Consider the following 279,409-nt stretch of genomic DNA (forward strand, 5'->3'; position numbering starts at 1 on the left):
AATTTTCCACAATTTCTCCACAAGGACCGACTCCTCTCCTTTGTTTCTCTCTCTCTCTTTTTTTGTTTGACCTTGGTACATATTCACCTTTGCCTGGGACCCCAAGAACATGGGAACGCCACTGAAAGAAACATCACTGTGTGACCACTTCTTAAACAGAACAACAGCGTATTACACGTAGCTTTGTTCAGTTTGGTTCTGACAACAGATGGTATGCAGTAGACATGTAGCTGAGTGCTCAGTACATCAGTTAAAGTTGCGCAAAATAAGGATAAACTTTGATTTAACCATAGATATTTAGTATTTTGCATTGTTAATTGCATGTTAAGTGTTACGCAGAGTAAGTTTCGCACTTTGCTAAAAAAAGTGGCCTACTAAACCAGAATAAATGGATAGATGACGACATTTATGTAAATATAACATTTAATTTCAGGTACCAGGCAGACCAATATGAATTTTAAGAGAGCTGGTTGTATTCTAGTTTAATTTTTTCCGAAACCACCGTAGAGTTGGTGGCCAGACTCCTTTTTCAGCTTAACACACATACGCCTAATTTGTATGTGCATAAATTATGTTTTTTGACAAAATATCTTGACTCTAGATGTGACTGTGAAAATAGGACTCCTAATCTGGGGGAAAAAATCATTTTTCCGCGTTGGCATTTTCTACGGAACTCGTGAAGTTCACATGGGACCCTGAGCAATATGAGATAGATGGTGCGTTTTTTTTATTCGCAGATGCTCTCTGATGCATGCAATATGCACGCACGCCGATAACCCTGGCACGGACGCGCGCGCGAGCGATGCAGTGGCGGCTCGCGACCGTGTGATGGCAGCTTTAATACAGCGGACAAGAAGAGGCTGTTCTTCGCGAGGAGCTTTGGTGGCTGTAACGCACGCGCGCGTATACAGTGAATCAGAGCCTGCCAACAAGGATGCCGGCGACGTCTGCGATGCGTGCGCGAACGCGCGCGAGTCATTTGTGTTAGCGTGACATGTCCGTGCAGTGGACAGAGAGCCACTCCGTTTGATAAAACCCACCGCCGCCTTCCTTAGCACTCAACTGTCTTCACCCTCCTCCTTGATTAAAGAGTGAGACAAGCGTGTGACACGCACTAATATCCACACGCACGCGCTTGACACGCGCTCAGAGCGAGGCAGATTGAGCTGTAGCTGATGTGAGTGCTCGGGAACGCGCGCGCGCACGCACACACATGAAGACGAAGCGAGTTGCATTAGAGGAGCTTGTCAAGCTTTTGCAAGAGCAATGAGGAGCGATGGAAGGAGGGAGGGGAGGGGGATGTGTTGGTGGAGGAGGAAGAGGGAAGTTGGGTGGCGGCGGCGGTGGTGGTGGTGGTGGGGCTCGTTCCCATGGAAACTGTGCAGTCAGCACATCTGTACGTGTTATGCGCTGTCCTCTCTCGTTGGCATCCTGCGGCCTCTCCCGACTACGGCCGGACATGACAGCGTGCGCTCGCGTGGAGAAAGACGCACTCCCATGCAAATGCGCACAACTGCTTGCCCCGACCCCGTTGCCATGGTGACGGCAGAGCGCCGCTCCCCCCTCTCCTCCCCATCCCTCCCAACCCCAACCCATGGGACGTTATCTTAGTATATGAAACAATGCATATGTGTGTGTGTGTGTGTGTGTGTGTGTGTGTGTGTGTGTGTGTGTGTGTGTGTGTGACAGAGGCCAGACATAGACACAAGTTGCTGCTGGCACTGGCCTACACTCACCGTCTTCCTCCTTCTCTGCCTCCGTCTCTTGCCCCCACTACCCGGAAGCATGAGGAGAATCAATATGTTTTCAATTTGCAGCAGAGCCTTCCTCCTCTGCATTCTAATCAGGCTCCACTGGCCCTTTAACTTCTTCCTAAGGTAGAGAGAGAGAGAGGAGGAGGAGGAGGAGGAGGAGTGCGTAAAGGCAGACTCCAGCCGAAGGACATTTCAATAAGCAGCTAAGATGTCAACTTCAGGATCAGTGGAGTATGTCCTTAAGAATATTTCTTTTTTTCGCGTGTCTTATAGAAAGCGGCCCCGGTGTCAAATCTGGGACATCCAATGTTCCACTGAGTTCAACAGCTCTCATCCCGCAAGTTATTTTCCCAAGTGAAAATATGAGTGTTTGCGGTATTCAGTCCGCGCCGTCCATTCACAGACCCGCTCTGTATTTATATCGTTTGTGAAATGGAAAAGGACTCTCGTGTTTGAGTGTTCTTTGTGCAGCCTTGGATTGTTGGGCCACCGTAGAGAATGGCCACATGTCGGCAGCGTTTAAATGCGTTCAGTGAGAGAGTTTTGGCGTCTGTGATTGATTACTGCTTTTAATGCGTCCCTGTACTTAAGGACGTCAGGTTTGTTGGATTCAAGTGGGGTTGAAGAATGAATGCTACTACACGGATTTTGAAATAATAATAAACGCAGATCAGACGTAACATTAAAACCACTGACAGGAAAAGTGAATAACATTGATCATCTTGAGACATCAGGCCCCCCCACCCCACAGCAATGACACAAAACGGTTTAGCAGCAACTCAAAAAAACAAACAAAAGTAGCACAAGGTGTTGACCTGACCTCCAAATTCACTAAATAAGGGGTCCTCGTTGTTTTTCAGACCAAGGCTACACCGTTAGCGTCTCTTATGCTAATACTGGCGCGTGCATCTGGGATTTCACCTGGACACTGAATAGGCTCTCGGCCAATTGCCAATCTGTAACAGAGACGGCGTGTAATATGCTGCCTCGTGATTGGCTCGGCAGTGATGGGGGCGGGGCCTAATGTGTACAGGAGGCTTAGATTGACAGGTCTCAGCTGGGGTGGCGCCCTGTGCCACATGGTGTGCTGTTGAGAGGGCTCCTGTGTCGCTGACTGAAATTGTGGTATATGTGGTAATATGTTAGTGGGTATTTAAAGAAATTTAAATTTGTGGGTGGAAATAACAATAATGATAATAATAAAGAGAACGATAAAAATGTCTAATCAATCAAAACTTTTGCGACCTCCTTGCTGTACCTCTGCGGACCCCAAAGGAGTCGCGGCCCCCTGTTGGATGCACTAGATCATAAAACAAAACTGATCAAGTATCTGTGAGCTGTTCCACAAAGCCCCCTCCCCTCAACCCACTGGATCCAAAGACCCCACACTAACAGCCCACCCATGTCCATTCTATGATGACACACAACTCTTTTAACCTACACAATAACAGGGAGGTGGTCATAATGTTAAGCCTGATTCGCGTATGTAATGATATCAATAAATAATGGCAGCTTCCATTGGCGTGAATGGAACTGTGGCTATTATTTATAGATTTTATTTATTTATAGATGCAAACCAACCATCTGAATGATCAGTGTTTACTCTGAGCTGAAGGTCTTCGGTCAAGGTGAGTTCCTGATCACTAGCGTTGCTGCAGACCAACATTTTTTGTCAAGTGAAATGTAAATAAACGCGGCCCGTTCTGCTAGCCCGAGCATGACACGAGAGCGATTTCGAGTTCCACGCGTTCTCGCTGCGCGCGTAGTGTCATTTTACATCACACCCCAGCGCCGCCAGCATTTGATGGTTGCATGACAAGAAAGCGTTCTCCCGCTCGACGGTTTCTTTTTATGTACATTCAGCCTTTACAGGCTCCTGTTGCTACTTAATGCTGTAATAAATAGATTTCTCCGCGGGGACCAGCCATTATCATCTTTCCCCCTGTGCTTGTGAGGGAAATAAAGTCACCCGGACTCATTAAGACATCCTATGTCTGAATTACTGTTAATGATACTGTAATCTGGTTCTTTCATTAACACGGTGGGGAAGTCTTCATTTCCATCCTACGGTTAAACAGGACGCTAGGACGTCAAATCCTATTGGTGGAGCGCAGACTTCCTGCTGCAGTGCACTTAGTAAGACTATATTAAATCTATATTAAGTGCAAATTTTTGCACACTCGTGTTACAGAGAAGGTTGGGTCAACAAAAATACATGACAAGACATTTTATTGCAAAAATCTACAGTAATGGACCCATTCATTTTAGATATACACACATCATGTTAATTGAGGAGACACTACAGGTGAATAAGGTAACATTTTTAACAAATAGATATCACCACAAAACCTCTCCACTTGATTACTTACATGAATACATTATTTTTCCGTATTACAAGTTTTCTGTGAATTTATATTTAAATAAGCAAATGAGGAGTTATCTACTTAAATATGAGCTAATTTGCATATATTTGCATTCACTGACATGGTAAATGCAATTACCCTGGTACCTGCTTATGAACCGAACACCAGCGAACCTCAACCACACGGCCAAGGCCTCGACGACCTTCCCCCTGCCAGAGAAATGAGTCTCCACCCTGAATTACTAAAAAAAAAATCAACAACAACAAAGGAGTGATGGAAGGATGAGGCGCTCAGATCAGGTGGTACAGGCAGGACTCAGCCACCACTTCCTCACCCTCATTCAAATAACACCAACGTTTAGGGCCCACAAAAAGAAATACAGAAGATCTCATTCATTCCCGTTTATGTTCAAACGCTTCACCAAGGGTTCAGCACATAATGGAGACCAGACATCTTTGTTACGAACCCCAACTGTTAAATGTCAGTAAATGAGGCTGAATAAAAGCAAACGGGCCACGGGGGAGATGTGCAGCCTCCTGCACTTGAAGGGACTGGGGATTCTCTCAGGTCTTCAGTCACGCCTTCGCAGCAGAGGTGCAGCTCGCCTGCAGGAAACTGCTTGAGGCTGCAGGCCAGCAGGGACACCGGCAGAGAGAGCCAACCACGACGGAGAGGTAGAAGTGAAAAATGAGCGTGAGAAAGAGGCGGAAAGAAATGTTGAGTTCCCACCGTTTTTTTTTTCTGTGTGTGTGTGTGTGTGTGTGTGTGTGTGTGTGTGTGTGTGCGTTCCCCTCTGCACCCATTAACACTGACTTCTGAAGAGAGGGGGTTACCCTGGGACCTGCCTCGTTCACCTGGGAGATAACCTTCGTAACAGCAGTGTTTTTAAAGACAACACCTTGGAGAACTGATAAATCCACAGAAATTAACCCGCCTCCGAAGTTTTTCCCCTTTTTCGTAATGATTCCTGCACTTATTTCGTTTTAAGCAGAACCCATGTGTCCACAGTTTTCACCGTAGCACAGGGATCTTCAGCGATTTTCAGGCCAATGACCCCAAAACTGACGGAGAGATTAAATAGGGACCCCCCCCCACCTACTATATGTGTTCCACATTAAACCTGGCCTAGTGCTATTTATTAATATACATTGTTATTTTCATTTTGCATTCAGTATTATCTCTTATCCCTTTACTAAAATATGTCGAACTCATGTTAATCTGTATTTAAAGGGGCAGAACCGCAGAACCTCTGTGGACCCCCTAGGGGCCAGTGGACCCCCCGTTGAAGACCTACGCCCTAGGAGTTAGGAAAGGTAAGCTAGATTTTTAAAAGTCTATAAAAAATGGACCAGATATGATATTTTCTTTTAATATTTACAAGGGGATTTAAAAAAATGCCAGTCTGCAACCCTGTGCAGGCCGAGCGTCATACATAATGAATGCATGTGTGGAAATGACAAAAAGTACGTTTTCATGCGGCAGAAAAAGCACAAGCAGAGCAGCACTCCGGCCCAAATCACCAGCTCATGCGTGAACATTTGGGATGTAAATAAACAAGCAGTTTGCACATGAGAAGGGGCGGCTGCTCATGATTTCTTTATTTGCGCTTTTGAGGACTCATTTTACAGTTACACCCGCAACAGTCAGCGCGACGATTTTATCTGACCCCAGCTCTGACCCCCTGTCAGTTAAGAGGGTCAAGCAAAAAAAAAAACAAAAACAAATCACTCCACACTGATTTTGTGTGCACGTTCAAAATGATCCTTTAAAGAGTTTTGTATATTTTCTAATAAGCTGATTCATTTTGAATAAATGATCAAAGCTGCATCCTGGCAATTCACGCCCTTTAAAAACAGATTATATTTCTCATGCTTTCTTTTTTATTTATTTTATTTTCATTTTTTTGTGAGTACATTGAGAATGAGTTGTTTACCCCTCTGGTTACAGCTTTTGGTAACAGGAAAAAAAGAAAAAAAAGGAAGAAGTGTTCTGACCAGGGCAGCTAATGTGCGGGAACGAATTGGAATTAAGGACAATAAAGTCGCCTGTAAGAAAATAATAACAGTAGAAGTTTTTGTGAAATTTTGCAGGTTTCATGCAAATAACGGCAACGTCCCAGCGACGGTACCAGATTGGACTTACTAAATTGTCACACATCTTTGATGAAGATTAAAGTGGAACGATGCGACTTAATTCACCCAGAGGTTCCAGGTTCCTCCTCATCAGCTTTTCTTCATCACGTCAGCACCGTCAGGATGTTCTCAACTTCGTCGTCATCCGCTCCATCCTCCACGGAGAACTGCCACGACACGAATGCGCTCTTTTCTTAAAAGAACTGTGCACTTGTATTTTCTTTTTGTCTCTATTTTTTTTTTACGTGTCCTCTTCTCCCAGTCCACATTGCTAATTCACCAGCTCAACGTCTCTGTCTTTCTGTTCTTTGTGCCTGTGCGGCTTCTCTGGAGGTGCTGGGAGCGGAGCGCAGGGGAGGAACTTTCGAAGTAGGCCAGGTTGCAGCAGGTAACGCGGAGTCATTCATGCAAACTGGAAGCGTGTGATGAGGGAGGGTGGGGGATTAGGGGGATGTGGGGGATGTGGGGGCGGAGGAGGGGAAGGACAGGACACCCTGGCTCACCCTCAGGCAGGGAGGGAGAAGAGGGGAAAGAGGGAAGAAGGGAGGAGAGTGGAAGGGAAGGTAGAAAGGGAGTTTAAAATGTACACCGATCAGGCATATCATTATGACCACCTGTCTAATATTTAAAATGTAGCTGGGTGGGTGGAGGGGGGGCTTTATCAGTCATCTAGTGAATGGTTGGTGGTTGGGTGGTACATGCTTAAGTAATAATAAAAAAATTCCCAGCAGAACATTGTTACTTACTTCTCCTGTCAGTGGTCATAATGTTGTGGCTGATTGGTGTAACCCAGGTTCTCATGCACAAAATTGCAAAATCCTTGCAAAATGCACAGAATTATAGCAGCGTTTGCGTGTGCACCCGCCTCTCTGCACGCTCCTATACGTCCACACACAAATGCTAAGGAAATTAGCCGGAGCCGTTTACGCTGGCGGGAACCAATCCGGTTTGAGCGGAGCCGCCGTGATCGATGCGTTCGCTCGCAGCGAAGCAACCTTTAGTCCATCTCCGACACATCCTGACTGGCTAATTTGCTTTCGCGCCCGTCGCGAACCGCCCTAACGAGGCCGACCTTTGGAGTAGGAGAGGCCACGAAGTCCAGTTTTAATTGTCCACTTGAGGGCAGTGGAACAAGCTCTGAACCCAACCCTGACGTACTGTCAGCTCGTAAAGTTTATGTGGCGTTACCGAACAGCTCCTCTTACGCTCCTCTTTGAGCTCGGGTTTGGTCACTCTGGATTCTCCTCCGACTTGAGCGAGGCAGGTTTACTGGGCATCAGCGCATTGGTCTGAGAGTTAATTGTGGCCTCTCTGCCAACATTGCATTATATTCGGCAGCCCGTCACTGCGCCGCGTCTTATAATTATATTCAGATGTTTTCGGCCTAACTTGTAATGTGTTCATTTGCCTCTTCAGTCGACACGTTCACCAAATGCCATTTTGTGACTGCAGCCACTCTCCTCTTTCAGAGTCTCGACTGTGAACACCAATAGTGCACGAAAAACTCTCATTTACATACAGCTGGTTGCACCTGTTGGTCTTAGAAAATCACCCACAAACCCCAGTTCAGGCCCACACACAGAATTCAAGACTGCGCACGCAATTTAGTAGATCCATCACTGAAAACAATTATTTGAAAGTCAAATGGAAAGGTTGCTGTTAATGTACTTCAAATAAACAAGATACTTTGCATGAACACGTTATCAGAGGTCACATTATCTTTTTATATTACCCGTGGAATACTATTATCTACTGTCAGTGTTGGGCATGAAAGGACTGTCGACTATTTAACATTTGCATGAATGTGAAGAGCCGTATTCACGGTGTGGTTTCGTTGATAAAGCTCTGCTCTGTGATTGGCTGCTCCATGACCAACATGAGATGGTGAACATGGTTAATAAGTTAGTGCCACTGGACAGAAGTCACTGGAAGCAGAATGAAAGCGATGGCTCCTCTGACGCTCCTTCTTGTTCTGCTGTGGGTCGGTGAGTAGAGAATGATGTTTATGTGATTTCTTCATTTTGAGACTTGACCACATCATGTTTTGTTGATCCATCAGATGCTAGTTCTGAAGGTTTAATGTACTGTCTCCCTCCCTCATTCAATGCATGGAAAGAGGACATTACTGATATTTTTATACTTCTAACATATTTGAGTAGATTTGGGCTGTTGGGTGTTTTGTAATAAAGGATTTATCTAAACTCTATGTTTAGTCATTGAGGCAGTGAGTGACAATGTTGTTCAGTGAGTAAAACCAACCAATTTTAGCACCAAGTTCCAACTCATAGTAGATCATTTTCTCTTTCAGGTACCACAGTGAGCACAGTGGTGGACGTGCACAAAAGAATCATTGGAGGTGAAGATTGTAACCCAACAGAGCGTCTGTATCACGTGAAAGTGACCTCCTCCAATAGAACTCATCGGACCCTCTGTGGAGGCTCTCTGATCAATGACCAGTGGGTTCTGACTGTGGCTCACTGCTGGAAGAAAGGATTGTGAGAAAATCCAAATATTTCTGAGTCTCAAATTTAGACCAAACCTTCTTCAGCGATTATGTGATTGTTGACACGGAACAGTATTCAGGGTTTTACCTTTCACCTAAAATGTGTTTTAAGGCAATGAAATTACTGTGCAAGACGTTAACAAGATGTAATCTGTGCTTGCAGCAATTTGTCAGTCGTTTTAGGGGTGCATCCAGGTCCAGGAGAGAAAGTGGACATAACTACAGAACCTGAGATCTATAGAAAGAGACACATCTTCAGAAAGAAGATCCATGACATCATGTTACTGAGGCTACCTGTAACAACACAAATTGAGCCTATAGATCTTGCTGACTGCAATGCAAAACCAGAACTGTGAGTAGTAAAACATGTACTGATGTTTACTTTTTACTTTTTTTGTTTTGAAATAAGTAGTATTGTGTTTTTGGACTTCATGAACTACCACGTGGCCACAGGGGTGACAAAGACCTTTCAGGGGTGCACGGGCCACCCCAGGCCCCCCAGGCCCCCGTCACCCTCCAAATCGACACTATGTACAACAGTCTGTATCGTTTATTTCTAATGTCAAAAGTTCTGTTTATGTATAAAAGCATGTTACTTCCTCTATGTTTTCCTGTATTCTAATTTACATTGTACACACTTTTAACACATAACAGTAAAAAAAAAAAAAAAAAAGTCTTGTTATGTCCCATAATAATTTTGTTTATTTGTTTACTATATTAGTGTTTGGATCTGGAATAATCTGAAATTGAAATGATATTAAGTAAATGTAACATTCTTTTTTTTGATTATTTTTTTCAGGGGGCATGAGGTGCAGATTGCAGGACATGCCTCCACCCGCACGGGCAATAACAAAGAAAGAAGTGAGATTTACTTTAAATTATTATGTTAGAATGTTGCTCTTTAATGTCACTATATTATTATTTAATAATATAAAAACATAAATGTCAGTCAGGACTGATTTCTATTTTGTCCGTTTTTGTCCGGTCAATTTATTTTGAAAAACTGAACATGTAATATGATTTACTTCCATGGATATAATTTATGGTCAAACAGTTTCCTGCCTCACATGACATTCTTTGGAGATTTATTTTATCTGACAACTTTGAAACGCTTTTTCATTCTTTGCAGTAACTGGTGAATCTCGAACTCTTCAGTGTGTAAATGTAAACACTGTTGACTGCACTAGGCTCAGAGAACTTAAAAAGGACACACCACGTAATTACCAGCACTGGTTCTGTGGTCAAGCTGATGGAAAGGATTCATCTCGTGTGAGTTGATGCAGCTACTAACCTGGAACACTTTCAATAGTTTAAGATTCGTCAGTATTTTAATAAATAAAGCGCAAACCTTTCCATAAACATGTTCCTCTTTCTCACAGGGTGACTCTGGTGGAGGAGTCGTGTACAATGGCCAGATCTACGGTGTAATCAGCTTCACCGGGGACCCTGTATACGCAACTAAAGAAGCAATTGGATTCATAGACCTTTGTCATCCAGGCTATTTACAGTGGATTGAAACAACTATTGCTACTCCAGAGAGAAAACAAATGTGACACCGCAACTGTGCACTAAGCCCTGTTTTCTATGAAAAGCTGAAGCTGAATCTGAATCTAGAGATACGATAAATATAGGAACATTTTGGTGTTCGGGATGTATGTATTCAGGTCAAGAATGTAGATTTCTGTTTTTCTAGGAAAAGCCTTAACACTCAGGTTCACGTCATTGTTCAAGTCATTGGGGACGTAGCTACAAAAGTCGATCATTTAATTACGACAAATGAGCTCATCCAAAACAATTGACACTTGAAAATGCACCTATATTATATTTACGACCTATTATCCTGGAGTGAACCCCCCCCCCACAATGCAGCCACCATGCAACGGTGTGATTTTTAACCGAGGGATTAGCTTAGCCCTACTACAACTGCTAACTACTAAAACTACTCAGCTGGCTTTATCTTTAGCATGCTCCCCATTTAGCGTGTTTCCTCCTTAGCCACAGCCAGTCACTTGCTCGCTCTGCTCTCAGGGACATGTTGTTTACTGTGACCCTCTGTTTTTTCCCGCGAATGCCTAGCTCGCACAGGAGAGCAATGGTGGATTTTGCTACAAAGCTACGGCAACTGACCTCCATTGGCCACACATGGGCGCTCCAGCCTCACTGCTCAGCTTCTGATACCATCTCTGCATACCTAGCTGTCTTGCGCTCAATAGCCTCCTCAACTCTGTCTTCCCACGGGACAGTAAGCTCAACAAAGTACGCTACCTTCTCTATTTCCAACCACAACAGCAGGTCTGATCTCTGCCGAGTGTTCACTACATTCGCTGGGACAGTCAGCTGACCATTAAGGTCGGATCTCAGCTCCCAGGCTCCGCCCACCCTTAGCTGCCCTGCACTATGCCTGATCCTCGCCGATCTGGCCTTTTCTCCTTCCCGAACACACATAGTGTGCTTATTCTCCTTTCTAGCAGATGAGAGCTAAGAGCGCTACTGCATGCTAATGACAGGAGTACTAAATATTAATTTGATGATGTGATGGTTTATTTACTTTTTGTCCAGTTTTGAACACACTCTGTTATGTTGAGAACTGCCATATTGAAACTGTGAAGAATTCAGTTTTGTTAGTTTTTATAGTAAACAATAAACAAAATAAATATAATTTGTATTTGTTTGTGTCTGTCCAATGCAGTCACATCTTTTGAAACACAAAAAGTTTTTTTTTCCCCACAAATATTAATAAAAAATGATAATATTTGAGATTGTGTAAAATTTTAAGGTTGTCCATAAACTTTTTTTCCACCACTGTACATCTACTTGCTTTGGCTTCACTTTTGAGGAGCTGTTCCAACGTCCATCTTTATAGAGTCCATGGTTTGAACTTGCTGGCAGAGTAGCTAATTTTATTGCTGGCAACTCTGGTGGATTGTGGCGCGAATGCATATAAGGGGATTTGGCTCATCTGCTGCTTTCTGTGCGAGTGGGTAAAAATAATGGCCCACTGTCTGGATTGTCATCACAACGGAAACGCATATTGGTGCAAATACGACAATCGAGGCAGGTCGTGGTCCAGCACTGAAACAACTCGCACAGAACGAGTTCGTAAGATGCAGCAGCAACAATGCAGCAACAAAGCCGTGCTGGTCATGATTAAGGGATTTTCTGTGCCTCTCCTCTCGTCTCTGGCCATCAGTAACCAGAGTGCAGCAGGGACTAGAGGCTGTGGCTGGATGAGAGGAGAGGAGGAGGAGGAGGAGGAGTAGAGTAGAATGTTAAACATGTCCTCTAGACCCCAGAGGAGGAAGAGGAGGAGGACGAGGAGGAGGAGGAGGAGGAGGAGGGCGGCCAACGTGGCAGACTGTGCTCTCACTGCCTCTGTCCCTATCTCTCTGTATCACGTTCTCCCACTTTATCTTTTTTTTTTTTCTTTACCCAACTTGATCATACTTTTTATACTGTGCACTTATCTGGATCTTTTAAATTTAGTTTGTCACGCTGATAGTAATTCAGTCACCGTATCTGATGTTATTAGGCTGAAGGATTTACATCAAGCTCAAGCTCAACCTGCTCTTTCAGAATGGTTCTTTGTGGGAAAAAAAAATTAAATACTCTGCTGTACGTTCTTTTTAAAAACCCTAAGCCAATTTCACTTAACAAATTACAACACATTTTGTGTAACCAGTAACTGGTAAGAGGAGGAATCAAACACAGGTGGTGCATTCAACGTCTTCACTATAAAATTCAGGCAAAGACAAAGACCAAACATCACGAGGACAACAAAAAAGAAAGCAATAACGACCAGAGATAAACACGAGGCAACATGAGGCACAAGGTGAGACAACACAGAGGAACAAAAAAGTCAGGGACGACACAAACCTCATTTGAAATAACAGAGACTAACAGCAACTTACAAAATAACTCTGTGTTGCATTTTTTTTCTACAGTGCTATATAAATAAAGTTTGATTTGATTTGACCTCTGGTTTCTTCATCTGCTGTTTAGACAGCAACAGTGTTAACACTTTTTTGGGAGGATAAGTTTTGCTTTAGTTCATTATTTGATGTTTTAAAAAACAGAAGGTGTCAGAAGATGGTCCACTGTGGTCATAAAGGGATGGACATGGTCAGCAACAATACTCAGGTAGATTGTGGCATTTAAACCATGCTCAGTTTGTACTAAGGGGCCCAAAGTGTGCCAAGAAAATATCCCCCACACCATCACACCACCACCACCAGCCTGAACCGTTGATACAAGGCAGGATGGATCCATGCTTTCATGTTTCTTACGCCAAATTCTGACCCTGCCATCTGAATGTCACAGCTGAAATCAAGACTCGTCAGACCAGGAAACGTTTTTCCAATCTTCTATTGTCCAGTTTTGCCTGTGTGAACTGTAGTCTCAGTTTCCAGCCCGTCTGGCACCAACAACCACACCACGTTAAAAGTCACTTAAATCCCCTTTCTTCCCCATTCTGATGCCCAGTTGGAACTTCAGCGAGTTGTCTCGATCACCTCTACGTGAATAAATGCACTGAATTGCAGCCATGTGATTGGCTGATTAGCTATTTGTGTTAACAAGCAATCAAACAGGTGCACCTGATAAAGTGGCAAGTGAGTGTATAATCCAACATTTCCCTTGTAGGTGGTTGAAGTAGAGCAGAGCGTAGCATTAATTTATCAAATGCGAGTGTAATATTGCAATTGTTGAGAAAACCTTGGGATAAAACCGAGAAATATCAAACAACAACAAAAAGCACTGAGATGCAAAGCGTGTCACTGCGCGCTGAAGCTGCAGGAGGCAACAAGAGCTCATACTGGTACGTGTGTGGACCGAGACAAAAGCAAGAAATACACTGTGTATGTCTCCACATACGGTGCAGGCAGCTGTAGGGAAATCAGTGACAAGACAGAGCCTCCTCATTACATCCAGATCAGACCAGCGCTACAGCATGTATGGCCTTTCGGAGTTTGAAGTTTTGACATTTAATTACAGTATCCCCAGCAGGCAGATTGGTAGAACGCTCCAGAGCGCTACAGCGATGCCAAAAATCCAATCTTCCGGGTTTCTCGGAGACGAGCAGACGAGCGGATCCAGTTCTCGTGCCGTAACTTCTCAGGTTATGCATTCACACCTCGTCTCCTGATCGCTCTTACAGCAGCCGAAAAGCTCGCAGAGCAACTTTGCATATGCGAGGATGCAAATGGCTGCGAGAGCGAGAGAGAGAGACAGAGAGCTGTGAAAACTATGAACTTTGGCGCCCGGAAAGTGTTGTGCAGGAATGGCACCTTTTCTGTAAGTTTGTGTGGAGTAAGTCTTCAGCGGTGTTGCTGTCAAAGAAGTCTTTTGCAGTGGGTAATTCTTCTCTTTAATTCTGGACGGATTTGGTCGAGCTTTCCGCAGTTTGATAAATGACATTGACTTCATCTCTAGAATAATCTTGGCTAAGCTATGAGGTGTCCATTTGTGATTTGTCTCTTCCTCTTGTTGAACTGTGGTTATCAAAGTAAGTCGGCATGGACAGACTGAGCAAAATCCAGTCTTTTTGTTCTTTCTTCTAAAACTACTTTTTTTGAGTTTGACAATCAGACGCAGTAATTTCTGCAGAACAAGTCATTTTTCCACTTGACCTGCCTGCAAGTCATTGTTCTGCTCGGAGACAGCTTCAACATTACGTAAAACTACCACAACCCAGCTTCCTTTTCACTTTAAGTTCACCATTTCTAACTTAAACATCACATTTTTAAGTAAGAAGAGAAACAGGCCACGAGCAGCGGTCAACTAAAAACCCGGAGCCGCGGGGCCCCGGCGCGTCCGCGAGCAACAAATCAATATCAACAACACGAAGAAATCTGTTTTTTCACCTCCCGAAACTGTTTCTGTAGCCTCCAGGCCGCCTGCTGGACTGTGTGCCTGCGTGTTTGTGTGTGTGTGTGTGTGTGCATCTGTGTCTCCGTCCCTGGCAATCCCCATGAAAACACCATGTGGCCACGGTGCAGCCTATCACAAGAGGGAGACAGTTGCTGTGCTTCTGCAGGTTGGTCGCCCAAGGAGCTGTCCGTTTCAGCACCACGGAGCGGCAGCAGTCACCACAAATCTGACACTTAAATCGTAAGCAAAACAAAACAAAAAAACAAAAAAATAAAAAATAACATTTGTGTACACGCTCTAGAAGTAGTACACTGATCTGCCACAACATTATGACCACACCAACGCTGACCATGAGGCTTAATATACACCAATGAGTCACAACATTAATACGACTGACATGAGAAGAATAAAACATTGACTGTCTTGTGACAAAACAACGTTCTTCTGGGAAACTTTTGGACCTACCATTCATGGGGATGTTACTTAGACATGTACCAAAGCAGCCATCCCCATCAGGATGCACACGCACAAAAACGCTTTAGGAACAAACTCCAAAAAACATGAAGAACAGCACAAGGTGTTGACCTGACCTCCAAATTCACTAGATCCAAAACTGATCAAGTATCTCTGGGATGATCCACAGAGGCTCCTCCCCCACTAATAACATCCTGATACCAGACACCACAGGACACGTCCATTCTCTGATGAGCCACAACTGTTTTGGAGGCCCCAGAGAGACCTACACAATAATAAGAAGGTGGTCATAATGTTGTGCCAGATCAGCGTATTCTAGGTATTTCACCGTATTAACTCTTACATGCGCTGTAGGCATCTACATTTTCATTCCCAAATAAAGGCCCGGGACCCCGGGAGCGAGCCTTGGGTCGATTTTACTGGACACGCCTCCGTGCTCCGCGGAGCATGTGTCTAAATATGAGCGGCCGTGACAGTGTTAGAATCACTATCTTTCCTGCGAGGCGGGTGGGGATGAGAAACATATGACAGAGTCGAACATAAAGAGCACGGATCAGTGACTTTTACAACCTAACCCATCTATTTCTGTCAGAGCCGGCCCTTAACCGCTCGGTCAGGTGTTTTTTTACTCGCGCTGGTCTCCGTCCTCATCATCTGGGGTCTCCCTCTCATCGGGACATTAAAACAACACATCAGCCTATACTACTAATAATGATAATGATAATGCACTACTGACAACATGTGACACCTTATTGATCCCTGTTAGATTTTTTTTTTTTTCATTCATGGAGAGGTCACATGTTACAGGTCACTTGCAGAGTTGCCATCCCTGGGGCTAGTTTGGGTCAGTGATGCTTTGCCGTGTTCATCTTTGAAGCCGCTGCTGCCTCGTGAAAAAAGAAAGGAGCCATCCGTGTCTCTTTATAAATGTGTGAAATTAAACTAATCTTAACTCTAGATTCATTTTGTTATTCAGGGAAACCTCACTGCTAAAAAAAAAAAAAAAGACATTTGCTCAATATTCAGGGATCGTTTTGACGAGGCCACTGGAACCAGTTAGTGGTTTTTCTGATTAACTGATCAGCTCATGAGAAGCAGTAAAAGACTTTTTCTGGTTTTACATCTTTTTCTAATTTTAAACATTCAACAAGTTCGCGTTTGTTTCCACAACGACATGATCATCCAGAATAGTTAAACTGTTCAGCATGATTTACGTACACCGCTGTGTTTTTTTCCTAGCTTCCTCCATTAGCTTCCCAGCTAATAGCGTCTCTTCTAATTTCCTGGAAGGCTTCATTCATTCATTTTCTGCCACCCCTTGTCCTCTGGAGAACTGGATCCTGTCCCAGCTGTCACTGGACGAGACGTAGGGTGCACCCCGGACAGGTCTCCAGTCTGTGGAAGGACTAACACAGAGAGACAGACGACCATTCCCCCTCACACCTACGGCCAATCTAGAGCCACCAGTTAACCTAAAGAGCGTGTCTTTGGATGATGGGAGGAAGTACCCGGAGAGAATGAGCGTGGATGCATGGTGCAGTCAAGTTTGGTGCGGACGCAAACAACGTGAGGTTTGTACATCAACGTCAAAGACACCAGTACTAAGGTGGGACTTTTAGGGGTTTAGTAAAGATGAGAGAAAGCAGATACTAGTTAGCTAATATGCTTAGTTTTAGGCTGCGCCGCAAATGTTTATCTGCAACTGTATTAAAAAAAAAAAAAAAAAATCAACTAATTTTAAGGAGATTAAAACAATAGAAAATGAAGTGATTTAAACCTTTCAGACACAAAGTATTTTTAGCCTCATTTTAGCGCTAGGATTTGTTAAATTTTCAATGGACACATTTTGTGTAATATTTTGATTATTTTTTTTATCACCTGTTTAACATAGTATCACAATACATTTTTTTTAAAGACTGAACTACAGCGTAACTCCAGTACAACTCTGGTTGTGGGTCTGATTGTTTGGTCCATTCATATCAACATTTACACACATTTTATTCTATACTAACTGGCTACTCTTTACTTGTGTACATGTGTTTTTAAAAATAGACATAAATAATTTATTCTTGTTGTGTAAAAGCATTTAGATCAAGCTCCAAAAGTGGATGGTGGCACACCCATCCAACACGCCGACGTTAGATGATCTAACTTCAGTCATTAGTTTAATATTTTAACTTAAGCTTATCTGCAATTTGTCCAATTTGTCTGTGTATTTATTTATTTTATATGATTCCTTTTTTTTTTTTTTTTTTTTTTTTGCATTGCGCTTGTTTTTTGTAAAGTGCTGCTGATGCTGCTGCACACGGAACATCTCTCTCCCCCCTCTCTCCCTCGTCCTTGCTCTTTGGTTGTGTCGATTTTTTTTCATCCTTTGCTCCTAACCATCATCCACCCCCTCCTCCTCCTCCTCCTCTTCCTCCCCCACCACCACCACCACCTCCTCCTCCTCCTCCTGCTCTCCTCTCTCCACTTCTATCTCAGCTCTGCGAAGAAGAAAAACGAGGAAGCCGAGGATTGATGTGTTGCTCGCCTCGGAATCTTCTCGTTTTTGCTCACACAAACCCACACGCTGACAGTCCTGCCAAAAAGTGCCGCTCTTCGATGATTTCTGACCATTTTCATGTGATGACACTAGACGGCTGTTTCGCGCGTGTGTGCGGGCGCGCGTGTGTATGTATGTATATGCGCGCTCGTTGTTCTCCGGCTGGCCGTGATATAACCGTCTAGGATCGTTTGGATGCAGGAGAAAGAGGCTCCGACGCTCCGGGAAGCTCCGTCCATCCCTCCGTGTCCTCCTCGTTCCTGCGACCGGCTGCATGACCGGTGATGCTCGGCCTCTCCGCCTGGATGCGCCCCTCTCTCCGCGGTGTGCCGTCGGTACCGCTGCCCGTATCCCCCTGTAGCAGATTTCCACTGTTGCCGGAGAAAGGTCTAGGGACCACATATGGAAACTGGGGATCAGAATTTTAGGAAAAAGGAAAACTAATCAGGCTGTCTTTTGATTTTCATAACTTAACATTTTCTCTTCTCTTCTTGGCTTGATTTTTTTTTTTATATAATTATTATTATCATTTATTATTGTTGTTATTATTGTTATTATTATTTGGAGAGGGGGGTTGATCGTCCCTGGTTGGTTTTCTGTTCCATCATCTCTAAAGGAATGGCTGGTTTTCATGGCAGTCATGGTACCGGCTGATGTTTGGCATTATTTATCATTCTGTCCTTGATTTTTTTTTTGTAAGGGGGGGAAGCGCTTGATCCTGCTGCTTTGAATCTGTTCTTTCATTTCTTTCAGCACATCCAGTCCTGATTTTTCCTCAACATATCCCGGGCCCTGCCTGCCTGTGCCTGCCCGCCCGCCCGCCCGCCCGCCTGCCTGCCTGCCTGCCTGTCTGTCTTGCCTGTCTCCCATCATCCCTTTTGCCACAGAATACATGTGATAGCCCGTTTCTTCACAAATGCTGGAGATGAACCTCCATAACTCCCAGATCCACCGGGTTATGTCGAGGTAGTCCGGTCTCATCGCTGAACTGTGTCATCGTCTGTTGTGCGCTCCCTGCTTCTGTTTCCTCCATTCGGGCTGTTTTAAAGAAATCAGGCCGCCAACCGTGTTCGTCTTAACCACACGCCACCCCCCCACCCCCCCACCCCACAACCCACCCACCCCTCCACCCCCGTGTTCCTTCATCCCTTTTTTTTCCTCTGTATGAATTAATTCACGCTGCGTGCATGCACGAGGGCTCGTCCATGTACAGGTGTGTGTGTGCGCGTGTGTGTGGGTGAAAGTTTAAGTCTGGAAGTGAGCGTGCGCGTGTAGGCTGTGGTGTGTTGCGTTTCCTGTGTGGGTGCAGAAATCAAGCGCTACGTGCACATCATTCCATACGTCCCCGTTGTAGCTGTGAGGGTTGTAATACATGCGGCTGCTTTAGTCAGCGCGGAGAGTCCAGGTCGGGCCTGGAAACGGAGAAGCCGAGCAACCATCTTCTCATTAGCTCGGCCCTTTTTCGGAGTTTGATGTTTAGGGGCCTTCCAACTCGACAAAGTAGGCCTAGAACCCAGACCAGGTCTCTTGTGGGATCTGCCAGAAGCCTGTGTTTTTAGGTCAACATCTTTTATTTTTTCTTTTTTTTTTCTTTTTTTTCCAGAGCAGGGCAACTTACTGCCATTTAGGCGGCTTGAGTTTAGAAAGCTTTGCAGCTGAGGATTTCGCCGAAGTCTCTCTGGCCCGTTCCCCCGCCGGGTCACGCCGCCGCGGAATCCACCTCAGGCCTCCAAAAACGAACTCAATTTTCACCTCTTAGCTGCCCCCCCGCCCAAAACCAACCATACGATTTCCCCCGAGCTCCCCGAACTCCCCCGCCCCCCCAGCGGCCCCCCGCTACCGTCGTCCGCCCGACGCCGCCCACCCCCCGTTTTCCGAGCTGGCGTGGCGACGCAAACTCACAAATATTTACTTCCTGTACATCAAGAGGAAAGGGGGCCCCCCTTTCGTGGAATGCGGCAACATGGGCGTGTTTGACCGCGGAGTTCAGATGCTGCTGACCACGGTGGGGGCCTTTGCTGCCTTCAGCCTCATGACCATCGCCGTGGGGACAGACTACTGGCTGTACTCGCGCGGCGTCTGCAAGATCAAGAGCACCAACGAGAACGAGACCAGCAAGAAGAACGAGGAGGTGATGACGCACTCCGGCCTCTGGAGGACCTGCTGCCTGGAAGGTGAGTCGGAGACGCCCGGGGGGTGGAGGGGAGGGGATGGAGGGGGGGGCTGTACGTGATGCACGCACGATACACCAACGACACCCCGCTCAGGCACACAAGCAGATCAATCCCTACGTGCCCACACACGCATTCGCGCAGTCCTGCATTTTGCACTCACATGCCTACACATACGCTCACATGCCCACACTGTTCTGTATGTACTCTGCATCCATTCCAATCCACACTCTCTGCTGCTTTCATTATCTATCCATCTATCTATCTATCTATGCTCATCTCCTGCACCCTATGACTTTCTCTTATGTCTTAAAGAGGTGATTTGCATGACACATCCACCAAATGGTTGCATTCTCGTTGGCTGTCCTTTTGGTTCCGTCACGGCCAATGCGCAGGACGGTCTTTTATCCGTCCCAGCAGAGAGCGCCCACTTGGCAAAATAAACCCGACGCCACAGGCCGCACGCGGTCCACACGCGACCAGGTGCGCCCGGCCGACCGGCCCTCGCGCCGAGAGCCTAACTGTTGACGCTCGCTGTCGGAGGAAGGAAAGAACGAGCGTTGGAAGAGTTTTGCGAGCGTACCTCGGCGAACGCGTTTTCGCGCGAGACAGCGGGGAGTAATCTCGGTAATCCTTCTTCATCATACCAGGCTTTAAGTGCTGCAACCTGTAATGACTCACGCAGGAAATGGGGATCAGAGGCCTTATTGTAAAAATGTCAACATTTGAAGTCGAGACAAAGCCTACGTGACGCCCCGGCAGTCTTATCTCGCCAGGTTGAGGCTTTATTTTACCATTTTTTTTTTTTTTTTTTTTTTGTACAAATTGTCGTTTGCACCTTCGTTGCCGATCGCTTCCCCGGTATGTGGCGGTGTGAGGGTGTCACGTACCTGCAGTGCTTTTTAGGTCCGGTAATGAAGGAGTGAGTTCTTACCTAGGGTTTGTTTGAACGTTGAGATGTGAACTCGTGCTGAATGCAATGGGATCCATCTGCTGTGAGGAGTAGGACTGTGGAAACGCCAGAAACTCTTTGCCTACTGGATGTAATGAGAATAATGCAATACAGGTTAAAACCAGAGGTGGTCAAAGGTGCTCATGCACAGACATGGAGTCGAATTAGTTCACTGTAAGCGCTTCTAACCGCACCACGTACGGTCTTGTCGGGGGCCTCGATCTGAAGCAGGCATTGAGGTCCGAATTTTGTAACAAAAGAGATACAAAGCTGTTTGAGCTTTCTGGACGGTTGCATCACCGCGTTTGAAGTGGTGGTTGTAAAGGGGCAAAAAAATAAAAAATAAAGGAGAGGAGGAGGGATGGGGAGGGGGTGTGAGGGGGACGAGGTGGAAAGAAAGCCGGTTTAATTGCGGCACGTAACATCCTTTCAGAAACATAAAATGGAATAGAAGTGTGGACAAAGGAAAACCGGTTGGTGGAGAGATCGAGAGGAGACGCGCAAATGAAAGCATATTCAAAAAAGCAAAGTCTTCATGTTGAAGTGTGTGTGATGCGGTGTTGTGCCTTGAAGTGTGAGTGTGTTTGTGCTCACGCAAGAAGAAAAGCTGCGAAACGTCTCTTTATGTGCGAAAGCAAATCTGACACACACACACACAGGCAAGCAGGCAGGCAGTGCATACATGAATACACCACTTATGCTCGGTCCGTCTTCGTCCTGGATCACACGACGTCCCAGGTCTCCGGGTTCACAGGACGAAGCCGTGACACAGATTGGCGGCGTTTGTCGGATCTCTCCCAGGATTCCCTCGGTCTTCTTTCCTGTGTGAGTGACACAGCCTCACGAATAGCTGCAGTCCAGCCTTCATGTGCGTGAGTTTCAGAAAAGTGGTGCGTGCACACAGACTGCAAGTACCTCAAATAAACATCGTGCTAATTGTGACTCGGAAGGACAGGTTGCTGAGTTGAAACTTTCTCTGCAGTTTGATGTCCGTCACAATGAGCCCCTACCTATTACTCATGCTCGTGTGTCTTTGTGCGTGCACTCATGAGTTTCTGGTCGCTGCAGCATGATATTATCACTTTGGTCGAACCACGCAGACCTTGTTGATTCATCCTCCCCTAGCTTCAGCGTATCATTAGATACCGTTTTATGCGCTTGTCACCTCATCCTAAAGCCGTAGCGCCATGCAGAACTTCGTGTCCTCGTCTATTCTTGAGTAATGCAGACGATTGTCTTAAACCGTATGGAAATGCATCAACAGATTTCAGCAGACGTCTAGGAGTTTGGATGCAGCACAACCCCAGCGTAATCCGTCCAGAAATGCAGAGCAGGAAGCATTAAAACTTTGCTCGACTTTTTTTTTTTTTCTTTCTGGCGCCTGATCGTGTGACGCCGTAGATTATTGAGAGCCGTGTTCAGACGAGGAACAGGAAACCCAAGACCTTTTTCTCCACGAGTAAAACAAAGGTTACAAATGTCAATGACAAATGATTCGGGACGATAATGTCATTAGGTAAGCACAATAACAATAGCCAGCTATGTCCTTTCGCTGGCTGTAAGGAAATTAGCTAAAATTAGGAGACTAATAAAAATGAATGGTTTAAAATGTCCCCGCCCTGTCAGGAACCCCTGCTGTAGTTACTTGTTTGCCAAAAGAAATCCTTTAACGCGTTATGACTTCATACAAAATAATTTTATGTCGCCTCTTAAAATGCAGATGCTCGATTTGTGTTGTTGCTGATAGTTATTGGATCTGGCAATACCAGTTTTGAAATAGTTGGTGGTGGTGGAGGAGGAGAAAACTTGCCGGTTGTCTCTTTATGTTCCGATCTCATGCAGTAAACTCTGTAATTCACTCAAGGTTTGACACTTTTACTTGTTGCACATTCATGCTAGCTAATATTTAGCCAGGTTAAACTGGAGTTAGGCTAAAAAGGGAGATTCTCTGCTGACATATCAGCGCCGGTGTGGCTGGTGAAGCGGAATCATAACAGACTAACAGCTGTTTCTGAACAGATAATGAATTTAAAAACTGGGATAAAAGTCACAGAGACCCTGTACCGAGGTCCTTGTCCTGTCACCGTAGCATAACTTTAAACGTGTCTTGTTTCTATTCTGTTCTTACTGCTACAGCTCAGCTTTTATACTTGGTTACATTTGCCTCCATCATTTTAACATTTTTTTGTCCCTTTCAACCTTTGTCTCATCCCTGGCTACATTTCTACATATTGACCCATACGAGGGGAAAAAGCCAGGGCCTCGGCTGACACTGTGATGTCTTGATCATTCTTTGCTTTGACCCCTGAGGTAGAAAAAAATATGCATTCAGGCTTTTCTTTGACGTGATCGTCTAAAATCCCCAAACTGGCTCACAATAGCGTTACACAATCGACTATTTAGAGCTGTGTGTTCAGCCCAGTAACAGCCCGAGCACTTCACAGGGAAATCTGTGTTTTTGTCACCCGAGTTAAACAGAGGTTACAAAATGTAACCACGGTTCTATGATTCAGGACGACCTCCACATGCGGTGGATGTCATATTATTGGGCGAGCAGAATCAATACCAAAATCCATCTTTGTTCTTTCACCGGCTGCCACGAAGATAAAATTAGCCAACAAATTAAGACACCGGAATCTAACAAAAAATGAATGGTTGCTAAATGTTGGCTCGACCAGAAAAAGAAAGTTCTCATCTGAAAAATTAAGCGAAAGACAGACTTGCTGCCATAGAGACACTGGAGAAGTGAAATGGTGTGCCAGCTAATCAGTTACACGGCTACCGCCACAGGCACTGACGTGCTAACGCCTGCCTCGTACAACCTGTGCAGAAAGGCGGTGAAAAGGAGGCGAGTGCTCGGGTGTCAGACTCCCTCGCAGACAATGCTGAGCTTCAGTTTTGCTGTTGAAAAGTGAACATGGATCTGCTCCTGTAGTGCACTTTGCAACTTGTGTTCTTTTCACTCTGCAACTAGTTTCTTTTTTTTTAATCTATCTGTTGAAAATTCGCTCCTTTTTGTTTTTCTGTTGTTTTTGCAGGTACGATCAAAGCTCCTAGCGATCGGCCATTACGTAATCCTTTCAAATTGCGTCAATAAACGTATTTCTGCAAGCCCGAAACCACTACCGCTGACCATTTGTGACTGCGGGGACAAAATGTGTTTATTTTAAAGAGAGAAAACACAAAAATCTTGGCAGAAATGGCAAAATTGTGTCAAATCACCAACACATTTGTCGACGCGAATTCAGCCACGCCAACTCACTGCATGTGATATGCTTATTTTCCTCGCTAAGTGTCTTTACTTTTCACACTCTAAGCTTCCTCAATGTCCTTGGCACCCGAGATTTGAAACGGTTAAGAGCAGAGTGGAATCTGAGAGAGAGAGGGAGGGAGAGAGAGAGATCCAGCTTGCTCTGGTGTGCTTCGCCTTCAGAGCTACAGTTGCTTTATAGCTTTGTGGCGCAGAGAAGAGAACGAGAGGGAGGAAGAGAAAAAATTGGGAGGTGTTGAGAAAGAGAAAAAAAAAAAAAAACGGGAAAAAAAGAACAAGAGAGAGAAAGAGCAGGCAGCTCTGGTTTGCTGTCACACCCCCTCAGGCATCCTGTGCTATCTTTAACACACAGGCCCACGTTCTATCTAACCTATCTTGCCCCAGCTTTTAACACAATACGTCACGGTGTACGATTTTATTTCACCGCTTGAGACATGATGTAGCAGATTTTACAGATTCCGTGACACGTTACAAAAAAAAGAAAAGACGTTGAGCCCCGACTACTTCTTTACTCCAGGTTTGATTATGTCCCTGCTTTAATTCTTAGGCCCGTATACAAATGTGTGTCTGTGTGTGTGAAGCTGGCTGTCTGAGGACTGGAGTGCATTAGGGCGATGACATTAATTATGCTAATAGCCAACAGCTCTGGTAGCTTTGCCGCGCTGATCGTCAACAGAGCCTCTCCGCACCGCCGCTTTATCTAAAGCTCCAGCAAGTGATACGCCCGGATAGGGAGTAACTAATTACACGGAATCAGATTACAAATAAACATATATGTATATATATATCTATATAATCTGCTGCTTCAAAATATAAACCACCTCCTTATCTAAAGCCGCAGTAAGTGGTTCAGTGGATAGGGAGGACAAATGGCACATGTAATCTGATTACTGGAGTAAAAAACTGACACGATCTTTCATACCAAGCACATCGGGGAGGTCTTGTAGATAGGGATGGCAACTAGGAAAAACTGAAAAAGTGTAAAAAATTGGTGTTTTTATCGGACAAATTGATGCAAAAAAAGCTGATTTAATCAAAAGCCACTGGATTATGTCTGATCTGGGATCTGTAGCATCCCAGATAGCAAAATATTACAGACAAATTAAATGATGATTTCAGTTAACCCTTTAAGCCTTTGACTTCCACACTAAAAAAATAGTACAGCAAAAAAACACTAAGTCAGTACGTTAACATGCACGTGGAAAAAAACAAATCATTACCTTAATCTGACTTTAACCGGACAATTTAAGCGCATGTGAACACGTTACTCCGACTAAAATCATAGTTCCCCTTATCCGATTAGGACACCCAGGTGATGTGATTGGAAATAGATTTTTTCTGGCATGTATATACCTTAGTCAGACTTTAACTGGACAACACGCGTGCGCATGCTACACAACCACTGTTCTGGCGTATGACCCCGGATCAAAACCATCCAAGGAGGTCGGTCGCAGAAGAAGAAGAACAGAAGATAAACTGAGTCAGTAGAAGAACCATTTGAGGGATAGTGTGCATCTTATCTGCACCAGAAGTAGCACACATTTGATGTATGAGCTTAAAAAAGCTGAACTATTATCCATTTGGTTGTTGTTTGAAATGCTCGCCTGCCGCATCAATGACTCTTGTTTATTATAACGTCTGAAAAGACACATATCGCCAGCTACTGTGGAGGAGGCAGTTTTTCTCCGTTGAATGATTGGCTGCAGATTGGATGGCGACGCAGGAAGAGAGAGTTGTTTGGAGCAATTTTGTCAATGGCGCAAACCGCTGTGAGTTACGGTAATTCAAAAAACACGAGCATTAAAGGGTTAACTTTGCTGGATTTATGGCCTGTGCCAGTCTCTAAAGCTAGGTGAGAACGCAGATCTTGTGGGACTTGGATAAATAGAGGACTGAGCAGAAAATACTGTGATGTCCTGCCACCATTTAAAAAGTCTGAGACTTAACTAAGATTCTGATATTTTACTCTATCGAGCTTTAAATAAACCTTCTTTCAGCATGTCCTTGCCTTGTGCTCAGTATATGGGTTTAGGTCAAAAGAAACTTGGGTTTACTTAAGTGGAGCGCCAGTCAGAAGTAATTAATAGCTCCCGGTTTTAGACTTTGACAAATCTGTGAGGCTGTCCACCTATGCATTACATTATTCATCATCAAACCTATTTTAAGGAGAGCAAATGTCATAGTCCCTTTATTAGGATGCTAAAACACGCAACACGCTATTTATGATGCATGACAGAGGGGCTGCCGGGTAAGGAAACAGGAGCCGTTGTTGTGGCTCTGCACTGAGGCTTGCAAACAGTCAGCATCCAGCAGCGCTTTGTGGGCGGGCTGTTGTTGATACTGTAATAGAAGTGAGTGACAGGTCAAGGCAGCTGTCAAACCTCAGCCGTCAGCGCGCCACAACCAGCCCAGCTCCAAGAAATACTCCTCAACAAAGCAACAAAAAGCTATCTGGAAGTATTTTTAGCTTTATAACTTATTTAAAGAAAATGACATGTTTCTATTTTTATTTATTTATTACACACACTGTCATAAGGCAGAGTAACAGTTGTTTCTCCAAAAATTCATAGATGTTCTTGGAGAAATACTTTCATAAGAACAGAATACTTCTGATCTTAGCACAACTAAGAGTGAATTATCATACCTCTCCCGCAAGGTGTGTGGAATCAATCCTATTTTATGAAGCAGTAAAATGACTAATGAGGTGATGAAAGACAGACTGTTAACATAATCTGTCCATTTTGTCCATTAAAGGTACAGTGTGGAACTTTTGTGTCCCCCTTGTGGCAATGAGGATAATTACACCAACACGGTGAATGCGTGGCATATACCTACAGTCCCTTCTCCTCATTTAATGCACCCCTTACTATTGATTGCTATTTTTTTTAGACTGATTTCTTTTGAACTTGGAGTTTCTTTTTTTGTTTTTGTTGTTTTTAGGTAAAAGGAAACTTTTCTTGGATTCGTCCTAGATTCTGTTTTATTTTTCACGTCAAGACAAAGAATTGCTCTGAGGATCGAGGAACGAGGGTTGTTCTCGCAGCTTGTTCTCAACCCATCATTCAGGTTATTATTCTCACGTGCTATCTGACAACTACTCTGTGATTGGTCAGAAATTGGAAGTGGGTGTGGTTAATGCAGCCTAGCTAAAATGCGAGCGGGCACCCTGTGAGCTCCCAGATGCTAATATAGTCGATGTGATGGCTAATCTTCTGCCACCTATCCAGAATGAATGTTGTTCTTGTCTTTGCTCACCTAACAAGTTGCTGTGATGTAAAACACATCTCTACTCGCTAGTGTGGGCATAAAGCCACGAGAGCAGGAGATTTACCTTTGATTAACTCAATCCTGAACGGTTTAAATCAGAGGTCTTCAATGTTTCTCAGGCCAAGGACCCCCAAACTGATGGAGAAATTAAGTAGGGACCCCTTAACTACTATATGTGTTCTATATTAAATTAGTGCTATTTATAAATATACATCATTATTTTGCATTCAACCTTAAGCCATTCAAATAATGCACACGTTCAACTGTTCTTTCTTTTTTTTCAAATATGTGCAACAGCTGGAACCATAAACATGCCTGACATATACTGTACATACATACATACATACATACATACATACTTGGGATTTCGTCTCTCAAATGAATAGGCTCTCTGTTATATTAATCTGTGGGGGGAAAATGAAAAATATATATAAAAAATGTCTAATCACCCAAAGATTTTGTGACCCCCTGTAGTAACTCTGTGGTCCCCCTAGGGGTCATGACCCCCGGTTGAAGACCTATGGTTTAAATTGTTTAACAAGTGACTGCAAAGTTGCCTTCCTCTACCCAGGCCTGGTTAAAAGGGAGAAAAATGACTGTGATATGAGGAGTATAATAGATGTTTTGGCTCTGCAACGGTAGCATACCTAAACCAGGAAAGATGACGTCCCACCCCTTCGCCTTCTGTCCTAATTTGCGCACACATGCAGTACTAGAGGAAGTGTACAGCATATTTGTGCTGGTAACGACATGCACTTGCGCGGGCAGTACACACAGTCCCGATGCAATCATCACTTGTTCGCTTGGAGCAAACCCCCACTCCCCCACCCCTCCCTCCTGGTCTATCCAGCAGCTATCGAGCCTGCTCCAGTTGGATCCGCTCAGTGTGCCTGTCATCCTGGACGGATGGCCCCGTGTCGGTGGTCCAGCTGCGGAGGCCGGCTCCAGAGATCCGGCCTGTCGCGGACCTCCATGATGGATCTTGCCCCAGGACAGTCTCTCGTTCCGAGGCACAGACCGGCGCTGCCCCGGAGGCTCCAGCCCTGACAGGTGGAGCTCAGCGGGCCCTAAATGCGGCTATTAATCTCCATCACGGCGGGTTTGAAAGGGAGCGAGGTGTGTGTGACAGGAGATATGTTTCTGGGAATGAGGTGTGAGTGTCTGAGAGTGCACCGCGTGTATGTGTTTGTACCAGCGTTCAATTTGGGCTTTCATCACACTGAAAATCATTCTGCCACTGAAGACATCTGAACCCTTTGAACCTTTTTAAACCTCCCCACATAACCTTAATAATTTCCACCTAACCAGCGCTAGCCTGGGCCACAGAAAAAACACAGGGTCCTCTTTTATATAATGCTTTAAAAATGATCACATTTGTGTGAATATTTCTGTATTTATCACAGGGAAACAAAAAAAGCTCTTAGACAATGAGATGCTCACTTCTCGCCCTAATTAGGTTTAATTGGGTTTCACTTACCACAAATAAGCAAGTGATTATTTTACTGTTTAGTAATGGTTTTGTTCTTTGTGAACAACGTGGTGAGAGATTCGGAAGACATTATTCCTCCTATATTCTAAAGTCAAGGAATTTTAAAAACTCTAAAAAAAAGAAGGAAAAAGGAAGGAAATCTAAAATATCCTAAGGATTATCTATTTGAATGCTTGCAAATACTTGTGTACATGTACCATGGATGTTTGGTATTTGTACTTGCGTACGTTACTATAAGCCATAAAAGATGAGAATTACAGTGACCGTGACCGCGGCAGCCTTGACTGGATATTGTGACCCTTCTGAAGTGAGTATACAAGTGAAGTGATGTGCAAAAGAAAGCTCAGTTATTAAATTCAGTGTCATGTGTGCACATTGTGTCGCACGTTTTCCTCATAAATATCAGATTACTTGTTGTAGGGGCACAATATCTAACTTTTCTATTCCTTGCAGTTTTTTTTGTTTGTTATTCATTTTATTTTATTAAGTTTTATGTTATTTTACATATGAAGCTAATAATAAATCACATTTTATTATTATTTTTATTATTATTATTTAAATTATTACATTAAATATTACAATTATTGTGTGTTTTTTTTGTTGTTGTTGTTGTTATTTTGTTTAAATTGTTTGGTTTCAATTGAGTTTAGTTCCTGTTAATCCCCAGAGCCACTTTTTGCACTTTTCAGTGTGGTGTAGTGCATTTATGTTTCTATTTGTTATTTATTTTCCTTCCAAATTCTAGTTTTTCAGTTGAATAAAATGTCTTTTTTCCACAACTAGCATCAGAAAACCTTTTTATAGTGAACGTCGCCCCATTGATAATCAAATCACAATACACATTAGTCCAACATATTTAAGAAAAGGGATAAGGGATAGCTTAATATTGAATGCAAACTGATAACAATAATGTATATCTATAAATAGCAGTGGGGCCATGTTAATATAGAACACATACAGTAGGTAGGTAGGGCGTCCCTACCTAATGTCTCCATCAGCGGGTCCATTTGAGGGTCCTTGGCCTGAAAAACACCGAAGACCCCTGAATTAGCGCAGTCACCCCACCTTTCATTCGTAGCAGCTCCCTTTCGTGGCATTGTCCGCGTATCGATGGCCCACGTGACGTCGCGTAACTATGGCGATGCGGCGCTCTGTCAGCAGCACAAGGACGACTGTCAAACAGGCATCATGGCCTCTCAATCAAAGACACTGGTCTCACGCGCCACCTGGGACTGACACACACTCCGCTCCGCACCATGGGAGGGACATCAATCACACACACAGACCACACTTATGTGGAAAACACACACACACACACACACACACACACACACACGTCTACAGGTGCAAGCAGCAACTCAAGGATATAACGTGCTTCATTTATAAACTACAGCTGAACAGATCTAGATCTGGATCCAGGTGCAGTAGAAATGTACCAAGGTCAAAGTGGAAGATATGTCCATAGAATCCATAGAACAAGACAAGATCCAGTGGGACGTCAATGTACAGGCCGACAAGGTGGTGATGACTAACCAACCGGACACTGTAGTGGTGGACAAACAGCAGAAGTGATAGATGCCACAGCTGAGTGGTAGCAACAGAGGAACTAGGGAAGATGTGGAAGGTGAAGGCAACAATGGTTTCTAGCAGAAGATTTAGACCCACAAACCTGAGTGGATGTAGTAGACTGAAGGAACAACATCTAAGATGGAGCCCTAGGAACAACTAAGATACGGTACAGGAAAAAAAACGCTAATCAGCCATAACATTATAACCATCTTGTGATACAATGTCCTGCTGGGAAACGTTTGTACCTGGCATCGGTGTGGATGTCACTTAGACATGTAGCACCCACCTAGACCAGACCAGACACCCCCACCCTATAGCAATGACACTCCTTGATGGACAGCAGCCATCCCCAGCAGGATGCAGCCTGACACAGACCTGTCGACCAGGCCTCCATATTCACTAGAAACTGATCAAGGATCCGTAGGATGATCCACAGAGGAACCTTACCCTCAACACATAGGACTCAAAGACCAGCACTAACAACATCCTGTTTTCAGACACCACAGGACACCACAGGACACCCAGAGGACACATGTCTATTCTCTGATGAGGCAAAAAGTGGTCATAATGTTATGCCTGATTGGTGTAATTATTAAGCTCGTTTGAAGTGAGACAGTATACAGAGGAACTGCTTGCGTTCTCTGGCTGCTTTATAGAAATACCACTGTAGTTTGAATCTAAATGCTGTAGTTTATATGATTCAGTTGTGTAAATCTTAATCTGTGATATGATTCTCCTGTCAAAGATTTAGTTAAAAAAATCACCATAAAATCAGTCCCATCCCTCGACGACTCCACTTTTCTCTCTTCTTGCAAATGTCGTCATCAGAGTAGGTGCGCAAGTTCAGATGACGGATAAAAAAAAAAAATATATATATATATATATATATGTTTAAATAAAAGGAAAGAACATGTGATAAATACACATGTGGTGTGCGATCGCATTTAATCTCGAAATTGCTTTTTTTGGAAGCTGCTGCATCGTCTCCAGCGGTGTGTTTGTTCTGCTGCAGATGCTGAAGTGTTTCTCTAACAGGATTATGCAACAGGGCAGAGCTGTTAGCAGTATGTGGTGTGACAGAGGGCAAGCGTGCCAGAGTGGTACGTAGAGCGTGTTGAGCGGTGGCCACCGACTGATGTCTGATGGTTCGTACGCTGGTGAAAGACATCACACAATGAAAGTTTTAGCCTGTATTATAAAAGGTTAAGAGCCAGAACTACTGACACTGACAAATGCACAACTTGGTGGCTTTGGTATTTTGCATTTAAATAGTTTGGAAGGTGTTTTTCATTCTGATGTATCCTCGTATTGTACTGCATATTTTTATTTCAGAAATAAGCGCATAGTTCTAGCCTGAATCAAAAGGTCGACTTTGTTCTTGACGTTGTTTTTCAGCTTTAGCCCTATTTGCATGAATTTAGTTTTACCCGAGGACGTCCTGTGATTCAAATATTAACCCCTACGTCTGAGTTTCATGTGACGCATTCACATTGGATAAACAAACTCTGTGTTTTACTCAAATTTGTGTTCCGTTGTTATGGCTCTGCTACTCTCTCGCTGCACAGTGCCTCAGAAACAGTTTTAATTACTTACTTACTAAATTATAATGAATGATAAAAATGTATTTTTGATACCATTTATCCCGGGGGAACAAATTACCAATGACCTGGCGTTATTTAAATCAGCTTCACCTTTGCCCATGAACATGTTAATGATTGATTAAATAGTTTCATCCGTCTAAACGGGCGAATAGTTCAGCGACATCTCGACTGTCCAGACTTTGAATTATAGCAAATCCTTCATAATTCTTAAGTGACAAGAGGCAGAAAAACAAATAAAAGTTTTGAAAAACCTCTAGATCACAGAGATGCTAATTCACACTGGATTAATATTATCAGAGGACCTCTGTGCTACAAGAATTACAGTAGATAATTTGCAGTGTAATTTTTACATTATAAATCACGGAAATGAACGATACGCACGGGATTAAGATCACAGGTCCCCAGGTAAAACTAGTCCTGTGTGAATAAGGCTTTTGTTCTTGAAGTGAAAAAGAAAATGTCATTGTTTTGTGTAGGCGGCCCTAATACTCTTCCTATAGGGTTCAGTGATGCAGTGATGCATAAAAGTCCAGTCAATGCTCAGAGTCGAGCAGATGGGCCATAAAAACTGGGATAAAAACTAAAAAACTCTTCTTCAGCCTCTCAGTTGTTGTCCTCAGAGAGGCGGTAAACGCTGGTCTGATGGAAGGAGGGAGTGTCCCCAGTGACTGGGCTGTTTCAAGAGCTTTATGTATATATGTACATAAACATTTATGTTTCTTTTGATATCTTTTTTTTTTTTTTTTTATCAGACACTTTTAGGTTGTTTGAAACGTGCCTGAACTGTTTCGACAGTAGGTTCTTCTTCATAGTCTTCATCAGAGGTGTCACTCGCTCTTATATTTGTCACGTAACAACAAGTGACACCTCCTAAGAAGAAGGAAGTACAATCGAAACTTGTCTGGTAAGTTTCAAACAACCTAAAAGTGTCTGATAAAGAAAAAAATTACATTATAGACCAGGGGTGTACAAACTCAGGCTATTGCTATTTATAAAGACACATTATTACTATTATTTTAATTAATTAATTGACTAATGTGCATTTAAAGAAATTTAAATTTGTGGGGGAAAATAAAAAAATGTATATAAAAAATGTCTAATCAACCAAAGATTTTGCGACCCTCCAATTTTGTTGGATGTGTACATAAACATATGTCTAAAAAGTTCTTTTTTTTTCCCTTTAAAGACATGACATCAAATTATTTTTACAAACAGGAACGCTGACGTATCTTTCGAGGTTGTAAATGTTCATATTTGCGTTACTTTTAGTTGTTTTTTTTTTCCAGCATAGTACCAGCTCCCAAGTGCACGCGCGCCACCTCTATTGTTACAACAGGGATTTCCTCCACAATAGCACTAAGTCATGCGCTGCGTTTCACAGCAGAGTCCGGCGTCTCACTAGTAACAGTGTGTCACGTTCTTTGTTTTACAGTATAGTGGGTTGAGTGCGGCGTAGCGGAGAGCTGTTGGCACCTCCACACAGTCTGTTTAACGCCTGGTGGGAGAGGTGCTGACAGGCCGACTGCTCCCTAATCCTACAGACATCAGGAGCCAAAGGGAATGCCCAGCGAGCTCAGCGGGCCCTGGTGTATGTGCGAGGCGTGAGCGCTGTGTGTATATGAACAGCCTCTATAGATAGACACACTTATGGGGTGTTATGGGGTTGGAGCGTGAGGGGGGGGGGGGGTGGTACTGTAGCATTGGTCACGGCAGAGCGACAGATTGGGTAGAAGGAGCCGCTGTGGAGTTTGTGTTAGTTGTAGCACAATGGTCCAACTGATGGAGTAACAGCGCTGTCATCTGCGAGCCGCATGACTCATAGACGTAGCGGGCGCACACGTAAGCCGACCGATTAACATGCAAATCGCACACGACACAAGCGCACTTAACTCTGGCGCACAAACGGAAAAATCACTCAAATCTACGCGCTGTAATTATGTTCTCGCTTACACGCCGGGTGAGTAATGGTAGACTTGACTGCTGTGCAAGTCATCCGTTACAGAGGCCAGAGACAACCCGGGAAAACCCTCGGGTTCTGGGTGCAGTTTAAAAACGCTTATGGAAAATTCCAGGGAGAAAAGTAAAAAAATAATAAAAAACCTCTGTGCTGAGACTTTCTCAACAGAATCTTGCTTCACACGGACGGACGAGGATGGAAAAACAGTCAATTATTCAATACTTATAGTTTTTACCTGCCTCTAGTGATAACCACTCCTATTAGTCCCTGTTGAAGGGTTGGAGGGTTGTGGTGAGTTCAGACGTGTCTGTAATAACATCAGGCAACAGAGAACTGAAATTCAAATCTCCGTGCTAAAAATATATAGACTCCAATACAGTCTATATATTTTTAGCACGGAGATTTGAATTCCATAGAATGAACTGTGGGACCTTAGGTTGTTTACACCAATCAGGCATAACATTATGACGACCTTCCTACTATTTGTATACTAGAGGATTGACATGGGCCTTCTGAGGGTGTCCTCCTGTGGTGTCTGGTAACATACTAGTGGGGGCCTATAGGTCCTATGGGGTTGATGGGAGGGGCCTCGGTGGATCATCGCACAGATACTTGATCAGTTTGGGATCTAGTGATTTTGGAGGCCAGGTCAACAAAGCTTTTTTTCTGTTGTTCCTAAACTGTTTTACTGAGTCTGTGTCAGACTACAGCCTGCTGGGGATGGCTGCTGTCATGAAGGAGTGTCATTGCTATGAGGTGAGGGGTGGGGGGGGGTATCCGGTCTGGGCCAGGTGGGTGCTACAGGTTTAAGTAACACCCACATGAGTGAACGCCAGGTCTGAAGGTTTCCCAGCAGAGCATCAAATTGTCACAAAACAGTCATAGTGCTCCTAACTTCTCCTGTCTGTGGTCATAATGTTGTGGCTGATCAGTGTATGTTAAACTCAAGAAGGGTTCGGTTTCTGCAGATGCTGGTTTGTCTCAGAATGTGCATAACAAATCCCTAAAATACATCATGACTTTGGATCCCTCTGAAAATACGCCTCGTATGTTTATATATGTTACATGTTCTTTTAATGTGTTTTATGCCTAGTTTGCTGTTTGGGACCATGTGTTCACACACTGTGCATGTGTGTCCTCTGCCTCCACTTTTCACCAGAGAGGTCAGAGTTTGAAGGAAAAAGGTCAAACTCTACATAATAAGAATAAAATGTAGACTCTAGTGCTGCACAGTCACGGCCTTCTCATCATTATTATCATTATTACTGAAATGCTCCAGCAGATATAGATACACACTCACACATATACATGAACAGCCTCCTCTAACGCTGGTAGATGATACTTGCGTAGTTGCAGACTCACTTTAGATGCGATACAGCCCGGGACATTAGCCACCGAGGACATCATTACACCGTCTGGCGGGACACCAAAGATACCCCCCTCCCTCCCTCACCACCCTCCCTCACCCCCCAACGCTGCGTAGTTTTCCTGTGGTGATTCAGACTGTGTGAGGATGACGTGATGCTTGGATATTCTATATGTGTGAGGTGAGAAGGAAAACAACCCGGATCTTGTTGCAGATATTTCACTACACACAAAGTAGTTGGTTAAATTTAATGAGCAGTTTCTGACGCGTTAAAATGAGATGAAATCTGGTTTTATTTGGACGTTTCCAGCCGGTGACTGAAGGTTTTTTTTTTTATAATGAGATAAGTTGAAGGGGGTTTTAATGCACACAAGATGAATTCCTCCAAAGAAATAAAGGTGCACGTTACCATTTTGAGTCTTAGCTCGAGACAAAACGAACAGCTCTGTGATCGGGCGGTCGGCTGCGTGAGAGAGACACCCAGATGTGGCTGCGGCCGTCTCGGCGGCCCTCAGCGGAGCCCATCGAGGCGTCAGGATGTGATTCTCCACATCTTTATGGTCAGCGGAACGAGTTTACAGCCACGCGGCAGATGCGGCTAGCTCACGCTAACTGAATGGATCAACATTAAGCAGGCTACGATGAACCTCGGTGTGTGAGCTTTATGATTTTTTCATGATTTGTGGCATGGTGCTGTACGCCGCGGTGTGTGTTTGCACTTGCAGTTTGGGTTCAGGTGCATGTATGCGCTATACTGCATGACTGTGAGGATCGTTTGTTTAGTGGATCGTTTGTATGATTCATTTAACGCGTGAATCCGATAAGCTGCCATGACTATGGGATATGAAAATGTTTGTTTGTGGTGGCGTGTGTTTTATGATGATACAGTCGAGCCGACTGAAGGAGACAGATGGTAACGTCATGTTACAGTTGTAGCTGCTTAAGGTGGATCAAGTCTGAACTACTTCACACACAGTTTTATACGCAGACATATACATCCAAGGGGCTGTCAGGTGATTAATGAGGCAGGAGAGATGAGAAAGAAAAAAAAGAAAGAAGTTCGGATTCTGCTCTTTTCTTTAAAAGCTCGTTACACCATCCATTATGTCAAACCTTAATGTACCTGGAAAAATGTCAGATTAATGAAGTGGAAGGCACCACGTTTTATTCTGAAACGTATCTGAAGTGCAAATACTTGAGTAAATGTACCTGTTTACATACAGTAACCGACCTCCTTGAGCTTTAATATTATTAACGGAGCAAAGCTAAATTTCATTCTAAATAATAATTGTGTATTTACCTCACAGGAGATGTTTTATATATCCTGTCTAAGTGCGACAGAATTTGAAATCTGGGAAAAGAATCACGCCGTGCTGAGTTTTTTGAGTGTTAACCTTGCACATACCGGGCTACTTTTGACAGAGTTTCCCATTTAAAATGACTTTAATTTATATTCATAGAACTGTGGCGCGTTTACACATCATGGTCAACATTAATAGATGTGGCGGGTGCTGCTGCAGACTCTGCGTGTGGAAAGTGTAAGTCCTGAGGAAGATACGTTTTCTTTCTATATGATGAAACTTCAGAGCACATTGGATTTTTTTTATGCAGCCTTTGAATGGGACCAGTTTACTCTGTTCATTAGAAAAGTCAATGTCCTGTGGTCACGACCTCACAACATTTAATGTGGTCTGGTCTAGTTGGGCGACACATGTCTAAGTAACATCCACACAAATGAATGCCAGGTCCAAACATTTCCCAGCAGAACATTTTAGTGACTTCATATATATACATATATATATATATATTACACATATCAGGCATAACATTATGACCACTGACAGGAGAACAGAAGAAGTAAATAATATTGAGCATCTTGTGACAACACAATCTTTTGCTGGGACATTTTTGGTCCTGGCATTCGTGTGGATGTTACTTAGACATGTAGCACCCACCCAGACCAGACCAGACCAGACTAGACCAGACCAGACCAGACCAGACACCTCATCCATCCCCAGCAGGATGCAACCTGAGAGAGGAACTCACACAAAAATGGTTTAGGAACAACTCAAAAAAACAAACAAACTTGAAGATCAGCACAACGTATTGACCTGGCTTCCAAATTCACTAGATTCTAAACTGATCCCCTCAATCCATAGGACCCAAAGGCCCCCACTAACAACATCCTGTTGCCAGACATCACAGGACACCCTCAGAAGGTCCATGTCCACTCTCTGATGAGTCACAACTGTTCTGGAGGCAGCAAGAGAGACCTACACAATATTAGGAAGGTGGTCATAATGTTATGCCTGATCAGCCTTCATTGAGTGATTTATTTATTTTTGCGCCAACAGTTGCCTCCAGTTGCATGCTGTAACCAGGAGCTCACAAGCTCCATTTGACGGCAGCGTTGTCTCTATAAAACGATCTGAGGTTAGAAGTGTGTTCACCGGAGCAAATGTCCACCGCTAACAGCCCTGTCCCTGTCCGCTATGAGCCCCATTCACTCCAAAAATGTATCGACTTGAAATGTATTCAAACGTGTGCTAAACGCTGCTATTCCCCGTCCGGTGCTTCAGCTCTCAGTGTGGTGGAACTATCAGTGCTAACCCCTAAAGAGTAGAGAGGGCAAGTATGCGCTGATTACTATAATTAGCAGGTGAGTGTTTTCCTGAATTGATCCTTCATATCCTCCAGCCGCTCTGATTGCAGTGCTGCAGCCCCTGCAGTAGACACTTATGTGAGGAAGAAACCAAACCAGAAAAAAAAAAAAAATTAAAAAAGAAAAACAAACCAAAACAAAAAAATTTACATGAATTAGCTTCGGGCTGTGTTCTTTCACAAAGCTGTTACCGTGGTTAATCGTTAGCAGTGGTCTTCTAATGGTTTTAAAAGGTGTTAAAAATGAGATGTCATGAAACAAAATATATGTTTTGGGTTTTTTTTAAGGTAGAAGGACATTTTTGCTGTGTTTCGGTTAATAAAGTGTATAAAATGTACAGTAAAGTACAGTTTGACGTACAGTAAACAGTCTGCAGAGTGAATCAGTCACTGACTTTTAACTACTCATTGATCAACTGCAGCTGCTAAACGACCCGGTAAAAGACTGTTGGTCCTGTCGGGCAGGTGGTGTTGCGTGCTGGTGTGTGAAACACAGCCGTGAGATGGGGGATGTGTTGCTTGTACGTTCATCCAGCAGAGCATTGAACTGGCACAGAATGGTCATTGTTATATGCTTCTTCTCCCGTCAGTGGTTTTAATGTTGCGGCTGATCTATGTATTAACCAGTAGCTGCATCCGTACCTCATGTTGCCCATCTGTAGGGTGTCTCCACCACCACGGACCTCTTTTGTTTAATCCTCCTGAGATCCTTCGTCCTCATATGGGTACGTTAAGTTTTACTCTGTATAGACCCCTTCACAGTTTGAAAACAATGTGACGTTTCTTAAGGGGCGGAGCTTAGCTGGAGGCAAAACATCTCGAACACTATAGCTTGTGAATGCCAGTTAGCATATTTCAGTGGACTTTTCTGGCACAAATGGACCAGGAAACGCATATTTTAGTGAATATGCTAATACACTCGCTCTCTGAGACCGTGAGTGTCATTTTAAAAAGTTGACTCTGACTGATGGGACTATATTCACTGACTCCTACACTCTCAGTCACTGGATGGACGATTTGACCAAAGGAGGACACAGAGGGGACGAAGTCTGGTCTGTCTTTATCGAGTGAAGCCTCTCCAACAAAAATATTACAAGAAGTCAGTGGAACCACTGTGGAGGGACTTGGACACCCCTGAAACACACAAGTAACATTGCTTTAGCTCGTGATTAACTAATTTCAGTCACGGTTTATTCTAACCCATAATGTTATCCAGACTTAGCATTACATATTAGTCTTATCTGTTAAGAAGTGCGCACGTTGTCTCACTCTAGTCCTTTCTTTTAATCACCAAAGCCAAATCAAAGTTGTCTGCAGCTGGCAGTGTCTGGTATGTGATAAAACTTCAAGTTAGTGTTGTTTATTTTTTGGTTTTGGCACCAAAAAATACAGCAAGACGACATTTTCATGGTTGAAAGTGACAGTGTTCACCTCAAGCTTTCATCTGTTTTGCCTCCAGTTAACGTAGTGACATCATAGTGATGACGTCCATGAGGAGGTCTATGGCATTTAAACCCATTGTTCTCATTAGAGGACGCTTTAGTCTGCCACCAAGTGGTAGCAAAGGTTAAACTTTATTAATGCTCATTAATGTTTCTAGTTTGATGTAAATTAGCAATTTTTGCTAATTAGCAAGTACTCATTGCATAATTCATTGCCATTCTGTCATCGTACAGCCACGTTCAGGTGTTAAAATAAACAGTTTTATATTTCGCCACAAATTGGTGACTACTTTATAATATAAATAATGACATAATCCCATTGTCCACATATGAGGACATTGTTTTTGTTGTTGTTGTTGTTGTTTTCCAAAACTACAACTTCCTGTTTAAAGGTCATGCTTAGTTTTTATTAGGTCTTAGGTCGTACTGATCCCAAATACCTTGAAGAAATTAAAAATGCATACCATATAAAAGCTTGGGTCTCAGGAGGTTAAATTTTGTGAACTTGGGTGCAGCTCTATTAAATAAACTAATTATCTCATGCTAATTAGCTCAGGCTAAAAGTCACTCAGCTTTGGTGAGTTGGTCGCTGTCAGGGAGACATTTAGACTCGTCACAACATCACACAGGCGTTTGCGTCTCGCTTCTCGTGTAAATAGGTTATTCTACGATTTCGGGGCATTACTCCACAGTCGGCCTCCACAAAGAAAGAACAGCAAACTGTCTGGAGTGTCAGAACACACACTCCTGCGAACATGTGACGCTGCGAGTGAAGTGGCACTCCGTCGTACAGTTAGCAGATGGCCGGCGCAATGTGTTTTAACAGTCACTTAATTCACAATGAGGTCTGAAAACGATACTCGTATAGACACAAACAACGGCTAGAGAGACAGAGAGATGAGAGGGACAGAACAAAAGCTTTATTTAGCGCGAGGCTTCAGCGAGTGAAGCGGAGTTTGTTTCTGCATGTGTCACCTGTCGGTCAGCGCGTCTCAATAGAGTTACGAAACACCGACGCAGGCGAGCCAGCTGGAGGCCATTTTGTGTCCACACGCCGCCGATCTGAACTCTGAGAGGCTTCGGGAAACTGCTGAATTGTTTCCACTATTTTCTGACTAGACTTGTGCGATAGCTACGGTACCTGCAGGGAAGAGGCTCCCTGCTCCCTCAAAAAATCACCTTCTCCGCCGTGTCATCAGCTGTCGACACCAGTAAACGTACATCTACCGTAGCTGGCACGTCAACAACGCAGCGTTAACTCAACGTCTTGCCTAAGAAAGCTAGCTAGTTTCATCTGCGGTCTATGGCGATGCATGCTGTATTATCTGGCCTCTTATGTTGAGGAGGATGTCATGCATGCTTTTAGGCGTTCCCTGGCTGGTATTTATGTATGTGGAGGTGGGCGATTAGTTGGTCTGGTGCAATATGACCAACCCCCCCTTGTTATACAACAGTCAGCCACAACATTATGACCACTGACAGGAGAAATAAATAACATAGAGCATCTTTTGACAATTCCATATTCTGCTGGGAAACGTTTGGACCTGGCATTCATTTGTGTGGATGTTACTTAGACATGTATCACCCAACTAGACCAGACCAGACACCCCCACCCCATAGTAATACATAGCAGCCTAACAAGGAACACCTCCAAAAAAAATGGAGAACAGCACAAGGCGTTGACCTGGCCTCTAAATTCACTAGATCCTAAACTGATCAAGTATCTGTGGGATTATAGCTCCATTTGAAGGCAGCGAGACTCAAAGCGTGTCTCTGATAAATGATCTGGGGTTACAAGTGTGTTTACCAGAGCAGATGTCCACCGCTAATAGCTGCTCCAGCTCACTCCAAAAGTGGAGGCACAAGGGAGACCTGCAAAACATCAGGAAGGTGGTCATAATGTTATGCCTGATTAGTAAGAGTTACTGCCGTACAGACAGGTAGTTTAGGGTAGTATTCACTCCACTACCTCGGTTAATTTGAGCAAAAACAAATACATGAATGGAAACTTGTGTCCTCGGAAACATCCCTAACAGCCGATTGGTTTTCTGAGCATTTTCTTCCGTTGAGTTTTTGGTCAGTTTATTTTTAGTTTCAGAATTTACTTAAACTGTAGTTTTAGTTGGTTAACTAAATAACAAATGTTTGTGGCTGCGTTTTTTTTTGCCTGAGAGGAATATTTTCAACACAGAGCAGAAAGAACACATCCCATCCCAACACTGGCTGCCCTCCCCTCCACCGTCTGACAACACTGTGTGGCTTTCCTCATTTTTTTCCTTCATTTTAAAAGTTTGCTCAAAATGTGGTGGAGTCCCCTCAGAACAACACACTCGCGAGAGGACAAACTTTCAGAGGTCCCCGCGATTATGTCATCAGAATTAGTTTTCGTTCCAGTTCCGGTCTCGACTGTAACAGAAGCTCAACTCTGTTTTTTTTTTTTTTGCCTTTGCTGGTGTTTTAATATGCTGCTTGTGATATTAAATGAAAATTATTCTTAGTGTTTTGAAGTCGTAGTGAAACGCGGCTGAAGGCGTGGCCCGCGGCGTCGAGATATTTATGGAATTAAATAGTTTATGAACTTTTGGAGGGGCAAACATTTTTTGTTTTTGTTTTTTGAGCACTTCTTCGCCCTCCCTCCCTCCCTCCCTCCCTCGGTTCCTTCCTGCTCGCTGCCAAACGCTCGGGCATTTGTTGAATATTCACAGATAATTTGGACAACAGAGGGAGGCAGGAGGGAAGTGGAGGGAAGCAAAAGGGGTGGAGGGGGGAGGAGGAGGTGGTCGAAGGAGATGAAGAAAGGGGGTAGAGGGGGAGGAGGAGGGGAGAAAGAAAGCGAGGGATGGAGGTGATTTAGCGGATCCAAACCCTCTGCACCCATTGGCTTTTTTTTTTCTTAAACGAAGAGACTGGAGGCGAGAGCTGCAGCGAGGCGCTACTCAGAATACTGGATGCTCCCTCCTCACCCTCCCTCCCCTCGCCTCACCCTCCCCTCCCCTCGCCTCGCTTCCAATCCCTCCCACATTCTCGAGGAATCAATAGTCGCAAATTAATCATTCTGCCCAGAGCACTTTGAGAAAGAGAAAGAGAGAGAAATAAAGGAGGAGGGAGGAAAGAGGGAGACGGTTTGCATAAAGCAGCGGTGGAAGCAGCAGCAGCAGCAGCAGCAGCAGCACAATCACACCTTCAGCGCGTTGGGCCTGATTAGATGTTATTCATTGTCGTATCACTTGTTTGGGGATGAGTAATCATTGTTGTCATGGCGATTGTTGTGGCGCCCCCGTTTAGACGCTCTTCGTATCATTTCAGGGAGGAAATGTATCTCGCCTGGCTTGGAAATCCACCAGTCGGAGATTATAAAAGCCACGCCTACACCAGTCTGAAAATACCTGATCTCCTCTGACATGTCAAAAAAAAACAAAAAACAGTGCTGGATAGATATAAATCACAAGTACCTATCGTTTAATTGAGTTAGTGTGATGTCTCTTCATATAGTCCACAGTGTTTCCGGTCTGAGCTAACATGAACCAGATGCTAGTAACAGAGCAGAGGTCTGATATGAGAGAACTGATGCCTCCTCCTTCAGAAATGCTTCACTAAATTACCAAACTTTACCTCTGAGGTTCTGAACGATAAAATAAAACATTTCTTTTTGCCTCGATGCACTCTGCTCCGGAGCGCTCGGTCGGGAGGTCTGATCCGATCCAAGTGTGCCCACGTTCCCCCTGAAGATCCTCTGGATTTATTTATTTATTTATTTATTTTTTGCTGACTCTAAGCGTCCATTTCAGAGCTGATTAATCTACTGATCATGCGATTGAATTCATGGTCTATAAAACGTCAAAAATAGTGACAAATGTGGGTCAAATTCAGCCAAAGCATAAACTGATGACGTTGATTCATGTCTTATTCTGACTATAATATAGTAACCAGGAAGAGCAGCAATGAAATAGTTTGTTTATCCTAAAGCAAAGATAATGTACTTGATGTTATAAGTTGTTGTTGCGGTAGAGGAATTAGGGTTAGGAGGGTTAGAAGTTAGGGTTAGGAGGAATTAAAGTTAGGAGGAGTTAGGTTTATGTTTTAGAGGAGTTAGATGAAGTTGTAACGCTTTCACTTGCTCTATTTTCTAATAAACTCCAAGCAGCTGTGGACTAGTGGTTAGAAAAGCTTTGAGACTGTGAGGTTATGAGGCCACACCCCCCCTCAGGCACAACCACCTAACCCCCAAAGCCGTCCCCCAGGTGCTGCAGCTCCCAGCTGCTCCGGGTGCACAGTCTGCTGTAGAGAAAGAGTTTACCCATGAAGGATCAATAAATGAGAACAAAAAAAATAAATAAACAAAAAAAGAAAATGTCTTAGTTCGGACTTTATTCAGCCCCAGTTTGCTTAATAAGCCATGAAGGTGCCAGCCAACCTACTTCTGCCTGCCCCAACCCTTTGTGAGAATCCATGTGACAATATTTGGTTAATTAGCAAACTAACTTGTAGACAGTTAGAGGCGCCCCAAACACAGTCACACAAACCTGTATTTGGGCCACGTTCAAGGGCGGTCGGGACGCTGAAACACAAACTGTGCAGCCACTTTCAGCCCGTACCTGCAGCAGTTCTCATCTACAAAACAACGTACGCTCACCGAGCAGTTCATTAGGTACACGAGTGAAAATAAACCTGGTCAGTAGTTTAACAGCAGCACAGACTCCAAAATGATCTGTCTAATTAACCTGAAGTGAATGATCTTTATGTGAGGATGCGTTGAGTAACACAATGCACCAATCAGGCATAACATTAGGACCATCTTGACGGGACAGACCTCGGTGGATCAGTTTTGTTCCAGCCCGTCCTGTCTGTGAAGGTAGAGTCAGAATACAGAATACACCAATCAGGCATAACATTATGACCGCCTGTCTAACATTGTTTAGGTCTCCCTTGTGCCTTCAAACCAGCTGTGACTCATCAGAGAATGGACGTGGAGACAGTGTTGTTAGTTGGGGGTCTTTGGGACGTATGAGTTGATGGATCATCCCACAGACACTTGATCGGTTTGGGATCTGGTGAACGTGGAGGCCAGGTCGACACCTTGTGCTGTTCTTCATGTTTTTTTTTTGAGGTGACACCTGGAACATAAACACGCTAAGGAGCACGGACTGGAAAGAGAAACCACAGACAACCAATCAAGCACATCGTTAGGTTGTTAGTGGGGGATCTGGGTCCTGTGGGTAGAGGGGGGGCCTCTGTAGACCAGATGTGTACCACTGCATCAAAAGATACTCAACCAGTTTGTGATCTAGGGAATTTGTTTTATTTTTTTAGTTGTTCCCAAAGTGTTTCTTTTTTCTGTGTGTGTCTGTGTCAGGCTGCATCCTGCTGGGGATGGCTGCAGTCATTAAGGAGTGTGATTGCTACAGTGGGGTGGGGGGGTGTCTGGTCTGGTCTGGTCTGGTCTAGGTGGGTGGTGCATGTCTAAGTAACATCCACATGAATGAACAGCAGATACAAGAGTTTCCCAGTAAAACAGTGAATTGCCACAAGTGGTCATAATGTTGTGGCTGATTTGTAGCACACACTGTCAGTGAGGCTGTGGAACACAACTCGTTTAGAAATTATTACAAAATAACTGAATGCACACAATGAACATATCAACTTTCACATATATATATTTTATTTTATAAAGGTAGACGTCACTGGGCTCCAATTCCGGGTTCCTTTCACTCGGGGTGGTTTCTGCGTTTGTCTTTGTTCTTCCTCCGGATGCCAGAAATAGTTTGCAGTTAAGGTTCAGACGTACACAAACATGTTCAGCAGAACGTCCTGCACACACACACACAGCTTCCCGGCTCGCGTGACAGCGTCGCGTGTTGCTCTCTTTATGCATGCTGCCAGCGTTTGACTGTGACCAACCCAGCCGGCCAGCCAGCCCAAACAACATGTACGTCTTCTCCCTCGGGAGGCTTTTTGCGCTCTCATCACCACTGCGGGAGAGATCATATGTGCCCGGAAACATCTGGGAGGGGTGAGGCTCCTCGTCGGGGGTTGACCGTAGAGGAGAACTATGAAAGGGATACGAAAATAAAAAAAAAATAAAATACAAGAGGAGGGGGGAAAAGGAGATATTGAGAAGCGAGAGGAGAGGGGGTGGAGAGAGGAATGAAAAATTTGGGAGAAAGAGAGCAGATGGAGAGACAAATGGAAACTTGTGAGGAATAGAAGATGCACAGAGGGAAAGAGAGGTGGTTTGGGAAGAAGGGAGGGACGCGGGGAAAAAAAAACAACAACAACAACAAAAAAAAACAGGGAAGGAAGACGGGGACGGGGGGGGGACGGGGGGAGACATGTGCCAAACAACATCTGCGAAGGAGGGAGAGGTGGCTGCGGATGTGTGCCGGAGGAAACTTTCCAAACAACATCTGCACCGAGATCAACATCTGTAATGAGAAGGAGGGATGCGAGGTGAGGCGAGAGGAGGAAGATCTTGAAAGCGGGAGCGCGCCGAGGTGATGACAGACGCCGCTCTGAGTGATTCTTACTCATAGAAACATCAGCTCGCGCTGACCAGAAACACTTTCATCTTGTTTACTCTTCGGCTGGTTTGGGGATAAAAGAAAATAAATAAATAAAAAAATAAAAAAAAGACTGCAGCCGAGCCTTTTGGGTAACATCATCCATCACCAGCACGGCTTAGTAGCTTCGCTATTTGTCCCATCTATCACTATTAACGGTGCCACTGCTTCAGGTACAGGAGAATCAGCTTCTAGCTGCTGCCGGGCAGTGACACAGTGAAGCTCGGTTTTTTGTGTAACTAAACAGATTTTTTTAGTAGGAACTTTTTTTTTTTTGACTTTTTGTCGCAGGAAAAGCTCAGATGTGACAAATGAAGAACGTCTGCAGGAACAAACGTCTAATGCCGGCTGGACTGTGTTCGAAAGTGACCGATACCTTGTGTAAATTACACATTAATGTGTCTGGTAAAATCTAACAAAAAAAAAATAAAAAAATGTAGTGTAGTTCCACAAAGAAAACAAGACATCAGAGTAATTTAATTATTTATTTTAAACTCAGAAGTGTATTGAGGCAGTGGCTTCATTCAGAATATGACCGAGCTAATACAACAACAGAAAAACCAGAGGACACAATCATACAAAATATGTGAAAATGTTGTTTCAAACACTTAAAAAATTAATAAGTCAAAATAATAAGACCATTAAAATACATTATTGTTTATTTATTGAGATCTATTATAAAATGAAAACATTCATCTTAATTCCTCTTCTGTCCTCCTCATCATAAACGTCTCTTATTCTGTGTTGTGGTTTAATCTGAGGTGTTTCACAAGGTTTGTTGTGTTGCCACAACTCAGTAGTTTAGTTACTTTACACTGTGTTCCTACATTAACTCAAATGACTGAAGTATCAAAAGTTTTTAGAGTAAAAAGACCTGGAAGTATCGATATTTCACTATCGATCTGCACATCACTAGTCGCCAGTTTAGAATCACCTGAACCTGACGAGTCTTTAGATGGTGGGAGGAAGTCAGAGAACCCGGAGAAAGTCAGAGAACCCGGAGAGAACCCGACGCAGACACAGGGAGAACACACAGACTCCACCCAGACAGACCTCAGAACCTTCTCTCTGTGAGGCGTCACTGCTCCGCTGAAACTTAACGTAACCATGAAACACCCACTACCACTACTGTTTTTTTTTTTTCTTTTTTTTTTTGCAAAATAAAACCAATTTTCAGCGCAGACGTTACTCAGACGCACGCTCCGTAATTTGCAATATGATTCAGGTTTGGAATTTTATTAGAGATGTTGCACGCGGAAGCTCAGCTCTGTCAGTGCGACAGGCAGGAAATAAGGCAAATAAAAGCAATAAACTTCATCATATCAAATCCAAACAGTGGAATAAAACCAATAGTTGTAAGGAAGAGGCTGGAAGCAGTAGATGAATCAGAGGTAAGAGACGCCTGGTACGTACTGAGGGAACTAATTAGGGGAGCGAGGCTGTTGGAAGGTGAGCAGCAACTGGGAAATGATGGGAAGAGAGGTTAGTGTCTGTGACCGTCAAAAAGACACAGTCTGCTCTATTAAATCACCATCAAGATGTTCAACTACGTTCGATGACATTTTGGATTTCTCTCTAATTGCTCGACAGAAATTAAAAAAAAAAAAAAGGCAGAGAGTAATTTTTTATTAGTTTTGTTTTTTTTTGTGCAGTGATGACACAGTGGCTCTGGTGAACTCATCGTTAAGGCTTTTACTGGAACAGAGCTTCGTCTCATGTCTCGACACTTACAAGGATCGTATTTCCTCAACCCGACTGAAATTAGCAGAGTCTAACGTAACAGCTCAGATGGATGATAAATATACGTCTGTTCATGTCTGATTTATTTAGGAAACTAATTAACTTAGAATTAGATAAATGGAGGTAAAAGTCTGACGAGACACAGGTGAGACTAATGAGGGGCGGAGCCTGCAAGGAGAAACCAATCAAATGATCAAAGGTGTAAAAACGCGGGAAGGTGAAGCAGAAACACCAAAACCAGGAAACACAAAGAAACCAAACTGTATCACAACAGAGGAATTTAAAACAAGAGGCTTTGTTTGTGCCTCAGTCTTACTGACGCCGCTTTGAAGAATTCACCCATTAAAGAAAGACGACCAAGACCACGTCCGTTCCACATCTCCTCAAACACACACAAGTTTGAACAACTTATTGTTTTTTTTTTTGTTTTGTTTAGTTTTTTTTTTGCCGCCTCCGTGTTTGTGTCCTTCACAGAAACTCATCGCAAAAAAGGAGTTAGACGCTGTCATCAGCAAATGTTTTCTGAATGAACGGAGGAATCCTGCAGAGTTTTTGGTTATTTGGCCAAAAATCTGAAACAGTACGATTATAATATACTAGAAGATTATATATATATATATATTATTAATAATAACTGTTTTTAAGAGTTTTAAAGGTTTAATAATTATCTTTCATAGCTTATATATTATGATAAAAACAGCAATATTTTGTGCAGAAAAAAAAGAAAAGAACACAAAGTGCATCTTATTTACATGCATCTGCTTGACAAATCTGCAAACGATGCACATTGATCAGTGTATTTATGATTCCCCGGCTCCTTGTGACCTGTTAATTGAGTGTTTATAGGCCAGTACACTACCAGCACTGGTTGCTATGGACCTATATGAGCTTTTGCACAGCCGTTGCTATGCAGGGAGAGACAGTGAAGGAGGGAGGGAGGGAGGGAGCCAGAGGCCCATGCAGTGGATGAGTCATAGCCCCCCCCACCCCCATCCCCTCACACTCATACCCCCTGCTTTCCTTCCACTGACTCAATGGGACCTCACACACACACACACACACAAACACACACACTCTGTTGGGCGTATACACGTGTGCGCGCGGACAAAACGTTCACACACGCAGCTCGTGGTGGTTTTCTTACCAATCCTCTCAGCGGTGGCCAAACCTGTTAACATGTCTTCCCTGTGGATAACAGCTAATGGCTCGTGTTCATATGCATGGTACACACGGACGCACACACACACACACACGCTAACGCTGACGCTTCTACTCATGCATGTACAAGTAGTGCATCAGGAAACACACGTGCTCACACATATAAATGCGGCTGGAAAGGTGGACGCACATAAATATGGAAGCTAGGACACATTTACACAATTTATTCCAATCAAATCCAATCAAGTCGTTCAGGCTGAATTTGTGTTTATGGTTTTTATTTTTTTGTCTTACTTCTACTCATGTACTTGTTTAATCTCCTGTGAAGCGCTTTGGTTGTTGTAATGTGCTCTACAACTAAAGTACGTCACATTACTTCCATACACATGACGAAGGGCTCTGACTGGCTGTAGATCTGTCCAGTTTCGTACGGAGATATGTTTGGCTGTATGATCATTTTCAAATATATTCGTTTCATTTCCTGTGTTTTTTTTATTTCAATATATATCAATATAAACAATTATGCAATTGATTTTTTTTTTCAGGAACCCATTTTTCGTGAAGTTACAACATTGTCCACTCACGCAATTAATTACAAATTTCTCCTCGAATAAAATATATATCCAGTAACTTTAAGGATTATATTAATGCTTAGATGTTTTTTATTATTATTATTTTTTACTTCAGTTTTACCCTGCTATGGAAGTATTTACACAAATTTCCAGAGGTACTTGGCATCTCTGTCGGTCATCTTGATTTTGAGTAAAAAAGAAAATATTTTAAAAAATTTAACTTCCACTGACTGGGTCAATTGGTGGTAGTGTATGGACACAGGGAAGTAAATAACGCTGACCACATTGTGACCGATACAACGTCCCACTGGGAAACGTTTGGACTTCATGTAGAATAGAATAGAGAGCCCTTTATTGCCTTTATTCACTGAACAACGAGATTATAAAGTTTCTTCTTTTCAGTGCAAAAAAACATAAGTACATACAAAACAGTGCAAATGAGCTACTAGTTACAAAGATTCACAAGCTAAAGTTAAAACACTTATAACAATTATATAATTATATAAATATATATATCTTTTATAGCAGCAGTGATAAAAGTCTAAACATTATTATTGCACATTTTGTCAGAAAAGGAGCATCAGTGTAGTTAAAAGTCTGTCACTGCACATCCTGTATTACATTGATTGTTGCATGTGAGAGTTCAGGGCGGCGAAGGTTGATACATCTGTAGCGCCTCCTAGAGGGAAACACCTCAAACAGCTGCGGACGTTACATGTAACGATATTTTAAAAAAAAACTTAACCGCATGGCTGCGTTTAACCTTCCTGATTTTTAATGCAAATGGCAGCTTATAAATGCCCAGTCAGCTTCCTGTTTATTCATGAGGAACGTTTTACTTGTGATGTCCCAGTAGAACTTAGTTTGAGCTCCAAGATAAAAAAAAAAACCCTCTGATCATCACCTGATCCATGCTCATACCAGACACAGATGTTCGCTGGGCTCCAGTATCCAGGGACACGCACTCACCTGCTCCGGAAATTTCTCACGCAGTTGAATTTATTTCCACAAAATCTTAGGTGCTTCTCTTGTTAACTTAACATTTTGATTTGATGAGCTCTCTGGTGTGTTTCTGAGTGAGGTCGCATGAGTGTCACCTCCAAGTGTCTACACAGGAAGAAAATAGTCGTGTAATTAGCAAGTGTTGTCTGGCTCAGTTTTGCCACAGTGTCAGTGAGATGTGAGATACAAGAGGAACTGGTACAGGAGCAGTTCATTAATTTATACCTCTGTGTTTTAGTTTGTAGGGGGAAAAAAAACTTCTGCTCTGTTTTGCCTGTGTTGCCGTGTTTCAGTGTGTTTCGGTCTCATTGTCTCGCGATTTGAACTAAGTGTTTGAAATGTCACTGAAAAAGAAAAGTGCAGGTTCGGTGTTTGTTTTCCATCAGCTGGTTTCTATTGAATAAACTAGGCGTCCTGGTGTTGGTGGCAGTTATTCAAGGCTAAAACAGAGAAGAAGAAGAACAACAGCGTTATTGTTTTAAGAGGGTCCATTTTTCAGATAAGTACAGTGTATAATCCAACATTTCCTTGGAACCGGTGGAGGTAGAGCAGAGGCACCATCGCTGCTCGTATCCCTGCGAAAATAGTGTGAGATTGGCCAAAGGCCACGCAAGGAGGACGGGACGTCTTGTCCATATCATATACAGTTTATATATGTACACCAATAATAAAATGCCATGGCTGTGTTACCATTAGCATATTTTGGTGTGCATTTGATGGCAAAAAGTAGAGATATCCAGTAACGCAAAAGTTAACCTTGTAAGACTGCAAAGCCTGCAGTGTTTGAATCACCGTAACTCACCGATGGACAAAATTCAAAGTGTGGCTTAAACCCTTGAGATGTCACAAAGATCTTCCAGACAAAAGCACAACTCCCTAGTGTTCAGCCACACTTTGAATATTGTCAATAGAGCAAACCACTGTGAGTTACGGTAAATTAAATAGGGAATACTTTAACGTACCGCTGGTGATCTGTTCGGTTTTAAAGGGTTAAGGAATTTATATATGATAGACAAGGCTAAATAATAACCAAAACGTATTAACTGAAGTGTGGATATCAGTGTTTGCGTCTGTTGACGGGTAAATGCTCTTGTAGTGAGTTCAGGGTGTTTGATGGAATAAAATAATAACCAGGCCCAAAGCCAACTAAACAAAAACACTGTGCCGTCAGGATGAAGCAAGACAGAGTGAGAGCTGACGGCCAGGTCTTTAAAGAGGCTGAACTGGGCTCCATCTACCAGCCAGGTACCTGAAAGACAAACAGCAAAGGAAACACAGGCAGGAGACTGTTACAACACCTGGACGTGGTAACGCACGTAACCAACGCCGGCGTGAAGCAACATTAGTCGGCATTGTGTCTTTTTTGTTTCCACTTCCTGCTTCACTTTCAGCAACGGTGACGGAAACATTCACCAATATTTGCAGAGATTTCGTTAGTCATACAAATGTTTGTATTTCCTCAGTGTTGTATCTTCACTGGTGCAAGAAAAATACCAAGAAAAATACCAAGAAAAGGTACCAAGGTACCAATCACAGTTCTTGTGATCTACGTCGTTTGCGGCAAATACTTAATCCTGATGATGCTAACATTAGCTAATGTCCGCCGTAAGATTTGTCAGTTATAATATTAAAAAACTAATTCATGCCATATAGTCAAAGTAGTGAATGTTGATGCTGAACTGAAACGACAGAAGGTAATGACAGAGCTCAGAGCTACGTCACTGTACAACGTTTTTTTTTTTTTTTCAGTAGTTAGGCTTGTTGAACATACATGCTCCTATTTTTACATTTGTTTTTCAATTTAAGATTGCGTATCATCGCTCACAAAATAAACACTGACTGGGATGAGGTTTTGTCTTTATTGCCGGTGGTTTTCGTTTCACCCAAAAAGGGGCGTGGCCTAACCTGCCTTCCTTCTGACAGCACTACGTAGCATTTCTGTTATCTTTTTTTTTAGTTTTGGGTCAATTCAAATGATTGTTTCAAGTTTGTTTCAAAGTTGAACAGCATGTGTGTAACACATTTACTGATACATAGCCAATGTGAAAATGCAGTTTGTGTGACTTTGGAAAGTCAATGACAAACGTGAAACATTTACCACAAGATGGGATGAAGTCAGATACTGTAAATGAACAGTTGAACATTTCAGTCTAGGATCATCATGTCTGTCGTCACTTCACCAAGTTACATGAAGGAGGAAGAGACACTGTAAAACGGTCAAGACTCCAGAAGCACCTGTGTTATATCGAACAACTTTATTAGACAGATTCCAAGTCAGTAAATGCAGATTTACAACAGGCCCAAAATGTTCAGACCCAAACATTTTGTTGTCATTTTAATGAAGACGTCTAATAATAAGTATTGTTTTTAATAAGTGTCTCTTTTTGTGAAAACTCTATGAGCCTGTGAACAGAGTGGGAGGTGTGCAGCTCTTCATCCAACAGCTCAATGTGACTGTGACTGGTACGTCTACACCGAATTTATTATTTTTTTTATTTTTATTTTTTTTTTGCAACACTTTTCTTAAGACTCACTTGAAAATGGAAACAGGCTCAGTTTGCTTTGTATTCATACTTGTAGGTTTACTGGCAGAGTGACGTTTGACGGATGGTTTTTAATGACATTTATGAGAAATGTAAAAAAAAAAAAAAATTCAAGGGAAAAGAGCAAACAAACAAATGATTAAAAATGAATGTTGTCAAATCACAGCAAAATATAATAAAAAAAAAGAATAAAAATGAGTGGAAGCTCAAGGTGATGATCAGGTGATGTTTGTCATCTTTACCTGTCGGCATGAGTCTGCATCACCTCCTTTCCGGAATTAAAAAAACAAAACATAAAGTCATGCATGAAGGAAGGGGAAGGGATGTTTAATTTGGGGAGGAGGGAAGGAAGGATGGAGTGAGATAAAAAGAGAGAGAAGGCCAGTGTTGCTGCTAGTATCTTGGTTATTTATAGTTTAAATGTCCTGGCTCTTTTTTGCCTGAATTCATTGTCTGCCCCTCTCTGTCTCTTCACTCCTCTCCCCCTCCAGCTCTCTCCTCCCCTCCACATTTCCCCCACACTAAACTCTCCACATCCCTCTCTTCTCTCTCTTTTATTCTCTCCATGTCTCGTCTCTCGAGTTGACTTCCCTCCCTCCCTATCTCTCTTTTTTTCCCCTTACATCCCTCCCCTCCCTTCCCCTTCATCTCTCTGCTCTTTCATTAGATATTGGGTCAGTGCTCCCTGCTCTGCTCCCCTCCCGTCCCTTCCCGTCCCCTCCCCTCCTCCTCCTCCTCCTCCTCCTCCTCCTCCTCCTCCTCCTCACCCCCAGCCCTCATGGATTCTGCTCACTGGTGTGGTGTTTCTTTAGTAATGTTACGCAACGCCCATCACAGACGCACCGGGGGGCATGGGAGGGTGGTGGTGGTGGTGGTGGTGGGGGTAAGGAAGCAAAACAACCACAGCGACGTAGCTGGATGAAGAGGAGGACAGTGAACGAGAGACGCACAGGGGCTCGCGTTTCATTTGTTGTTGACCCACTATCTCATCTGGTCTCGTCCTCGTGAGCTAATAGCAGATACGTCTGTTTTTTCAACTGGACCCTCGATGTGTTTCAATGTGATTTCACGTGTGAAATTACGACAGCGATCATCTTTTCGTGCAACGTTTGCATCTGCAAAGCAACTCTTGATATAGGATACAGAAATATTTTAGCATATTTGTGATTAAACCACAGTGTAACCGGCTCAGTCCCCTAATTTTAATAGCGGCTGTGAGTCACTGCTTGACCTCTGCTTAAATTACTTGTTATCAATAGGACGTTGAATTTGCGGGGACTTTTAAAAACGAGAGAATAATTATAAATAATTTTGGATGTGCGGGGGTGCGTATTTTTAGCACATTCAAACATTAGATGGTGATTATGAGAGAAAATGATGCCTAGTTTTTAAAAGTTGACACAGGTAGCTTTGTGCTGTGTTATCCGCTGCCAGTCAAAGGTTTGGACACATCTTCTCAGTTAATTCAATGAGAAAGTGTGTCCAAACTTTTGACTGGTAGTGTATATAAAATTTTAAAAAACGTTAGGCCTAGAGTCTTATATTTCACCAGTGGTGGTGAGGTTATTTTAACATTACATCCACTCATCGCTATGTGTGTGGGTAATATTTCCCCCTATCCCTAATAATAGTTACTACGGAAATAAAAACTGTCGCATCCATCGCAATATCCCGTCACTAAAGATCACTAGGAAAGATTTTCACACATCTTCTATAGTTTATTTTGAATTTATGGAAATATGTGGATATTAAAAATGTTTTCTGTCTGTGAAAGATATTGTTCAGTTTTGACTTGAAGAAGGAATCAGATTTAAGCAAATAGTCAGTGGTTTAAAGGACCAGTGTGTTGGATTTAGGGACATCTAGTGGTTAAATTGCAGATTGCAGCCAAATTCTCCTTCCTTTTCAAGGGCGTGGGAGAACCTGTGGCCACTAACAATACAAAAATGTAAAAAAAGAAAGAAATCTGAAATGTGAAATGCCTTTTTAGTTTGTCTGTTCTGGGCTACCGTAGAAATGCTAGTGGCGCAACATGTCGGGCTCACTGTGTTCGTTTAAAGGCCTCGTTTTAAGATCAGTTAAACGAAGCGACTCTTATTTTTACTTGAGCATACACACTGAAAAACGTTTTGAATGTTATAGATTTCATATATTTCTGCAAATACCATCCCTTTAATGTTTTAAATAACATAAATGATACAAACATTTCACCAAAATTACGATGCGAACTCACAAATAACCAAACTTTCTGTGCAGCCAGCACTGAACCTCAGTCACCAAACCACCTCATGAAGGTAGCACGTCCTGCACTAGCCAGGATTGGCCAATATAAAGCCAATTTCTAGGAGATGGTCGCACGGTACAACAACACTATATAAATAGTGTCCTAACCTCAAAAATCGAAGTGACTTTTTAGTGAGTGATGGTGATGATACTGCGAATCCTCTCAGATGTCACTACAAAACGTTGATACCCGAGAGGATTCACGGTGCTCAACATAAAAATCTAAAATTACTCGCACATCTCAGAAAAAGTGTCAGAAAAAATGAAATAATCAGCAATGACTTTGCTGATACTGCGATATTATTTGTCTGTAATGAAACAGCTGTTTGAAACTTTAAGTGGATCTGTGTCAAACCCAACAACTTCAATAGAAACTCTAACAGAAACACCAACGTTTATGACATGTGTAAACATATATAAAATAATCCTGATACAGTTTTTGCCCTCATTGATTCATTCTTATGTGATTAATCATAATGGGTGTTTCTTTTAAAGGTGTAGTTTCATAATTTCTTGCCTATATACGGTCTCTATTAGACAATAAACAGTTGATGAACCAAATCCTACACTCGGGTGCCATAAAACCCATGAAAACAGGGCCTCATTAAAAACAAGTCCACAATGAGAAATGATGAGAATACAGAGAAAGAAGTCCAGGTGACCCATTTGCAATCGTGCAAAAGTCTTGTTAAAATCATTGCGGTCAGGTGACTGTAGGATAATTATCTGAAATGCCTACTCATCGTGAGAAATTCAAAGTCATTCGGTTATTTGAGTGAAAAGTGAAAAGCAGGAACAATGACTCGCCGTTGTGTTGCAAGTGAGGGTTTTTGTTGGGGGGGTAAGATGTTATGTAGAGCTGTAAAATGAGGGCGGGGAGCTGTTCCACATATAGCAGCCTGGTGTCACTTTATACGAGGCCAAACATCTGTTGCCTCATTTATCAATGAGCTTCACGGGGACGCTATCAGCTCCGGGTTTGCCTCATTTAATTTCTCCGTCTATCACGCCTCTTACGCCGGCCTCTTTCCACTTTCCACTTCCTTTTTGTTACCCCATTTCCTTCCTTCCTTCCTTCTTTCCCTCTTTCTCTTTCTGCTTTTCCTCTGTGCCAGAGGAATTCATGCGGGTGGGAGGGGCTAGGGAAAACATTTCAGAAAGTTTTACTCACCAAAACTAGGATAGAGCAGTGAGGGGACCGGAGAGAACGCCGAGGGACTTCTCAAAAGGGGGACAGTGTGGCTGTTTGCAGGTGGTTGACGTGACGTGCCATTAAAGCGTGCGTTGTTTATTAACTGTAAGATCCCATCTGCGCATTTACACCTCCAGCACACGTATGAATGTAAGAACCCCGTCAAGTTAGACAAAATCAAACAAGGCCGACGCAATTATTTTAATGCACATACGTTGAGACTCCGTTGAGCTTTAGCTTCAGGTTTAATCTTGACATTTTCATTTCCATCTGCAATTGCAGATCCCTTTCATAGTAGAAGCCTACAGGGACACCGCGAGAGACAGAGGAACCAGTAATCTCAGTTAGACCCTCAGACAGCAAAAGTGACAGTAGTTACACTTCGCCACGTTTCCGGCGTCGTCTACTTTGCAGGGTATGTGCCAAGAAACTTCGCTAATCGCAGCTCTGTTCTTTTTCACCCCTCGGCCGCGCATCCTCGCTTCCTTTCGCTGGAGCTTTCAAACCCCTCTACCTCATCTGGAGAAACGGGTTAATTTGCTGTGAAAAACTCTTGTTCGCTGCGCGCACGCACTCAGCAAGTTGTAGCGCTCGTGTTCTTAGAGCGCTACATGTCAGCCCTACTTTCAGCAGCTGCTCTGCGGTAGCTCCGGCGTCCCTCTGCTTCAGCGCTGGACACGCAGAAGGAGAACGGACGACGGGGAGTTACTGTAACGATGTGAGCGATGTAGCCGTGATGACTCTGCTTCTTACATCTATAATGGAGATCTAAAGTGGCGCTCGGCACCGCGGCTCCACGCGCACATTTGCCTGTTATATTCAGCTTCCTATCATTAATTTTTTGGCTTGCCTACCCTTGGTCATAGCCTTGGGAAATAAATGTTTGACGTAAATACACAATCGACAGGATCAGTTTGGCTGGCAGCTGAAATACACTTAGCTTAAATTTCGTAAAAGCCCCATTATTTCAGAGAATACGGTACCCAACAGTTTCTTAGCTTAGCTTAGCATAGCAGAGCTCTGTCCATACGGAAACAGGGGTTTGTGCTTCACCCACAGCCACTACACTTCGTAGTGTGTCAGTATTAGCGTGTCTCGACGCATAGTGGGATATGTGAGGTGCTGTAAAATTACAATGAGTTCCTACTTCCTCTTGAACCGTTTTGCAACCAGCTAGCCTGCTAACATGCCAGCAGGATTTCATTGTGGGGCGTTTACTGAAAATACTTATGCATGCAATCAAATGGAGTGATTAGATGTTTGATCGGCCCGGCAGCGGAAGGGTTTCCAGAGTGGGCTAGCAACCAACGTGAGCAACAGAGTCAAAGATGAAAGGCGCACTTTTGTGACAATGCAATATGTTCCAGGTGTGCATACTGCTCAAAAGTGAAAAGCAGACATAAGGTTATTGTCTTCCTGCAGGATACAAGACTAACTCGTGTAGGAGTGATCAGCTGTTTTGATAGAACAGCTTATTGATAGTTGAATCGACTATCTACACATGCATGTCTTACATGCATCCAGATATAAAAATAAATCAGCCTTCCTACCATTGGTCTGTTTAAAGTGAATAATAACAGAAAAATGTGCTTCTTTTTTTTGTTTTTTTATTGTTTTTCAGTGATCACATTAAAAGTTGATGGTCATGCGTAACCAGACCCAAGAATGTGTTGTTTTACTGCTTCCCTGGGAATTCTCTGCGGCTTCTGTTGGTCAGAAGGCACTTCATCCATTGATTTAACATTAAGGGAAATGTCACGATGAACTCATTTGGACTAACAGTGTTAACACGGGGTTACTAGATGGTCTCTGCCTGGTCGAAAACATTGGTGCCCTGCACCACCCCTCGTTTTTTTTTTTTTTTTTCCAAATTACATCCAACAAGTCACTGCCTACTTTATGTTTTGTGCCACAGAAATTTAAAGTTGAGTTTAATCAACACTGATCCTCCTCAGTTCTCAGTACCTCTGTCACATCTACGCTCATTTACTGTATGTGTGCACACATGTGCATGCCTGCTGATAGGAAAAGTAATTGCTTACTCTAAATTAGGCAGGCCAAATAGAGTGAAAATCTAATTCCGCATTTATTACAATTATCGCTAATAGGTCTCTCTATTGTTGAACATGGTCGGAAATTGTGTGGAAATGAATTGGGCAGACCGGGGTTCAAAGATTAAAATGAAATGCAGCTCACAGTGAAGTCATTTAATGAAGTGAATTCTTTTTTCGGGTCTGGCCCCGTGGAGCGGAAACACGCCTTCTGTATCAAAGTTTTATTTCTGATATGCGTGAGGAGTCCTTTGTATTTAATAGACTTTTTATTTCTAGTGCATGGTTCAAAGCAGTAAACCCAAGTGCATGTACAATAAGACGAGGTAATTACCTAAATAAATGATCACAACGGGAGAAATACATGCATCGAGAAGAAAATACCAAACTGGTACGTTTACTCTCCAAACATAGCCACAACATTATGACCACTGCCTGACACAAAAGCGGTTTAGGAACAAAACAAAAAAAAAATAGGAAGGTGGTCATAATGTTATGCCTGATCGATGTACCTCTGCATGCAGTTGCATAGTCGTACACCCCGACACTTAACTTTCCTGTCCATCACTACATAAAACCTGCCCGAACGGTTTGATAGACCCGGCAGATCTTTCCTGGAGCATAATCAGTTCCCAACGGAGAACAGCGGTGAAGTCGGTCAGCCTTCCAGGCTGCTTTAAATCCACGGTTATTCATTAAATGTTGCTGACACGGGAAGGTGGGTGTTGGAGAGATGGGACAGACAGGGAGAGTTTTATGCATCTCTGCACAGCGCTCACGGTTGGTGTTGTTGCAGCCTTAAAGATTCAGAGGAGGGGAAAGGATAGTCGTGTTCAGCACAGGCGAGGAACACAAAGAAATGTTTACAGAACCATGAGAGGAGGGCAAAATAAAAAAAAATAAATAAATAAAAGTGCTCCTGGCTGAATTAACATTAATAGATTAAGAGAAGAAACACGTTTTCCGTGCACCACACTTGTAATCCAGTGAACTGAGCAGCTAGCCAACGCTTGCCATGCGACGCATCTCCTTTGAGGTCTCTGATGTTCATCCACCTTTGCCGGCGGAGGGATTACTTTAACGGCACTTCAGCGTACACATCGACTGAGCCACAATTAGCATAAGGAATAAAGACACTATGCCAAGCATTTGCATAACACACTGCGGGTTCAGAGGAGAGCATTTATACTTTACATCTTTCATTCTTACACACACACACACACACACACACATTTCTGTATCTCACCGAGCGGGTTCGGATGTTAATGCTTCATAAAAGGACATCTGCTAGTGTTTCATCACACTACATTAACTTATCCTTAACTGCTGCGAGGTCAGCTGATAAGCAGGATCGCGATTGGCGTTTAACAGCAGCGGGGTCGCCGGGGTCCCTCCGCATTCCTATAAATCATCATCACAGCGGGGCCCTCTCTCGCGGTGAAGAGCACGAACGGGCGACGAGAGTCTTCCTGACCCCTGGGGTGCAGGTTGGTCTCGGAATAATAGTATCTGTTCCATGTTTAAGCAGGATGCATAATTTAACAGGGGCAATTTGGAAGAGCGACACTCCATTATGACGACTGTGTCGAGAGGAAGGGGGAGGAGGGGGAGGAGGAGGACAAGGGAGGTGTTCAGACGGGGATTTCGCTGCAGGCACAAAGGTTTTGTCTTTTCGTGAGCAGAAGATCGGTTTATGTCACTGCAGCTGAAGCATTTCAACACGAGACACTGCAGAGCTGACGACGGTGCTAACAACAGTTGGATAAAACATGTTTGCACACGTTTGTCTCCCTCATACACAGCAACACATTATTATTATTATTATTATTATTATTATTATTATTATTATTATTATTATTATCTACTTATAGGACCATTTTCATGCTTACATTTTAGCCCTCTAACTGTGTTGTGCTGAACTACATTACTCAGTATTCAGAGGTCCTGGTTTATCTAAATACACCAGTCAGACATAACATCATGATCCACCTCCTAATACTGTGTAAACCCCAATGATGTGAAATGCACTGCCTACTGCCATTGGCTAGGCTTGTTAACTGGTGTCTTCTTGTTGGTTGCTAGTTGGTAGCTAGCTGGTTGCTAGCCTTCTGGCCGGGTTGGGCTTCTAAATGTGTTTGGCTTGAGATCTTGGCACAAGGGATTATAACATCTTATCCTGTGTAATAATGAATGTAGGTTTCCCTTGTGCCTCCAAAACACTTCTGACCCTGGCAACCAAATGTTGTCAGTGGGAGGCCTTCGGGTCCTGTGGGTTTAGGGGAGGGGCTTCTGCGGATCATCCCATAGATAATTGATTAGTTTTGGATCTAGTGCATTTGGAGGCCAGGACACCTTGTGCTGTTCCTCTTTTTTTCAGCTGTTCCTAAACCATTTGTGTGCCTGTGTCAGGCTGCATCGTGCCTGGGATGGCTGCTGTCATCAAGGAGTGTCATTGCTATGGGGTGGATGGTGCCTGGTCTGGTGTAAAGCCCACACTGCGAAATAGGGCTACCCATAAGATCGTTCTTCCTTTTTCCTCTCTGAAAGGTAGAGATGTTTGTCCATTTTTTCAAAAAAACAAAAACAAAAAAATCCGAATAAAACGTGTTGTTACATGATCATTTATGTAAGTACCATAGGTCATGTTCGGGAAAACACACCGATCAAGGGAAAGCATGTGCCACTGTGTTTGTATACAGTTTATATAGCGATATGGCACACTATGTTTATCGATCATGGCAGCACACTGGCAAGACCGTGAGATCCGTGAGCTGCTCTGCATCCATGGAGAAGAGGAGATTTGGCGGCAGATATCGGACACTGTGCAGGACACAGCGATTTATTCAAATATCAGCAGCCTTTTGAAAGAGCTGGGTTTTGACCGGTCCTTTCTTCAGGTCATCAACAAACTGAAAGTGTAAAAAAAAAAACTCTGATAAATGTCAGGATGAGCAGGAGCGGCTTGGGACGCACCATGCTGTCCATTGTTTACCTCGCAGTGTTCCAGTGCACTTAAATGTCTAATGATGGCCTTGACAATGTGATGATGTACTAGAAGGAGGAAAAAAACAGGCATGAAGTTCTCACAGTGGGAGGTCAGACCCTGGACTGCTGACAGTGGGAAAGCACACCAAAGGCAGGTTGACTCGGGTCTGAAAATCTTGTGTCAACCCGGTATTTTTGATCTGAAAGTCGTATTAGTAACAACCACTTGAATGCCAGGTGCAAAAGTTTCCAAGCGGAACATTATTTTGTCACAAGATGTTTTTTACTTCTCTTGACAGTGGTTTTAATCTTGTGGCTGATAGATGTAAGTGGCCATTGAGTCTATATTGTGCATTTAACCCAAAAGTCTACCATGAAGCACGCTGCACAGCTTTCTTCCCTGTAGAGACAATAAATGATGTTCTTAATTTGAATTGCAGAAGCAATAAAGAAAGAGACAGAGGAGGAGGAATAAGAGGAGGAGAGGAGATGAGGAGAGGAGGAGAGGAGAGGAGGGCCGTGGAGCCAAGCTTCAAATGGGAATCCGGTCTTCAGGGTGCAGGCACATGTATGTATGTTAGTGCGTGAAAGCGATAGGAGAGAGGAGGAAGGGAAAATGCAATTCCAGATTACATGTGCTTGTGGTGCAGCGTGGGTGGGCATGTGCTGGAGCGAGTGAGGGATCGTGTGAAAGGGAGAAAGAAAGAGGAGTGATGGCGGAAGGAGAACGGATACAATGGAGTTTCATTGCATCCATTGGGCGCACTGTCGAGTATGGCATAGAGACACGGGTGCTCTTAACAATGACTTGAAACCAAACAGTTGTAGAAGTTGAGGGAGTTCTGTGGATCGGCGTCTTTGCTGTATATTCTCCTACGTATGTCACCTAGCAACCGCAACACCATTTTATAATACCGTTGGTCGTATATGTATGAGCACCGTTTTATGCAGATATATAAATATATGTAAAAAAAGAAAAAATGAATGGTCGACACACTCATGTTTAGCAGGTGTAGGGACTTGAAGACTGACTAAAACCTACAGAGATGCATTAGTCATACAGTGAGCACAGACTTCCTCCAACACAGAGTGCAACGCTTTATGATTAGCTTAGCGTGTCGCTGACAAAAACAGTAGGAGCAACGACATTGTGCTGTATTAAAATTGATGCAAAGACAAAAACGATAAAGTATGTGAGAGTGAACTGAAGCCTGGATAAACTGGCATCTAAATGCATAAGTTGCAGTTTTACATGTAAAAACGCACAATGACTTAAATCAAGAATGAAATATTTAGGTTTCTTTGTTTTTCTCCTGTCAACAGTGGACTGGTCCAACTACTGTGATAAAGTCCAGCTATGCTATCATCACATATGTCATAGGGGTTGTTCTATGTTGAGGCCCATTCATATTCATATTCATAGTTTTGGTGTTTAAAGTTTTGAAATCATGTCCAACTAACCTGTGTCCTAACAACGACTAACCGGGAGGAGGTTTGGGTAGATGGTGGGAGCACAAAACCCTCAGGACAGACCACAGGGGTCAGTTCGGTTCCTGTCTGTGCTCAATCACCAACCATAATCACTTATCATCCGAACCTCTTCCACGTCTTAGGGGTCCAGCATCTTCAATTAGGGATGGGTGCTGATGCTCAGTACCATAATGGCACCGGTGCTGAGGCAAATGGTAGGAACAAGAACGAAAACCAACGCAGATTTCGGTGCCACTGAATTTTTAATTAGCTCTTTTTTTTTTTGCTCCAAGAACTTTATTGAAAATTTATAAAGTGCAAATGACAAAAAAAGAAAAAAGTCCCACATGAAGTCTCTACACATGACGTCACATCAGTGTTTCACCTGCATGGGTGGAAGTGAACCTTCAAAATGCCTTAGGAGGAACGGTCAAAAGTTTGGCTGTGCTTCACCTCGAAAGATGCCAACTCGGCAACCTGCAACAAGTGCTCCAAGGAGATGTTGTGCAAGGTCTGGACTTTGATTAAACATCTGACGACGCACTTTTAAAAGCCGAGAAATGAACCGACTTTGATGGCCTGCGAGACTCCACGCCAGCAGAGTTAGCAGCATGGCCGTAGAGGAAAAGTAGTTGATACACTGCTGTTTTTATTGTGATGATTATGACAGTTTATTGTGAATTTTATTTTATATTTGTGAATTTATTTCTTAGTTTTAGTTGTATTTGTGATATTTAGTATTTTGTTCAACTTGCACATCACAAAATGCCTTAAATGTCAAACGGCTCAGTTTTTGGACAGTGATTTCCATTCTTTAAGCACCGGTTCGGGCGTCGTTTCAAAACGGTATCACATAAAATCTCAACGACCCATCTCTATCTCCAGTTTCCTTCCTCTCCTCCATCACCGACCTCACCCCTCAACCTTTAACCTTCTTCCCCGTCCTCTTCATTCGATTCTCGTAGAGAGTAGGGAATCGTATTTTCCAACTTTTCAAGACCCTCCTAAAATCTGCTTCTTGCTCACTGAGGGCGAATGACATCACCAGAAAGGCTCCACTTCTGTGTCTGTAACTCTCCTGTGTGCAGCACGGCAGGATTCAAGTATTTTTAACGCGGTAGCTCCAGTCACATTTTGCAAAACAAACATTCACAGTAACTGAAACAAAAAAAAAAAAGAAAAGAAAAAATGGTTTAAGAATGTGAGGCTATTTCTCGAACCCAACCGCTCATTGCGGTACTTTCTTAAAAAAGAAAAAGAGAGAACAGTATTTCAACAAGCAGCACTTTGCACTGTTCTTGCTGAAATGATGAAATGATGAAAGCATTTTGCCAGATGCTGAAAGGTCTCTGCGCCTCTTCCCCGTTGAAGCGTTTTCTTTAATCTATCCATCAAAGTCTACCTGGAGAAAAACACTTTGTTCGCCCGAGTGTTAACCGTGGTGTATTAAAGATATGTAAATACGAAACAGGCGGCTCTTAGAATCCTGTCATCCTCTTTTCTTTTCGTATAAAATTGTTCTCCGCTCCGTTGTCATGATGAAAAATGCGAAATACCTCTGTAAGTTTAGCACAAAGGCCCGTCGCCGTAACGACACGGAAAGACGAGCGGTCCGAAGCTACAGCGCAGTGCGTGGACGTGTGTGTACGCCTTGCGAGCGTGAGACACATTGTGTGTTGGTGTGTGTTGCAACCGACGCCCATTTAAAAAGTCAGGCACTAGTCTTTCGTCCTTCAATCCCCAATTAACAAGGGCCCATTTAATTGCAGTGGTTTGGGAGGGCATACAATTACCACTGGAGCTGAACCAACTTATACACAAACAGACACACACACACACACACACACACACACACACACACACACACACACACACACACACACACACACACACACAATCCCTCTTAATGAGCAGCACTATCAGCTCTTCTTTCTTCCACACCATCATTTGCATTTTGCTCACACTCTCCTCCTCCCTCCTCCTCCTCTTCACCTTCCCACCTGCATTTTTAGATTCACCTCCTCCCACCTTCTTCTTCTTCTTCTTCTTCTTCTTCTTCCTGTCTGTCACTTTCCGTCCTGTTCTGCGTTTCCGTCGGAGCTGTTGACAACATTTACCTTCCTCTCCTAATCTCAAATGATGGATCTGACGTCCTCACCTTTTCTAGTCTATCTTTAGTTGCCCTCGCCCACTTCCTCCTGTTGTTCCGTGTCTCCTCTCGTCGCCGATCTTTTCATTTATTTGCCGTTATTTACATTACGTTACGTTACATTTGTGCAACCAAGTTTAAGGACTGAATAGAGTAAAGAGGCCTTTAAGTGCTCGGCTCCTCTTTCCTGGAACAGCCTCCTGAATCTCAGGAGCTTTATCCCGCTGTCTGATTTTAAAGTTCTCATTAACTCAGTGATAAATACGTGGGTTGGTGCTTGTCATTGTCCGTAGCTATTTAAATGTTACCATTTGTGCTGGATTAATATTACTCTCTATGTATTTGTTGTTGTTCGTTGTGTCCTGTCTATAACGTTTTATGCTGCTGCTGCTTTGGCCAGGTCTCCCTTGAAAATGAGATCATTGATCTCAGTGGGACTAACCTGGTAAAATAAAGGTTAAATAAAAAAACTAAATACATGAATTATGTGGATGCAAATCTGTTAAAATATGCAATACTGAATTTTATAATTGCTGTTTAGCTTTTTCCCTTTGGTACATGATTATTAACACTTTTTTTTCTGTCTTTCTGTCACACAGGCTCTTTTAAAGGCATGTGTAAGCAGATAGATCACTTCCCTGAAGATGCCGACTACGAGGCGGACGCTTCAGAGTACTTCCTACGTGAGTCCGTCCTTTCATCGTCATCTTCCATATTCACATTTATCACAGGTTTCATCTACCAACCTGCTCCCACTTTAACCTTGATTTCATTTGTTTTAAACTTAAGGTACCGTGCATTAATTCATGACTTTTCTACAACAGTATCTAAAGTAGTATTCATCATATCTGTTGTGTCAATGGGAACTTAAAGTCCCGTCCCAGTAACCAGGTAGCGTTGTTGCATCGTCGTCAGATTCATTCTGAGCTGAAAATATTATGCAAGATAAAACCAATGCAAGAACAGAGTAGGCTTTGCATGCATGACACAAGAAAGTAAGGATCATTAACCCTTTATGGGGTGAGGAACCACATTCGCTAATATGTCAAAGAAGGTTCTCAGTCATCCAGGTCATGGTAATCCAAAAGGCATTTTAGAAGAGGCAACTAGAATTTCTTGAAGACGTTTTGCCACTCGTCCGAGTAGCTGCTTCAGAAACTTGCTTGGCCATAAACTGGTACCACTGATTTCCATAATGACTGAATATTTACCTGTTAAGACTGTGTGCCTAGGTTACTTAATCTATGAATGGGGCCTCCAGTCTCAAGGTGTGAATGGTGTTGAAGATTCTTGGGGACAGAGGTCAAGACTGGTATTTGAATTACCGTAACTCACAGCGGTTTGCTCTATTGACAACATTCAAAGTGTGGCTGAACACTGGGAAGGTACTTTTGTCTGGAAGACCTTCGTGACATCTCAAGGGTTTAACTAACTTCATTTTTACCAACAAATTCCTCCAAACAACTGTCTCTTCCTGGGTCTCCCTGGTTTTATGTTGCTCCCCAACCTGCAGCCGAAAGCAGCGGTGCATCATCATTACCGTAATGACAGCTTTTTTTCTCAGAAAGTGCAACGTCCCAGTGTTCAGCCACAATTTAAATTTTGTCCATCATGAGTTATGGTAATTCAAATACCACAAGCGTTTTTTTTTTTATGTGCAGGCCCATATTGGGGTCTTAAAGGACTAATTATTGAGGATTTTACGATGTATAAAACAGCGCCCCTGAAAAAAGGAAGAATGGTTAACCAATCAGATGAGGCTGCTGTCATGACATTGCTCAGCTGGGATTCGCCAGGATTGTGTCAACACGGTGCAATCATCATCAAACCATTGAATGAAAAAACAAGCATATAGATTAGAGTTTTTTTGTGATATGGCTTCCTCTAAAAAATGCCTGTGCCACTGGTCGCCGTGTCTCTTGGTTGAGAATTACAAACATGGTCGTTTTCATCCTTCCAATCAGAGAAGATGAAGGGAACATTATCAGGTCAAATGTGGTCCATCTTTGGATGAATGTAGAATTTGTTTGCCACTTAAGGACGAGGAACCATATATGGTAACTTCATTGGTCTTGATTTTCTACATGAAAATGAAAAAAGGCTTAAAATGTCCTAAAATAACACTCTAGGATTTCCATAAATATCAAACACACATATGTCATTCTGGACAAATATGTGGATTTAAATGATTAAAATGAATTGCAGAGCATATCAGGATCAAATCTGCCACCTGAAAACTTGGGACGAGTCAAAAACAGACTTGGCCAATGAGGACGACAGAAAGGAAGGAGGGAAAAAGGCAAGAAGAGGGCTAGGACAGGGAGAAGCAGAAGGTTGAAGAGGAGGAGGAGAAACTAGAGAGGACGGTGTAAAGTTAGAGCAGAGAGACTCAAAAAAGAGAAGGAGGGGTAAGAGGTGGAAGTGGAAGGACGGGGAGGAGGTCACCAATGGGGAGGAGGAGGAGGAGGAGGAGGAGGAGGAGGAGGGAATGGCAGAAGAAAGAGCGAACAAAGTCTTTAAGTAGACTCATTCTGGGAGGTGAAAGAGGACGGGAGGAGAACAAGGCAAAGGACTGGGAGAGGGAAAGGTGGAGGAGGTGAAGGACAAGGAGTAGGGTACCAGTGCAGCGCTGTCGCTCTCCCAGCGGCTTGCCAATTAGGACACTGTTCTTCTATAAATACTCCAGGCTCCACAAAGTGGGTCACACCTCTCCCTCTCCTCTTTCCTTCCATCCATCCATCCATCTATCCATCCACCCATCCATCCATCTATCCGTCACCTCGTCCCTCTTGCTCTCCATCCATCTGTCTGTCCATCTCCGCCGAGGCCATCGCGCCTGTCTGACATCTGGAGGATGGAGGCCGTGGGGTGGAGCGGTGGAGAGATGATGGGGAGCAGGACAGAGAGGGAACTCTGAGGCCTCTCAGGTCCACTGTTGTTGTTGTTGTTGTGGTTTTTTTCTAAGGAGTTTTAGAAGGTTTTAAGCAAGTTTGGTTGGAACAAGCTCTCCTACTTTTAGACAAAGTAGTTTTGGAAATTATGACTTTCTAAATGGTGGTGGGATTCAATGTCCTTTTATTTTGGCTCCGACGTCCTGGGTGGAGATGGATGCCAAAGACATGTTGTCTGGATCTCTGGTATCTTTTAAACTCTTGTGCTCAATGAACTAGCTGCAAATGACTTTGAGTTTAGTACTTTTTGTCTTGTCGAACCAACAAACTCTCTTTTTTTCCTCCTTTCCTACCATGTGTGACCACATGAACCACTTGAAATGATCTTATGTGTTTGTATTAATTGTGAGATACGCATAATCAGGGCGGCAGTTAGCACTGATGCCTCCCAGCGAGAAGGTCCGGGTTCAAGTCTGGCTCGGAGCTTTCTGGGTGGAGTTTGCATGTTCTCCCTGTGTCTATGTGAGGGTTTTCTCCAGGTACTCAGGTTTGAGACATGCTTGTTAGGTTAATTGATGATTCTAAATTGACCCTAGGTGTTGATGCGAATGGTTGTTTGTCTCTGTGTTAGCCCTGCGATGGACTGGAGACCTGTCCAGGGTGTACCCCGCCTCTCGCCCCATAGGCTGCAGTGACCCCCACTACCCTAGTGAGGATAAGTGGAAGTAGAAGATTTTTGTGTCATTGATGGATTACTGTGTTGGTCTGTATTTGTACTTGTTGCTAATTATGGAGACACCAATTCTCAAACTAAGGCCTGACAAGTATACGTGTAAAACCAAGCTAGGGGCAATAACATAAACAAATAATTTTCAGAAACGAGATTTGCCAGATTCTTTTAGTCTTTCGTGAGTTTTTTTTTTTTTTTTATCTGCTTTTATTGTACAGTAACTCAGACCCTGTGCAGACGACGCAGACCGTAAGAGTTGTGATTGATACTAGCCTGTTTCCACTTTGGTATTTCCAGCTGTTATTCCATCTCTGCAATTTACGAATTGATTGTTTTGGATCAGTACAGATGTAACACAACAAGGGAAGGTTAACTGAGGAAGTTCGAAGATACAAATATTCGTATGAATCGTCTTCTGCGAAATTTCTGTGAAAGTTTTAATCACCATTGTTGAAAAAGAAGCAGGAAGTAGAAACAAAAATGAACCCAGCTGACACAAAAGACACAGCACCAACTAGTGTTTGGATGGTGTTATCACAGGGTGACGACTGCGCCAGTATAAGTGGCTCACATTTGGCTACGTATGTAAGTTACGGCGTCAGTGTTACACAGTAGTCTAAAAGAATCTTTAGCGCGACTGTTTCGGATACAACAAATCTGTTTCTACGCAGTACTTGGTTGGCTTATCTCTGTGAGCCAGTACATTTCTGCTCTGATAAATATAGTCTTTCAGTTGCTGGAAATAGATTTTTTTATTTTTTTATAAAAGTGTATTTTCAGTGGTGAATTGCTATTATTGTGCAGTATCAAATAAATGGTTAGATAAAAAAGCTACATCATGTTCTTGTCATATTATAGCGTAGCTTTAACTCAAAATCCCAAAACATCATAAAAAACAACTGTTTTCCAGTAATTTATCTGTCAGTTTTTGTAGACATTGAAGAAATATTATATCTGCAGCCTGAAATGAACGAAAACCACCAGTTGCTCCTCTTCTCCTCATTGCAGTATTTGACCTTTTTTCTTTAGGCATTAAAGCCAGTCTTTAGTGGAGTTGTTGGATGTAATTGCCATCTAAGCGACACTGCTGTGTCAAGTGCCTAATTCTATGTGACTTGACGCATTATAATGTCATTCCGTCGCTATTCCCTTTGTCATCTGAGGCACCACTTTTATAGATTTCAGAATGACATGATTATCATAAACGCACTGACACACTGACTCCTGCTCTCTTTGCTTTTGGTTTCCTGTCTCCGGTGACATGGTAATCAAAGCCTATTCCACTGGTGCACTCGCTGCTAGGCTAAATTACTGCAATAGCAACGTAAAGTGTGGATGACGGCACATTCTGACGGATGGAAATGATGCAACATTCCTTTATCGGGGAGGGGGATTTTCTCTTTTACTCTGATGCACATTCAGAATGTCATACACATTCCTACCTGGATACTTCACGGTACAGCCTCGGTCTTTCACTAGTGACCAGTGAGCAGGTCACCTGGTGTCTTGTTATAGAGCAGCTAAGAGACAGGAGACAACTGCTCTCAGAAAACCTTACCCATCCACATATGAAGCGATTCGCCCTTTGCACATAGCTTTTTGGTTGACAGCTGGTTTGGAGTGAATGTTCTGGATTGTACTTGCTTGGGTTTGCCCAAATGTTTCAAATATTGCTTGTGCGTGGAAAGTATTAGACCTTCTTCTTGAGGTCAATGACTCTATTCAGGTTCACCGGATTCACCAAAGGAACCAAGAGTTGAGAACAATGTTTGTGTCATAGGCTAATTCAATCAATAATCAGGACCATCACTTCAATTGCGCAACCTCAAAGTTGAGATTAGCTCAACTATGTATCTGCTCACTTCATGCATAAAGGTTGTTTCACCTACGACTACAACTCTCTTAATGACATGGTCTCTTGTCTTCTCATTGCTGCTTCCTGTTTGTACATTCCCTTTAGCCTTAAATGTTGCTACAGTACCGAAGTCATCCGGCCTCTTTTCAATTTCAATCTCAGTATTTTTACTGTCAGATGTCAAAAAACAGCATTAGTACCCTCTATATTTGTATTCACCCAGAGTACCCAGAACATTGAGTTCCAGGAACAATTTTCAAAGACCTTAAAGGTTCTGTCAGATAGTTTGTTGTACAAAACGTTTAGCACTGCTAGCCCCCTGAATACCTTTAGTTAATATCACATTTGGTGGAGAAAAAAATGTCCACAAAACAATTCAAACATTACCTGCAGTAGAAATGTACACCAATCAGGCATAACATGACCACTGACAGGAGAAGTGAATAACACTGACCATCTCATGGCAATATAATGTTCTGCTGGGAAACTTTTGCACCTATCATTTATGTGGATGTTACTTAGATATGTAAGGCCGACCTAGACTTGACCAGTCATTCCCACCCAATAGTAATGACCTGATGATAGGATCAAAATAACTTGATTTTCAGAGCATTTTCGTGGAGTTAATTTTTGTTTGTTTTGTTGTTGTTTTTTTAGTCAATTTTAGTTTCAAAGGAAAGTTAAGTTTAATGTATGTGTTTGAGTCAACTACTCAGACTTCAGTTTAAGGAACCTAAGGCCGAACTGTTTGTGGCTTTTGTTTTTCTCTGGGAGGAATTGAACACATCCCATTCCAACATCCTTCCCACAGATATCTCCACCATCTGACAGAACTGTGCAGCTTTTCTTTTTTTTTTCTTCATTGTAAAAGTTTGCTTAAAAGGCTAATCACACTGAAACACACAAGACACAAAGAGACCTGCACAATATTAGGGAGGTGGTCATAATGATTTGCCTGATCAGTGTCCTTCGGTGAAGGTTTTTTTTTTTTGGTCCCTACAAACATATGAGTGTTGGTTTCATATATACAACATATGTGCAGAGAGGGTGATTCCACACCTACACTAGTGATTACCTTGGTAACCAACCCAAACCTCATAGTCATACATTCACAATTGAGCTGCAATGAAATAAATGTGCACTCCCCCCCCCTTTTTTTCTTTCGCTTTCCTCTGTTGAGTTCTTTGTGCTGTTTGTGCTGGGCCAACATCACATAACACGATGTAGAGGCTGTCAAATTAGGCTGTAGAAAGCAAACAAATGTCGACATGCTCTTGTTTTTGTCGAGACATCACGATGCATCCGGGATGCTGCATCAGTCGTCCTCAAATGAGATGTGCTGCACAGGAGAAAAGGAGCAGCAACGGGGCAACGACGGCGGCAACGTCGCCGTGACGAGTTTCATGTTTGCTCAGAACGGGGCGGTTGTGCCGGGCCTGTGCTCATAATCTGGATTAGGATTTCCTCATGAGGAGGTGACTCCTCGTTAGACGTGATAGACACAAATGTCCAAATTCTTGAGCGCTGCTACCACTTACTGTGGACCACTTGCAACAACTGAAGCTGTAATAGAGCAGTATTGCGTATAATATGGAAGTCGTCATTCATTTTGGATTCTCTCTCTCCCCAAGGGCCTTTTCTATCTTCCTCCCTCAGTCTCTCGCATGCTGAGTCCCCCCCCCCCTACATCACCCACCCACCCTTGCTGGGTGAATTTGTACATGTGGTTATGTAAGCCTTCATCCTACAGCAGTTGTACTTTCAGCCACAGAGAGATAGAAAGAGGACTAGAGACACCACCCAAATCCTTCTCTACACCATAATATAGAGGATACAGGGGCCAGAATTTACATTCACCTTGATTAGCATGGCCGACAAATTTTGCACAAACCAATTCAATTCAGTTTGAAATACTTGTGCGGTATATGCACGTGTGTGCATCTAGGTCTACAAACATCGCCTTCTGTTGTGGGGCGCTAGTGGAGCGTGTGGAAGTAGAACGTTGACTTAGCTCAAACATTTGCATGAGACAGAATCCCAAACTGGGTCTGCAGCTAAAGTCACAAGCTGTCCTGAAAGCAAAGATTATACAAGGACATAGCATTCACCTCGGCCTGCTGAGACCGTGATGTCCTACATAGCGCTGGTTTTTTGATGTATAGTATACTGTCCATCATATCTCTTGCACTGTCGGCTATTATTGCACGAGAACGCTCGCTGCCCTTGAAACCTGAGCTTCTGTTTGTTGTATTGTTGCTTTAGGTGACAAAATGTGTCTCCGTGCACCATAAAACGACACTATGACTGACGACGATATTTACTCGTGTTTACACAATTAGAGAATGGTCTGAAATAGAGTCGGCTTCGGCTTTGGATCAGAGGAGGAAGTATGTGCGGACACATTAAAGAACGTCTTTTAAACCTCTATTTCGTGCACTTGAAGCGGGCCATTGTAACTGCTGTGTGTTTGCAGCGTTGGAAGTGGCGAAAAAGGGGAAGGGTGTGAAGTCTCTAGCACACAGTGTGTGTTGGTGTTGAGTGAGTCCTGAGTGTCTATGTGCGCTGTGTCATGCATGAGGCCAATGAATGGGATTAGATATGGCCGACAGCTCAGCACTGGCCCTAACTGGCTTGAACGAGGCCCAGTAATACATATACACACAGAGAGACTTTTGTGTTTGCTATATTTGCGAGAGCCCTCATTGAAATTCAGTGTGTCCTCTTGTCTTCTGTCCTTGATTCTAAACATCGCAACTGCTGCCTAATCTTAACTCTAACCGATGCTCGAAGAGGTGACCCTTCATTTGTTGCTTTGATCGATAAAGACGCCATAGAACAGTGCTTTGCACTTTGTTTTAGAGGACTTTAAATCCACCCCAATGATGGAGGGTTTCTGGCAGTATCATAAGCCGAAATACCACCAGAAAACCTAGAAATGTGGTAAACATCAAGGAGATATAAGATGGTTACATATACTGTGAGACAGAGCTAGGAGTGTCTCGGCCGGTGTCAGTACTGGGCTTCAGCCAAGCCCATTCTTTTGCAGTTATTTGTTTTTGGTCTGCTTTAAGCTGAAATCATATCCCCGTAGTGTCCAAACTTCTTCTTCTGTTTAAATGGCAATTGGCTAGTGGCAAAGCTGCCAAAAATCTCCCAATACTTAACATGCCTGCTGTGTTACAGAACTTTGCTCTGGGTAATGAATTCAGTTAGGCTGCAGCTTTCAAATGACGTAATGTGGATTTGGTGAGGTACTAGTGCACCCAGGAAAAAAGGCTGCACCAAAACATCTACAACAAACACCGAACCCTGCTTTTAAAACCTGCCCAGTCTTCATGGCCTCCTCCAGTTGTCCACTCCTGCGTGGATGAACAGTTCACCAACCTGCCCATGAATCCTCTTATACTCTCAAACTGTCACATAAGATCATCAGCTATGTCTTGTATCATTAGATTCTGCGTGTTTCCTTCAGTCCGATGTATATATATCTATGACAGACATTTGTTTATCTTTCTTTTCTTTATCTTCTCTACCCGGCTGGCCTTCGGCAGATGGGTCCCTGCATATGAGCTGGGTTCTGCTCAAGGTTTCTTCCTGTTAAAAGGGAGTTTTTCCTTGCCACTGTCACCTTCTGACTTGTTCTGGAGGTTTCAGGCCAGTTCTTATAAAGCGTCTTGAGGCAATTTGTATTGTTATTGGCGCTATTTAAATAAAGTTGAATTGAATTGAGTTGAATTAAAAGAAGAGTACAGTTTCCTCAAGACAGAGTCACGGTGAAAAACGTTGCAGAGAGTGTTATGGAGTTTATCACATTGCATTAACGTCAGCAGCCCCATTTTTTATCCTTGATATAATTGCATGGTGCAAACATGGAAATCAGATTGGGACTTAGATCAGCCAACACCCAATAGTAATTGATCGGAGGCAAAAAAAAAAAAACTTGATCCCTAATTAGAGTACAGTGAAATTCATGGTGCCATGACGCACTCCACAGAACATCTTTGAATAAATGTGAGTTTTTACTGGTATTTACTGACTTTATATAAGTCAGTTAAAACTTAAAAGAAAGCGACTAAGTTCACCTTCCTCTAAATAGTACAGGTGGTGACTACCAGATACATGTTTTCTCTTCAGTACTACAAACACACACAAAACCTATTTTTCTTGATAAGTTTGGGATCTAGTGAATTTGGAGGTCAGGTTAACACCTTGTGCTGTTTTTTTTTAGTTGGTCCTAAACTGTTTTTATGTGTGTGTGTGTCAGGCTGCATCCTGTCATCGAGAAGCGTCATTGCTATGGGTCCTGGTCCGTTCTGGTCTAGATGGGTGGTACATGTCTAAATAACATCCGTACGAATGCCAGGCCCAAAGGTTTCCCAGCAGAACACTGAACTGTCACAACATGGTCATAATGTTGTGGCGGATTCTTGCATGTCCCCCTCTTAAACATGCAGCGGATGAAAAGAAAAAAAAAAGAAAGAAAAAGGCCTCAAAGTTGAGTGTTTGCGTAAACGTGTAAATTTAGTCACATCTCTGACCTTTAAAGAAGAACAGCATGAAAATCTGAAGACGAGAGGACTCTCCAAAAAACTGTCCTCACTCGTAAGGTCTCAAACGTGATTCGTTTCCCAAAATAGAAACTCGACGCGCACGCGAAGGGTCCTGGTTTGCCCCCGAAAAACCGCTCCGAAAGTGGAAGCCGTGCGCAGTCCCGGCTTTTGCTATAATTAGAAGCCGGATGCTCGTACGCGAAGCCGAAACTTCGGCGCGCGGGAAGACGCCGTGACGTCGTCACCGCTGACGACGTCACGCCGGCTCTGCTGAGGTCACCGCGGCTTTATCCGGAGGCCTTGCTCTGACGTGGAGGCATATCACGATTTACATGAGTAATACGGCATGATAATGACTGGCAGGCTGCGCGAGCCCCCCCCCACCCAACTGTGCGCGTGTGCTACGCTCCTGTGATAACACACATCTGTCAGCTGATGTGTGCGCTCGGAGACGATTTTTTTTCTATTTTTTGTCCGTTTAAATGAGATCAGTTTGTCATTTCTAAAAATGATTCTCGCAGTAAACACGTTTGTCAGCCTTGCATGGACACGCACACACACACACTCATAGTCAGATAGTTATTCCCCTGTAGCTGTTTTGCTGAGTTCCCACTACCACATGTTCTTTGCTGCTGGGCTCTCCCACGTGGGCGAAGTGTGTGTGTGTGTGTGTGTGTGTACTAAAAGTTTGATGTGTGTCTGTGCAGAGAGGGGGGGTAAGATCGAGCGAGCAGATTGTTACTGCACGGCTTGTGTGCAGTGTGTATGGGAAACACCCCACTTTGGAGGGTGAGTAGGTGGCAGGCTGATCGATGAGTGTGTTCACTTTGTAGCTTGTTGAGCTAGTGTGTGTGTGTGTGTGTGTGACAAAGTAATGGTGGTGGGGGTTTGCTGCACCGTAGATTGTGTGTACACCGTAGGTTGTGTGTGTGAGTTGTGCGTGGGGAGCTCCCGTGGTGGTGTCCGCCCCCGCCTCTATAATTCAGCCGCAATTACAAGGCTCTCCTCTGCTGCAGCTAATGAAACCATAAGTCAGCCGGAGACGCGCACATCTAAAAACACGCACCACTGCAGCGGAACCAGCCGAGCACCGGGAGGAAGGGAGGCAAGATGAAGGACTGTAGGAAAGACAGAGCAGAGCGGCTTGTTGTCTGCGTGTGCTCACGCTCTCTACCTTCTGATTCGCAATGTATAGGCAGGCATAACATTATGACCAGCTTCCTAGCATCGTGTAGGTCTCGCTTGTGCTTCTGAAACAGTTGTGCCTTTTTTGTGACGTTTTTTTTTCGTTCTGATATGAATCTTTAATATACCAGGATACCAATGTATTTGATTGACCACGAGACACTGTTTTAGACGCTGTTTATGTACGGTGCGACTGTGTCACTGTGAGGCGTGGTGAAGATGGAAAGGTCCGACAATGAAGCAGCAGAACGTCCCCTATTTCTGGGGAGAGTCCCTGTTTTGGAAGACCTGTCCCCCCGCTTAAGCTGTCCCTGAAAATGTCCCCAGTTTTAGCTTTTTATGAATGAGAAAAAAACTGTTGCGCGCAGACTACAGTTATTACGGTAACCGGTCGCACTGCTGTTGACGTTACAGGCACAGCAGTTTAAATATGTTTAAATATGTTAAAATAAATGAAACTGTAAATGTCCCTGTTGATTTCATCTTGATAACATTTAATTCTTCTTTTACTTATTTGTTTTTGTACCTGAGCTGTAAATGTCCCCATATTTCCACATCAGCAGGCAGTGCTAACACAGGGCCATGCTAATCTGTTTATTCCACAATATTTACTCATCATCACATTAAAACAGTCCATCCTTAATCTCTCTCAACCAGTAGAAGATTTTGTAAACACGTGATTATACATGAAAAAAAAATAAATAAATAAATAAAATACAGTGATACTGTCAGAATCTTGAAAAATACTGTGATATACATTTTTGGTCACCGCCGAGCCCTGGCTGCTGCCATCAATGAGTGGGAGTGCCTGGTCTGGTCTAGGTGGGTGGTACATGTCTAAGTAACATCCACATGAATGTCAGGTCCAAAAGTTTCCCAGCAGAACATTGTTTTGCTGATCGGTGCATATTAAGCTACATGTTGCATGCCTGTAAAAATGACAGAAGGAATAAGCAATAAAAAACTCGGCGTCACCAGAGATGATGCAGCGGGTCATGTGACCAGTTCGTTTGAAGTCCATCTTCCTCAAAGTGAAGTCTTTCAGTCAAAAAAAAAACACCTTTCAATGGAAAAGTGTACAACTTGAAATTTCATAAGCATCGCTTTTATTTTGTGAAAAAGTGTAATGGAAAGACAGCTTTTTTTTGGTCAGATGAAACATCACAGAGTAGAAAATTATTCACGTTCATCACAGACTATTACAGGAGTATCAATAGCAGCGATGTGACCATCATGATTCCCTCCTCCCTCCTTTGTGTATCTGCTTCTCTGTGTACAATAACACTATAAAGCCTCAGAACTTTCATCTCATTTAAAACAGCACCAATAAACCAATAAAAGTGCATAATCCAACGGGGAAGCATAGAAACAATATTACAAACGGCCTTTGTGCCGATAATTAGCAGCCAGGTGACCTGTCCAGGGTTTACCACCTCTTCCTCAATTATGAGCTAATATAGGCTGAATCCCCTGCAGCCCTCGACGGGATAAGCCGGTATGGATATTGGGTGGATTGACTGATGCTGACAATCAAGTGTTGATTGCCCTGGGTAGTAATATTCACAAAATGCTAATTCAGATTACTTTGGCGTATCTTGTGATGAATGTGCATCGTATCATCAGCTTCATATCCAGCCCAGCAAAACACTGGCTCGTTGTCTTCACATCATTGCTGCACATCGACAAAAACAACTCTCGATTCACCGCTTGTGCAGAGACCCCACGATACATTGTGTATGGATGATATTGCGTGTCTTACGAAGAAGTAAACGTTCCAGTATGTGCACATTTTCGACAAATACTATATGCGGAGTGCGTTTCCTACTGGATGAGGCACTGGCAAAGAACATTTCTTGAATATGTTACACGTATAGGAACCCAGATCCCTTCTATGTCCCTGGCTGAGGTACATTGGTAAAGCAGCCCACTGCTCCAGGTGTGCTCACTTGGTTGTGTTAATTGCATGCTTTTTTTGTGTACACAATGCACAACAGCGTCCTTCTTCTTGGAGTTCAGCGTGTTACCATTAGTCGTCCCTTAACAGCCTTTCTTTTTCTTGGGGTGGCAGTAGCTCAGGAGGGCGTCTGATAACCGAAAGGTTTGGTCCCTCTTTTGTCCATTGTATCCTTGTGTGAGACACTTAACCCACCCTGCTCCCGGTGTGTAACCCCACTAGTGCAAGATTGCAAATGAGTTTGATAGTGGTCGAAGAGGTGATTGACAGTTTCCGTCAGTCTGTCCCAGAGCAGCTGTGACTACTGAGGTAGTTTACCACCGCCAGGGTGAGACTAGGCAAGCGGATGAATAATGTATTCAACTGTAAGGGCTTTGACCATCTAATGATAACAGCAATGCTGCAGACCCCTTCATGGCCTACGTCACTGTGATGTCACAATGTTGGCTAAAGGCAAAACAGAAGGAAGTTTGAGGCGAACACTTTCACTTTCAAAAATAAAATGTCGTCTTACTGTGTTTTTTGGTGCCAAAACTGAAAAATAAAAAACACCAACTTGAAGTTTTATCACATACCAGACACTGCCAGTCGTAGAAAACTTTGGTGTGACTTTGGTGATTAAAGGAAAAGATTAGAGTGAGACAATCAACAACTCACACATCATATCAGAGAAGACTACAATCATCAGTTTCAGCCTAGATAACGTTATGGGTTAGAATAAATCTTGACTGAAATTATGTTAAATTAATCTTTATTGAGGGGATTCTTGTTGCATGTTAATGCTAATGCTAACCGCTAGGTAACCAACGTTAGCCTACGTTACCCTCCACAGTGGTTCCACTTACTTCTTGTAATATCTTTGTTCGAGAGGCTTCACTTGATGAAGACAGACCAGATTTTGTCCCCTCTGCGTTCGATGGACAAAAGTCATTGCTCAAATTCTTCTATTACAAATCTTGCACATGTCCATTCAAGACATTGTCTAACAATTTGTATGCCTTCAATTTTTCTTTAGTGTAGACGCTGTTTCTCTATGAGGTTCATGTAAATGTCTGCCCATTGAATGGTGGACAGTCCTGTCAAATCGTCCATCACTCACTCAATAGACGTTTTGACAAATTACGTTAATCATTATTTGGGGGATTCTTGGTACTTATTAATGCTAATGCTAACAGTGAGCTAATGCAACGTTACTTGCGTGTTTCAGAGGTGTCCAAGCAGAAGTTGCATTTACTACGTTACGCATGAATGGTCCCATCAGTCAACTTTTTAAAATAACACTCACCGTCTCAGAGAGTGAGTGTATTAGTATAATCTCTAAAATATGTGTTTGCCTCGTCCATTCTTGCCAAAACAGTACATTGAAATATGCTAACGTTTACAAGCTATAATGTGTCAGATCTTTTGCCTCCAGTTAAGCCCCGCCCCTCAAAACACGTCACATTGTTTCCAAACTGTGAAGGGGTCTATATAGAGCCAATGCATTATTATTATTACTATTATTATTATTATGTACCTTGCTCTCGCTCCCACAGTAGGTATTGAAAAGTTTGACTTGATGGTATGTTTGGTGCAATGTGTGATGAGGCAGGGTGGTCTCAAGTTTGCAGACATCAATCCACACCCGCGGAAGACAGACCTTCAATTCCCACAGCAGCCTGAAGCACGCTCGACAAAGAAGCCGAAAAACATACTGTATACGTCTCCTCACGCAGCTGCCACTGAATCTCATTCACTCTCAACTCGACTCCCTCCGTCTCTGCGCCGTGATGTGCTTGGTGGCGGGGTGCGCCTGGAGGCCGGCGCATTTTAAAAATTCTCCCTTTCAAATTCCCTGCCTTCTGCTTAAAACGCAGAAAGGGGGAAAAAAGAGGGAGATAGAGATAGAGGGAGGCAGAGAGAGCGCGAGACAGCGATCGCTCGAGGCGAAGCAGCTTCACAGAGAAGCGGAGCCCTGCAGCCTTCGTGCTTCTCCTCTCGTCTCGTCTCCCTTTTCCCCTCATCTCTCGTTTCTTTTTCTCTGGTTCTTTTTTCTTTACGTTTTCCCCCATTTATCCCACTGTACATCTTGCGTTTTTGTCCAATTCGTCTTTCCGCCGCAGTTTCCGCCTTTTTCGTCCGTTGTCCTGTATTTGTTGAAATCCCTCGTTCCGGCTCGTCACTTTTCCACCAGCTTCTCTGATTAATTTTCCCATCGAGCGTGTGAATGTTTTTGAAAAAGTGACTTTCTATCCATATTCATGTCAAATTAAATTACTGAGATGGGATTTAAGACTCTTTGAAGGGATATTGTGTATCTGTTCCTTTTAAAGAGCCGTTCAAAGGACCGGCTCATTTTGATATTTGTTTATATTCAAGATGTCAGCCTGGGGGTAACTTATTTTATCCAGGAAATAATCACTGACAGGAATGATTGGGTAAGATTAGACGTTTATTATTCTGAAATATGGATTCTTGATAGATTTATTGCGTGGGAAATTTGGTGAAGACCTCTGTGTTAATCCAGGAATCAAGCCTTGGTCAGTTCTTTGGGAGGACCTATTCTCACGTTTTTGTCGTCACAAAAGTGTGTCCAGATGATTGATTTGAATATATTCAAAAGTAAAAAGTTAAATAAAATATATTTGAGAAGGAGTGAGAGGAAGTAAAACTTACCTAGTCTCCTTCTCCATCAGTGATTTCACTTGAATGCTTCCATATTTTACAAAAAGAAAATAGTTAAAAACTAAAAACCCTGAAAAATAGCAGGGGCAGTAATTCTTAATTTAGTGGGATACTTCCTGTTTCATCATATACACTGAGTAGACATCGACGATATGGATTTTTTAGGGCTGATATCGATACTGATGTTTTTTACATCAGCATCGGTCGATATATGAAGCCAATACTGCGTTTTCGCCCTCCATTTACATGACAAAAATGACACAATGGTAACAATTTTTTATTTTTTTTTTTAAGCAAGAATAAAAACAACCAATGTGCTTGACACATCTGTGAGTACCAACATTTTCCAGCTTCCAGGTGCACGAATTCTGCTCTACTAATATATATGGGCTGCACAGGTCTGCAGCTTCTCCAGCAGCACCTGTGGATGCACCCATCTGTAAAGCTTGCAGGGGGAAAATATATATACATACATACCAGTGAAAAATGAAAATATCGGCTGGCCGATGTCGGTCGATCTCTACTGCTGGGTATTATATTTTTACCCATTTTTAAAATTTCATCAGATCTGAGCATTGCATAATTGTGAACACTACACCGTGAAATCCAAACGCTTAATTAATTGTTGTGCGTGACCTGTGAATTTTAAAATTAAAATTCCCTCTCATATAATAACCCCTATCTCAATTTCTAAAAAGTAAGAAAAAAAGAAAAGAAATTAATTATTTTTGGCCCTGTACATTATATATTTGCGCTGTTTGCAGTTCAACAATGTCCATGAGTTTCACCAGTGTTGACCATATAAATAGTGAATTGTTGCTGATGCTGGTCGTTTCAAAGAGTCGTTGAAGAGATCCGGTTTGTTCACAAACGTCACAACTCTAGTAAATCAGCACCTGCCTTGAGAGCAGGAAAATGTATAAAAGTTAAAGCCAGACATTTTTTAAAAAAATTACATACAGCTCATAGCACAATTCAGCAAGCTAGAGAAAGTCTGTGTGCAGCCAAACCGGTCTGTGGGTTGAAATGAAAGCTCATGTCTTATTTCTCTCTGTGACTTTATGCAAAGCTTGACAAGTGTAACAACGGTAACTAAAGTGGATGGGGCTTAGCAAACAGTCGATAAAAATTTGATTACAAAATACAACAGCGCTGCCATATATTATGTGCTGTCCGTGGTCGTTTGCTCTCTGTGTACTCAATATAACGGAGACGCTCAGCCAGCCAGTGTGCGTTTTCACCTGAGTGATAAATCAAGCGTGGTTCAGGTCTGTGTGTGTGTGACAGGAGGTATTTTCACTTACTCTTTAAAAAAAAAAAAAAAGAAGTGTGTCTGTGTATCTGTGTGTGCATGGGGTTTGAACCTAGTAGGAGGGGCTTTCCACCTTCAAGACAATTTACCCTGACGGTGCATGTCAGTGAAGACGAGGAGATGGGGTTAAAACAAACAGGATGGAAGAGGGGGGAGGAGGGGGAAGAGGAGGGGGGAGAACCGTGGTGCTGTGCCAACTCTGAGGTCACCTTAATATTTGATCTGCTTCACTGAATGAAACCATCACATTACAGCTATGCTACCGAGACGGAGAAAGGGGGAAAAATAAAAGAGGGAGGAAAATATCAAGATAGAAAGTGACTGAAATTAGACACAATACCAAGGACAAGACATTGTCCTCGTTGAACTGGCTTCAAATACCACTGTTGCACAAGTAGTGAAGGCTAACTGAGATATATTACAAATCCAGACTCTGCTACTTTGGCTATTTTCTTTATTGAAGATCAAATTTGACTGTCTATCGAAATGCATGACCACAAGTGAAATATGTGCACAAGCCCAGGGCCAGAGTCAATCAGAAGGACTGAGTAACTCAAAAGAAAGATGTGAAAACCTGCACAAGGTGTTGACCTGGCCTCCAAATTCACTGGATACCAAACTGATCAAGTGTCCATGGGATGCTCTGGAACAAGCCTGATCCAATGTAGTAACCATGCTAATGGACACTGGAAATATTACTGGCATTCTGACCAGTTTTTGCATGGTTTTCAACATTTTTTTCTCGCTGAATAGACACCCACATGGTTGTCTAACCAAGCAAGAGTAACATAATAAAGTGGGACTTGTGATTGATGATATGTATGACTTCATTGCTGGTACTCTTTTGTCCATCACAGCATAAGACCTTTTTGTGGACGGTGGAACTCTGGGCTGGCTTCCAGGCTAGTTAAATACCTCATCATAAGACTTCATGTGTTCCTTGTCCCAATATTTATGACTCATGGTCTCAATCATCAGGTGAAAAAAATATATATATATTAAAGTACCAATTGGATTTAACTAGGCAAATAGGTACGAGCGTCTTATTGGATAATTACTGCAAGACTGATTATCTTTCAGCTGGCAACAAGTTATTTAACCCCAACTGATGCAATTAGTAGCTTATCATTTCTTAAGCAACCATGTTGAAAGACACATCCCGTGCTTCCATTGACATAATTCAATCAGAGAAAAAAATTGAAGAAGAAAATTGGGTTCTGAACTGTCCAAAGCTTGGCGAACCATTGTAATGAGGCATCAGGGTAAGAAGAGAGGCCAATGAAGTGATGCACCCATCATGTCTAGTATCTACTGAACAAACCTGTGGGGGCAGTGCTACGATCTGGGTTTGCTGCAGTTGCTCATTTCCAGGTTTTGCAACATTATGCCCAAAGAATGAGGTCAGGTGACTACCTGAATATACTGAATGACCAGATTATTCCATCAATGGATTTTTTATTCCCATTGATGGACATGTTCCAAGATGACAATGCCAGGATTCATGGGGCTCAAATAGTGAAAGAGTGGTTCAAGGAGCTTGAGACATCATTTTCACACATGGATTGGCCACCACAGAGTCCAGACCTGAACCCCATTAAGAATCTTTGGGATGTGCTGGAGAAGGTTTTACACAGCGGTCAAACTCTCCCATCATCAGCACAAGATCTTCCAGCAAATGCGAGCTGTAATCAAAGCTACAGGTGGTCCAACCAAACATTAGGATGTGTGACCTTTTCTTTTTTCTGCCAGGCCGTGTATAATTTACTCAGGTGACAAAGCCAGAAATTACAAATTTGGGAATGTGACATTGGTTGCTTCAGAGACCGTGCGGATTCATAACGGCTGCAGCGCCATGACAAGCCTTAGGCCAATCAGCAAATCTGCCGCACAGAGGGCAAATAGGCCGATAGCTGATGGACAGACTGATATGGAGGGAGAGAAGGAGGACACAGACAGACAGAGAGTTACAGAGATGGAGCGATAGAGAAGGGTCCGATGCAGGGAGACAGATGGAGGTTCATTGAAGGATAGATCTTATTTATTTAACCACGGAAGAAGCGTTTTACACATTACAGCTAACCGTTTTGTTGATGTACTTCGAAGTGGTAGATACCATCACCAGGGGCGAACAGGCCAGGACAGGCAAACCAAGCAATTGTTTGGGTCTCCATGGAAAGAAAATAAGACTTCTGGTGGCACCCAGATGGCTACATTTTGGCATTTTTTCTAATGGCAACCTAGGCTGGCATAGCCATGCTCAGCTCTTAACAGATTATGAGCCTGGTAACGCACCATTAGGATTCTGTTATGGGCCGTGCTTCAACCCGGAACAGAGAAAACAGAACCTCTGCACTCAACTAGATAGTTCTACAGTCAATCAAAACCATTTTGTTGGGAAGAGATTCAACTCCACAGTGTTTAGGTGATGTGCGTAGCTAACTGTCGCTTTTAGTTTTTCGTCCACCGTGGCACAAACAGTTGGACTTGCCCGGGAGATCTTTGCCAGAGCGTAATGAATTCCCAACAGAGACCAACTTTTCACCACAAATGTTTTTTAGACAGGGGGAGGTAGGGCTTGTTTCCAGGCTCCATAAACCCCCTTAAACCTATGAAGGCCTACAACGCATCAACAATACTCCACAAACATGGATACAAAATATGTTAGTCAGTCGTGAAATACAACAAAGTACTACAACAAAGTAATACAACAAAGCATGCTCATCTGAAAAGGCATCCGCTAGCACTAGCGGAGGCAACAGTCAATTAACATCTTCACCAGACGTCCTGCAGTAACAGAGAGAAGGAGGCTGCACATCAACAATTTGCTGGTGAATTTTATTGTCAAAGTTATTGAACCTTTAGCTGCTATACACAGAGAAGGCTTCAGAGAAATACCACTTTTTCCCATCTTACAACACACTGTGAAGTGCTATTAAATGCTATTGATGGTTCTGACTTAGTTACACAGGCTACAGTGGTGTGAAAATGTGTTTGCCACCTTCCTGATTTATTTATTTTATTTTTTTGCATGTTTGTCACACCCAAATGTTCCAGATCATCAATCAGGTTTAAATATAACATAAAGTTAACAAAAGCAAACAGGAAATTCAGTTGATGTCCCCCTTAACCTAATCACTGATTGGGTCACCCTTGGCACCTTTCATTAGTGACGTTATCAGAGACTTTTACCACATAATTGTCGACTTCTATCCACCCAATGACAGATTTGGCTAGTGCTAACTAGTCTTTACAATGGAGCTGGTACATAAGTATTTTCCTGGGACCCTCCAGAACCTAGGATCTCCACAGACCATCGCAGAATAATAGTTGAGACAGTGTTACAGCTACAAAAGGTACTTTTGTGTTTGAACTTTCTAAACGGACAACATACCAGATGAATGCATAAGCTACGTGGACACTCGTAATGAAAATTGGCATTTCTCTCACAAATTATGGAGATTATGGTTGCAAGGCTTGTATTTGCAGGGTATGTCTTGTGACATTGCTGCAATTTCTCCTTCCAGGATTCATTATCAACTATTATTAAATGTGTTCCATCCTAGTCGGCTTTTTTTTTATTATTTATTACTATTAACTCACCTGTCATACTCTTTGTCATAGCAATCACATATTCAGCATCCGTGACAGTGGTGACAATAACCAACAACCATTTCCGCCCTGATTTGTGTGCATCCAGGCGCTGTGAGAGCCTCAAGTATCTTCCCCATCCTGAGTGTGATCCTGCTCTTCATGGGGGGGTTGTGCATCGCTGCCAGCGAGTTCTACAAGTCACGACACAACATCATCCTCAGCGCCGGCATCCTCTTCGTCTCCGCAGGTACGAAGGGGATGGAGGGGAGTAAGAAAGAGTCACCGTTGAGGGAGGCAGGGAGGGAGTAAAACAAGAAACTGGTGCAGCTGGATGGGATGTCGGTTGAAATAAGGAATGATATGACGTATTATTTGTCACCATTGATGAGGTAATCGATAAAAACTTGGGGACTTGGATGCAACAGAATAAACTGAAAAAACTAATTTTATGATGTGATGCAGTGGCTAAGTCGTTAGCAGCCAGTGGCTATTTACACCTTCAGCAGATGAAGGTGATATTAGCCATTGGCAGCGTTGCTACAGTTACCTTGAAAAAGTAATCCGATTACTCCATTTAAAAGCAAGTTAGTTACTTTACTGATCACTTGATTTTTAAAAGTAACTAAACTAGATTATAAATTACTTAATTAGTTACATTCACTTTATTTGAAGTGCATTTTTAACATATGCAAAATGCATTTTAAAAAATTAAATTTTTGACAATTTTAGCTTAAATTTCCAACCAACTTCTTCAACTCTCCCCAACTTACTGGTTTGCACCAATGTGGGGGACTTCCTGCATTAGGTGCAGCTCTCTGCTTCGCTTCATGGTGCCGTGCTGCAACTCCAAATGTTTCTTTAAATTCAGCGTTGTGTTTTTGAAGCTAGATAGGACTTTGTCTACCGTGAAACTCAATATTGTTTTTTTAGCTTTAGACACAAACTCAAAATAGTGGTGGTGGTTCCAGCTTGAAAACATGTATCTCTCCCTCCATTGTTGTTTATGTGTGTGTCTCTGCATTGGAAAATGGGAAAAATAGTAACACACAGTGACTTGGATAAGTAACTTTAGTCTGATTACTGGTTTGGAAATATTAAAGTGTTAGATTACTCATTACTGAAATAAATGGTCTAAATAGAGTAACGCGTTACTAAAGCCCCTTTAACAAACATTTTTTGTACGATGTGAAATCTTTTAGCGTCTCAGCTTCAATGTGAACAGGAATGCTGCTAATTTACGCGATGACGTTGATGTACCTGCCTGTCGCGATCTGATTTTGTCACTGGACGGCCTGTCATTCTGAGTCATTGTAAGAAGCTCCAGGGCTGCAAGCAGCTCAAAAACAGAGCCCAGTTTTGGTCTACTCCCATAAGAGAACGATCTTTGAACGGCAGAAATTCGGCAGCAGATATCGGGCACTTGGTGCGACCCAATGATTTATATGAACATCGGCAGCATGACGTTGTCGACGCGAAAATCTCGTGTCAACCCGGTATTTTCAATGTGAAAGGGGTATTAGTAACGCGTTACTCTAATCTGCCAACTGGTGTTAATAAATGTTGAGTCTGATATACATTGCAGCAAATATTATTACAAAAAATATATAAATTGGATCATTTTTACTTTCAGAAACAAACCAAAATCAGGGAAAAACCTACATTTAACTGACAGCAGACTCAAAGCTTCAACCTTGCAGCTTGTATTGCGTGACCTCCCTTATTCCGGTTTATAATACATAAAAATCTAAGCACCTTTCAGAGGTGAAAAAGCATCTTTTTCACCTCTGTATCCAAAGATACAGAGGTGAAAAAGATCCTGGTCATAGCACAAGTCACAAAACTTCACAGGCCAAAGCCGAGATGGTGCTTCGTTGACCACCCGGTGATGTGTTGCGTAGCGTCTGACGTGGCCTCGGGATAAAGACAGAGAGTCTAAGACAGCTCAGGTTGTCATTTTCCTAAGCATCGTTGCGGTTTTGTGTGCGCATGTGTGTCTTATGGTTCTAGGCCATGGCCTACTGTGCTGTGCTAGATAACTAGTTCCCCTCCAAGTCAGAAGTGAGAGATGCAGTTCCCTCTGTTTCTCTTTCTCTGTCTGTGTCTGTCTCTCTCTCTCGCCCTGTTGCTAGGCTAAGAGGAGGCCACTGGGATTACACTCTAAAAATAAGGTGTCCCTGATACTCTTTTGCTCTGATCTATCTCAATCAGACCCTCACAGTGCTCAAATATCACTCCGCTTTTCCGCGTTCATACAGTATTATTTCCACCATTCGTTATCTTGCCGGTCCGCCCGTCCACGTCGATTTCTGTCCACACTCAGCCAAAGTGATGATGCATGAGAACAACAGACGATCAAAAATAGAAGGAGGAGAAAGGGAAAGTGAGATGGAGGGAAAAGGTGACACTGATGAGAGAGACTGACAGAGGGTGTGAATGTGAGCTCCGCTGGAAGTAGGAACAGCTGAGGAGGGTGAAACGCGGCGACGCAGAGACACGAATACAAATGGCACGTAAGAAATAAATCTGCCCTAGTTTAAATGAAAGGAAAGCACAAAGAGAACCGGGGAACAAGTAAAGGGGTGGATGTCAGTAGCCACAGATGAGTTGGAAACATGTGCTCTCGATTATGCTTAATTCTGCTTAATTCTGTTCACTTTGTTGTTCTCGACACACACGTCTACTAATAGCTTAGTGATTTATTTGAAGTATTTTTTGGTGCCCCCTCATCAGCTGTGCTCATTTTCTCTGTGAGTGACACCTATTTATTTTTTTCTAAATCTAAACTAATGGAAAATCCTGTACATCAGTTTGGCATAACATTATGACCACAGCTTCTAATATCTAACTAATCAAAAAAGTTGTGACTCATCAAAAAATGGACATGGGCCTTTTGAGGGTGTCCTGAGGTATCATAGTATTGTTGGTGGGAGCATTTGAGTCCTGCGGGTTGAGGGAAGAGGCCTCTGTGGATCAGGCTTGTTCCCACAGACACTTGATCTCTTGGGGATCTAATGAGTTTCGAGGTCAAGTCAACGCCCTTGCGCTGTTCTTCATGGTTTTTTGAGTTATTCCTAAAGTATTTTTGTGTCGGTGTCTGAGGCCATCAACACCATCATTGCTATTGGGAGGGGGTGTCTGATCTGGTCTAGGTGGGTGGATTCATGTCGACGTTACTTAGACATCCATGAAGCCAGGTCTAAAAGATTCTCAGCAGAACATTGTATCGTCGCAAGATGATCAATTTTATATAATGATGTGGCTGATCGGTGTGTATGCATTCAGAACATAAAATATGAGTTAATTCTAAAAAGCCTTTTAATCATCAAAGATGGTTTCACCTGCTTAGTGTTGGGATCAATTGTTGACTTTATTGAGATTTCAATCAAGCAATAGACTTACATGCGTCAAAATACTGACTCAAAATAAGTCTACATGAGTCATCTTCAGCTCCAAGAAAAATTGGGAATGAACACAGTTGTCAGAAGGAGTTAACAGTTATACTCATGGAAGAAGGTCTTGAATGAACAAAACCGTCTGAGTTTGGACTAATGACTAATGTTGCCCAAAAGTTGAAAGACTCCACTGGTACAATTGTGAATTTGATATCTGTGTGAAGTCCAACAGGACAAAAGATTGTCATTGTAGTACAATCTTACATAGTGCTACAAACTTGCTTGAGAACGATGTGACAACATTTAAGTTGCATTAAGCATTGCAGGTGGTGACTGACATGTTTTCCCCTCGGGGCACAAGTTGCTGAGACTGTTCAGTACAACAAGGTCATGCATATCTGTGTATTTTGACTAGTCTGTGCTGCTACTAATAGTAAATCTCATTGTAAATACAGTACATGCTGACCTCACCACCAATATCTCCCAAAGAGATTTAATGTGGTCTTTCCAGATTCATAAATGTACCAGAACGTCACGGTACTGTCACTGGCAACATGTAGATACAGACTTTTTGAAGCCCCATTGCTGCAGCTTTTAGTGCCTCTGTGTTTTTATTTCTTAGTTTTACTTCTTTTAAGATACAGCTATTCAAGGCCAAGTATACAGTGATCAAGCATAACATTAAAACCACTGACATGAGTGAATGACATTGACCATCTTTTGACAATGCAATGTTCTTCTGGCAAACTTTTGGATCTGCATTCGTGTAAATATTACCAGACATGTACCACCCACCTAGACCAGACCAGGTACCCCCACACCATAGTAATGAAATTCCTTGATGGCAGCAACCTCCCCAGCTGGATGCAGATTGACACAGACACAAAAACCATTTAGGAACAACTCAAATAAAAAATAACATGGAAGGTATTGACCTGGCCTCCAAATTCATTAGATCCCAAGTTGATCAAGTGACATTCGGTCGCCAGACACCACAGGACACCCTCAGAAGGCCCATGTTGTTGTTAATATGGATATAATATAGTTGGATGTAGTTCCGTATTGATATAATGCTCCTCCTTGTGTCCTTGTCCCAGGCCTCAGCAACATCATAGGAATCATTGTGTACATATCAGCCAACGCTGGGGACCCTTCCAAGAGTGACTCCAAGAAGAACAGCTACTCGTACGGCTGGTCCTTCTACTTCGGTGCCCTTTCCTTCATCATGGCCGAAATGGTGGGCGTGCTGGCCGTGCACATGTTCATCGACCGGCACCGGGAGCTACGCGTGGGGGCACGAGCCGCCGACTACCTCCAAGGTGCGGCCATCACGCGCATCCCGAGCTACCGGTACCGCTATCGACGCCGCTCACGCTCTTCGTCCCGCTCTACGGATCCCTCGCACTCTCGCGAGGCGTCGCCAGTCGGCCTGAAGGCCTTCGGGACGCTGCCGTCCACGGAGCTGTCCATGTACACCCTGCCCAAGGGCCAAACGGGCACCCCAACAGCCACCTATAACTCCACAGAGAGGGACCACAACTTCCTGCAGGTCCATAACTGCATCCAGAAGGACCTGAAAGACTCAGGCGGCCACAGCAACACCGCCAACCGGCGCACCACGCCTGTATGAAACAGACAAGGACACGAACAAAAACCAGAGGAACTTTGGGGGGAAGCAGCAAAAGACAGATCATGGTGTAAAGAGAAGGAGAATGAAAAGAGGGCTTAACCGGATAGCTTGAGGAGTGCGGGGTAAGCGGGGAAAGGGGAAGTTCTGAGCACTCCACAGCAGCTCAGATAATCACTGTTTATAAAAAGGAAATGGAGTAAAAATGCATAAAAAAAGAAACATGCATGATTTTCCCATGAACCATTGTTTAATGAGTTTTGAACATGTTTGTAAAGACTTGAGGGGGAGGATGGGGGAAGAGGAACCGGGTGGGAGGGCTGGGGTGGGGCTTCAGGACACTAAGGGGTGGGGTGGACCGTGGTTGTCTCCGGGCTGTGGATCCGTGGAGTGGTGGGCTGGTCCAGACTGCCTGTTTAAAGGCGAACTTTATATTTTTTACTCTTCCTCAGTCTGATCAAAAAAAAAAGGGGGCGTAGTTTAACCCTCTGCCCTGCCTACCAACCTGCCCTCGCACTACCATACCACGAGCCCCCCCGAACACACACACACACACACACACACACAAACACACCCTCAACTCCCCTAAAACCCCACTCCTTTCTTTAGTTGCTGTATCTTCTTGATTTCATTCTTTATTCACATTAATACTGTGAACCATTGCGGTGTGGAATTTTAGCAGGGAGCAATTCAGGCCGCAAGAAAACAGAAAAAAAGAAAAACTGAAAAAAACACAAGGTAATATATGTATTGATTATATATAAATATATGAATATACATGTTATTAAATCATGACTAGACTTCCCTGACGCAAAAAAAATAATAAAAAAATAAAAAAAAATCAAGAAAAAAATGACTTGTGAAACTAAATCAAGTCGTCATGGAAACGTAACCATGCCGGAGGATTCATCGCGACTCGTTTTACGGTCGAAGGCTTGAGCCTAGTTGATAAACTGGTCTTGGTTAGTATTAGACACATTATCACATTCTTTTACAATGACAAAAAAAATAAAAAATAAAAAAAATATATATATATATTGAAAAAAATCTTTTGGCCTTCCGTCAAAACCCTGGCAGCCATCTTTGTTCAGGGCCAAGAAGAGGCGAAAGTTGACCTCACTTCTTCTTCTTCTTCTTCTTTTTTTTTTTTTTTTTTTTTTGATTTGTTTTGTTTTTTGGCCCCATGAAGGGGTAATGTGAAGAGGGAACTCTGGGTAATGGAGGATCTCTCTGCAAACTTGAAGATGACTGTGGACAATGAAACGTCACTACTGCCAAAGACACAAAGTAGTGCGTGAGAGAACATGGCTACCAGCGAGCTGAAGCTAAGTGACTCCAAAAAAATTAAGAATTTACATGCATGCTAATCAAAATCATCTGATCTGCTTTTAAGGAACCTATGTTTTGAACAATGATACCATGTAAGGGCGGTAGGAGTGACAAAGTAGAAATTAATGTTACAGTACTGTGTCTATTTGAATTTTTTCTTTGAACTTTTCTTTTTTTCTTTCGAGTGGGTAATTTGGGGTGGGGCATCATTACGCTTGAAACAGAAAACAAAACTTTGGAGAACGTATCAATGCTTTTTTAAAACAGAAGATAATCTTATCTTGCCTTTTCGTTTGACGTTTCATTTCTTTTTCTTTTTCTCGGTTCCTTTGAACTCTCACACAGCCTTAGTCTCTTTCTTTATCTCATTTTTTTGTTGTTCTTTGGTTTGGCGTTGTGTTGTTGTAAATGAGAATTAAGAAAAAAAAAAAAGCATAATGTCTTTCAAGGTGCCAAAACTGAATGATTCTGAACTTGGATGCATCAAGTCCTGATGACGAATAAAAATTGAACCCCCCCGTAGGGAACTGAACGCGTGTTTGTTGCATTATATTTGGTCCAAGAACACAGTGTTACCAGGGAGGATCAGCTTGGGACAGGATTCATTTCAGATTCAGCCCTTAGTCCAGTAGTCTGGGAGCCAGCCTGAACAAAATATTTGTGGGAGAAAGTAGGTATACGGTCACTTAGGAAACTGATTATACCCCCAGAAAGATTTCCTAGGCCAGCCAACTTGTCTGGGTGGACAGAGGCGTAACACCGCTGTAGCCAAATACATCATCATAACCCAAATTCCTCTGACTGATTGTAAGTGCATCTAATTGCATGCGATGCTGTTGTTGCATGCCCCACATTGAAATCCAAATGGCGCGTTACCAGACTCATATTCTGATAAGAGGAGCACTTCAGTCTTAGCTTAGGCTTGGTGCCAATGTTCAGCTAAGATGGTCTGCTGGTGTGAGGGGTGTACAGGTCTGTGCAAACCCCAGTGAGTTTGCGAGAGAGTTAGATGAGATTTAAAACCTGGTTTTGTAAGATTCTGATTGTGTCAAAACCTTCATCATCCCTAACGAGATGAAAGAGCATCCAAGAAAACTGAGCAGGCGATGATGTTGCCAAGCAACAGTTACCATTGTAGCTCTTGAGGTTAGCTAGCATGCTACTCTTGACAGATGTTAAAACTCTCACTTCAAGAATAGACGCCCCAACAATTTTTCTCTTGGCCTTATTCATTGAGCCTTCTTCTTATGTTTTATGCAGGTTGTTTCTCCTCAAACTCCATCTAGTTCGCATCTCAAAATAATCCAAATAACACATGATGCACCATGATTCTTCCAATTCTGTAGCATGTGCACTTTTGAGATCATATGTGAGGACTCTCCTTAGATGATGCAAACCCAATTTCAAAATCAGTTTGAATCTTAAGATTCTCGGTGGCCAGTTTTAGTATTAATATTTGTATATCGGTATTGGCAAGGACTTCACGATACGATACGTATCATGATACTTGAGTCACGATGCAATACATTATTGCGATATTATCATATTGCAATATATTGCAATATTCCACATAGTCCGTAGTTCGGAAATTTGAAATGTAGCTTAAAATACAAGTTGTATATGTGTGCATTAGAGAATAGTGATAATTAATTGGACAAATTGAGTCAAAAATCAGGATTAAGCCAAATGATCCATTTCCAATTTATTGCACTTGTACAGAAAAACTGGTGGTAGAGGTGCAGAAGTTGTTCAAGGCATCACAAAACATGACTTTTTCTTTTTCCTTTAAAATCGATATTAAGACATTGAAAATCGATACTGTATCGGAAAAAAAATATTGCGATATATTGCCATATCGATATTTTTGCCCACCGTTATATTTGAAGCAGTTATTTGTTCATAAAGCTTTATCATCAGCATTTCAACCCTTTAGTTTAGAGGTGCAATGCAAAATCTTCCTTGTCCACCAGCTAATTGCATCTCAGAGTATTGCAGGAGAGCGTGTCATGCAATAATGACGAAAAGTCAAATTTGTCGACTTATTTTTTCATAATAATGGCGATGAAGCTTTGTGAAATTAGTTAATATGCTGCAAATACGAGCTTTATTTGGAATTAATTTAGGCAAATGAAGCAACCGGATAGTCTGCATTCAACTCACTGTGGCCAATTAGATTCATTTAGAGGTTTAATTTATGGACCATTTTTTTGCGATAAACACTCAGCAGCTTAAACGAGAAGCCCAGCAGAGAATCTTTGTAGAAAATGTTTGCAGAAACATGTGTATTAACACTGCACTTTTTTAAAAGAAATTGTCCAGTATTTCTCTTATTCCATTTTACCCCCATACTACTACACTCTTCCTAGTCTCTCACTATTTTTCTGTGATCCGTTCACTTCTTTCCTCTCTTCCTATTTGCCCCTCTGTTAGGTATCTGACCTGCCATCCCATCAGTTGTGGAATAAATGTCAAATTGCTCGGCATAAGCCTCAATGTCCTGCGTTCTGCACGGCACGGTGTCTCCGCACCGTCCCTCCCTCTTCCCTCTCTCTCTCTCTCTCTCTCTCTCTCTCTCTATCCATCCCTTCCTCCCTCTCTCACTCACGCCTCCCCCGGTGTGATGATCAAAGTGGCTGGCATGTCTCTCTGCAGCACTGCTGTGATCACTGAAGAGAAGCGGGCGAGGACGGGAAGATGAGGGGAAGGAGGAGAGAGAAAAGGGAGTGGAGTGGGGCCCCGATTCAAACAGAGACACACCGCCCCCATCTGGCGTGGAGGTACATGAAAAAAAGTAAAAAAGAAAAAGATTTTCTCATTGTTTAAACTCGGTGACCTCGCCGAAGTGAAAGCGAACACAAATCTTTGTGTGTAGGCACCACAAACACGTCGCGGGGTAAATCCTGTTGACTTTTTCTATTTGCAGGGCAAGGCTGACGTTCCTGTTAAGATTAACATCCGTCTGACACTGGTTCAATGGGAGATTTGAGGAGTTCTGCACCAAAATGATTAAGTTTAATGGCTTTCATTAATATCAAATTAATAAACCTGCAAATATTTATGCTGTAGTAAATAATCATCCCAACACATAACACCAGTCAAGGCCAGTCAGAGATGCTGCATTGAAAGGCTGATTGTAGAGCTTTAAATTAGAGAAAGCTTTATTCAAAGGTCAAAGGTCACACAACACAGACAGTGCAACACTAATTAGCTGACTAACAGAGTATGAGATAGTTCACACTGATAATAGACATGAACTCTGACTCCAGATCTCCCTGCAGATTTATACATACGCTTACATAAAAACACAAGGAGGGCAAAGTCTGCAGTCACTCACACTGGATAATTAGAAAAAACAAAAAAAAAACGCAAAGCAGTAGTAGTACACAAATTATGATATGCATCATGAATCTGCCTCACCGGTGTCTGAAACAAGGCCGTCGCACAAGTGCAAACTTTGCATTGTCTGAGATGGGATACACGAAAAGACGGTGGTTTCGCTTAAGTATCGGCAAACCAACTTGTCCTGCCTTAATCTTAAAGTCGAGCGTGTCTTTCTCTTAAAAACCTTGGAACCTTTTTTAGTTTTTTAGCTGCTGGGAGTGGATGAAAAATAATACAGGAAATACAGCAGGTCTGCAACGAGTAGATTTAATAGAATATGTGCTGAAAAAGACAAAAAAAGATCAAGGACCATTTATTAATCATTCCTCTCTGCAAGTCAGTCATTACGAAATGACACACCTGTTTAAAATAAATGATTCCTCATCAGTCTGAAGCCCAACAGATAAAATGTGAAAAATTCCTTTTGTCATCATGTTGAGGTACAGCCCCATCCATTCATGTCGTTCATGTTGCATGAACTTTGGTCTTGACGGGTTATGTGACATGCAAAGCTTAAAATGTGCACCATGAAACACAAGATGGGCCTAAAGTGAATTATTATTCAATAATGTAATAATGTAATATTTCTTTCTTTTTTGACTCTCGTCAGCTGTATATATTATCGATGAACAAAGATAGGATAGGTGTTTTGATTGATAAGCCTTTTGGAGTGTTTTTGTTAACATGAGTAGCATGAACCAATCTGAATTCATGATTTAGGCCGCTTTTTAAAAAATAAATAAACACATTTAGTTGTTTCGTGGCAGAAAACACAAAGAGAGCACGGCTCGTTTCGGTCGTGCAGGTGAACTTGGAGGCTCTGCGGCTGATTTTTTGCCCCGCTGCAGTTCAGACAGGAGGGCGGCAGAACTGAGGGAACAGCTGCTGTGTCCTACCTCACCTGCAATTAGCGAGCTTTTTGGGTCATGTACAGTTAGGGGCTATGGAACGAGCCACGCTTAAATACACCCACACACACGCGCTGAAACACAGACACGGAGCCAGAGACAGAAAGCAAGGTTAAGGTCAGTCCTCTTTGATTTTAATCAAATTACTACACCGTGGTGAGTTGGAATAATTCACAGTTACGCTGTAATGGGATAATTTGCTGTGTGAGATTGGCTGATATTAGATATTAGATTTAGAAACTAGAAGGTAGGAGGACTGGAAAGAGGAAATTAGAGGGAAAGCAGCTAGACGGGAAGAGAGCTGATCTGTAGGAAGAGCGCGACAGAAAACTGTAAAAAAGTAGGTGTAAGATATGAGCTGGAACTCCTCGCCCTGAGCTCAGGCTGTGTCGGGAATACGAAACGCCGCGTTAGTGTTTGTTTGGGTGAGGACCACTGCGGCGAAACATCCCAGGAGACCCAGACCTTGCGCAGATACGATGTGCGGGGATGAGCACGCGGGCAGGCTAATGACAGCAGCAGCAGCAGTTATCAGCTGTGTCTAGTCACCAGCCACGCTTCATGCATTTTTATTAGATGCAAAAGAGCACATCGAGTTTAATTTGTACATTTTAACATGGGATTTAGAAGTAATCCAAGTATAAATCACTTAGGTTTTTATCCAAACATGGCGACTACAGCTTGAAGTGTTTATCTGCCCTTTGCCATTTGTTGGACGTGGGAAGATTCTCAATGCAGCAGTCCACAGATACGAAGCTGCATCACTTTGTTATTTGAAATGTGTGAGATAAAAAGGTTTCCCATTCCCAATTTATATAAAAGACTACGGCCTAGACATATAATGGAATATGGCCCCCACATGGAACTTGCACTCGACCGAGCGTCTCGGCAGCGTCTCGGAAAAACGTTTGGACGTGTGTCTGTGTGGAAGGCAACGAAACTGTGATTCAACCACCATGATTTAAGAGTTGTAATATACGACAGCACTATGGAGTCAAACGTCAGCCCTGCACTGGGGCCGAACAAGAAAATGTCACAGTATCCAGTTCAGAGGTTCCAAACTTCTTCCCCGAACATGGGAAACCTTTTTGGATGGTGACTCCGTAAAAGAGAGCCTCACTAAAGTCACAAGATTAATGTGCCTGGATAAAAAAAAAAAAAAAAAAGGCGTCAGGTCATTCAACAACGTTAGCATGTCTGATAACACGGATGGGAGGCGAACTTTGTTGTTTTGTTGATTGCATGTTATGAGACACGGATTCCACAAACACCCCACGGCTGTTAACTCTTTTTTTTTTCTTGGAAAGTTTATCATAACTTACTTTGCATTACAAAAAAAGCAGAATAAGAACCAGACGGACTAAGAGCGACTGCTGTGATTTCGAACGTGCGTCTGAATGGAGCGCCGACATTGGACTGACATGGGCTCGTTGGTCTAGGGGTATGATTCTCGCTTAGGGTGCGAGAGGTCCCGGGTTCAAATCCCGGACGAGCCCATGCATATTGCTACACCTCATTTCAATCCTCATGTCCAATAAAATCATTTGCACAAGCAGCTGAGCTAAGTAAGCAACTTCATCACCATGAGCATAAACAAACTCATAGGTTATTATGATCTGAGTTCTCAGAAACTCTCTAGCCTAGAAAATCTGCAACTAATGAGCAAATTCTACCACAATGGAGCCGGTTTTAAAAAGCCTATTTCTATGCAGTGGATTTTTAAAGATGCACTAAACAGTATGATATACTGAGTGCAACTACCCTCTTAACATTTATGATATGCATGCAGAGCGCTGACTGAGTGAAATCATTGCATGACACATTCGTACACCAGCCTGGCGACAGTACGGCCCGACAACCCCAGGTAACCCGGCTGTGTGGCTGCACACAGGAAGAGCCTGCATACCTGTAACTGGCGGAACATTCACCGTCTTAGAGTAGCTCTGAAGCGTGCAGTACTGCAATAATTTATTGAAAGGCATAGCTGGAAGGTTGAGGGGCAGATTTTACACCCTGCAGAGCTGAAGAAATGTCTTGCACGTTAAAGGTAAAGGTAAAACGTCTTCAAGAAACCTCAAACGAGTCCATTAGGTCCATCTTAGCCACGTTTTATGTTTTCTGGGTTAACACTAATCTGTTGTACAGTTGAATCCATACATGGGGTTCCTATGCATTTTCCATTTTTAAAAGTCCGTACTTAATTTCAATTCAGTTCAGCTCAATTCAATTCAGTTCACACACTCAACAATGCTGCAACACAGTGAGCAAGAAGGAAGTGCAACAATGACCAGTGACCAACACTCATTATTTGCCCTTAAATATTATATTGACAAGGAAATCAAACGTTCCAGCAAATGTAATATTTGAGCTAGAGGTATTGCCTCATTTTCCTTCAGACTAATTTAGTGATAATGGGTATATTTCTTGTCTATCTGACAAAGCCGAAACAGTCTGGAAATATTTTTCCATCTTTATCTGAGCCTGGAAATGACTAAAATCTAATTCCATTCTTTTCCAGACTGTGTAAGAACCAGTCCAAACTAAACCTCCCGCTACACTTCTACATACCTCTCAAGCTTAAAGGGGCAGCGACCACATTTGCCCTCTCCCTTGTGGGTAAAAGACAAACAGCAGGTGTTCCTGCTGCGTTATGGGTCTGCGGCAAAAGGACGAGGCCACGTCCTGAATGCTAATTATCGAGTGAATGATCACGATGGCTGATGATTGAGAATAGAAGAGCGCCACGAAAAACAGACTGTGTTCGACAATTCTGTGATCTCTGACCGCCGGTTTCAATATCTGTGGAAATGAAGTCTCTCCCAAAGCAATAAGCTCCAGCCCACACTCGTATCTTGTGATGTTATTAAGTGATATTCCCAAGTCACGAGGCTCCATTTAAACTGAATAGAGGAGGACAGGGATACTGTTGACGTACTCGTGTGCTTGTGTTACATCTTTGTGTGTGTGTGTGTGTGTGCATGTTTTCTGTCTTCATACGAACTAAATCTAGTATGGAAACATTTTGATGGTCCTCCACACTCCTTCACACCTTCAAGTGGCTGTTGAGGACATGCATTATGCAAAATGTGTGTGTCCTAGGGACTGCACATCTGTACCAAATCGACACCAACTAGTCGCTGATGACATCACTAATGGAAACACAAGTAATGCTTTGCAACAATGAAATCTATATTCTTGGCCTGAAGGCAAATGCTGCGACCAGACAGCTCATGTGTTACATAGTATGAACTGCACATAGAAACTTTCACAGTTTGTAAACAATGTGACCTATTTTGAGGGGCGGGGCTTAGCTGGAGGCAAAACATCTAAAACACCGTAGCCTGTAAATGCCCGTTAGCATATTTCAATGGACAAGGAAAACGTGTATTTTAGAGAACATACTAGTACACTCATCATGAGACCACGGGACTATGTTCACCTAAACCTACACTCTCACTGACTGGACCAAAGGAGGACACAGAGGGGACGAAGTCTGGTCTCTCTTCATCAAGTGAAGTCTCTCCTACAAAGATATTACAAGAGGTGAAGGGGTAACGTAGCAAATGCAACTTCTGCTCGGACACCGCCTAGCGGTTAGCATTAGCATTAACCTGCAACAAGAATCCCCCAAGTAATGATCAACTTATGCTATGCGATAAAACTTCAAGTTAGCGTGTGTTTTCTTTGGTTTTTTTTTGGCACGAAAAATACAGTAAGACAACATTTTTAGTTGAAAGTGACAGTGTTCGCTTCAAGCTTCCTTCTGTTTTGCCTCCAGTAGACGTAGGCCATGAAGGGGTGTATAGCCTGTATAAAAACAGCACCACCAGTGGTATTTAATAGTACTCCACAGAGTGTTGTAAGATGGGATAGTGTAGTTTTTTCTTTAGAAAAAGCAGTCTCTGATGCTTTCTTCGCATACTGCAGCTAAAGATCTAATAACTTTGACAATGAATGACGTGACAAAAGGTAAATCAGTGAAGTTGTTAATTGACTGCTGCCGGCGTTAGCGGACATCTTTAAGACGAGTGTGCATTGCGTAGTACTTTTGTTGTATTTCATGACTGACATGTCACGGCAGAATGGGCTTCATCTTTATCAAAGTATTTCCACACACTTGATGAACCGCTGCTAGTTTGCTGCAATGACCCAATGATAGGACTCTTCAACTGGGGGAGGAACACAAAGAGAAATGCAACACAAATTCGATGTAAACATGTTTGAAGCTCCAGTAAAACAAAATCCCGGACAAGTTTGACTTTGACACATTTACAGGTCTCAAAAAAGAGGTCATGTCCAGTATAAATAGGACATCTGGTCACACTGCGTACTGGGCTCCTCACCCGTTTGTCATGTGATCAGTGACCAGTCAACATGATGTTTAAAGCATGTAGTTGATACAACTCCTACCTTGTACGTACGATACAGGCTAAGAAGCAGAAGAAGCAACTGTGGACAAAGCGGATATTTATGTGCTCACTATAAACGAAATGAACATATGTATAATCTACATGCTTTTACACAGCGTGCCCAAATGTGACAAACAGTCTTAGTATTGTTCCTATATGTATTATTTATAGGCCTGGTAAAGAGAAGGAAGAAAACAACCAGACACAACACATGCAGACACTGGCAAACAGAGAACAATAAGGAGAGAAAGAAAACGAAGGATAGAAAGGACTAATTACTATAATTATGATCACCCACTCAAGAAGTACAAAAACATTGTGCTGCAATAACAATTACAAGTTGTTAAACGCCGATTCCGTAAAGAAACTCATTATACATCCGTTTTTACAGGACAGAAAGTTGCAGTATCAGTTCATTTGCATAAAATCAAATTTGAATACTCAAAAATCTAATTTCGCGATCATGTTTTTTTTTTTCAGCGACCGCCAAATAGGACGGAGGTCGCCTCCTCGTTCCTCACGCGCCGCAGTCAATCTGCGAGAGATAGAAAAAACCCATTGTGTCTGGCTCGAACCGCCGTGCCCTCGTCTGAATGGTGGCAGCTGGTCTGAGAGGAATGGGGGGGTGAGGGGGGGGGGGACAAGGACGCGGCTTTGACCTGGTTTGAATGGGAGAGCACTAATTAGAACGGTGATTACTGGTTGTTCGCGGCGCAACCGGGGACGTGACTGAAATGATGTGAGGCGGCTGCAGCTGGAGAGTTAACACGTCGGGAGAGAGGTAGAGAGAAACTGATGGGACTGGAGAGAGAAAACTAAAAAAGAAAAAAAGAGAGAGACAGCGAATGGTGCGACAAACCAGGGAGAAACTCTTTTAAAAGGGGGGAAAGACGGTGCGAGCGCGAAGGCAGGCGACGAGAGGAGGCTGAGGCCAGGGAAAAATGGGACGCTGAGGTAGAGAGGAAACGTAAAAGAGGCAATAAATAACGGCGAGGTCAAACCTGCGTCCTACCTACATTCAGGAACAGAGGACAGGGGAGAAGATACAAACTGTTTCCTTCACAGCGACCTGCTACGTCTCATAGCGGGTTTGATAATCACACCAGCTAATGAAAGCAGACGCACAATCTGCGCACGAAGACGGGACAAACCAATAAGAGACGAGCCAGCTTATCGTCAGTTTCACAGAAACACAACTTTATTTGTCTGTCATATAAAAATATTATTGTGACATCAATCTATAGAGTTGTACAAAAAAAAAAAAAAAAGTGTTTCCAGGTGTAATATCTGGATTATGAGTGTGTGTGTGTGAGTGGGGAGGGGAGAGGGTCTAGCCCGGGCTAAGGTTCTGGATGGCTTCACGTCGCTCCTGGTAGAGAGAGTGAAACGTCCGGGCTAAACCGAGGAGCGGCGCTTGACAGTTTTCCATCTCCTTCTGTAAGAGATGAACACGCAGCGATTAATGCAGTGAAATGTCTCTTTACTTCATCACAGCTGAACCTGTGTCACATCCTGACACAGGAAACCTGCAGGGGTCCATTACCGCAGAAAAACTTTCAAAAATGACCAACAAAAACAACTCTAGGACTGAATTCTGGATATCTTCAGTCCACTAATATAAGCGCACACACAGCACAGCGTTATAACGCTCTCAATTCATCCCGTTCTCACTCTCAGTTTCACTCTGCTGGAAGCCGTGAGGGCCACGGGTCAGCGGACCAATCAGAAGGTCAGCAGAGGCTCGGCTGCATGAGGAATGAGCGGCGGTGGGTTTTTCTCACGGTCATTACTACTTACAATTAATAAATACATGCTCTCAGCCATGCAAGTTAACAACACAACATATTGCGACACCTGTACTGAACTGAACTCACAGCTGACGTCTCGTGGTATTCCAACCCCTGGCTCTCGGCCCATTCCACGGCCACAGACGACTGCACCTCCCTCCTGCTGGACAGGTCTGACTTGTTGCCCACTAGGACACCTGGAAAACACACAAATGTGGAAATATATATATATAATGCACAATTTCCACCCCTACCAACATCTCTACCTCCTAAGCTCACATGTCCCATGAAGCTTCCTTTTTTATGGGTTGCTACCTGGAATGTGGGAAACCTGGCAATGAGCCCGGACTCTTTCCATCCAGCGGCTGCAGTTGGCGAACGACTGCTCGCTGGTCAGGTCAAAGACCAGGCACATCAGCGAAGGCTCACCCCACTACGCAGAGCGAGGGGACGGGCGCAGATGAGGTGCGGGAATCGCATTGGTTTTGCATGTAAGAAATGAGGTAAAGAGGGACAGATGATGAGAACGCCAGTCACTCGAATCTGCATCGCGTGAGCCGCTCTCCCGCGATTCTGGGCGGTGAATTTCACCGGCGCGTGGAAAAAAAAACTGCCAGGGAGGGCGGCCTCACCATTTTCTCGCAGGCGTTCACTAATGTCTCCTTCCCCGCAGAGTCGACGATGTAGAGCTCCTGCGGGAGAAGGAAAAGGTGGAGGCGTCACACGCGGGGACGTAGTCCAAATCGCACGGTTTTAAACTTTCTGTTTTTCTTTGCCAAGGGCATTAGCGCTCCTCCGACAATGCAGCCACATCGGTCGCTGAATACGAATGAGAAACTAACAACCTTACATCCGTAGGAAAGCGTCTTCCACACTGAGTGATTGATTCCTGTTCTCAGCATCCACCTTTAGCAACTTCGGGGACTTTTAGAAATGAGCAGAATGCAGAAGCGTGGCCTCATATCGTATGATTTACCCTGCATTTAGCGCTTTGTTCAACGCGGCCACGAGTTTTTCCTTGGCACCGTCGCCCTCAGGCCGCTCTGAAGGTTACAGGCCGTTTTTTTTGTGAAGCGTTATAGATGAAATTGAATTGAATTGAGTTGATGAAGAGGAGACAACGCGACTAAACTCACCACGCTGTCGTTAGTCTCCGGGATGTTGACGCTCTTCATCAGCAGCTCGACTCCGGTTGTCTGGCAAACAAATGCAACCGAGATGCTAATTAGGAAGCTAATAATGTTTCATTTGAAACTGAAAAGACGTACTATAAAAACAATAGAGGTGTTGTACAATGTAATTTCTCCCTGCGACCGCTTCCGCTCGTTGTTTTCATTCATAAATTTCTGCTGTGATGACGAATGCTGTTAACTTTATTCCCACTGCAGCCGGAGGAGAGAAGAGACGAGAAGAGACGTTGCTTGTCAGAGAGTTGCCGCCGCACACAGTCGCACAACCAACTGTCTGGTGTGATTTATGGTTAATGTCAAAACATAAGCAGCGCTAATTAGAGGCTTGGCTTGGCTTGAAAGCGGCTTCGCCGTCCTGATGTTCAAACCCCGATCAAACTGCCTCAACTGTGTCTCCATTACTTCTGAATCTCATTTTTCTTAACGTCTCAATGAAGACGAATGCATTCGAGGAGGCAGCTCTATGTTTAAGAGCGGCTCCGTGGCAACAATGAAGACGCAGTCAAAGTAATTTCTTTTAAGAAATCAGGTAATACAGAGAGTAGCTATGTGAAATAATGTGTGAGGCTGGAAGTGATGTGATAAAACTGGTCCTGACAGTCATGTTGATTAACCTTTGAGTCTGAGTACTTTCAGTAGCAGATTTGTTTTGGTCACTAAGTTGCAGCAGAACCAAACTGAACACCTGACGCTGACATGACACTGACGTCAACTTTTAAAGGTCCAGTGTGCAGGATTTAGAGCCATCTAGTGGTGAGATTGCAGATTGCAAGCACCTAATTAAACCTACTTCAGCCCTCACTTTCCAAGCGTATAGAGTGTTTTTTGTTGACGCCACCATATTGGCAGGAAAATGAACGTGAGAGTTTACTGCACTTTAAACAGATACAAAATGACCAGTACAAGGCAAACCTCAGGTTACATATCACGGACTCTTACCATGCCACAGGTTTGCTTTCTCTGAGCATTAAAACTGTTTCTAACCTGTAGTAAATAAAACTGCCTCTTTAACTTTCCTTCGTCCTCCTCCAGAGTCACTGAAAGCATTTCCTTCAAAAGCCCAGAGGGATCCAAATAGTCGCAGTCAGGCTCTGATACACATCCAGTTTTGGAGTTTTTCGGCTAAAAACAGCGTCTCTTTGTCACTGTTATACTGTCATAACGGCAGCATAACGTAACGAGCTAATCACTGAGCTAAATAGTCTCCGTTAAATGCCAATCTGTTATGACATTAACACAGTTTGAACAAATGTCTAAATGCAACACAACATACACACAAGTAATCTTTAATTTTCATTTATTATGCAAGTGCATTGTACTGTGTACAGTAACATAATCACAACAACAAGTAACTGTTTAATTCCGAATTTCTTCCTCGTTGTGAAAGTGCTGAATGAGCAACGTCCGTATTATAAACATTAGACTAACTTGCCTTTATGAAAAGAAATCTGTTGGAAACTGTGTTAAAAACGTGCTAAATAAACAAGACGTTACGCTCGGAAAACACTGGATTCTGTCCCTGATATAAAGTGAATGCTACACAAGTCAAACCTGTTTCTTGAGGGATCTCACCGCTCTATTTATTATTATTATCTGCCATCTTGCAGGATCTTTGGGAATCCTACAAAACGATTTCCACTTTGCTTGTCCCCGACTCTTCTGGCATCCCGGGGCTGTTGTGCTAATTACTTAGTTGCTCGCGGTTGTCAACCAAATAGTTATTAGAGAAACGCACTTTCCTGGCAATATGGCGGCGTTGTGATTAACGCAGAGTGACGTCAGCTGTGAAATGTGAAAAGTTCTTTTCTAGAGCTAGTGGCTGATCCATCAGGTTCAGGTGACTTAACACAAACAAAAAGATGTAAATGAATGCTATTTATTCCGTCTCTGCCAACAGTGAAGATCCCAAAATATCCTGAAGACTCAGCTTCAACTTGACATATTGAACTTATTAACAATAAACCTTAGCTAATGGTCGAATATCATTTTCTGTCCATTTATAGTTGCTTATGGCTGTTTTGTGTTGAACCCACTGGTAGTTTTCCAGCTTTAGCTTTGTTTGCCGTCTGGTGTCGCACACGTAGCATATGGTGTTTTACAACTGCATAAAAACAGCTGCCCACTGCATATAAAAAATGAAATAAAGAAAAGTAAAACAGCAGCGTGTTTAAAGGCTTTAAGATGTGTAGAGCTAAAGGGAAATACAGTTGTGTCACATTTCTTTCACGCACAAGTAACCGTATGATTCCTTCGTCCATACACAAAGCTGTAAAAATGATCGAACTGGTCAAAATTAGGATTCCTCCACACCACCCGACCGCGGTTTAACCGTGGCTATTAAGTCCCCGAGGAAGAACAAATGAGACGCATTTTTCCCTTCTGTTTTTGTACAGTCGAGGCAGCAAATGGGTTTAGGCAACGGTCCAAACGTCCACTGGAAAAAAAAAAAAAAGTTGTTTTCTGAACTTTGGTGTCAGAAAAACTGCAGATGATGGAAACATGAGTCGGGGAGAGATTTCACTGCGGGTAAATGTATTCAGGGTAAAATAGAGGTTGGCTACAAAAAAAGACAGTAGAGGTTAAAGAGGATGTGGAACTTTTGTCTGATCCGAACTGCACCTTCTTTTCCGGGCTGCGAGATCAAAACCAAGTCCTAAGTGGACCGGAGACTTTCCCCGCCACGCACTCGCACTGGTTTGAGATCAGTGGTGACCTTCAAGGAGCAAGCGGAGGTTCCTTCACATCAGCACCGAGCTCCGAATTGATCCGATCTCCTGAGCTCACACTTAACTGAGCATATCAAATTGGAGAGACTAAAAACACACACACACACACACACTTTTCACATTCACCGTGAAATACAAACACACACACACACACACACACACCTCGGACCGACACACACCTGATTCGCACACAGGCACGGTTCATAACAAGCGTTTGCTGGTACACAGACACGCGGACGGACCACGTCGCAGTCCCACTTCAGAGCGGCCTAATGAGCCGGTGTGATGCATAGGAAGCCTCTTGCTGGAATGTCAATGAGGGCCTATTAGTAACAAATAGGCTTGGAATATTGCTAACGGGCTGTCTGACATTTTCAAAGGAGGACGTGAGCAGAATGGCCGACGGGCCTCGGCTTACCCTTCAAAATCAAAAGTTGAAGAACACGAGGGACGACTCGGGCGTCAAGTCGCAAGGAATAACTCTTCACAACATCGGTTTGTTTTGTTTTTTTCACATTAGACTCAATGGAAGAGAGACTAGCGTGTCGGGTTTAGCTCCGGGTGAGAATGAACGTACACAACAGAGCTGATGTAAATCTGTGGATTAGGATCAGAAAAGGAAAAGGGGTCGTCCGCTTGGTCAATTAAGTTTTTGGTAATTCTTGCATAAATGTTGCAGCTTTGCCCAAACATTTAAATAACGACGCGCTGCAGCACCTCCTGGATCTAAAACGTTCAGTCAACAGCTTCGGTGTTTTGCAAATGGAGTTTTATAAGAACCACTTGACGCCAAGTGAGTAAGATGTTAAAAATATTTTCATTATCAAGCAGGCGGCTGGCTTCAAACGTGCGTTTTAAACGGTTGCATAGCAACAGCAGAGACTGAGACTAGCACTTTCCCACGACCACGTCTCGTCAGTGCAAGAAAGTGGTGTCCACTGGACGGTGGGCCTGAGCTTTAAGAAGGAACTTTTAATATCCTGTTATATTTTAGAAGTGAGAATACAATGATATATTGTATTTGTAATGAATTTCTTAGCCGTACTACATGAGTGTTAATGTTTGTCTGGGGTACAACAGGCACATAAACCAGACCAGTCTGTGTCTACGTGACAGATAACGATCTGTACATTATTATGTTTTCCTTCTTGTTTTCACTTATTTTTATAATTCTGTAAATATCGTTAATATAGTATATTGTGTTTTCCTGTTTTATAGTACTATGGTGTTGAGTGCTTGTACGTTGCTGCTGAAACTGTGAAATTTCCCAGTTTGGGATTAATAAAGCATCTGTCTGTCTGTCTATATGCAGCACTGTTGCATTTTCTTTTTACTTCTTTTAATATTCTGCTCGTCCGTAACATGAAGAGACACATCCGGCGTCCCGCGGGTTGAAGCCTATTGCAGTACAGAGACTCAAACTCAATACCGGTGCCGTATATTGTGTGCGCGTGTGTGTGAGTGTGTGTTTGTTAAGTACCTGTTCTGGTGGCTTTCCAGAATCCTGCTGTATTAATTATCGACGTTTCTGTCACCCCAGAACCCCCGATACTGCTGACACAGCAAGAGCCGAACAAACACACACACACACACACACAGACACACACACACACACACTTGACTCTTATCCAGCGTTTTACTCGCCCACCTGTTCTGCACCCTAAACCAGCTGCGAGGCTGAGCCATAAACTCGGGGAAAAAACGTGCGAGTATTGTAAAGAAACGCGCGTGTTGTCGTTCGCGCTCGTGTCCCCGGAGCACGCGCTCGCTCAGAAAGAAAGTCCTTGGAACATCGACGGAGAGCGTCGGTGAGCGGCCACGACCCCATATATCACAGAGTCGGGTTAACGACACGGTTCCCTCCCACGTGCAGATTAGCATAAATAATGCCGATTAGCCTTCCCTGCATCAGCATTGATTGGCACATTGTGCTGTTTTGCACTTCAGGGGATTCTTGTAGTAGATATGAGAGACCTCTGCAGGTCCTTGAGAAACCTCGCGAGGAATCTAACTAAACAAACTGCACACGTAACAGGAAGATGAGTGACTCACTACAGAGTCATAGCTACGTTTTGGGTTGTGTAAAGTTTTCTTAGAGGAAAGAAAATAGATGCAATCGTTGAAATGGATGTTTAAATAAATTCTGTAATTACAGACTGACGGAGGACACAGTGAAAATAACTGGCTATATGTGCAATTTACCTCTATGTCTATAAATACAGGGATCCTGTTCTGATCCCAGTGCGTATTAGTCCTCGACTCCTGTGTCACCTGTACTGATAAAGGCCGTTACAAGCTACTAGGCAAAAAGTGTCGCAGCTAAAAAGTTGTCTGATTTACACCGCGACCAGCTGCTTTAGTCTCAAGCAGCACTGAAAAACTAAGCACTCAGTTCACAAATCAGACTATTCCCAACACACCGCCGCCTGGTCTGCGCAGGCAGGGAGCCAGAATTAAAATCACGACTCGCCCGAACCCAATTTCAGAAACCTCAGATATGCAGCCTGAATGTAAAAAGATAGAAAGCCAGAAAACGGAAGCACAGACAAATCTCCAAATCCCTCAACAAGTTGTTTTACAACCTCTTCTACAAAACCTCTGCTAGATTGTGCGTGCGCGTGTGTGTGTGTGTGTGTGGCGTGAATGTAATGCAGTGACTTGTTATGCTGGAGACGCCGCGTGCACATGATAGTGTAATGTAATGTAATGTAATGTAATGTAATGTAGTGGTGCGGTCTTGCTCTGGGTGAGTGTGACTGAGCTGCACGACGAGACTTTATTGATCTCACCATGCTGTAGTTCTTCTGGAAGAGGGTGCCATCGTTGTAAAATATGTGACAAAGGGTGCTTTTCCCCACTGCGGTCTCCTACACACACACAGAGGACACACAAACAAACACAACGGTGAAAACCATCATCTCTTGCCAAGTTTTTGTCATTGCATAAGTGTAAGTGCATGGAGCAGAGATTTGTTTGTGTGCATGTTGCCTCAAACCGAGCTATTTATCCGGTACTAAAGAGAGAAAAGCCATTAAATTGTTCTGTACACTAATTCTAGTCATTTTGCATGTATGATTAGCATAACACATTCACGTATTTCCATATTTTTAACGCCACACGTTGAACGAACTTGTGGTGTGGGGCTGTTGATAGTGTAGCAAAGTGTTAGCTTTAGCCCTTCTGCTAAACTCAAACAGCTGAACGGACTAAACTTACAAAAAAAACCCCTTACCCACTAGCAGACACCTGGCTCTCAACTTCACCATTGCGACAACTTCGAGACACTGTAAATAAATTGTCTTTATTTCGCTGACGAAGCTAAATAATCTAATTTGTACTCCGTGTTTTTAGCCCTTTCTGCATCTTCAATATTCTTCCTTGTACCTCGGCAACATGGACACAACGCGTCTCCTAGCAACCACGCTCAGGGGGATTTCATTGGTCCGGACGGGGAATGACGTAGGCGGCGTAGCCGTGCTGTGATTGGCTGTTTGCTAGTACGTAAGGAAGAGAGGGTCGTGGAGCACTGAGCCCCCGGTTTGGTCTGTCAGGCAAGTCTCCGCTTACATTGTGAACAATGACCACAATCTATATAATCAGCACTGACGTGGTAACTACATAAAAATTTTGTTTCTAAGATAAGATAATAATAAGATAATAATATACATGTGTTGGGAGTAAGAAGTGTCAGAAAATAAAGGAATGATGGAGCTCGCACTTTAGGCAAGGTACAATAAAGCCACTAGAGGGCGGGATTTCTTATATTAAAAAGACTATAGATAAAGATTAGAACAACGTGGATTTATAAGTGCATTGTTTCCCTAATCAAATTAGGGTGGGTTTCAGTTAAATGTGGCGCCTTTATTATAAATTCGCATCATTTTTTTTTCCTCCCTGAGGCACCTTAATCATATAATCTAATTGGAAAAAATCAGGTTCATGTTTTCCTTGAGAAAAGCGCGTGACTCATGGTGACGACCCCCGTGGACGAGCGCTCCTCCGTCCGAGGCGTGACCGACACAGCGGAGGCGCGTTCACGTGGTCGCCACCGGCCCCTGCGCTGCCTGGAGAAAGAGAGGAGGGAAGCAGTCATCAAAAAAAAAATAGAAAAAGAAAAGAAAAAGAAAAACATTGGCCCACATATCACAGGAGCGACGGGTTGAACCCACTCAGCTTCATTTATAAAACAACAACAGAGGAGAGAGGAGGCTGCGCGCCCCGGAGAGAGACGTGACTCCATCCGCGCGCGGTGGCAACGGAGCGCACACTCTCGGGGGTTTATTTTTCCGTGTCGGTCACCCGGTGCTCCACACACGCACACACACACACACACACACGCACACACCCTGCACCTGTGAGGAGGAGACGGGGACCAGAGAGGAGGCTGTGCAGAGAGGAGGAGGACCATGGAGGGGATGCAGGCGTACGGAGCCGGGAAAGCCGGAGGAGCCTTCGACCCCGTCACCTTCCTCCAGCAGCCTCAGACCGTCCTCCGCATAGTGTCTTGGGTGAGCGACCTCCTTTTACAGTGATAACATTGAATATAAGTTGGTTCTTAGCTCCGGAGAGACCATATTGCAGCTCAAAGCACGTTTGTTGTCTGATTTTATTTGAATTATCCATAACAAAGGCCCATTGAACGCATCATGTTATAAAGAAATTATAAAAACACACCAAAAACATATGTCATTATGATATATTTTTAAAGTATATGATATAATTTTAATTACACAATTGACTGTGTATGTTATAGTCTAATCAGTGGACTCTTGAGGCATTTGTAGAGGCGGGATTAGATCAGACATAACATTATGACCACCTTCCTAACATTGTGTAGGTCTCCTTTGTGCCTCCTAAACAGTTGTGACTCATCAGAGAGTGGACATGGACCTTCTGATGGGGTCCTGTGGTGTCTGGGAACTGAATGTTGTTAGTTAGTGGGGGGGGGCCCTCGGGTCCTGTGGGTTGAGGGGACGGGAGGGAGGGGCCCTCTGTGGATCATCCAACAGATACTTGATTAGTTTTGGGATCTAGTGAATTTTGAGGCCAGGTCAACACCTTGTGCTGTTTTTTCTTGCTTTAAGTAAAAAACTGTTTGTGTGTGTGTGTGTGTGTCAGGCTGCTGACATCAAGTAGTGTCATTGCTGTGGGGTGGGGGCGTCTGGTCTGGTCTGGGTGGGTGCTACATGTCTAAGTAACATCCACACAAATGGCAGCTCCAAAAGTTTCCCAGCAGAACACAAATGTATTATCACAAAATGGTCAATGTTATTTACTTCTTCCCCTCTCTGCGGTTTTAATGTTGTGGCTGATCGGTGCACATCTCTGACCAAATTGCATTTTCCATTGAGCATGGTGACACACACACACACACACACACACACACACACACACACACACACACACACACTTAGTGGATTTCATAACAAATAGCTTCATAACAGCTGCCCACTCTCCGTTCCCAAAGAGCACTAATGAAAAGTAATGGCGACAGTCGTGGAACACTTAAAAAGTGAAGAGTCAAAAGTGCCACACGGCCTCTAAAACCAGCCTCTCCGCTCCCCAGCACATCTATTTTGACGTGTCAGCTGATTAGGCTGCGTGACCAGCATTAAACATGCCATTTCATTCTACGAGTATTTATATCTGCTGCTTCCTTTATGCCGTTGTCTCTTGTATTTTTGCTAAATGCCTCCACTAGCAAACCATGAACCACTGGAGTCCCTTATTTATTCACAGTCTCCCCTTTAGAAATTCAGCAGCAAGGATTATTATTATTATTATTATTATCTCTTTTATTCAAAGCGCGGCCCTTAAATACTATCAGGAGCCTTTTTCAAGAATACGCAAAGGACGAGGAAGTAGGTAGATGATGCTTTATGTAGTAAAGGGCTTTGATGATAGAAAATGCGGGGCCACGGTGGCAGATCTGCTTTGGTTTCCACTCAGAGCTAATGAAGACAAACATTTTTCAGTGAATCGACTGCGTTTTAAAGCTTGAACTCAGTTTGTTAAGAAAACGCCGCGTCACGTGTCCTGTTTCTCACACATGCGAGTAAAGTGGAGCTGGTAGTAAACTTCATGTGTCACATCTAAACCTCATGAAAGAAGCGTGAAAACGGGCTGCGAGTGTGTGTGTTAACTTCTCTTCCCTGAATAATTTGCGCTAAAAGGCAAGTCATGTGTTCACTCAGTGGGCAGTGAATGTGCATTTTTATTTTTTTTTGTTTTTTGCAGCATAAGTTTTTGGTTGCAGAAAGTCATGTTCATGCACTGGCGTTTTCACTCACTTGTTAAATATATTGCGTAGCTCATGGTGAGTACTTAGAAACAGGGGCAGCCTTCGGTTATAACTGAGAAAGACGGCCACTCAGTGAAATGTATACTTGGACACAGGCGTCCTTAAGAGTTTTGTAATTGGTTTTTTCGAAATAAATGACTCGGTAGATGCCATCTGGGCTCGCGACTCATAATTATTTTCATTATACTTTAATCTGCTCATTAGTATTTTTAATTAAGGCTGCAGAAATGACAGCAATCAGTTATATGGGCTGTTAAAACAACAACAGCAACAATAAATGCAGAAAATGAATATAGGGCTACATGTTGCATCTTAATGCAGCCGCTCGTCTGAATCGGAGTAGTTAAATAAACGGGAGCAAATGTTTGATTTTTGTTTTCCTGATAAATAGCTTAAATAATCATTAAAAAGTGTCATTATTTCTTTTTAATATCGACAAATGGCTTCATCAGTGACGCTGTTCCCACTTTTCCAGCCACACATTTCAGAGTAAAGTGTTTATTTTTTTAAAAATGTCTTTGTCCACGTAGTGTTTACAGGCGTGGAGTGTCTCATATGCCCCGCCCCAAGCTGTTACCGGAGCAACAACGACGTGTCTCCATAGTAACGGCCGTGGCCCCGGGTCGAGGTGCTTGGCGTGATGGTGTTAAGGTTCACACAGGAGGGGGAGGAAGCCACGAGCGTTTTAAGCGTTTTCTTAAGAGGAGCAGGGCGTCTAATGAACGTGTGTGTGAGAGATTATTTATGAATGGGCATCGAGGGTTTTCTCTCCAGCTCCCACTTCCTCTGACTTCCTGAGGTGATAATATTTGTGTGTGTGTGTCTTCGTGTGTGTGATTCATCCTCAGGGAGTCAGTCGTCCATGTTTGTGATGATCCGTGCGGAAACAATAACAGACGACGGGAAAACACCTGCAATGTCTTTCTGAACGACGAAATAATAGTTTATATTTTATATATTTATTAAATTTCACCGAATGGGGTCAACCAGGAAACACCTGCGTGTCTCAGTGAAGTGTAGTTAAAGCGTCATTAGTTGTTTTTTTTGTTTCTGTTTTTTTGCCTTGAGTGTCTTTTCTCCAATTCTGCTGCTTCAAGGATACCGGGGTTACGGGCAGTAACTAGAGATATCAGATAATTCAAATAAGTCGTTTCCTCCAGACTTGTGCTCACCTTCGTTAGAGAAATGGTTTTATTTTCAGTAGTGGAAGAAGAAAAAGAAGAAGTAGAAGAAGAAGAAGTGCCTGACGCTGCATTTTTCTGTGTGCGCTGGAGGCGTGAAAATAAGTTTATTTCTCTCAACTCTCCGCTAACACAAAATAGAAAGTGATATTCGCTGCGTGCGTGCGTTATTCTGTTTCTGTTTTGTAATAGGATTCCCCCTGAATTCATCAGGCGCTGCATTTATTTCCCCGAGCAGAATTTACAGCACTATGAAAAACCCAAGCAGCCCAAATAGATTAAAGTTCCCCTCCACACATGATTGAGGAAAATACACTTCTTAGAATAATTATTTGTTCCTAATATGTTTTTTTTTTCATGTGCTGCACCTCCTCCATCACTGAACAACCAAGTCTATATTTGAAATTTAAAAAGTGTAAATACTGGACAGGAGAGGAAATAAGTTCCTTATTTAACTTCCCAAACAGATCTTTCTTAAGAAGTTCCACTTACATTGGAGAAACATGGTTTAATGTGTTAATTTTAGCTGGTTTATGATGATGTAAGAGCCTGACATTAGCTACGTAACACGGCAGCGCGACGCATTCTTTCACCTCCGTGTAAAACGGGAACACACTCGAACACAAACACCAACAGTTTTATGTCCTACGTGTCAGAATTCAGACACAAAACATATTAAAGATCTATGTTGCATGTTTGCATTGTAGTATTTAGGTATTTATGTGTTTCTAGTGTGCACATAACGTTGCAGTATTAAATCTTGGCGAATGAGACGACTGTGTGTCAGATCTGGTTGTTGAAACGTTTTGGATTTGAGCCGCTTAGTGTCGTTAGGACGCTACACTTCCCACTGACTCGTCAAGACACTGCAGCAAGAGTGGATTCTGTTGTCTTTAGTGGTAAACTTTACCCAGTCAAGCCTCTGAAGTGTACGTAACCAAAGGTTTGTGTGGTGGAAGTTTGCTGTAATTCTGTGATTTGTTGCTCCACATCTAATCAGACCAGATTGTTAATACTAATAGTAGATGTAGATGTGTACATTTTTATTTGAAGCGTCATGCAAAGTTTTTAATTTTCTCTTTCTAAACCTAAAAAATAAAATCGTTAGAAGCGCCCGTTTTTTTCATATTTTGAAACCTGAAATTTTCAAAATAAGAGCGCGTATGAGGACGTTACTGTGTTTAAGGCAAGAGCGGCCAAATACGTGACTTTTATGTGGTTTCCCCCCCTAGCTCATGCTAAAATGTCTTTGGAGCCTTACTCCGACATGATTTTTGACATGACAAAACAAGGGTTGTCATATGCAGAAATCTCTGCACACATACAGTATAACCAGTAGCTAATTATTCCCTGATAATATGTAGTTATTTTTAGTTTTTATCTGGAATATGCAGTTTAGTTTCTCTGCAGCCATGTCATCTTCCCTGAGAGAAACTCTTGTATTGTTTTGAAAAACAACGTACTGATCCATGTCCATAAAATTCTGTCACACACATTCCTCATATGTGCTCTTACTTTGAAAGCGGGAACTTCCGGTTACGCGATATGAAAACAAAAAAAAAATAACAGGCACTTTTTTGTTTCTGTCTTCTAACTGTTTCATTTTTAGAAAGACAAATTGAAAATAGAACATTTTTTAAAAAGTTTTGTTCATCCTTCCACGACCCTGATCAAGGAATGCGTTGAATTTCAATTTTAATTTTTGAATTTTAAAAAGCAGTAGCAGCACAGTATCTACAGTCAGCATGCTGATCTTTCGAATGAGCTAAGAATCAGGCACCAGAATCTGAATTTTATCTCCAAATGATGCCTTCACATAACTGTCCAATGTGAGTTTTGATTTTCCCATCGTAACATAACATAAATAATCCATAAATTAGTCACCTTTGAACACTGTCCACCGAGGCTGCACGACCTTTGAAAAGTCTACTCTGCTTGTTCTGTGATGACGTAACTTTGACAAATGTTAACTCACGTCTGATAACATTTAAATCACTCGTCTTTGTTTTCTGGTGTTTAGGTTTGAGTGAATAAGCTGCTACCTGAACAGTGGCCAGGTAGACCGTATGACCAGCAGATAACTCACAGTGATAAATGAGTGGTGATTAAATCAAGGAGTTCAACGAGGAAGGGGAAGGAGGCTTTTTACACTTTCAGTATGTGAGGGGGGGGGGGGGGGGGGGGGGGGGGTTACTTCAGCAGGGTCCAGGATCCCTTGCTCATTAGCAGCAGGATACAACAAAGACGTCTGCGCTTGTCGTCAGGTCTGCACTGATAAAATGTGTGCTCGTCATCATTAGGCACCGTGACAGATTCAGCCCAACATCAGCAGATGCTCAACGAGAGCGGCTGATTGTTTACCGGGTTAAAACATATGGGTTACAAATCTCCTGGCTGGTGCAGGAATCCTCACCCGGAAAGTAGCCAAGGAGATGAAGGATGTCGACTTGTAGCATACGTTTAGCGTGTTTACAGAAACTAAAAAAACTACAATAGCAGCTAAAATAACAGGATAGTAAGTCGGCTGTGTGGACGATGGTGCCACACAGGACACAAACCCTGGTCTCCTTGAGCCTCTTAACCCTTTAAAGCCTGAGCAAATCGCTGGTGATTCGTTGAAGCATGTGGTATTTGAATTATCGGAACTCACAGTGGTTTGCTCTATTTCTCGTTTTTTTTTTTTTATGTTCGGGCAGGTGTTCAGGTCTTGATGGGTTAAGTTTTCAACCAAAAGCTGATGTGGTGGAGGATAATTTGCTGTATTTCTGTGACCAGTTCCTCAAAATCCAATCAAATCTACTTTTAATATCAGTAGAAGATGTACGAGTATTAGCTAGCAGCAGAAAGTCTACAGTCGACTTGGCAAACTTTGGAATGAGGCAAGTTCCAGGCGCCAGAATCTGAGTTTGATTGAACTGACTTGTTCTGTCATTTTATGTCCTTTATTATATGTTGGACAAATTGCGTAACTCAAGCAAGTTTTAAAAGTCTTTTAGCAGCTCTTTGTAGGAAACTATGTGCAGAAACCAGACGCATGGATGAGCAGTAGCTACAAAAGCTAGTGGCTTGCTAATTTTGATTTCAGGGGTATTTTCAAACCATCATTTGTCAAAATTCCCAATGCAAATGGTTTCCAATATCCATTGAAGCCTAAATGATAAAGAAATGTTTAGTGGCCGTTTCAGATCGACAGTGGATTACATCCCACCGCTTCTCCGTATCGATCTGGGTTGGATTGTTTTGTCTGCACCGTTTGTGCGCAGACGATTTCTTTTTTTTTTTTTGTGAAATGCCTCAAACATTGCTGAGGCAAAGTTATTCAGTGCCCTGAGACTGACTGAACATGCATCGATGATGGTTGGTTATTCCATTAAATAAAAAAAAAAAACAAAAAAAACCTATAACTGAATAAGCACCAGTCCAGATTGCAGTTCTACGTCTGCCTTGATTCTGTTAGGCACGCCTTTATAAGATTGAGGAACCGTCTGTTTCCTTGAACCGATAATGGCTTTGTTTTTTTCGGAATCATCTGAGCACATTCTCATCCAAAGACAAAGACGCACGTCGAGGAGACGTACGTGTGCGTGAATAAGACACTCGGCGCGACGGCGAGTGGACGCGTGGACACGGGCGCCGCCGCGTCCCGGGCTCGTGATTACGTCTGTCTTTCTGTCTCGCCGTGTACCCTTGGTACTGCAGCGGCTCTCCTTGAATCGTACTTTGACAAGGTCTCCCGTCTCTCTCTCGCTCTCTCGCTCATTACACAAGCAGCTGCTGCCATGGTGACAGCAGCAATCAGGTATCCCCAGTCCAGGCTGGCGTTCTGCAGCAGACAATAAGCCCACACACTCTCATGCACACACACAGCACGTAATACCCTCCAGCAGTGATCCTCTATTATTTAGCCGCTAGCGCACCACTGACTTGTGGCTTCGCTGGCAAAAAGTTAGTTCCATTAATCGTCACTGACGTATCACTTTTGTAGCAAAGACGGTATTTCACGTAAGTTTGGTCTCACTGTGAGTAAAAATGTGACTTTTTGTTTTAGAAATGTCGAGGTTAAAATATTTTAGATTTTTGATGTATTTTATGGTTTTTTAAGACATGAACACATGCAGCCAGACGTATGGGGACAGTTGCCGCACGGCTCGTTCTAACGCAGGATTTTGTGCGAGGTACAATGTGTGAATACCAGCGTGATATGAGGCCCGGCTCAATTGTCTGGACCTCACAATGGATCCAGGAGCGCCTTTCAGCCAGAACAACAGCCGCTTTAAATCATTCACAACCCGCCAGACTGGACCGATATGATTTAGGTCAGTGTGCTGAGGTGGTTGGTGAGATAGTTGTGCGTTGGATGTGACGATCACTGAAAATGCTCGAATTTCAATCTTTTTAATCAAGAGTAAGAGAGAAAGGATGCAGAAGAAGAGAGTCCAGGCAGGAATACTACTATGTGAAACGCTAAAAGAGAACGAATTGGGGTGGGGTGGGGGGTGAGAGCACATGCTTTCACGCATGCATGCACACCGTTTCATAGGCATGTGCACACACACACACACACACACACATTTCTGGCAACGAGCATCGTTAACGAGTAATTTCTGAGTGACCCTCGCATGGTCACAAGATCAGGGACCCACGTGGTTCCTTTACAGATCCCGCTTTCATCACCTTCAGCGGCCTTGTGATGTGCCCCTGTCAGGGGCAGCAGGACCTCTCTGCAAAAAAAAAAAAAAAAACACACAAGAAGAAAGTCAAAGACCGACAGGATCACAGAGCCACGTACGAAAACCACGTCACATGTTTCTGAGCCAGGGAAGGGCGCCAGGTTCAGCGCATTCCTCTTTTTTTTTTGTCCTTCTTCGCATGTACAACGCGAACTCCAGACTGTCCAGACCTGACTCTGTAAACATTACTCTCCTTTTGACACGGTTTGACCACGTCGGACAGGATGTTACTTCTGGAGTTATTCCATTTGATTAAGGCGACAGGTGCTGCCCGGGGAGAGAGCGCGGAGTCGGGAGAAGATGCCACAAAATGTGCTTCTTTTCAGCCGTTTTGGACATTTGCAGTTCCACATGGAGCACATCTTCAAAGATGTGTGTGGCTGCGGTGCATGTGTGTGAAACCAGCCTAGAAACTAGTGTGAAGCAAAGGGTTGTGAAACGGTGCAACCGATGATTCGCGGTCGCCGTGCATGTGAGGAACCTGCTGTAGTTCCAGCCTTCACAGAACCAATTGGATTTCCACCGGCTGCCGGAGAAAAAGCTGAGTAATTCAATCTGCCCCGGGGCCACGTGACGGCAAATATAATTGTGACCCTGAAGATAATGTGCGTTATCAGTCAGTCAAGGTCGTGCAGAATAACCAGCCCCTTTATTTTAAAGTAAGAGTATTTGTCGGCTTGAGGCCTTGGGAGGGAGAGAGAACTCCCGGCGGCGAGTTTTATTTCCCATCTGAGTTTCTCAGCGTATGAAAAAACCAAAGTGTGTCACGCCACTAAAAACTAATGGGCCAGCGGGTCACCCTGTTCCTGTGGCAGGAACTCTTTCTACATAAAATGTAGATGTAGATGTACACCAATCGGGCATAACATTATGACCACTGACAGGATAGTATTGACCATCTTGTGATGATACAGTGTTCTGCTGGGAAACATTTGGACCTGGCATCATTCATGTGGATGTTAGACACGTAGCACCCCACCTACACCAGACCAGGCACAACCACCCCATAGCAGTGACTTGATGGCAGCAGCCACCACCAACAGGATGCAACCACAAAAACACACAAAAAAAGCCTCCAAATTCACTAGATTCCAAACTAATCAAGTATCTGTGGGATGATCCACAGAAAACCCTTCACTCAACCCATAGGACCCAAAGACCCTCAGAAGGCCCATGTCCATTCTCTGATGAGGTACAACTGTTTTTTGGAGGCACAAGGGAGACGTACACAATATTAGGAAGGTTCACAACACGAATGCTACCTGTCATTGTCTCACAGGTTTATGACTGTGTTCACCAGATTGCAGGTTCTAAAATGATAACACATTGTCATTCGTACGGAGAAGGTTGTAAGGATGCTTCTGATTAATCGTCTCTTGGGTCTCCCTCCAACCATCAGTTGCTTCCTGACTCTGGGTCGCTCCTATAGGTCAAACTGCAATGTCTCACTGCAATTTATTTGAGGAAGGTGGTGAGATACATTCATGAGTGGTCCCGAAGGGGCGATACAGTAGCGACGTGGTTAGCGCTGCCATTAGGTTGTTGGTTTTTGAACTTGGGGGCTTTTCCGTGTAAGGTTAGGGTTATGGTTATTGATTTTCTCTAGGAGCTTCCTAATTAATTACAAAGCGCGTTAGGTGAACTGATATTTCTAACTTGGTTGCATTTTAGGTGTGCACATGAGTTGTTTGTCTTTCTGGGTTGGAGACACCCCAGGGTGTAGCTCGCTTCTCCCCCAATGCCAGCTGGGATAAGCTCCAGCTTTCTGCAAGCCTCTTTTCCTCACAGGTCTTTAGAACCTGGCCCAGCACCCTGCATTGCAATAAAACATCAACATTAGACGGCACGTCATTGTCGTTCTTATAAAGTACGTGCATGCATGTGCTTACGCAGATAAAAGGTGATACGTTTTGTGAAGTGGTGGCTGTTTTGACCGTCTCCCTGTTGTGTGTGGGTTGTTCGGATGAATCAATTCAGTGCAATTACTGCGAAGAATTTCTGCGCACGTGACTGAAAATCACATGTATAGAAATAAAATCGCATAATTGAAAAAAAAAATATATATTAGATTTGCTGCAGTGCACAAACACGCGTGTGTGTGGGCGGTTAGCAGCGTCGACTACAGTGTTGTTATTTGTGCAACACGAGAGAAAGACGAAAGAGAGAGAAATGTTGTGAATCATTTGGTTCATTCGGAAAAAGACTTGTTGGGGGAAGACGTTTTAGTGGAAAATGTTTGCTATGGAAACTCCCTGGGGAATCCATCATCTAGAATATTAGAAAACATGTTCCTCAGCTCAGCAATATATAATATGTTTATAATATTTCTACATCTTAACAATCAGAAGTAAAAAAAAAAAACTGTGATTATGTTTAGGTCAGGAAACGTCATATGTAAATCTAAATAGTTTCTCCTCTCTGCATCTTTTCTGTAGGTTTATTACTGTTTTGAGCGTGGAGCGTTCTGACATCCCTCTGACATCATGTGATTGGCTTTGTGTGTGTGTGTGTGTGTGTGTGAGTTTGAGCTGACCTGAATCTTAAAGCGAGTCGTCCATGTGAGGCGGTGGACAAACTGTGCGTGTGCGTTGGAACCATACATGACTGCATTCGTGTGACGGAGCGCGCTCATTTTTTTCTCAAGAACGCTCGTGGGCAGAGGCAGGGCCAGTAACGAGGGGAGGGGGGAGAGGGGGAGGGAAGAAGGGAAGGAGGGAGCGAGCGGTGATGCAGCCGGTCTAAAAATAGCACCGCCTCCATACCCCTTCTGCCCCTAACGCTTTCCTCCGCTCATGCCCTTTTTTTTTTTTTTTTTTTTAATCATCTCTCTCCTTAATTGAAAGGAGTTCAGGTAGACAGATAAGGAGGAGGAGGAGGTGTTTGGGGTGTTACTATCCTTCTACACCCACCTCGCTATCAGAGAGCAGGAAGGTTGTGCGTGCTTCTTGCTAACAAACTGTTCCACTTTGCCGTCAAGGCGCAGACTCCAAATGCCAGCTCGTGTTTCATGCTGGAGAAGTCCAGAGATATCCGCTCACGTCGCTTGCGTTTAAAGTGGCAATAAGTGATGGGCTAACAGCACAAAATGGCCGCCAGTTATACCCCGTGCACCGTAATATAGCGGGTTTCTTTTCATTAATGCGAGCGTCACAACAATTACTTCACCGCGGGGGGAAGTACATTCTACAGCCAACCCATCCAAACTCTCTTTTCAGTGCTTGGCTTCTATTTATAGAGAGTTACATCTGAGTGGAGTCAGCAGAGATACATGTAGCATTCGCGTTATCTTGTTTAGGCTAATGTAATGATACCAACGTGAGCTACTTGCTGCACAATGTTGGTAAAGTACCGTCATCACCGGATCTTTTCTTAATAAAACACACATGGGTCTTAAATCACTTTCATTTGATTATTAATTAGAGAAACTCAAATATGTGATAGAATCATGGAAATTCATTTCACTGGTATCATTGACGACTGTGCTACTTTTTAGTCAGGAACAGAGTTTAACAACTTGAATGATTCTCACATTGTATTGCAGCTACTATGTTCACCATCTAAGTTTAGAGTGGGTTGGTGGCACACAATTGCTAATAAGAGCTAAAGCTGGAGCTAATGGAAACGTGAGTGCCATGAGTTTTAGTGTTATGGGGGCAGTGGGGTTGGGGGTGCCCGGTCTGGTCTAGGTGGGTGCTACATGGCTAAGTAACATCCACACGAATTCCAGGTCCAAAAGTTTCCCAGCAGAACACTGAATTGTCACAATATGGTCAATGTTATTTAGAGATTGACTGATATGGATGTTTTGGGTCGATACTGTTCTGGCCGATGGCTGATTTTTCAGAGCCGATATTTGGAGCCGATACTTATTTTTCTCCCTCCATTTAAGTGTTAAAAATGACACAATGATAACAAATGTTACTGGTCTCAGTCTAACCAAAAACATAAACATTCATTGTGATTAATTAACAACCTGCACTATTAGTTTGCTAGAGAGAGAGAAAAATGCTAGCAGTTGTTAGCAAACTCCTACTTAACAACAAGCTACGACTGTTGCTAATGACTGTAATGTCTTGGTTTGAGTGATAAAGTGAATAGAGTTTAAAAAACAACCAAACAAAAAAAAGGGGGTGCTCGACATGCCTATGAGTACAAGCATTTTCCAGCTTCCAGCAGCTGCACATACTCTGCTAATGGAGGAGGGGCAATATATGGGCTGCACGGGTATGAGTCTCCAGCAGCACAGGGCTGCCCGTGGTTGTGCCTGTCTTTAAATCTTGGCGGGGAGAAAAAAAAATATATATATATATTGGGGAACACACCCGCTTATCAGTTGATACCAGTAAAAAAAAAGTAAATATTGGCAGATATCTCTAATGTTATTTACATCATCTGTCAGTGGTCATAATGCCTGGTTGGTGTATACTTAGCAGCCATTATTTGATTATTTTAGGTTTACAAGACCAGGTCTCTGTCGCCGCTACTTATTTCATATATGAGGGTTCACCACACTAACCTTAGAAAGCTTGAGTGAGTTGAGTGCTATGATGGGACCAACGTCTCTGGCTCGTTCCCCCCAGAGCACTTCGGTGCGTAGCATGCTAATTCATGCTGTAGATAGCAACCCAAGAAAAACTTAAAGTCCATCTGCACCTGATGCTGAAGCCACATAGTCAAAACCTTCAGGAAACTTGACAGGATGATTTATTTCTAGGTTTGCTCTTAGAGGGAGCGGCAGGACATGTGACATTCACTGGTTAGTGACCTGATTTTCAGCTTTTGCAAAGAATCAAATGGGCTATTTTCAGTCTTTCAGTCGGAATAAAGTCTGTGTGAGGCCAATTTAATAAACTTGTATTCTGCTCCCGCTCAGTGAAAGCATTGAATTTGTGTGTTGTTTTTTTTTCCAAGCCTAGACCAGACAGTGGAGAGAATTTGAAGGGCTTGGATGCAGATAAAGAGGGAAAGAGTTAAAGAGGAAAAACTAAGCTGTAATTCCCCATCGCGGCTGACATCCCCGTCTCCTCCTGGCCCCGGTGGCTAGCCTTCACGGTCAAGGCTGTCAGTGGAAGTAGAGCCTATTGTTTATTCTCCCTTTGTATCACTGTCATTAGTCAAGCAAACACAGACACAACAGCTGAGTAAACGGTCCGCCACACAACCACCCAAGGTTGGTGGATTCTAGCCGCCTGTCTCCATTTCATTCTCTCACTCCCGTACGCTGACGCGCTCTAAATCCATCACTCACGACAATGAAGTTCACACCTGAAGCAGCCTCAGTCTCACCCAGACAGGAGTATCTCCCTGGAGGTTTTTGCTGTGAGGGCTTGTCTGCAGGATGGAGTTGTCTGATGTACAAACGTGAACTGCTGCACGACGCGGCGGGGTGGAGTACGAGCAGCGTCGGTGCCTGTTTGTGTGGGCTCGTATTTATGGCCCTGAGAAGGGTGTTTCTGTGATGCTGCACCGTATCGGACTGGAGAGGAGAGGAGAGTTAGAGGAGAGGAGAGGAGAGGAGAGGAGAGTTAGAGGAGAGGAGAGGAGAGGAGAGGAGAGGAGAGGAGAGGAGAGGAGAGGAGAGGAGAGGAGAGGAGAGGAGAGTTAGAGGAGAGGAGAGGAGAGGAGAGGAGAGTTAGAGGAGAGGAGAGGAGAGGAGAGGAGAGGAGAGGAGAGGAGAGGAGAGGAGAGGAGTGGTGGTGGTGGTGGGGGCTCCTGTTATTGACTCCATTTTGTAGCCCTTTGTGTTTCCGCTCCTTGAGGCGAATGCAGACAGGAGAAAGCAGAAAGGGCACAGGGAACCAGATGCTATCAACCTTGTCTTTTCATTGCCTCAATTTGGCCGAGCACTGTCTCTTCTCCCACCTTCGACTGACCACCGCCATGAGGATAAACCCTCTCCTGCACGTTCGCCATTTCAAATAAAAAATAAATCCAAGTTATGGTCGACGCCAGAGCAAATAAGGCCAAAAACACATTAATAAAAGATACATAAAAATGATTTGCAGAAACCAAACAGAAAACTTACATGTGCAATTGAAATAATTGGCGTTGCATAGATGGGAGACGGGCAAAATGTCCATATATATGTATATATACACATATTTACACCAATCGGGCGTGATAACATTATGGGTGCTATGGGTTTAGGGGAGGAGCCTCTGGGCATCAGGTTTGTTCCAGTGCATCCAACAGATACTTGATCAGTTTGGGATCTAGTGAATTTGGAGGCCAGTTCAACGCCTTGTTTTTTTTTGTGTGTTTGTGTGTCCATGTCAGATTGCATCCTGCTGTCATCAGTGAGTGTCATTGCTGTGGGGTGGGGGTGTCTGGTCTCCGTCTAGGTGGGTGCTACATGTCTAAGTTACATCCACACTAATGAATGCCAGGTCCAGAAGTTTCCCAGTGTTGCCGGTGGTTTTAATGTTGTGGCTGATCGGTGTATGTTTTGGCCGGAGCAGACTGTTTACATTCACGCGAGTTGCCTTTTTTACGATGGAGTAATGTCATTCATCATTTCATCTCTTTTTTGGCAAGACGCAAAATAAATTTTTGTCCTTAAGAGTGAAACAATATTTTTACTAAATCTCCCCTTTTCCAAATCTGCCACATCGAATTGCAGAACGGCAGGTGACATTTTCTGCAATCAGACCCCATATTTTAATGCGAAACCCTGAGCTGCACACAGGAAAAGTGTTTGGAGAAGACGTGAGGAGGGATTAGACGGAGAACTCCTGTACGGGCATCGAGCTGAAGTGATTTCTTATTCATAAGTGGACCGGTCGCTCTAAATATACCCTCTGACTGCAGCAGGTGCTCATTTGGGCTGTGAATGACCATCCGAAAAGAAACATGCTGAACCTGAGCAGGGAGTTCAGATATGTAAATGTAAAAACATTTGTGTGTGAAAGCACAAACATTACTACTACATTGCTACAGACACTGAAACACAGTCTTTGTGAAGGCTACATAGCAACACCAAGACATCCTACTGTGACTGTAGTAATAAAACTGTGATACAGCTTTTTAATCAAATGAACTCTTACATTACGCAACTGCTCGGAACTGGGCTTATGTATATCATACCAACAGATGATTGTTACTTGATCTAATTTCGTTTAATCTTCCAGCGCTCAAGCACTTTTCCAGCTTGTTTTTATTGTTTCTTTCTTTTCTCTGTCCCTCCTTCCACCATTCACTTGATTCTCTGACATATTCTCTGAATGCCTCCTCCTTTGTCGCTCTAAAATTCACATGAGATTTCCATAAATCTGACAAACAGTTTTCACATTTTCACTCCTCCTTCTCTCTTCCCTCGTATCCCCTCCCCACCGCAGCTCTTCTCCATCGTGATCTTCGGCTGCATCGCCAACGAGGGCTACATCAACCGCCCCAACGAAGTGGTGGAGTACTGCATCTTCAACCGCAACCAGAACGCCTGTAATTATGGCGTCTTCATGGGGTCCATGGCCTTTCTCTGCTGCATGGCCTTCCTGGCTCTGGACATCTACTTCCCCCAGATCAGCAGCGTCAAAGACCGCAAGAAGGCGGTGCTGGCCGATATCGGGGTTTCAGGTGAGGCCGTTTTTTTAAAATCTTTTGTCTGTGTGCACAGTTATTTTTGGACGATTAAGAAATACTTTTACCTTTTTTGTGTAATTTTTCACTTTAATTTGAATAACCATTATTGCATCCTTTACCCCCCCTAGCCTCCAGAGTACAAGCAGTTACGGACAATGATTGGAAGTAATCACACGACCTGGACTATGTCACGTTTCAGGTGTTTGTTATGACCCAGCTCACTAGGGATAAATGGGTGGAAGAGAAAAGGAACCAAGTGGAAAAAAGTTCAAAAATGAGATGGTGATTGTTCAGTGACCGTTGATTTAAATGAAACAAACACAAACATGGAGGAAAAGGAATTGACAAGGGATGCGACTAAAAAAAAAATCAAAAAATAAAACCTGGACAAATGAAGAACTTCACTGAAGTTTAAATACAGCTGGTTTAAGGAACCAATAAAACAAAGTTCCCCATGAAAACTGACATGATAATCCTAGTCTTGACAAGAGACAGTGTTTCAAAAGCTCTACTCAAAAACATGCACATCTCAATAACATTTCAGCCACAAACTACCTCCGGGCCAAGCTGTTCTCTATGAACGAGGCTCTTAGAGTACTCCTGATCTGGAATGGCTGGAGAAGGAAGGAGGATCTGGCGAGAAACCAGGAAGTTGAGAACCAAACAATGAGCTGATGGAAGATGCATCAGTGGAGGAATCAGGAAGTCAAAGTTGTCCAGGCTTGAAAGCTTTACAAATTCACATACGCAGAAATACACTTGGCCAAACAGTGTTATTCCTTGAACTGCACATAGATAACTAAACATTGTTCGAAGGACAAATGCAGTTGCTGCTAAGCCTAATTGTGAGGTAGCAACAGGAATTAATCAAACGGTTGTATGCGTTGTAAAGGTACAAATTTGAAGGCAGAATTAAGCTAAATCATATTCCATTTATTTTGTGCAGAATTCCCCAGCAGATCAAAGCATTCCAGCCTCCAAAGAAACATATTTTTCTAGTATATGCTGGAAGAAAATGACATTTCAGAGATGAAGCTGGGGTATCATCACAACAATAGGAGGGCATGAGGCGGATAATAAGGAGACAAGTACTTCTCTGGCGCTAACAACCCTCAGAGACTCTGTGCTTTGTGTCTCTGACAGTGGCTTCCCCACTGCTGCTGCAGCAAACTCAGACATAATGACAAGAGTTGAGTCGATTAATGAGGTAATTCCTGTCATGGGCAAGATTATGCTTCCCTCTTTTCATCACTCACACACTCACTTGCCTGTCTCTCTCACCAAATCTGCAGTTTGCTGTAATACGAGGTGGTACGTTAGTGAATCAAGGGGACCAGCTGGTGTCCTAATTGGACCCTCAGATTACCGTATGTGTTTCCTCCATCACTGCCATGCTCCCAGCTCTGCTAGTATCTCTTATCTCTCATCTGGTTCTCCCCTACTGGGCCAACAGGAAACAATAATATCTGATGTTTGTTATTCATAATTCACAGCCTTTTACTTCTCATTTTACAAATGGTGCTCCACATGGATCAGTCCTGGGTCCCTTGTTGTTCTCAATTGACTGTCTCCACTTATCCAGATCATGCACTACTCTTCCCTATTTCCAATATTAATAATTTATCTTTTTGTCCCGTCCTTCCTGTATCAGTGTTAAGCTAAGTGATTTGAGCAGTAGTTGCTGAAATCCAGGCGTATTCAGTTCAGCAGGAACTTGCTTTAAAAGAAATAGTTTGACAATTTGGAGGATGTGCTTTGGTGTCTGAGTCTGTCTAAGACTGGTGATACTTAACATCACTCTAGCTACTTACCTAGCTAGACAAGAAGGGTGGAAGCTTGGGGAAACAGCTAGTCTGGCTCATTTAACAACACCATCAACGAATTGCCATTGACTGTGTAAAATACGAAAGAAATCTGGGCATTCTCATTGGCAGAGGGTTTGGCTAGTTGTTTCTAGTCCTTAGACCTAGCAAACCACCTGCTGGCACCACATATTTGCTCAGAAAAAAACAATATTTGACCCTAGAAATAGCTCTAAAGTACGTTTCTCCCTGGTCTGCTATCAAACTTAACAGGTTTACCAATGCTCTAATTGTGTCTTGGTTACATTAATTGGAAATAGACCAAAATTAGACCATTTAAATGAGTGTTTTAACATTGAATATCTATCTTTTTCTCTTTCCAGCATTCTGGTCCTTCATGTGGTTTGTGGGCTTCTGTTTCTTGGCCAACCAGTGGCAGGTGACCAAGCAGGATGACAACCCCCTGAGGGAGGGAGGGGATGCAGCCCGGGCAGCCATCACCTTCGCCTTCTTCTCCATCTTCACCTGGGTAAGAAGCTCCCCACCTCCCTCCCAGTGTAGAGCACTGTGGCTCGCTGTATGTAGGGGCTGAGTCTCTTTTCTGTCCATCCTGTGCTTGCCAGCAAAGCCAATGAGCTCTGTAAATACATAGCGTTAATATATAGCGTTTCTAATAATTCAAATTATCTCAAGATGCTTTACAAAACCTGGCCTGAAACCTCCAGAGCAAGAACTAAGGCAAAGGTGGCAAGAAAAAAAAACAGCTCCTACGGATGGATCCATTTGCTTGAGGTCGTCCAGGTGATGATGTTACATGACGGTTTGATAATAAATATAAATAAAGTTGTTCGCAACGACAGTAGTTCCGTTACAGGCGAGTTAGCGGCTATAATAATTGAATATACACGTATCAGCCACAACATTATGACCACTGACAGCCTCAGAAGGCCTGTGTCGACTCTCTGATCAGTCACAACTGTTTTGGAGGCACAAGGGAGACCTACACAATATTAGGACGGCGGTCATAATGTTATGCTAGGTTAGAGTAGTTAACTGCAGGCCAGGTTGATGAGTTCAGTGTGAGTAGCACAGAAACAAACAACTCCAGGCCAGAGACACTCAGCAGAAGATGGGGCAGGAGGAAGGAGCAGCTAATAACGTGCTGTGCAGTGCTAGCACACACGAACGCTACATGTGAGCGCGCTCATTGTGCACGTGAGCTCACGAGTCTGTGAATGTTCTCCCAACAGGGCGCCCAGGCTCTCTTCTCTATGGAGAAGTTAAAGAACTTGTCATTTGAAGAGGAATACACCAAGCTGTTCCCCACTCAGCCTCAACCTCAACCTTTCATCTGACTCTGCTCTGTCTTCTCCCCCCGTCGCTGCTTCCCTAACCACCCCCCCCTCCACTCTACAGCTGGTCCAACACACTCCTGTTACTTCAGTGTGACTGGGCTCGTTTAAGGGCACCAACGTTAGGTTAAACACAACTGGAAGTGGAGTGTGTTTGTGCACACGGGCTGGCAGAAAATTAAACAAATGACTCAACCTGCAGCCATGTTTGGAATGAAAGCTACCGTCCAACATCAGCTCCTTTAACGCATCGATCTGAAAGCTAATTATGTATGAAAATGAAGTAAAAATATGCAAATACTTTCACGATGCCACAATACTTTTCTTTTTTTACTTTTCTAAGCAGACATGTTTGTCGCTGTGGTAGCTTCTGTGTCTTCACAGCGTGAAAACTGTAGCTGCACAGACAAACCTGGAGCCCTTAAACAAGTCTCAGTTTACAGGATGTGCCTTCACTTCTTCTGACCATTAACACGATAAAGAGCCTCGTGCTTTTTTTTTTTGTTTTCCTGCAGTTTGTTTTCTTTAAATCTATGATTTATTTACTTTTTTAAAGACATGTGAGTCTTTATAGATTTTTCAAACTGCATTACCTAAATGGTGTTTAGCAGCTTTTGCATGTTTGATATTGATGAAGCTACATTCGTTGTCTTTTAGCGTCCTGGCTCTGTAACTTCTAGGTGGTTCGGGGATAATTCAGTTATCAACAGTTTGTTCAGATTGGGTCGAAACAGCCGAGTAAAATAAAATGTTAATTAATGAACCATTTTGCTTTCACAGTTAGCTGCATGTTTTTAATTTCTACGTTAACCTAATAGGCCACAGACTCAGTAGTTTTTGAAAGTCACGCTGCACACACAAGCTTTCCCTTCGCCAACTTTAAGTCTGGTAGGTGCATGTGTGGTTTTGTGTGGTAACGGTTTTATTGCACATTTATTTTATAGCTGGTGATTCTGCAAGTTATTAAGTCATAAATAAGTTTTTATTACAAATCTGCAGAAATAAACAAAATGAAAACCTTAATGGTTCAATAGATGGAATTACTTTGTCAGACTTAGACTAGAGGAAGTTTCTAAAAAAGAAAAATGGGTTTACTTCAACAGAAGAGAACTCTGAACTGCTCAGGTTTTTCTGCGTCAGCGCCGGCTCTAGTTTGTTGTTCTCTGGCTTTCCTTTCCCCTCTTGTCTTGAAATGTCTCTAAAGTGTCGTCATAGATTGACTTTGTGCTGATTTACCGTGTGTTTAGTTGCTCTGTGAATATTCTGTCGTAGATTGGAAAGGTGTTATTTCTCTTTCTGAGGCAGAACAACCTGTGGTAGAAACCTCCCGTCACCGACTAAATGACTCTAACTGTCTAATAGCTCCTCAAGCTTTCCAGCCGACTAATCGATGTTTCCTTCTCTCTCTTTGTTCTCCTCTCCCCAACCCTCTGCTCTAACACTACTGCACCTCTGCCTTCGATATCCGCCATCTATACACCCTTTTTTCTTTTTCTCTCCGTCCGCCTCCGCCCCCCTCCCTCCCTCCACCGTCGTCCACCAAGGCGGGCCAGTCCTTCCTGGCCTTCCAGAGATACAAGCTCGGGGCCGACTCGGCGCTCTTCTCCCAGGAGTACACGGACCCCAGCCAGGATGCGGCCGGCGCCCCCTACACCTCATTCGGAGGCGACGACTTGGAGAGCCCTTCAGGAGGAGGAGTAGGAGGAGGAGGAGGAGGGGGCCAGGCAAACAGCGACGGCGCCTTTGACGGCAACGGGGGCTACCAGCGCCAAGACTACTGAGACACCGAGAGGAAGACACACGTTAGGAAGGTTGCCTCGACATTTCTCGTTTATAGAGGGTATGCGTGTGACGTCGCAGCAAGCGAAGTCTCCATGGTTATGGCCACTGAGTGACAAAAACTGGCAGTTGAACATGGAGGTTAGCAGCATTAGTTTGAATCACAGGCTTTAATAGAGTCTAAATTGTAAAATTTGTTTTTAAAATGGGGAAGAGCTGTTGTGTGATTGACTGAACCAACAGATTTGAAAAGCAGTCAGAGATATATTTTTACAGATATATATATCTCAGACTGCAAAAAAACAGAAGTAAATGGGTCACTGCATTAGAAGAAACAACTGGACTCCTGGTGTTTTGGTTAAATTTTAGTGTCAGGTAATATTAATTCATTCTGTGTTTTTTGATGAAGTCAAACCTTAAGTTACTTCTTAGGTTAGGTTCTGGAGGGCTGTCAGATAAGTTTGTGGATGTTGTTGTTTCGTCGTAGCTACGGACGACAGTAACTATTTCAGTTCCAACAATAAATAACAATAAAACAGTAAACGGAATATTTGTGATCGCTCCTCGTCATCTTTTATTGAGCTTCATTTATCATTAACTAACCTAAACTAACTTAAACTAACTGAAACTGAGGCTAATCCACTTTTCCAAATCCACACTAGTTCGTATGGATCATTGTTGAGTCCAGTTGTTTTTAATTTGATCCGATCATCCACATTTTCCCAGCTCTCACTGTATTTACTGATACATTTCACTGTTTTTGCCACTTGGGGGCGGAAGTGACGTCAGTGCATACCCTCTATAATGACGTTCTGAGCGGCTGGTTTGACTTTAGCCACGACCACAGGGGCAGCTTTGACCCAGAGTAAAAAAAAAAAAAAAAAACGTCACGAATTTATTGTTACATGTACAAAACAGTCACAGTGTGCATGTGACAACGACAAAATGACAACATTACAAATGCAAAGGCAAAATGACGAAGAATACATTATTAATCTGTGACAGAGATGATCTGTCAAGAAGTTTACAATTTGATTAAATACGGTCATTTAAATGAGAACACGGGGTGAGAATGACACATCAACCTGCACGTTTTCACCCGTGAGTGGTGGATAAAGTCAAACCGGTAATTTAAGGAAAAGCGTGTGGTCGTGAGCCGCACTGGGACACGCTGGGGTCGATGCAAGGTGTTGGGCAGGACTGTGGGAGGGGGGTTTGGGGGAGGTGGGTGGGGTGTCGGGGTGTGGGGGGGGACGGGGAGGATAACGAGCAGGTCAAGGAGCTAAATGGTCGCCCTGCCGCAGATCAATGCTGGTGAGCAAATTGCCTTCATCTTCTGAGGTCTGCTGTCAGTCAGCAAACCGAGTTCGATCAGTGTGTTAGCTGGAACGATTTCAGACGCACACACACACACACACACACACACACACACACAGAAAACAGAGACAGGTTCACAGCATATCGATTTTTAAAAAAAGATACAAGTTTCTGCTGACAAAACTCCACGTGGTGCATTAGAGGACATCAGCATAGACGAACATCTGGCAACTAATCCCCTCAACACGAGTGCGTTTGTGTTTGCACTGAAAGGTCCTTTTTTTAATTTTATTATTATTATTATTATCTTTCTTTCTCGATGAGTGTTTTCTCGTTTTCCTAAAGAGCTTTTTCTTTCTATTAATCGTTGCCTTAGTGCTGACTGCCAAGTTAAATCCAACACAGGACGACTTTAAGCCCGACATCATCACACTACCGATTCAGCATGTTTGACGCAAAAGCTTCCCCTAATGGGAGTTTGTGTTGCCTTTTTAAACGTGTGGTAAAACATCGGAACACATTAGCTTTCGTCATAGAGCATCCCAGGTGACACAGAAGTTTGTTTCCTATCAGCAGATCTGCAGAAAAAAAAAAAGAAAAGAAGGATTTGTCCGTTTGGTATCATCTGTTTCACTCCAGTCAATCTGCAACCACGGCAACCATGAGCATCCTGAGTAATTATGAAAATGCATTGTTCCACTTTCTTAAAGAATAAAGTATATCTATCTCTCTATAAATATATGTAAATCTATAATTCAGTATATTACAGTGTTTGAAAAAAATAAAAAAATAAACAGATTATGCTTTATTTTAGGGCATTATGCTAGTTCTATATAAAAAAAGAAAAGATAAAAGACGACCTACGGTTCCTTTGAGTGTTATTGTGACAACTATATGGTGGGGTCATCCATGCCTCATCCCTTATGTTGCTTTCACGGTAAGGAGATGTTTTTATTTTGGTATAACAATATTAACTATTAAAAAAAAATGTGGCAACAAAATAAATAAGTTGAAAAAAAAAAAAAAAAATATGACCAAATGATCAAAGTATATATGGACGTATATACTTTACACTACTGTACATCCGTGTAGACGTAGAAATGTGTGACGTTTGCTCTGTGAAATCCGTTAAACAAAATAAAGCAAGGTAAGATTCAAGACTGTGTACAAATGTATGTTTTTGATGTGTTCGATTTTAACCAATAAAAATGAAATGCTGATAAAGGCAGCTTCAGTCACTGGTCTGGGATTTGCTTGAGTCAGAAATGTTGAGACTGGCTTTAGTTGATGTGAACTGGAGATCGATGCCAGTAAATGTAGATTACGCAATGAAAATGTTTAATTTGGTGAAATAATAACATCATTTTCTTTTCTTTTGTTTGGACTCACTTTGCAATTCATACAAGTGTATAAAATTATATACAATTCTCTCAACGGGTTTCTGAAGTCAAAGGAAGGGATAAAAGTTTATTTTAAGATAAACTGTATTGAAAAATAGGCTCCAAATCATCATCAGCAGTTTCTACTAAAACCCACACGGTGGCAGCATTGACGTTAAATAAAAACGGCAGCAGTGTTGGTTTGGTTGGTTCTCTTTTTTTGTACATTTAAAAAATAAATAAGTAAAATAACAAAATCAAGAATTATATTGGAAACACTTTAACTATCAATCTCTGGGAGAATCGTTTAATTGTCAAAACAACAAGGAGCCTAAAAAATGATGGGCACATCTAAGTACATAGATGGTGCTTTCATGAGCAGTGGAAAATATACGAATTACAAGCGACCGTATCAAGGAAGTGATTTTCGACAAAACATGAAGAGAAAAACATGCTTGGAATGCAATTAGTCACAGTCTGATTTCAAAACACAATATCACTGTTGTTACGGATACATTACGGTTGCATTTATAGTTTGTAGTCGTCTGCCAAAATATAGAATAACTGCCGAATGCACATTCGCGTTTTACGTGCATTTATGTCCTCGAAGGTTGGAATTTTGACATTTGCGCTGAGCCGTGAACGCAACCAGTCCCGTCCAACATGGCGGCGCAGCGGAGGAATTTGATGCAGAGCGTAAGTGAGAATCCAGCTGTTTATTCCTCTCACACACACGTATTATTACTGCTGCATTGCTCTGGAAAATTGCCGAGGCCTCGTTTACATCTCCCGATAGTCGCTGTATCTTGTTTAGTTTTGTCCAGCGTTGTTTGGAGTAGTTCAGTGATGCTAGTGCTAGCTTGTTTGGTTTAGCTCATTAAGTGCTTTGCTAAGGTCCCGTAAGACTAAAACCTCAGTAATACGCTTAATAAGAGTCTATAATTACCAAAGGTGGACGCTGTGTCTAAAAATAGGAGGAAGCAGCAGCGTGTCCGATGCTAAGTTTGTATTTCCTGGTGTGTCTTCCGGATAGACTCAGTCAACTACATGGCTTTATGATTTAAAAAAAAAAAACTGCAGCAACATCTGCAACTCAGTGTAAACAAGAGGAAAACGGCCCGTGTAAACATTTACAACCTTTTCAAATCATTTCAAGGCGTAAATTGCATCGATACCTGGTTAACACATGGTTTAAAGGTGTTGTTTACATTTGTGTTGACATGTACAGTAAACATTTCATTGTTGTGAATATGAGAAAACGATGAGAACTGGTTCAGGATCAACCTTATTATTAACATCAGCTGAATAAAATCTATCATCTATCTATCTATCTATCTATCTATCTATCTATCTATCTATCTATCATATCTTTATCATATCCTTGGTTCAAGGATAATAGTTTATTTCTATAGAAATCGCATGTATTGTGCTTTAGTGTCTTATACATTTTTAAAGTAAAGTATGTATGTATACATGCACACTGGACACTTTTCTGATAATTTAAAGTAGAATCAATGACTGATTTAAGTAAATATTGGTTTTATATACATATTGACCTATAACGTACTTTAAGTTAGTGATCATAATCCGAATATTATATTAATCCTTCATGGAAATAGCTTTTCCAAGTGACGGCTGCAAAGAGACAGAATAAAATGCGAGTAGAATAAAAATAATATCATGATAAGTTCTGTAAAAGTTAAGTTGGCGTAGACCTTTAGGCCCCAGTGACAGCTGGGATACACTGAAAACCCTCCAGCCGGCTCGGGCGGCCCTTGAATGATGTTTTCGTAGTAAAAATTCTTCCTCCGTATTCGTGGTTTCTCCAGCAGCATCAGAGCTGGACCGATGACCTGCCTCTGTGCCAGATGTGCGGCGTCGGCTCAGCGCCCAACTGTGTGTACGGCTCTGATGGCAAAGGAACTCAGAGCCACCCCAACGAGGACGGACACCTCCGGCTGAAGTGAGTCAATGAAAATGGCTGATGTGAATAAAAAACATGAATAAATAAATCTGGAGAATGAACTACTGCAGATTTATTTGATCTATTTGGGAATAAGGTGTATGAATACTGTGTTCATGCCTGTTACATGATGTGGAATGTGTCTGAAAAACAAAGCTAAGACGAAAGCGACTGGCGACGTTTTACCGCTCATCTAAGTAGCTTCTTCCTCTCTAAACGATAAGGCTGCAGTTTTTTTTTTTTTATACTTTATACGGATCGAATCTTCACAGATGCAAGTATATTCTCACTGAATGATGAGGATGCACAAATTAAATTTGGCTTAATTTACCATCAATATATAATTTCAAACAATGTGATATTTCTTCATTTGAGAAAATCTTCAACGGACAATTTAAATGTGAAGCATTTCTTGTCTAATTCAGTGTAACTAAATCATTTTATCCAAGCGTTGTTACATCCTAGTGTTTGATTGTTATGTTATTCATTATAAAAACAACATAAACAGTCTTTATTAAGTGTCTACTGTTAGTTTCTATTTGGCTTAACGTACTAAGTTGTTAAAGGTTGTTGAGCCGTTCAGATCGTTGCTTTCCCTCCTAACGTTGTGTGTGTTTGCCGTTGTTTTGTCTCACGATCAGAGGCGAGGACGGCTGTTTCCTGTACGGCGTCTTTAACGGTTACGACGGCAGCAGAGTGGCCAACTTTGCCTCCCAGTGTCTGACGGCAGAGCTGCTGCTCGGGCAGCTAAACTCAAATCACACGGACAACGACGTCCGCAGGATCCTCACACAGGTCTGTGACCGTAAGCCTGTGTATGCGTGAGTTTGTAATTACATGTTTTATGTTCGGAGTTTACGCATTCCCTGTGAAGATAGAGCTAACGAAGGCTGGAAAATCATTCAGCGGCCACTCATACGTGTTTGGGTCGAGATCTGAAACTGACGGCTTTATCGAGATGTGCTCAAAATTTGTCTTTCTGACTTCAGTCCTTGTCAACTTTTTAACCTTGTACGTAATGTGTTAAGATGTGCGCTTTCCCTCAGGTGGTTCTTCTACCGACTCTGTTTACCTTCTTCTTCTGCATCTAAGAACGTTCTTGGACGTTTTTTTTGTTCTGGGCTCATACGCCGGCGCAGCAGCTGTGGAGCATGCGCACACGCGTTGTCCAGTTAAAGTCCAGTTAAGGCGCATGCATGTCAAAAGAAATCGATTTCCAATCGCGTTATCTGGGTGTCTTAATCAGACGAGGAGAACTCTGATTTTAGTCGGTGTAACGTCTTTACATGCACTTAAGTTGTCCAGTTAAAGTCGGATTAAAGCAGTAATTAGTACATTTACATACACGTTAAAAAAAAAACTGTGAACCATAGAGAAGCAGTTTAGGACCGAAGGGTCACAGGTTGGCGTCACCTCCATGTCCGAAGCTGAGCTGCGAGTTTAGACGACACTGCATGAATGAATGGATGCAGAAAAATGATTTGCCTTCAGTAAAGTATGAACTATTATCATGTGAGTTCAGGTGAAGAATATAGATTTCATTGTTGCAAAGCATTACTTTCTACTAGTCAGTGTCTGACTTGACTTTCATCACGTAGGAGTCGACCCTAAAAAATCTGAACTTGTGCAGCCTTTTACTACACGCCTCAGTGCAGCTACCACGTGATCAGCTGATTAGACATTCACCTGATCCTCCTCCTGCTTCAAACCACTTACAGTATCACAGACATGAATGCAGAAATATTCCACCAATACTCTGCACTCATCAGGATTCAGTTTCTCAGGAGGCAGATTTGAAAGAGTTTGTATTTTAGTTCTTCTGTAAATTTCTTTCAGACTCACAGCTTGAACCTCCCTTAGTGACTGAAGTAAAAACAGACACAAATATTAGTTATTAACTAGCTCAGTTTACCCCCTCCTTCTCTCTGGGTCTCTAATTTGCACAGAGCTTATTCTTTTCTGTAATAACCTACTATATGTCCATTTTGTGTGTGTATTTCAGACAATAACATGTGTATTTACTGTTTATTTCTCCTTCTTGCTACTTAAAACATTTACCTGAATTAAGGAACTTCACACAGGAATCCCAGTGTGCTTGTACTTTCTTGTTCATGCACAATAAATTATATTTCATCCTGTATATTTAGCTGCTTTATGGCCTTATTTGCACATGAAACACCGTGCACTGACCCACCCTGATGTACGTTCACGTTGTTTCAGGCCTTCGACGTGGTGGAGAAGAGCTACTTCGACACCATCGATGACGCTCTGGCTGAGAAGGCCAACCTGTCCAACTACCTCCTGCCGCACAACGAGGTACGCGCGCAGCACGGGGGGGTTAAGATGAAAACTGAGACGAGGTTCTTCTCCGGCGGTTTCCGCGGCAACCGCAGATTTTGGGGGCGCAGCAGTGAGGACCCGATGTACTGGAGTCTGAGCTTGTTGTGTTGTAATTGGTCTCATCAGCCGGTTCCATTAGACACACGGAGCTCGGGGATCCAGCTCTGCACTACGATAACATTAAAAACAGTTACAGTCAGGGTGCAGGGTCAGGTCCATCAGGCCCAGACCCCCCCCCAGTACAAAACAGTAGAACACACTCCCCATTTCTGCATGCACCATCCACAGCAACAGCCGTTTCTTGCCTGTGTTTATTACGGCCATTGCATCATTGCATCACTGCATATCTCCCGTTTCTATTTGACTTAATTGTTTATATTGTCTTTTTCCTTTTGTTCTCGCCAAGTTCACTTTATGTTATGTATGTGGCGCTGATACACCAGGTAAAATACATTTGGCCAGTGAAGAGATTCTGATTTATTAATCCTGGTGGGCACTATTTTTACTTCCTGTAGTAGCAGCAATCAAACTTATGTGTCTGATATCTATTTCCTTCCTTTTACCTCCTCCTCCTTCTCCTCCTTTTTGCTGCACGTCCCTCCTCACGTACCAGAATCTGCCGTACCACCAGCTTTCTCCTCAGAGTCAGAAGATGCAGGAGCGCCTGAGGGAGCTGGAGCAGGAGGTGGCGGGAGGCGCAACGGCCGCGGTGGCCGTGATACTCAACAACAAGCTCTACATCGCCAACGTCGGTACGGCCACACACACACGTGTGCAAATATTCCCAAACTGCGCTTTAGACACAGCGGAAGTTTAATTCTCGGCATTTAATTCTGCTGTGGACGCGTCTGCCTCTCACCACCAGAGGTCAGGCTTCACTCAGGTTTCTTGCTGCTTCTTTACAGAGCTCACACAAGGTGTGTAACGTGTGGTGTGTGATGTGTACCAGGTTTATTGCAGTTAAATGTTGACGTTGGTGGATAATTAAGCCACAATATGAAATGCACTTGTGCATGTACAGGAGCAAACGTGAGTGAGCTTCACTCATATAAACACATGTAGACTTTCTGTCTTCGTTGCACTGATTATATTTTAGTAATTTATACACGATAATGTATAAACACGACTAGAAATGTTAGGTGCACTATTAAAAAACAAATGGATTCTAATATTATATCAGTTTATATAATAATAATTCATATTATTGTTGAAATTGTCTTAAGAAACGTGGGGAATAATAATAGAAACAACGCGGTAACTTTCAGTAGAACAACAAGCCACGGCCTCGAAACCGAAAACACAAGTGACTCTCAAGTTATTTGAAACAAATGCTGAAGTATCAGATCCCTCATGGAGCCAACATTGAGTGTATGTAGCTGTGCAAACTGGGGCTGGAGAACATCATTCTTTTCTAAAAAAAAAACCCCAAAACATTTATTTTTATTTGCCAATACAAAGAGAATAATCGGCAGCACCGCTCACATTGACATGGGAGTTTGATGACCTCGTCTCTTCAGGTCTTCTTTTTTTTTCGCTCAGTTTGTTCCTCAGCTCTTTGGTAACATGCGCATTAGTCACGCTGTGCAATTATAGCTGTAAAAATAGAGCGCGGGGCTGCGTAAGGTGCTGCAGAGGAGCTTTGTTTGTTTTGTGTTTGGCTCAAAGGGGCAAGGGTAACAGAGTTTGTTGAAGTATAACAAACTGCTAGGTGGGCCTGTCCTCCTCCTCCTCCTCCTCCTCCTCCTCCTCGTCTCTTAGGTCCAATCATCTGTAGGATATTTACTTGTGCTGAAAAGATGTGTTTGCATTTTAGAAGTAGTAACGCGAGCGATTCGCTATGAGTCCGGTCAGACTCTTATTTGGATTTCACTGAGGGTCGTGTTTCAACCAACACAGAGGGACAATAGCTCTCTGGACTGGATGGTCCTGCAACCAATCAGAGGCGTTTTATTGTGTGAACGAGACGACAATGTTCAGGCGAAAGGTTTATTTGATTGACCCCGCAGATGTTTGCCAATGGATCGACTCCAGAACAACTTAAAGCCAGAAAAAGAAATAGTGGGCGAACAAGTTGGTCCAGCTCCAGGTTACGTTAGTAGTTGTTTGCTCGTGTGAGGAGGACAAATAGCCTTAATCTCTCGGTCACTGATTGTGTGGATATCATAGCTCTTGTTAGTGGGTGGGATATATCAGGTATGTAGGTAATGTAATGTAAACCACAGCAGCCTCCTGAGGAAATACAGACGGCTCTGACCTTTCTTTGTGCACTGAGTCCATGTTAGACCAGTCCAGTTTGTGATCCATTGTAATGAGATCAATATTATTCACTTCACCCGGTTTTTATGCTGTGGCAATGTTATTGTCACTGGGCTGCCTTTTGTACAAACAAAACAGTGACTCCCCAGTGATGGTTGAAGGCTTAAAGGTGGGGCCTCCAGAAATCCACGACCATCTCATCGGTTGTAGTCGTCTTGCTCTGATGGTGTTTCACTCCTTCTCCTGTCCATCTCTGATACAGCAGGTAAAATAGTATTGAACACATCACAATTTTCCATAGTAAACATATTTCTAAAGGTGCTATTGACATGACATTTTCACTACATCTGGTGTTGGTAACAACCCAAGTAACCCATACATAGAAAGAAACCACAACAAATAAGTTCAGATATAAAGTTATTTGTAGTAATGTGAAATGACACAGGGAGAAAGTATTGAACACACTTACTGATATTTAATACTTTGTACAAAAGCCTTTGTTGGTGATGAAGCTTCAAGATGACTCCTGTGTGGAGAAACTAGTCGCATGCATTGCTCAGGTTCTTCCACACAAACAGTCTTTAAATCTTGAAGTTTCCATGGGCCTCTTGTATGAACTCTGATTTTTAGTTCTTTCCATAGATTTTTAATTGGATTCCAGTCAGCTGATTGGCTGGTCCGTTCTAGCAGCTTTATTTTCTTTCTCTGAAGCCGGTTGAGAGTTTCCTTGGCTCCGTGTTTGGGATCGTTGTCTTGCTGAAATGTCCATCCTCGTTCCATCTTCATCATTCTGGTAGATGGCAGCAGATTCTTCTGAAGAACGTCTCGGTACATGTTTTCATTCATCCTCCCTTCAATTATATGAAGTTTGCCAGTAACACATGCAGAAAAACAGCCCCACACCATGATGTTCCACCTCCAAACTTCACTGTCGTTGTGGTGTTTTAGGGTTGGTGTGCAGTGCGTTGTGTCCTCCAGACATGGTGTTTGTTGTGGCATCCAAAGAGATCAATGTTGCTCTCGTCTGACCAGACTATGTTCTCCCAGTATTTTACAGGTTTGTCCAAACGTTGTGCAGCAAACTTTAAACGAGCTTCAACATGCTTTTTGCGTGGTGAGGTGCATACAGGCCGTGGCTGTTGAGTGCACTGCTTATTGTTTTATTTGAAACAATTGTTCCTGCTAATTCCAGATCTTTCTGAAGCTCTCCAATAAGTGGTCTTTGGCTCTTGGACAACTCATCTGATCATTCTTTTCACTCCTCTGTCAGGAATCTTGCGAGGAGAACCTGGTCATAGCTGGTTTATGGTCGAATGATGTTCTTTCCGTTTCCGGATCATGGCCCCAGCAGAGCTCACTGAACGTTCAGAAGTTTAGAAATCCTTCTGTAACCAATGTCATCAGAGTGTTTTGCGACAATAAAGTTGTGAAGGTCTTGAGAGAGTTCTTTGCTTTTACCCGGGATGAGACGTTCCTCGTGTGACACCTCGGTAATGACACAGCTTTTAATAGTTTGGACTGAACCAGCTGATATTCATTTGCACTGACGAGGGGCGGGATGTCTTTCTGACCACTGATGGATTTCAGCTGGTGTCTTGGCTTCCCATTCCTTTTTCCACCTCCCTCTCTGTGTGTGTTTAATACTTTTTCCCTCTGTTATTTTACATTATCACACATAACTTAAATTCTGAACTTATTTGTCACTATGTGTGGGTTACTTGGGTTGTTACCGGCACCTGGTGAACATTTCAAGTCAATAGCACCTTTAGAAATAAGTTTACTATGAAAAATTGTGATGTGTTCAATACTTATTTTACCCGCTCTACTCCCCACAATAGCAGTGTGGTCTGAGAACCTCTGCAGGTGACATGACTCTGTGTTGTTATTGAAGTCAAGGTGTACAGTTTTTGCCATCAGCGTTGATGTGTTAGAAGCAGAAAAAGGCCAAATTGTGATTGCTAAACAGTCAGAGTGTCCCGACCCCCCTGTCCAATGTAAAGTGCCTATAACGGACATGTGACCATCAGAACTGAAGCGTAAAGCGATGGACGGGGAATGGAGCCTGTGCATCGCTTATTGGGACCGTGATGCAGGGAACTCCACCTTGGCATTGCCAGTGGTGGTGGTGTTTATCAAAGAGATATAACCCGCAGGACTCAGCTTTCCTTAAAAGAACATCGCAACATAATGACGTCAATCTCATTCACTTCATTGGGTTTTAATGTTGTGGCAATATCATTGTCACTGGTTTGTTTTTTTGTGCAAACAAATGAATGTGAATGTCCCCAGGCCGAATGCTGTGGGCTGCACCGCGGTGCTAAAACCAAGGAATTTCCCCGATAGCGTGTTTTTACCCTCGATTTATTGATTCAAGTCCTAATCTCCCAGTTTTACAACGGCGGAGCATTGTTGGATGTGCAACATAAATGACAGTAAAGAATCTTGACGTATATTGGCTCTCATCACAAAAAAAAACCAAAACAAAAACAACCCTTGGACGGTTTCAATAAAGTAAATCACCAAATAGCTCTGCGGTGTACGACACACTGTAACAACAAATACTAAATCACAAACCTGCTTAGACCAGCCTCAGAAAGACATTCAGTAGAAATCTCCCTCGAGTTCTCGTTAAGTGCTTCCAGACACCAGACATGTTTGATCGCGTTATTTAACATTTGGTTTTGGTTACCATCAGCTGTGAAGCAGATGCAGAAGATCGGGCTTGGCCACGAACTCGGTCCGATCGTTTTCAGAAACAAAATACCTATGATCCCTGTTTAATTACCTGGACGGTTTATTTTACCGCCGATCGGGACGAACACGCGGCGACGATGGAAACAAACAACATTTGCTTTGTCTCTGAAACAAGCACAAGGAAATAAACCGCGGACGCGCCGAATTCCCCATCCGCAGACGTGCGTGAAGAAAGCGTTTTTCTAAAGAGAACAAGACAAGTCTTCCCCACAGTTTGTGTTTCCAGGCAGATGCTGAGATGATATTTACTTTGATAATTCAAAACAATGGTCCAGAGTCGACTATTGTTTTTGAATCCCTGCAGCCAAGGGAAGGCCCCTGCAGACAACAGCTGTACTAGGGATGGGCTCGTGATAGACTGGGCCTGGGTGCGCGTACGCCGATCAGCCACAACATTAGAACCACTGGCAGGAGAAGTGAATAACGTGGACTGGGTTGTGATGTTCTGTACCACCCACCTACCCGGCCTCCAAGCTCACTAGATCCCAAACTGATCGAGTATCCGTGAGATGATCCACAGAGGATTGTTCCCCCACTAACAACATCCTGTACCCAGACACCACAGGACGTCCATTCTCCGATCAGTCACGACTGTTTTGGAGGCACAAAGTATTAGGAAGGTGGTCATAATGTAATCTGGTGTGCGTTTGTGGGGTTGCAGCTGCAGAAAGAAAGAGAAGCGCCTGTCATGAATATTTTACTGCTGAACTCTGCAGGCTATTTTAGAGCCTTTAACTGCGAGCGAGTTCAAATGAGTCCGTGGGAGACGGACACGCCAGCTCTGAGCCGGAGTCACCGTCATTCCTTCCAGATTTCTCTTGAAGAATCGTCAGAGTCAATACCAGAGATTCCAAGGCGGCTGCGTGTTATATAACTGGAAACTTTGGGTATTGTTCTTTTTTTTTTTTGCTCGACTCAATCCGGTAATCAAAGCTATGAATCTCATTCTGCTGAAACGTTTCGCAGGGTTCCAGATGGCTCTGTGTTTGATTGCGGGTTCAGGCCGAGGACGAGGGCCCCTCGATCCTCGGGTTACGTTTCGCTTTCTTTTGTCCTCGAGGACGCGGCGCGGGGCAGAAAATAGAGGGGGTTAGTAATTACTAATAGGTAGAATCGTAGAGCCGTTCTCCCCACTGGCCCTTTGTGCGAGGGTCAAGAGTTCAACGTTGACGGAACACGAATCCCAGGGAGGTTTAAACACAACAACAAATGGGCCCGATGAAGTGAAGTGTTCCCAGGTGTGTGTTGATGTGAAATGTATTTGACAGATAAGGTCACACGGCCCATAATTTGAACCGGTTGTATATATATATGATACATATGCAGAATCATTTTACCCTTGAACTTACGCACGTGAAACTAGGCTCACAAAATATAGATGTTTGAGGTCTTTTAAACCCCTCGACGTCACGTAAGCACAGCCTGATTATCATGGGCCCCTAACGAGGGCAGACGACTCCAGGCGTAAGATTTGCAGGAGGTGGTCTGGGACCGCGTGAAGCTCCGGCTCAGTGGCGCAGAAGTGTTGATATAAATGTGAATGAATCATTGAACCGTCCCTGCTCAGCTTTCGCGTGCTTGTCACTGGCCAATAATTAATATCTACCATTTTAAAGCCATTTTAAATTGATGGTTTGAAACTTGGATTTGTTTCAGAGCATCATTGGTTGCATTTCTGTCTCCATCATTGACCATCTTGTGACAATACAATGTTCTTTTGGACCTGGCATTCATTGTGCATGTTACTTAGACATGTACCCCCACCTAGACCATGACCAGACCAGACTATGGGCCAGCACACCTACCCCCATAGCAATGACACTCCTCGATGGCAAGAAAGTGTCTGCACTGAAAATGGTCAGCTTTGTTTATGGACCTCATCTTCTTGTTCACAATGCAACCTGTTTGACTATTGATGTAGTCTACAATAAAATGTACCCCTTACTTCTGTTTTGACACCTTTAGCCAACCTCTTCTCAACTAATTACACACATCTTTTCCGAATCCACGGGCAGCATGACCCGGCATTTCGACCTGGGTCAAATGACCCGGCAGTCGACCCGGGATGTTATCGTCTCGGCTCGGCTTCAGTGTGAACAGGAACCCTGCATCGACTCGCTAATTTACACCATGACATTGATGTGTTATGGGAGTAGTTTTGGTCTACTCCCAAAATATCAGTCTTCCTGTAGGCCCCCACCCTGCCCCCCTGAGACCAAACTCTGAAGGGCAGAGATTTTTGTCCATTTCAGAATCAGATAACCTTTATTTGTCCCACAAATTTGGGAAATTTCAGTCAAACTAATCCGATGTGTTGTTACACGATCATTAATGGAAGCACATAGGTGAATTAACCCTACCTTTGGGAAATTGCACCGATCAGGGAATGCATGTGCAGTGGAAGGCTCTCACAGTGGAGCTGACAGTGTGAAAGCAAACCAAAAGGCGGGTCGACCCGTGACTGAAAGTCCCATGTCAACCTGCTGTTTTCGGCGTGAAAGCAGCATCAGATTGTTAAATATGTGCTTCTGCTCTTCCAGGTACCAACAGAGTCCTGCTGTGCAAGTCCAGCAGCGACGGCCAGAACCAGGTCCTTCAGATCGGTCGACCACACAGCACCGACAACGACGATGAACTGCAGAGACTGGCCGCGCTGGGTGAGATGCACAAATACCGAAAGATAATTAACACCTGAAGCAGTAAAATAACATGGACCATCTTACATATAGCGGGGAACCAGTTTTGTCGTAGCGCTTGGTGGTTTTTGCGACCGTGCTTGGGGAGACACTGACTGACCTTCAGTCCTTAAAGTAATGATGGACTGTCGTTTCTCTTTATGAGCCGATTGGCTCGTGCCACGATATGAATTCTAACGGTTGCCAAATAGGGCTGTCAGCTGTGCACCAACCTCATTAAGAAGGCAAGAAATTCCACAGATGAACCCTGAGGCTTTGCCTCTCATCAAGGCACATCTGTGAAGTGAAAACCATTTCAGTACAGTTCACTACATCATAGAGCTTATTGAGAGAAGGCCAAGGGGTTGGAGCGCTGTCAACAAAGCCAAGGACGAGAGGCAAATATAAAACACATAAAACATATTTGACTGTTTTTTCTTTGCCACATGATTCCATATATCTTTCTTCATACATCTGATGTCTCCACTCTGTATCTGCAAAGTAGAAAGTAGTAAAAATAAAGACAAAACGTCGAATGAGGAGATGTGTCCATGTGATTTTTGACTGGTAGTGGATATATATATATATATATATGTATATATATATATGTATATATATGTATATATATATGTATATATATATGTATATATATTACATCATTCATTGCAAACAGACACTTGATAGACGACTCAGAAAATGGACGTCATCGTTTTATGCCCGGCCGAGGGAATGATGGGTCATAATTTCACTCGGGGAGATACAAGCGGGATATATAGCTCCAACCATAGACACAGCCATTAGTGGAGGCTGCCTGCCACAGAGACGGAGACAGAGACGGAGGCGGACCTGGAGTCATCCATCCATGGCGGACAGCAGCGCTAATGGCGCAGTAATGAGGGCTGCGCATGTAGCACAGAACGCACACACTGAGATTAGCTTCGTTGGATAGCAAACAATAAAACACGAGGCTGCATCGTTTCTCAGAGTTTCATACCACACTGTTTCATAGAGGAGCCCTCTCTCCTTTTATTCTCTCGCTCCTTTTCTCCAGCAGGGAGTCGCATAATTACTCTGTTGTTCGGAGCGATATCTGAAATGACTTAAAAGAAATGACAGTCACTCCATTAACCTCAGCCGAGCCCTCACACATGTTTCCCCTCCTCCTCCTCCTCCTCCTTCCGCTTAATTGATCTTGTCTCATTGCGTTATCCTTCTCTGCTAAACCCTTAAACTTTTATGTGCTCCCTCCAGGTGTGGATTCGGCTCGGATCAGGCAGGCGGGGCAGATAGCGGGGCAGAGCAGCACCAGGAGGCTGGGAGACTACCGCGTCAAGTTCAACTACAACGAAATCGACCTGCTCAGGTGAAAACTACACGCAGCTAGAAAACAACATTCAGCCAGTTAGTGGCATATAACTGTTTAAGTCTGTTAACGCCCATTTAGCCTACACCAGTGCGAGACTTTTATACTTGTGCAACCCGGTCGATTGGTTCGAGGACATAACGTATGTCCAAAGAAAGGCAAGAGACGTGAAGTGCAAACAAAGTAAATCGTTCTTTAAATCCCAACACACAACACAGTGAAAACTGAGCTGTTTACCATCTATATACAAGGAGAAGTGTTGCCTCAGGGCGAACTAAGGCCAAAACAACAAACTAAACCCAAAAAACTAAACCTTTAATGCAACAAAAGAAAGAAGAAGACATTTAAAGGGATACGCCGCCCCAATGTGGAGTTTAGTCGCTCGCCGTGTTCCCCAGAGTTGGATAAGTGAGAAAAGGTGTTTTTAAATCTGTCCAGGCGTCGACATAATCCGGGCTAGCTTTAGCTTTAGCTTAGCATAGGCGTCGCCGGTGCTTTGCCAGAATGTTTTCCCAAGTCTGTATCTGCCCTGGACAATCCCTTTCAATCTAATTGCATTAACACTTGTGCTCAATGTGGCAACGCTGCATTGAAACGACTATGCTAAGCTAAAGCTAACAGACGCCTGATTAGGATGCCTGGAAAGATTTATTCAGCTCAGGGTTCAGCTCTATTGTGAGCCACTGAATTTCCCATAGGGGCGGTGCAGGGGTGGTGTGTACTTTTAATAAACGCGACAGTGCTCATCAGTCTGGCTTCGCTCTGTGACAACACCACCCGACACCACCCGAGCGTGAGTCAGCGCCCGCGTATTTCTGGCCAAATCGGGTTAATTATTTGTTACGTCCCGGTAAAGATTTATTTTACAAGGAAGAACACAGAAAACAACAGGTGAGTCACGATGAGCTTCTGCAGTGGAAAAGTCTTTCCTTCAGGCCTTTTAGTCGGTCTCCTCAGGTGAACACACCTGCGTAGCCAGTGGAAACGCAGATTATTTTATTAAACAATGGTGGTTAAACCATTTGCTGCAGTTTCACCAAAGTAACCTCCTCCGTTTACTTTTCCTTGGTCTGTTCCATCTTTATTGATGCAAACAATCAGTTTGAAAGTTGCGGAGATGGAGAAGCAGCAGGAAATGCTGAAGTGGAAACACTTTACTAAAACGTGCACCAACCACAGCTCGTCTAAAACACCTTTAATTCAAACTACGCCTGATCCAGCTTGTCCTACTTTCACCATTAACTCTCAAACCTTTTATCTCTTCCTCTACATTTCTCACATGTGACACGTCGTTCTTTTTAAACGTGCTCTTTTGTGTGTTTGTTTTTTTTGTGTGTGTCATCCCGCTTCATCCAACCTGCCGGTGGGACCGCGGATGGAAAACTGGCGCATTTACACGTGCGCTGTTCATCAACGTCCCATTGTCCCATTCTTCCTCAAATAAAGTCTTCCCACTTGAGCGTTATCAACCTTTTTGGTTTCCCAAAAGGAACTGGGGCAGCTGATTAAACATCTGAATGTCACGTCCCCCCGGTGTGTGTGAGTGTGTGTGTGTTCAGCTGTACCTGGACAGCGGCGGCTCTGTCTCCGCGTTGCCGGCCTTCGTTATCAGATCTGACTCCCGTCCGAGCCGCTCGCTTTCCCACAGCTGAGCTTCTTGAAATTCCATCAACCCCCCCCCTCACGCCCGCCTTCCCTCTCACACTTCTCATTTCCTGCTCTTGTCCGCCGTCCAGACCGAGCACATCAAACCGGGACATCTACGTTTCGCTCCAGTTATGCTCCTAATAAAAGGCGTAATAGAATCTTTACAGAGTTTCCACCGTGTCGGTGAAGACGGTGCAGGAAACGTGATGCGGACGAAGTTTAAGCGATTCCTCGGATCGATGAGATGAGCTCGGTTTATTCGGGTGCAGACGTGTCTCTTTTATCTCACGTTTTCCTTCCTTTCTCCTCCCACGCAAACTCCAACATGAGACATCTGTCCGACCGTCTCATGTCCTTGCTTGTGTTGCTTTTTTTTGTTGTTTTTTTTTTTTTAAACGTCTCTTTTTAATAGTGGTTTAATCCTCTTCCTCCACCAGCGCGGCCAAGACGAGGCCAATAATCTCCGAGCCGGAGATTCACGGCAGCCAGTCTTTGGAAGGTGTGACCGGCTTCTTGTTGCTGATGTCAGAAGGGCTGATAAACGCCCTGGAGGCCGCCCACGGCCCCGAGCAGGCCAACCAGGTCAGTGGATTCACGCTGTCCCCCTTCCATTTGTCCACTTTTCAAATTAAATGTGAATCTTTCACGTCTCGTCTCCTTCTTCCTCCTCCGTTCTCCCTCCACTCGTGTCACGTTTCACGGGACAGTTTTGTTATTTTCCCGAGTAGCGGACAGCTCCTCAGCTCACGTCTCTTCCTCCCGTCCGCTGTAGGACATCGTTGCCATGGTAGCCGCGGAGCTGGCCCTGCAAAACAACCTGGAGGCCGTGGCCCAGTCGGTGGTGGACCGGATCAGGCGGCTCCACCACGACGTGTTCGTGTCCGGCCGTCAGAGGGCGACCTACTGCTCCCGGCACGAGGACATGACCCTGCTCATCCGCACACTCAATTACCCGCTGGCTGACGCGGCGCTCACGCCCACGCAGGGTAGGGAGCGGCGTTTCTGGGACCTGACTCTCATACCGCGGGAAAAAAAGCCTGTCGAGGGCTCAGGCCTCTTCACACGCGCTGCAGCAACACGACGGTTCTCGTTCAAAATGTTTAGGGTTTAATCTGAGACGGAGGATTTATTCACGCATGTCCACGTTAAAACGAAGTCAACAGACAAAGATTTATTTTTCTTATGTATTTATTTAATTATTTAGGAGTATTAAAAGCTAACGTGTTTAGCAGCGCTCTTAGTCAGGACCTTCAGCGTTTGGATTAAAATGACTCATGAGGAAAGGTTTTGTGACATGTCCTGTGCACACGGCTGGTATTTGAGTGTGAATCATTATTAGATTAGATTAGATTAGATTAGATTAGATTAGATTAGATTAGATTAGATAGACGCTTGATTTGTCCCGTGGGAAATCCAGTGTCCAGTAGCGTGGACGTGCACGGAGTCAAGAGGAATTACAGCCAGAAAAAAGGGTCAAAAATGAAATTAAAAGTGCAAAAGTACAATAAATATACACACACAGAGCATGTGCATCTATATATAATGTGATAATGTACATATGAAGATACAGTGTGTAGTAATATAGATATACAGATATAGTGAGATATTATACATATACATATTATATATAAGATATATAGTAGGTAGCAAAGCAACAACCATCAATTATTATTCAGAACAGTTAAAAATGGGATTTTGAATTTCATTAATAAAAATAAATTATACGTGTTTTAAAACCAAATTCGGGTTTGAAAAGAGATCGGTTCATCTGAGCTTCTTTCAAATCAAAGCTCCTCTTTTGAAATGAAAAATGACTTGATGTCGTGTCCCAGAGATGCCTGTTTTATGTGGAGCCTTCACACTCGTCGTATTTGTAAAATGTCACCTCACACGAGTCCAAATCAGCCGACATGCACCTTTAACTCTGCTTGGTAGAAACTTTTAAACGTCTCTGAGGTTTAACAGGATTTAGTATTTATCAGACTTTTATAATCTCTCTTTCCTTCAGGTGGTCGTATCTATCCCGTCTCAGTGCCGTACTCCAACAGCCAGAGCACAAGTAAGACCAGCGTCACCCTGTCCCTGGTCATGCCGTCCCCGGGGACCCTCACGAACGGCACCAACACGGCGTCCACGCTGGAGGAAGGAACCCCCACCCCAGGGTGAGCTTCACATCGCGTCAGGGCTTCTCCCCCATTCTGTGTCGCTTTCTCCTCTCTCGCTGTGGCTGCTTTTAAATTCATTTGCATTTTTCGCTCTTTGACCCTTCGCTCTTTTTGCTTTTTAAACTTTTTAAACTTTTATTGTCTCTCTGCCGCCCGCCCACTCACCCACTCACCCACTCAGACCTGCAGGGTGGGTATAGGATAAAAATAACAATAACAGAAGCACTTTGGAGTTTAATTCATTCTAGTTCAACAGCTCCACAAACTACATCTACCAGAAATCAGGACTCTTATTAGGATGTTGGCGTGAATTCGTTTTCACTTAGGACCTGGACAGTGAGTTTGTGGGATGAAGTCAGGAATGTCTCTTTGTGTCGACTTCTCCAGGAATATCATGAAGCATTTTCCAAGAAATGAATCATTTCACAAATGCCGACGCTTTGAAGGCTCATTTAAGGTGCTGCAGGTCACAGACGTCGTACTCTACGTCAGTGTGAGACATTTACTGTTAACAACGCCACCCAAACACTAGTCGTACCAGAGTATTCAACCCATGAGACAAAATCTACTTTTTGTTTCATCATGCACTTTGAGAAAAAAGTCAAAATTTTGAGGAAAAAGTGGAAATGCATTGTCATGAAATAGACCTTTAAAGCAGCTCTGCTTAATTCCTGATTAATAGTAAGAATTTAAAGCTGTATTGTGATTATTTTGTCAGTTTCATTGCTGATGGCTTTGGGACTCTATGGGCTGATAGAGACTCACTCCTGAGCCTCAGAGTTTACGTCCTTCCCTCAGTGGACAATGTGTCAATATCCAGTCCAATATCATAAATCAGCAATATAACTGAAAAGATAATCACAATTCAAGTTTAAATTATTAATATTAATTATTAATTAAGCCCCAATACTTTCCCACGGAGTTTCAGCGCTACCGTACATATATGGTACTGACTGTTTGAACGTCTACTTTATGACACCGTATTTCGACTTTTTTCTTGAAATTTCACCTTTTTTCTCGAAATTTCAACTTTTCTCTCAAACTGCATGATGAAAAAAAATCACAGGAGACCCTAATACTTTCAGTAGCGCTACGGAAGGGCATCAAGAACCAACTGGTTCAGTTCATGGACATCATCAGCCTCGATGCTCGTCGATTCTTTTCGTGCCGAATCTTTACCTCCTTGTCCAGATGGTGGCGATAATGCACCTAAAAGTAGTTTACCAACCACCATAGAATAAAAGAAGAAGAAGATTGTTTATGTTGAAGCACGTCATTCACATCACGCGACGACAAGGACAAAGTGTAGCTTCACTTCACTGGAAGGGACTGAAACAGTTCAACCTGCAGTTTAAACTGCACCATAATATAAAGCAAAGAGCAGCATCACCACCAACAGGATGGAGCATGTGTCGATGATTAAAAAGTGCCATGTGTTCGACAGCGTCCAGTCAAGTGAGGATCCAGTGACTAATTTCCCATTTGTTTTCTTACACAAGCTCTTATCTCTTTTTAAAGAACTCACACGAAACCAAAATGTCACAGGAGGGATTGATAAGAGAATCGATAGAGAACTGGATCGATAAGCTGAACCGATAATGGCATCGGTATCAATAAAATCTCATCCCGGTCGCTGCAGTGGGTTTATTGGTCCAAAACTATCAGTTTGAGAATTGTGGAGAAAATGGAAAAAGGAGAAACAGCAGGAAATGTTTTTCTCCTGCTTTAATTGACGCAGCAGCAGCAGCAGCAGCGTTGGTGTCGTGGACGTTTCAGCCGAGCTCAGTGTGGTATCAGGTTTTAAGAGACTTGGCTCGGTACCTGTGACAGAATTAAATACAAATCCCAGATAGAGCTGGATCACATTCATGCGTTTAAAGGCTTATCAGACCGCTCAGTCAAAATGTATTTAATGATTTTTAGTTTTCTAAAACAAATCTCAATTCAGATCCGATGGTAAATAAACAGAGTTTCCTCTCCTGGAGTTTCACCATCTTAGATTTCCTCAGCTTTTATTCTGCTTGTACCTGTATTTAGTCCAAAGAACAGGTCAGTGAAGTTAACGTGGAGCTCGACCTCGGCTCCTTGAAAACTAGTTTCCTTTACTCCAAAAAAGAGCTGGTTGTTAAAAACCGTGCACTCCGAAATTCTTTTTGTAATTTAAATAAAAAAAGTATTTCTTGACACTTCCTGGAGGAGGAAGCTCTTCTCTTCTTCTCTTCTTTGAAACACTTGGTCGTAACAGGTTGGTAGAACTGAACAATCATCCACATCCGCATTGATCACAGATTCCTGACAGACTTTAACACCAATCAGCCACCACTAAAACAAAAGAAGGAACCTTTGAGTTTAAAAATACCTCGATGAGTCCTGATACGATCGTGTTGCGTCGGTTTCTTTGAACTTCTTTTTGAATCGGTCTCCTGGAACGAGCCTGAACCTCGTCGGGTTCCCGTCCTCCCAACGATCCGTAACGTGACACTGCTGAACGTGAACAGCACGTTTTTCCTCCTCCTCCTCTCCTTCCCCCGTTTCTCAGCCAAGCTTTGCTTCCTCCTTTCTGACTTCCACTCTGTTCCCGCCGCTCACCGTCTGACTCACGTCTACGTTTCTCTTCCTCGTGGGCCCGACCTCCGTCCCGTGTCCCCCGCTCCGTCCTCCGTCCTCCCGTAGCTCGTTCCGTCCCTCCGCCTGCCACGCCTCCGTCGACGTCCTGCAGCCCATAATCGAACTCCCCTTCTCCCCTCTTTTCCGACTGTCTCCTCTCCCTCCTCTCCCCCTCTCCACCTCCCTGTTCTCTCTTTCCACTCCTCCTCCTCCTCCCTCGCGTCCTCTCCCCCTCTCCACCTCTCTCCTTTGTCTCTCCACCCTCGACACGACCCCCTTCCCCTCCTCCTCCTCCTCCTCCTCGGTGCCGACTCTCATACCTTATACCTCCACCCTCCCAACCCACCCTCCCCCCTCCTCCTCCTCCTCCTCCTTCTACTCCTCCACTCTCCCCAGCAGCCAGAGCCCGACGGCCACCCTCCAGTCCACCAACACCCAGACGCAGAGCTCCAGCTCCAGCTCGGGAGACGGGAGCCTGTTCCGGCAGAGGGGGAGCCAGGCGGCGCAGCCGGACGAGACGGGCCGGGTGCCCCCCTACGTGGACTTCACCCAGTTTTACCGGCTGTGGGGGGGCGACCACAGCGACAGCCAGAGCGCCCAGGGAGGCCTGGGCCCCCAGTGAGGAGGCGGGACGGACGGGGGGGGGGGGGGGGGGGGAGGGGACGTTCCGGCGGCACGTGCATCAGGAGGATGCGTTTGTGGTTTCACACACAAAATGCTTTTAATGTATCGTACGTGACCTAAAGGTGCATGTGGACGCAGAGCGGGAGGCTTTTTTTTTTTTTTTTTCATCATCATCATCCTGCTATCGAATGTGAGGTGAAGCCGTGAGGGGGAGAAAAAAAAAAAAAAAAAGGCGGTGTCACTACACCCCTTTAGCGCTTTTTCGCACTTGAACTTCAAACACTGTTCACAAAATGGAGCAGACAAGGGGAGATTTTCTGTGTCGGACTTTATTCTCACTGCTGGAAATGTTCCGTTTAGTTGAGGTGAGGCCTCGACATGAAACACACACACACACACACACACACACACAGACACACAGACACACACTCTCTGGACGACAGTCTGCTCCGTTCAAACGTGGGGTTTTTACGTGGTCATCGCTCACACTTTCGACCGGACATTAAACGGACTTTATCTCGTCCTCATTCGTGTCGGATCCTTCAGTGCATGTGTGAAAAGGGCTTTAAAAAATCATGTTAGTTCTCTTCTGTAATATACAAAGGGATTTGTGTGAATATATGTAATACACATTGTAGAGATTGTTGTCATATGTAAGAGCAAGAAATTTGGTGAATGGATACGAACTGTTAGGCCTTAAAATGGAGCATTTGAAAGTAGCTTTTCCTTCTTTCTTTTTTTTTTATTTGTAATGAAATATATCTTCACCTTGGGTCCTCGGCTTTTCTTCACACAGATGTGCTCCTTCCCAAAAAAATTTCACTTTGGTGAAAAATGTTCAAACTGAAGATTGATCAGCCACAACATTAAAACCAGTGACAGGGGAACTCGATTACTTTGATCATCTCGCCACAACACAGTGTTCATCCATTCATGTTGATTGTTACTTAGACATGTACCACCCACCTAGACCAGATCAGACCCCCCCGCGACCCCCCCCCCCCCCCCCACCCCAGAGCAATGACACTCCTTGATGACGGCAGCCTGACACACACACAAACACACAAAAACGATTTAAGAACAACCGGCCTCCAACTTCACTAGATCCCAAACTGATCAAGGTGGTCATAATGTTCTGGTTGAGTGGTGTGCTCTATGTTTACCCATTCAGAGCTACATGTGATCTGAAGGTTCTTCAAGAAAAGCTCCAGACATAGATGATGTCTGCACAATACCAACACAATACAAGGCTGGTCGGTGTGTGAAGTGTTTCTTCATACGTGCCGTACGATTATGCTTCCAGCCAAAGTAACATATAACATACACTGATTATATGCAGATGTTTCCAAAGGAATAAGACCATATACAGTAGACTCTTAGAAATGTGATCCTTTTCCGTTGTCTGCAGAAACTACATCCTGCTCTTGTGTTTTTTTTTGTTTTTTTTTTTTGTCCTCATTTAGTTGTGTTTCGAGATGTTTCTCGGCTGCAGCGTTTTAGGCAGTGGTTGTGTAGCTGACAGGAAATAACTCTGCACAGTGTGAGAGCGGAATCACAGCAGTCAGGTTACAAACCCTCTCTTTCTTCTGTGGGTGCATAAAAAGCTCCGGGTCTGTGTCTGTTCACGCGAGCATCCGCACAGAGAATAACGTTTCATATCTCCCTCATGTCTCACGTCTCTCTTGGCTGAGAGCGACTACGATGTTATACCGTCAAACGTTCAGCCCGCAGGTTAAAAGTGGCCCATCAGAGGGTCAAATCCGGCCCAAAGTGAGAAAATTACATAGACGAATGCCAATTTTCATTGAAAGTAACAGTTACCCCCCCAATTTCACCACTGTTTTCTGCAGAGAACTGGACAGAACACAACACTTGCTGCGTTTCCGTGACTCTTAGAAATGCATAAAACGACAAATATCGCAATAAAAAGCTGATAATGGAAAAAAAAAAACTCTCACTCATAAATACAGAGAATAAGATGTTGCAATCCCTCAAACACATTTAGAAGCCCAGTCCAAGTGAAAAGTCAACCAGCAGGCTAGCAGCTAGCAACCAGCCAGAAGACACCAGCTAACTAGCCTAGCCTAGCCTAGCCTAGCCAACAGCAGCAGGCGAGAAGTGATGGGACACGCGACTAGACTTCCACCAACTCCCTCTGTCTGAAGAACGAAAGTAAAACACTAAAAGACACAACTATTGCTAAAACACTAATGCTCTCATGAGGTGGTTTTTCAGAACGTTCCAAAACATGTACAAAGCGCATTTGTACTTTACTGAAAGATCGCTTTTATTTTACGAAAAAAGTGTAATGGAAACAAAGCTGGTGAGACCCAGAACTAAACAGCAGACAGTAATGTGCACTTATTTCTAAATGTAAACATTTACTTGTTCTTCTTTGCACTAAAACAAATGGAAAAAATCTGGAGTTATCACAGGAGTTATGATACTGTTTAAAACGCATGTAGCCGTACTTAACCCTGATGCTAACGACCAAGATCCTGAACACTGAGGTTTTTAAAGATGGACGGTGTGATCCTCGACTAGCTGCACCAGAGCAAGTGTGTTGAACCCCCGTCGGCTCTTTCAAAGTGACAAGAGGAACGAGACCTTTCTGACACGTGGATGGACAGTGAGGACAAAGACTCCAAGAAGTATAAAAGTATAAAACATGACCTGCTGCCTCGCGGCCTCAGCGGGAGGAGCTGAGGGATTTCTGGATCAAATCGAACCATCCATCAGTTCCAGTTTACTAGCTAACGGGAAAATTTAAAACTTTTTTTTCCTATTGAATGTCAGGATGATGTATGCAGGTTTTTTTTTGTCTTTTCACCCCTGTAACTCTGCCTTGTATTTAACCTACATTTCCAATTTTTTTGTGAAAAAAAAAAATACTTTCAGTGGAAGAGTAAAAATAGTCCAAAACGTCCAGCGATCAGCCACAACACTGACGGGAGAAGTAAATAACAGGCATCCTGTGACAATTCAATCTCTTTTTGGGAAAACCTTTGGACCTGGCGTCATTGTGGATGTTACTTGGACAAATAGCACCCGATAACAATAGCACCAGACCAGACGCCCCCACCACATAGACATAACACAAAAACGGCTTAGGAACAACTCAAAAACACACACACACAAAAATAAAAATCACTATATCTCAAACTGATCGAGTATCTGTGGGATGATCCACAGAGGACCCCCCCTCCTCGACCCACAGGACCCCCTCAGAAGGTCCATGTCCATTCTGTGATGAGTGGAAACCTACACATTATTATTCGGGTGGTCATAATGTTACTGCCCTCGTCTTTCTTAGCAGCCAGGACATTATTTCATTCCCTAAATTAACTTCACACTGTTGTGAAAAGCCCAATTGGTTTAATGGGGAAAGTGATTAGAACCCGCAGTAAAAGTATTAAATGGGCGACAAATTACACGAACCCTCAAATCAGCACTTGGAAGCTGAACTGTAACAGAGCTGCTGAGTCAAATCAGGCGCAGGAATGCAGCTCACTTCCCAATTCTGCAGAAACCGGCGCTTGCTTCCTCCTTAGCTTATGACCTAAGTCTTTTAGAAGTAGCTTCAATCTACTTTATTGCGTCTTGAAGAAAATGAGTCCAAAGGGCCGACATGAAATGAGCCGCTTCCTCTTAAGGAGGCGTGCGCTTGTCTGGGCGCGGTCATATAATGATGTTTGCTCCCGTGATGTTGTTGTAGCTGACTTAGTGTTTGGTCACTCATTTTGGAGCCATGTTGATTTAGTTCCATGTCTTTGTTCAGCTTGGGACATTTATTAAACATGTCTGTTTGTTCATGGGAGCCGCCGCCGCTGCTGCAGTGTTGTTGTAAATGCAGAAGTGACTCTTGTGCTGACACACTAAGGCCCCGTGTCACAACGCTACGCGATGCTCTGGGGAAACTACAACTAGAAAATCAAGTTTCCAGTACAGCCACACAACTTTCCTAGAAAATAACGCTGCCAATCTGATCTTTGGCTGAGAGCGGATCCTGCTTTTGAAGTGATATATTTACAGTAATTAATAATCGTCCCCGCGGACATGAACTGACTTGTCATTTTAGCATTAAACACCAGTGACGTCATGTTGGCCCGTTAGCTTATCAGGGGAACGTTACATGGCATTAATACAGAGAGACCGATTTCAATATAGCAGCTCCGGTTACGAGGGTGTCTCATCCTCCTTTGTGTCTCGCAACCTGGACAACGCAGCTCTAACAGAGGGCGTCCAGCGATTTCAGAGCAGGCTGACTGAATAAAACCAGCAGGTGGATGAGAGGGAGAAGAAGAATGAGGAGGATCTCGGCTTCCTGAGCCTGTTCGGTTCACTGACATCTCTTGAGGATTTCCTCAGCGTTGGAGGAAAGACGTCAGGTACCTGCACGTGGTGGTCGCAGCGTCTCCGCCGGCTGGAGAATGTCACAACGACCTGATTCTCCGTATCTTAACCCAGTTATCGAGTCGTGTCCCGTGTCAAGTCGTCCATTTGTGAATCTGCTGTTTCAAAATAATAGTAATAAAAAAATAAAAACGGAATCGCTTGCGGTATTATGTTTTTTTAGTGTTTTTCACTTAAAGTTTCATTGAATTTCTTGCTTAAGTAGCTATTAGCTATAGCTATTAAGTGCAGAGTCACGTTTGTTTGCACTTTAAATAATATTTTACATATAAATGTGCTACAATTCAATATGAACTTGATGTTTAACCCCTTTGACACTTAAGTATGATTCTGTTAACTTCCTAAAATGACTGCAACCATCCCTGACGTGTATCATAGTGTCTTACTTTAGTCCCACCCGTTGACATGTAGTAGTTTATGGCCCATATTGCCTCCATCCACCAGGGGGAGCTCTACTTGCTTTAGCTTCACTTTAGAGGAGCAGTTTTGCCATTGAGCTTTATTTACAGTTTATGTTTTAACTCAGCAACAGCAGCAGCATTGAGGATGATCAAATCATCTTATTTGCACAATAATACAAATAATACAATAGTAATATGATAATAATACGATAATACTTCTGATTATTTTTTTGCAAGTGGCTCATTTTTGTTAACGCAGAAATACAGACGCTGCGCTTGATTTTCCTCCTGGACTCTCGCCTGTCCTCACAATCAAAGGCGCATTTGACAAAGTAAACCACTTCCTCTGGCTCTGACAACTAATGAATGTACGTTCGTTAAATAAAGCATCGAGTCAATAAAGCAAACACGGCATAATAATGGGACACAATGCCAAAGGGAGGAACAGGATATGTTTTAGTCTGAGGATTTGTTCTCACAGCAAAGTATGCAGCATTATTAACACGTGCTTCTTTTTTTTTTTTTTTTTTTTTTTAAGCCACTCTTATCTCGTGAAGCGTCACATTTCCTCCCGGTCCAGGTTTAGTTAAGGTCCCGCCTAAAAGGCGTCACGGTGGCACGGCGCACGGTGCCGCTCTTTATATGGTGGGAAAATAAAAGAAAAAGCTGATGAGGTGAAAACAAATTGTCTGCTGCTGTAAATGCACATAATAAAATTAGGGCTCAGTATGTTAATGCGTTTGAAACGGCCTCTCTCCGTTCTTGGTTTTAATTCTCCCCTGGCTCGGTTTAATTCGGCCGCAGGGTGTTTGAACGGTTAAATAACCAAACACCCTGTAACCTGAAGCTCGCCGGCTTCGGGCCACACGACACCAAGCATTATTAAACAAAAGTTATAAACGCGCTCACGGTCCTGTTGTGTCTATAAAGCCCGGAGAATAAGACTGTGTATTACTTCTCTTTCTATCACTGGTGTTTGTTAAGTGCTGAGCTGAAAGGTTAACAACTGCACAACAGACCTGCTGTTTTATGGGTGTGTTTTACGCTGAAGTGCAACACTTGCCGAAGTCTGCATCCAAAGAGACAGTGGATTGGTTTGTTTGCTCAGCTCGCCCTCACCCGATTGTTCTTATCTTAAATGACATAGCACGTTTCTGTCAACCAGAACCGCCAGTTTAAAACCAGACAGAGACACAGAGAGAGAGAACAGAAATGTGGTGTTTTGCCCTGAGCTTCAGTCCGTGACCGGCTGTGGACGTATCACTCCGTATCAGAGTGAGAGGAGCTGCAGAAAATGTGAGAGGTAAGTATCATTTAAGCCCAGGTCTGTGTGGGTGTGGAGGAGGTGAGCTCTGTGGGTGTTATTTTTAAAGTCAAGGTGTGGTCTTAATGATGTGTGACTGTTTTATTCCAAGAAAAAACTGCACAGCTAAAGTAAAAGTATTTCTTGTATGCAGCTTACGTGTTTGAAACTGTTCCGATTGCGGTGACGAGACGAGTTCAAATGCCCCGTCTGGAAATCTGAAAGTCTAAATGTAGTTTTGTTTGTAGCTGTTTTTTTTTTTTTGTTTGATCACATTGATCACTGACATGTGACATTCAACAAATTCTGCCTACTAATACAGGAAGCAGTAAAATACCGAGCGGCGGTAAACAATGACCAAGGTTAATGTGTTGCTTTTGGTCATAAAACATGTGAAAGCCATAAATGTTTCGAGAGACACCTTCCCTCCCCGCGCCTCGGCGACGGTCCGCCTCCCACCACAGATTTCCATCTGTCACTCAGCTATTTTATCTGAGCGGAGCCTGGTGATGGTCGTGGAGGAGACACCTGTAGCCTTTCATCTTTAATTTTTATTTATTTGTTTCAAAGTCCCGGTGTCATCTGAGAATATTTGACTCGTTTGCCCGTTTGCAGGTATGTGTGCACTGTTGACAGACTTGTCGGAAAATAAGCTCCATGTTGACAACTGGCAGATTTTATTTTTCCTCATTCTTTTGTGCATTTAGGTGCTGCAAACACTTTTGCTTTTTATTGCAGTGTTTTGTTATAGCGTTAGCGTTGAGTTAGTTGACTCCGGTCAGTGTTCACAACATTGCATTTGTATTCTCATATAATGAAATGGGTTCTTGACAAACAACTTTTATTTTTTAAGTGAGCCTTGAAATGGTGTCAGGTCCACAGAGGCCTTTGTTATTCCTATTCAGTGACGGTGAAATTGACGACAGTTTGATCACAGTTTTTAAGGTTTTAACGCAGCAACAGCAGCATTGAGTTGTGCGCTGCAGATGCAACCAGGGTGACGAAGACGTTTCTTATCCTTGTGTCAACTTTTCTAAAAAAAGCAACAAAAAAAAACATCCTCGAAGGCGCTAACATTGGTCTGAGTATTTTTTTTTTAATTTCCTTTTGCAAGTGACTCATTTTTGTTAATGCAATGCAGAAATACAGAAGTTGTTAACAGATGGAGAGATTAACTACGGACCTCCTACTACCTACTATACGTGTCTATATTAAACTCAGCATAGTGTTATTTATAAATACATTATTATTATTTTGCATTCAGTATTAAGCTATCTGTTCTCCCTTTACTGAAATATGTTAGATTCATGATAATGTTTATTTAAAGAAAATTTTTGGGGTGATTTTTTTTAAGATATATGTATAAAAAATGTCTAATCAACCAAAGAATTTGCGACCCTCCTCCAGTGCCTCCGCGGGCCCCCTAAAGGTCGCAGGCCCCCTGTTGAAAACCTATGCTGTACTAGATTTTCCTCCTGCGCTCTTGTCCGTCCACACAGTTAAGACTCATTTGACGTCAACGTTTACTAATATCAAACCACTTCTTCTAGCTCTGACTACTAACGAATGCGCGATAAGGCCATATCCTGCATCTGATAAGATCATTAAAACAACGATTAAACTAATACACGAAAGCAGTTTTAATTTAAAACTTAGCCACAGCCAATAAGGTAAACGTGTTAATGGGTCACGGCGTTAAAGGGAGAAACAGGATTTGCAAGATTTTTTGTTGTTGTTTGGCAATGTGTTCTCATCGCCAAGTTTTTTTTTTTTAGCCAACCTTATCAGAGTTGAAGCAGCGTATTTCCTCCTGCTCCTAGTGTTTATAAAACATGTGACTGCAACAAATGTTTCAGTCGACGCCTTTCCACCTCTTGCCTCAGAGAATATCTACGTATGTATCTATATCGGCACACGCTATAGACCTCAGCCAAAGATTTCCTTGAGATCAGCCTGACGCTCCGCCTCCCATCCCAGATTTCCATCACTGTGGAATTTTATCTGAGCGAAGCCTGGTGGTTGTAGAGGAGTCACCTATGGAATAACGTTTCATTTCTCCTATGTCCCATATCTCCAATGTCATCTGAGAAGGCCGAATATTTGACATTGCCCATTTGGAGGAATGTGCATTTCGTTCTTTTGAGCTTTTAGAGCTGCAGGCGGAAGCTGTGCTTCTTATTACGGTGTTTTATTGTGGTGTTGGCCCTGTCAATGTTCACAACCTTGCATTTGTATTCTCGTATAACTTTTATTACTAACTAACTTTTAATTTGAAGTGGGTCTTGAAATGGTGCCAAGTCCACTTTACTCATTGGAAGTAGAGTGACTACGCCTGCCTAAAATGCCGTTGGTCCTGTAGCGGAGCTGTTCGTAGGCTGTGGTGAGAGTCCCTAGGGTTGGTTGTTGAGTGTTGCCAATGCGCCGTCAGCCTTACATAGTTTTACCTTCCTATTGTCCTCAGGGTCAAATTTGACCCATCTCCAAAGTTTCTACATCACATAATTTTATACAAGTCTTATCCACCGCCCATGGATTCTAAAACAAGTGTACAATATGTTTAGTATTTACTTGAGAAGAAGTTGGATAAATAGCCCAACACACCAGGTCAGTCTTGATAGTCTTGATTCAAAATAAGCCTTCCTGGTTTTTGTCACTGAGCCTCGGACACTTTCTTCGTTAGCCCGTCCAAGTGGTGCGTCACTGCCCGTTGGAAAAGCTCCAATACATGTGGACTCTTTCCCAAGGCGCCCTGTGGTATCTGGCACCAACATATTAACACCCATCCTTAAAGTACTTTAATGAGGGGTCAAAATAAATCCGTCTTTCCCCAACATTCGGCCTACCTAGCGCTCATCGAGTCCTAGCTCGTTCCTCATTGTAGTACTTTTGTCATGCGAGAATATTTGAACCAGGCCACATCGGAGCAGCAGCCCCCCTGGAGGACGCTCCGAGGGGGGGCTGCTGCTCTGATGTGGCCTGGTTCAAACATTCTTGCATCTTTCTCAACCATCGTACATGTGTCCTCCATGTCTCAATTTTCTGTCCGATGCAAGATGCTGAATGTTTTTTTTTTTGCATCACGTGTGAAACGACCACGGTGATGGTACTCATCAGCTCGAAAAGGCGTAACTGAATCTCTTCATAGGTGGCAGGCATTTTGTGTCCACTCATTTTACTTCACTCGTGTAAAAAATGGCGATTTAAATAAAACTCGCTATAGTGCAAGAGAATGTGCTGACGTCAGTGTGAATGTTGTCTTCTGCTCATCTGACATGAGGTGTTTGAGCAGGGATACAGTTACAGAACAAACAGTAATGACTGCAGGATGTATCGTAGTTGTTTTATTTTATTTAAACTGTGCCCATCCACGCGGACTTTCTTGCCAAGATAGAGAGCCCTGGCTTTCAATATTTTATTTTACAAGGCGGTTATAGCCCCGACAGCGGAGTGAGGGCTTCGTCAGATCATCTTCTAAGTTTGATTTGGCACCAGGTTTTACTGAGACTCCTTTATAACCCCCACATCATGAGGCAATCTCCTGTTGTCAGGCACCAAAACCTGCCATATTTGCAGTGGATGACGCTGACAGGCTGATATCAATATTTGATTAAAAAGCAGAAGCAGCAGGACACGTGGCTTTTCTAACCTTCCCTCCACAGTCTGCTGATTGCTCATAGTGAGAACAAACAGAGGCTTTGAGGTGGAAGCTCTCTGGCTGGTACGAGGGATGTTACTCTCCAGGAGACTCGGCATCCAGCTGTATTTAGTGCCTAACTCGCAGGCGGAGGGTGTTGCAGTCGCTCGTAGAAAAGCAGTGTGTGTCAGGCCGGTGTGCGTCTGGACACTGTCACAGCTGCTGATAATGAGCACCTGGGTTCGTCGTCCACATGAGTGAACTGCTTCGGGCCTTTAGGAAAACACAGTGAAATCTAACAAAGTCAGAGACGGTTACAGTCACAATATTGAGCAAATGTTCACATGGACCATAAGTCTGGAAATTTGGCTCCGTTGCAGTGGTTAGCAATGATGCCCCACAGCAAGAAGGCTGCATGTTCCCCCTGTACCTGTGTGGGTACTCTGGCTTCCTTCACAGTCCAAAGACATGCTCATTAGGTTCATTTGGTTATTCTAAATTGGCCGTAGGTGTGCATGCAAGCGTGAATAGTTGTCTGTCTCTCTGGGTTAGTCTTAGGCTAGGGTTAGGGTTATGGTTGGGGTTAGCCCTGTGGTAGACTGGGGCCATGTCCACGGTGTACCCCACCTCTTGCCCAGTGAGAGCTGGTATAGGCTCCAGCCCCTCGCCGGGACCTGCAGAGGACAAGTGAATGAATGCATGAAGTTTGAAAACAAAACACCAGAACAGTTTGAGTCAATAGCCCTTAGATGCATAAGTGGGGTCGAAAATGACCCCAAGCATTTTCTGTGGAATGTCAAAGGTTAACCCTAGAAACGTTTACTGTTGATCTACACATCTAATGCCAATAGTCTCACCACCCTGAAGGTTATTTTTTACATAAGTGTTACCATCATTTTATATCCCATAATATACCATAGGTGGTGTAGGTAGTGTGGTAGTGTAGTGTTGTCATCATCATCAATCAATTACTACTCTGTAGTTATCTAACATTAGCTAACTACTTTGTAGTTAGGTAACGCTTGCTAACTATAAAGTTAATAACTATGGCCGTAGCTCAGGAGGTAGAGTGATGTTTGGTGGTGGTCGGATTGGCCGTTGGTTGGGATCCGTTGTCACAGCTGCCCTGGTGGTGCTGGTAAACTCCCTCAGTAGTGTTTGGGTATCAATGAATTTTTATTATTGTTTTACCTTTCTAAAAGCTGTTTCATGATAAAAATGTGAATAAAAAGGGATAAATGAACATGTCAAACACGAAACAATTCTTTTTTTGAACTAAATACAATAAAAAATACCTCATCTTTAACCAAAATGAAGGAAATGTATAAAGTTTACAGCATTAAAGGCATTGATTCTAATTGACCCACTCATGGATGAATGTAGGTATCGGTAAAGGAGAGGAGGCTCCTATCAGCACAGTTTACCTTCTACTGTAAACCGAGGCTTTTAGGTAACGGTTAATTATAACCATATGAATAAAACAGATGAGCCCCAGAGGATGAACCCGACCAAGCTGCCAGTGATGATCACCTGGATTCATTGTTCACATGAGTGAACTGCTCCGGGCCTTTAGGAAAAGGCAGTGAAATGTAAATATTGAGCAGGGAGGTTAGGTTTAGGTTTGTTAAAGGGCAGGTACCATACATGTGACAGAGGTCAGCTTTAGAGCGGTTACACTACGTACGTATCAACGTAAGGAGGCCTGGATAAAAATAAACTTAGGAGTATTTTGTACAGCTAAAGCAACAGAAGTACACACTTTACCGCGGAGTGTGTCTAAACCTGGAAAACTTCCCAGACTTGAGTCTCTGAGGTCTTCCCCAAGGACCCGGCTAAAACCGAACATATTCATGCACTGGAACAAACAACATGTTAAATCTATTTATTTTTTTTATGTCTAATTTTAAGATTCTATTTGTTTTGAGGTTTCGTAACCATGCGACATTCTTGGTCAGTCCGTTAGGCCCCGGTGGATGAACCCCACTTATGAATGGGGCTTGTCCACTCCCGATATTTTACGCAGATGCCCCTCTCAACATAGACCAGTCAGCCATAACATTATGACCACAACTCTCTAAAACGCTGCACTGGAACAACAGTTTGTAGCTTCTGGGCTTCAGCCTGGATATGTACTTCAATGGCTTCTACTTATGTTGGTAGAGACACTTAACATAAGCAGGAAGGAGTCACCATAGAGGATATGCACATGCCGTAGTTCACTTTCGCTGCAGTCATTCTTAAAATGATTAAAAACAATAAGCAAGGTTAAGATGTTAAGGTGTGAACGATAGTGGGTTATTATTTATTTTTTGATAGCAGTACGTTTGTGTTCTCCACTTACTACTCTTCAGACCTTCCTTTATGGCCTTTTATATGAATGGCTACAGGCTTTATTGACATTAGAAATAATAAAGGGGATAACAGACTTTCTTGTTTGGGAGATGAATCACTGGATTAATCGTGAACCAACTTGATTTATCAGAACTGAGGCCTTGTGTTTTACACACATGATCCTTCCACAATTGAGGATACTTCGTCTTTTCCACACCCAAAGAGAGAAAAGTGAGCATGAAGGAGCGTCTTTTAATCCACGGTGTGAGGAGACGCGGTCTTCCGGGCATTATCGGGGGAGCAGCTTCTATTGTTTGTTGCTTTCGGAGCGAAAAAGTGAAAAGGTGTGAGGCTGCGCCCTGTCATGCACACGAAGCACCACACTTCATTGAAATATAATGGTTACGTAAGCCTTTTAATAAAAGTAAAGGTATCTTTGGAAGATCTTTGGAAGGAAAAGGTGGACTGTCAAAACATTGCGTCAGCATTTAATCATGAATATTTGGGAACGTGAACAGTTTGCAAGTGGACGCCCTGATAGTTGACATGTCTGAGCCGGTGCCCGGCTTTTTTGCAGGAGTGTGTGTTCACTTGGCTAAATAAACCAGTGTTGGGTTATACAGCTGCCTTTGAGATAAACCCTTATGTTTTTTGTTTTTTTAAATGGATTGCCATGACATGACCAAACGTTGAACACCTCACTCTACATTATGTTGCTGCCTCCCGTGCTGCTGAATCAAAGCTGAAGTTAAAATGAGGACGGTGGTGCGTCTAGATCTGAGCAAGAAGCGTTTAACATGCAACGCGGGTCCTAAGTTGATGCATTTGTACCTCGAATGCATTGTTCATATTTCCAACAGCTCCAGCTTTAAGTTGTGAACCTGCTGTTCCTCAGGCGCCACCCTCAGGCCATACCACTGCTGCTAAACGTCTACAGGCGGCACCGCTGCCTCTCCAGATTATATCTGTGAGCATCACAGCCTCGCGGGGGCCTCTGGCATTGGTCACAGGCTTTTTTTTATTTTATTTTATTTTTTTTATTACTATTTATTTTTTTATCCGCAAACATTGCGTGGAGTCGGGGAACCGAGGCAGCCATTTTGGAGATTCCTCGGAGCATTAATGGAGTAGTAATTGCAGACGTTTCTGCATCTGTGTGAGGGGTTCACTCCTCCTCTCATGTTTCATTTTCGTCTCCGAGCACGGTCGGCCCCGCTGATAAGCAGCATAACGTTGGGGAGGGAGGGAGGAGGAGGAGGAGGAGGTCCCTTCTCTCGGGCTGCTCCTCCCCTTCCCTTCCCTCCGTATTCTTTCACTTGCCCCCCCACACACACGCACCCGTCTCCACCTCCTCCTCCTCCTTGCTGCGAGAGGGAGATCGGGAGAGAGAGGGATGAAAAAGACGTAAAAGACAGGAGATCAGGGGGCTTCTTATTTTTCCTACGAGCGGAAAAGGCGTCACGGCGGGTGCAGCGCGCAGCGCGGAGGACGGAAGAGAAAGAGACGCATCACGGAGGGAGACAGAAAAGACGGAGGGAGGAGGCGACAGCGGGTCGTAAACACGACAGAAAACGGCGAATAGGACGGCAGACAGCGGCGATCATCACCCCCCCTCCACCGCCACCCCGCGTCCGCCTTCTCATCTCTCCATCTCCATCCTCCTTTGGATAAATTGTTTTGCGCACCGGAGCGGCTCGGCGTTTTTCCCCGGGATTCTCTCAGCAGCTCGGTGTTTGGGGGGGGAATAAACGTCGGAGGGTAGAGAGGAGGCTGAGCCATCACTGCGACCGACAGGACCCCCCCTCTCCTCTCCTCCTCTCCTCCTCTCTTCCCCTCCCCTCCCAGTAGGTCCTGCTCGGGACGATTATTGACGCAAACGATCCAGCGGATAAAACCGGAGTGGTGGGAAAACGAGGGAGGGATGACTCTGGAGTAACACCGGCTGAGGCGCACACACGGACAGAAAGAAAGAGGAAGAGAGAGAGAGAGAAACCCCCGACCCCCGGTTCGCACCGAGTCTCCAGCATCACCCAAATGCGATGGCATAGCAGCTCCTGCAGCAAAACGCAAAGACTAGACTCCGATCAGCAGGGCTCTCATCCACCATGAACCTCTGAAAGACATCTGACTCAGGCACAGATGGGTAAGAGGAGATGCTAGCAGCCTTGTTGTGTGTGAATTCCGGGATGGATGTGGAGGCTGGGCGGGGGGGTGGGGTGGGGTGGGTGGAGGGTGTTGTGGAGGGGTGGGGGCGACAGGACAACCCCTGCCATTGCACTTAGGATATATAAGACTTCAATGTCATGTGTGTGATGCTGATTGTAACCGTTAAGGAGGAGGATGCTCTGAATGTGTACGCTTTGCATTGAGGAGTGTGGCTTTTAGTCGCTGTGTTCTCTTGATACATCGTTTTAATAACAGCCTTCCAGAAGCGTGGACACACAGATTAGTGAATTGGCCCACTCTGCAGCCTCTGGGGCCACGGGGTCAGAGAAGGGAAATGTCTCGGAAAGACGAACAAAATTTCATGAATTAATCTTTAAAATAATCAAAAAAAACACTAAATGCACTAATTCAAACATCTGTGATGGGTAGAATAGTCCGCAGTGAAACGAAAATGGCTCCAGGAAACAATATAGCAGAAACAGTTTTTTACATTTTTAAATCACCCCTGGTTCTGAGAGGCCCGATGCTGGCACGGTTCTGGGTCTGACTGCCATTTCCCTTCTGGGGTTTCACGAGGCATTTTTAAGTGCCCACTGATGTTGCCATGTTTTACAGCCTGCTTCACCATGTTTTTGGTCATACGTCCCATTTCTTCCACCCAACACACCTGAACCGATGGGAGCGCTCAGAGCCCTGTCACCGCTGCATCTCCCAGACCCCGTAGGAAAAACCGTGCCACATGTCACACCGCCTCCACGGCGCCTGTCTCCGGTTTGCAGCGGCTGCAGGCCAGGCTCGCAGAAACCGTCTCAAACCGAAACCGAAACCTGGCACAGCTCAACCTCTGCTGAATCCGTTTTTGATTTCTCTTAATTTCTCGGGTGCCCAGGAGTCACGCATCGATCCGAGTCCCCCGGAGTCGAGTAAGCTGACGTCTGGTTTCTTTTTCTTAGCTTGCTCATTTTTCTGCAAACGAGTTGGGTGGCGGGAGTTGGCATGTCGGATGCAGATAGGCTGGTGATAGTTTCGGCTTTGGGTGGAGGCGCAAACACACAGGGACTTCCTGCTCTTTGCCCTCTCATCACATGTTGCTCTTGAGCCTGACAACTAATCGGCAATGACGCCATTAGAGCGGCTCAGTGGTGCAATAGTAGCCGGATGTAGTGCCCGACTGCACCCAGGTGAGAATAATGTGTGAAGCAAGGCATTGCTGATGAGCTTGCCGAGTCCTTTCCCCTTTGCACGACTGCGTGACTTTGAAGATGCATGGGTAGAGGTAGTCATTAGAGAATGTTTCTCCAAGAGGGTAGCCATTTTCGGATGGCATTTAAGATTTGCCGCTCCTCCTCTTTGTCGTCGGGTTGAACCCGTAAGCCTCAATGCGAAATGGCAATTTGTTGACTTGTTTGGCCAAGATCATTGTCTACCATGTGTTGTAGCTGAAGAAAGCAGGGAGTACTCCACCGAGCTTGGAGCTACTGCTTTCCGTAGGCTGACGATGCCCCAACAACCCTCCCGCCGCCCCCCAGTCTCAACGCTTCAAAGTACAACACGGACAGAGATCACATCTCATCGGCGCACTGGCCTTTTCAGTTTTGAGATGCTGATGCTGAGAGACAGAGCGGCCAGCGGGCTGGTGTGAGAGTCTGGCTGTGTGCAGTGGTGTTTGTTTGTTTGTTTTCCATGTATAGGCTCAAGGCCAACGTGTGATGTGAAATATTAAGGGGGTCTTCGGGCGGGATTGGATTTCAAATGAGAATGGATGGATGCGAAAAAGAACGGGCAGAAAAGGGGGGGACTGACGAGGGAGATCCACCTGAGCCCCGCGGCCCAAACTCACTTCTTTTGCCAGATTTGCTTAAGGAGCACTCAAGTGATTTCTCTCTCGGTCCGTCACGGTGTCTCAGCTTCACTTCCAATTGGCCGCATTGGCGTGACGTACATTAATGTTGTCATAGAATATAGAGGAGGAAATGGTGGATGAAGGAGAAGCAGGAATGACTACGGACAGAAGTAAATACCATTGACCATCTTGCGATAATACAATGAGACCTGGCAGACTTGTGGATGTTACTTAGACGTGTAGCACCCACCTAGACCAGACCAGGTACCCCCACCCCATAGCAATGACACTCCTTGATGGCAGCAGCCAGGATGCAGCTGGTCATCCCAAACTGACCACGTATCCCATAAGACCCAAAGGCCCCCACTAACAACATCCTGTTACCAGACACCACATGACACCCTCAGAAGGTCCATGTCCATTCTCTGATGAGACAATTGTTTTGAAGGCACAAGGGAGACCTACACAATATTAGGAAGGTGGTCATGATGTGATGCCTGATCAGTGTGCATCTCCTATTCCAAAGAATATATTTTCTCTTCTTTTCATTTGTCGTCTTACAAATTTGACACTTGACAGGAAACTTCGACAAGGCGGCAAATAAGTTCTGTTCCCAAAATGGCGAGCTATCCCTTTAAGGCCGTTAAATGCAGACTGACAGATCATTTGTCCTCCGTCCGTCTTTCCCTCTGGCAGCAGATAAACTTAGCTGCTGGTCCTGCAGTGATTCTGTCTTTACCCACCAAGAGAAAAGCCGCCATCGGACGGAGTCGCAGTGTCTGGAGCGTTTATGAAGAAACCTTCCGGTCGTATGTAGCTCTGGTGTATGTACAGTACACCGGTCAGGGATCACATTAAAACCACCTTCCTATCATTGTGTAGGTCTCCCCTGTGCCTCCAAAACAGACTCATCAGAGGATGGACGCGGTCCTTCTGATGCTGCCTGGCAACAGAATGTCGCGTTGAATTGTCACACGATGGTTCAACGTTGTTCGCTTCTAATGTTGCGGCTGATCGGGCGTATTTGTCCGTAACGTGCTCCTTAGCTCGTTGACTCGCGGTCATTTGCTCCCGTGCACTCATTGGGTTACTTTAACAGCGTGCGAGATCTCCCTGTCATCCATTCTTCCTCTCTTTCCTCCTCTCACACAGCGCTGCCATTGTGCTGATCCCTCTTTTCACAGCCTGTGACTCAAGTTGCAAGGCTGAAACAAATGGCTTAGCTGGCACACGGAGAGTCTGTCAAGTTAATATTGGCGATCAGAAGCCACCTCCTCTGTCACATCAACCTTTTTTTCCCTTTCCTGGGAATATCTTTTCTCGAGGCAATCAGGTGTTAGCTGTGAGTCACCTGGGGCGGACAGAAAGGATTTCTCTCATTAAACCTCCTGATTTCAAACCCTCACACTGCAGTCGCATCAAGGATGTTTGAAGCTGTCAGGTCTCGGAAGAAACAGTTTATTCCCAGAGTCCTTTTTGTCCAAGCCGAACGTATTGCGTTTGGTGGAAGTGAGTGCGAATATCTGCAGGAAACGGCCACGGACCAGGCTTGTTGTTATAAGCAGATGGAGGCAGACATCTGATATCCTGCAGTGTGTGTGAACACCAGTGAAGGACGGCAAAGGGCAGCAAAGACAGTTTTGCACAGCCGTAGAAGGAAATTTGTATGTCAAATAGAGTGAGGTATCTCAGCGCCTTCCCTTATTAGTTTGCCTTCGACTTTTGCCGACTGACCTTGGTTTGCTGGAGCGGGGGTTGTGTGTAAACAGACAAATAAACAAACAAACAGAAAAAAAAAAAGAAGTAACAGACAAAGCAAACATCACCTCTGCACAAAGCTTTAAGTGTGTTCCGTGACCACAGCCGAAATTCATTTAGCAGAGTGTCGCAAAGTGAAGAACTGTGAGAACTGTGAGGGGAAAAGAAAGATTCCTTTCACTGGAAATGTGTCACCTTACTTGGATGTTTGACCACCACGACCTCTGCAAGTCGAGGCAACTTTCCTTCGCGCTCCCACTTGTAGATGGGCGGAGGTGAAATGGAAACTCGCAAGCCCCCAGATGGGCAGGGGACGTATTGTGTCCAGCACTTAACTTCAGAAGTGAAAACATATCTGTAGGCTATGTCCGTATCGGAGGTTCTGGATTTTTCAGTGAGGCGGGAGGTTCAGTCTTTCTAGGAGTTTAAACTGGGTAACATCAAACGCAGTTCTTTAATTCAAAGCCTCAAGGAGAATGGAAAGGTTTTGTGTAGCTGAAGTGAGGTATAAAGAATTATATCGTTTTACAAATAAATAGTGCAAAGTGGCACAAAGGACCTTTTGTCCACCTGTGATGTCCTGACAGGACAGAGACTGAAATCACTGTGTGTTCTGAGGATGAAAATGTAGCTCATGACTTGTTGTCTGCACACGCCGAACGCTACAAAATTGCAGCTTCCGGCGTCGGGGCACAAACAAATCTTTGTTTAGGAAAAGTTGCTGAGCAGGTTTCAAATAAAGCAGTGACAGATTGATCCAAAGGTTCGACTGGTCTCCGGGTTGGAGTACGTCCCCGATCACCTGTGACTCCACAGAGAGAAGTGCCGGGGCTCCGCGTGAGAGCGAAGGTTGCGGGAAGCCGAGCGATGCGAGTGGGGTTGTGTGGGTCCCGGCAACCCGAGGCGGCCTTGGCATCAATATGCTCTTTATTCCCCCGGTAGTCAGCGGGACAAAGGGATGTTTTGATTGCTGAGACACAGAAGGCAAAAAAAAAACCCCGGTGAGCACTAAAGCAATTACAAGACACAGCTCAGCGGAGAGTGAAGGCAGAGGAAAAAAGAAACATGTGGGCAACCTGGGAGAAGCTGGAAAATAATCAGATTGAGCATTTTCTGTCAAGGCTTTTTCTCTTGGTTTTCGTGCTCCTCGCTACCTGTGGCTTCAGCGTTGACACGCATCTGCGCTGTGTGCACCATTACCCCTGTGTTTTGTAATCTTCGCTGTTCCGGGAGACTCCAGGATGTCCAGATAGTGCAGCGCTAACCCCACTAACAGGTTACGTACGAACGGGCACAGCCTGCCGCCGCCGCTGCTTCTGCTGGGGGAATTAAAGCCGCGCTCCACCTCTAATCTGGCATCTGTAGACACACATTCACTCCACCGGACTCTACGAGGCTGCTGGCTGTGTTTACACCGTCCTTTAAAAGAGAGAGCCAAACACGCACACCTCTTTCCTTTTTTTTTTGACACACGTTTCATGCAGCGTATATAATCTTTCTCGACTCACTGCCCTTTCTCTGTGAAGTCGTCCATCGTTTTTTCTTTTCCTACACATGCCTGCTTCACGATCACCCCTCTGCGAATCCCACGTTGTGTTCAAAGACAACCTGCAATTCGCCCCAACCTGCCTCGGGGGTTGAGTGTTCAGGGCCTTCGTTAGTCGGTCGGAGATTGTCCGACGATTGTCCCGGTGAGCCGCAGAGATAAAAATACCTCAGCGGAATGAAAGGTAGCGCTCCGGTGTCCTGCTTTCACGCTATAAGCTCTCATTAACACAGGTTCACACCTGTGAAGCTGGTTTGTCGAACGCCCAGGCACTTTCCTCTGTATCTGTATCCTCTGTACCTGCATAAATGAGCAAGGCATTCAGTGCAGAGACAATGAACAGGTGTCAGAAAGCGTCTGACGGCCATAGATTGGGCCAGCACCACTGCGCCATTTGGCTGCAATGATGTAAACCAAGAACCAAGTGGGATCACTATCTTTTGAATACCAGTAGACGGAGCTGATGACGTGTAACAGCATTTTTTAGGTGGTCAGGTGTTGTTCTGACACATCCCAGGCTTGTTGTATGTCTAAATGAACACCACAACATCAATTAAGTAGTCAGACACTTTTGGATGTGTAAGATGATGACTTGTTAGTGGATTTTGTTTTTTTAATTTACACGTACAGACGTTTAAACATATTGTTGACGGCGAAATTTGTATACTTAAATATGGCAAAACCTAATTAATGCAGTTCCTGTTCCTTTGAGACTTCCTTCAACTTAGGGTTAGGGTTAGGGTTAGGGTTAGTACTTTTTCAAGCTCTGCAAATCAATATGTAAAGTCTAAGTCATTATGTCCACCTTCCTGATGTTGTTTTGACTCATTAGAGAATGGACACGGGCCTTCTGAGGGTGTCCTGTGCTTTCTGGGTTTACGGGATCATCCCACAGATACTTGATCAGTTTGGGATCTAGTGAATTTGGAGGCCAGGTCAACACCTTGTGCCGTTTGTCGTGTCTTTTTGAGTTGTTCTTTAACCGTTTTTGTGTGTGTGTGTGTGTGTGTGTGTGTGTGTCCATGTCAGGCTGCGTCCTGCTGGCTTACTCAGTCTACAGCCTTACGCGTCAGTCTGCAGAAATATAAAATGAAGCCGAGCCCGTTTTGTGTGGTTTCTGATCGTGTTGAAACATATTGTTTCGCATTCAGCTCGGCCTCTTTAGATATGTGTGTTATTTACTGAATGTTTCAACCAGACTGTGGACCAAGACGCCTTTACTGTTCAACTTGGGACACTCATAGGTCTTGAACCCGACCACTGTGTGCTCTTGGCGTGCAATCTTCCGGCCTGTAAAGATTCCTGTCGGAGCCATTTGAGATAAGTAAACCGTTTCACAAGGATACGTTACATATTGTATTGGTACCTACGGCTCGGTCGAATACGCAGGCCAACGCGAAAACAGTGGACTTCTTCTTCTCAAGTGCATTAGCCGCTGGAATGCATCTGTCGCATACTTTGAGATATTGCTCCCATTGTAGGGCTGCATAAACCATGGACTTACAATGCAGCCCAAGTCTACTTAATAACCCCTCCATAGTCTCTGACACACAAACACACTCTGTCTCTCAGACGGGGTCTTGAGGGGGCAGTTGTTGTGATGATTGAGTATAGATTTTTTTGCTCTGGCAGGTCAGGCTGAGTGTGGCTGGGCTTTATGTGGGGGTGGATGAAGAGCCCTCCACACACTGCTGATGTTTGTCAAGGACTGACGCAACCATCAAAGGACTGGCATTGTGTTCCATCTCCTTACTGTCCCTCCTCCTCCTCCTCCTCCTCTTCCACCTCTCGCAGTGATGAGGCTCTGTCCTTTTTCTAAATAAGGCAGTTTCTCCCTTCGTGTCCTCACCCCCCCCTCCCCCCCTCTGCACACAGGCACCCACCGTCGCTGCGTCCTGCTCTTGTCAGGCTGCCAAGCTGAGTTTACCACAGAGCCAAAATAGAAGTCGCCTGTCACCGAGGACGTACCTTTCCTTTTCTTTTAGTGCCCCACTTTCTCCACTCGCTTGCTTTCCTTTTAACTTGACCCGTCTCTGCCACCTTGCAGTGTCGCGCGAGGCTCGGGGACAACCCTCGGGAGACCCCGCCGAGCATGAAAACGGTCCTGACCCGTGCTCGACCCAGCATGTGTGTTTACTGAGGCTACAGAGCTGGAATGTACCGCTGCTGCACAATTTATAGGAGGGCCGTGCCTGGCGCTAGCTGGAAATGTGGCACGAGTCACGCCTGGGTCACAGATGAATATGAAGGTCTTTATTTGTGCGTTTTGGCTGCGTTGCGTAACAGATGGTTTGCGTTTGAAAGGCAAAGTCAGAGGAAAGAGAGAAAACTAAAGGTCTAATTCTCCGGCATCTGTGCATTTAGGTTAAAAGCTGTTCATTATACACACACCATGCAGTAGGTATCCATCCAAGTAAGATCATTTTAATGGTATTTCTGTCGACATTGTAGTGCAAAAAAAAACAAATAAATAAAAAAGAAGAGCTAATGCAAGCACTTGTATATTCAGAATATACAAAACACACTCATCGTCGTCTGAATTTGTCTGCTGGACTTCCCCTGAAGCTTTTACTCATTTGCCTGGAGCTATCGATGTAAAAATAGTACGGACGTATGCAGCCTGATGGCAAATAAATGTCAGGTGTGTTGGTTTTCACATTCGTCTCTCACCGATAGCTGAACTCGCCAAGAAGTCGTTCACTTTTGCGCCTCCTATGAGGTTTTTTTCTCAAGCCGTAAGGATGTGTGAGAAAAATTGGCCCATTTGCAACACTCAGTGTTTAAATAAAGATTTTGAACCAGTGAAAACACAGCGGGTGTGACACGGCTGGTGTGTATTCAGGTCTCTGTTGACATTGAAACGTCTGTACGTAGACATATTTGCACCCATGCCGTTTTGAAACGGCTTTTGACTTGCAAATGCTTTTGAATTTGTGTGCAACCTTGACAACCACAAATAGACTGCGGTGACTGTAGGCCTGTTTGTGCTTCGCCATCTCTGTCTCATGTAGGACTCATATTGGCAGCCGTCACGTTAGCTCCTCTCTTCTCAGCTTCAGCAGCACCTCCTTCCTTGAGCACACTTTGCACCGTTTTGTGCGGTTTACTCATCTCATGATAAAGTCCTTCAGATATCTTAGGGGAGTCCCCTCAGGCCTCTCGTTAATTTCTTGCCTGCCGCACATTGCTGGTTGTGTACGCCGCAGTCATCAAATACTCGACCAGCCCATCACACTTGGGCTTATCTGATGGAGGGCGCCGACCTTCAAAACCGCAGTGTAAGGTATCTCTTCCTGCCATTTGATGAAGGGCAGTCTTCAGAAGCTAGGTCCTGTTGTAGACGTCAGTGTGCTGTTCTTGACATTTATCCTGGAGTTGGCGTGCAGCAAAGGTTATATCAACGGTCCACACTGCTTTCCCGGGAGAACATCAGGCCCAAGATGGTAAAGGAGACATTTTCCAAGTGCCTAGGTTTTGCAAACCGTGGACGAGACAGAGAGCCCTCTCTGATTGTCGTCAAAAATTGGCAGTTCCCTTTCCTTTTGTAGTTTTGCACATCGGTGGCACATTTAGATACTCAGTGTCTTTTCCAAACAGAGGCAGAAGAGAGGTTAGGGTTACATTTCAGAAGACGCTAACTGCTAAGTTAATTTCCCTTTTGTGGCTTTGGCTCGAAGGTCCTCTCTATGCGATGCACGTTCACTTTTTGACACGCTTTATTGTTTCTTGGGAGCCAACAGCACATCCCAAAATGACTCTGACTCTTGCCTGAGCACGAAAATTGAAGACAACCCTATTCTGTTCTCTTATTCTCTCGCAGCATTCGCTCAAGTATGTTTCAGGAAAATAAATTAAAAAAAAAAAAAAAGGGAAACCTGAATAAAAATAAGTGGAGGCCAGGGTAAAAGCTACCGACAGGAAATTGAATTAGAAATGTTGTGGGTGATATTATGATCTCTTCTAATATATATAAATATATACAATATATATATATAAATAGCAGCTCAGCCATTGAGAAGTTTTTCTAAGAGCGGCAGTGACGCACAGTTATCACATCACTTCTTTTTTTCTTGCGATTAAATGGTGCATACGTCAATGAGGAGGCCGTCGCTGCGAGTGCGAGGGAGGTGCGATGCTAACAAAGGTGGGGGAGGTAGAGCGACGTTGAGTCTGCGGAGCGAGGGATGGATGGATGGATGAAGGGATGGCTTGGCTGAATAGAGAGGATGACTGGGTGAGGAGGAGGAGGAGGAGGAAAGACATTTTCATCAGGATTATCCCGTACCAGAGAATCTCATCTGGGAAAGTGGCCCAGTGCTTTCTGAACACACACACACACACACACATGCAAACACACAAACACACTCTGCCTCAGGAGGCAGAAATAACTGGGAAAGCTCTGCCTCACCTCGGTTTGCCCAGGAAAGCCCCTCTTTAAAGCTGCTCGCTACACTGTGCTTCTTCCAATAAGACGCCGCTGCTGCTGCTGCTGCTGGATCCTAATACGCTGTATAATGTCGTGAAATGCTATGTGTGTTCGTTCTTCAGTCCTCTGTGTTGATTCCCAGTGGATTTCCTCCCACTTGATTACCCTGTTTATTCATTTTGCACCCCCCCAAACCCTTGCCCACCCACCCACCAGCACGACGCAGCCAGGAGGAAAGCCTCGGCTGCTGCGTGGTGCTTTGTATTCCACGGCTGTAGTTACACACTGAAAACTCGAAGACAGACGCGTCCAAGTGTAGATTCGAGGGCCAAAACGGGTCATGTTGAGATCGCAGAATTACAGTGAGTGGCACTGAAACAATTTCCATCAAAGCACAAGTAATTCATCTCTGACTAAAAACGTACTTGAGCACATCCCTCTTCTCTCTTCTGTTTTCAGTCCGATCTTTGTTGGGTCTTTTCTCTCTAGTCTTTAAGTTTTGTTCCTGTTCCAGTGAAGGTTCTCAGTCCTTCAGGTCATGGTAGAAGACCTGGAAGAAGTTTCCAGTTGTCTTTCTTTAACCTAATTAGCTCGTCCTGTCTGTGGGGGTTCCTTGTATAAATGTAGCATCATCTCCATGGTTTGATGGAGCTCCATTCTTGGCCATCTTGCCTCCGTGGTCCAGCCTCGGCTCCGCTGATGTTCCTGGCTTTGCTTCACCTTAGCTTTCCTCAGTCCTGTGTACTTGTTGACCACTGCTACCACCTGTCTTGTGTCCTCCCACTCACACGTCTTTCTTCTGGGTTAACCCCCAGTTCCAGAGGTGTTAGTTCTAAGCAACACTCCTCAACCACCAGCTTCACACGTCCCACAGATACCCCTGCCACTTCTTGTCATGTTATTATTTTTAGCCATAGCTCACCATTACCTCAGAGTGACCCGAGGTCGCACCCTGGCTCTGCACTTCTTAACCTATGCCCTTGACTGCTGGTTCTGGTTTTGTTTCCTCCACTTATTCCTCATGTTTTCATTCTTTTTGGATTGCTAAAACGCAGTGTGCTAGATGAAATCTTCAAAACTGTTTTTAAAGCCATTTTTTTCCATGTCTGCTGCTGAAGCAGCTCGTCTCTGTTTACTCAGCGTAAGAGCCCTGCAAGTCTTTTATCTTTCACAAGGATTTTGTTATCACAACCGGCAATATTGATTTTTCTTCTTTTACTACAGCGCTGTCTGGGATTAATCCTAACGAATGCGCCCCTCTCACCGAGTCCAGTACCCCAGAATTAATATCGTCCCATGAGAACATACAGAAAGGTGGAAGCCATGTGTTAATGCGCATAAATGATGAATGTCACTGTTCTTTTGTCTGGCCTGGCTTTTTTCACTTTTTTGTATTTATAGCATTTATATAAATAAATGTCTAGTGTATGTTTCCATTCAGGTTCCAGTCCTTCCCCTTTTCAAACAGATACTCTTACACTGCTGAAACTTATTGTCTGTTCTTCGTTTCTGTCCAGATCTTTGGTTTCCATGAACCCCGGGCCCTGCGGTGGAAGGAGCTTTTAATAGCTCACGCATAAATGTTTTAGATTCTATAGTTCGTGTCAAGATCTCCGTTCTTTGCAGTAGTTAAACGAGGACATATGAAATAAGAAACAGAGACTCCCAGAAGCAAGGCCCCATATTTTTCACAAGAGATCCCTAAAGATCGACATAATCCAATAATCCAAGAGTCCTTCCTAAAACTGTGATCGGTTCTTTACATAACAAAGCTCTAATTTTTGTTTTCTAAAGTATTACACTGATTTTGGTCCCAAAGCTTAGTGAATTTCAATGTGATACAGTTTTGTGGAATCAAAGCCAGGTTAAATGTTATTCCAAAAAGGCCCTACAGTATACTACATCAGCGTGGAGCTAAATTTATTTTTATCTTCTGACAATCCATTCTTTCAGCTTTTTCATTCAGTGGCCCGCATGGAAACCTCCCCTGACTAAGCCCCCTCCCCGCTTTAAAGTCAGACATTGAACACTAAGTGTTTCTCTTCACTGGTGGCGCATTGTTCTGTAAAGTTTGTCTAAGCAGACATCACTTCCAATGGTAAACAGGTGTAGATGCCTGGGAGACAGTGGAGCGTTGCATTTGAGTGCAGGTAGTACTCGGCCAGAGCTAAGTGAGTCACAGAGCAAAGGTTGTGAAAGAGATCGGGTGTGTTTGGGACTTTTCGTGTTTTGGAAGAACCTGAGCCACACTCTAAAAAAAAAAAGAGCCAGCTCAAATCTAACATCTGTGTGGGATGAGAGACCAGTCTCACACACCAGAGTAATTTAAGACTGCTTAAACAATCTATATATATATGGGGTTTTTTTCGTATTTTTTTTTATTTGCAGGTGTGTTTTAGTTCAGTGGCACGTATTTAATGGACCGACCAAAATGCAAGTCACTTGATCCACGCCTTTTGACATTTGATGCGATTATAATACCTGGTATATTAGATCATAACTGTGACGGAAAGCCCCGACGAGCCCAGAGACCCAGCGTACGAGCATCGAGTTACTGCTTCATTTAAGGGTCTGTTTATTTCCTTCTCAGTATGTTTGTTTCTTTACAAGATTAGTTTTGCACAAACCAGGCTATTGTTTTTAGCTGCTGTTAGCGCGACATGGGCTTGTTGTTCACACATAGCACATGAAAAATTTAAATGACACTGTGGCAGCATTTCAACATGTGTATGTGGAAAAATACTGTCTGCACGACCGATTTAGTGCAACAACAACTAACCGGAAGTGCTGATAAAAGAAATACAGGAGCTTCTGTTTACAGTTTGCATATGGGGCGGCCATCTTGGTAACCGAGGATCCTCCGACTTCCTGAGTCGGAGAATCTGACTCTGGAACTTTGTTGTTGATTCCAACTTAGAACTTAGAAATTCTGATTTCTGAAATGGAAACGCGCCATAAACATGCTCACAGTGTTAATATGTTTATGTTTAATGGGAACATACAGCAGCTGTCTCCGTTGTTAGCATGCTAACATGCTAAGAGTTGCTAATTTGGAAGATACATAAATCTCACATACTTAAATAGTGCTGCACAGAATTGGATAAGCTCATTTTAGTTGACTCCCATCCTTTTGTAGCCAGTTCATACATTTATGGGATGTTGGTTCTGTAAATGACTTATAGACATACAGTATGTTTTTCAGTCAATGTGGCTAGCAGGGTGTTTTTATTGTACAAGTCTTCTGTGTGAAATGACTGACTGTGCAACTCAAGAAAACAACGTGGTAAATCATTGTGTATTCGTATCTATATCGTTTTTTCAATATGTTGCAATGAGCACTTATATAATTATCCAGTAGCTTTAAGGGCCTTTAGGTTTCACTGTGGGAGTTTAACATGGGAGCGAGGTCACATGACGCAGGGCTGTAGTCATAATTCACAGGCTGACGGCGCATCCCATCGTCGGATTCGCCCGTGATGGCATTACATCAACATGATGACAATCCAAATATGGATTTCTGGAGGATTATGTGTGTGAGTGTGTGTTATTGTCAGAGCTAGACACACACACACACACACACACACACACACACACTCCCACCCCACCAGAAGCTGTGATACGGCACTATTCCACAGACAGGAGGTGGGCACCGAGTTGAATGGGCTCCATTGTGTGTTGCGATGGCACTGTCTTAGAGTCGGACGCACAGAAAAAAAAAAAAAAAAAAACATAATAAGAGGCAGTGTACCAGCATCAACAGCAGCATTGTCCTCTAATAAATGACACTGTTTGCGCGCATTAGAACCGGCTCGTCTGTAAAACGTGTTAAACAAACATTAATGGAAAGCTTCTGGTGCTTTTTTCGAGACAAATATAATCATTTATCAAAAGAGTCGTAATGATGGGATTTATTTGAAGTTTCTTAACTTAATTTATTGAATTAGAACTCATCATAAACAACACATATTCGATGTATGAGGTGGTGACACTTTAAAGTCTGACCAGTCTGTCCCAGCTCTGACATAAAGAACCTTTAAAGCCCGGCCTTTCCAGCCCACTGATCTGTTGTTCGCTGACATTACCTGCAGCATTGGATTGTTAACCCCGAGGACTCGGTTTTAGTCCTCGTGACCAGAAGAAAAGAGACAGCAATCAGGAAGCAATTTCAGTGGAAACAGCTCACTAAGTTTTATGTACTACAGCTCACCTGAAGGCCTACAGGTGATAAAAAATGCTTGTTAAATGCTCTGTAACAAAAGATTCCTGTGCTGTAAACAAAAAAAAAAAAAAAAGACTGCAGCTCACTTTACGTAGACTCCACTGACAGGGTTTCCACATCTGTACTGAGTATATTGGACTGGATGGAGCTGCTCAGACTGAACGTTCACGTGAGTCTTGTTTCTTCGTAGAACTGTTTATCAAGATCAACAAAGTCCAAGTCAGAAAACCTTGAAAGCAGACAATAATATCCAGGCGGGGAGATTGGTATCAGTGGTAATCAAAACAAGGAGGTGCGACCCCACCCAACATTTGTGACAGCAAACTTTATGGTTCAAGTGATTTCACATTAATCATTACGTGATCATTACGAGATAACGCAGCAGTTTATTTTCCTCGGCGCCTCCAGATAACGAGATACCTAATTGGAGACATTATTGTTGCCGTGATTATTTGCGAGCCCGGCCGCGTTCACCGTCCACGTGCTTCCACATGCGCCTGCAGCTACTTCTCAGCAACCGTCCGTAATGAACGTTACATTACACGTCCTGAGCGTGCTGATATCAGATTCCATCTTGAAACATTGCAACTGCGACCTCGTACTGCTGCTGCCATGGCTACAGATGCATTCATACGTTATCAGCTGTCGAGATAAGCATCTGAAAAAAGGGCTTTCATAGCACTGTCAGCATGACAGACAACCCCACAGGCACGGCTGCCTCGTGAGAGAGTCGGCCTTGATATGCGCCGATCAGGCGTAACATTATGACCACCTTCCTAGTAACGTGCCGGTCTCCCTTGTGTCTCCAGTGCAGTTGTGGCTCATCAGAGACTGGACATGGGTCTTCTGAGGGCGTCCTGTGGTGTCTGGTAACAGGAGGCTGTGAGTGGAAGGTCTTTGAGGAGCTGGGTCCTCTGCAGATCATCTCACAGATACTTGATCAGTTTGGGATCTAGTGAATTTGGAGGCCAGGTCAACACCTTGTGCTGTTTTTTTTGTGTGTTTTCTTGAGTTGTTTAAACGTTTTCCAGCAGAATATCGTGTTGTCATAAGGTGGTCAGTGTCATTCACTCCTTTCAGTGGTCACAATGTTGCGACTGCTCTGTGTAAACCGTGCAGACGATGAACTCTTTTCGCCTTTTTGTTTTTGTTTGTTTGTTTTAAATCTTTTATGAGCTCTGCATTTACAGATCCAAGGGTCACGTTTTCCAGTCGCTAATTAAAAAAGGGCTGTTAACCGCTGGGTGAAGGGTGTCACTCTGGTGATCTGCTCCACGTTTGGGAACAAGTTGATGACGGTTGAATTATTTGTTTGATGTCTCTGTACTCTTTTTGGAACGGTGTCCCTGCGAGGAGCCACGTCAGCTTTCTGACCTGAAGTAGGCAGAAAGGAACTGACGTGGAATTAAAACAACTTGTAGCTGCAGATGGGTGTGAGGAAGTGACGGAAGTCACAGAGGTCACAGAGGCAGACTGCTGAAAATGAATATTCAGTATTCCTCCTTCCTCCTGGTGCAGCCACACTCCCGCCTAAGCTCACCATCGTGTTGTTTTACGTGTTTTCCCGTATAAATAAAGTTAAACACGCTCCCTCCTTGTTCCTCAAATAAAAGATGTTGGTAGGAGATGAAAGACGAGCAGAAGCGTTCACGGCGACGCCGCCAACACAAACAGATGAGGCAGATTGTGACGGTTCGCCGTTCATGTGACAAACACTCAGTTGATGTGGTTGTACCTACATGCACTATGCAGATCTCGTTTGCTGTAAATACGGTTGCAACTTCCTCTTTGAATGCGGCTCACTGTCTGTTTTTGTTGCGCATTTCACTTTCTTTTCTCTTGCATTCATCAAATCAGTGGTATTCGTTTTGGGTAGGTTTTCTATTTTTTTTATTGTACCATGGTTTAAAGTTGCCAGGTTGACTGCAGCCATCAGTTGCTGCTGCTTCAGTGGGACTGTTTCTGTGTTTAACGCCTGAGGCAGCCTGACTCGAGCCAAACCAGACCGACTTGATCAAACCAAAGCCTCTTTTTTTCTTTTATTCTCTGTTATTTCACTCTCAATTCTTTCTAAGACACTCGTGTGAGGAGGTTTCACCGCAGCGTTGACAGCCTGACAGGTGAATCTTGAGCCAAAATCGCCATCTTGCAGCTTCATTTTGTACTTCAGTCCAGGGAGACGTGCGCTAGTGGTAAACCATTTATGCCCTTATTTGTCCGGCTTTTATATCCAATCAGTAGCCTGCTCACCTACTGTGACACGCACAACTCATTTCATGCCACCCTCCACATCTGCCAACCTATTTCTGTCTGTCCTTTCTGTCACACTGATGTGGTGCAATGTCACACTGCCTCTCTGCAAGTCTTCTGCCAATCTGCTATTAGTGTGTTTTTTTTTGTTTTGTTTTTTTTTCTCGGTGCTTGATTTTGGTGCCTTGACAGCGATGTGACAGACTTTACAGTTTTGTTTCATGGTTAGCTGCGTCCGGTTTTCTTTATTTTATTTTTTAAAGCTAGTTGCATTATTATCTCAGTTTCAAACTTTCCTGCAGCATTACACCTTGACTTTATATTGTATCGACAAAGTGTTGCACAGCGAAGGTGGTGCACCACCAAATAAAAACAGTGGGCAAGAAGCAGGAGGCTGCAACTTGTTGCTGTTGAGGCCATCATCCATTAGGATGAGGTGGATCATGTGGCAGAGTTTACTAAAAAGAAAAGCTTTTATGCTTGAGATAATGCATGCAATTTCCTGCATCCTCTGTTACAAGACTGGATTTGCATGGCTACTCTTGCGAGCACCACATGGTTAGTCATCACTGCTGAGAGATCCGGGACGTGACAGGAGCTACGAGTCCGAGAGCTGATGTGTGGCAGCGTTTTCAATTTAAAAAGTGTGACACTACTACTATAGAGACCCATTCATTCGTTTTCTGGAACTGCTTGTCTTCTGGAGGGGGCCGGACAGGTCTCCAGTCTATCACAGGACTAACACAGGGAGACAAACAGCCATTGACACACTCGCCGGTTAACCTAACGAGCATGTCTTTGGGCGGTGGGGGAGCTGGAGAGAACCCGCGCAGACACAGGGAGAACATGCAAATGCCACACAGATGGGTCTGAACCCAGGACCTTCTCGCTCTGAGGCATCTGGCTCCTACAGAGAAGAGCTGGACAACTAGAGGTAAAACATTGTGGAAAAAACACATTAGCTTTGTGATTATCTCTTAAATAACTAAGCAAACCTTCAGTACGTCAGTACGTTTACATGCACGTGAAAAAAACTAATTATTGCCTTAATCCGACTTTAACTGGACCACTTAAGTGCATGTAAACACGTTACTCCAACTAAAATCCTTAACCGATTAAGACATTGATTTACATGTGCACGCCTTAATCGCACTTTAAATGGACAACGCCTATACGCGTGACACCTGAACCACCTGAGGGATAGCGCCACCTTGTCTGCACCATAAGTAGCGCACACATTATGTACGAGATTAAAAAAACTAAACTATTATCCATCTGGTTGTTGTTTGAAATGCCGGTCTGCTGCACGAACGACTCAAGTTGTTTATTATTCGACGTAACAGGTCAACCAGAAAGGGGGACGTAATAACACGCTGTAAAGACACATATCGCCACCTAGTGTGGAGGAGGAGGACATGCTCCTGTGAGTTATTTGATTTTCTCTGCTGCATGTGAACTGGGACAAGGACTGTAGTGAGAAAGTCAAATTTCGAGCATAGCTCCATTAAGCTGTGTGTAAACGCACTGAATGAAACTGAATTTAATTTATTATGAATACGTTTCTAATTGATTTGGGACATCAGTAGATCAGGATTGAGGTCGTTGAACTGTCAGCAGGCACTTGTTTGTGCGTAAACTTCTGCTGATGCTGGTCTTACAGTGCGTCAGTGTTATTTTTGTGGGCGAGGAATGAACGGTTTCACTGAGCTGCATTTTGAGAGACTGACTCAAACGTCCCTTTCGGTAACAGTTCTCACTCTGATATTGATGCGGCATTTCTAACGCCCATAACCCAACTCTTAAAAGCTCACTGACGAGGCATGAAGCCGAAGAAAAGCCCTCCGACTGTTCCGTACCCTGCACCATTTTTTACTTCTATTTTTTTTTTTTTTTTTTTTTTTCCCAGGGACATAATGCGACATTTGTCAGAAATAGAGAGAGGCCGTTTGTGCATCTCCGGTTTAAGTTTTTGAGCATACAGCTGCCTTTGTGTGTAGGTCGCGCCGCCGTTTAACCAGATTGACCGCTTCGCCGTCGTGGGCTCGATTCAGAAATGTGTTGTTTTGTTTCGGTTCAACACTTCCTTTGTCCGCTAACTCCCATTTCCAGTAAATCAGAGAATGCAGTGCAGACAATGACACAAATGGGACACGCTGAAATTAATCATGGAAGAGGGGCGATGGAGTCAAAGCGCGAGGAGGCGCGGGCTGAAAACTCACCGCTCGCTCAGGAGCGTCCTCGTGTCACCGCACTGAATCGTACCGTCGCCTACGTTTTCCTCCTCTTCACTCCTGAGTCCCGTTCACCACGATCCGTTTGAGGTCAGAGGAATTTTGTTTTCCCTTTTCGGTCGCTGGGGAACTGAGGCCTTTTCTCTCTGCTCTTCTCACTAAGGTTGAAGTAGATTGAAACAGAAGCGATCCAGGAAACGAAGCTTATTCTCATCTCCCGATTTCCCCAAAAAATGTAAAAATTGCAGGAGTATTTCAGTGGCGCTGCATCGGTGAGGAGAGCAGAGCGCGGATCGGGACCACAGGTCACGGCCTCGTTTATGGTTCGTGACGCCCACGTCGGAGGTCAATGGGCTCTACGTACGGCAACTAAACGAGGCATTTCCCATTTCATCCGAATGATTTATAGTCGTCTGGAGAAACAAAGTTAATTTCGTGCCGCAGATTAATTATTTCCTTTCGTCTCACAACTTGTCAAAAGTTAATAAATCTCCTAAAACCCCTCAAGTCCCACACTGGAAAATACTGGGTAACTTTTTTTTTTTTGTTTTATCCACAAGGCTTCATGCTCAGATTTGAAGCCAGAGACAACCCTCCAGGTTTTTAAAAAAAAAAAAAAAAGCTTTGAAACAGATGTTAAACAGATGGCAGACAAAAGAAATGCAGAAATTAAACTGAGTATTGTAAATGTCTTCTAAGTATAGCCAAGTGATTCAGAGGCAGGTGTTTGGTTTGGCTGATGGATTGTTTTATAAGAAATAAAAAATTCAATCCTGGAACCCTTTAATAAAGAAATAATAATAATAATACATAGCCCAGAACAACAGATGCACAGAAAATATATTTGGAGACAACTACACTGATTAAGACCATGTCACAGCACTAAAAAAGTAGAAAAATCCCTTTTGGTGTCGTGTGTATTGTCAGAAGGATTATGGATTATATTTCACTGAACTTTACTGTCACAACCCTGTGACATTGTGGAGACACAGAGGCGCTGATAACCATCCAGAGTGTCATCGTTTTGTCACGTGAAGTTAAATCGGTCTGATCTTTTGGAGAGGCCGATGAGTGATCCCACCGTTGAGGGCTACCACATCTGAAAGGCTTGTTATTTTCCACAGCTGAACTAATGTGACAAAGAAGCAAAAAATACGCACGCACATCCACGAGCGCAGTTTGTGCAGGTGCTGAGCTAAAAAAAAAAAAAAAATGGAAAAAGTAAAAAGGAGCAGGTTGAATCAGAAACGTTGTCACTGTTACTTTTTACGTTTAAACACTTTTTCTCTTTCCCCTTTTTTCCGGATGGAGCAGTGTTTGTAGAAGGTTTTAGGACAAAACAGCTTTTAAAATAGCAGCTGGCCACATTCAGCCTCATCTGCAGCGAAGCACGTGGAGGCTTTACGTTGTTGCAGAGACTTGTGCACATATTACAGGTTTGCTTTGATCAGAATAAAGTCCCGGCTGCATGATTGAACCCATCCTAGCATCACGAGGAGGAGAACTGAGAGTGTGGTTGATCAATGCTGAAGAGTCGGGAAGTGGACAGATTGCCAGGAAGTCATTTAGACCTCATCGGTTTACGGGAATCATGCAGCCCTACAGTATATACAACAACCAGGCATAACATTATGACCACCGTTTGTAGGTCGCTCTTGTGCCTCCAGATCAGTTGTGTCTCATCAGAGAATGGACGTGGGCCTTCTGAGGGCGTCCTGTGGTGTCTGATAACAGGATGTTGTTGTGTCCTAGGGTTAGGGAGAGGCCACTATGGTTCAGGCTTTTTCAGGTGCATCTCACAGATACTGGTGAATTTGGAAGTTTAGTTGTTCCTAAATTGTTTTTGTGTTTGTTTTTTTCTGCTGCCATGAAGGAGGAGGTGGCGCCTGGTCTGCTGTGGTCTAAGTGGGTGCTACATGTCTAAGTAACATCCACACAAATGCAAGATGCCACAAGTTCCCCACTAAATCGTCACTAGACGCTCGATGTCTTTCACTTCTCCCGTCAGTGGTTTTAATGTTGTGGCTGATCAGTGTGGATACACAGCTTTGACGGATCCACATATTAGTAAATGACGTATCTCCGTCTCCTTAGCGTACACTCTCATCGCCTTTATTTGCTCATCATGTGTGATTCTGGCCCGTGCTGTCATTAAGGCCCGAGCCCACGTCGTCAACAGGTTGTCTCTCCGAATATAACGAGCTGCCATCTCCACGTTACTCTCACATCCAGAGACAGCTTCATGCTTCATGATGGGACAGTTGCTAATTTTTATTAAAAAAAAAAGAAAAATCCCTTCGTTTTCCTCCAGTGAGTCAAGTTTTGTGCGTGTCATCTTGTATTTACCTCAACGAAAAGACGGCAGATAGTCATCGGAAACGGGCCTTTGCAGCAGTCTTTAAACTGATTGCGTGACACGATGTTATGACATGACCCGGGCAGCTTTCTCTAGGCTCGGTAAATGGCGCAACGCGCTGCTACAACTACTACTATGTTTAGAGTTAGAGAAGCAAAGGTTCTGCGTCCTCTTAACTGTGTGAAACGGTCGCTGAGTTGACATAGTTGCCGCCCATTCTGCAGCATTCGTTGTTCAGGTCTTATTGACAGACGCACCATTTGCTTGCTGCAGTTCTGCACCGTTAAAGAATAGGAATTATATCAACATTTTTTTTTTTTTTGTAAAGCTGTGCAATCTGTGTCCGAATCATGTGCTTTTGACATGCGAAAAGCCGAAGTCTCGGGGCGGCGGCTGAAGATAAGAACGTCATTTTAATCTCTTTGTTTAGCTCGTGTCACAGAACAGTTTTGGTGGAACCGTGTTCAGCGGTGAGTTCGTTTTTCGTTTTTGGAGTCGCAGGGCAAACACTGGGCACGTATAATCAGTGACTGTCAGATCTGATTTGCGGACGTTAAATTAAATTCCTTTCCCTGAAAGGACATTAGTGTAGGATGCACAAGCTTTACCAGTGAGTGCGAGAGGTTTCATTTAAAGCTGCGTCATGTGTTGCTTGCTTGATGCTTATCTAGTCTTGCAACCACTCCATTAAAATTTAATTACTTTATACTATGACATTATAGTCTGGATTTGAGTCCAGCTCAGGCCTCTCTGGATGGAGTTTGCATGTTCTCCCTGTGTCTGCGTTGGTTTTCTCCGGGTTCCTCCCACCTCCAAAGACATGCTCGTTGGGGTAATTGGTGATTGACCCTAGGTTTGAATGTGTTAGCCCTGTGATAGACTGGCGATCTACACAGGATGTACCCCAACTCTCACCCAATGGTATAAGCTCCAGCAACATCTGTGACCGTAGTGAAGATAAGGTAGTTGTAGAAGATGAGACTATAGCATCATGACCACCTCCTAAAACAGGTGGATTAAATGCTGGAGAATGAACATGGACCAGGACAAGGGAGTGTCATTGCTGTGGGGTGGGGTGGGTGTACCTGGTCTGGTCTGGTCTAGGCGGGTGCTACATGTCTAAGTAACATCCACACAAATGCCAGATCCCAACGTTTCGCAGCAGAACACTGAATTATCAGAAGATGCTCGACGTTGTGAACTTTTCCCGTCAGTGGTTTTAATGTTGTGGCAGATCGGTGTAATGTTGCATTTGACTTCACTCAATCAAAGTGGAGGAGAAACCTCGGGGTGTCATCGAACCGTTCGGAGAATAAATGTTGTTTTGGAGGTGTCTCCAGCTACATTTCTGACTTTATTTCCCACTTCAAGCTAACTGATGACTCATGCTGCACTCGGGGGCGTTTTTATATCCTCCGCTCGAGTTTCTCAGTGTCAGTCTCAATGATCACTGGTTGTTTTTTTTTTGCCTAATCTTTATATGAACATTGCAGTCTGTGACTCCTTATTAGACTTTGTGGAATCATCGTCTCCTGGTTGTGTAGCCAGGAGGCCTCCTTCTTCTCTTTCTTCTCCTACCTCTCCTTCTTACGTTGCTGTGGGCCGACAGTACTGAGCTGCAACAAACAAGTTATTTCAGTCGGTCGCTGCCCTTTTTATAGCCCGGGGTGTAAACTTATACCAGCCACCTTGAGGCTACATGGCTGCGCACATTTCATTGACGTATGTTGCGTAGTCACGCTTTCAGAGTGCGGCTAGACCAGAGTTTGCTCGCTGCTGATCACTAGATTCCACCGAGGTCTTCATTTAGCTCGTAAAAACAAAATTCAAAATTAAAGCGGAAATACATCTAAACGGATCTCTGCAGGAGCTGATTTATCGTTCCACGGCTACGTGCTAATTTGACACCGCTAGAGTTCAGTAATGAATCTGACACCGAGTAGCAACTCACGCTGTAATCTAATTTACCTTCCTTCAGTCCATCATTATTTCATGTAATTGTGTTAATACACATCACGTGTCCCGGTAGCAGTCGCACCTTTAAGCGCGTTTGCCGCGTCGTCGGGTGATTTGTCAAGGTAGCAATAATGAAGCGTGTGCCGTGTTGCAGAGAGGAGTCTGAAGCTGTGCAGCAGTGGAAGCTTAAAAATATCCGCGCACTCCCCCCTCTTTCTTTGTAGGTCGAAGATGACAAGGGAGTCTTGGTTTCTGTTTTTAAGGCCCAGAGCTGAGATGAAGACAGAAGGCAGAGAGAGAGAGAGAGAGAGAAAAAAAAGACAATTGGAGAGACAGGATGAGAGAAAGGGAATGACAACGAGGTGTCAGCAAGGGGAAGATTGAAAATGGTGACAATAGGTGTTATATGTGTGTGTGTGCACGGCTGTGTGTGAGGATTAGCATGAGGCGGATAACAGCAAACAACCCCGGGTTATTTACCGAGCCCTCGGAGGGACCGGACAGGCCAGCGCCTCCTCTCTCCGGCGCGCGATGACGCTGACGAGCGGCTCAGGGCGCATGACATTTTCCCTTTTTCCAGCAGTTTTCTTTTTTTTTCCCTCTACATTCCTGACCTTTCCAGCCAGCGCTGCGAGCGCCGGTGGGCCTCGCGCAGTCGAAAAGGGAAGAAGGGTTGACAGAGATAAGGGCTCCCGAGGTGGTGCCAGTCGGGGTTAGGCCCGGGCTCGCCAAACGGTCGAGGCGGACGCCAGCGGCCGGGGGGGAACTCGAGCTGAGTGTAGAGCAGCGGCGACTGAACGGACGGGTTCTGAGAAATCGTCCCAAACTCAAAACACATGGTTGCGATTTAAATGTTTACACTGTCGGGACTTTTAAAGGGTCTGTTCGTCCGCGTTACGAAAACACTCGCACCGACGAAACCACGGGCAGATAAGCAGACGATCAGATGCTCTGCCCGGTCGAGTCTTTGGTTACAAGCTCCGACTTTCTGCTGCAGGAACTCTTCTTTCACAGACAAACTGAGCTGAAATTGTGCCACTAAGCGACACACTGCTAAGGTATCCACTTGCTCTTCCTCATTTCGGTTCCTGGGAACACATTATGAAACATGAGTCAACTGTATTTCACGTATCTCTGCTGCATTACTTAATTTTAAAGTCCAGTCTCTCTAGAGTGAGAGCTGTTTTCACCTACACAATATTAGGCGAGTGGTCGTAATGTTATGCCTGATCTGTGCGTTGTCTCAGTGCTTTGAGTGGTGCATAGCCGTGAATCAAGTTGTATTTACCGCATGTGAGATTGCTGTTTTTTTGTCCAGTACAGTGGAGCTGGAATGAATCATTGCGGTGACTGCATAATATTAGCGCAGGCTGTGAATGATTTTCAGAGGAATCGAGTCTTTTGGCAGATTCTTGTTCCGAGGAAACTTGTTCACTGCGTCAACAGTGGATTAGAGGTAGGTATTCATGATGTGCAAAGGCATGTTGCTTTAAATTTCTCTAAGCTCCACCAACGAATACATTCATATCACCGGTGGATCAGGCGGACTGTGCGTAATATTGAAAGGATTACTCGTAGAGATGAAAAGTGACTCAGAGACACGGCCCAGCTCAAGCGAGCCGCTGAGCTCCGTGGGGCTGTTTTGCATCTTTGAGATCACTGATTTGGTTTTAGCCAAAGTTTTAATGTTTCCACAGACCTTGTTTCCATCGACAGCCTCTTTGTTAAAACCCAGCGCGTGAAACATGATCATCACATGCAAATTTAGCAGCTAGCTGCTTATGACACGGGATGACTTAGTAGTCACAAAGCAGTGCATTAACACCATAGACAGCATAGATGACATTAGGAAATTAGGCCACGCCCCCATTTGGGTGAAAACAGACCACTAAAGGTAAATACACCTCCCTCCGTAGTCAGTTTTTATTTTGTGTTGCTCTGCTGTCGTTACTCAGACACATGTGTGAATAGAAAATAAAATTTACAGCCTTCCAGTCAGCAGTCCCTACTTTTTATTTTTTATAGCGTGATAAGCTAATATTAGCATCGTCATGATTAAGTGTTTGCCGCAAACGTACAGCGACGATCAGGATCCCACGGCTTTGCATCTTTGTCCACCTGCTTTATGGCCTGAAGACACACATTTATTTGGTTTTCATCCCTCACTCTTGAGGGGAGCAGAGAAAATCTCATAGTTTTATTTTTTAAATGGTTTGAAGGACAGTACACAACGTAACTTCTCCTCTGTTTTCACCCATAAGGGGGCGTGGCCTTTTCAGTGACGTGGGGTTACTCTGTTCCATAAAGATGGACGACGGAACTGCTTCTCAAAAGTGAAGCCAAAGCAAGTAGAGCTCCCTCTGGTGACTGGCTGCAGTACAGGTCATAAGCTCCACCTCCTCCATGTTAGTGGGCGGGACTTGAGCCAAACTAAAACACTAAAATACACAATTTTTTTCTCTCTTTCCAAGGATGGTTTCTGTTATTTTAGGTAGTTAATATAACGTTGATGCACGTTCCAAGTGACATTTTTGGATAAATTTAGCTTTAGTTAGTTATTTGACGCTATAGAAACAGGACGTGACATAATGGCGAATACCAGTTGCCATGCCAACCGCTCCATAAACTGGTTCTGTGCGACAATGAGAGTTGTAGAATACAGACTCTGTCTCCAAAACTGCAAGAAGGGGCTGTGTGCATCCTCAGGAAAACAGTATTAGTTTGGCCGATGCAGGGAAGTGGGGACGCGTTGATTACATATTTATATACAGTCTATGCTCAATGCAGATCGTGTTTTCACGATCTGCATCACCTTCGTTGCAGGAGATATTTTAAGAGTAAGTACCTAAAAATACCATGTAAGCAGAGATATCAGATGCTTTTCTTTTTTTTCTTTTTTTTTTTTGTAACGTGAGAGACCTTTGACACGAGGCGGTCAGCAGTGGAGAAAGTCTCCGGGGTGGTGTAATTGAAGCACTCGCAGACTGCAGTCTCTGAGCTAGCGGCTGAAAAACCTTAAAAAGCCCATGAGTCAGTCTTCCACTCTCCTTCAGTGGACTTATCACTGCGATGTCACTATCTGAGGGAGCTCTGATTCTGACAGAGACTCGGCGTCGGCTCGACAGACTGCGGCCGCTGCGACCGGGAGAGTCAGCCAAGAGAATAATAGAGCTTTTCTGTTGTGAAGCTGTGCAGCACGATTTCCTGCTGCTATGTGATCACGCTCTTATTTATCTGCGCCTCTTGCTCATTTATTGTCTCAGTAACAGAAGGAAAATGGTGCACGAAAATGTCCCCCGTTTCGTTTTTTTGACAGCTTTTCGCACCACCATCATTTTGGTCCGAACCTGTGCACTTTTCACCCCGCCCGCCCCCGTCACACATCCTGTCCCTGCAGCTATTTGGGTTATTATATAACAGCTCAGCATTCTTGTTTTGGTGCAGTCGTCCAGTTAACTTGCTCTTAGCCCGCAACCGTGTGAAAAACCGATTCAAAATCGTAATATTTGCAGAAAGGGAAAGCTGGTTGTTTGTCTGGCTGCTTCCAACGTGAGGCTCCAGGAAGTAGACATGAGGCGTTGTCACAAGCTGCACTTTAATTGCACAATCTCCGGTGTCGTACGGTCGCTTTCTCTGTTTCACAACTTGTAAATCCTTCCTTTTGTTCCTGAACCGACCAACCGAAGAAAGAGCCAAATGCTTTTAAGCAAAAAAAAAAAAAAAAAAAAATCAGGAAGTTTATTTGGCTCAAAATAGCTCAGTGGCCGGTACAGCAGAGCTTTTTAGATCCACTGTTGATTCTCCAGAAATTGAGAGCAGAGCAGGCGGCTCGTTGTCAGAACGACGTGGCCCTGGGCTCGTCTTTGAAACAATCCTTTCTATTTTCAGACGGTTCACAGAGAGGTTAAAGGAGGCTTTTTATTGCGCACGACAGTCGTGGATTATTTAAAATGTCATCAAACTCACTTTTAACGTGGTTTTTCTGCCTCTTCCTTTTTGTGTCTGCAAAATCGTATTCACAGGCATTTTTTGTATTTATCTGTGTTTTTTTTTTTTTTTTTTTTTTTGTCTGGCTCTTGCTTTCCTCATTGTCAAGCCTGAGCGTGACAGAGGGTGTGGCGCGGAGGGCAACAGTAACACACCGAGACCAGTCACACCAAGAACCACAGTCTTGCCTAACCAACGTGTTTGCACATGTGCAGCGAGGACGCGCAAACACGCAGTCGCAACCACCAGGGCGCCCTCTGACAGATCAGCGCACAGACGAGGCCATTGCAGTTGGCATCCGACTCGTCACAAGTCCAACAGATCGATCGCGCACTCTCTCGTAGCAACTGCCGAACCGCCTGTCGCTCGGCTTGAAAAGTTTCCCCCCGGAGCTTTAGAGACGGCGTGAGGGGCAGGAAACACAGCACGATTGTGTGTGTGTGTGTGTGTGCACAGTTGTCAGCAGTGCATGTCTGAATGTGTTTTCCAGGGTCGTGTGGGGTGAGGAGGTATGCGGCCGTGGAATGAGTCAACAAGTGGTTCTTGGAATACAGCAACCGAAAAGCTTTTAAAGAAGTCAGTGGCTTAAACACAAGCCTGGAAGGGAGAGGGAAAAAATAGCTGGATTGTCGCTGAAAACTTTAAAACGCCAACTCAGAAAAAAATAATGTAAAAAAAAAAAGATATTAAGCTAAAACAAAACCAAAAATTCTTAATGAGGATTTAAACTTTTCACAATTTCCCTGCCAGCTGCTAAAGAGCAGCGGTTCGAGGCCGTGTCGGTTCGTGCGGCCCCCGTTCACTCGACGACCGCTCCGCGCGGACAAAACTCAAATAAACAAGTTGTCACTTCCAGCTTTCTTTTAAGCGTTCACTTCGGCTGGCTCAGACAGAAGTCCTCGGGTGCACAGTGCAGAGATTCCATCTTCTTTAATCCCGCCATTAAAGTCAGCCTCGATGTGTTTAGACTGGCTTTTAGTTTGAGCAAAGAGCAAATGTTTCCAGCACTCTCCCCTTTTTTTTCCCTCTTCTTTTGTTTCTGTTAATTGTCTCGTTCTCGCCACTCAGTTATTTGTCTTTCCTGCATTTCTGTTTACCCGCCGCTGCACCGCCAAGCCCCGACCTTTGTCGAGACGGACTGGGCCGCGCTCGCGAAAAGGCCTGTGAGAAATCCCCCTGGTTCAAAATCAGTTTCAAGCACTTCCTCTTTGGATATTTTTAGAGCATTTCTGAAGAACACGTTAATCAAAGACAACAGGGAACGTGTCACAACAATCTGGAGGTGTGATGATCAGTTACATGTTGCGTCATTTTCAACTCGGGTTAAATCTTTTACAAAAGGACATGGTGGAGTACACCGATCAGCCACAATATTAAAACCACCTGCAGGAGAAGTGAATCAACATTGGCCGTCTTTTCACAATACAAGGTTCTGCAACAAATAAACGGATATAAATGTACTGAATTACTTATTTATTTAATAATTGTTTTAGTTGCAGATATTCCATGTAGCTGTGGAGTTCGTTGGCTGAGGTAATGTGTAATAGCTCCAGAGAGCCGATGCTTTTGTATGGCGTCACTCACAGTGCACAGCATAGAATGAGACTGAGTAGCGGTTCATTTGGGCCGAATGAACACGACAATCACAGCCAATCTGTTTGAGACCGAATCAACCACGCTGCGACTAGAGATAGATAGCTTGCCTAGGCTCAGTGGTTAGCGCTGATGCCTCCCAGTGAGAAGGTCCATGTTCCCCCTGTGTTGGCATCAGTTTTCCCACCTCCATAGACCTGCTCGTTAGGCTGATTGACGACTCTAAATTGACCCTAGGTTGGAGTGTGAATGCTTGTTTGTCTCTGTGTTAGCCCTGAGATAGGCTGGAGACCCCGCCTCTCGCCTGATGTCAGCTAGGAACGACTTCAGCAACCCCCACGACCCTAGTGAGGATAAGGTGGTAGTAGAAGATCAGGTGAGATGAGACTCCCCCACCCAGCAGTCCACCTGATGCATCTTTGGCAGAGAAAGCGCCGGGTGAAAAGGTCACATCTGAAGGGATGGGACGAACCAGAAGCTTGTGCTTTTAGACTTTCCACCGGTCTCAGTCTGAGACCTCAGACTGAGATTCAGCCCCTAGCGCCGCTCCTCTCTGCTGCTTCTTCATGATCACACGCCGATCAGCTGATTCCCACTTTCATCTCACTTCGCGGGCGTCCGCTTCTGCAGCTCTTTTCTCGCCACTTCAATAAAATGCGCCACTCCGCCTCCTCCACCCTTCACGTCTTTGTCCCCCGTCCTTCACTGTGTTTACATATATTTTATTAACTCAGTCAGCGGGGCGATAAACCCCTTTAGAGTTATCTCGCTTGCGTTGAGGTTGTAATCGCAGAAGCGGAGCTCGATTTCAGAGCTCAACTTCCTCTTGGCACCTTGGCAGCTTCCCAATGATATGTATATTTTTTTTGAGAACTCACAGTTTCGGCAGAGACACTAAACTCTTGTAGGTGGCAAAAAAAAAAAAAAAAAAAGATCTTATTTTTATCACAGTTTAACACTACAAGAAGTGCCAAAGAAGTTAGTTGATGTTGTCGTTCATAGATCTGCTGGTTTATTCCATTATCTTATATTGAACTCAAACGTGTTCATATTGATGGAAAAACAAAAGAAAACTCCTGGTGTCCCTCAAAGCAGTGGTTCACTGGAAAGGGAACTAATGACTGAAGAAAAAATGGAAAAATCATGCAGAAAAATGCAGAAAAAAGTCCAGGTCCAGGCGCTCAGACGGGTCCGAAAAAAGTAAATCAATAAACGGCCGGTCTCAATCGGCCTTGTTATCGCTGCCATAGTTGCTCATTACTGCAAAGTTGTTCCCTGAATTAAAATTCATCCTTAATCTGTGTCAGTAGTAGCTCAACGTTTAATCTCTTTCTGTTGAATTTGCTGTTGTAGCTCAGCCCGTCTCCCTGTGATCACACACACACACACACACACACACACACACACACACACACACACACACACACACTCAGCCTCTGGCTCTTTCCTCGTTCACGTCTTCCAATGCATTCCTCCTCCTCCTCCACATCTCTTTCTCTCTATTTCCGTCTCCCTCCTTCGTTCTCCACCTCACATCTGAAGCTGCACAGCTTCCTGCTGCACCACTATTGCTGCACTATTTTTTCTGCACTACCCCCCCCCCACCACCACCTCCACTTCCTCTCACTTTCACTTGTTAACTGCTCCTCTTCCTCCCTTTAGCTGTTTCTCTTTTATTCTCCCCCCCCTCGATTCGATCATGACCTCCTCCCTCCCGCCTTCCGCTCCCTGATCACACTTCTCCTCGAGCGCCTCTCGGTCGACCTGCAAATTTAAAACGGAACGAGCTGCGTTCAGGTGCGGCGCCCTGCGCCATTAACCCCCCCCCCCCCCGTCTGGTTTGCCTTGGGTTTTGTTGTTGTTGGACTTTTCAGCCATGCCACGGGACAACAGTGGACGCGATGGCGCCGCCCCCTCGGCCCGTCAGGCCTTATTTACTGCCTGGACTGATGCAAAGTCCATGAGCCAAGATGGAACCTCTCTAATGGCTCCCATCTTCCTGTTTCCCTAACAACAATGGATGGAAGCCACGCAGACAATAGTAGCTTGCCACCGAATCCTAGTGTTTGGCTTTTTTGGGTGTTGACCTACTTTAGTTAATCCCAGTCGTGTGTGTGTGTGTGTGTGTGTGTGTGTGTGTGCGCCCGTGCATCATGTGTGGCTCGTTGACTGGACCGAACCCCTATTGGTGGTGGAGCAGGTCGTTAGCCGGCTGTCTGATTTTGTTAAATGTAAAGCTGCTTTCAGCTGGAGTGGATGCGAGCTGATGGAAGATGGCAGCAGCAGCAGCAAAAAAAACAAAACAAAACAAAACAGAAAATGCATCGAACGCGAGCAGGTGCGCTCTCAACAAAGGCCGCCTCTTGCTGGGACGCGTATTCGGGATCAGTGGAGGAGCCTCACGTGCGTCTGCCGCCGTTTCATTTTCTCCCACGCAGGCAGACGCCGTGAGAGCCGCGTGCTCAGCAGGTAGAGATCATACCGACCCACGCTGATGCACCGCCGCCGCCGCCACCGCCGCCGCCCCTCAAACTCGCTCTCGTGAGCGCACACAAACAAAACTAATGACTTCAGCCACAAATAGAAGTCCTGGCAGCAAGCAATTCTCTGTTCGGCGGGCGTCTGAGAGGAAGACATGGGGATGGGGGGTGGGAAAGAAGCGGAGGGGGAAAGAAAATGTAAAAAAAAAAAAAACACAGAATTGGTGTTTTCATCCGTTCTTGAAAAATAATGACACACCTGGGGAAAGCGTTGCTACGGGGAAGGCATCTTTGTTTACCGCCGGGGTTGATCCGCCGAACCCTGTCATTATCACAGATGTTGCACAAAAAAAAAAAACACAGCGGCGTGAGTCAGCCGCAGTCATCCACACGAGCTACCAGGAGCCAGGCCAGGTGTGACGGTCGGCCTCTTAGCTTCCAGTGGAGTAGAAGTGAGTGGGTGTGGCGGGACGATTCACACCTCGAAAGGACTGGAGGAGCTTTTTTTACGAGAGCGTTGCTCATTTGTGGAGACGTGGGACGGACGCAGATTTTTCTGCTACAGATTTATAACTGAGATACCAGTTTTTTTTATTTTTTATTGTTATTATTACTATTTAATCACAGCTCGCTCGCACTGCACCAGAAAGTGAGACGGCATCAGCGCTCTCTGCAGGGAGCCGCGTAACTTTCCAGGACAAAGCAGATTCTGGAAAGGGACGGTGGAAAAACTCGAATCCAGGTCAGGGACGGAGCGGAGGAGATAGCGACGATGATGAGAGGACGGAGAACTAGAATGTCCCGTACGTACAAACAAAGCCGCTTGTCTATTCTCCGGGGAGATGCAGACTCGTTTCATTTTCTTCGTGAGGCCCCATTTTTATTTTTTTTCTCTCCCCTTGCTTTTCAATCTGAACCGGCTTCTTGAATTATGCATGATGTCATATATGTGAGTTCTGACAGTGGCTGACAAAGCTGCACAAGTGTATTATGGAGAATCAGATTCAGCTTTATCCTTTAGAAATCTTTGATAAAGAACAAGAATGGACCTTTGTTTTATTACTATTATTATTATTATTATTAGGGGTTTGACAGTAGTTTGTGCAAAATTTGATTTAATAACAGTTCAAGGTTTATTTTCTCTGCGTTTCAGCCGCATTTTTCAGCTATTACAAATAAGGGCGTTGACAACGTGTTGAAATGTATTAGGTTTATGAACAAAGCTGTTGAATAAGTGGATAATTTCCGTTGAGATCAGTGGAGGAACAAAACGTTTCAGATGTTCACTGATGAGGCACAACAGTACGACCACCTTCCTAGTATTGTTTAGGTCTCCCTTGTCCTGTGGGTCCTATTGGTTGAGGGGGGAAGGGGCCTCTGTGGATCATCCCACGGATATTTGATCAGTTTGGGATTTAGTGCATTTGGATCTTTGTGAATGCGTGAGGACATCATTCCATAACTGTACAAGACACCTTTTTTTTCCTTATCTATAGGAATGTCACAGTGCAAGAAACTTACTACAGGGGAACTAATTCTGTGCAGCTGAAGGGGGGTCTGAACGTGCACCGACCTCCTCTTTGAACTGCTGGTGTCAGAATGTTTTAGCCGCACATCAGCCGGAGAAAGCTGAAATGAAAGGAAGGAAATGAGGAGAATGGCTGAATCAGCCCTGAGGAAAGAGGAAGCGAGAGAGTTCAGCTGAGCGCCGCTTTTCTTTTCACCAAAGTGCACTTGCTGTGCAGGTTTTACAAACAGAAATTACGCAGAAATAAAGCACACGTCAGTGACGAGACTGCGGGAATATGAAAATACCCTTAAAGCCGGGAGCCTTTTCTTCGCCCATTACATCCGTCGCTGCTGCAACTCTCATTAGCGCATTCACCGTCTGCCAATTTCCCAAATCGAAGTCATGAGTAGCGCTACTCTTCCTCTGAAAACAGTCGGATATTGTGTGCTGTTTTTCTGCGCAGCCCGAGAAAATTACTCGAGGAATCTTGTTTACAGCCCTTGCAGATTACACATCTTTAACAAGAGGGCTGGGTTATAAACGAGGGTGTGGAGTTTTAAATAAATTGGCAGTTTTCTGCCTGAGAGTCTCAATGAAAGGAGGTACCCCTGTTCAATGTTGTGTGTTTTTGGAGCTTGACCCATTCAGGCTGCATGAGTTTTGGGCCAATTGTGGACACACTGCATAGGGGTGGGGTTCACGACGATACTTCACGATGTATCACGATACATACATTATCTCAATGTATCGCAGTATTCTACGCAGTTCACTGAGAAATTTTAAGTGCAGCTTTAAATACTGAATGTTAATCCAAATGATCCATTTCCAATTTATTGCACTTGCACCACAGAAAAGGTGGTGGTGGAGGTGGGGAAGTCGTTCACGATCGATATTAAGACATTCAAAAACGATATTGTATCGGAAAATATCGCGATATATATTGCCATAACGATATTTTTGTTGTGTTTTGATACAAGAATTTGAAATCCTTCGTGGATGCATGTCCTCATCTGTGCAAATCTTTACACAAAACACAACAAAAGTGCATGCAAAAATTTGTTATGAGGACATGATGGAGTAAATTAGACAGTAGCGGGCCATCATAGTGTTAACATTGTATAGGCCATGAGGTGAACCAAGAAAATGTGTCATCTATGTACTTTTTACTTTCAGAAGTTCAAAAGTAAACGACATCCTCATTCACCTTGATATTTGTTTCAGTTGTGAAACAGCAGAGGTCTTCCTCCAATTGTGTGTCTTCCTTCATGAGACCTGCTAGTCCCAAAGAAAGATGTAGATAGATAAAAGCTCCAACAATACAGAGCTGTACGGGTCATTGTACGTACAGCTACACAATTACGGCGAGTACACATACTTTTAATAATAATAACTTTATTTGTGTAGCACCTTCCATGCAAGCAATTTAACTCAAAGCATCAACAATTAAAAATGAAATAAAATGGCTTGAAATACTTAAAATTAAGTAAAAAATAGAAAATCTATATATGGGTTATAGTCATAGCCTGTGTAAAAATACATAGGTTATGATATGGAAACAAACAACGGTTCACCTGATTATCAGTTTGCCTTGTTGTGATTCGTACATAGTGCGTTGTTTTTTATAACTTTTTCCTCACATTTGGAAGACTTTTGGGAATTATCCGCCGGCACTCTCCAAATTCACGAAGGCCGCCATATGGGATTTGTTTACTAAATGCGACCACCGCGTTGGTGGCCGCATTTAGTAAACAAGTAATATAAAACATATAACAAGTATTATTAAACTAAAAATTTAAAAAAAAATGCAGCATCACAAAAGCCTTGTGGCCTAGTATGAGAAACCGTGCATCAGTCATGCAGAACATGTGTTAAAGATGTTTGTGTAGTTAGTGTTACTGCCAGAGGGGGAGACAGAGTGCATCTTTAAAAGAGGAGAAGGTCCCGCGTTACCCCTCCTCAACATATTCAAACGACTCTATTCAGTTTAATTCACTGAGCTGTTGCTCATAGGTGTTTGGCCTCCGGAGTGGAGGGGGCCGGATAGACGGGGGGAGACGGTCGAACATTTGTCTCCACCTTCAGAGCAGAGAGTAAACAACGAGTTTGGAAAGACCTCACGGACCGCCACTGGGCTGAATTATAGATGAGGTCGGAGGAAGGGAGGCGCTCCGCGGCTTTTCCAATCCTCTCACTTCAATCCGTGCACCGACACACACACACACACTAAATCAAGCCTGCAACGTCGAAACAATATTCCTACCACGCACCTGAGTCTCCCAGAGGCGTCACGCGCTCACGCTCCAGCTCCGGCCCTCCTTCCTCAGATGTTGACCTACTGTAAAACCGCCTCGTATCTCACTGTACGCAAAGTTTCACACGTTCACACACACACACAGAGTTTCGGGGGGGGCCCCCCTCTCGTGGTTTTTGCATTATTTAAAGCCACTTAGCACGCCGGCTTTCTCCTGACGTCTGACTCACCGCGCCGGTGACCCGTGAGCTCGCAGGAGAAGAGCTGAATTCACAGATTCTGCTGCAAAAGATATGAGAGGAGGAGGAGCTGCGTTCAGCGACTGGGAGAGATGGTCTCTGCTGCTGATAGGGAAGGGAAAGCAGCTTTAAACATGCAAAACCAAGCGCATATCAACGGCTGATAATGAAATAGCAGACGCGCATTGAAAATGTTTTGTCATCTCGATCATTCAACACTAATAGTGTCAGTGTGGGAGTTTTTTTCACAAAACAAGTGAATTTAGATGAGGCTGCTCCCTGTTCCTGTCCACTGACAAAATGCATCACCCTAAAAACCAAACCTCATCAGGTTTAAACCCTCAGAAACGTTGCAGGGCCCAGACAAATGGGCCCACAAGGACAACACTGCTCCAAAATGTTTGTGTTCCACAAGTATTTAAACTCCCCACAGCCAGTAAAACCACCCTCCGCACGTACAGCAGAGATTTCCTTCCGTGACTTCTTCTTAGAAAACAAAGGCTTTTAAGCGCTTTGTAGCGGCAGAGCGTCATTCATCATTCCACCTATGAAAGCGTTTAGCTGACACCATGTTTAAAGCCACAGTGCTACCGCTGGACCACTCCCTCTGCAGCCGTCTGAGGGCCGCACTTCCTGTTTGTAACTAATTGTCTCTCAGTAGAGCTATTACTTTGATTATTTATTTATTTTTAACTTAAAGATACAGTCTGCTCATTACAGGTCTGTTAATTGTAGCCAGGAAAAGGAAATAATAATAAAAAAAATTATAAATATGTATCTGATTTAATTTCAAGCCAGTTAATAAAATATTTTGAACTAAAAAAAAGTATGAAATTATATATTTTTTCTTAAGTTATAGTGTTTTTTAATTTATTTTTGCCTACTTTTTTAAAAAAATATATATAAATAACAATAATTACATAATTAAGACTTTGTGGCTGTCCATAAAGACTCACTCCAGCCTCCTCCTCCTCCACCCGCTGTTGTCACGTTGCCACGACGACAGACATGCCCCCGTCTCTGCCCCCACTCCACCCCCCCACCTCTTCCTCCGGGGCAGCTCCAAAATTGTTAGGCCGACAAACTCCGATGTGAAACTAGTTCAACAGGTCAGCGGTGCCCACACACACAGATTAAACAGGGAGCAGTTAACTGGGAGGATTCCTCCTCCTCCTCCTCCTCCTCCTCCTCCTCTTCCTCCCGTCACTGTTTATCACCAAACCACGTGTCTCGACCCGCTTTCTCTCCAGGGGTGGACGTGCAATCTCGAAACCTTTATTTCACTTATTTTTTGTTTAAATCTCAAAACCTTTATTTCATTTATTTTTGTTTTAGAGTTTAGCAGAGAAAACAAGGGGATGAAAGAGAAGGGGAAGCTAGGACGAGCTAACATTAGTGTAAAATGAGGGGGTGGGGGGGTGGGGTTTACCGTACATGTCTTGTCTGATATCATCTTCAAAATAAAAGATTTCAGTCGCGTAAACACAGGAACTCGAGCCGGCCCAAGTGAAAACACACGAAACGTTTACAAAAGACGTCCTCTTCCCTGAATCGGACGCATTCCTGAACTCGTGCCAAGTTTCAGAGTTGAGTCGAGTTGAGAAAAGAATTTACACTAAGAGAGAAAAAAAAAGAAAAAAAAAGAAAACAGGTGGGGTTCTGTGTGGAATTCCTTCTCATTGTTGTCGTTATGCTGAGCTATGCAGTGTTTTCCCTCGGTTCAGGGCTTTGGGTGGGTGGGTGGGTGGGTGGTTGTGTCGTCGGAGAGGTGGGCCCCTCCCTTATGTAACTATAGGATTTAGGATGAATAGATTTATTTATAGGGATCCTCAATAACAATTATTCTTCCTGGGGTCCCCTATAAAAGAAATCTACTAAATCACACCAACACAAAAAAAGACCTGGAACAATTATTATCACAAGATCAGTACATAAATAATTAATTATTAAACTAAAACCATTCAGTAATCTGACGCTGCACTTTGTTTACTACTTTTTAAAACTCTTGTTTGTTTGTTTTTGTTTTTCTCTAATGTGGTTTTCTGGTCCGGTCAGTTGGATTTCAAATGTTCCTGCATTCGCCGAGGCCCCACCCAGGTGTCTGACTTTTAAAACTTCACCTGTGCATTATCTGACAGGCAGCATCGCAGGGGGAGAGGAAGTTTGCAGCAGTAGACTGGAAGCGGCTGCTTGCGTGGGCTCATTGGGATAATTTCTCCAGTCATGCCTTGGCATAGAGGTTCCTGGGTGTCCCTGAGTCTTCAGAACCCCCCCGCACGATGCCAGCGGTTGCTCTGTTTGTAAGTGTTTTCGTGTATGAATTGGTGATGGGCTGTGTGGACTGGTGAAGGGCTGAGTCAGTGTGGTCAGTGCTGCGGTACATGTTTCCCCCTCTTCTGCACCTCCTGTGACTTCTCCTGTTTTTCATGTTCTAAAACATCTTTGGCACTGAAGGAAATCTTGAGTTATTCTGTGAAAGTTAAGCCACCAGTCAATTTGCAAACTTGTTGTTTTATTGTTTTTTTTTGTCTCATGAATGTTCCTCGGGACCTTGGTTACTAAAAAAAAACCCTCTTGGACTGAAGAAGATCAGATGACGCTGCTTTAATGACCACTTTTCACCATGAGTCAGTGTGTTCTTTATTCTTTATTAGGATCCCCAAGTGGTCGCTAGTCTTCCTGGGGTCCACGCAACAAGTTGAAAAAGCTAAAACAGTATAAAGTATAAAGTGAATCACATGTTAAAAACTCTTTATAGGTCAGTGAATTTACTATATATGGTTCCTTAGCTAATAAAGGGTTAAAACCTTGTGTTTTTTGTTTCAGTGCGCCCAAAAGCCCAAAAACACTGCAGTTCCTCATGTCACCACTTGAGGCTCCAGTAGGGAGCAAATCCCCATAGACGCCCATGTTAAAAAGCCCAACTTTACAGGATTATTAAACGTGTTTACAGCCTGCTTCAAACAATTATTTTAGTCTCAGTAGTTTATTTCACTATTCATGATTTTTTTCTAACTCATTTGTTCAGAGATTTGAGTGACAGGTGGTCGCCTGAGCTAACAGGTAGCGGAGAGTCGGGTGGGCGGGTCTCAACGTCCAGGCTGCTTTAGCTCCGCCCCGACGTGACCCACATGTCCATATTTGGAGTGTCAGAGTGTGGGCCGAGCGAAGCGCATCCAACATGGCGACCGCCACTTTGGGCTTCATTTTCACGGTCCAGAATCCACTGGGTGACGTCACGATGGGTTTGTCCATCGTAAACACAATCAATGGTCTTAACAAATAAACGTGACGCGCAGTTTCTGCACATCAGGCTACGACGTTAGGGTCTGCCTAGGATGTCAAGTTGATGCAACAGTATAAACCATGCTGGTGTCCATACATCCTTATACGCAAATTCACACAAAGCACAAGAGCAAGAGAGCGTTTAGTCCAGTCATTCTCACATTCGCTGTACGTCACACTGAGCTTTGTGTGGTTCAGTGCAGATGAGCAAAGGGCGTTATAATGAAGCAGTCTACTTAAGTAGCATTAAAGCACAATCTCCGTGTGAAAGGGGCTTTTGTTGTGTCTTCTTAAAGGAATGTTTGTAATGGCTAAGCACCACACCAGCATTTTTTTTCTGGTTTGTTTTGTTCAGCAGGTTGTTCTGGTTGCTTTTCTTTTTGAAGAGGTTTTGCAGGATATATCTGCTGTCACTGAGGGAATATGTCCTGGTCAGAGAACCACCATTCACGCCCCGCAGACGTAGCCTATGAAAGCAAACGTTAACGGGAACTAGAGGCGACTAAGCCTGGAGGGGAAATTGCCTCTTGTCCGTTACCTCCCACTCTCTTATGAATTGTGTTGGCGGCGGCCGAGGTGTTGCGCGTTCTTCATTCATGTTTTGAAGAAGCCCTCAATCTCGGCGAGCAGCTGGAACGTTTCCACCACCGGAACGCTTCTCCGTCCATTCATGATTGCACATTTCTGCCAGCGTTTCTGCAGCGATCGGGGCTTCGCTGGCTGGAGGCGAGGATTGTTGGAGAGATTCATTCCCACAACATTTCCTGAAAGAAAGCGTCAATGTTTTGTTTTTGAAAATTTATGTTAAAGGAGGCTCTTAATGAAGAGAACTTGGGGTGGGATTTGTGAGAGATTCAGTATTCAATATGAATGACTGTATGGACCCATTAGATGTTCAGTGTGCAGGATATCTACCCGTTATCATGTCATCTGAATGCGGTGAAGTCTGGTCCTTCTGATCTAATATTATAATTATTATTACTGTTGAAAAATGTATCTCCATGCAGATCTGGACACGGGTATAAACGAGAGGTTCTAGTGCTGTGCAGTGATCTCCGGTATTAAAAGGAAATAAAGACATCAGTGATTGAGGAAATACGTGACTTAACCACGCGCGGCTCCTCGTGACCTCTTCAATTATTAACACAGAATCACAGTTTTTCAGTAGTTAACAGAATATTTTAACAGGCTCTCATTACTAATGAACAACCATCACTTACATCCCGTACTAACATTTATAATAGTGGTGCCTTTTTCCTGAATGAATGAGTTAAACTCCCCCTGATGACTATAAGTGGTCCACCTCCAAATGTGGTCAAAAATCAGATCTCTCAAGGCGTCCTGGGTGATTTGATTGCTGAGATCAGATCTTCATGCAAGGTCTGAACAAGACCCAAAACAAGGCTTAAGATTCACACACAAGCTAACCATTCACTCGTTCATTTTCTGTCACCTCTCGTCATGTAGAGAGTGTTGTGGGCAGCAACCTCCGGGTCTGAGCGATGAAGCCCATGCAAAAGTGGAAAATGTTGCAGTTCTTCAAGTCGCCACTTGAGGCTCCAAAATGGAGCAAATCCCCATAGACCCCCATGTTAAAACCCAACTTTAACTTCAAAAAAACGACTTTGGCCTCAGTAGTTTACTTCGCATTTTTGAATATTTCAAACTTTTTTCTAACTCATTCATTTTATTTTTCATTTTAAAATTCTGCATAATTAACGGCGTTCCCGCTTTGAGTGACAGGTGGTAGCCTGAGCTAACAGGTAGCAGAGCGTTGGGTGGGCGGGTCTCAACGTCCAGGCTGCTTTAGCTCCGCCCCGACGTGACCCCCCCCATGGCCATATTTGGAGTGTCCGAGTGCAGGCGGAGTAAAGCTCATCTTTGGGCTTCATTTTCGAGGTTCAGAGTCCGACGGTCATGATGGGTTTGTCCATAGTATATACAGTCAATGAACCTAGCAAAGATGTCTTTGAAGTCCACCTCAACTTCCCTCCGGTCCCTTAGAACAGCAGACGCTGTGCGGACGAGGGTCTTGGACTCTACAAGTCCAGTTGCCTTTCTTTAACTTTTTTTGTACCATGACCTGGATGACTGAATTTCACATTTTGTTTTTAAAGCTTCACACAAATGTGTCACTAAAAACCCCCTCAGTCACGCGTCATTCATTTTGCTCTCGTTGCTCCGGTGAACCACGTATCTCTATAACACCTCCTCCTCTTCCTCCTCCTCCTCCTCCTCCACGTTGAGCTGGAACAAGCTATTCTGACTCATGTGATGCATTGATGGGGAGTCACCGGTAGAGTTGGCTGTCTTTTTTTTTTTCTCCTCAGCGTAGTGTTTTGTTTCTTTGTTTCCCTCAACGAGTGTGTGTGCACTCAGATGGTGAACATTGGCTGAAGGATGGATTCGGCTGCGAGAATAAACCGTGCTGTGTCTGCCTCAAGAGCTGCTCAAAGCTTGAAAAATTAAATGCATTTTTTAAATTAAATACAAGAGCTAGATATAGATCATGTATTCTCATCTGAGTCCCCTTTATTAAAAAGCCGGGGGACGGGGGTTCTCACTAATCACCAATATCAGCATCGCAGATGAGCACGGACTAATAGGATCTTATGAGCAGAAGTTCGATATTCGCTGTAGATTCTCCTCTGCTTTGGTCTCCTCTTACTTTTGCGGGGGTGAAAAAAAAGTTGCCGCTGTTATGCAGGACGCGCACACAGTGGTGGGAATTATTTTTTATCCATCATTAGAAGAGAAACAGTAGAGATTATATGTTTGACTGAGTCGTCCCCAGCTCTAAACTAAACTATCCGCGCTCACGTCAAATAATCCCAAACACAATGAAGCTAATTCCATTATCTTTACATACAACGAACAAAGTGCGTGTGTCCCTGAGGTATTTTGTGTATCTTCACACTTCACAGCTTTTTTTTTTCCTCTTATCGAGCATATTTACTCCCTTCCTGCTGTGCTCTTGCAATTAAGGACTGAGACAGTTGTGACATGTGTGCTAGCTTGAAGGATAATATGCACTCTTGACTCATGTTGTTTCGTTTCTCTCCATTCCCACCCGTCCCCTCCTGTCTGTCTTCTCCAGGATGAAAATGCGGCGGCACAGGGTGTTCTTGCTCTGCACGGTGGGCCTGTGCGTCATCTCCTTCCTCCACTACTACAAGGCCCTCCACTACGTCTCCCTGCTGCGCGAGCTCTCCGCTCCGTACCCCAACATCAAGTCCTTCATCATGGTCACGGGCTTCTTCTGGAGGGAGAAAGGCGCGGCCTCCACCCCGCTAAGCCCCGCCTCTCCAGAGGAGGCCCCTCCCCTGCCCGGTCTCCACCAGTTGGAGGCCAAAGTCAGAGGCGCGGCGGGTTCTGTGGAAGGAGGGGGAGGGCTGGACCTGGGGGTCAAAGGGGTCATGGTTAGGGTGGAGTCATGGAAGAAGGAGGAGCCAGCGCCTCCTCGCCCTTGGGAGAAACCAGTGAAAAAACATGACATACATGAGGTGAAATTTGTTTTTGTTTTTTTTGCTACTCCTACTCACAGCAGCGATGAGCAAAACATTACCACCTGTTCAGTACAGGTGCAGTCAGTTGTATATCAAGTTGTTGATCCTATTGCTGCAGTTTTTTAACTTGCAAATCTAGTCCACAGCATGCTCCGTGTGATTTACAGCATCACATGTAACCAGATTTGGCGTCGCAGCATGCGCAGACACACACACACACACACATACGCGGCAGAGAACAGACGTGGCTCAGTGGCAGCCCGTCAGCCATATGTGCAGCAAAATTTCTGCCTGAGCTGGAGCCGGTACGAGCAGAACCCCCCCCCCAAACACGCATCTTCAGACGCTCTGCTCACAGTCTACTTGTTTTTACCGCGGCCATATGTTTGGTCATTATTCTAATTTTAGCAGATTGCTGCGAGTGAACCGTGAAAACAAACGCTGAACGGTTGAGCGGTCAAGGTCCGGAGGATTTTTGCCAGGGTCTCGTCGGGGCGTCGGAAAGGTCTCACGAAACAAGGCCGATCTCTACACCTGGCGTGCTCTCTGTTGAAAGCCGAGAGTTTGTTTATATCTCCGCGCATCGGAAGTGCGTGATAGGTTTTGAGCGTGGTTATATCATTTCATTCATACACACAGCTCTGTGATCGAGTTGAGATTGCCTAGTGTGTACGGCGCACGTAGGAGCAAAAGAAACTTCTAGGATTGTGTCCCAGCAACATCTGTTTCCATATTTAAGGAGCCTTCGCTCGTAGCTAAAACTTTTAACCACTAAATCATCTTATAAATACCGTAAAATAGAAAGTCGTAAATTGCGTTCCTCGTGCCAAGATCTTTAAACTTAATATCGTCTCACACATTCATGATCACTTCTCTTCTTTCGTCCTTTTCCTACCGGGGTTGTATTTCATCGCAGCGCAAACAGTCTCTAACATCCTGCACTTATTTTCACGTAGCCTCGGAGACAAAAACACCACTCTGTAATCTCTCATCAGAGGGCACATTGTCATGCAGTGATTTACTGTGAAAAAGCTGTTAGATAAATCAGCACAAAAGCGTTTCCCAATAAGTAATCGCCTGCAAACCAGTGTTCTAATGATGAAGTGCCATTGCTGTGAATGCATTAGCGCGCGCTGCTTTCAGCTGTGTGTTTGTGAACATCAACTGTTTGTCCTACTTTTATGTTCAGTCATGTTTGACTTTGTTTGATGCAAGCTGCAGGATTATGTAGTAACATGTTCTGTTGACAGCGAGGCCAACGGTGGCACTACTGAACTATTTAAACAACTGATAAATTCAATGTATCAATGCAGGTCCGGCATAGATGAGACAAAGGTGCTTTGAGATGATTTTGGAGACAAACCACCATCGTGGATCTCCCTTAAGTTGTCAGTTTTTCCAGAAACTGATATGAATCAGAAGGAAAACTTGAAGTGCATTCTTCTTCTTGTGATCCACAGTATTGTTCCTTTTTGTACCATCATCAACTTGTCAAAATGTTCGACGTTGATGTCAAGGTGCAAAGTGCACCTCTAAGTTTCATAGCAAGCTGTCATAACTAGCATTTTTCTACCTATGCGTTAGATTTTCTACCTGCCTGACATACGGTTTGTCTCAGCTATAGGCATAAGGAATTAAACTGGAACATGGTCTTTTAGTGTAACAGCATGAAAAAAAATTTGCACAAAAAGGGCTCAAACAAATAGTTTTCATTGGCATTTGCGTGACTTAAAGGTTGTTATTTTCAAGGATGTCTTTTCATGCTGGCAAATACATTGGTTATACAGTACCTACGTAATTTGGTGGATGAAAGTTGTATGAAATACTTCACAAACCTGATCTCGGTTCAGAGTATAGGACTTTGCGGTATTCGTCGGTGGCGTTTGCAGATACGATGCATGCTTTTTGGGAGGTTATTTAAGGCAGCTCTCCTCCTACAATTTGGTTACTTTATTGCTACGTGTTTTAAATTACCAACTGATACGGCCGACTTATCGATGTAATATACGTAGGAATACTACTCCTTACTATAGGCCCATGTGAGAACAGCTCATCCCAATACACAATCTGTTGGCATATAATTTAACACTCAATGATATTGAAATATCAGATAGATGCTATGTATGTATGTAAAGGTGAAGTAATACTTTCCTCTGCTTTTCTTCTCTTCCCAGAACGAAGTTGAAGAGGATTTGAAAATGCGGAATCCCGATCACCTGGATAAACCTGTCAAGCCAGTCCCACCAGAAAAACAACTAATGGGAAAAGAGCACCAGGTGATATTTCTCCAGGATCAATTCATGGACCCCTTAAAGTTCCTGGGAGACCTCCATACCCGCACTCATCACCTTCAAGATGACAAAACTCCTTACTTTGTCCGCACCAAAGCTGGAGCACTTTGCTTCAGGCAAGGGACAGAGGTGGCCACCCCAAAAGAGTACTCTGGAAAACAAGGGGGGGCCGCGGCCAATGAAGTTGTGGAAGTTGGTCGACCTGTTGCTGCAGGGCACCGGAAAACTCTGGAGCTCCAGCAGCAGCCCTCCATTCCTCCAAAAGCTAAGACGAAGATCAGGGGCAAGCGTCTGGTCAAGTGTGTTTGCCGGCAGGGATGGCACGGACCTTACTGTGGGGTTCCCACCATGGTGCACCACTCCAATCTGCCAACCAAGGAGCGACTAACGCCCAGGGAGAGCCCGCGGAGGGTGATCAATGCCATCAACGTTAACCATGAATTTGACCTGCTGCACGTGCGGTTTAATGAGCTCGCCCAGGCCGTGGATCTGTTCCTCGTGTGTGAATCAAACTTTACGGCCCACGGGGAGAAACGACCTCTTGGGTATGGCACAGTTTTATTTTTGTGTGATCAGAGAGTATGAAAGCTATGCCATTGAGGTCAAGTTGCATTTAAGCAAGAGGACTAATCCTCTACGGAGCAGTTGTGTAGCCATGAGTAGATGACTCCACTTGGGCCGGACAGTCTACAATTGCTGGATTAACGGTGTCATGATAAGATGAGTAGCACAGTGCAGTCATAGGAAAAGTATGTGTATGTGCTACTAACCTGCATGCACATAAAGGAGCTCTTTATTTGTGCACAACAGAATTTGTACTCCTAAACTATGTCGTATAAACCGTAAAAGTCAAATTGTGAAACAGCTGATGCAGTGACTGCTTTACAGTCTGCCTTTACAGGCCTCCGTAAAGCTTCTTGTTTACCAGTGTGCTGCATAATAATTACAGTTAGGTCCCTTTGGCAACAACATGAAATGCCTCAAGAGCAATTTTACAGGAGATTATGATAGGAGCGACATGATTGACTCTGCATGCAGCCTTGTGGGGAGAGACTGGTGTGTTCAATCACAGGATTTGACACCGCATGAAAGCGGCTACGTTCGGTGAACATTGTCTTTCTCTATGCTTATCAACAGGTTAATTGAGTTGTTCTCTCGGTCGGGCTCGGCGTATGGAGAGTGGGTTTTCTTTGCTGAAAGGCATCATTTGTCAAACAAGTGCCTTTCTGACCTGTGATTTTCTCTCATCTCGCAACTTTTTCCAATCTCTTACCTACAACTCCAGGCTGCACTGTTTTCCAATCTCTTCGGTGGAGTAAAAAAAAAACAAAAAAGTGTTTATAGCCTTTAAAAGTGGCTTAGTTGACGCATTACGCTCAAATAATGATTCAACTTATGCAAGTTCCTAGGGTTCAATTTTTCTAGGATGAAAGAATCTTCTAAACGATATTTGTAATCTCCCTAGTTTCCTGCGGCTCCTTCTCAATGGTACGTATGACTACATACGGCACAAGATCCTGTACGTGTTCCTTGACCACTTCCCAGAGGGCGGTCGGCAGGATGGCTGGATAGCGGACGACTACCTGCGTACCTACCTGACGCGCAACGGCTTGTCCAGGGTGGTGGGAGCGAGATCCGACGACGTCTTCGTCATCAACGACGCAGATGAAATCCCAGCATACGAAGGCCTCATTTTCCTCAAGCTCTTCGATGGCTGGACGGAACCTTTCGGCATCCACATGCGCAAGGTAGCAGCACCACGTCAGCTTTTGCTCAAGCATGACATTGGTGATGATCTTAACTTGATGTTTCCATTTTAATGCTTTAATCTTTGTGTTTATTCCTCAGTCATTGTATGGCTTTTTCTGGAAGCAGTTTGGGTCTCTGGAAGTCGTGTCGGGCTGCACGCTGGGGATGCTCAACTCCGTCTACGATGGCGACGGGATCAAACTGCGCCGTCGCGAGTATTACACCATGCCGGGTTTCCGCAAGTATGAAAACAACACTGGGCACATCCTGGTGCAGTGGTCGGTGGGCAGCCCATTCCACTTCGCCGGTTGGCACTGCTCCTGGTGCTTCACACCCGAGGGTATCCACTTTAAGCTGGTGTCGGCCCAGAATGGAGACTTTCCTCGGTGGGGCGACTACGAGGACAAACGAGACCTCAACTACATCCGCGATCTGATCCGGACAGGGGGCTGGTTTGATGGCTCCCTGCAGGAATATCCGCCGGTGCACCCGACGGAGCACATGTTTGCCCCCAAGTTCATGCTGGAGAACTATGACAAGTACCGCTACCTCCTTGAGAACCCTTACAAGAAAGTCTCCAAACTTAACGAGGGCTAGGAGTTCAAACCGGGCAGCAATACATGAAATAACTGGCGTGGCCCAAGCGAGGCCTCAGCACTGAGTCTTCAGGGGGTCGGATGGGGCTGGTGAACTACAACTTCCCTTTGGAGTTGAACTAAATGTCTCTCCACCAGGCAGCACTGATGTTGCAGGGATTTCAAATCTCTTTAAGAATCATTATTTTGGGGTCAATAAAGGGAACACACTGAATCACATCTACCATGGATTTACAAAGACGTCGAGAGGATACAACCACTGGATGGACAAAATTACTGATTTCCTCCCTTTTTGGGGGGTAAGGCCAAGCTGTTTCTGTTCTTGTCACACACCCCCCCCCTTCCCGCCCCCTCCTTCACCCACCGCTTTGTCTGGTGCCTGTTCTCCGAGAGAAAATGGGCACGCTTCAGAGACAAGGCTAGGGATATATCACAGGTGCGTGAAACCTGTGTAACGATGAGAAACTTAGACGAGAAGGCTGGTGGTTTTATTATTTTATTTGTTTGTTTTTTTGTTTTTTTGCGTCTGTGTTTACTAAAGTTTACAGACTTGCTGATGTTTCCGCTCCGCCCTCCATCCTCGGATGTCTTCCTGTCATATTTGGTGACCTCCTATAAACAGATATTACATGCGCTTGGTACTCCAGAAGAAAAAAAAAAAAAGACAAGTTCTGGTTAAAGTCCTGCCAGAGAACCTACCACCAAATCAAAAAGGAACGACTCAGTGGAAACGTTTCAGCTCGTGCATATGCTCACACTCATCTACATGCACCTTACCTGTTTGCGTGTTTGTTTAAAACAAAAGTGCGTGTGGTCCGTCTTTATGTCATGTCGTTTTGAGTTTTTTCGGGGCTATGAAGGGTGGATGAGATCAGCGAGAATGCTGGAAATAGGAAAACCAAGAAACAAACATCCAACTGGGGACTGGGAAGCAAGATGGAAAGGAGGAGTGTAATAAGGAAGGAAGAGAGGGGGGATAAAAAGTCTACTATTGCAGGGATGAATGTGTGTGAATGTGTTTCCCAGAACTAATGGACAGCCCTGAATAAACCGAGCCCTGTTGGTGGCATCCGAGGTGGTTGTTGCCGTTATTGTTTGTCAGACTTTTGAGGACGAGAAGATCATTCACTTTTCATCTCTCTGTCTACCAACAAACTGAGATAACTTTGTTTCCTTGGAAACTAAAGTACGGGATGGGTGCCGTTGAGATGAGTGGGTGGGTTCGCATCAGACAAGGAGCTGCAGTGTTGAGAGGAGGTCAGTCTTGACTGAGGGCCCCCGTGGTTAAATATTCTGCTTTCTACTCCGCGAATTCTGAAATTGACTCTTAAAAGCCTTTTCTTTTTTCTCAGACATGCGGCGTTATATTCCGCTAGGTCTTGTGTGTGTTTCCTCTAAAGCCCCATTAACCTGAGGTATTTTCGTCATCATCTCACTTTTCACCTCGTTCACAGACCTGCCTCGACTCTCGCGCCGCCTTGAGATCCATTTCGTGTTAATCCTTGCGAGAATTTTAATAATCGGGGCCTGTTATCATGTCATCGATTTTTTTTTTCCTCCACCTGCCTCGACGGGACAAGGCAGCCGTTGCCATGGCGACGTCTTCCCCCTGCCCTCTGATCACGCGTCTGAACGTTCAGGCACGATCGTCGTCGTCTTCTCCCGCCGCAGACAGCTGTTGATGGGGCAGGATCAGCCGAAAAAGATCACAACCCCCGCGGGATCGTTGACGGTAGCTGTGGGCAGATTGTAAAAACATACTTTAGCCTGTGGGTGTGTGGCGGTGCGGGCGGAGGCCGGCGGGGGGAAGCTGGGCTCCATTCCTGCAATGTTTGCGATGCCGCAGAGCCGTTAATAAAGCTGTACACGCAGCAGACGGATCCACGAACAGCAAGATTGACTGTATCTGCCATCTGCTTCTTTTTTTGATGCCCTTCTGGGATTTTTTTCTTCCAGATCCTGTTTAGCTTCAGGCTACATGTTGATTCAAGGTGAAGTGCTCCTTTTGAGGAATAAAAAAAAAAACTTTTGGGGAGGGATTTTGTTTGGCCGCTGAGGGGTGAGGATAAAAGCATCAAGCTGTACCTTTAATTTAAGACACTGGTTCACACAAGATGATTTGCCTCCAATGCTATTTCTTTGAGTCACTCGTTGGATCGCAGCTCTTTACTAACGTAACGCCGCGTGAAGAGATTCAGATTGGAGGCATTTCCGCCCCCCCCCCCCCCGCAGTTCATCCGGTTCTCCTCTGAGCTCGTGGCGGGAGAATGAGATTAGGCCAACGGGCTGCTGACAGTTGTGTCGGGCCCGCGCTGCCATAGAGGGGGCGGAGTAGCGCGGTCTGTGGCGCCAGCTGTTAGGGGGGGGTTTGTTGTTGGGAGCCAGAAACAGTCCCATCCAAAACCCAGAGGGGCCGCAGAGTCATGAGCTTTAAATAGGATTTGACATGAGACGACAGCGATGCAGGATGTGATGTTGGTTTGGTTGTTTTTTTTGATTCTGAATTAGATTTTCTCCCCCAGTGATCGATCGTGAACGATGTAGCGAAAATACAGATGATGAACTGTAAAAGGAGGAGGGGAACTCGGATTGTGGGTTAACACTTTTGGAGGCGCTTCTTTTTTCATTTGCTGAATCCTTATCGAGGCATCTTTCTGGCGTCTGCAGTCAACGCGAAACTAACGAAAGCATCAGATCTAATTAACAGCAAAACACCCACTTCCCTCCGACTTCGTCGAAGCCTCAAAACCACAGCTGTCTTTCCGTCAGTCTTAAAAATTGAGTGCGTGCTCAGTCTGGCGAGTTCACCCTCACAAAGTTTAACCCAGTGTCAGGTAGTCGATGGCTACGGTGTTCGGTTCGGTCTCGCGCGGGATGTTCAAGCTGACTCCAAGCTCTGCAGTGAGGCCGGCACATCTGGCCAACAGCGTGCATGTTTGCATGTCTGCGTGTACGCTACGCATTTTTGTGTCGTTCTGCGCGGCGGCCCTAGCGGCTCGCGCCAGATAAGTGTGTCTGGACTGTTGAAGGACAAGCCGTGGCTACTCCGCTTGGCTTGTTGCCCCCGTTATCACTATGGCAACAATCCCCTCGTCGAGTTCCTGCGATCTCGGCCTGAGGTCGTGAACCGAGATAGCAGAGATAACGGAGCGGCAGGATAAGAGGTGAAGGAGTGCGTATAACACACAGTCACACATTCCACTTAAAGAACGGCTAATGGCGTGAAACCTGTTGTTGCTCAGTAATTTTCCGTGAGTGTCACAGTGAAGCGGGGCCTTGGCGTGGTGGCGTGGCTTCTTTTTTCAGAGTAATCTATTTGAGCAGGAAGGGTAAACAGAAAGCGTCTTTTTTTTTTTTTTCAGCCTAAGCCAGGATTAAAGAAGCATGAACGACTCAAAAACAAAACACAGGTACTCCTTCTTTCGCCTCCATACAAAAAAAAAGCTTGATGAATTGAGACAGGAATCCAGAAAGAGACATATCAGAAACAATCCTTTCAGCGCGGCTCCCAGACGACAGCCTTATTGGACGGGGCGACGTCGCGACGCGGGGGGAGAGGGGGGGAGGTAACGAGCTCGACCGAGCGGCTTTCATTTCTCACTTTGATGAGGGGAGAGTCGTCGCGGCGGCGGCGGGATGAAAACCGTCCAGATGAAGGCAGCAGCTCATCATCCCCCCGTAAAAGAAAAATCTATAAACCTGGTGGCGCTTTAAGCGAAGATGAGGCCGTGGTGTTGAGGCACTGGAGAGGCCGGCCGATACATCCAGGCGGGGTGGCCCCGTCTCGCTCGAGGGAAACCTCGGCAGGGGTCACGGACGTTTGCGCTAACGGGGAATCTGTTTTTAGCCCTGGCCAGTGCAGGCTGTCATTTGTATGCTGAGATCAATCCTCAGACCACCGACGCTCTAATCAGACTTTACACCGTGAGCCAGCGTGTCAGAGGTGTTTCCAAACGTGCTAATGCATACACAATACACTACTGTAGCTGACACGATGCATGCAATGCATTGCTTTGAAAAAGAAGCATTTTTATAATTTGATTAAGACCCTGACTGGACATGAAGACATCTTTTTCAGACAGATTGGCCCAACTTCGCTCCAAAACGACTTACGAATAATGAGATTACAACCAATTAGAGCAATTAGTCACCACAACAGAGGAGCTTACACAACGTACCATTTATTTTACCACCAGAGGCCACGGTCATAGTCAGTCTGCAGCCTCATTTGTGCCCAACGTTTCGCTAAAGTCAAACGCTTTGTCTTCTAATTTTTTGTCTTTTTTTGCGTGTTTTCTCGTGCAGCCGCTCGCTTCACGCGACTGGAGCTGAGGGAATAAATTAAGTGCACACTGCAAAAGCTGTTAAGGAAAAGGAAAAGAAAGAGGAGCCGGAGCCGAGCCGCCCGTCGACGCCGTCGCCGCTGCAGCAGACAGGTTCGAGAGTTGCGTTGCTAGGAAACAGCTCGACTTTATTTGCCTCTCTGCTCCTGATATTAGCCACGGGAAATAACCGTTAGGAGGGTTTCATGTCTGAGAGTGTGGAGTGGTCTAAACGCTGGATGGCGAGTGCTGTCAGTGGGTGTTTTCTTTTTTTGTTTTTTTGTTGTTTTTTTTTAGTTTGAAGAAGAAGAAGAAACATTCACGTCGTTTTTGAGCTGACTCCTGACCTCCAGGGTGTCAGCGTCCTAGTTAACGCCCGGATGTCATTTGGTTTAACGTCATCTTTGGCGAATTATCAGCGTCTTTTAGAGTTTGTTTTAGGAGCGAGCGCGTAATAGGTTAAAGACGACAAAGAGGCTAAGAGAGGATTTGTGCCTGAAGTGGCCCCGTAATATCCAACGACTGCACTTAGCGAAAATCAGAACCATCGTTCTAAATAGATCTTTATCAGCCTCGAAAGCCCCCCCCCACAAATCGGTCCAACCCTCTTTTCAGCACGCGCACACTAACCATCAACACATGTTTGTAGCCGTTTAGCACGTGTGTGTATCCTACACAGATGTGATCCTGCAGGCCTGCGTTGCCCCCCTCCCTCCCCTCTACACCCTCTCCACCATCATGCCCCCCCTTCATCTGTTGTTGTGCTCACAGTGGAGCCTACTGGCTGCTCGTCTATGGGTTTCACATGCCTTCACGGCTCTGGACCCCCGCCATTGATCTTTTCCAAGAAACATTAGTAGAGAGCAGGGCCGGAAATCAAAGTGGGGGGAGAGAGTGTGGGTGCAGAGACGGGAGGGTCCATTTTACTGGGGTCCCTTTTTCGCCTTTGTTCTCCCAAGTAATTTCCTGCTTCTATTCTTGTTCGACGTCTCCTACGTCGGCCTGCGAAAAATGCAGCTTCCCCCGCGTCTCCGCGCACAAGTGCTTCTTTTGTCGACTTTGGGCTCCTGAAGGTTCCTCGGCGAGAACGCCACAGCCAAATCAGGCAGAGCACTTAAAGGCTTCGAATCAAGTCGAGGCGTTTCGAGGTATTAAAGGAGGAATCCGAAACGGGGGAACGCGTCTCCCAATCTCGGGCTGTAAACATGTTATTATTCTCTTCATGGAAGCGGCGGAGAGAGAGAGCGTTCGCATTCCGCTAACTGAGCAATCACATCCACTCCCGACAGCTGCACTGATGTGTCACCGCTGATTGGAAAGTGCTCCTTCTTAAACCACAAGCACTGCCTCTGAGCAAGTCTCTAACCTCCTTATTTTTTGTTCCTCGAGTCCTTCAGGTGTTAATTTGGTAACATTTCTACCTGTTAAAAAAAAGGTGCGTTCACTCAAATCTCAAAATTCCCACTTGTCTCCGATGCTACAGAAACTGAATTTTGTGTATCAGGGCTAGAAAAAGGACTTCAGAGAAAGACTGAGAAGAAATTATATTCCCTTTGTTGAGCGTTAACAGATTAGAGGCGGCGATGAATAGGAAATCAATCACGAACACTGAACTCCACCACCTCTGTAAACACGGAACGGCGGGAATTTCGAGGAGGCGCGGCAGGTTTCTCTCGGTGCTTCTGAGTCTGCGGCTCGCGGGTGTGTTCCAGGACAGATTGCCGGCTTTGGGTCAGGAGTCCATATGCTGTGACACGGCAGATCAAAAAAAGATGAAAGTCAGCGTGGCGCCACGGCGACAGATGGACGCGCGCGGGAAAAAAAAAAAAAAAAAAAGACCGGCCGACACCACCTGGCTGCAGATCAGATGCCGTCGGAGCCCCGGGAGGAAGGGATGATTGAAAATGTTTGTGTGCGACAGACAGAGTGATATATGTGGCTAAAATTACACAGACATGGATGTCGTCCTTCGCGTTTATTGTTCCGGCTAAAGCCCCTGCAGCTTGACTTCAGATTAAAGTATTTCTACTTAAAATGAATTATTCCTGACCAAAAATATGCAGCAAAAAAGTAGAAAAAAAAAGTCTATAACTGTGAAACATCATTCCCTTTCATTACCTTATTTATTAAGAATTTAAAGAGTCATTGCAGAATGTTTGTCTCCCCCTTCTGGCAGTGAGAGTCATTACACAAATACGGTTGATGTGTGCCAAACAGCTTTATCAGTGCTCTCCATTGATAAAAATTCACACCAAGTAAATGAAAACAAAAATATTATGTATAAAGAAGTTGACTTGGGGGAAAAAAAAGGGGGCACCTTTAATTTAATATTCTTGACAACTTCTTCCCCCATAACAGTTTGTTCTATCAGCAGATTAATGTGTGGGTCTGCACATGCTCTTGTCCGCGGAGGTTTGTGATCTGCTTTGTAACTCGAGCCGCGCTCCAAACTTCGCCGTTCCTTCACCGCCGGGCCTGCGCCGAGGCGGGTTAGAGAAAAAGGCAACCAGAGGAGAGGGAAGAGTGAGAGGGGAGGGAGGAAAAAAAAAAAAAAAAAAGGAGCGCGAGCCTCCAGAGGGGTTTGAATTCCCCGCAATCAGAAACAGAGACGGAGTTGGAAAAGGGGGGGAGGAAGAGGGAGGAATCCTTACGATCACGGCCTTTCCACATTCGTGCTCTCTGCCCTTTTTTTGTTTGTTTGTTTGTTTTTCTGTTGCACTTTCTCTTCCTCTTTTTTTTCATTAAAGTTAAAGTCAGATCGATGCGGGGTTTTTAAAATAGCTCACGGAGGGAGAAGTGGAGGTGGAGGTGACGAGCGTCTCCGCTTTTCTATTTAACTTTCATGTGTAACCTCATCCACTTTGGCAGCTCTTTATTTAATGTCTTTTGAAGGCAGAGTGTGCGCATGTGTGTGAATGTGTACGCTCATAAGCACTGTCTCAGCTCTACTACTAGAATAGACGTCCACTCCGGCCCACACATATTTTGCCTCCTTTGATGCCGTGAACAGGGGGTGGGGGGGACTTCACCCTGTGGCGGCCATCTTGTTTGCTCTCTGGGCCTGATTTACTTCTTCTTCTTCTTTTTTTTTTTTGTCGCGAGATTAGCAGCATCAGATAACCACTAGATTTATGGGACGCTCGTGTTTCACAGAGGATTATTCACACGTGTTGGTTTTACTTTTACCACTACTACTAATTACATCTCAGCCAATCTCAAACACACACACACACACACACAGAAGAGCCTGTTTTTTGTTTTTGTTTGTTTTTTTATTTTTATTTTTTTGGAGTTTTTTGATTGTGGCCATGCCCTCTGCCGGTCAAACATTCAGACTACTGTAAGCGCTCTGTTCGTGTCCTCGCTGTTATGTGATCGCTATGAAGGCTGTTCATTGTGTGACCAAAAAAAAAAAAAAAAAACCCACACATTTTCATCTTCTTCGCTCAGTCACTCAGAACCGGTTTGAGCCGGAGTCCTGACCCAAAAGCAACCCAGGACACGGATAAAAAAAAAAGATATCCTCATCTTTTATTTAATGTTGTGTGTTTGGTTTTTGTTTTATTTTTTATGTTCTGCTCCTTTTATCAAGGATTTCCTCTTTGATTCGTTCACTCCAACTACACAAAGATGTCAGAAACAAACAAAAAAAAAGCTTTTTATTTCAGTCGCTTATGAAAAGCTTATGAATTGCACCTTATTGGAGGGATGTGTTTTCGATTTGTTTTTTAATTTTTGTTAAGTGATGTAACCGATTACTGGTCAGGCAATAAACAGGGTTTTTTTTTTTTTTTTTAATGGTTATTAATCCCATGTTTTCATTACAAATGAATGTCTGATGTCGGAGAGCTTCACTTGGCAGCATCGGAAAAATAAGCCAGAGAGCGGCGAGCATGCAAAAAGCCCAACGGAAACCCCCCAACGTTGTTGTGATAACAGGTTTTAATTTTCAAGTTTGCTCCATAAAACTGGTGACCGTTGAGAGAAGACTAATAAAACAATGTTAATCCGACACGTTTCATGCATATAAGAACCGACTCCCTACCGACAGCCTGCACAGATAAAAAAAAAAAAAAGACAGAGCAGACTGATTTCCTTACCTAGTGTGACACAGTGACCACTACGGGGCGATCTCCATATACACCACCCATACACAAACACTTCCTCTGCCTTCCGTCCATCTTGTCCTTGAAAAAGGAGCAAATAAATAAATAAATCAACATGGTCAAAAGACACACAGAGACGGACCTGAGGAGTCCAGGCCTGACAGATGACTGTCTCTCAGCGTGGTTCTGTCTCTGTCCCCGGGGGCAGAGTTCTGTCTGCAGCCAATTAACCAACAGGGCTGGTTGCCAGTCCCACATCCATATAATCCTCTCCACCCTCCCTCCTGCCGGTTTGCCAGAAATAGCCCTCCAGATTTAAAGGAATGAAAAAAAAATTAAACATGGTTTACAATGTGAAAGAGCTTTTTTTGTTGTTGTTGTTGTTGTTGGTGTTGTGTATTTTTTTATTTTTTATTTTTTGGGAGGGGAGAGGGTACATTTGTTGGATCTAATCCTGATGAAATTGAGCAGGCTGCAGCACTTTGTCTTTGTGTCTTTTTTTTCATTATTTTTTTTTACTTCATTTTCATGGAAAATGTGGAGAAATCGCAACCTAAAAAGAAAACGCCAACGAAGCATCGTGACATAGTCCAATAACACAACCTGTATCCCCCCGGCCTTCATGTCCCCCATGCACTGATGATGATTGTAAATGTTCGCATAGGTTTATTTTTTATATCATGATTTTGATTTAGTTTCCTGGGTTTTATTTTTGTTATTGTTATTATTATTGTTTGTGCTTTCGTTTTGGTGGGTCTCTGCAGGAGGATGTGTGTGTGTGTGTGTGTGTGTGTGTGTGTGTGTGCAAGAGACAGAAGAGGAAAAGGAGACTGGGTGTGTTGCTTTGTGGCTCTTCGGCCCTTTGCCTGTGTTCATCATTGTGCCAGTGTGTTCAGGTGTTCCCTTGCCTCTGCACCCATTCATCCGAATGAACAGAAGAGGACAAGGAGGAGGACGCAATTTTTCCCCTCGTGAAATAAGGGTGGTTGTCGGGTGTGGGGGAGACTAACGAGAGAAAATACTTTAATTTTCTTCCTCTGCCGGGTCTCAAAGAAGGGTGTACATTTCTAAGTTAATTGAAAATGATGATTAAAAAAAATGAATAAAAAACACTCATTTGTTCTCTATATGAATGGCTGTATGTTAACCATGAACAAGAAGTAATGAGTTCTATGACAAAGACATATAATAAATTAATTTTAAAAATTTTAAAGCTGCTCTCCATTTGTTCCTGATTTCAGAGCCCCCCTGCCCCCCCTCTCCGCCTCAGAGGTGTCTACTACTAGATTACGGTGCTTTGCATCATCCATCCCTCATCTCACTAGAGGGCAGCACCGCAACGCACATCATTACGTCTCATTAGGATGCATCATGGTGCATCAAACTTCACGTGTGCAGAGCTCCTAATGGGAATGTGTTGCTTGTATGCTGCGCGTAACTCTGAAATACTACTTCAAAATTAAGTTACTTCAATTTTACAGAATTCATTTATTGCAGGAATGCACCTCTGAATCCGAACATTAGCAGCCGGACCAACATGTTAGGCTGAAATCTGTCAATTAGGCCCCGAGTGATCCTCTCGATCGGGGGTGTAAAGTGGCGTTGTGGTTAGCACCGATGCTAACAGACATGCTATTTAGGTTAACTGGTCATTCTAAATTGGCCGTAGGTTTGAGCGTGAATAGTAATCGTGCTAACCCTGCTCAGTGACAGCTGGGATAGGGAGCTCCTCCCTTGCTTTGAGATAGCGTGAATAACCTTGTCTGGAAGTATGCACTGTGTTATAAAGATTTATAAGTTTACCTAACAGTCTGTGTTCCAGATCATTGGTTAAAAAAAAATGAATAAATAAAAAAAATTGATGCCACACTCATATCCGTCTGTTAACAGATGAAGCAGCAGCCAGGAAATGGGTTAGCTTTACACCGCAGAGATACGAAACAGGTCCAGAGAAACCTCAAGCTGACGGAAAACACAAGAGTAAAAGGAACAGGTTGTGGTTTTACTTGAAATCGCTATTTTACTATCGTCCGTGTTGCTTTTCTGTGAATTCACACGACAGACAAACGCTCGCTTTTAAAAGGTCACAGGCCCCAGAGTGAGTCCGTCGCTTTGAAAGTTCGAGTTAAACGTTATCTGAGAGATGAAGTTAAAAAGCCCGAAAGATTTTGATCTGACAGAAGTTTGATAGATCGTCTGATTGAGCCAGATTGTTGGTGAAAATGTACCACTCTCCTGCACGTATGTCAGATATGAAGCAACAGCCAGGAAATGGTTTAGGTTAGGGCGAAGACTTTAAAGAGAAAACCAACATCAAGCGGGGATCTGATAAAGACTGAAATGTGAGAACAGCAAGTTGCCTATTTCACTACTGCACAGTGGTTTCTATGAACTCAGATTATTGCATTGATAAATTAATTCTCAGGTCTGTAATTGTGGCTGGGATCACATTCAGTGTCACTTTAACCGTGGGAGTTTCAAAAATAAAAGTAAATTAAATAAAAGTAAAAGTAAAAAGCATGAGGAGTTTCTTACCACCAGTGAAACCGTAGCGGTGTTTGTGACCCCATTACCCCGTACGAAGTAGAATAATGACTGTAATAAGAAAAGGCACATAATGCCCTTGAAGGTCTACAAATTCAACCATATCAATGATTTCATTTTTGGAGACAAAGAGACTCCAAGCGTCATTTAAGGTCGTTGTACATCCTAAGGGGGGTGAGAGAGAGAGGGAACGAGCAGCTGTGAGCGTAAACATTCAGTTAATGTCCAGTTTAAAGAGCCAGATGAGCCACAGTGGACCAGGGTGTAACAGCTCCCTGCCCAGCCGCACAGACCAAGGAATGCACTGTCGCTGTGTTCCCTCGGTCCACAGCGCAGGCGATGAGCCACCGACAAAAAGGGCTTTAAATATGTGAAGACACTCACAGCTCCATGCACGACACAGGCAAATAAATTAAACATACAAATACATACACAGCAGGCTACAGGAAAATGCACAGGGACAGTCGTGAAAGGTAAAAAAAAAGAAATGCACCTGCAGAATAAATAAATTAAGACACGAACCAGGGATTGCCAAATCCACTAAGTGGTTACTCAGTGTTAAGATATGTGAACTTTAAATTTTAGGAAGAAATATACTAATGAGCCTAAAAGAACAGGTAGTGTGGCCGAGTGGTCTAAGGCGCTGGATTAAGGCTCCAGTCTCTCAGGAGGCGTGGGTTCAAATCCCACCACTGCCAACATCATGGTTAACTGATATCTCAAGCTAAAGCAAACCAGGCTTTTTCGATGTGCAAGGGTTGACTCGATGTGGACAGGAACGCCTCGTCGACACTTTAATTTACAGGTTGATGTACCTGCCTCTCACATTGTAAAAGCAACGTTTTGTTCTACAAATCAAATCTCAAACAAATCACGATCATTAATGGAAGCGCTTGGCCCTACGTCATGTTCGGGAAATAGCACAGATGTATGTGGGACTGTGTTTATATGCAGCTTTTCTTTTTTTTTAATCAATCATGGCAGCGCACTGGCAAGACCGTGACATCCACGAGCTGCTCTACATCCGAGGAAAAGAGGAGATTCAGCGCCAGATATCGGGCCCCGTGCAAATATCAGCAGACTTTTGAAAGAGCGGGGGGGAAAGACTGGTCCGTTCATCAGGGCAATAACAAAGTGAAAGAAAGAAAGAATAAATACACCATGCTGTCCTCTGGTTACCTCTGTCTACACCAGCAAAGTATAGTGACAGACAAAACAATTACATACTCTTCTACTAGATGGCAGACGGTAGATAATCAACCTGTCTATCTACCTGTTGCTTTCACACAACAGCATAAATCATGATGCCTTGAAGGAGACAGCGATGGTGATAGTGAAGGATAAAAATAAGAAAATTCTGACCCAGACGAAGGTACTAGTATGAGTGCTGGTCAGGAGAAAGCAAAAAGGTTGAGCTCAGGACATTACAACGAAAGCTTTCTTTCCTTTGGATGTACTTTTACCGGGAACCGAGTGAGCTGACCCCGTTCTGCTTGGTGTGTGGGTTAAAGCTGTCCAACGTTGCCATGGCTCCAAACAAACAAAACAGCCGTCTCTTCAAAGCAAAAATACAGAATACTTTGTTGAACAGCATGAAAAGAGTTGGAAGCGTGAAGTTTTATTGAGGAGAAACCACAAACATGAGGGAGCTCTCAAAGCTATTGTAGCTTCCAAGCTTCTGAACTTGTCAAATTAAAACAGCCATGCACCGTAATGCAGTAATGCTACCTGCCTGGAAATAAGCTGACGAATAAGACAGTCATCATTTCATTATTCACATTTTTGGTGACATTTTTATTTGGTAGTGTGATGTGGCTGTTTTCCACCGTAAAATATGTGTCATGTCTCAAGAAAGGTTGAGAAACACTGGTTTATCCAATAAGTGACCGTTTGACAAATAGTTTCCAATGAAAGAACTTCTGAGGTGGTTTTGTGTAACAATCTGCACATCAGGTTAGTTTAAACTCACTAGTATATTTATATACTTGTGTAACAAAACCACAGAAAGAGATAATCAGCTAATCAGCCACAACATTATGACAGGAGAATAACATTAACCATCTAGTGACTATTCAGTGTTCTCCTGGGAAACTTTTGGACCTGTTATTCATTCGTGTGGATGTTACTTGGACATGTAGCACCCACCTAGACCAGACCAGACACCCCCCATAGCAGTGACACGGCAGGATGCAACCTGACACAGGAACACACATAAAAATGCTTCAAGAACATCCTTCTCTAAGTCTAAGTCTTGCAACATCTTCCAGGACTGACTTTGGTGACATTTTACTTGACAAAAAAGAGAGAGTGAAAGGTAAGACTCTTGTTTATTTATATCATCAGTCTTGCATTCACCATGCGACTACTCCAAATGATCTACATTAACATCTAAACCATGAGCATTTACATGTTAGTGACGCCAGCCCGAAAGAAAAACAGTACCACATGTGTTGTGTTCGCTGCTTGCGAGTGGTCCAACATTGTAGGTTTCCATACTTTGCTTCATAAGGAATCTTCACTGTGAAATCAAAGCCATGTTGCGTTCTTTAAAGCCTGAGGGGCTCATTTAGTGTGGAAGACTCAAATCAAACACACAAATGATGAACTGCTGCATCAGTCTAGAGCTGTAGTTCATCATGTAACATTCAGCTGGGTTACATCCCGACACTGACAGCAACTATGTGTTGTTAGATAGATAGTGTACCCGGTGGGAAATTCGATGTCCAGTAGCTTCGTCACATAGAAACAGATATGAAAGATATTTACGTTATACAATAATATGGATATATTATTCTGTGTAAAAATTATCTAGTAGAATCAGAAATTACCACAGTCCAGTTGGTTCCTCACAGGGAGGTGTTGTAGAGTCATATGATCTTCTGTGCCTGACTACGGTGTCGTGTAGAGGGATGGTGGACATTGTTCAAGGTTCTTGTCTATTCCACCGATGTCGGGGACTCCAGCTCTACCACAGAATCCGCCTTCTGTATCAGTTTGTCCAGCTGTGAGGTGGTTTTAGTGCTGCAATAAGAGTCTGGTAGAACATGTCCAGCAGCTTTCAGTGGATGTTAAACCATCTTAACATCCTGAGGAAACAGGACACCTCTGATCCTTTTTGTATACTATGTTCGTTGGCCAGTTCAGTTTGTGATCCAGATGTAGACCCAGTTATTTATAGGTTTGAACCACCTCTACAAACTACCTGTTGATGGTTACAGGCTGCAGATGGTGCCTGGACCTCTGGAAATCCCGTCTACGTCTTTGGTTTTTAGCTGCATTGATCTGGAGGCGATTCACTCCGCATCATGAGACGAAGTTATTAACCAGATTCGTGTAGCTTAGTCCCATTACCATTCATCCCTGATCCATCTCACAACATGGTACGTGCTTGCGCAGGATGAGTAGTACAGGGGAGAGCACATACTGATATCCTCTGACTGACTGATTATGCATTTATTGATTAACATATGCATTTCTGAATGCTTCTTGCATTATACATACTTCATATTGGTGTTCTCTGCTGCCCTAGTGACTCACTTCTCAGAGAGCATCAATCAATAAATTTCATCTCTTCTGCTACTACTTTGTGTTTTTCCCCTCTAACTGCTTATGACTTACACAACAATCTAAGCAGCTAACGACCATTCAGTTTAAATCCCTCTCTCTGATATTACAGCACCCATGCCAGGCCATGTCTGGGGAGCAGAAACAGATAATTGAATGACTGTAGCACAGAACTGAATTATGAAACGGGAAATGTCTCCCAAGCAAACGGTTCCCGAGAAAGATAAAGGACTGACGGAGCAGAACAGCGTTTTACCTTCTGAGTATATCTCTGTTATTGGCGGTAGGACATTACAACTTTCAACAGGGGATTCTCCACAACCACAGAAAGTCTGAGTTACCTACATCAACAAAAGTCCAAAAGTTCAAACCTAGTGAGCGCCATGTGCTTTTATTTATTTATTTTTTGACATAAACTATTCATCTTTTCTCTGGTATCTGGTGCCATGTCCAGCAACAAAAAAAGAACAGCACCACTGGTAGAGCTATAATCTTGTTCGCACTGACACTGTAAAGAAAAGAAAACACAAGCGCCACAGTTCGCTTCAGAAAACTGAAGCGAACGCAGTCATGTGGTTCATACTTGAAATGGACTGAGATTCCAACAAGACAAACACATTCTTTTAAAAATCCGTTTTCCAAACATAGACGTGTGCGTGTCTTTCCTGATGTAAAACGCCAACACTTTTCCTTTCACTGGTGCTTTGTCTCGTCCTGCAAGACTAGTGTCACTGGAGAGTGAGGAATGGATGTTGGCTTCTTTTTTAGTGTGGTTTTTAGAAATAGCGCAGGAATCTCCAAAAGACGCTGACATCGCTCCTGTTGCATTACTGATGTGGATTTTTGACACAAGGCAGCAAAGCTCTTTCAAAAAAGAAAGTAGCAGGCCATTCCTCTCAATTAATAGACTCAACATTTCTTCACCGTTATCTTGTTGTAGTCTTTTGTTGCTTTCGTTATGTAAGTGTGTCCAGGCGTCTCCAAGGCACATTAGTGCTGCAATTTCAGGTCACTAAGAGCAGTGACAGAGACAGCAGAGGAAGCACATTCAGATTTTGCAATTGTAGCAGATTTCATTCATTCATTCATTTTCTGTAACTGCTTGTCCTCTGGAGGGTCGGGCTGGAGCCTGTCCCAGCCGTCACTGGGTGAGAGGTAGACTGCAAAAAGAGCATTACTAGAAAGAAGCAAAATATTCTTATATTCAATCAAATCATCATGTATTAAGAAAAAGAAAATGCTTTTGCTTGACAAACATTCTTAAAACAAGCAAAAAGTTGTTGTCTCTGAAGAAAAATGTAAGATGCCTTTCTTTGACACAAGGATTTAGTTTTTGTTGCTTTCTTGAAATTCCTTTTTTGCAGCGTAGGGTGCAGCCTGGATGTGTCTCCAGTCTGTCACAGGGCGAACACACAGTGCGTTTACATGCAGACCTTAATCGAGCTTTGCTCAAAATTCAACTTTCTCACTACAGTCCCTGTCCCAGTTTACATGCAGCGCAAGAAAATACAATAACTGTTCTCCTCCTCCACACTAGGTGGCGATACGTGTCTTTTCAGCGGGTTAATACCACGTTAATACGGCCCGATTTCTGGGTTGACCTATTAAGTGATATAATAAACAAGAGTCGTTCATGTGGCAGACCGGCATTTCAAACAACAACCAGATGGACAATAGTACATTTTTTAATCTTGCACGTAACGTTCGCGCTACTTCCGATGCAGATCCGCGCTATCCCTCAGACAACTCAGTTTCTCTTCTTCTTCTGCGACCGGTTTTCTTGGACGTGTTTGTTCCGGGGTCACACACCAGCGCAGCGGTGGTGGAGCATGCGCCACGCATTATCCGAACGAAAAGTCCGATTCAATCGCATTATCTGGGTGTCTCAATCTGAGAATGAGAACTCCGATTTAAATCGGAGTAACTTAAGTTCTCCTGTTATAGTCAGATTAAGGCAATAATTCAGTTTTTCCATGTAGTGCATGTAAACGCACGGACAGAGAGACAGACAACCATTCACAATTACGGCCAATTTAGACTGACCAGTTAACCTAAAGAGCATGTCTTTTAGACTGACGCAGACACAGAGAGAACATGCAAAAAATTCCACCCAGAAAGGTTCATTTGAACCCAGAACCTTCTTGCTGTGAGGCATCAGTACTAACCACCAAACCACTGTTTTGGCAAAAAAAGAATAACTGGGATAGGCTCCAGCAACCCTAGTGAGGATAAGTGGTAGAAGAAGATGAGAGGAGATGACTTTATCTCAGGGCCCTGGAATCCCTTGGCGCTGGTGTTAAAATAATAAAAAATATCCATCTAGGAAGCTTCACTTGACTTTGGTTTATTCAGAGGAAATGCGTTTCCATTTCAGGTTTTCTCAAAATAAAAGTGATATTTCTGAAATTTTCATAAAGTACCACTGCCCTTTCCTTTGAAAGGTGTTTTGTGAATGAGCTGCAACTCACGCAAAGTCTCATGTCACGATATCCCATTATTCTCTTAAACTTTCGTCACATGGGACTTCACTTTGAGGAAGATGGCAGTTTTTTCTTATTGGGATATTTGTGCTTTTCGTATTTCTAGGTGTAATGGAAACGCCGCAAGTGACAGGATGAGGGATCAATTGAAAAATTTAACCAATTTGACCAAAACCACATTTGTTCTCATTCATGGCTCCTTCTTTTTAAATGCATTCCAGCGATGTGACCACACATGACCAATGCATACAATGAAATAATCATCCAATTTCCTTCTCATTTGTTCTCTTGGAAACATCAGAACTCATCTATTCCCTTCTTCAGTAGTTTTTGTGACGTTGTGCACAGCAACACTCAAACTTCTCACATGTGATCAAGGATTCATGCGTCATGCAAACGCTTCAGCTCAAAGACATAAGGTCACTGCTGCAATATGAAAAGGTGTTGGCTCATCATTGCAAATCCATAGTAATGTTTCAACTGCCAGTCTGGTTATTTCAGACGCTGCTATGAATACGGTTACTGTACGCTGTTGATAAATTATTAAAGGGATTTAGTTTGCGATATCTTTACTCCTACAGTCATTTTCCTGAAATTCTCCACGTTGTGCTAAATTTAGAAGAATTTTACAGAGAGAAAAAAAAGCAGAACAGAACCAGAAACCCCATGTTTCAGCGTTAGTGGTAATTATTCATATGAACTCTGGATAGATGCTGCAGTGCTGCATTGGCAGGGATTGCAAAGGGCCCAAGGCTGCATAGTGTAGATCAGTATTGCTGCTGTATTGCATGATGCTGTGTGTGTGTGTTGAGTGGGCAGGAGGTAGGGCTGGGGTCAGCACAACTAGGGCAGACTACTCGTAATTTGCAACAACTGAAACGGAGCCTGACGGTCACACAAAAATTGTGTGTGAAGTGTTTAGTGCAGGCACAGCATAAATTGTTGTGAGTGGTTCAGCTTTTTACACAGCAGGACATATGGGCAGAGCCGAGTAGCCGTTCCTCACCGCAGGCGGTGCACACCAAGGCCCTGGATGGGGCCCTCTGTGAATGCCAAGTCTAAGTCGATCTGACTCAAGAATCTCTTACCGGGACCAAATGTTTGTGAAAAGCTTGGTTGGCAGCAGTGCGCCCTCATATCTGTAACTCTAGTAGAGATAGCCAAAAGCATACAATTTGTGTATTTTTACTTATTTTTAGAAGACCAAATAGCTGAATTGGTTGTACAGTGGCCGCTAACCATTGCACATGGTCTTGTGTTTATGAACAAGTATAAGGTTAGTACCAATTCATGGTAAAAAAAAAATTAAATTAGAAAAAAGACAGGTCAGCACATTCAAATGACAAGGTGAAAGACAAGAATACACTCACACAATGGCTGATAGGGTAATAAGAGGCAGCTGAACCTAATGGAGCAGCCAAACAATCCACAAGCAGGAGAATCACGAGGAGCAACACTAATGACAAGATCTTTTCTATTTCTATCTGAAATATGAAAATCCAGAACGTATAGATAATGAAACGGAGCAGAAGAAGAGTACAGACACCACGGCATAGGCTCCACAAGGGAGAATGATTTTCCTTTAGCGCATTAACGTTCGCATAAAGCAGGAGGTAACGGTATGAATGGGTACGACGCACAACTCCCACCCCTCAAGAATGTGTGGGAGTTTTGGAACAGTGTGCAAAAATAAAAAATAAATAAATAAATTTTAAAAAATCATGGGTTTGGATAGACCAGTGGACAAAAGTGAGAGGAGTCTTATCTTCCACCCTAAAATTGTTCACTGACTGACAGAGGAAGAGAAGTTTTATAGTAGAAAACGGTATGAGAGTGAAATCAATTAAACGAAGCACCAACAAATTACAACCAACATCAACCAACAACAAGTTACTCTCAGTAACTTACACACTAAGGAACCCAGCTGCCTTTTATACACTCCTCTTGCTCCAGGGGATTAACAGAAAGGATCTATTTACAGGGGACAACATCTAACAGTATATTTACATCAACGTAACACCAATAATTATTATTATTATTATTTACATACACCTGCCAAAATAACTGTTACTATGAACATTCAAATCAAATATATAAATCCAATAGTTCTGATTCTAATTCTAAGAACTACTATAAAATTAAAACTCTCGTCTTAATTCTAACCCTATTCTCTTCTGTCTTCCTCGTCATAAATGATGTGTTCCCACATTAAGTATCAGTATTTCATCCACACATCACTAGTTAGAATCTTTTGTACCTGACTAGTTACTTTTTAAAGGAGTAATCACTAAACTGTAATCAGATTACTTCTTTTCAAGGTAACTGTGTCTGTGCTGCCTATTAGAATGTAATTTGGACATTTAATCAAACTGAGACTCCAATGGCTAAACAAGTGAATATGTCTCCAAATAAATGTGTGAATAAACTTAAGGACACTGTCCATTAATTTGCATCAAAGAATAAATAAAATAAAATTATATAAAAGCCCAATTATCATCTTATCCGAACGTCTACAGAAAAAAGAAAAACACTGAAAGTTGAGAAATTCCACCTTCCACCAGTGAAATAAAGCAAGTTTGAACGAGCCCTGAAAATGTAGTAGTGGTAAAACAAAGAGAACATAAAACCAAATCAGCTTTCTCAGTGATCCAGAACTTATAAAACCTATAACATTCCTCTGCAGAAAATACTGGATCAGAAGATTTGCAACTCAGCGGCGAATCCGTACAGGGCCTCTGGCATCGTCCCGTCTCTGTGGCTCTGCAGTTATGTAAGCAGGCGAAAGGGGAAATGAGAGGGTGGGGTTGGTTTTAGGTTGTGATAAATGTTATGAGACCATGAAGACAAATTCAAGACAGTTTTATTTAAGCCGGGGAGTTTTGAAGGCTCGGGCCCCGAGGCTAACAGCTGTTTTCGTGGGCCTGACTGAACTGCAGCCTGTTGGAAGCAGGAAGCGGGGCCGAGTGCCGAGGCAGCGCTCTCCTAATCACAACCACATGACCTCTGACCGCACTCATCTGTCACGGAGAGAGGCAGAACCGGGAGGCAGATGAAGGAAGGAAGAAAGAGAGAAAGAAGGAGCTCGGAGGAGGAGGAGGAGGAGGAAAACAAAATAGGTTGAGGAGCTAATGAGGAGCTGGGGGGGTTCGCTGGAAAGAAAAAGACAAAGATGAAACTGGAAGTTGAATCAACAAATGTATGTCGGATCAAAAGATACACCCCCAGTCGCAGACATATTCTTGAAATCACCAAACTGAGATTCTGTGAAAGAGAAAATACCCCAAAATATAAATCTCCACAAGCTCTAGTTTCTAGATCTACAGTCTACCCCTGCAGCATAAATAGAGCAGACAGGAAGGCACGCTGAGAGAGGGAGCGCGGTAACCTTTCATACACTCGCCAAAGAAAGCAACACAACGTCTAAGAGTTATACCCCAGTTAGATGCAGCGTAGGTACAGTGTGTGTCTGTGTGTATTACTTAATGGAGACACATTGAGGTCATTCCTCATATTATGCTGGCACCAGTCTGCAGCTGTTTTTTTGTTTTTTTTTAACTTTCTTTCTTTCTTTGCTTCACAACTGACACTGATGGATAGTAATGGAAGTAAAGGTTTACCCCAAAAATACTCATAAAGTTTGTCGATAAGTGTGCACGTAAGTGCAGACAAACTGGAGGCGACACTCAACAATTTAAACTTTTTTCATTGTTTGCTGGTTGGTTGGTGTTAGTTTGGTTATTTATCATAAGGCAAAAATAAGCAGAACTTTAATGTTTTGTTTTTTATTCTCGCACAAGGACTTATAAATGGAAAGGACAAACACCTTGAATGTTTCCCAAATACAACAGTGTTATGATGTAGTGGCACTCAGACAGATGTGAGGAATGAAAGCTGTACTGTCCTTGACACATGTCCCCCACTGAAATGTCTGAGACATTTAACTTAAAATCTAAATCCCTGTGTGGTAATACGGTAAAATACAGAGGATCATCAAAGTCGGTAGGCCTCATTACCTACATATGAATGTCTGACAGGCTAATGGGGCCGTTCCTTCATAAGAATTGCTGTGAGGCTTCATGTGAGTCAGCCTTAAAGTGAACGTTCAACACCACAATGATTAAACCCCCGTTAGCATTGATGTCAAAGGATAAGGTCACGTAAAGACTGTGGCCAACAATGACCTTTGACTTTTATCATGTCACGTGTCACTCTTGGTTATTGTCAGGAGCATAGTCTGTATATAAATATGGACAATGTCTCACCACTTCGCTATGGAGCTAGAGTCTGTACAGAGTGGAGTCATGCTGCCAGACACCGTCACCGTCTCTACCCACACCAGTTACAATACAAGAAAATGTTGGATTACACACTGTAATTACTATTTTTTTTTTTAGACTTGGACATCAGTATTATATTAACTTACTAAAGTGACAGAAACCATCCTTGAAAATAGTTTGTCTTGTGTTTTTTAGTTTGGCCTCAGTCCCATCCACTAACATGGAGGATGGAGGCGGATCTTATTCTGAAGTCAGTCACCAGGGGGAGCTCTACTTGCTTTGGCTTCACTTTAGAGGAGCTTTTCCACCATCTACCTTTATACTCTCTATTGTCAGGAGACACTATGCATTTGGAGCAGTGAGCTATGCAGAAATGCTTCAAAACAACCAAAAAAAAAAAAATTATAAATATGAGACGACTCCATAAATAAATAAAATAACTGTAGTTTTATCAGCTTGAAACACAAAATGCATCATAACGTCTAAATGTTAACGTTAAGTGCCGTGTGTTCGAGTATTGCAAAGCCTAGATCGTGCAGTCAAGCTGTATTTCTGTTTGAGTTGTCAATGCAAGTGTCCACTTACATTTAAGTGAATTTATTTTAGGATGTAACTGCTGTCTCACCGTCTCCTCTTAACGTTTTCCATTGTTGTGTCTCCCCGTCTTTCCACCATCCCTCACTCCTCTCTATGTCCCTTGTAAAAGCCCCACTAACTCATAATTGAGTAATGGCTCTTGAGAGAGAATACTGGCAGTGCGCTGCCGGGTGAGTCAGATATGGATGGGGGGGGTCGGGGGTGTACATGGCACTGCCAGACACGGCTCCACGCTCCGTTTGGCTTCATTTTTATCTTGTGTGAAGGTCACGAGTTGAGCAGAGACAAGCAGATTCAGGTCTGTGCAAATGAGGTGAAATCTCATCACGAGCCATCGGAGCGGGACAGTCAGCGGAGGACAAAGACAGCGAGAGTCGTTGGGAAAATGATTTAAACTTTTAATGACAATATCTGGAGACTGCTCACAGCTCATTTGCTGTAAGTTTTAATAGAATTTTCTGTTGATGGCAAAGGGTTTCTGTTACTTTCTATAATGGGTTTGAGGTTTATACCTGCAGGATATCATGGGGAGTTTGAAGATAACCTGGTGTTAAATTATGTGTATGAAATGGATTCAATAGCATTTTAAAGATTTCAAATAACAGAACTTATCTGCTTATCCAAATTCTACTGACTCCACTTTTCAAACCTTTAAAGTTTTGAAATGTGAGTTAGCTTCCAGGCGTCAAGACCTACATCCTCATTTGTTGGCGTTTGTGGAATGGTTCGCTAGGAGTGATGGCTGACACCTACATGGATCAGCCACAACATCAAAACCACTGTCAGGAGAGGTAAATAACATTAAAACCATCTTGTGACAGTTCAATGTTCTACTGGGAAACTTCTGGACCTGACCTTCTGGACCACTAACAACATTTTGTTGCCTTACATGGCCTATGTCCATTCTCTGGTGAGTCACAACTCTTTTGTAGATACAAGGGACACCTACACAATATTAGAAAGGTGGTCATAATGTTATGCCTGATTGGTGCCAGTATTTCTGCAAATTCCAACCCAGTGAAAACAAGGCCAAGGTTTTCTGGAGGACATTCATTTCTCTTCAGGCAGATGTTCACGGTGAAAAAAAAATAAAAAGGCCTCCTTACTCTTGACTTATCTCCCTATCACAGCCTCATTTAGTTGTTTGATTGTCTGAGCCAGAAAAGGCAGCTGACAGGGCAATCTTTGATGAGACAGATAAGGTTTCTTGTCTGATCCATCTGCCACCAGTGCTGACGAACAAAATGCCGACTCTTAAACATGCGCCCCAGGTCGCGGCTCTGCTACTTCCCACACAGTCTGTGTGCTGTTAAGTTGAGATCAAGAAAGATGATTCTCTGGTCAATGCATTTCTTCCGTGTCACAGTTGGTCCGTGGGAGGATATTTATTCTCTTTTACATATTATCAAGTCATTTATATACAGTCGTATGTGAACAACCAAACAAGTAACTTTATGCACAGGTACATAAATGCAGATTCTTTAAAATTAAGCCCTGTCTTAACCATTGAAAGAATGAAATACAAGTCTGTAGAGCGTATTAATATTAATCACATATTAATTTTGTGACTGAATGACTTGAACTTGATGGAAATTAGCCCCTAAATAAATCATTAAATGTACTTGTCTTATACTCCTTCATTTGGTATTTTGCTTTTTTTCCTTATTGTATCTATATTTTGGAGTGGAGATCGACCAATATATCGACCGATACTTTTCCCCCTATGGCAAGATTTACCGGCAGGTGCAACCACAGATAGGCCTGTGCTGCTGGATGCTGTGGACCGTGCAGCCCATACATTGCCCCTTCCCCACAAGCAGAGGAGTGCAGGTGGAAGCTGGAAAATGCTGGCCTTTATTTCTTTATTTTTCAAAAAAGGAGGGTAACCAAACAAAGCTGTATTTACTTTATCACTCAGCACCAACACGTTGCAGTCATAACATTTTTTTCTCTCTCTGGCAAGCTAACAGCGCAGGTTGTCTATCAACCTCAATAAATGTTTATGTTTTTTGTTCAACTGAGACTCGTAACATTTGTTACATGTAATTTGTGTAATTTCTATCATGTAAATGGAGGGAGAAAAAGAAGTATCAGCTCCAAATATCGGCTCTGAAAAATGGGCATCACGTATTGGCCATACAATTTTTAATTCTGTTCAACTTGAGCGTTGCCACAGTTGCTCATGATTTTCAGTAATCGCCTATCTTCAGTGTGAGCGGTCAAATGAGAAAGTGAAGTTTTAACTATATTTAACTCTAGCTCGATGGTGGGTTTCTGGAACATTTTCACATGTCGGTGCCTGTGGGTTTTCATATTAATATACATACAGTTCTGCTACACACATCCCTGAAAATCTCCAAAAAATTACATTATGGAGTCTTTGATGTGTGTCTTTTATTTTATTTTTATCTCAGGTAAGCTAGGCGCTCTATTCTCTGATTAAAACTATTCCTAGAACAAATGGTGTAATGATTGGACATTGTGCTGCTGGAGTGAGAAAACTGCTTTACTTGAAGATGCACTGGAAACTGAATGAAATCAATCAAAACCAGATGAGTCAAAAGAAAATCACCCCAAAAGAGAACATCAATAACACATTAGGCTAGTCAATACTGTAAACTGTATATGTGGGCTTTGACTTTAATCACTGAATGACTGTAATCAATAAGACAGCTCAAATGTCTCAGAAAACTGGAAAGTACTGCAGTTGGCGTACAGTCATGCGTAAAAAAAAAAAAAAAAATCGTTGCACCCATTTCAGAAATAATAAGTATATTCAAATAAAAGATGAAACACACTGATATTTTTGGCATCTAGGTTATCTGTTGTTGTCTTTGGCTTTAAAGTGTGTGTGATGCCAATATTCCAGGAACTCTGTGAGGCATCAGAAAAACAAAAATTGCTTATGGTTGTCAAGGAGTCCAAAATAACCACAGGATTTGTAATAAAATAACAAAACTGACATTTTGTCCAGGACTGGATCTGAAACTGTTGGTGTCAAAGAGTTGTGTCTACAGTCAGAAAGAGATTGCACAAGTTTGACCTGCACAGGAAATGTGGCAGGGAAAAATTCTTTGCTGCCCCAAAAAGAACATTAGAGCAGGACTACAGTTTGCCAACGAATATAGACAAAGAGCGAGACTTTTGGAACAATGTGCTGTGGACTAACGGATAAAAGAACTTTAAAGGAAGTGGAACTTTCAACAGGATGGCGATGACGCTAAACACGGCTACAAAAGAAGTGCGTGGTTATGGAACGGCCTAGTCAATACGGGAATTAGAGAGGAGCAGAACATGACGGAAAATGTCTCATACACAGAAGAGTGGTCCAAACTGTCTTCAAACCAATACCAGAGACTAAATATTTAAAACGTATGAAGTAATGAATGACGAAGAAATGACAACACCAGTTTCTAAGGCCAAGCGTGTACTTACCTCTTTCACAGGAGAAAACTGGAAAAGGTCACGGCCGTGCTCAAATACATCCCCTTTATCTGTAAGAACTCTTTCAATACAGATCGAATGTTTGCTTCTCCAAAAAAAAAGTAGGTCAGAAAAAATAAACACTATCCGCATGGAGCACTTGGTTTTTACGTAACTGTATTTCGGGTTGAACAAGATCAAATGATCAAAAAATCACCTCATGGCTCACAACTCCGTGTCATACACTTTGATGTGAAACACGTTGAACCTTAATCGATATCTTAACTTTCAGGTCACGCTGGTTACTGAATGCTAGGCTGTTTTTACAAACGTCAGGATGCAACATGGACCCCTCAGAAAGAAAAGACAGCTGAGGAGTCAGGTGGGTCGTTGCAGCAAACTAGCAGCGGTTCATCAAGTGGGAATACGTCACTAAAGATGAAGCCCATTCTACTGTGACACGTCAGTCCTCAAATGTAACAAAAGTATTACTGCAATGCACACATCTGCAAAAACATTGCTAATGCTAACAGAGGAGTGGTCCAAAGAGGAGAGGCTGCCAATGAGCAATGTACCAGTGAATTTCTTAAGACCTTTAGCTGAAGTACATGGAGAAATACTGCATCTTTTTTTAACCCTGCTACACTACATCTTACAACTCTCTGTGGAGCACCATTAAACGCTATTGGTGGTGCTGAGTTGCAGCCTGTTTTTATACAGGCTATACATATCTGCATGTATGTAGCACATGCGTTCAGATCAGTTCAGGGCAGGAATATAGATTAAAATGTTGCTTAATTTTATCAGTGACATCATCAGAGACTAATGGTGTCGACTTGACTTTCATCACATTGAAACACTTGACTGAAATCGTGCAACCCCCCTACTTGTTAGAAGCCTTAATTGTGCCAGTTTGCTGCCACTCAGTTTTCAGTCATCGGGCACAATTGAAGGTGAATTCACAGCACTATTCATTAAGCACTATTAAGGGAAACAGCCTCAACTGGCCTGTTGTTTTCTTCAGTCCTGTAAAAGTTGAGGTAATCAGGCTGATTGCAGAAACTGACTGAGAGGGTGCCCTCAGGGTTAAATGGCCAATAAATGGAGGACAAATATAATTAAAGGCTTTCCTGTAAGAGTTACTATTGGTCATTATTGTTCCTTTTTTTTGTTTACACAGCCTTACCTTTGTGTTGTTTTCCAGATTAGACTTGTCCAACTTATATCTTTAAAAAACCAAAGTAAGTTGGATAAACCCAAATTAGGCCAAATGAACCTCAAGCGCTCGTTTTAATTGACAGCTTGACCGCTCTGCATTTTGGAACGGCCTCCACTAGTCTGGGTTGATGATCCAGAAACGATGTCCCGCTTTGTTTCCCAAAAGAGCTTTGAGATCTCCTCTGAAGGCTTAAAGTATTTACAGTGCTGCAGTCTGCTATTCCTCCCTGAGGACGGCATTACAGCTAATAGGAGAGACATGGCCAGACAGATGGAGCTGGCATGCTGCAGAGGCTCTTCCGCTGTCTCTGACAGTTCTTAGAGACAGGCTTTTGTTCTCTGGTTTGTTGATTTTCTTGACAGTTTTTTCGGATTAAAATCTTAAACACAGTTTCCCTTATAGGGGTGAGTGGCTAAACGGAGAGCCAAGCGCTAAGATGGATGGTGTCATTTGTAAAGAATTAAGGTTAAGAGGTGTTTTCCTGCAGAAATGTTAAATTATTATGATGATTTAGGACTGAAGAAGCTACTTGGATGAGTGGAAATATAGTCTTCAAGTGTAGTTGCCCTCCTTAAATGCTGTTGTACATATTAAATGGTAAACAGTCTTGTTTTTATGTTGCGCCTTTCTGCCTTTTGGTACTCAACACTTCACAGTCACAGACACATCTACACATTCACTCACACAAGCACACACACATTCACAACTGGGTGTTCAGTGTCTCGGACACTTCAGCATGTGATACGTTCTGGGTATTGAATCGTTAACCCTCTGGCTCTACCTTCTGATAGGACTGGGCATATCGATCTAAATACCGATAATATCGATACCAAGGCGCGTATCGGTATCGGATCGATACTAGCGTGCAGAGATCGATACTTTTGTTACAGTCTCTCTTCTGTTCGTCCTGCAAATTACTCATCACAGAGTTCATGTGAGCTTCTCCATCCCCCCCTGTAGCAAAAGGTAGATATGGACAGCGAATCCTAGCATCACAGCAGCAACTCACAACTGGCACTGATGGGATGGGATGCAGACCCACTTCTTTGATGGAAAATGAATGTGGCTTTCTTTTCTAAAACAACTGTGTGTAGCAGAAGGGTAATAATTTAAATGTTATACTGTTCATTTTTTTAATTAGTCATAATTAGTTAAGAAGACAGGCGTATTTAATCATAATCATAATCAACTAACTAAAGGCAAATCTATGAAGTTATTCAATGATCATGACATTTCAAGAAAAAGTATCAGTATCGGCCATACTAGCCCTGTATTTACTTGGTATCGCATGACCTGGATGCCTGGGAACCTTCACAGACATGATGGTGATGATGATGATAATGTGCATTTGTAGTCACATTCATTTGTCAAAAAACTTATATATTGAAATAAGAGTCTGCCATTTGAAATTACAAAAAAACTTTAATTTCATATAACCAAGTGTTGCTCAGTGATACAAAACAAAGAGACTCAAATCACGTATATGCCGCCTTGGTGAAATGATGATACCAGCCGACCTACGGAGCTGATGCTAACTGCACGCGTACGTAGAGCTGACCGTTCCAACACACACAACAGCGCATGTTCTGCTACTGTCTGTATGGAACAACATGATTTGAGACAGGGCGTTGGTTAGCGAAGGAGGAAATATTCTTTACAATGTAAACACACAAATACACAGTCCAACCCCAACCGCATATTAAAGCTAAGAAAGATGGCTAATATACAGCTATTTACATAAACTGCTCTGCAGTTTGAAGTCTCAGTAAGAGCGATTGCCAAAATCCTGATGCGTTCCTGCATTTCATAATAGAGCACCTTAGGTTTTTATTTTGATATGTGGGATATGTTTACACGGTCAGTTCATCAAAAATGCGAAACATGCTGTGTGCCTGCGTTCACAATACTTTAAGCGCCACAAGCAAAATTAAGCTCATTTCTATAGATATGTTTTCTTGTACAGAGATAGAGATTTGTGCATGAGGAGATTCAAGGTTCAGTAATGGAGATGCACATGTGTATGCAACACACTGAGGAGGAACAGTTGCTTAGCTGTGCACCTTTTCCATCATAGTTTTAAACTTAACTTAAACTTAAGCTTAAATAACTGTCACCGTCATTGCCTTTTGAGAGAGGGTTTCATGAGTGTCATCCTGTAAAGGTGGGACAAATAAGGACATCTTCAAAAACATGAAGATTTCTGCGCTGATTAAAAACATTGGAAAGCTCTGAAACGAATGTGTATATATTCATTGAAGAAGAAAAAAAAAAACAGAGAGAGACTTGATCTGAAGGGAACTCGAGCACAAGCAGAATTGTTCCCAACGGACCAAAAGTCAACCAGATCCAAAAGGGGATTTAAATGATAAACGGCATTTTGATTTGCTGTCAGTGTTCAGTGTCAGAAGGCAGTGATTACATACTACTCTCATAATATCTTTGGAGCCAATGTAAAGACTTAAACTATACAGTATATTCTAAATACACTAGGAATATAGCAACATACTGTGCTCCACCAACTATTAAAAAAAATCTGTGGTCAATTAGGCCGTATACTGGCAAAGGATAGCAACTTTCTGAAGAGCTCTTCTTTCAGCTCTTTCCAACAAGGAGAATCTTTCTGTACAGTCCCTCCCCTCTTCATCTTTTCTTTTGAACCTGGCTCCAGTTTGCTTAGTGTTGTGCAAACTCCAAGGTCTTGAATGACGTTCGCTGATATGTCTGCATAACCACACGGCGTCAGGGCTAAGTGGGGTGCTCTTTTGTTTGCGTTCTGGATGAACTGACCTTTAACATTCTTTTTTTTATTTATGTTTTTATGTTATTTATTTTTTTCTTAAAGGCACAAAGGAAACATTTGTTCAAACGGTATGACGGCAGTCTGTTCCCACACGTTCCAATCTGACAGGTTATGTTCAGAAGCACCACGTTGCAAATGCCGTATAAAACGGATTGCACAGATTTACAATTCCTGATAAGTGTTTTTTTTTTCCCACAAAGTCCCTGAAAGGAGTAATCCAGCAGCACCGCTTAGAAGTAGGAAAAAAAAACTTTTACATAACTGTAGCCTATTCTGAGTGCAAAGGAACATTTTTTTCCTAAATGTGCGCTGTGTTACAGTTAATTTCATTGTTAATTTCAAATGTTTTTGGCCATACATCATTAAACGAAATAAAAAAACAGCACATTTTCCTCCCCAGGCTAGAAGGAATTTTTTAAAAAGCACCAAACGTATAATGTCCTCTATTTAGTTCTTCTTTCTGGGCAAAAACCCTACGGCCCAGCCCCTCTGACATGCTCTCACTGGATGCTAGGTGCCACCAGGTATCCATTAAAGGTGATGTAAACATCCACATCATCACTGTATATGGCGTTCTCCCTCTCCCGTTTATAGAGGCGCACCCAGACCTCGTCATTCAGAGCCAGGTTCATCATGACGCTCTGACTCTGCATGATAGACCTCTCGCTGGGCTGGGCGTAGAGGATCACCTGCTCCTTGTCGTTGTGCATGAGGTGCAGGTAGGTCTCCTTAAAGTTCCAGGTGTGGATGTTGATGTTGAAGAAGTAGATCCCGGGCACGTAGCAGTAGAACTTCCCTTTGAACATGTTGAAGTGCTCGTGGAGGTTGACGAACACCGTGTCGAACACCAGCGCCTGGTAGTATTCCACACTGTGCAGAGACTTGCGTCGTCCCACCGAGAATGAAGACTGAGGGATCTTGCAGGCGTCTCCAGGGGCACCTGCCTGGCCTTTGCTGCCTTTAGGACCCATAGGTCCTCGGTAGCCGGGTGGGCCATCCACACCAGGTTTTCCGGGTGTACCTTTGTCTCCTTTGTCTCCTTTATCACCTGGAGGGACAAGTTGAAACATCCCAAAATTAGACTTCACTCGTATGTGGCTCTCTATCCAGTTCGATTGGAGCTGAGTGAGATGCATGCACTACATACGATCTAAACACATGATAGCATGCACCATTCCGAACATGTAATACACCAAAGTGATGGGGAGAACCCCATCTAAAAGCCTCTATCAGGCATTGCCACCTAAACAAAACATAAATAAAACCCCAAGCAATTGTATGAGAACGTGACGAAAACATGAATATGGTGAACATCTACTAACCTCACCACTTCAAGATAGTTACACAAATGATGCCATATGAAACCAGAGATGCTACCGATTACAAAGATCTCTGTCTCTTCACTGTGCGACAGAAACTCGGAGAGCTAGAAGCCAAAGAGTCACGAAAATGACATTCGTAAAATCATAAATTATGTCTTACCAAAAGGCACAATTGGTGGTTCTGACTAGATATACCTGGGCTGAAACATCTCTAATATTGTTTAGATTCGCCTTTTTACCATCTACTTTTGCACAATTACTCATCAGATTTTACATTACTAATTCATATCTGAATTGGGATTCTATCCCACATATCAGGGGTGTTTTTTACTCTAAATAATGTGTGTTTTTTTAGGGAAGAACAGAAATTTACATTTTCTACTTTGTTCCAGATGAATTTTCTGACACAGTAACATATCTTTATTATGACACTTCTGTGGCAATCTCACAGTTGTTTGTGTCACAGGTGACCAAAATTCCTCATACAGTCCTTAGAGTTATGAAGATACAACCCATTTATTTTGGGTAAGTCATTTTCGCACAGGAGGCAGGAAAAAAAAGGCCTAGAGAAGAAGAGGCTATGGAGCCTTTTTCTAATATGCTCTTCATGGTTTTATCTTCACGTTTTGCTCATTCAGATATCATCACTACATTTCCTTTGCTTGTTTAGGATATGTACCAGACCAGACCAGTCTGATCCAGACCACTTGAAGAATGTCCCAGATTTAGAGAAGTACCGATATTACTGCGTGAACAACAGGTCAAAACATTTAATCCAAGTTTTAGCACAGAAGATACCGTCCACGTTATGAGGCAGAGGCACACAGTGATTTATTTGTTTACCCAAATCCACTAATGGTAACACATTCTAGCGAGCTTTTAATAACCCGACATCCCAAATCCTGCTCATAAATCTGCAGGAGTCGCTGCTTAAAACCAGCACTTATCTTGTTCTTTTAACTCGACGAGGACTCTAAGACAGAATGTCCTAATGGTGTCTGAAAAATGTTTGCTCTGATCAGAAGCCACATATTCCAGATTCTGCAGTCTGCTCCAATTTCTATGCAATCTATGACTATTATTGACCTCCGCTGAAGACCAGTAGGAGCGGTTATGAGTGGTATAATTTATTTCTTCTTTCTCATTGACACCACAAATCACTATGAAGCCACGGTGAAAACATCTGTTAATTGAACCAGTGCTCCCTCGACTGCCTTAAACAGAAGCAGATCAACAGAGAAAGAGTAAAGATTATTGACTGTTGGATGAAATGATAGTGACACGCTTACTGATTTCATATTTGGTTGAGGGATGACGACGTGCTTTTACACTGACTGTAGTAAATAAACCAATTCGTATCATGTGGGAAATGGTTATCCAACTCCATTCAAATTCTAGTAAGTAAATACACTTCCCGGCCAAAAGAAAGTTCACACACTCTATTATTTCATTGGACCACCTTTGGCTTTGATTACTACATGCATTCACTGTGACATTTATTTCCACCCAGTGTTGCATTCATTTTTCACCAAGATATTGTTTTGATGATTGGAGAGTTTGACCACTGCACAAAACCTTCTCCAGCACATCCCAAAGATTCTCAGTGGGGTTCAGGTCTGGACTCTGTGGTGGCCAATCCATGAGTTAAAATTATGTCTCATGCTCCGTGAACCACTCTTTCACAATTTGAGACAGATGAATCTTGAGATCTCGGAATATGTGCATGCCATCAGGGAAGAAAGCATCCATTGATGGAACAACCTGGTCATTCAGTAGATTCGGGTTGTCAGCTGACCTCATTCTTTGGGCATAATGTTGCTGAACCTAGACCTGAGCAACTGCAGCAACCCCAGATCATAGCACTGCCCCCACAAGCATCACTTCATCAGCCTTCTTCTTGCCCTGATGCACCTATGACGATGGTTCCCCACTATCCTTCTAGTTTTTAATAATGACAGTTTGTAACCAAAATATTAATAGTTTCTGCTTCAGTCTCCTTATTCTGTCATTGGTCAATGGTCTTGCATTAACTTGCATCAAGCAGAGAAAACATCAAAGATATTTTCCACCACCACAGGATGTGTCATTTGACATGGTTGTTTAAGAAATGATAAGTTACCTTTGCCAGCTGAAAGATAGTTGCCTATACAGTAATTATCCAATTGGAGGTTGGTACCTATTTGATAGTTAAATCCAGGTGACAATCTTCTTTTTTTGGCCAGACAGGGTATATGTAGGTCATCCAAGGCTCCGAGAAACCCTACAAATCTCCCCATTCTGTCTCTTGAGTGTTAGTTTTCTTCCTGAGGCAGTTCCTATACTTGAGTCATGAGTTAAACACCTCTGGCTGGAAGAAGCCACAGAGCTGCCCTGCCCTCGCTCACCATGACTGACACTTCCTGGAGAGGTAAACACAGATCCGCAGTGACCTCTCCAGCTGTAACCAGCGTTCACTCAAAAAAAGCCCAGAGAAGAGTTTTGGTTGTTTCCACAAATGGCAGCTTAGCAGCAAGTCTGCACTCAAATAACATCAGTAGCATTCAGTTATTTTTCTGATGTTATCTGCTTCTAACTGAGCTATGTTTTTGCTAATGCCACTTTATTAGAGCAGTTTTTTTCCCCCATTATCACAGAACATTGACTGGCTGACAATGTAATAGATCCAAATATGGAAAATTAACTGGTGGAAGTCGGCACTGGGAATGAGGTCACACCTGAGTTATCGGTGTTCCAGTTGCAGAAGTCGGAAAACTGGATGGCCGTGTCCATGAAGGCGCTTGCCTTGTCTGAATATAACTTGTTGGAAACTTGGCATGTTCAATATTTACATAGTTTTTAAAAACAAAAATCTTGATATTAACTGACATTATTGCTATAACGTTTAACAAAATTTAGGCTATTTAAGCAACACAAACTGTAAATCGAACAGATAACTTGAACCAACACAAGACAGAAATTTATAAAAAAATATTCAAAAGTTTTAATTGTTTAGTGTATTTTCTTCTACATTTAAATTAATCACAGTTTGCCACGATGGTGTTTCGCACTGTTTTGGTTTTATCAGTCTATTGTTTTTAGCCCATATAACACATGAAAAACTTAAATTACAGGCGATTTAATGGAATAAAACCTAATCAGAAGTGCTAATGAGCGTGATATTCAGGAGCACGGGGCAGCCATCTTGGTAACTCAACTCGGGGGTCGTGACGATTCAATGACTTTCTGAGTAGTAAATCCGACTTTGAGGGAGTGTTCCAGTTGAAAACTCAGAAATTCCAACTTCTCAGTACAAAAAGGTTTAGTGTTCACTATAAGTGAACGCCAAACTAATAATGGTAAATTTATGTGGAAAACCCTAAGGGATGCCATTCAATCGTACCAAAATTAGATAATGAGATAATGGCTTGGTCACTTTCTTTTGGTCCAACAAGTACAAAATACAGTTATAAAAAATAAAAATAAAAAAAACCCTATTTTGTTACACTGAATACGTATCCTGATACATAAAACTACAAACAGTGCTTACTAACTTGCGTGATCACAGCACAAACGGAAGCGACATCTATTTATCACTTGGTATTGATACTCTGATACATATGAATATTTGAACCCCTCTATTATTTTTTACAGCTTGATATTGATGCAAAATGATAATAATGTATATTTGTAAATTGCACTAAGCTGAGTTTAATATAGAACATATATAGGAGGTAGGGAGTCCCTACTTCATCCCTCCAACAGTTTGGGGGTCCTTGGCCTAAAAACGTTGAAGTCCGCTGCTCTAAATGTTGCTGCAGCATCAAAATATGTGTGGCTGTAGTCAGATTCGCCTTAGTCCACAACCGAGGGTTCTGTTTTTTTTTTTGTTTTTTTTTCCACTGGATGCCCTCTCTAATTGAGATTGGCTGACTCACTGAGTGTCGCATTGTTTAAATCCATTCCCTGCAGCTTGGTGGGAGTAAACTCTATAAAACACCGATCAGACATAACATCATGACCACCTTCCTAATGTTGTGTGTGTTTCCCTTGAGCCTCAAAAACAGTCGTGACTCAGTGAGTGTACACAGGCCATCTGAAGGTGTTTTGTGGTGTTGCTGCCTTGTCCGGTCTGGTCCGGTCTGGTCCGGTCTGGTCTGGTCTAGGTGAGTGCTACATGTCTAAGTAACATCCACATGAATACCAGGTCCAGAAGTTTCCCAGTAGAACACTGAATTGTCACAAGACTTCTCCTGTCAGTGGTTTTAATGTTGTGGCTGAACGGTGTATACACAGGATACAAATGTACAACTGAGCACAAACAAAGTTTCTGAAAGGAGCTTTATCATGGCATCAGACTTGAAAGTGTTTGTTAGATCGTGCATATTTCCTGATTTCAAATACTGTACGTGATGCCTCCGAAACTTTCCACCAATGAAAAATCTGATCTTAATAAAGACAATGTGATCGGCTGCATTTTAAACGTATTCAGTAAAGGTCTGGATACTATATTTGACTACGTGTGATGAGTTAAAAAAAAAAAAGTACCACTCCTACTGTGCTAGAACAGGGGATAAATTGCCTAAAACTATGCGTGCATTTCAATACCCACAAGAGACAAGGGAGAAAGCGAGAAAGCAGGATTTTGTTTTTTTAACGGATCAGTAGTTGGACTGGTTGGGGGGGTTGACCGCGGGTCGGAACAGTATTGGCATGTCTAGTTATCAAAGGACCAACTTATAAAACAGAGCGATGACACATCACTTGGACTGCGCTGGCTGAGCTGGCTGCTGAGCTTCTGATATTGGATACACATGTTCTCCCATATTCCCCTCCAGCTGTGACTGTGAGGTTCTTGTACGAGGAAATCCCTGACTTTTTTTGATTCCCTTCCCCCGTCTTCCCCCATTTTTTTTTTTTTTTTTCTGTTTGCCCTACTTTATAAACACACACACACACACATCTTCAATTTGACTGTGACAGGCCCTGACAGAGACCATGTGGATCCGAGTCAGCCATTTGTAGCAAGCAGAGGTCTTCAAGGTTCCACAGAGTTTCCGTGAGATCCGATACAAGCATGAATTTGGGCTGGGGCCAGATTTTTCTTGAGACTATTTTAGTAGCGTTCACTTAAGTGGAAGCAGGCCTTGGGTCTGTGTGCCAGTATGTGTGTATAGAAACTGCAAGGGACATTTATGTGCATTGCTAACATTTTAGACTCATGGCTACAGCTGTTTTAACTAGCCTACATTATTTTTATGTGAGAGAAAACAAGATATGAATATATATTTATATAAAAAAAAGGGGATGATTTTGAGCAGTAGGGCGAAGTAGAGACTCTCCAAGTCAAATTCCTTCCTGATTATATAGCACTACAGTAACTTTCTCAAAACAAATGTGCAATTATGAAAAATCTATTGGATTATAGTTAGCAATGACAATATGCTCAAGAATATGGGACCTTTTGGTTCCATGGGCGATCTGGGGCTGGGGGCTTTTCTGGCTGGTAATCCACTCACGATCCTGGGCTCGTATAGGTGTTGTGTGTGTTTGTGGGTCAGTTCTAATGCCCTTTAATCTATATTTTCATGTCAGGTTTCTCTCAGATCTATTGCACTTCAACCTGAACATTTTGAACGCATTAAGGCTTCGTGTACCAAGACAAATTCAATGAACAGATGAGCTCGTTTGGCATTTACTGACTTCCAGACGTGCAGTATGTCTGGGTTGGGCACCTTTGACGTGTTACAGACAGATCAAGTGATTAGAGTTTGGATTTTTGCTGCAAGATGCCGCTCTTCTGTAGAAATCAATTCCTTCACCTCTTGGCTTCTGTAAATTTGTGTATTTTCTATGACAGACTCCATTAGCATCGCTCCTTCTCAACCGTCTGGTTCTTCCTGAAAATGCAGACTGGTTGATTTTTAAAGTGGTTCCAGGTGCTTCTATCAGTTTCCTTTTCATAGACGTCTTTTTTTTTATTATTCTACTTCACCACCTAACATACACTTAAGGAGCACAGCTGCATTATAGGAGACGAGATTAGTCTTTGATTAAGCGCGGCATATGTCAGACATAGCCGACTGGAAAAGCAGAAGCTGTGATTTAAACTGAGAAGTAACGCAGACATTAGAGAACGGAAGGTTTTGGTAAGTGAACATGCAACTCTCCTGCAAACACTGTATTGTTAAATTTTGACAGTACTGATACCGAGCAGCTAGCGAAAGCTAATCAACGCTCTGGTACCTTTGAGGATGGTCATGTTGATGACGGTTCGGACTTCAGGCATCTGATACTGGGGCGTATCAGCCGAAGGCTCCGGTTGGTCACAGCACCGTCTGCACAGTTTGGAAGGCGACTTGGAGAGGGAGGGGACACAGCAGACCAAGGGGAGCAGCAAAAGCAGTCTCAAGCACATCGTCAACATGGCTGCCGCAACCTGAGAGGGAATGGAAAAAAAAAAAAAAAGAAAGAAGCTGAAGTGAGTTAAAAGGGTCAGAGCAAGAGATCACAAAGGACGGTGTGTGTGTGTGAATGTGTGTTTTACAGTGAGTTATAATTACTCCCATCTGCAGAAAACAAAGTCCAGTAAAACTAAAGTGGAAATCAATCCAAGTCAAAAACCAACATTTTTGGTCAGGTTGTTGTTTGCTTTTGTCCTGTATTTTTCCACATTCCTGCGGACGACTGGGCAATGTTCACTCTTTGACAATAACAATATTTTTGAAGTGTTGAAAACAGACTGTCACAGGATCAGCGATACGCACAAGAGGAATGGATGCAAGAGGAGCACAGATACTGGTTTGTTCGGCAACACTCATACTATACATCGATGAGGCATTTTGGTTTTATTAACATTATGACCACCTTCCTAATATTGTGTAGGTCTCCCTTGTGCCTCCAGAACAGTTGTGACTCATCAGAGGATGGACATGGACCTTCGGAGTGTCCTGTGGTGTCTAGCAACAGGATGTTGTTAGTGGCTCCTCTGGTTTGAGGGGAGAGAGGTCCCTGTGGATACTATCTATTATATTTAACTAGTAAGTGGTCACAAACTAGTTAAACTAGCCAAGTATCCACATATGTATTAATCCCTTTGACAAACATATGGTGGCAGGAGTTAAACATTTTTTGGGAAATGCAGGTAATCCCTACTGTAATTGGAAAATGCACGAAAACTCTCAGAGCATTAAGTCAGTCCTGGAAAATATGAAACACCACAGGTGACACCTGGATTGAATTAAATGGTTTTCCTTCAACTTTTGAGAGAATTATAAAAAAAACTGTTCTGAGGTCAAAGTGATGGTGGAGTCATACTGTATGGAGAGCCAGTTGTATAAGCAGAGGAGAAACTGTGACCTGAATAAAAAGAAATGGAGGGAAATATGTGACTGTAAGTTCACATCTGGACGCAACTGGATATGAAAAGCTGTGGTTAGATTTCATGCGACTATTTCCAAGGAAAATATGTGCCACTGAAGCTGTTACCTCTGGCACACACATAAAGCAACAATCTCTCTCTACTCAAATGTGACCCCAACAAAACTAAAAACTGGTAACTACTAGGGTTTTCATATTTGATTCTGATTAGATAAACACAATTAATGAAATATCGAGTAAAATGATGAAAGGCTAACAAAAAACTTAGGGTCCACCATTCTGTGCTTGTATAATAGTGACAGAAACCTTTTGGCGTTTGCTTGGTGCTTTTACCCAAAGTGCCAGATAGTAAAGTGAGAACTGAATGTATTTTCAGGATGAACAACCAATGGGGAACTGGACTTTCCAACCCTGAAAGTGTTCCCCTAACCACAGTTAAGTGTCAGAAAATCATGATGTGGCGCAAAACCCAACTGGATGAAAAAGTACCACAGGAGTATTAGTTTGGTTTTTTCTTCATACATTCTTACAATATGATGCAGTAGACAGCTTTCTAACTACACGACTAATACAAAGGCATATTAGCGTTACTTGAATGTGTTGAGTAGAGATTTGTTTCACCCACATACAACACATACTACAGAAACAGCTGATCCACTAATTTATTACTGCAGTCAATACAATAAATTAACTTTTTTTTTTTTTTCATTTGTTGTCTCCACATGCTGTCCTTCCTTTGAGGCATGTCAGATTTCTGGTGACCTGGAGCATCAGGGACTTTTTATGGATGCCCTCTTTACTCCTAAACACCAAACATGGGGAATTCATAGAACCCGTGTTACATTCATAACTAAACACTAAACACTTTGTCCCTAGCTGGTGTAGGCTACTCTGTCTCATCACAGTCAGTCCCCTCTGCAGCTACTAAAAAAAGTACTCTTTTATGTAAATTTTGTTTTGGTCTTTCGTTGTCTTGCTTCTAATAATCTGCTTGTCAAGTGTGTTGTCTCCACATTTTTTCTGTCACTGCCTTCCATTTGGTGGTACATTGGTGTAGTGGCTGCTGTTGGTTTGGGCCTTTCTTTGTGGATGTTTTTCTCGTGCCTTTTCTGAATTTACCAAGGCTTCCTGGATACTCCAGCCTAAAGACATGCTTGTTAAGCCTCTTGAGGGTCGAATGACCTGGCCATCGATCCGGGATATCATTGGCTTGGCTTCGATGTGAACAGGAATGCCACGTTAACTCACGACACAATGACGTCGATGTACCTGTCACATTCAGATTTTGTCAATGGATGGCCTGTCAAACTGTGTCATTGTAGAAGCTCCAGGGCTGCGAGCAGCTCAAAAACAGACTAAAGTTTTTGTCTACTCCCATAAGAGATGGATCTCTGAAGGGCAGAGATTTCTGTCCCTTTTTTTTCCTCAATCAAACAAATCAAATGTGTACACGGATTTTAATGGAAGAGCATAGGTGAATTAGCCCTACGTCATGTTTGGGAAAACACACTGATCGGGGAATGCATGTGCGACTGTATTTATAAACAGCTTGTATAGCGATATCCCACTACTACTTGAGCTACTCTGCATCCGAGGAGAAGAGGAGATTCGGCGGCAGATATCAGGCTCAGTGCAGGACACAGTGATTTACTCAAATATGAGCAGTCTTTTGAAAGAGCGTGGGTTTGACCGGTCTATTCTTCAGGTCAGCAAAAAACTGAAAAAAAAAAAAATAAAATAATACACCATGCCGTCCATTGTTTACCTCATAGTGTAGTTTGACACGATTTATGTGACAGAGGGAGGAAAAAACATTAACACAAGCTCTCACAGTGGGAGGTCAGACCCTAAATTCAAAATCCTGTGTTGACCTGGTATTTTCGATGTGAAATGGGTATTAGATTAACAGGTGAAGCCAAGTTCTAAATGTGGGTGTGAACAGTTATTTTAGCCCAAGGATAATCAGGCAACTTATCCCGGATGTCCAGCCTGGCTGGGATAGGCTCCAGCCACCCTCTGATCTTTTGGAGCGTAGATAATAGATAATGGACAGACGGATGTTTTCCATAGTCTCTCTCAGTCTCAATCTTTCTCTCTCTATTATATCTCATGTCTAATTCTTGGCATCCTTTCCCACTTGTCACCTATTAAATCACAATCAACTACTAATCGTCCGAAAAGCAAAAGGAAGGAAAATAAATCAAGAACAAACGCAAGTGAGAAAGAAAACTGTGTAAATAGGGCAGATGAGTGATTTCCTGGGGTGTTTTAAGGTCACGGTTGCATGTTAGAAGGCTCTGAAATGATGGATGGACCATGACTGTGAGAAAATGAAACGGCTGGAGCGCTGCCTGAACATTTTTATCTGAAGACCGATTGTGAAATATAACCATAACTGTTATGATCTGAATCTGATTCACTTTTATGGTCGGGCAGATGGACACGAAGAGAGGACAAATCTCCAGGTTCCGTAACATGACACAATTTATTAATATGATGAATTCCAAATTTATCTTAATAATTTCTGTTTGTGGCGTTTTCTTGATCCTGATAATTGAGAGAATTCCATTAAAAAAAAAAAAAAAAAAAAAAAAACTGAAGCTGTACTTCTGTGATTTATGAAGTTGAACCCATAAAAACAAGATGTGGTTTGGAAGTGCTTGTGTTGGAATATTGAATGAGTTTGGAAAATTGAAGTGATTTTTTTTCCTTGAACCACTTTCAATTAAACATAGATATATTGTAAAGATAGACTACACCAGTGGGTACTTTACACTAAATCCTACATCACTTTAACTGTGTTTCAAATGACCCAGCTCATCTGCTGTCCTGACAAGAAAGGACAAAATCATCCATCATCTTGTGTTCTGCATGACTTTAGGACTTTATATTGGCTATTTGAATGTTCTTGAATTGCGCTGTTTTTATGAGCCACATTTATTTTCTTAAAGAGACAAAATGTTGGCGACCTCAGTGCACTACGTCGTCCCCGTTTGCACTTGTTATTAATACATTCCGGGTGATGCAATCGCAACAGCAGCTCTAAGTCTGTGTGTCCAGGTGGGACGCAGTGGTGGAGCACTACTGTAGACCTGCAGAATTAAAGTAAAACATGACCCTATACTTTTTTTTTTTTTTTAAAAATTGGATCATTTACATAATGTGATTGGATCATGATGATGATGATGATTCAAGACGTGTGCCGTGGAAATTGGTCTACAGGCCTATGCAATTGTTTTGTTTGTTTGTTTGTTGTTTTGTTTGTTGCTTTATTTTACCAAAATGTTGAAAATTTTGAAAGAAATACACTTTTAAGCAGCGCTGTATGTGTCGGTATCTTGCAGATGAACCTTAAGCTGGCTATAGATTCTATTTTTGTGATCTCAGGTTTACTTAAACTAAACTAAGAAAAACAAATGTGCCTTCAAGTGGTTTATTTTTATGAATATTTATTACCAGGAGTGGCTGCTCTACAGATGTGAGGGACTATTTATGGTGATGCTGTGCAGGGTTTCTCTCAGAAATTTACATACAGCTGGGATGAAATCTTAAACAAATCACCAAGATTGAGATTATATATACATACACACACGCGCACACACACACGCGCACACACACACACACATATATATATAAATAAAAAACAAAGCATCATTAATATTTCAGGATTTTGCTCGGTTTCTGGTTTAATGTGAACGCTACTTTGCATCGGGGTGAAAGGTCATGGTAAAAGTCTTACATCATCATTTGACCTCATCACCCTCCACCCCTGCCATCCCCTTCTCCCCTCGCCACTTCCTTCTCCCACCCAGATGTGCTCGCTTTAGTTTAGCACCTTGACCGTGACAGCTGTGGAGCCGAATGATACCGATCCGACCGCAACACATGCAACAGTCATAATGAATTCATTTGAGCAGCCACGTATACAAAGCCAGAGCATCAGTTTGGCATGCAGCTGCACTCCGGATAATCCACATACACACACACACAGACGCACACACGCTCGCACAACTCCAAACATACACATAGGCTACTGTACAGTTGGTCAATGAACTTGCGGCGCGCGTAAAAACGTGCACCACGACGGTATTATAGGGGGGGAAATAAAGAAGAAAGAAAGTGATGAGTTGGCGACCTGTGAATAACTTCTATCCTGCACGTCTCTGCAAGCACTCACACGCGCCGCCGGGTATTTCTGCTTCTTTTCTTTTTTCCTTTTAGAGCCTCCGGAGGATCATTACGCATTGTTGGCCAACTCACACAAAGTCGCTGTCACATCGCGTCTGAGAAGTCTGGTGGCTTTTTCTTACCTGTTTGGAGTTTCACTGTCCAGCCGTGGAGGGAAAGCAGACCGCTGGTGTCAGGAGAGCGAGGAACCACTGAGAAGAAGAAAACTCTCTCTCTCTTGCTCTCTCCCCCATGCACGCAAAAAACACACCCTCCTTCTCCATACACTCCCTCAAGAGGACACGCATATACCTTTTATGTCTCCCGCATTCACCTCCCACAAAAGTCAGCCTTCCTCCCTCACTCCCTCCTGTGATCATCTCCTGTACCCCTTCCCCCCACCCCCACCCTCTCCTCCATCCCTCCCTGAACTTGTCATCCATCTTTCTTTAGAGAGAGTCCAGGCATGCTGTACCTCCATCCAAAAAAGTTGTATAACAGAAAGAGTCATGGAAGCTGGAGCTGTCACAACCCAAGCTGAAATATAGGTCATCTCTTCATTCCTCTCTCTCTCTCTGGGTCCGTGACTCACATTCAGGAATTGCAAGGGCTCGTTTATTATTTTAATTTGTTCAGTGACTTCCCTTTTTGCCTTTTAAAAATAACTTGATTGCATCACCTCACTTACTCTGTGGAAAGTCGTTTACATGGCCAGTCACATAACCATCCACTCTCAGCTGATTCTGCCTCTGTGTGTAAAACAAATACATTGCAGTGTCAAAACCACTCAGTTCAGAGGATTAAACAGTTTGTAATGTAATACAGGCGAAGTTCATCCCGTACTGCTTTTTATTAAAAGCTCATGTTTTACGCCTTGTACTTAATATCTCATCTGTGCTTCCTGTGACATTCATGGAACAATCCATCCTAAAAAACATGGAGTGCAGACATGGCTACGTCTTCTCCCTGGCATGTCGTAAATGAGCACATGGTAATTTTAAGTATTGTAGTTTTTTATTGTAATGTCTTTATCTTTTTACTTCTTTGTATATATCCTGCGCCCTGTTGTACAGCACCTTGATCGGCTGCTGTCATCTCATAAATAAAGATTGAGTTCTAGTAAAGTCTGAGTTGACACAATTTTTCTCACATTTCTTAGAGATGACAGTGGTGATAAATTAAAGTATGACATGATAAAAATTACAAAGAAAACTCGGTGATCTCTTGCTAAACTATCTAGATCGCAGTATTTCCAGGCAGCTCGTTCTTTCCAGCTCCAAACATCTTGTTTACATCACTCTCTGTGTTGTAACAGGACCAGATCAAGAGTTCCATTCGAAGGCATCACAACATCCGGGCGCCCTAGTTTCCTGGCGAGGTGGAGCCTGCCAGTGGTCACACGCATGAGGACAAATGAGGTGGCGTAAATGTGGATATGTGCAAATGTGGACTTTGACACGTACCCCCACCCCACAGCAGCAGCCCTCCCCAGGAGGATGCAGCCTGACACAGACACACACGTAAAAATGGACTTTAAAAAGTTAAAACCGTTTTAAAGGCACAAAGGAGACTTATGCAATATTAGAGAGGTGGTCATAATGTTATGCCTGATTGTGTATTTTACTAGTTAATTTTTTTATGAAGGTCACTCACGTCTTGAATTTATTCAGACCTTCATCAGGAACCACAAAAGTTTGTGAGGTCAGGCGTCATTCAGTTAGTGAATACCTTTGTGTGTGGGAAGACGTCACTCGGTTGCACGCTGTGTTAGCCCTGAAAACCCTTTTTAGTATCTGCACAGTGAATGGCTTTTAAAAAAAAAAAAAAGGAATGAATAGTTCCTTCTTTTGACAAGTTGAGATGTGCTGGAATGTATCAAAAGCTGCAGTAGAGAAGCAGGCGGAGGAATCCACCAGTAAACAAAAAGAAAACCCCACCAGAAAATACTGTATCTCCTGATGATATACTACAGCTAAATCGACTAATGGGGGGGATTTCCATCTTTTAAGTTGTAGACCTGGAACAAAGTCACTCCTTTTTAGTGGCAGTGGCCTGGAGCCAACTGGTGCGTATCTCTCTTATTGGTCGAGACCCACATGGAAGGATGGCTGTGATGGTAAAAGCAGCTAATTATACAGCGAGTACAGCCTGTGCTGCCTCATAAAGATCTGTTGCCAGCTGCACTTTACCAACTGGCTGCCTCTGAATTTCTTGAGCATGCTTTGGAAGCCTTTGGAAGTCCATCCACTTCAGACTTCTGCAGAATACAGGATGACGTAATGGATGAATTTGAGGGCAAGGCACTGAACAGATTTCTACCACCGTCCTTCTTCTCTAGGCTATAAATGGCAGCAAGGCAGGCAGCACCGGTCTCTTTCTTTACAGTTACTTCCCCGGGATCTATCTTTAAACTTCTTTCACCTCCCTCTCTCCCTCCCATTTCTAGCCATCCATCAATTGGGCTTTCCTCCTTTCTCCCCGGCTCTCTTTGGCCTCGTACAGCTTGTTCTGTGAGCGGTGAGCCAGCATGACGCCACAGAGGTGACGGGGACAAAACGGACAAAGGACACGAACAAGGAGAATGAATTCAGAACTAGAAGACTCAGGCTAGTTCTCTGGAGACAAAGTATGAAAGAAGGTCATACTGCTAAATGTTACCAGCCCACCAGATACACAGGCTACAATTACGCAATGAGTGATACAATAGAGTGCTAATTGCTTTGACTCCTTATCTTCATTATATTCAGTATTTTTCCAATGTGAGGGTTTTTTTTTCCCCTACAAGGCTTATTGTAACTACTACCACTAGTTAGTAGTAGTAAGGACAGTATTTCTAGTCGAGTTCAGTGGTCGGAGGATCTCGGCTCCACTTTTTGCAGATGATGTGGTCCTCCTAGCTACATCGAGCTACGACCTCCAGGTTGCAGCAAATTGTGAAGCGAGTGGGAGAAAGATCAGCACTCTGGGTCGGGGATGAAGTCCTGCCCCATGTGGAGGAGTTCAAACATCTCGGGATGTTGTTTACGAATGAAGGTCGGATGGAGCAGGAACGCCGGGTTGGAGCTGGTGGAAGTGGCTCGGGAGAGGGCTGTCTGGACTTCCCTGCTGTGGCTGCTGCCAACCATGACCCAGGCCTGGATAAGCACGTTGGACCATGTTGGACATTGACTGTGGCATACTGAGATGAAGATTAATGCATACAAATCAAGACTGGGTTAACCTCCTGAGACCTGAGCTTTTGTTTCTCATGTGTTGTTCATTTCTCCAAGAACCTCAGAATTATAAAAGCTAAGCGTCATCTTTGAGCAGGATGTTTATGCCCAATGTCCTCAAACGGGTACGTGCTAATTAGCGACGCTATAGCTTGTTACTACTGATAGAATTTGTTAAATTTATCATGTCAAACTAGAGAATAAGCTTAAAAAGACAAGTTCCAACCATAAAAATATATATCATTTTTTACACGACAACACTACATGGCAGATAAAGAGTCCACTTATGAGAACAATGGGTCTAAATGAAGCAGAATAATTTAATGTCCCCAAATGAGGATGCAGGATCTCATGAGGTTAAGGCTAGTTTTTGATTTTTGCTACACACCACAGACTGTATATAAATATGGACAACGCGTCACCACTTCCTTTCATTGGCCACACTGAGGCTCGTTTCCCAGGATTACAGTCAGCACCATATTGTGAGTTTGGAGCCAGAGTCTGTGCAGTACGGTCTGAGAGTGGAGGCACGCAGTTTAATTAACCCTGTGCTCTGCTTTACATCTACCGCTTGCAAAGAAATGTTGGACGGAAAAAGATCAAATGAAACTTAACAGAATGACGAACATTCGAGAATACATCTGCGTTTACGTTTCCTTGTATGCCACTGCCATTAACATATTAGCCTTCAACTAAACATAGCACAATAGATTTTACCTTGACTATGTTGGACCGAGCTCAATGACCCTGAGTGCAGGGGAATAAAAAAAAAAAAGACTTTCTTATTAAACAAGCTCTGTCATAATATTGACTGCATGCAAAGCAGCGTTGCCAACCTTGACACCCCAAGTCGTCATCTCTATATTTATTTTGCACACACACAAGTTCAAGAGTTCGAGAATGAACTGGCTTCAGAAAGGCATGAAATCTGTCATGCTTTGACAGTGTTATAAAATATTCTGTAGTTTGTTTTGATTGCTTGTTTCCCTGCTCCGAAGTCTGTCTGCTTTTCCACTAGCTGTGTAACTGCATCCACTGGCTACTGGCTTTGTGCGCTACGCCTGGTTTCCCCATCCTTCCACAGCCTTGCTATGTTGTTGTCCATCTTTTTTAACCTGGAGCTGGAGCTTTTGTGTTAGCTCTTTGATCTTGTCCAAGTGTCTTTCTAAAAGAACTTGTTTGAAGTGAACTAAAAATGGGCTTCTCTTCTGCCCGTCATGTGTCATTTGGGTCAGTTGGGTTCTTTCTCATCACAAACTCCAATCAGGTAAGACACTCATTCTATGAGTATGTATGCAGTATTATGTAGGAGTAGTTTCTGCATCTTTATGCATTTCCTACAAAAACAGAGCCCGATTGGCCGGCTCCAACAGACTCAGCAGGCGCCAACCATAGACATTCGAGCCAAAGGCCAAAGCCAGAAGCACTAATGGTGAAGCAGAGAGGAAAATTCAAGGAAGTGTTTTACTGGACATAATATACGGATATGCAAGCAATACACTCATATACACATGGGCGAATATGTCAGATAGAACTAGAGTTATTGCAACAAAATGGCAACACAACGTAAGAGGAGAGGTGAACTCATCATGAACTGGTGAAACCTACCGAGGCCGAATAATAAAAAGTAGTGTTACGCCCCCCCGCCCCAAAACAAAATCACAAACTGAGGTTGCAACGGGGAAACTAACAAGAAATAATGGAACCGGGTCTTTTGGGGTCTAAAAGGCGATGAAGTCAAACTCTTAAACGCCCACTAAATCTATCAAAAGGATAGATTAACAAAGAAAGGCCCAACAACCAAAAATGAGGAGCCACTGGGAGGAGGGATTTCTGTTTTGATGTTAGGGTAAAAAAAAAAAAAAACCTCTTCACAAAATAAAGATGCCATGCCATGCCATGCCATGCCATGCCACACCAACACACAACACACAACACACACAACCAAGAGCACAAACTGAAGGTGTTTAGCCTCCAGTGTCACTCACACAACCGAGCTGCTGGACCCAGTCTGCTTTTATGACCCAGGCAGGCTGACAGGCTGCAGCTGTGTAACGAGTGCAGGTGCATTTAATGGAGGTGGATCAGGCAGAGGTGGAGCTTCCAACCTCCCTTCACCTATAACAGTAGCGTACCTTCCTTTAGGATCTTGCTTGGTGCAGTTGTGACCTTTGTGGAGCCATATTCACTGTGGGCAGCCTGTTACTATAATACATCGCAGATGAGGCAGAATCAACTTTTCCACCAGTGACTCAGCATGTCCCCAAGTGTTCCGAATCTGATCCGTTTGATCTATCTGGTTGTTGTATGAAAATAAAACTTTTAGAATGATTTCTTCTGTCTTTCTCTCTCGGCCACGTTGTGTTTTCTTCGGTGTCTCGATCGCTCAGCTTTTTTTTTTTTTTTTTTTTTTTTTTTAATCATCGAGTTGTATCATCTCCCAGCTCTGTTTGACACCTTTGGGTCCCATCTGGTGAACGGCAACAGGGAAGAAAATTAGACAGATGGCAAGATAGGCCGAGGTTGATAGCGGCGTGCTGGTGTTTATGTGTGAATAACATGAAGGTAATTTGGAAGAGTGTGTAGTGTTCCTTTCCGCTCTTTATCTCGTCTCTCTCGCACTCCTTGGAAGAAATAAATAAGTTAAAAGTGCTAAATCTTTACCCTAAACTAGAACAGTTAGAACAGAGGAGACGACAAAACTACAATATATATATATATATATAAAATCATCTTACAGTTTCACTTTTTCTGCATCACTCCTCTTTTATTAATATCTGCACTAGCCATAAGAACTTCTTTAATACTCACAACACAGTTTGCATCATCTAATAGATCAACATTCATGGCCAAAGACACAGTTATAGGTGCCTTTAATTCAGCAATGTTAAAGCTGCAGTACGGATCATTTGTCTCCCCCTTCAGGCAGTCAGAGTAATTACATTAACATTATTTGCATGAGACATATGACTCCTATGTTTGTAAATTCTGAGCTCATGGTCAGACAAAGATAAAATACATAGAAACCAAATAAGTGTAATGGCTATAGAGGGTGTGCACTGGCATCACTGCCCCCCAGGGCCACGCCCCCTTAGTGGCAAAAACATGATGAAATGTATCAGTAAACACAGAGAGACCGGGAAAAATGTAGATTATCAGATCAAATTAAGGACAACTGGATGCGACAATGATCCATATGAACTAGTATGGATTTGGAAAAGTGGATTAGCCTCAGTTTAAGTTAGTTTAAGTTGCTCGTTAAAAGATGCTGATGCTAAGAGCTTTACTGAGAAGTAATGTTAGTCATACAATACTGTAGCGTTAAAATGATGACGAGGAGTGATCAGAAATATTAATTTTATTGTTTTATTGTTATTAATTGTTGGAACTGAACATCCACACACTCATCTGACAGTCCTGCAGAACGTAACTTAAAAAGTAACTTAAGGTTTGACTTTATCAGAAAAAATACAACATAAATTAATATTACCTGACACTAAATGTGAACCACAACACCAGGTTTCTGTGCCTGGTTTCCAGTTGTTTCTTCTAATGCAGTGATTCATTTACTTCTCTGTCCTTTGGCAAATATCCGTAAAAATAAAATGAATTTTACAATTTAGATGCTATTAAAGCCTATGATTTAAATTAATGCTGCTAATCTCATGCTCAACTGTCATTTTTTTCCACTCAGTGGCCGTAACCATGGAGACTTCACTTGCTGTGACGTCACGTTCACACCCTCTATTGTGCCTACCGCATATATTTTCATATTTTTGAATCATCCGTGGTTTTTCTCAGTCCAATCCATGCTTGGTCTCACTCTCAATTTCTTATCTGATTTAGATACATCAATACCACAGAGACCTTAATTAACTCATTTCTGACACACCCAATACATGCAGAATATTCAACCCTACAAACGTACAGACTTGTTGTACTCACTTACAGACACAGTTAAGTGAAAATCCGTCAGTTTCGAGCACTTTTTGCTCCTTTCAAGACGAGCAGACATTTCTCCAGCGTGCGTACCTTGCGTACCTGACTTCCTGCCACTGACAAATAGCAATTTAATGAGAACACTGTCAGACGGAATAAATCAATTTTATGGGCACCGTCCCCTTGCTCTAACTTTCTGGTATATCATTACAAATTAGCCCTGAAGCTCCAGACACTTAAACAAACAACTGGCCAATGAAAAAGTCATCTCGGAGGAGTTTTATGCAACTGACTTCAGCTAAAAACGAAAGAAGTGTCCAGAAGAAATAAACTCGTGGGGCCATAGTTACTCAACATGCTAAGGCTCCAGCTAAATCACATAATGCTAAAGGAAGAGCTTCATTAACACTTTCCTGTGTAAAACTTACGACTTATAACAATAACGTGATGACTTTAATAGTGAGCTGTAATGTTAGATGTGTGTAACAGCTCCTCATTCAGTTGCTCTCCCTTCAGACGATTTACACCCACCACTTTTTTCCCCCCCACTCCATCTCATGTTCTGTCCAAAATATCTCTCACTCTTTCAATGCAATTTGCTCCTCTTTCTTCCCTCTGTCATCTCCTGCCATCCTTTCCCATCCACTCCCACCCCCTCACAGCATTTAGCTCTTTTCATCCCGCAGTCATGCTGCCTACTTGATCGGAGCTTCCCTTTGTAGAGTTTTCCATTTGTGGCTTCGGGGTCCGTTTTCTGTCCTCTTGTTTCATTACCATATCCTCCTCCTCTTTTTTTTCTGTTCTTTCACAGATCTCCTTACACTTATTCTTTCTTGTGTCCTGTCTACCCGACTCGTTCTTGTGTTTCTCATTCATCCATACTACAAACTAGTGTGCCACTGTCCTATTCATCTGTATGGTGCATGCTCATGATATTTCCAAAAAAGGAACGCACATCGCCGGCTGGAGTTTTACTTTGTTTTAATTCATATTGTCTCTTTAGGCCGTTGTCCTTTCTCAGTGTGGACAAACAATGGTCAGAGAGGACACGTGATTTGAAAGAGGAGTAAAGGAAACAAGGAAGGGGAGGGGAAAGTGACAGACAAAAGGATACAAATCTGAGTTAATCTTCTAATTTCACATGGGTGATTTGTCACTCACAGACCTATATAGATATCTGGAATAAGATATCTGGTCAGATTTTCCATTTGTTCAACACAGATTAGCGTGTATGCAAACTGCACATATGTTAAATGTGGGCAAACATTGAGGTTTGCTTGCATCAGCGTTATTGTGAAGAACGTAGTGAGATGAGAGGACGTTCCTCCAGGACTATGGAGCTACATGAAGACATAGGACTTAGTACAATACAAGCATAAAGTGTGTGTGTGCAAGCTTGTGTATGATGTTCTTGTAGTTGTACAACACCAGCATGAGTTAACAATAACTCACACCTGAGTCTTGCCTTTGAGACCTGTTTTTTCCTTTTTTCCACAACAATCTGGATTTGTTGTACTGTCCATGTTTCCTGTCTTTTGTTTCTTACCTAATTCACACACGTGGGATAAATAAACGTTGCAGTGCAAGTCTCCATCCCTCTTCCCTAGTCCACTTGCACTTTATAGAGAGATTTACACGACTGTCAACCCAATGCTGCTATTACATTTTTTGCATTTTAATTTACCTCTACTATTAATTACTATTTATGTGTACTATTTCTTGTTTCTGCAGGTACTCTTGTATTGCTGCTATAGCTTTTAATTTATTACTTACTGCTGTCACACTAGAAAATTGCCAAACTGTATTTAGTTGTTTTTACTAGACAATGACAGTAAAACTACTTCAGATTCTTTTAATTAGATTTTTGTTTATCAGCTGTTGAATTATAAGACAAAAGAATCCGTCTGCACCATCTGTATGAATGGATGTTTGTGACCACAACGACAGGAAGACACACCAGTATATTGATTAAAGAACAACTTTATTTATGAAATGAATGTGGGAAATTAAGAGTTAACATGTGAAAAGCGGAAGTCAGTAAAGTCATGCAGTGCATGAATGAAGAGTATGAAAACGACCGAAACTGGAATAAGAAGTCCAGTAAAAGTTGAGCTTTTATTTGTTATGCATTTTTAATTTCTCCAAGGTATTTATGTGGAATTAGTGGGACCTAAGATGTACAAAAACTAAGCATAATCTTTGAACAGGAAGTAGCAGTTATTGAAAGAAAGAAAGAAAGAAAGAAAGAAAGAAAGAAAGAAAGAAAGAAAGAAAGAAAGAAAGAAAGAAAGAAACAAACAAACAAAAACGGTGTCCTCATATGTGGACACTGGGATTATTTCATTATTTATGTTAAAATACAGTCACCAAGGTGTGATGAAATACAAAAGTGTTCATTTTAATAGCTAAACATGGCTGTCGAAAGACAGAATTACGAACAAAGTAAGTCCCAGCGTCCTCAAAAGAGTACTTGGTAATTAGTGACGTTGTAGCTCATTGCTATTGATAAAATTTGTTACATTTGTGCATCATATCAAAGTAGAAACATTAATAAGTATAAATAAGTTTAAACTATAGAATTTATTGAGATTTTGTACCTTAAAATCTCTGTTGAATGAATCCAGTGAAATGTACACTATCATGTTTTTACAACAACTAGTGTATTGACTCCTTTGCTACCACTAGATGCCAGACTGTAGCATCCACTAATGAGGGCAACGGGTTTAAATGAAGCAAAATAAGCTGCAATAAAACCTAGAACTTAATGTCCCCATATGAGGATGTGGGGTCTCAGGAGGTTAAAAAACTCAGTTTACAGCTAAGTGCTGTAAAAGTAATACAGCTGTGATTAGAGCCGTTTGCACAATAAAAGCCGAGACAACCTGGACTGCAATAAGAATTGGGCTTTCAACAATGATATAAAGGCGTAGGCTGTTTAGAGGTTTGGAGGCCGCTGCCAAAAACGCTCAATCTGTATCAATCGCCACCTTTTGAGCCTGGATCTGCGGAGGTCCAATAACAACTGGTTCGTTGACCTCAGTCCTCTGGCTGAAATACAACAGTGCAGTAATTCAGACAAATATGGTGATTTATGGCCATTCACTCAGACTCAAGTAATACACTTGGATCCTAAAACGGACTGGAGGCCAGTATGGGTGTGATCACATCATTTATTTCCCGTTAAGAGATGAGCTGTTGCATTCTGCACGGCCAGCATCAATGACTGGTCAAGTCCAATACACAGAGAGTTGCATTAAATCTGAATGAGATGTAATGAAGGCACTGATGCCTCCCAGCGAGAAGGTCTGGGTTCGAATCTGGCTTGGGTCTTTCTGGGCGGAGTTTGCATGTTCTCCCTGTGTCTGCATGCCCTATGATAGACTAGTGACTTGTCAAGGGTGAACCCCGGCCGGTCCGTTGGGTCCGTTGGGCCACAGCTGGGTTAGGCTCCAGCAGCCCCCGCAATCCTATTGAGGAATAAGCCGTAGTAGATTAGATGAGATGAATTATCCTATCAAAGTCATGTGGGGAGAGGGAGGCCTTTGCTTTACTAAGAAGTCTGCGTGCAGAACAGGCAAACTGATTGTTTCTCCCATACCATAACCCCAAGAAGACACCAGAGAGCTGTCACAAAGAGCTATTATTTTTCTCCTTCCAGCCCTTTAAATCAACAAGGAATCCACATCCTGCCTGAAACCCTGCTGAGCTCCTAGCTGCTTCCATCTGGCCGGTTTAATCTCCATCTACATTTCTCATATCAGATGTTTGAAAACCTACCTTTCCGTCGATATTACGGTGGTGTTTTCAGCACATTTCCGTGTTAAAGTAAATAGAAATTGATTTTAATAAATGTACCAGGAAAACGGGGACACGGTTCAGAAAGAGCACTTGACGTAATCTCACATAAAATCGACTCAATCATCACGTTTTTGCCGCTTCCAGGAGCACAGCAAACTCGTGGAAAGCAATCCATGAACAATTTAACTTTCTATTTGATCCAAATGAATGAACTCCAAGTTCTTTTTAATGTATTCCTCTGCTCCTTTCCTCTGTTTAGTGGTGTTTGGTGAAGGTGGGCAGCCCGGCTTCGCTCGATGCTGCAGCACTTTAAAGATTTGACTAAACCTCAGATCCAGAATTATCAGTAATGCACTGGTTCAGAAAGTCAGAAAATATAACAGAGTCTCTCCTCTATGTTCGCATTTTGTTATCTCTCACACTTTCTCTTTAGTCAGCATTTCCTTCTTTGGATATATCTCTTGTCCCCGTTCTCTGAAGTGCGACAAATGTGAAAAATTGCCTCTCTGAAAACCAACAGTATAAAAAGTTGTTTATACACTTCCTTCGAAATTCTACCCCTCCACTGCTGCATATGAATAAAACCTCAGCGTGCTTTGCTGAGACACCCGCGTGCCGCTGGGGTTGCTTAAGTTGTGATTTGCTGTAATTTCTCAACTCACAAGTTTAGGTTTTGCTTTTGCTCGTGGCGAAAAAACCCACACTTCAAAACTCTTGAGCAAATCATCCGTACCTCATGTTCTCTCAGATGTCCTGTTTCCTCTGTTTTTGACACACTGACTCATGTGGTATGCAGAACCCGCTACGAGAGCACACGGGGTTACAGTGGCGACTCTAGGTTCTAGGGAACCCCTTAGTGCAAACTAACAAAGCCTGTCTTATGGTAGGTAAAAGTAACCATCTTGGGCTCATCTTTTTCATACAATTGCCTGGTTTGCATGTCCAGTTTGTGGCCCCTTTAAGCATGCACATAGGTAAAAGATTTTGCAGTGAGTCTATAGACCCCTTCACCCTTTCTTAACTAAAAACACTAACATTTATCACATACCAGCCACTGCCAGCCACAGACGACTTTGGTTTTGCTTTGTTCATTATAAAAAAAAAAGACTGGAGTGAGACAATCAACAACACACACACTCCTTATCAAATAATAGATGACTGATACGTAATGCATCATCAGTTTCAGCCTGGATAACATTATGGGTTAGACTAAATCGTGGCTGAAATTACGTTTAGTTAATGCTTATTTAGGGGATTCCTGTTGCATGTTAATGCTAATGCTAACTGCTAGATAACGCAACGCTAGCTGCATGTTTCAGGAGTGTCCAAGTTGAGGTTGCTTTGCTGCGTTATCCTCCACAGTGGTTCTGCTTACTTCTGGTAATATCTCTGTAGGAGAGGCTTCACTTGATAAAGTGTGTTTGCATGGACAGAAATCACCCTTCAAATTCTTCAAATGTCCATTCAAGACATTGTTGGAGGCTTCTAATGATTTGCATGCCTTCAACTTTTCTTTCATGTAGATGCTGAATTTCTCAATTAGGTTCATGTAACTGTCTGGCCACTGTATGGTGGGCAGTCCTGTCAAATCGTCCATCACTCACTGGATGGACGTTAAGTTAATCATTACTTTGGGGGATTCTTTTTACCCGATAATGCTAATACTAACCGCGAGCTAACTGTGTTACAGGGGTGTCCAAGCAGAAGTTGCATTTGCTTTTTGCAGTCTATGGTGGTTCCACTTACTTGTAACTGTACTTGTAATATGTCTGTTGGAGAGGCTTTACTTGATAAAGACAGACCAGACTTTGTCCCCTCTGTGTCCTCCTTTGGTCAAATCCTCCATCCAGGTAGTGAGAGTGTAGCAGTAAGTGAATATAGTCCCATCAATCAGAGTAAACTTTTTAAAATAACACTCACAGTCTCAGACAGTGAGTGTATTAGTATATTCTCTAAAATATGTGTTTTCCTCGTCCATTCTTGCCAAAACATTGGAATGTGCTAACCACCGTTTACAGGCTATAGTGTTTGAGATGTGTTGCCTCCAGCTAAGCCCCGCCCCTCAAAAAATGTCACATTGTTTACAAACTGTGAAGGGGGTCTATAGTCTACATTTCCTAAGGACATGTCCAAATAACGCATCATGGTCAGCAAGAAAAGAAAGAGCCGTGGGCTCTCAGCTGGAAACTAGACACATCTGATCCCCATTACATGACGCATACATAAACAAGCTGTCTCCTGTGTCAGGGACTATAGGCTGCTACCTCAAAGGCCTCCTTTCAAGGCTGAAAATGTCACGTTTTTTTCCAGCCAAAGGTTATCAGAAACACAGACTTGTTTTTAATTTAGTGTGAGACAACTGACAAAGGTGGAGTGTAGATACCAGCTCTTAAATTAGAGACTAGTGCTATGTGCAATAGCTGTGCTAATGCAAAAACTCCAGACATAACATTATGACCACCTCCCTAATATTGTGTAGGTTAAAGAATGGACATGGGCCTTCTGAGGGTGGTGTCTGGTAACATGATGTTGTTGGTGGGGGCCTTTGGGTCCTATGGGTTGAGGTTGGGAGGATAATCTCTGTGAATCATACGTGATACGTGATCCAAATGTTTCGTCACAAGACGGTCAATGTTATTAACCTCTCCTGGTCATAATGTTATGCCTGATCAGTGTGTAGCCCTACCCAATGAATGACTGACAACAGGTTGTTGTTAGTGGGGGTCTTTGGGTTCTGAGGAGTCTCTGAGGATCATGGATGCCAGGTCCAAAGGTTTCCCAGCAGAACATTAAATTAACACACTTTAATATAGCAGTATTTATTCTGGTTGGTCATTTATTCTTAATATATACGGTGAAGCTGGTATCTTTAAAGTGGCAGAAATTAAAAGTAGGGTAAGCCTAAACAAAGAGCACAATACAACACTACATCAGCACAAAAACAGCACATTCTTCACAGTCTTACATTTTTTCCCCTTATCTAATTGTTTGTCTTAGTCATTCTTTTGTCTTCCCTTCTCTCTTCATATTTCCGTCTGGACCTCTGCACACTCTAAACACCCTCCTCCCGCGGTCTAACCACAACTCCCAAGATAAATGTAAACCACGCTGAAAACACACACAGCCTTCAGCTGTTTAACCCATCACTGGAGGAGAGGAGAGGAGCCCAGGGGAGCAATGGAGACATGGAGGAGACTGAAAGGAAAAACAGAAGACATAGACGTGCTTTGGGTGAACTGTGCGACACTTTAACCCGGTATTATGACACAAACTTGGCAGCTGTCTGTTGTCCGACTTGAAACACATTTCCACATTTTCGACAGACCCTCTGATTCGTGTGCACATTTTAACACAGGGAGTCGAGAGTTGTCACATGTAGGGATGGAAAAATAGGTGATTGTCGTATTTTAGACTTAGATAGAGTTTACTGATCCACGTGGGCAATTGCTTGGTCACAGAAGCTCAGTTGCACATAAAATAAGTATAAAATAAAATAGAACAAGAATAAAACTAATTTAAACAAAATTTTAAACAAATCTACAAGAAATATAAATATAAGTATATATACACTCTTTAGATAAATGATAAGGTACAATACCATGGATGGACTTCTAGCTACACTTAAACACAGTTTTTGAAGGAACTCAGCTGGTAGGTCTCGGAGAACTAACCACAGATCTTCTGTGCATGTAGACTTCCTCAAACCCTTCTGTCTCTTCACATAATCCCAGACACATGATGACATGACGTTGAGATCAGGGCTTCCAGGACTTCTTGTTCTTCTTTACTCTGAACATAATTCTTTAAGACTTTGGTTGTGTGTTCGGGCTCATTGTCTTGCTTCAGAATAAATTTGGGGCCAATCCTCCTCCTCCCTGATGGTACGGATGATGGATAAGTATCACCCTGTATTTCTCAGCATTGAGGACACCATTAATCCTGACCGAAACTCCAACTCCATTTGTAGAAATGCAGCCCCAAACTTTCACGGAGCCTCCACCGTGCTTCGCTGTTGCCTGCAGACACTCATTATTGAAGCTCTCTCCAGCCCTTCAATGAACAAAATGCCTTCTGCTACAGACAAATATTTCAAATTGTTATTCAAATTTTATTTCACAACAGTCCAGAGAACCTGCTGCTGTTTTTTCCAACCCCCAGTTCCTATGTTTTCGTGCATAGTCGAGTCTCTTGGCCTTGTTTCCATATAAGAGGGAAGGATTTTTGGCTGAAAATCTTCCATGAAGACAATAGGTGGTTGTACCTGGGTCCCACTGGTTTCTGACAGTTCTGAGCTGATGGCTCTGCTGGACATCTTCTGATTTTGGAGGGAAATAAGCTCGATGTGTTTTTCATCTGCAAGTTTCCTTGGCCGACCACTGCGTCTACGATCTGACAAAATCCCGGACTTTGTGCAAGTGCACCTATAAAGTATAAGGTTCTGTTCACAATCAGTTTTTGAAAGCATTTTTTCCATGCCTGCCTAACACTTTTGCACATTACTGTATATATTTTGTTTCTAGGATTCTTTAAATTGTTATGGCATTTGGGTGGGGAGCAAAAAAAAAAAAATCATTATATAGGGAAATATGTTTCTACACTATATAAATAAACTTTATAAATAAACCATATACACTGCACATGTGACAATAAACTTCTTGAATCTTTAAAATAACATTAACCATCTTGTGACAATACAATGTTCTGGGGGATTATTTTTCTTTTGACCTGGGATGATGAATGTCCAGCTGTACCGTGCCTCCACGGCCTTTACTCGGTTCTTTGGTAACTCTGAAAAATTGTTTTTTAAATCCTATTGTGCGCAAGGACACTCTTTACATCATACTGCAAGGCCAGCGTTGACGGTTCAGCGAGGCCAGTGAAGACGCTTTAATCTTGCAGCCTCGTGGACTGCAAGTAAACTAGTAGATGGAGATTAAGTGGATTTCATGTTTCTGTGGACAAAGTTATAACCACACACACACACACACAAACACGAACACATTCTTTTAGGTGTACCCGTAAAACTATATTAAAGACTGCGCGGAATTTATTTTGTGTTTGACCTCGTTTATTAAGATGTATGTGACGTGGTAACTTCTTACACTGTCTGAGCCAAGGTTGAAAGAAACAGCTTTCATTTTGTAGATATGATCATATATACACGCACACACGCACAAAGAGGCTAACACACTGTCAGGTTAACATTCCTCTGCAGCACTTACAGTCTTGGTTGTCTGGTTTGACGTGGCTGTTCATGTTGTGTAATGTAAAATATGAGACCTTCTTGGTCACTGTACTGAGGTCAGCGAGGTTCTTTGGAAGTGCTGGATCATTTAATTCCCCTTTGGGGAATTTTTTCTTCACATTTGGCCTAAATACTTGAATCTCATACCAGGATCCTTTTCTTCAGAGGAGGAAATGAGAGGTTTGCTCTCACTGCGAATTTGAAATTCTGAATCTAATGAGCACATAATGAGTTATAAGTTGCACATTCGGACACTCGTGCGAGTCACGGTCACTTGAATTAGATGAAGCGTTTTGTCACAGACAGAAGGTTCCTTTTTTCCAGGAGGTTTCCCAGAGCCAGCTGCACATTTCACACTTTATACGCTGAATAAAAAAAATGTGGGTGGACCCTGAAGCAATCAGAGAAAACACAGAATCCACTTTGTTTGGAAGGGGGGAGGAGGAAAAAAAAAAAGTTTGTTCTGGATAAGCATGTAGAAAGTTTCAAAGACAAAACCAGCCTATAGCCAAGTCCATCGTATTGCAGTTTATTTAATCTCAACGAATTAAGAGAAAGGACTTTTGAATGACACCCACACTACAGCCAAAATCTTACTACCATCTCATGTGGTAATGCTCAAGAATACACTCTCATTTGTGCATTTTGTTGCAACGCTGCATAAATTTTGTTTGCGTTTGGAACCACGGGGATGTTTTAAATCCCAGCAGCGCACAACAGTCGGAGTCAATTTGCTGTAACTAAGTGGATTTTTGCTCCATTTATGGGAGAACAATGTGGTACCCACGCAAAACAGCTCAGGGGCTGATCATGTGTGGCACACTTTGTCGAGCATCACGGGGCAGCATCGCAATGACCCAGTGGCCTAATGGATAAGGCATCAGCCTCCGGAGCTGGGGATTGTGGGTTCAAGTCCCACCTGGGTTGAACTGAAAGCTGTTTGTTGTTTCCTGAACAGTTGTGTTTGTTACATGTTAGTGTTTGACATTTGTAAAAGCTGCACTATTTACCAGAGTTGAGCTGCAGCCAGTCGACCACCTCATACCCCTTTCTTTTTCCAAACAGCTGAGTGACCGCAGAAACATCTGGGTCAGGGTCATCAGAGTTTCAGGCCAAGAAACAGTTGATCGCAGCTTGTGTTTTTCCAGTCATCAGACTTTGTTTCCTACTGATGTGACATGAATTGTGTAACTAGTTTAAAACAGATGATGAATCGCAGAGACAGAGTAACAGAGTCGTTTATTAGAGTCTGTCCAACTCAAATGATTTGGACAGACGTGGAATTTGCTACGTGGAAGGGAAGATTCTACAGTCTAACCCTATGGGGCGGATGTGGTCTTTGAAATAAATGTCTCATTTTCACCATTAACGGGCCTATAAATGTTATTGCCAACATCTGTCAATATGTAAAAGGCCTCAGTTAAATATCCCAGCGTCTACTTACTTTAAATATCTTAAATGAGCCTGTAAAATACTTTATAGCCCAATCACCTGATCAGTCATGGAGCTGTGTTTACCTTCTCCTCAGTGTCCATGTTCATCCATCGCTGTTAAAAGTTTGAAATTACTCAGAAAAATGATAAATACTCGGAAATAGTGAAAATTAAACTAGTCCTACTGTTATTTGGTATTATCATAATAGCTTTAGCCCACTAGCCATAAAACTTAGTAGTAACCTAGGCAAAGTTACATGTCAATGACATTTGTCTATCTACATGGACATAAATTACATTCACATGTGGGTTTCACAGTGTATATGACAGTAGCTGCTATTTTTCTAAGCCTTTGGTCTGGATAACTAGCTAGCATAAGGCTAGCATAAGGCTAGCATATGGCTAGGTTAACTTCAAACTTAATTTATTTGTTAAGCTTTGTTGGTTTTTTTTGCGATCAAGGTTCATATTAATGATGGTTTGACTTTATATTTCTTATATAAAATCTTAACGAACGTCAAAGAGAGAAATTTACGTTTACCCCATATAGGCTAATATGGAGACAGGCAGTTCTTCCTTTTAATCTTCTGCTACCATAACTTTCTCCCCGTGTTTTCCTGATCCTGTGCTGGAGCCGTAGGCTGAGCACTGTGGCATATTTTAACTTTTAATCCAATTTTATTCTCTGTTATTGCCACTTCTCTATGGGTGAATATTGGTGGCAAATATTGGTATTCATGGCGCCCATGAAACACGTGACCAGCTCAGAACTAATCAGCATAGCAGGATAGCTCACTCCCACTAGTTGGCCACATTCTCTCTAATATACGACTCTGGACAGTAAGCAAGTAGAGCTCCCCCTGGTGACTGGCTGCAGTATAGGTCAAAAGCTCCACCCGCTCCATGTTAGTGGATGTGACTTCCCCAAAACTACGGGCGCATTTACACGAATGTGTGAAACAGCATAAGCTTTGCATGTTTAGGCCGACCTAAAATACAGAGCCTGTGCGGTTCCTTTTTTTCTTTCGAACACAATCGTAACAACAACAACATCAGTGGTGAAATACAGGCTTGTGATGGAGCTGCATCAGATGTTGACCCTTGTTGGGTGGTTATTACTTTGCCACTACAATGAGCTAAAAAAAAAAAAAAGATTACTGACTGTAATCTGCACTGTACGTTTGTATATGCTGCTCAGGGTTTATGCACATGCTCTGCCTCTTCTTCTACATTTTTCTTTTGTCTGAGTAGAAACAGTGCCACACATAGGCCCAGGATATGTACTACAACGTATACACAACAAGATGCGGTTTTGCATTGGATCGTTTTTTATGGAGGAGGTTAATATAATATTCTAAACAAACAGAAGTACAGTGCGTAATCCAACATTTCCTCTTAACATGTGGGAGTAAAACAGAGCGTAGTGTTAATTAAATGAAAAGATGGCGCTGAACACATCCCTGGGAAAATAGTTTCAGTTTGACCAATGAGAAGAAGTGGAGACACGTTGTCCATATTTATACACAGTTTATGTTTTCTTTTTGTCCTTAATTAGAAACGACCTCAAAGCTTTCCATGAATATTGGATCTGTTCATTGTTGGGGTCCGGTTGCAAACTATTTTGTTGATTATGTTTCCTGATTTTCTCCTTCTACTTTAAATATTTATACAGTCTCAATCACCTCAGTTGTACCAACAAAACAATGAAATTCATTTCAGAAATCCTTCCAGCTCAGCGTGTGACTTTTGTTTCTGGCTTGTTCTTGTTAAACTTGTACAAACACAGTGAATTCCCCCAATTCACCAAGAAATATATTTTCACTTGTCTGATATATCGAGGTTGCGTGTTTGTTTATGTCTAATGTAAATATTGTATTCTAAAGGTTCAAGACAAGACGTTCCTTGTCGTGCTCTGTCGGCTGGAACAAAACCAGATCCATCTGTCCTCCCGACTGTTTTCATAGGCTTAGCAAAAACATAAGAGCGGCGAGATGGCCAGTGTCCATAATTGAATTAACATCCTGTGCCAAGTCCGTCAGCCTTTTCCTTCTGTCTCCCTCAACCGCCTTTAGACTGCGCCCATTTATCTTCCTTATACTTTCCCGACAAATTTAAAATTGGATTGTTCCTGCATGTGGGCGGACAGCTGTCGTGTTTGGATATGTTAAACGATTAGCCGACAGAGGGGCGCGGGTTCAAGGTGGATGCTGGTCGCACACGTAACTCAATCAGCGGTAATGTGTTCTATTTGGGGCAGAGCTTATTGCACTGGTGACACATACTTTAGGAGAAGACTCGTATGTTTAGAGGGTAAATGTTTAAGTAAATGTTTGGGGAGCTGGGGAGGTTGTTCATATAAATAAATAAATAAATAAAAAACATGAGGAGGTTTTGCAACTCATGTCCATCTCGGACTCACATGACTGGAGTCTACTTACCTGTAAATGGAGGAAACCAATGAATTGAGCTCTAATGACGCATGAATGGCTGAAAACCCAGACTCAAGGTGTGAATGGGGGTTAAACTTCTTGAGGACAGACGTTCAGATTTTTATACAATGACATGGTTGATTGTGACCCTTAAACCACCTGAGACCCAAGCATTTGTTTTGAATGCATATTAATTTCCTCAAGATAAGATTAAGATCTTTAGGTATTTGGGATTAGTAGGAGCTAAGAAGTACAAAAAATAAGCATCATCTTTGAAAGGGAATTAGTTTTTGGAAGAAAAAAAAAAGATGATTCACTGTATATTACAATATAAAATCAAAAATATAAAATCAAAATATAAAACTGTTTATTTTAATGCCAAAGCAGAATTGGAAACGATAAAATCCCAACGTCCTCAAACGAGTACTCCTGAATTTGTTAAATTTTCACGTCATATGAAACCAGATACGTTAATAATAATAATAAATAAACTGGTTTATTGTCCCTTCTTCAAGCATTCAAAAGTGTCTCATTATGAGGACAACAGGACTAAATGAAGCAGAATAAGCTGCAACAAACCCAAAACCTAACGTCCCCATATGAGGACGAAGGGTCTCAGGAGGTTAACGGCCATTTTTTTATTTATTCCCTGCACATCTTTTGCTCACTTGCACACTTCTTGACAGTTTAACCATCTCCGGATTCCATCAGCAATTAAAGCTGTTAAATGCTAAGCTACTGCTGCGTCATCTCTTCTTTGACAGTCTTTTGGTGCAGCCTCAAGTCTACAAGCGCCATCGTATCGGCCTAATAGGTGATGGATCTTTTACACTGTATTAGTCCCCGAGGGGATTTTTTTCCCCCTGCATTTCGACCCATCCATTCGCTCTCACAGCAACAGTAACGTGTACAGACGGAGCAGTGTAGGCGGTTGTCTTTGAGGGGCCGCACTCGGGGAGTAATTTAGGAGTGAGGTGGTTGTTCGAGGCACCTCAGCCATGGAAACGGAGGGTGTGGAGCGGCAGTTAACGCTTCGTCGATGCCCTCTCTTCGGTACCAAGCTGCATCTACGCAGACACTTACTGTTTGTATTGAATGTAATACCCCAATGGTGGTGTGAGTAAAAAAGGAAAACTGCCAAATATTCATGTGCTGTCATCTATTTGATCTACTTTTAACCACCTTAAAAGTATAATATCAGAAATAAATTTCAGGCAAACTTTTATTTAACCTCCTCATGTGGCCAAATTATATCTTTGGTTTGTTGCAGCTTTTTCTGCTTCTTTTAGACCTGTTGTCACTTTGGAGACACTTTTGTCTGCAATGCACTGGTATAAATAAACACTTGTTTATTTATTCTTATTAATTATTCTAGTTTGATATGACATGCAAATTTAACAAATTCAGAAGTACTCATTTGAGGATGTTGGGATTTCATCGTTTCCAATTCTGTTTTTGAATTAACATGAACAGTTTTATATTCTGGTACACATTATGGACTTAATTTGTAATAAACAGTGAAATAATCCACATTATTATTATTATTTTTATTTATTTTATTTTTTTTAAACTACTCCCAGTTCAAAGATTATATTTATTTATCATTTAAGGGCCTCAGGAGGTTAAAACTGTGGCGGTAGGTCATTTACAAGCCCTGAACATTACCACGATTTTTTCTGCGGTCCCCAGAGGTCGGTTTGAGCACTGTAGTTATGCTTCATAGAGCGGAACTGACATTAGGGTTCACGGCCTAATAAAAGACCAATTGCACTGAAAGTAGAAACTTGGAAAATATTGAAGCATCCCCTGACAATTTAGACTCATTCCCAGATAGATAGATAGATAGATAGATAGATAGATAGATAGATAGATAGATAGATAGATAGATAGATAGATAGATAGATTTTTGTCGTAGTTTTATATCACTTGTGAGTCAACAGCCGCAGGGAGGAAAGTCGAACCCTGGCACCTGCTCCCATCCCTTTGAGAATATTCGTGTCATTTGAAATACAATCAGCTGCCTCTGCTCCAACGCTATGAATCACAGACCCTGAAAATAATAACCTCTTACGCTCTGAAACGCGCCTCATGGAAAATCGAACCTCACACCTGCAAACTGCACGTTGTTGTGAAAATAACCACCAACACGTCTGCACGCTGCCAAAATTACTCACTACTGCACACGAACTCACGATGAAGGCACTCGCTTTGGTTTGATCATTTCCCCTTTTTCCGTCTACCTCGTTCTATCTCTGACTCTCTGCCAGGCGTCTGCATGTATGTGTGTGTGACTGTGAAAGTGATGCTGGTTTCTAGAGGTGGAAAGAGAAACGAAACATAGCCGGCGCGTTGTGCTATGATAAATGAAACGAAGCAGATAAACGAAAGCTGTTCTCCCCGACTCCTGAACTTTTCTCCAGTTTGCTTATTTTACTTGTCCTGCGAAATATCTCTACATCCATAAAAAAGAGTTTACTT

At 43.3% G+C, this 279,409-nt stretch overlaps 7 protein-coding genes and 3 non-coding genes across 17 annotated transcripts; 8 read left to right on the top strand and 2 right to left on the bottom strand.

Annotated features, from left to right (window-relative positions):
* The first annotated feature begins 8,194 nt into the window (after window positions 1–8,194).
* On the top strand, window positions 8,195–10,603 carry LOC125003464 (beta-fibrinogenase brevinase-like). The gene is made up of 7 exons (XM_047577419.1): window positions 8,195–8,234; window positions 8,558–8,744; window positions 8,916–9,104; window positions 9,206–9,283; window positions 9,552–9,613; window positions 9,882–10,021; window positions 10,132–10,603. Exons 1-7 carry the CDS (start codon window positions 8,195–8,197, stop codon window positions 10,303–10,305), a joined length of 870 nt encoding a protein of 289 aa, XP_047433375.1. The 3' UTR covers window positions 10,306–10,603.
* A 6,928-nt stretch (window positions 10,604–17,531) lies between these two features.
* LOC125003866 (voltage-dependent calcium channel gamma-2 subunit-like) lies at window positions 17,532–92,696 on the top strand. Its single transcript, XM_047578106.1, has 4 exons — window positions 17,532–19,810; window positions 65,684–65,767; window positions 85,923–86,063; window positions 90,306–92,696. Exons 1-4 carry the CDS (start codon window positions 19,600–19,602, stop codon window positions 90,836–90,838), a joined length of 969 nt encoding a protein of 322 aa, XP_047434062.1. The 5' UTR covers window positions 17,532–19,599; the 3' UTR covers window positions 90,839–92,696.
* Window positions 92,697–97,877: 5,181 nt separating this feature from the next.
* trnap-agg lies at window positions 97,878–97,949 on the top strand. The gene has a single exon. It is a non-coding gene; the product is annotated as a tRNA-Pro (tRNA).
* Window positions 97,950–102,083: 4,134 nt separating this feature from the next.
* On the bottom strand, window positions 102,084–109,977 carry ift27 (intraflagellar transport 27 homolog (Chlamydomonas)). Its single transcript, XM_047578131.1, is given in 7 exon segments — window positions 102,084–102,297; window positions 102,737–102,846; window positions 102,965–103,082; window positions 103,282–103,341; window positions 103,786–103,845; window positions 109,355–109,432; window positions 109,778–109,977. Coding segments are annotated over 7 exon segments (585 nt in total). The 5' UTR covers window positions 109,832–109,977; the 3' UTR covers window positions 102,084–102,192.
* Window positions 109,978–110,571: 594 nt separating this feature from the next.
* Window positions 110,572–133,830, top strand: LOC125003870 (synaptogyrin-1-like). 2 transcript variants are annotated; one of them, XM_047578111.1, is made up of 4 exons: window positions 110,572–111,073; window positions 126,112–126,349; window positions 128,541–128,686; window positions 129,408–131,047. In XM_047578111.1, the coding sequence occupies exons 1-4, from the start codon at window positions 110,972–110,974 to the stop codon at window positions 129,510–129,512; spliced, it is 591 nt and encodes a 196-aa protein (XP_047434067.1). In that variant the 5' UTR covers window positions 110,572–110,971; the 3' UTR covers window positions 129,513–131,047. The 2 variants fall into 2 exon arrangements, with proteins under 2 accessions (XP_047434067.1, XP_047434066.1); XM_047578110.1 differs by lacking the exon at window positions 129,408–131,047 and adding an exon at window positions 131,054–133,830 and having other exon boundaries at window positions 110,573–111,073.
* Window positions 133,831–134,440: 610 nt separating this feature from the next.
* tab1 (TGF-beta activated kinase 1/MAP3K7 binding protein 1) lies at window positions 134,441–155,151 on the top strand. 4 transcript variants are annotated; one of them, XM_047578086.1, is made up of 11 exons: window positions 134,441–134,680; window positions 135,817–135,947; window positions 136,589–136,742; window positions 138,168–138,263; window positions 138,901–139,039; window positions 145,838–145,954; window positions 147,224–147,335; window positions 149,420–149,564; window positions 149,755–149,968; window positions 150,991–151,144; window positions 154,151–155,151. In XM_047578086.1, exons 1-11 carry the CDS (start codon window positions 134,648–134,650, stop codon window positions 154,374–154,376), a joined length of 1,521 nt encoding a protein of 506 aa, XP_047434042.1. In that variant the 5' UTR covers window positions 134,441–134,647; the 3' UTR covers window positions 154,377–155,151. The 4 variants fall into 4 exon arrangements, with proteins under 4 accessions (XP_047434042.1, XP_047434041.1, XP_047434040.1 ...); XM_047578085.1 differs by having other exon boundaries at window positions 134,443–134,680; window positions 135,814–135,947; window positions 154,154–155,151; XM_047578084.1 differs by having other exon boundaries at window positions 134,444–134,680; window positions 135,814–135,947.
* A 12,633-nt stretch (window positions 155,152–167,784) lies between these two features.
* On the top strand, window positions 167,785–224,339 carry mgat3b (beta-1,4-mannosyl-glycoprotein 4-beta-N-acetylglucosaminyltransferase b). 4 transcript variants are annotated; one of them, XM_047578064.1, is made up of 6 exons: window positions 167,785–168,603; window positions 205,410–205,571; window positions 209,654–210,059; window positions 212,237–212,898; window positions 213,819–214,101; window positions 214,202–224,339. In XM_047578064.1, the coding sequence occupies exons 2-6, from the start codon at window positions 205,495–205,497 to the stop codon at window positions 214,697–214,699; spliced, it is 1,926 nt and encodes a 641-aa protein (XP_047434020.1). In that variant the 5' UTR covers window positions 167,785–168,603; window positions 205,410–205,494; the 3' UTR covers window positions 214,700–224,339. The 4 variants fall into 4 exon arrangements, with proteins under 4 accessions (XP_047434020.1, XP_047434022.1, XP_047434021.1 ...); XM_047578065.1 differs by lacking the exon at window positions 167,785–168,603 and adding an exon at window positions 190,366–200,074; XM_047578066.1 differs by lacking the exon at window positions 205,410–205,571.
* A 1,947-nt stretch (window positions 224,340–226,286) lies between these two features.
* On the top strand, window positions 226,287–226,368 carry trnal-aag. The gene has a single exon. It is a non-coding gene; the product is annotated as a tRNA-Leu (tRNA).
* Window positions 226,369–242,632: 16,264 nt separating this feature from the next.
* Window positions 242,633–257,229, bottom strand: c1qtnf6b (C1q and TNF related 6b). The gene is made up of 3 exons (XM_047578109.1): window positions 257,019–257,229; window positions 251,575–251,767; window positions 242,633–245,078 (listed from the first exon to the last, which is right to left on the bottom strand). Exons 2-3 carry the CDS (start codon window positions 251,753–251,755, stop codon window positions 244,531–244,533), a joined length of 729 nt encoding a protein of 242 aa, XP_047434065.1. The 5' UTR covers window positions 251,756–251,767; window positions 257,019–257,229; the 3' UTR covers window positions 242,633–244,530.
* A 16,694-nt stretch (window positions 257,230–273,923) lies between these two features.
* On the top strand, window positions 273,924–273,996 carry trnar-ccg. The gene has a single exon. It is a non-coding gene; the product is annotated as a tRNA-Arg (tRNA).
* The last annotated feature ends 5,413 nt before the right edge of the window (window positions 273,997–279,409 follow it).

Source organism: Mugil cephalus, chromosome 2 (genome assembly GCF_022458985.1).
Source record: "Mugil cephalus isolate CIBA_MC_2020 chromosome 2, CIBA_Mcephalus_1.1, whole genome shotgun sequence".
Lineage (NCBI taxonomy): Eukaryota > Metazoa > Chordata > Actinopteri > Mugiliformes > Mugilidae > Mugil > Mugil cephalus.

Coding starts and splice junctions, on each gene's coding strand:
- mgat3b (XM_047578064.1), top strand. CDS start 205,495: ATGCCTTGGCATAGAGGTTCCTGGGTGTCCCTGAGTCTTCAGAACCCC. Junction 212,899..213,818: donor GGGGAGAAACGACCTCTTGG/GTATGGCACAGT, acceptor TAATCTCCCTAG/TTTCCTGCGGCTCCTTCTCA. Junction 214,102..214,201: donor TCGGCATCCACATGCGCAAG/GTAGCAGCACCA, acceptor TTTATTCCTCAG/TCATTGTATGGCTTTTTCTG.
- LOC125003866 (XM_047578106.1), top strand. CDS start 19,600: ATGGGCGTGTTTGACCGCGGAGTTCAGATGCTGCTGACCACGGTGGGG. Junction 65,768..85,922: donor CGCTTCAGAGTACTTCCTAC/GTGAGTCCGTCC, acceptor GTGTGCATCCAG/GCGCTGTGAGAGCCTCAAGT. Junction 86,064..90,305: donor CATCCTCTTCGTCTCCGCAG/GTACGAAGGGGA, acceptor TCCTTGTCCCAG/GCCTCAGCAACATCATAGGA.
- LOC125003464 (XM_047577419.1), top strand. CDS start 8,195: ATGGCTCCTCTGACGCTCCTTCTTGTTCTGCTGTGGGTCG. Junction 8,235..8,557: donor TCTTGTTCTGCTGTGGGTCG/GTGAGTAGAGAA, acceptor TTTCTCTTTCAG/GTACCACAGTGAGCACAGTG. Junction 9,614..9,881: donor GGGCAATAACAAAGAAAGAA/GTGAGATTTACT, acceptor CATTCTTTGCAG/TAACTGGTGAATCTCGAACT.
- LOC125003870 (XM_047578110.1), top strand. CDS start 110,972: ATGGAGGGGATGCAGGCGTACGGAGCCGGGAAAGCCGGAGGAGCCTTC. Junction 126,350..128,540: donor GGCCGATATCGGGGTTTCAG/GTGAGGCCGTTT, acceptor TTCTCTTTCCAG/CATTCTGGTCCTTCATGTGG. Junction 128,687..131,053: donor TCTTCTCCATCTTCACCTGG/GTAAGAAGCTCC, acceptor TCGTCCACCAAG/GCGGGCCAGTCCTTCCTGGC.
- c1qtnf6b (XM_047578109.1), bottom strand. CDS start 251,755: ATGTTGACGATGTGCTTGAGACTGCTTTTGCTGCTCCCCTTGGTCTGC. Junction 245,079..251,574: donor CAACATGACCATCCTCAAAG/GTACCAGAGCGT, acceptor TTGTCCCTCCAG/GTGATAAAGGAGACAAAGGA.
- tab1 (XM_047578084.1), top strand. CDS start 134,648: ATGGCGGCGCAGCGGAGGAATTTGATGCAGAGC. Junction 134,681..135,813: donor GGAGGAATTTGATGCAGAGC/GTAAGTGAGAAT, acceptor TGGTTTCTCCAG/CAGCATCAGAGCTGGACCGA. Junction 149,969..150,990: donor GGCGCTCACGCCCACGCAGG/GTAGGGAGCGGC, acceptor TCTTTCCTTCAG/GTGGTCGTATCTATCCCGTC.